This window comes from Mustela lutreola, chromosome 1 (genome assembly GCF_030435805.1).
Source record: "Mustela lutreola isolate mMusLut2 chromosome 1, mMusLut2.pri, whole genome shotgun sequence".
NCBI lineage: Eukaryota > Metazoa > Chordata > Mammalia > Carnivora > Mustelidae > Mustela > Mustela lutreola.
Genome location: NC_081290.1, coordinates 150,627,010 through 150,905,369, shown reverse-complemented (window position 1 = coordinate 150,905,369; position 278,360 = coordinate 150,627,010). Strand labels below are relative to the sequence as shown.

General features: G+C 46.6%; 5 protein-coding genes and 2 long non-coding RNA genes across 10 annotated transcripts; 3 read left to right on the top strand and 4 right to left on the bottom strand.

The window, feature by feature from the left end:
* The first annotated feature begins 47,234 nt into the window (after positions 1 to 47,234).
* LOC131833341 (uncharacterized) lies at positions 47,235 to 50,955 on the top strand. Its single transcript, XR_009354403.1, has 2 exons — positions 47,235 to 47,290; positions 49,593 to 50,955. It is a non-coding gene; the product is annotated as an uncharacterized LOC131833341 (long non-coding RNA).
* A 9,528-nt stretch (positions 50,956 to 60,483) lies between these two features.
* SCARA3 (scavenger receptor class A member 3) lies at positions 60,484 to 114,042 on the bottom strand. 2 transcript variants are annotated; one of them, XM_059176454.1, is made up of 6 exons: positions 113,797 to 114,042; positions 94,837 to 94,893; positions 93,506 to 93,625; positions 89,881 to 89,979; positions 87,698 to 88,741; positions 60,484 to 63,613 (listed from the first exon to the last, which is right to left on the bottom strand). In XM_059176454.1, the coding sequence occupies exons 1-6, from the start codon at positions 113,801 to 113,803 to the stop codon at positions 63,162 to 63,164; spliced, it is 1,779 nt and encodes a 592-aa protein (XP_059032437.1). In that variant the 5' UTR covers positions 113,804 to 114,042; the 3' UTR covers positions 60,484 to 63,161. The 2 variants fall into 2 exon arrangements, with proteins under 2 accessions (XP_059032437.1, XP_059032431.1); XM_059176448.1 differs by having other exon boundaries at positions 94,837 to 94,935; positions 113,797 to 114,041.
* Positions 114,043 to 116,575: 2,533 nt separating this feature from the next.
* On the bottom strand, positions 116,576 to 128,317 carry LOC131833338 (uncharacterized). Its single transcript, XR_009354401.1, has 3 exons — positions 128,230 to 128,317; positions 125,654 to 125,716; positions 116,576 to 119,319 (listed from the first exon to the last, which is right to left on the bottom strand). It is a non-coding gene; the product is annotated as an uncharacterized LOC131833338 (long non-coding RNA).
* Positions 128,276 to 144,785, top strand: CLU (clusterin). 2 transcript variants are annotated; one of them, XM_059176464.1, is made up of 9 exons: positions 128,276 to 128,433; positions 132,319 to 132,450; positions 133,964 to 134,112; positions 136,778 to 136,948; positions 138,364 to 138,769; positions 139,844 to 139,948; positions 142,998 to 143,227; positions 144,126 to 144,301; positions 144,538 to 144,785. In XM_059176464.1, the coding sequence occupies exons 2-9, from the start codon at positions 132,357 to 132,359 to the stop codon at positions 144,545 to 144,547; spliced, it is 1,341 nt and encodes a 446-aa protein (XP_059032447.1). In that variant the 5' UTR covers positions 128,276 to 128,433; positions 132,319 to 132,356; the 3' UTR covers positions 144,548 to 144,785. The 2 variants fall into 2 exon arrangements, with proteins under 2 accessions (XP_059032447.1, XP_059032457.1); XM_059176474.1 differs by lacking the exon at positions 128,276 to 128,433 and adding an exon at positions 132,160 to 132,183.
* Positions 144,786 to 152,928: 8,143 nt separating this feature from the next.
* LOC131833320 (L-gulonolactone oxidase) lies at positions 152,929 to 184,662 on the bottom strand. The gene is made up of 12 exons (XM_059176434.1): positions 184,494 to 184,662; positions 183,491 to 183,592; positions 181,162 to 181,287; positions 179,095 to 179,189; positions 175,487 to 175,577; positions 172,946 to 173,131; positions 163,199 to 163,306; positions 162,214 to 162,290; positions 157,462 to 157,611; positions 156,412 to 156,576; positions 154,411 to 154,501; positions 152,929 to 153,701 (listed from the first exon to the last, which is right to left on the bottom strand). The coding sequence occupies exons 1-12, from the start codon at positions 184,494 to 184,496 to the stop codon at positions 153,573 to 153,575; spliced, it is 1,323 nt and encodes a 440-aa protein (XP_059032417.1). The 5' UTR covers positions 184,497 to 184,662; the 3' UTR covers positions 152,929 to 153,572.
* Positions 184,663 to 190,011: 5,349 nt separating this feature from the next.
* On the bottom strand, positions 190,012 to 251,003 carry EPHX2 (epoxide hydrolase 2). 2 transcript variants are annotated; one of them, XM_059176427.1, is made up of 19 exons: positions 250,820 to 251,003; positions 244,649 to 244,733; positions 237,269 to 237,428; positions 235,825 to 236,015; positions 234,060 to 234,182; positions 230,554 to 230,628; positions 227,208 to 227,303; positions 225,990 to 226,068; positions 222,861 to 222,895; positions 220,397 to 220,423; positions 218,067 to 218,152; positions 214,590 to 214,701; positions 201,689 to 201,763; positions 199,204 to 199,237; positions 197,198 to 197,300; positions 196,026 to 196,095; positions 192,327 to 192,407; positions 190,663 to 190,721; positions 190,012 to 190,485 (listed from the first exon to the last, which is right to left on the bottom strand). In XM_059176427.1, the coding sequence occupies exons 1-19, from the start codon at positions 250,915 to 250,917 to the stop codon at positions 190,407 to 190,409; spliced, it is 1,668 nt and encodes a 555-aa protein (XP_059032410.1). In that variant the 5' UTR covers positions 250,918 to 251,003; the 3' UTR covers positions 190,012 to 190,406. The 2 variants fall into 2 exon arrangements, with proteins under 2 accessions (XP_059032410.1, XP_059032404.1); XM_059176421.1 differs by lacking the exon at positions 244,649 to 244,733.
* Positions 251,004 to 267,005: 16,002 nt separating this feature from the next.
* Positions 267,006 to 277,460, top strand: CHRNA2 (cholinergic receptor nicotinic alpha 2 subunit). Its single transcript, XM_059166371.1, has 6 exons — positions 267,006 to 267,225; positions 267,919 to 268,070; positions 268,474 to 268,518; positions 272,039 to 272,148; positions 274,844 to 275,852; positions 276,966 to 277,460. The coding sequence occupies exons 1-6, from the start codon at positions 267,117 to 267,119 to the stop codon at positions 277,089 to 277,091; spliced, it is 1,551 nt and encodes a 516-aa protein (XP_059022354.1). The 5' UTR covers positions 267,006 to 267,116; the 3' UTR covers positions 277,092 to 277,460.
* The last annotated feature ends 900 nt before the right edge of the window (positions 277,461 to 278,360 follow it).

Genomic DNA, 278,360 nt, shown 5'->3' with positions numbered 1-278,360 from the left:
GAGAGAAAAAGAGCACAGGTAGGGGGAGGGGCAGAGGAAGAGGGAGAAGCAGACTCCCCACTGAGTAAGGAGCCCAACGCAGGGCTCGATCCCATTGACCCTGAGATCATAATCTGAACATTGAACTGGGTGACTGAGTCACCCAGGTGCCTTGGAATAGTATCTCTGGTGAATGTAGGGGCTTTGGACCAGTGTTATTTACAGATTCACCCCTTCTGTAGTGGTGCTTGTTCTGTAACTGAGTACCTTTGCAGGGGGAGGTCTTGGGGTAGAGGGGAGCCACAGAGTCTCTCCCAACTGCAAAAGCATACTTGAATTCTTCAATGACTATTACAAGACGTTTTTGAGTCCTGTTTCTCACTAGTCAGGGAAACACATAGATCCTTTTGGTTTGAATTGCCTTAGCTGTGAGAATTCTTGGATTTCAGTTTTTGAGTAAATTAACTGATACAAGGAATATAGGTTGAAACCAGAATTTTCATGCCAAAAAAGTGGAGACCTGAGCATATACTTGGAATACACTACAAATACAAATAGCTGTCTCACACCATGTGCTCCCCATGGTTTACTGTTGGAATTGACTTAACCTCTCTTTCTTGCTCACACTGATGGCTTCCTTCTGCCTTTCAGATTTCACAGTATCACTTATGGTAGGAACTTCCCACCTCAGTGGTTGTGACTATAGTCTGTCTCAGAGCCAGATGAAATAAGAAACTTCTCTGCTGTTGGCAGGCACCGGTCGCCACTGACCTGGCATTTTCTGCCTTTGCTGAGAGCCAAGGAATGGAGGCCAAGGGGAAACAAAGGCGCAGCCTCAGTATCTTCTGTAGCCATTACTCGTTCCGGAGCCTGGTGAGTGGGTGGTGATATTTAAGGCTGAAAGAAAAGAACTCTCCTAAGTCAGCATGCATTTTCATTCCCATCTCAACCCCATCCTGTAACCACTGCAGTAAAAATACAAGACTAATGGTCTGACATTTCACATCCTGCCTGGCTGAGGCCGTAGGCGCCCGCACGCCTGCTGGTATTTTGGGTTTTGCCTCACAGAGAGCAGGCTAACGTGTGCTGCTCACTCCTGCATTCTGCTTCTGAGAATAGGATCTTTCAGCTGTCAAAGACTGGTCGTTAGTCTTAAACCTTTTTAGCTCCTCGGCCAAATCCAGGGTCAGTGGGTCAAAATTACAAACTGCAGAAGGTCAAGAGAAAAATATTGCTAGAGGCCACCCTTTACACCAGCTCAGCCTTGCCAGAATTCTCTTCGGGTGTGGAGCCCTTATCTCTGTTTTGTCACTTCAAGACTCCAACTTTTCCATTTTATCATAAATGTCCTCTATATCAGTGAGTCTTCCATAACTTATTTCAAAACTAGAATTGCTAGTCTTTGGAACTCTTCAAGTCCATTCTCCCTTCATTCCTAAAGCCAGTTTAAAACCCCTCCTTGGGGCAACTCCCTGCTTGGCCTCACCTGCCAGCCTTCACTCAGATATGGCTCTGGAGTGCTCAGCCATACTCTGTTTGCTCTGGTAGCTCAGGTTATACTGGAGCGACAATTGGGGGATGCCCTGACCCCGCTTCCCTTGGCTTGGAAGGCAGCCCAGCCTGGGACCTGGGCCTGGACTTTTATTTTCATGGCCTCCAATGTCCTGTGCGACCTTGGGTGCCTTAGTTAACCTCTCTGAATTCCTGTTTCCTCTGGAGGAGTTTCCAAGCTTCAGTGTTCCTTCATCCCTGCCCCACGGCCAAGAGGATCGTACAGAGTAATGGAACTTGGGCCAGAACAGGATGTTCGAGGTAGGGAGTGATTCCCAGCACTTCATTATCTCCCCTACTCCTACCTCTGTCCTTTTCTATGTGAACTAGCACAAGACTGTTGTCCCCTCATTTGCCCACCGGAAAATGACTAGGACGAGGGCAAGGTAAATTCCCGTGCTGTGGGGTTTAGACATTCATATCCAGGCGGCCATCCCCCTGGCTTCTGAGACCATGGACTGCCATGACTTCAACCTCTTTGCCAGTGAGAGGGTGTCTGACCACATGGTTCTGTAGAAGAATGAGAATGGTAACCTGCCATCTTCAGCCAGTCACTATACATTGGCTTGTATGAGAACATCACTGTGCTGATAGTCCTGCTCCAGACCTCACGTGAAACCTTGGGCCCTGCTTGCCTTGCCTTTGCTGTTTGCTGGTCTCCACCTCACCTCTGAGAGCCTTCATTTCTCATCTGCAAAATGGGCATGAGACCTCCCAAGGCTGCTGAATGTTGGATGTGAAAGCATCCCCTGGGCAGTCCCTATCCACCATCATGCCCCAGTCTTCCCCAGGTGCTTCCAGAGGTCCTAGCAGGAAGCAAGTTTTGTGGCCTCTCCGACCACCCTGCCAGGCCTGGTCTCCCCTGTTCCTGCCCTTGCCTGGGATCAGCCTGGTCTTCCCACCGCCTTTGCTGCATGAGAAGCTAAAGTTATAGCTGTCTGCTCAGGGACTGTGAAATTCCTTCTCCCTGGCCTTTTCCAGGATGTTATTAACATGCTTCATGGGGGAAAAAAAAAAGTCTGAGAATGGATGGAAGGTCTCAAATAGACAAAGCTTGAATTTTGTCCCAGAGAAGGCTTTATGGATGCCCATGGCTAGAAAATGTTTCCTTCTGCCACAAAAAGGGAGAAGGTTGTCCAGGTTCCTGTCCCTCACCCCACAGTGAGGCCCTGCTTGTTCTCTCTTCTGCCATGGTGAAAAGTGTTATCTGCCGCGTTTAAAACCAGACAACGACTGAAGATTTGTAACATCGTAAAACCTTGGTGAACAGCACATCACATTGATTAGCTGGACTTTTTCTTCCTTGCTCGTATTCAGACAACTCGAATAGCAGGGACTAAAAAGAGTACAGAACACAAACCCTCCCTCACTTCGTCTTGCCCACGGCTGCCTCCAGGTGCCGCAAGTGAGCTCCTCTGGAGGACTAACCCCACACCCCAGGATCTCCTGGCATTCTGAGTTGGGAAGAATGTTCAGACTGTTTTCCCTTTTATGAATTAGGGACACATGGTTCAGAATTCCAAATGTATAAAAGGGCAGAGGGGACAGAGTTCTCTGTAGGATACTGTCATGGTGGACACACGTCAGTAGACATTCGTCCAAACCCACATCATGGACACCGAGAATAGACCCTCAGGGAAACTGGGCTCCAGGGGATGGTGACGTGTCAGTGGCTAGGCATCAGTGATAACAAATGGACACCTCTGGCGGGAAGTTGATGTTGGGGGAGGCTGTGTGTAGGTAGGGGCGGGGGTAGATGGTAAATGAGCACACTCTGTAGCTCTGTTCAATTATGCAGCGAACAGAAAACAGCTCTAAAAAAGTCTACTTAAAAGAAGGAAAGGGTACAGAGTGATATGTTCCCAGTTTCCCCTTTTTGGAGGCAACCAGTGTTAACGGCTTTTTATCAAAGGTAGAATTTCTCTCTCTGGACTCAGCTGAGCTGGGCCTGGATGTAGCAGAGGCTCAGCTAAGGAGGGAGGGGTGAGGGGCTTCTCTCTGTGTTTGCCTCCTGGGGCATCTAATCCAAAAGAAAAGGCCCAGCCACTTCCCAGACATCACGCTGGATTCCTAGGGCTTTGGGGTGGGTAATGAGGTCTGAAATAGAGAGGAGCAAAAGAGTTGAGTGTCTCGGTGTCCCCACCCACAAAATAATGTCTGCTTGAACAGGCTGCCTCTCGAGGGTCTCCTGTATACCAGTTCAGCCTGAGCTCAGTGGAGAAGGAACACGAGGAAGGAAGAGAGCTGCTTGCTTTGACCTAAGTTTGGTGCTTGGGGTGGGAGAGGAGGGGCTGGGGACAGAACTGGCCTCAAGTGACTCAAGAGGTCCATGCCCCAACCCCCTGCAACTTGGCTACCCCATGCCCCAGTGCCCCTTTGCCCCTTCCAGGGGTTGGGAGAAAAGATCTAGTGTGGTTGAGGATAGGCACAGGAACATGAAGGAAAGGGAGCTATACACCAGACACCATTTCCATGGATATTACCTTTAGGAGTGTGGATTTTAGGATGCAACTCAGCACATTTTCTATGTGAGCTAGCACAAGACTGTCCCCTCTGGGCTTCCTTTTGCCTACTGGAAAATGGACTACAAGTGAGGTAAATTCCAGTGCTGTGGGGGTCAGGCAGGTAACGGGAAGGAGGGCCAGCGAGGCGAACCAAGCTTGAGCTTCTAAAGGCGGCAGCTGCCTCTCAGCTCAGGACAATTGCCATGGGGAAACGAGGTTTTATTAACCGATTCATTAGAAGGGCTGAGCTTGATAGCACAGGAAAAAAGAAGTGGCTGTTTCCTTCTAGGTCTTTCTTTGGCAGAACTCTGGATTCCCCTGTCCACCTTTTGATGATGTCTTGGGCCAAGAGATCAGATTCTGAGACTTTCTGATCAAGTGCCCAAAATAGGAACAGATTCCCTTTAAAATTAGAATGTCCTTTTAGGTATAAAAAATGTTGCCATTTAAATAAAAACTTGAATCCCAAGTATGATTCAAAACTCCAGCCCACCAGCTAGGTCACCGCTTCTTTCAGTTCTCCCCCCAACCACCACCCCCAATGCTTCCCTCTTCCCCAGTGGCCGGCTCTTCTAGAAGGTGGGGCAGGGGGTGCAGAGACTGGAAAGGTAGACAGGGCAGGTGCAGGCCTTTTGTGACTATTGTCCTCTCCTTATTGGCATGGCTCGCAACTGAAATGTGGGTGTACTCACTTACATGCTGCTCTCAGTTTTGCGACTTCGTGACTATCCAATAGCAAATTACACCATGAATCTGATTTTTAAGTCAAATTTGTGTATGTCAGTGCAAAATTACCCAACACTCCTGCGCCGAATCAGTCCTGTCTGTGGGCTATCAATAGAGGGTTGACTTACAACAGGTTTGAAGGTCTCTTCCAGTCATTGTCATCTGCAAAGTTATAATTTTCTTAGATTGAGTAGGAACCACTGGAAGTCATCCAGGCTTTCCCCTTAGAGACAGGGAACACTCCTGTTCCCCTCTAGGCCTCCTGGAAATGAATTCTCCTGAACGAGAATCCTGCAGAAACAAGACCTGAAGGGAAGGGCCAGCAGGTGGCAGGAGAGAATAGTATGGGTCTTAGCTTCTGTCCAGTTGTGGTTCCAGCTGTCAACTTGTGAGTCTGTATCAATGTGTTGTATTTGGATTGGGGGAGGAAGACAAGACCTCAGGTATCCCTCCAGCACCAAGAATCTTGAAGCACAACTGGAAAAGCTATGCTTTGGTGTCTGGGTGGGTGGGAGGGAGGGGTCTCAAAGCTCTTTGCCACTGAAATCTTAGAAATGTGGGATAGAAGGTGACTAAATCTTCTAAACCAATACCATGTACTGATTTAAAAAGAAAATGGCGAGAGGAGTCAAGATGGTGGAGAAGTAGCAGGCTGAGACTACTTCAGCTAGCAGGAGATCAGCTAGATAGCTTATCTAAAGATTACAAACACCTGCAAATCCATCGGCAGATCGAAGAGAAGAAGGAAACAGAAAAACAACCACTTTCTGAAAGGTAGGACTGGCGGAGAAGTGAATCCAGGCGACGGGAAGATAGACCCCGGGGGGAGGGGCCAGCTCCCGGCAAGCGGTGGAGCAACGGAGCACAAAATCAGGACTTTTAAAAGTCTGTTCCGCTGAGGGCCATCGCTCCAGAGGCTAAACGGGGGCAAAGCCCACGCGGGGTCAGCGTGGCCTCAGGTCCTGCAGGGTCACAGAAGGATGGGGGTGTCTGAGTGTCACAGAGCTTGCAGGTACTGGAATGGGAAAACTGGCTACAGAGACAGAGCTGACAGTAAGATCACAGCTTGGGGTTTCCTTGAACCGGTGGCAGGCTCGGTGAGCTCGGAGCGAGGCCGGAGGTCAGGCAGACGGGAGTAACTGGGAGCTGTTCACTGAGGGCACACTGAGGAGTGGGGCCCCAGGCTCTCGGCTCCTCCAGGCCGGAGACCGGGAGGCCGCCATTTGTATTCCCGTCCTCTGGAACTCTACGGGAAGCGCTCAGGGAACAAAAGCTCCTGAAAGCAAACCCGAGAGGATTACTCAGCCCCTGGTAAGGGCAGTGCAATTCCGCCTGGAGCAAAGACACTTGAGAATCACTACACCAGGCCCCTCCCCCAGAAGATCAACAAGAAATCCAGCCAAGACCAAGTTCACCTACCAAGGAGTGCGGTTTCAATACCAAGGAGAGCAGCAGAATTCCAGAGGAGGAAATGGCAAAGCACGGAACTCCTGGCTTTCTCTCTGTGATTTTTTTAGTCTTGCAGTTAATTTAATTTTTTTTTCATTTTTCTTCTCTTCTTCTGCTAAATTTTTTTTAAGTTTTACCCTTTTCTTTTTTAACGTTTTTTAACTAGTTTATCTAATATATATATTTTTTCTTTTTTGTATTTTTCTTTGTTTTCTTTTTTTTAATTCTTTTCTTTTCTTTTTTTTTTTTCTTTCTTTCTTTTTGAACCTCTTTTTATCCCCTTTCTCCCCCCTCACGATTTGGGATCTCTTCTAATTTGGTTAAAGCATATTTTCCTGAGGTTGTTGCCACCCTTTTAGTATTTTACTTGCTCCTTCATATACTCTTATCTGGACAAAATGACAAGACGGAAAAATTCACCACAAAAAAAAAAAAAAAAAGGAACAAGAGGCAGTACCGAAGGCTAGGGACCTAATCAATACAGACATTGGTAATATGTCAGATCTAGAGTTCAGAATGACAATTCTCAAGGTTCTAGCCGGGCTTGAAAAAGGCATGGAAGATATTAGAGAAACCCTCTCGGGAGATATAAAAGCCCTTTCTGGAGAAATAAAAGAACTAAAATCTAACCAAGTTGAAATAAAAAAAAGCTATTAATGAGGTGCAATAAAAAAATGGAGGCTCTCACTGCTAGGATAAATGAGGCAGAAGAAAGAATTAGTGATATAGAACACCAAATGACAGAGAATAAAGAAGCTGAGCAAAAGAGGGACAAACAGCTACTGGACCACGAGGGGAGAATTCGAGAGATAAGTGACACCATAAGACGAAACAACATTAGAATAATTGGGATTCCAGAAGAAGAAGAAAGAGAGAGGAGAGCAGAAGGTATACTGGAGAGAATTATTGGGGAGAATTTCCCCAATATGGCAAAGGGAACGAGCATCAGAATTCAGGAGGTTCAGAGAACGCCCCTCAAAATCAATAAGAATAGGCCCACACCCCGTCACCTAACAGTAAAATTTACAAGTCTCAGTGACAAAGAGAAAATCCTGAAAGCAGCCTGGGAAAAGAAGTCTGTAACATACAATGGTAAAAATATTAGATTGGCAGCTGACTTATCCACAGAGACCTGGCAGGCCAGAAAGAGCTGGCATGACATTTTCTGAGCACTAAGGGAGAAAAACATGCAGCCAAGAATACTATATCCAGCTAGGCTATCATTGAAAATAGAAGGAGAGATTAAAAGCTTCCAGGACAAACAAAAACTGAAAGAATTTGCAAACACCAAACCAGCTCTACAGGAAATATTGAAAGGGGTCCTCTAAGCAAAGAGAGAGCCTACAAGTGGTAGATCAGTAATGAACAGAGACAATATACAGTAACAGTCACCTTACAGGCAATACAATGGCACTAAATTCATATCTCTCAATAGTTACCCTGAATGTTAATGGGCTAGATGCCCCAATCAAAAGACACAGGGTATCAGAATGGATAAAAAAACAAAACCCATCTATATGTTGCCTCCAAGAAACTCATTTTAAGCCCGAAGACACCTCCAGATTTAAAGTGAGGGGGTGGAAAAGAATTTACCATGCTAATGGACATCAGAAGAAAGCAGGAGTGGCAATCCTTTATCAGATCAATTAGATTTTAAGCCAAAGACTATAATAAGAGATGAAGAAGGATACTATATCATACTCAAAGGGTCTGTCCAACAGGAAGATCTAACAATTTTAAATATCTATGCCCCCAACGTGGGAGCAGCCAACTATATAAACCAATTAATAACAAAATCAAAGAAACACATCAACAATAATACTTTAACACTCCCCTCACTGAAATGGACAGATCATCCAAGCAAAAGATCAGCAAGGAAATAAAGGCCTTAAACGACACACTGGACCCGATGGACATCACAGATATATTCAGAACATTTCATCCCAAAGCAACAGAATACATATTCTTCTCTAGTGCACATGGAACATTCTCCAGAATAGATCACATCCTCGGTCCTAAATCAGTACTCAACCAGTATCAAAAGATTGGGATCATCCCCTGCATATTTTCAGACCACAATGCTCTGAAGCTAGAACTCAACCACAAGAGGAAGTTTGGAAAGAACCCAAATACATGGAGACTAAACAGCATCCTTCTAAAGAATGAACGGGTCAACCAGGAAATTAAAGAAGAATTGAAAAAAATTCATGGAAACAAATGATAATGAAAATACAACGGTTCAAAATCTGTGGGACACAACAAAGGCAGTCCTGAGAGGAAAATATATAGCAGTACAAGCCTTTCTCAAGAAACAAGAAAGGTCTCAGGTACACAACCTAACCCTACACCTAAAGGAGCTGGAGAAAGAACAAGAAAGAAACCCTAAGCCCAGCAGAAGAAGAGAAATCATAAAGATCAGAGCAGAAATCAATGAAATAGAAACAAAAAAAAAAAACTAATAGAACAAATCAACGAAACAAGGAGCTGGTTCTTTGAAAGAATTAATAAAATTGATAAACCTCTGGCCCGACTTATAAAAAAGAAAAGAGAAAGGACCCAAATAAATAAAGTCATGAATGAAAGAGGAGAGATCACAACTAACACCAAAGAAATACAAACTATTATAAGAACATTCTATGAGCAACTCTACGCCAACAAATTTGACAATCTGGAAGAAATGGATGCATTCCTAGAAACATATAAACTACCACAATTGAACCAGGAAGAAATAGAAAGCCTGAACAGACCCATAACCAGTAAGGAGATTGAAACAGTCATTAAAAATCTCCAAACAAACAAAAGCCCAGGGTCAGACGGCTTCCCAGGGGAATTCTACCAAACATTTAAAGAAGAACTAATTCCTATTCTCGTGAAACTGTTCCAAAAAATAGAAATGGAAGGAAAACTTCCAAACTCATTTTGATCCCAAAACCAGACAAGGATCCCTTCAAAAAAGAGAGCTATAGACCAATATCCTTGATAAACACAGATGCGAAAATTCTCACAAAAATACTAGCCAATAGGATTCAACAGTACATTAAAAGGATTATTCACCATGACCAAGTGGGATTTATTTCAGGGCTGCAAGGTTGGTTCAACATCCGCAAATCAGCCAATGTGATACAACACATCAATAAAAGAAAGAACAAGAACCATATGATACTCTCAATAGATGCTGAAAAAGCATTTGATAAAGTACAGCATCCCTTCCTGATCAAAACTCTTCAAAGTGTAGGGATAGAGGGCACATACCTCAATATCATCAAAGCCATCTATGAAAAACCGACCGCAAATATCATTCTCAATGGAGAAAAACTGAAAGCTTTTCCGCTAAGGTCAGGAACACGGCAGGGATGTCCATTATCACCACTGCTATTCAACATAGTACTAGAAGTCGTAGCCTCAGCAATCAGACAACAAAACGAAATTAAAGGCATCCAAATTGGTAAAGAAGAAGTCAAATTATCACTCTTCGCAGATGATATGATACTATATGTGGAAAACCCAAAAGACTCCACTCCAAAACTGCTAGAACTTGTACAGGAATTCAATAAAGTGTCAGGATATAAAATCAATGCACAGAAATCAGTTGCATTTCTCTACATCAACAACAAGACAGAAGAAAGAGAAATTGAGTCAATCCCATTTACAATTGCACCCCAAACCATAAGATACCTAGCAATAAACCTAACCAAAGAGGCTAAGAATCTATACTCAGAAAACTATAAAGTACTCATGAAAGAAATTGAGGAAGACACAAAGAAATGGAAAAATGTTCCATGCTCCTGGATTGGAAGAATAAATATTGTGAAAATGTCTATGCTACCTAAAGCAATCTACACATTTAATGCAATACCTATCAAAGTACCATCCATCTTTTTCAAAGAAATGGAACAAATAATTCTAAAATTTATATGGAACCAGAAAAGACCTCGAATAGCCAAAGGGATATTGAAAAAGAAAGCCAAAGTTGGTGGGCATCACAATTCCGGACTTCAAGCTCTATTACAAAGCTGTCATCATCAAGACAGCATGGCACTGACACAAAAACAGACACATAGATCAATGGAACAGAATAGAGATCCCAGAAACAGACCCTCAACTCTATGGTCAACTAATCTTCGACAAAGCAGGAAAGAATGTCCAATGGAAAAAAGACAGCCTCTTCAATAAGTGGTGTTGAGAAAATTGGACAGCCACATGCAGAAAAGTGAAATTGGACCATTTCCTTACACCACACACGAAAATAGACTCAAAATGGATGAAGGACCTCAATGTGCGAAAGGAATCCATCAAAATCCTTGAGGAGAACACAGGCAGCAACCTCTTCGACCTCAGCCGCAGCAACATCTTCCTAGGAACATCGCCAAAGGCAAGGGAAGCAAGGGCAAAAATGAACTATTGGGATTTCATCAAGATCAAAAGCTTTTGCACAGCAAAGGAAACAGTTAACAAAATCAAAAGACAACTGACAGAATGGGAGAAGATATTTGCAAACGACATATCAGATAAAGGACTAGTGTCCAAAATCTATAAAAAACTTATCAAACTCAACACCAAAAGAACAAATAATCCAATCAAGAAATGGGCAGAGGGCATGAACAGACATTTCTGCAAAGAAGACAGCCAGATGGCCAAAGGACACATGAAAAAGTGCTCCATATCACTCAGCATCAGGGAAATACAAATCAAAACCACAATGAGATATCACCTCACACCAGTCAGAATGGCTAAAATCAACAAGTCAGGAAATGACAGATGCTGGCGAGGATGCGGAGAAAGGGGAACCCTCCTACACTGTTGGTGGGAATGCAAGCTGGTGCAACCACTCTGGAAAACAGCATGGAGGTTCCTCAAAATGTTGAAAATAGAACTGCCCTATGACCCAGCAATTGCACTACTGGGTATTTACCCTAAAGATACAAACATAGTGATCCAAAGGGGCATGTGCACCCGAATGTTTCTAGCAGCAATGTCCACAATAGCCAAACTATGGAAAGAACCTAGAAGTCCATCAACAGATGAATGGATCAAGAAGATGTGGTATATTTACACAATGGAATACTATGCAGCCATCAAAAGAAATGAAATCTTGCCATTTGCGACAACATGGATGGAACTAGAGCGTATCATGCTTAGCGAAATAAGTCAAGCAGAGAAAGACAACTATCATATGATCTCCCTGATATGAGGAAGTGGTGATGCAACATGGGGCTTAAGCGGGTAGTAGAAGAATCAATGAAACAAGATGGGATTGGGAGGGAGACAAACCATAAGTGACTCTTAATCTCACAAAACAAACTGAGGGTTGCTGGGGGGAGGGGGGTTAGGAGAAGGGGGGTGGGGTTATAGACATTGGGGAGGGTATGTGCTTTGGTGAATGCTGTGAAGTTTGTAAACCTGGCGATTCACAGACCTGTACCCCTGGGGATAAAAATATATGTTTATAAATAATAAAAAATTTTAAAAAAATAAAAATAAAATGGCTGTCAAAACATAATGCTTATCTTTAAAAACAGACTTCTTTTGTTTCAGATTCAGCCTCTAGCTTTCCCTCACAGGCATTCATGCACAGATTTCATAGAATGAATGATTTTCATAGAAACATGTGCTGTGGAGTTTGGAAGGGACCTTGAAGGTCACCAAAGCCAATGGACCTCTTTGTGCCCTTTATGATATCCTGTTACAGAACTCCTTCAGTGTCAGCATGAATGCATTCAGAGACAGGAAGCTCAGTACTTTCTAAAGCCATTTGTCCAGGAGCACCTGGATGGCTCCGTCGGTTAAGTTTCTGACTTTTGGTTTCCGCTCAGGTCATGATCTCAGGGGCATGAGATCGAGCCCCATGTTGAGTCCAATATTGGGCTCCATTCTCAACATGGAATCTGCTAGAGATTTTCTCTCTCCCTTCCTCCCTCTGCTCCTCCCACTTGGTGCTTTCTGTCTCTCTCAAATAAATAAAAAAAAAAATCTTTAAGAAAAATGTAAAACCACGTGTCTCTTAGAAAGTTACTTATGGAGCCACACAGGTCTCAGTGACTTCTACCCATCATTTTGCCTTTTGCCCCCTGGGATTGCTCCTAAGTGTCCCCTTAGCAGAAAAACAGGTTTCTGAGGACAGAAGATGACCTCTCACATCACATGTGGTCAGCGTCCCTCACTCAGTCATTTGCCTAACACCCAGGGACGGAGCAGCTCCCCAAAGATTCATAGTCCCTGGCCCCAACCCCAGCGGTTTGCGCAGAACAGGGCTGAAACCTGTCTTCACTGTGTAGCCTCGATCAGCTGACTCTTTGACCAACACTGTCAACCCCAGAGTCTTTTCCATACCTCATGGTGATTAGATTGTTGGGGCTTGGGGGAGTTTTTTGGGATTCGAGGACTTTGGCCTGATGGATGGATGGATTGATTTTTTTTTTTTTCTGTAAAATGCAACAAACACACAAAGAAGTGTATAGAAAGATACATTCACTTAGAATCTTCTTGAAATTTTTTTTATGATTTGATTTTTTCACTTAATATATTTTTAATGAATTTTTCCTATTTATCTTGTTTGAATTCATTAACTTAATCCTGGTTTTAATTATTTACTCCAAAATAATCCCCTTTACAAATATTACCTACCTATTTATAAATATTCCTCCTATATTATAATTCAAAAATTTGGGAAAACATTGAATGCAGATGGTCTCAGGGTAGGACCTTCCCAGCAAACTTCTAGAACCATCCTTTCTGATAGATTACTCAATTATTCAGCACTCTTTGGGCATACTCTCCCAGTAACTAATCCTCTTAATTTTACTTTAATACGGACCATATTTTTCTCCTTGCTTACTTAGGTATCAGAAAACACCTTGTTTGAAATCCAGATCAAATAGATTTATGGCATTTGATTTACCTGTTGAGCAACTTTGTCAAAATGAGACTTAAAGAACTTGTACTAGCTCCTAATAATTGCTGTGACGTTTTCTAAATCACCTAAAGCAGCCCTTCAGTAATCCTCCCTGAGAATGATGGCAAGCTCACCAAGCCTGTAGTTACAGGACATCACCACTGACCCTCAGAAAATCAGAACTCCACTTTCTAATCTATTGCCTTCCATGAGTTCTGCGTTCACAAATAATACTTGCATGACCTCCCTTAGCAAGTTTTCAGTACCTGGAATGTCCTTCGCCTGGACCAGGCAGTTATGACTTGGAGGGAACAAGATTAATCTGCTGGGACAAGGAGGGCATTTTTAGCACAAAGAGGACAAAACCCTTAATGATTGGCTTCCAGAAAGTGGCAGATGAAGACATTTTCAGAAATTGGCGAGAGGAGTGGGAATAAAATTTGAGGGTGAAGGAGCAGGATTGAGATAGTGACTGGAGTCATGAAAGTGTGCTTTTATGAGAAAGGCATCAGATTGCCAAAAGGAAAGAGTTGAGATAGGATGACTTTGCAGTCGGTCCATTTAGCATGGAATGATAACCCTCTCCACCAGCCAACTCCCAGCCAAGGAGCAGGAAAGGAGAAGGAAGACAGAATAGTCTGGGGCTGAGCGTGCACCAACTAAGGGGTAAATTTAGGGGAGCAACATTTGTGGGGGCAACACCAAAGGGGCTGAGGGGCTCCAGGCCCCGGGGGAAGGAAATCAGGTAGAACAAAGGAAGTGGGGGAAATGGATAGGTTATGTGACTGAGGGTTTAATGAAAGGTGAGTTTGGTTATGGTAGGAAAGGAAGGCCCTGAGTAGGAGACACATGGAGTAAGGCAATATGTGTCCTAGAAAATGGTGCTGCCTGCGGCTGAAGAGGTCAGGAAGGTGGAAACAAGCTCAGGTGGGGCACCCCTCTGAGGGTGAGCACCGCTGACTATCAGGGCACCAGGCCCACACCTTAGGGTTGAAAGGGAACGTACTAGGGCCAGACGGCATGATCTTCCAAGGAGGAGCAGGGGACAGCAATGAGTTAATTGTCTGGATGTTGTAGCAAGGGACACGCCGGTTTTCCGCATGGCCCTGGAATGTGATAGCAGTGGGTTTCCCAATGTACCCAAAGGACAGGGTGGAAACCACTTTACTAAGGAGAAGGGCCAAAGAGGAAAGGCAGTGAGAAGGCATGGGAGTTCTCAATGATGAAGCTGGAACGGCAGGGCTCAGGGACAGCAGCTCTGGGACTCAGACTTTCAGGAATGGGCTGAGGCCGAATAGAGAGTTGCAGGACCTAGCAAGGGAGCTGGTGGCAGGGGGCGGTTTTTCAAGGAGAGATGCTGAGGATAATATAGAGGAAGGTACAAAGAGTTGGGGGGCTCTGTGTAAGGATCAGGAGTGATCTTGTTGCAGCCTCTGATCCCCTGATGGGGTGGAGATCTCTTTGCAGATCTCTAAATGCAGAAGTTCAAAGTTGATAGGAAGGTAAATGATGAGTACCCTGTGAGCAGGGCCTACTTGGGTCTTTACTCACTTCCATGCCCACAGGAGCCGCTGCCCAAAGTCAGAAGTTCATTAACAGGACAATTTACTCGGCACAATACCCACGAGCTTTCCAGGGCCTAGGAAATCAGCGACACCTTTAAAAGCACAGCTGGGCTTCCAAATTGAAATAGGCACCAGCACAATCTAATATACATATACTTAACTGGGTCTACAAATGTAATTCTAAGATGCCATCCTTATGCTGAAATGTAGCATTCATAAACATTCCATTCTAAGCTTGTAACTTAGCAATACACATCCATAAAGGGATCGAGTTTATCTGAACCAACCAACATCTGAATCATCTCTGTGTCAAGGCTCAGCTCCAGGATCCTGAGTTCCTGGCAAGACCTTCAGTCTTACCGATATTATCTCCCTAGGGCTAACTTCAGTGATCCTTTATTAATCCTGGCCTAGGGCCAGAACTAACCGCTGAAACCCAGGGAACTTCATGGGCAATAAACCAACCTCACCCCCCATTCTGGCTTCATTTTTCAAATTTATTTTTTGCTTTTTTTCCCCCTTGCTTTATTTTTCTCCCTAGCATTTATCACCATCTGCTGTAATATATGTGTGTGTGTGTGTGTATATATATATATATATATATATATATATATATATATATTTTAATCTATTTGTGGGGCGCCTGGGTGGCTCAGTGGTTTAAGCCACTGCCTTCGGCTCAGGTCATGATCCCAGGGTCCTGGGATCGAGTCCCGCATCGGGCTCTCTGCTCAGCAGGGAGCCTGCTTCCTCCTCTCTCTCTCTGCCTGCCTCTCTGCCTACTTGTTATCTCTCTCTGTCAAATAAATAAATAAATTCTTAAAAAAAAAATCTATTTGTGGAGCTTGACCCCATGTAGGCTCCGTAAGGGAAGGGATTTTAGTTAACTCTGTACCCCAACATCTAGAACAGTGCTTGGCTCATACTAGGTGCTCAGTGAAATATTTGTCATGTGAATGAAATTTTCAAAAGTGAAGTTGAAGTTCAACTTATAAGTTTATTTATTTATTTATTTATTTATTTTTAAAGATTTTTATTTTATTTATTTGACAGACAGAGATCACAAGTAGGCAGAAAGGCAGACAGAGAGAGGAAGGGAAGCAGGCTCCCTGCCAAGCAGGAGCCTGATGCAGGGCTCGATCCCAGGACTCTGGGACCATGAACTGAACCAAAGGCAGAGGCTTTAACCCACTGAACCACCCAGGCACCCCTCAACTTATAAGTTTAAAAAAAGCTTAAGAACACAGCATATACAAGTATATAGTTAATGGATGATATGAATGCATTTTGTTGCATTTAACGTGAGGCAGGAAGGGGCTTCTTAAAAAAGTAATAGGGGCTTGGGGGACTTTTAAATGGCTTTGCTCATGAAATGACTGAAGGAATGAAAGAGGGAAGGAAGGTGAAAAGGACCTTAGAGATGAGCTAGACAGAAATGTGCTCTGATTTCATCGTCTAGGGAGTGGCAGAGGCAGGTCTGGAACAGAGTCCTGACTCCCTGACCAGTACTATCTTTGTAACCTCCATCCTGTGTCCTTGCACAGACCTATGCCCAAGGTCTATATTTTTGCACTTGTTATATTCTGTTCCTCTTCTTAAAAACAGTCTCCTGCCAAATCATGTCAGTTTCAGGCTCCCCCAAACTGGGAATCCATCCAGTCCTGGGCACAGACTGAAGGGCCTACCCTCACTCCCTACTCCCATGCCATATACATATCCTTAAACCACTGACCCATCCACCTCCTTGGCCCACCAGACCCCAAACTTGGAGGAGAGACAAGATTCACAAGAGGTTAGAAATGGAGCCGTTTGGGGGAGAAATCTCTCCTCTTCCTAGATGAGCTCTGGCGTGGCTGGAGAGAAGGGAAAGTGCAGTCCGTGGCAAGCGAACCATCCTGTGGGCTGGGATAGTAGTCAGGGAGGGAATGGAGTTCTGCCGAGGGCATGTATTACCTCTGTACCTTCCACGCTCAAATATGATGCTGAGAAGACCAGACCTTCAAGCTCACATGAGGAACAAAGGAGGAAATCTGGGCCTGAGGATGTGATCTTGGCTCCATCCTGCTTCTGCTGCCTCTGAACCATCAGGCTCCCCTAGACTCTTCTGAGCAAGGCTGGAGACCCAGCCTCCACTCCTGGGGCCGCTCAGCATCTCTCGATTAGTGTTTGCTGGAATTAGGTGCACTTTCTCACCCAGGTGATACCCACCGGTGGGGCACGGCTCTCTCCTATAATCTCCATAACCCCAACCTGTAGGTCTCTCCTGGGAAGGATCCCTGGTCCTCTCCTTTACTTTGACCCTGCCAAGGCCTGACCTGTGAAGGCTTTACTCTCCCTGATCCCCTGCAGGCTGAGTTACCTGCTCTTTCTCCGTGTTTCTTGGTTTTCTGGAATGATCTCTAGCACTTCTCAGAGTAAATGGTAATCCATCATTTGTTCCCAGAGGGCAAGGACTGTGCCTTTTATCATTTAAACCCAAAGACATTTTGGTGGCAGAAACTCAAACAAATGAGGAGGGCTGGGTTTCAAAGGAACCTACCAGGTTGTGGAAGAACATTCTCCGTAGAGGGTCTTCCGTGGAACCAAGGCCACAGCAGGGGAAGCATATGGATTAGATGAGGTATGTGCCAAGTGCTTGGCATAACCTGAGTGAGTTTGAGTGCCCATAAGTGTTTACAGTAGTAATAGAACCTGAGGGAGGGGCAGGGCCGGGGGCAGGGTTGAAGGGGTGTGAACAGAGATGAACAGCAAGGAAGCTTGCTTGAGACAGAAGGACAGACAGAACTAAATGCCACGATAAGGTTTAGGTGGAACAGGGACATGGTCGGAGTTGTGTTTTGTGCTTCTTAAAATTGGTTTATTTTTTTGAGTAAATCAATACTTGCATGGTTTGAAATAAAAATTATGTGAAAAGGTATGTATTGGGAAGTCTTGTCCTCGTGCCTGACTCCAACCATCCCTTCTCCCATACTCTGGTGTCCTAGCTTACCACTTTTTATTAATTTTTTTGGTATCATTCTAACGTTTACATCTACCCTTCCATCTTCACATCTATCTGTAGCTACATCTACACCTCTATTTTATTTTGGAGTCATTTTGATGTTAGAGAAGAGTTGCAAAAATGCTACAAAGAACTTCACCAAGAGCCCCCACTTACATTACACCAAACGCCCTGGAGATATTCTAGCATGGGTCCCAGTGCAGTCCTGGGGTACACGTCACACCCAGCTGCCATGCCTGTCTAATCTCCTTCAATCCAGAACAGGTCCTCCTTGAAATTCAAACCGTGGACATATATTTTTAGGACTATAAGGTCAGCCTTTGTAGGAGATCCTGCAACTTGGATTCATGTAGTATTTCCTTGGGATTAGACCCAGATTATGCATTTTGGGAGGCAGGAATAGCACAGAAGCGATGCTGTGTTCTTGTTACACCCTATTAGATTTCATGTGATTTGACTTGTTCCATTCCTAGTGGTATTAGCTTTAATCACTTAATTAAGATGGGGTCTGCCAGATTTTGCCACTGAAAATCTATGTTCTTCCTACTTTGTACCAGAAAGGTACTTGGTATGGCAATCCTTTGAGACTCTGTGATTATTCTATTTTTTATTCTACTCTCACCTACTAGTTTTAACCTGTCGATTTTTGTTTTGGTCTGATTTAATTATTCTTTTGGTGGTTGTGAATTGGGTTTTTTTTTTTTTAAACTTCATTGTTCTTTTGTATTTATTAGGTCTTATTTTATTATATGAAAGAGCTTTCTCTTCTCATCTATTTATTAGTTTGTGTACATATATCAGTGTGGATTTCCTATTTTAAGAAATGGATTAAAATCTATTAATGTCGGGGTGCCTGGGTGGCTCAGTGGGTTAAGCCTCTGCCTTCAGCTCTGGTCATGATCTCAGGGTCCTGGGATCGAGTCCCGCATCGGGCTCTCTGCTCAGCAGGGAGCCTGCTTCCCCCATCTCTCTCTGCCTGCCTCTGGCTACTTGTGATATCTCTATCTCTCTCTGTCAAATAAATAAATAAAATCTTTAAAAAAATCTATTAATGTCATGGTTTTGATGCTTGAACTGTTCCAGATTTGACACACAGGAGCCCCTGCAAGCTAGTTTCCATGTCCTTTTACATACTACTATCATTCTTTGAGAATTTCCTTAATTTCTAGTACTACAAAAAGAAAAAGAAGAAGAAGGAAGAGGAGGAGCAAGAGGAGGAGGAGGAGGAGGAGGAGAAGAAGAAGAAGAAGAAGAAGAAGAAGAAGAAGAAGAAGAAGAAGAAGAAGAAGAAGAAGAAGAAGGAGAAGAAGGAGAAGAAGGAGAAGAAGGAGAAGAGGAGGAGGAGGAGGAGGAGGGAGGAGAGGAAGGAGGAGGAGCAGGAGCAGGAGAAAGAAGGAGAAGGAGAAGAAGGGGAAGGGGAAGGGGAAGGAAAAGACGAAGAGGAAGAAGAAAAGAAAAAGAAAAAAGAGAAGTTCCAGGCTCACCTTGTACTTCCATTGCCCCAGCCCTGAAATCAGTCATTTTTTCATGAATTCCTGGCTCCTCTTAGTAGAGTGTGGTATTTAAAGGTCAGGGCTATGGAGATGTCTGAGCCAGACATGCTCATTTCTGCTGGGGAATCCTGCTCTCAAGCCCTCTCAGCATATCCATTTATCGTCTTTCTTCCTATCCATCTATCATCTATCTACCAATCTATTAAACCACGAATTCACACTGATACTTTTAATTTTAATCTATACTACAGGGTTCATTCTTCCTTTCTTCGTTTTCGTATGTACACCGATTGTCTCTGTCAGTGAAAAACCTGACTCCCATTGTCCTCAATTTATTAAGTTATTTGTTCAATCTCATGCATGTAGCCAACCACTCTGCCTCCCACCTGCTCTAATGCCATGTTTGTGTGGCCCCCATTACTGGACATCTCAGCCAACACACACACACACACTTTTTTTTTAAAGAATTAGCTCATGCAGTTGTGGGGTGTGGCTGGCAAATCTGAAATCTGCAGAGCAGTCTGGCAAGCTAGAAATCCGGGCAAGAGCTGATGTTGCAATTATGAGTCAGTAGGCTGGAAACTCAGGCAAATATCTGTGTTAGAGTTTAGAGGCAGAAGCCTTCCCTCTTTGGGGGACTTCAGTCTTTGCTCTTAAGGCCCATCAACTGATTGGATGAGGCCTACCTGAGCTATACAGGGTAAACTCCTATACTCAAAGTCTACCAATTTAAATGTTAACCAATCTAAAAAAATACCTGCACAGCAATATCTAGATGGCTATTTGATAAGCTAACCGAGGACCCCGGCCTACCCAAGTTGATGCATAAAATGAAATACTTAGGTAGCATAATTATAATCAGTGTGAGCTGTCTGGTGTAACAAATAGTCCCTACATTTCAAAAGAGATTTAATTTTGCTCACAACAGTCTGGTATTGGTTGGCCAATCATATAGGCCTTCAAGAACTTTGCTTCTAGTTAGTAGCTCTACCATCCACTAAAGCTTTGGAAAACTCTTTAAGATCCTATGGATCTAACCAGTCATATAAGAAGAGAAAGAAGGGCAAATGCCCCCTGGACAGTTTTAGGGGCGAGGCTTGCAAGTGACATTAAATCACTTTTGCTTACATTCACTGGCCGCAATTTAATCAATATTGCAATGGAGGTTGAGAATTGCTGCTTAGCGGTGCCAGGAGAAAAGGGGAAACATTTTGGAAAAAAACTGGCCAGTGTTTGCCTGCATTTTGTGTACACGGGCCTGCATTTTGATTTTTCACTAAAGTGTCTTGGAGATCTTTCTTATTAGTATATTTCTTTTTAAAAAGACTGTAGAGTATTCTATTCTGTAGATGTACTGTGGTTTATTTAATCAATCCCATTTAGATAGGTACTTGGATTGATTCCAATTGGTCATAAAGTAATTAAGACAGGATTGTCATGTTCCCAAAGACAATATAGAGCTCTCCCAAATCAGGAAGTCAAAAAGAACAGTAAGGGGCCAAGAAAGAAAAAAACAAATGGATATTAAACATAGGAAAAGAGGGGTGACTGGCTCAGTCAGTAGAGCATGCAACCCTTAATCTCTGGGTTGTGAGTTCAAGCCCCACTTCAGGAGTGGAACCTACTTTAAAAAATATATAAAAAAATGATCAACTTTACTCATAATAAAAGAAATGCAAGTTTAAACTACACAGAGATGTCACTTCTTTCTTATCTCTTCAACAGGAAAAAGCTAAAAGTTTGACGACATATTTTGATTCTGATCAAAATCTGCAGAAGACAGGGGCTAGTATAAGAGGGCAGATACTATCTTGACTCCTGAGTTTTATCTTTGGATCCCAGGATGCTTTGAATCAAGCACGCTAAGAACACAGTAGACTAGGGAAGAAAAGCTTACTTTCTTTTTCTTGTTTTTGTGGCTTGCATAGTTGTTTGGTTTGGGTTTCTTTGTTTTGTTTTGTTCTTTGTTTGTTTTTGGTCACCACATCTCTCTGTTAAGTTCATTCTTTCTTCCTACCTTGCTAACTTATGTATTTATCAGTAAATATTTATTGAGTATCCATTATGTGCCAAGTGCCATTTTAGATGTTTGAGATACTGTAATGACTTAAAACAGTTCCTAACTAGCTTCACAGAGCTTCCAATTAAACCAATTCTTCTCTTCTCTTCCTGTCTTTCTCCCCCATCATTCTGTTTCCCCACAGTTTCTGCTTCTTCAAACTTTGGTTTATCATGACTCCTCATGGTTCCATGTTCTCATGATTGTATCAACATCTTTTTTTTTTAAGGTTTTTTTTTTTTTTAATTGATTTGAGAGAGAGCAGGGGGAAGCACAGGGAGAGAGAGAATCCTTAAGCAGACTCCCCACCAACTGTGGGACCCAACATGAGGCTTGAACCCAAGACCCTGAAATCATAACCTGAGCTGAAGTCGAGAGCCAGGAGCTTAACCAACTGAGCCACCCAGGCTCCCCTGTCTCATCATCTTGATGGACATTTGTCTTATCCCTAATCTTTTACTGTTACGAACAGAGCTGCAATGAATAGTCTTGAATACATATCTTTTCATATTTATGCTGGTGTTGTGTCTTTGGGATAGATTCCTAGAGGTAGAGTTTGTGGGTCAAAGGGTAATTCTGTATGTAAATAGAGATTTATGTGGTAAGACTATACTGAGCAGTAAAATATTACATGGTAGTAAGGTTTCAAGTTTATGTTGGTAGATATTGCTAAGATCCTCTTAAAAGAGTTTATATGGTTTTTGTGGCTCTTCAATCCTTTTTTCTGACCATCCAATTTTTTGAACGTCTCCACTCTATCCTGCACCCATCCCGAACTAGCCTCCTTCAGAGAGTTGTTTCTGCCAAAATTTCTAACCACTCTCGGTTCTCTTTTCTCTCTCTAATTATTCTTAAAATACAAAGGCAAATGAAACATAACCACATTTTGAGTCAGAGACTTAATCACACTGAGTGTAATATTTTAATTGATCTAAAAGGCACAATAATTTGTCTGTACACTCTTAGTCAGAAGTGCCCTACGGATAAAAAGAACTCTAAAAGATCTTAAACTTGTTTCGCCATATTATTTGTAATGGTATTGGTTTGATTATTCTGAATCTACTAACTATCTAGTAAGGTGGAATAAATAACTAATAGTCTTGATTTCAGGAATCAAGATTTTTAGCTTAAGAGAAAAAGATAAATATATAGAATCAAAGAAGTTAAGTAAAATTGTGTACTCCCCCTAAATCTGAATTGGAAATGTTATATACACTCAAGAAGTATTTTCTCTTTATTTAAAGAAAAAGTATAATGATTCCTCCTTTTCCTTGTCTTCTGTTTTCCTTTCATCTTTCTTTCTTTCACAGAGAGAGTGAAAAAGAGAGAACACAAGCCAGGGTGGGGCAGGGAGGCAGAGGGAGAAGCAGACTCACTGCTGAACAAGGAGTCCGATGTCCGATGTGGGACTTGATCCCAGGACCCTGGGATCATGACCTGAGCTCAGGCAGACACTTAACTGATTGAGCCACTCAGGCACCTCCCTTCATTTCTTTTCTTGAACAATTCACTCCTAAAACCATAATGCAGAGCTGAGGAGTAAAATAGGTGTCCATGCTGGGGCTTGGGGACAGAGAAACCCAGTGGGTGCAGAGGGTGTCCCTGTGAACAGGTGGGCTGCCAGTGTGCTGGGTCAGAGTTGAGTGAGACAAGGAGATTGCCTGTGAAGAGGTGCAGCCCAACACTGGATACTGGAGTTGAGCAGGATGAAGAGGGTGTCCAGGTAATCAGCGGCACCCAGTAGGGTGGACAGAGGGATCCTCATAGGAGAGGAAGTGGCAGCTTCTAAGGAAGATTGAGGGGGATTGACCCAATGAATAAATACATTATGGATAATGGGAGCAATTGTCTAACCATTGGAAAAAGATATCACAAATACAGAAAGGAAAAAGCAGAATGGACCCTGTGGTGTTAGATTGGAATTGAACTCTATGGAAATAGAAATAAATATAGGGGTGTGTGTGTGTGTATGTGTGTGTGTATTCCCTAGCTATGTCCACCGAGAGAAGTTCTAAGAATGCAGACACTCGTGAAAACAATAAGCCCATCTAGGGTCCTGATCTTGTTTTCCAAATATTATTCTACCCTAAAATAAACTGGATTCTTGGGAGAAATGGTTTATTTCACAGCTGGAATGGGCAAAAGACAAGATGAACCTAGACATAATGAGTACAAGTCAGAGAGACACAGAACTAGTCTGAAGGAGCATCTACTGACCATATCTAGGACAATTTGAGCACCAAACTAAATAATGTTTACAATGGATTATAACCCATTTAATAAAACAAGAAACTTGAGTCTATACAATATAAATATATAAATGATTAAATTGAAAGTTTGATAAGGAGTTTTTAGAATACCTCTCCATTAAATGTGTATTAATTACAAAGGAGGAAAGAATTACCTTACTATGGAGAAACCTAGCAGACACCACCATTAATCAAATGATCAAAACAAACATCATTCATAATTCTCCAAATTGAAATCATGTGTCACCTAATAGGATGCAGTGATGTCACTTCTGTGATATTTTTGCCCTAGATGCACAACCTGAATCTAATCATGAGGGAACATCAGAATAATACAAACCGTAAGACATCCCACAAAATGGCTGCTCTATAATCCTCAAAAATGTCAAGGGCATGCATTTCAAGGAAAGATGGAGAACTCTTCTAGACTGGAAGACACTAAAGGAATATGACAGCCGATTGCAATGTGGGATCTTATATTGGATCTCTTGTTATAAAAGACAATGAGACCATGACGAAACAACCTCATTTTCATGGTTGTACTGTGCTTATGGAGAAAAATGTTTTTGTTTGTTGGAAATACTACTAAAGCGTTTGGGAGTTATAGGACATTCATGCCAGAAATTTAGTCTCAGTTTGGGGTGGGGGAGTGGAGTTCTTCACACTTTACCTGCAACTTTTTCATAAACTTGAACTTTTTTCAAAACTAAAAGTAATAGCACCAAAATATGTGTATTTCTTGGCTCTATCCATTAAAAATAATAGGAGCACGTGGGTGGCTCACTTTCGATTTTAGCTCAGGTCATGATTTCAGAGTCTTGGGATCGAGCCCCTCATCAGGCTCCACACTCAGCAGGGAGTCTGCTTAAGGATTCTCTCCTTCTTCCTCCACCCCTTCCTCCTGCTCTCGCTCTCTCTCTAAAATAAATAATTCTTTTAAAATATTCAGAAACCATTATCAACCAAGAGCAATGAGAGCCTCCTGTGCCCAGATTATGAATTCTAAATACTATATTCCACCAAAAGGAATCAAAATCCCTTTAAGAGTCTTGGAATATAGGTCCAAGACTGGAAATACACAAGATAAGCCAAGAACATTTTATCATTCCTGAAAGCAATACCAGTGACTAGAAAGTCATATCAATGACTAGTAAGTTTGGGTCAGAAGAATTCAGGAACAAAATTGAAGAGGCTAAAGATGGGACTATTTGACCACAAATAAGAATAATAAATGCGGGGCGCCTGGGTGGCTCAGTGGGTTAAAGCCTCTGCCTTCGGCTCAGGTCATGATCCCAGGGTCCTGGGATGGAGCCCCGAATCCGGCTCTCTGCTCAGCAGGGAGCCTGCTTCCTCCTCCTCTCTCTCTCTCTGCCTGCCTCTCTGCCTACTTGTGATCTCTGTCTGTCAAATAAATAAATAAAATCTTTAAAAAATAATAATAAATGCAATATGTTGAAACACATCCAAATTGTTGAAGCCCATGAGTTCATAAATAAATAAATAAATAAATAAATAAATAGAACTCATAAGTCATCCTTGAATGATATAGTGGGAGGATCAACATATTCTGGATACTAGGGGAAAAAAGGAGGAAGGAGAAAAAGAATTTAATCTGCCTTTCCCATAGGAATTTTATACCATTATTGGGGATAATCATTTGAGATAGTCTTCCCTCTGTAAGAATTCCAGCTGGTAAGTGAAGATGTAATACTAAAATCATCATTCTGCAAAGCCCATATGAGCTAGTGGATCCAGATAATGATCCATGTTCACTAACATCACAAAAAGATCAGTAGATATAATGTACCTCTAAATGTATAATATCACCTATGAAGTATTTTTGTTCAAAAATAATACCTCATGTGTGTACATCTGTCAGTTTACAGGAAACATCTGGGTCAGAAGAACAGGTTTTAAAAATGTGACCAGCATAATTGAGAATGTGGGAAACTCTATGTAGGAAAAATGACCTGGTTTCTTCAACAAATGAAGTGCAGAAGGGAAAAAAAGGGAGCAGGAACCTGTAGTTTCAAAGAGACTTAAGAGACATATCAATCAAATGTGATGTGAACATTTGGGGGAAATTTGAACACTTACTGAATCTTATGATAAGATGGATTTGCTTGAAAACAATCCATTTGTGGAGATGAGAAGTGGAGTGGGCAATGATACAGTTGAAAAACGTATGACCATGAGTTGATTTCTTTTATTAAAATCAAAATTCATAGTAGTTTATTGTTATCAATTTTTTACTTATATTTTTAATATTTTCTTCTTCTTATTATTTTTTGAGAGAAGAGTGCAAGTGCAGGGAGGAGGAGGAGCATAGGGAGAGGGACAGAATGTTGGACAAATTCTGTGCTGAGCATGGAGTCTTATATGAAGCTTGATCTCACGACCTTGACAGAATGACCTGAGTTGAAATCAATAGCTGGATACTTAATGACTGAGCCACCCAGGAGCCCCTGATCTCTACTTTTTTTATGCTTTAAGTTTCCATAATAAGGGCACCTAGGTGGCTCAGTCAGTTAAGAGTCTGCCTTTGGCTCAGGTCATGATACCAGGGTCTTGGGATCAAACTCTGCATTGGGCTCCCTGCTCAGCGGGGAGCCTGTTTCTCCCTTTCCCTTTGCTGCTCCCCATGATTGTACTCTCTCTGTTAAATAAATAAATAAGTAATCTTAAAAAATAAATAAATTTCCATAATAAACATGTCTAAATGTTAACTAAACCCAACGTACTCATTGATTTCTGCCTAGCCTGTTCTGGCTCTGGGGCCTCCTTTAGCCTGCCTCCTACCCTTCTAAGGGGAGCAGGAGATCCTCTGTCATATTGTGTTAATGGCATCTCCTTGAACAGAAAATGTTCTTTTTTTCTCCACCCAACAATAAGGGAGCAGAAACAAGAGATGAAGTTGATAAGGTAGGGTCTTGGACTTAGAGTCTCCAATGACAAACATAAAAATTGTTTGTGAGGCTCAAATATCTAAGATAATATATATGAGAAGAGACATCTCTTTTTGATTTTCTGCAACCACATACTACTGAATTTGCTGACCTGGGGATCCTAACATCCTGGGGTACAGCTAGCTGAGCCAGCCCACCAACCAGTTGCTGGGAGGGAGATCTAGAGAGAGGAAATAAAGGAGGGACAGTGGGTGGTATCTTGCCCAAGTGGTTAAATATATGAATCAGAGTTGGCTGGAACCATGCATTAGCACTAGTTTGGTCATGCAAATGGCACAGCTGGATTTTTTGGCTCTAGCCCTGGGCCAGCATCCTATGCTTCTGAGTAGAAAAGGGAAGCATTTTGGGAAGTCAAACAGCTGTTTACTTGGCAAGGGAGCTCCACTGCTCCTCTGGGTCTGGGGGAATTCCAGGGCAGGCAGGTGAGTCTGAGCTGAAGTCCATGGGACTTGAAACAGCATTCCCCCAAAACTTACCCTTGCCCTAGCACTGAATGGCAGTAACATTATTCAAAGAAGTGCATGCTTGGTACTTTCTGGACCCAATGGGATCCATTAAAGAGAAAACCAGGTGGCATAGAAACCCAGATGGGTGTGCAGAAGCCATGGCACTGTGGGCAAGAAGATGGGATCTTGTTCTAATCCTGCCTCTTCCTGGCCTGGTCACTTAATCCTCTTTTCTGAGTCCAAGTGACCCCAGGTCTTGAGAAGGGAAATCTTTTTTTTGCAAAATCTCCTTAAGTGATTCGGATGATCACACAGGTTAGAAGCCATGTGGTAAAACCACATGGTCACTAAGACGGCTTCTGCTTTTTGAAGTCTGTTCTGCCTGATTTTTTGCCTTTCTCTGAACTGTGTTCATTTAATTAAATACTCAAATTTATGGCAAGTGCTCATTCAAGGGGTGGGGAGAAAGCAAAACTGACATTTCTTGAGGAGATTTTTGTGCTGGGTACTTTATCATCTTCATCTCTGTGCCCTCTGACCAGAAATCAATCATAGACTGTAGACACACTTTCAGCAACTTGCCTTTCTCCCCTTTCCTGATTCTGAAATGCAAGAGGACTTTGCTGGGGTCTCATCACATTCTAAGGATGTGTGTACAGGGGCGGGTGGTGAGGAGGGATGGGAAAGAGAACTCACATTTCCTTTTTGCTATTTCATTTACATTTAATTTTTTAAACTAAAAAGTTGTACAAAAGGAACATCTGTATGTGGTTTTAAAAGTCTAATGAAAAACAGTAATCATCTGTTTTACTTCTCCCTACATTCCAAAACCTTTTCCTCACAAACCACCTAGACAACCACTTCCACCCATTTCTATTGGTAGTTAATTCTACAATATAAAAATAATATAATACTGCTTTATTTTGGTATGTCAGTTTTAGACACAATATATTTATTGCCATTTCTGTTATGATAGTATATGATATTAGCTCTCTTAATACCTCTCCCACTTGTTGTCTCCTCATCTTTTCAATATAGTTAAGTTACTATTTTTTCTTTTATTATATCAGTAATCAAGGTTTACATCATTAAGATCTTGTAAATACTGTTTGTGGCAGAGTCAAGTAGCACACTATGATTGCATTCTCTTTCTTGTATAGTTTTTTTGTTTTTCCTGGAGTTACTAATTGCTCTTTTATTGCTTGCGTAATTTTCCATACTTCTTTCTGGAAGCTCCACTATATAATCTTCCATATTTTTATATTGTTGGGTCTCTGTTTTGTTTTGTTTTATAGAGAACTCCCTTTCTGAGAATTCAGTATTTCTCCAGCCTGGAGAGGTCATATCCTAGTTCTGCTGTAGAGTCCTCTGAGACTTTTTTTCACTACTCCTTTAGGTGGCAATCCCATTTCCTGGAATCTATGACTTCTAACTGGGTTTACTTTTCTGTTTTACTGGCACCTATTTTCCCATAGTTTCCTAAAGCAGTTTGGATGGGAACTAAATTTTCTGAATCTTGGTATGTTCAGAAAACATTCCTCTTGTCCTCTCGCACGAGGCTAATAGATTAACTGGATATAGAAAACAATTTTCTGTCATAATTTTAGGATACATTTAAGAATCCAATGCCATTCTTATCTTTTGTATGTATTTTTTTTTTTTTCTTCTGTCTCTGGAAGCTTGTAAGCTCTTTGCTTTATGCTTGGTGTCCTGAAATCTTAGGATCAAACTTTTAGGTTCAGATCTTTTCAAATTCTTTGTTCGGCTCCTGGCAGGTTCTTTTAATCCAGGGACATGTACTCTTTAGTTATGGAAACATTTCTTATACTATTTATTTGATAATTTCTTCCTCTCTGTTTTCTCTTTCTCTGAAATTTCTGTTAGTCAGTTGTTGAATCGATTCCTCAATTTCCTCATCTTTCCTCTCTTATTTCTATATTCAACTTCCTCAGAAATGTTCTCAATCCTATCTTCTAACCCTTCTATTAAATGTTTTTTTTAATCTATTAATTTTTAAGAACTCTTTCTCATCAAATGATTATTCTTTTTGCATAGCTTCTTGTTCTTGTTTTATGGCCACATAGCTCTCTGAATATGTAAGATCGATTGTTCATATTTAAGAATGAAAAATTACAAATGTTGACTGTAAACTCCATGTTTCTTATCAGTTGAGGGTGAATGGGATGAGACTTGGCCATTTCTTTGGAACACATCACCCCAGAATATTAGTATCTGGAAGCTTTTTCCCTAGGCACCATTCAGTTCCTCTAAATAATCCTATTTTTCTGCCTGGGAAAAAGATGCCCATTAGCAGGTAGGGCAAGACAAAGAGGCTAACGGTTTGCCTGCTCTATAATCAGACTTTCAACTAATTCTTCCTTTCCAGCTCTGAAATTTACCTGCATTATTTGGTGCCTAGATCCCTAAGTCCATAACCTCTTCTGTTTTCTTTCTTTCAAGAATAACCACTATCTCCTGCTTAAGAAGTAAGTATCTGGCTAATAGAATTCTGAAGATAGACAGGTTTCTGAAACATGTCCTCATTTTTCTCCCATGCCTCAAACTACCATCCTCCCTAACTGGTGCCTTTCCATTCTTAGTTTCTTCAGGGGTCTATGGCATGGTCTATGGATCTTTCCTCATCATTATCATTCTCCACTAACACATTTCTTCTTTTCAGTGCCAAAAATAGTTACTACTCCACCTAACATCAGAGCCTCTTCTATTACTGAAACATCCAGTCAGTCAAGTTCCATTGATTTTTTTTCTCTAAATTACCTCTCACACTTCTCTGTTTGCCCCTTCTCTGACTTCATTTTACCTCCATAGTCAGATCTCTTGTTGTCTCCTGTCTGATTCACTCCAACAGCCTTCTTCTAACAGTCTCTTCACCTTCTTGTGAAGATGTATACACCTTCTTGTGTATTTTTCTCTTTCAGTCAGTTCTTTGTCCTGTAGCCACATCTCATATCCTTGCTGAAAAACCTCTATTAAAGTATAGACTTGGGATAAAATCTGAACTCAAGCACAGATAGCAAATCTCCACTGTCATCTTTAGCCTCTCTCCTCCCTGATCTCCTTCCTACCACATATGCTCCATTTCTGGCCATTCTGAGCTATTTCTGTTTCTCTGATAAGCCATGCTTTCTTTTACTACCATGCCCATGTACATGTTGCTCTTTGCTTTCTTTTTTCTTCTCAAAAACTCTTTCCTATATTGCCAAACTCGGCTTAGATGCCATATCCATGGGAAAGATGTTCTTTGTCCCCAAACTACTATGTGCTCACATATACAGCCCTAGAGTAGCACTACCCATCCTCCCCAAGCTCCTTTGGAACAGAGACAAAAGTTTGATTACTATTATATCCCCCTAGTGCCTAACACAGCATTTGGCTCATAGTAGGCACTCAATAAATAGCTGTTGAATAAATAAACATATAAGTAAATGATTGGATGCCCATATTCTTCTGCAGAAAATGAGGTTTGGAGAAGCCAAGCAAATTATTCAAGTTCACCCAGCTGGGATCTGCATGGAGCTCTCTCTAGTTCCAAGGCCTGGGAGCCCCTGTTTGATAGGAAACTAGTCTTTCTACCTGTACTTGCTTTCCTAGGCTCTGGCCTCTGGCTCAGACATGTTAACCTTGGCCCTCCAAAGATTAAATTTCCAGTGTCCTCTGGGATGGCTTTACTGTCAGCATTGATTTTCAGCAGCTCCTTCCTGGGTCTGCCAGCACCCTGCAGTGGGGTTCCTGCTAGCCAAGTGCCGATAATAAAAGACACCAGCCCCAAAGGCACGCAGATGGGGGTCATTCCCCATCCTGTACCAGGCTCTTTAAACCTGTGCTTCCTTTCCCCTTCCCCTCTTAACCGCCCTTGCACTCATTTTTCCAGTACTTGGCACCTACAGAAATTCAGACTATGAGGATTTTTATGGGGGAAGTGGGTGGGAGGTATGAGAGAGTTTGTTGGTGCCCTTTAATTACTTCCTTAATGAGTGGAGGTAGGAGCTCTATTTTGGCCCAATTCAGAGGACACTGCTCTCTGGGGAGAAGTTGGGGCTGAAAGTTCAGATTATTTTTGCAGCTTTTGAAACAAACATCCACTCAGAAAACATGATGTCACCAAGGATGGTTTCATTACCCTGTGGGGTGCTGGCAGCAAAGACACCCGTCCTTCATCTCCAGCTCATGCTCCTTTGGGAGAGAGACAAGAGAGCACTCATTTCAAAACAGGAATGATGTTCTGAAGGAAGTTGGCCCAGTGTTTTCCTGCTATGTGAGTGTGTGCTTGTGTTTGGTGTGTGTGTGTGAGAGAGAGAGAGACAGACAGACAGACAGACAGATAGGCTGAGACAGTTCCAAAAACCAGAGACATGTAACAAACCAGGATCTCTGTAAATGCTTCTATTAACTGTCTCCTCCCTGGAACCACAGCTAGTTCAGGAACTTTCCTTCTAGTCCAGCCCAGGCCAGGGTTTTTCATATTGGCCCTAAGAAAAGCAAAAGGAGCATGGACTAAAATTTCTTTTGCTGTCCCTGATGTCTTACTCTCTGGGAGGCCAGCATGGAGTCCTAGGAATCTGGCAGGAGAACATTAACTCTTCATGTCTTTTCTTCTTCCCCCTTCCCTCTTTCACTCCTTTTCTTTCTGTTTGATTCTTTCCTCATTCCCATGTTCCTCTCTCTTCTTTTTTCTTTCCTTCTGCTTCCTTTTCTTATCCCGTTTCCACCTTAAGCTAATAATATCCATTAGGAGATGCCAGCCTCTCATTTTGCTAAATATGTTATGTGTATTGTGTCATCTAGTGGGACTTATTTTTTCCCCTCTGAATGTTTTACACAAGCAACCCTTGCTTTTTGCTTAAAAAAAAAAAAAAAAAAAAGAAAGTAGAGGTGAGCAACAACCCAAGAGAAAAACAACAAAAATTAAAGTTCACCCCGTGGTCATACTGTTGACATCTTAGTGTATGTTCTCCCAGATTTCCCTGTGAGGATAAACACCTCAAAATCTAGTGGGAGATTCTTTAGGAGTCAGGAGCCCTGGGTCTGCAGCTGAAACTCCGTCTGGAGCAAATCACAACCCCTCCGACCCCCATCTGGCTTACGGTTTCCTCAGGCTACACCTGTGTTGCCCGGTAAGGACTGGCCGTGCCACCCGGTAGCGACACCCAGGTTTAGAGACCAGATTTTTTTCTCTCAAGGAGGCCCTAGCCGGGTCCCTTTTGCCACCGTTTCGAGAACCAGACTTAGATTCTCGGCCCAGCTCCACACCCCCTCGCATCCCTTTGGGCCTCACCCCTGCCTTCTCACTTTTCACTTTTTCTGCTAACGTGTTGGAAATTGCAGCACGCTCCTGTTTTCCCTCCACCTGCACTAACAAACTCAAAGTGCTGCCCCATGCACTATCACCCGCAGTCTGAATGTCCTCCCCCAGGCACAGGTGCTGCGGAATGGGCTGCTAAGGGTTCCTGGGCATGGCTCCTTTCTCCCTTGATGTACCCTGCCTGGCACGACGGGAGGCTCCTCTCCTGTGTGGCTCAGGGCTGTTTTTTCCGCTGAAGCATTGTGGCCAAGTTTCCGTGGCCCTGAGCTCGGGGACCTGGGGCCAGAGTTGTGGGTGTGGGCAGCTTTTGGTTCCATGTGGGTTCTCAACAGGAAGGGCTTTCATGTGGGTGCCAGGGGACTCCTGGGCCCAGCTTTGCCCTGGCAGGACCTGAGGAGGGAGGCATCAAGTGTGAAAAACACTCTGTTTGGGAGCTCGGTGGTGGGAAGGAAAGACAAAGGAGAGGGAGGACAGGCAGGTCAAAGCTTTTGTCCAGGCTGAGGGGAGAAACGCCATCATGACTTTGTCAAAAGGAGTTGATACAGACTTTTCCACCCAAGAAAGAGGCCTTGGCAGAGACACAGGGAAGAAAAGTCTCTTGGGTGGGAATGGAAACAGTTTCTCAAGGCTGCCTTTGCTTCCTCCCTCTCTCCTGGCTCATGGAGCCTAATCAGGTCAAGCATCCTGTTCAGCTGCCAGACACAGTGGCATTGTTGAAATCCCAGCCTGCCCAGCCCCCATCCCCTCTCCCCACTGAGAACTGAGTTCTGGCAAAGGAGGCCCTGAGGCACAGGCCTGAGAGGACAGAGGCCCAAGGTCTGGGAGGGAGGGTCACTCCCTCAGTCACTCCCTCCTCCCTCCCACTGGGTATTTTTCTACCCCGGACATGAAGAAGAAAACAAGCCTGCTTCTGGAAAACCTGAAGGCTATTTTTGTTTACCTAAAGTCACTTTCCAACCAAAGTGCTCCCTGAAAGTTCAGCACTAAGCTCAGGCAGTGCTGGCACTTGACAGCGGGTTTGGGAGGTATGGGGAGAAAGGAAACTGTTGTCTACCTGGGGTCAGATGACTTTCAGGAGTGGGGAAACGGCAGGCCAGATGGTGGACAGTGGCGCTTCCTGGAAATGGGGCTCTGGAAGGTGTCTTAGCTCCATAAAATCTCAATAGGGCTTGTTTATTTGCCTTCCAGAACACCCAGCGTCATGGTAGAGAGGCCAGAGCCATGGGCAGGACACAGTGAACTTGGCATCTGGGCCTGAATCTACCACAGCCTCTGGCTTCACCTCTCGGGGCCTGTTTGCATGAAAGCATCAAAGCAGAACCTTGGAATCCCTCCATACCTGTATTTGTCTGGAAGCCTCCTGGTTTTAATAATGAAAATGTGGATGGTTGGTCATGTCAGTCCCAGACCACAACCAGCTCATGATCTGGAAAGAGTGGCAGACACATGGTAGCATGTAATGAGTAATCTAATAAAGGCATGGGACCTGGTGAAGGTAGAGACCAGCTCTTGGAGTAGGGCTGGGAAATTTCACTGCAGCAACACCTGTGGGCAATGAGAAGGTAGGAGTAGATTTTTTTAAAAAATCTACTGTATTGAGGTATAATTAATAAAGAATAGAATGTACATACTTCAAGGCACAGTTCAATGAATTTTGACAAATGCATATATCCATGTGACAATGACACCAACCAGAATATTTGCCTCACACCAGAAACTTCCCTAGTGCTCCTTTGCAGCCAATCCCACCCAATAACCATCCTGTACCAGGTAACCACTTAGCTAGTTTCTGTAAATATAGATTACTTTTACCTTCTAGAATTTCATATAAATAGAATCATATAGTCTGTGCTCTTTAGAGTTTGACTTCCTTTGTTTGGGTTGTTTTTGAGGTTCACCAGAGATGTTGTATGTATCAGTAGTTTCTTTCCTTTTTTTTTTTTTTTTTTTTTTTACTCTGGATTATGGATATATGACAATATGTTTATTCTTTTACCTATTGATAAACATTTGAGTTGTTTCCAGGTTTTTTTCCTATTCTGAATAATGTTGTTATGAATACTCATACAAATATTTGTGTCCCTTGAGTAAATACCTAAAAGTGGAATTACTGGATTATTTGTTAAGTTTATGCTCAAATTTATAGGAAACTGCCTAACTTTTCCAAAGTAGTCGTATCATTTTACCATCCCACTATCAATGTATGAGAGTTCCAGTTGCTCCATAGCCTCATCAACATTTAGTAACTGTTGGTTTTTAAAATTTAAGCTATTCTAAGCCATTCCAGCGAAATGTCAGTGGAGCTGAATTTTCATTTCCCTGATGATTAGTAAAGTTGAACACTTTCCATGTACTTCCATGTCATTCATGTATCTTCTTTCCCAAAACGTCTATTAAAGTCTTTTACCTATTTATAAGTTGGGCTGTAAGTCCTTTTAAAATTGAATTGATGGGTGGCTCAGTTGGTTAAGCCGCTGCCTTTGGCTCAGGTCGTGATCTCAGGGTCCTGGGATCAAGCCCTGCATTAGGCTTTCAGCTCAGCAGGGAGCCTGCCTCCTCCTCTCTCTCTGCCTACTTGTGATCTCTCTCTGTGAAATAAATAAAATATTTTAAAAAATTAAATTGATAGAGTTCTTTATATATTCTGAATGAAAGTCCTTTGCCTAATATATGTATTGTAAATATTTTCTCCCATTCTGTGGTTTGCCTTTTTATTTTCTTAAAGGTATATTTTGAAGAACAGAGGGTTTTAATTTTGATAAAGTATAATTTTTCAAGATTTTTCTTTTATGGCTTCTGAATTTTGTTTACTAAGAAATCTTTGCCTATCACATGGTCATGAAAATTATCTCAGGTTCCCTTTGAGAAGTTTTATAGATTTAATTTTTACATTTAGGTCTATGGTCCATAAAAGATAAATTTTTGTGTATGGTATGAGGTAATGTCTAGCATAATTTTTTCAATATATATTAAAAAAAAAGTTTGTTGAAATGACTTTTCTTTCCTTACTGAAATTCTTTGGTGTCTTTGAGGAAAATCAGTTGATAATATATGAATGGCTCTATCTGTATTTTCTATTTGGTTTAATCGACCTATATGTTTATCTTTACACTATTATCACACTGTCTTGATTACTGTTACTTTAGAAAAACTCTTGATGTCACATGGTAAAAGCTTTAATTCCTATTTAAAATTCTTTTGGCTTTTTCTAAGTCCTTTGAATTTTCACATGTATATTTTGGATTGGTTTATCAATTAAAAAAAAATTCTGCTGGGATTGTATTGGGAATGCATAGAATCTGTGGATGAATATAGGGTGAATTGATGTCTTAATAACATTGAACCTTCTTATCCATGAACATGTTATATATTTCTGTTTGCAAAAATATTCTAAAATTTCTCTCAGCAATATTTTATATTTTTTAATATAGAGATCACACATCTTTCATAAATTTTTTCCTGTGTATCATATGTTTTTATTCCTATTGCTAGATTACTTTTTAAAATTTAATTTCCCAGGGCACCTGGGTGGCTCAGTGGGTTAAGGCCTCTGCCTTTGGCTTAGGTCATGATCCCAGGGTTCTGGGATCGAGCCCCATGTCAGGCTCTCTGCTCAGTGGGGAACCTGCTTCCTCCTCTCTCTCTGCCTGCCTCTCTGCCTACTTGTGATCTCTGTCTGTCAATTAAATAAATAAAATCTTTAAAAATAAAATAAAGTTTAATTTCCCAATTATTTTGCTCCTGTTATGTAGAAATGCAATGAGTTTTAGTGTATCAGCTATTTATATTAGGACATTGATAAATTTACTTATTAATAATTGTCTTCTTGTAAATTCCTTGGGATTTTCTACATAAACAACTCTGCTATCTGTGAACAAAGACAGCTTTACATTTTTCTTTCCAATATTACTTTATTTGCCTTATTTCACTGGGAAGAAACTTCAGCAAAATATTGAATAGAAGAGTAAGAGGTGAGATCCTGCCTTGTTCCTAATATTGGAGAAGGCCTTTAGTCTTTCATCATCAAATATAGGATTAGCTGTTGGACAGTTTTTATAGATGTTCTTTATCAAGTAGAAGATTTTTTTGTTTCTATTTATAATTTTCTGGGAGTTACTTTTTAAAATCACAAAAGCCTGTTTAATTTTTTTCAAGATTTTTATTTATTTGAGAGAAGGAGATAGTATGAGAGAATGCAGCAGAGGGAGAAGCAGACTGCCCAGTGAGTGGTGAGCCCAACTTGGGACACAATCCCAGGACCTTGGAATCATGATCCAAGCCAATGGTAGATACCCAACTGACTGAACCAACCAGGCACCTATTGAAATTCTTTAAATTTCTCTTCTTCTTCATCTTTCGAAAAGGTTAAATAAGTTTCCTCCCTTGCTCTATAAATGTGATAAATTACTTTGTTCGGTTTTCAGATTTTTAAAATAATCTCTCATTTCCAGGATAAACCCCACTTGGTCTTGGTGCATTATTTTTAAAAATCTATTATTGAATTTTATTTGTTAATATTGTCATACACTTTTGAGGAATTTGTTAATATTACTAATGGCAGTTGTTAAGAATTTCATGAAGTTTATGTGTGTATAATTCTCTATGCTGTAATGCCCTTTTCTGGTTTTGTTACCAGATTTATACCAGCTGTCTTAGTCCATTTGGGTTGCCATAACAAAATACCACAGACTGAGTACCTTATAAACAACAGATATTTATTTCTCACAGTTCAAGAGCCTAGGAAGTCTAAGATAAAGGTGCTAGAAGATTTGGTCTCTGGTGAGGGCCCATTTCCTGGTTCATAATCTTTTTGCTGTGTCCTCCTGTGGTAACAGGGGTAAGGGGTTTCTCTTGGGTCTTTTTTATAAAGGTACTAAATCTCATTTAAGATGACTCTTTCCTTATGAACCAATTACCTCCCAAATACCATTACCTTGAAGGTTAGGATTTCAACATATGAAATTGAGGGGTGAGATGGGGACACAATTATTCAGTCCATGGTACTGGCCTCATAAGTTGAATTGAGAAGCTTCCTTTTCTCCTCTATTTTCTGAAACAGTTTGCGTAAGAATGATACTATATCTTTCTTAAGTATTTTATAGAATTCATCTGTGAAACCATCAGAGACTGGTGCTCACTTTATGGAAAATTTTCTTTAATTAAAAATTCTGGAGGCGCCTGGGTGGCTCAGAGGGTTAAGCCTCTGCCTTCGGCTCAGGTCATGATCTCAGGGTCCTGGGATGGAGTCCCACATTGGACTCTCTGCTCGGCGGGGAGCCTGCTTCCTCCTCTCTCTCTCTCTCTGCCTGCCTCTCTACCTGCTTGTGATCTCTGTCTGTCAAATAAATAAATAAAATATTTAAAAAAAAAATTCTGTTTTTGGGGCACCTGTGTGTATCAGTTAGTTGGATGTTAGTTGGATGTCTGACTCGATCTCAGCTCGGGTCTTGATCTCAAGGTCCTGAGTTTGAGCCCTGAATTGGGCTCTATGTTGGGAGTGCAGCCTACTTAAAAGAAAAAATTCACACATATAGTACTATTCATATTTGAATTTCTTCTTGAATTAGTTTTCATAAGTTGTACTATTTAAGGAATAAGTGTGTTTCATCTAAGTAATCAAATGCATTGGCATAAAATTGTTCATAATATTCCCTTATTATTTTTTAATGTTTTTATGATCTGTGGTAATAGTCTCTTTTTATTTATATTGGAATTTATGTGTCCTCTTTTTTTGTTTATTATTAATCTTTCTAGATGTTTATCAGTTTTATTAATTTGTTCAAATAATCTATTTTTGGCTTTAACTCTATTATTTGTATGGCTTCTGTTTCTTGTTCTTTTATTATTCTTTTCCTTCTGCTTACTTTACATTGACTTTGGTCTTCTATATCTAATTTCTTTTTTCTTTTTTTAAGATTTTATTTATTTATTTGACAGACAGATCACTAGTAGGCAGAGAGGCAGGCAGAACGAGAGGAGGAAGCAGGCTTCCTGCCGGAGCAGAGAGCCCGATATGGGACTCAATCCCAGGACCCTGGGATCATGACCCGAGCCAAAGGCAGAGGCTTTAACCTACTGATCCACCTAGGCACCCCATATCTAGTTTCTTAAAGTTGATTTTCAGCTTTCTTCTTATCCAATAGAGTTATTTAAATCTATATATTTCCCTCTAAAAACTGCCTTAGCTGTATCCTATAAATTTATATAGGTTGCATTTTTCTTATTCACTTTAAATATTTTCTAAGAGTGCCTGGGTGGCTCAGTCAGTTGCATCTGCTTTTGGCTCAGGTCATGATCTCAGAGTCCTGGGATGGAGCCCCATGTTAGGCTCCCTGCTCAGTGGGGAATCTATTTCTCCCTCTCCCTCTGGCCTTCCCCCAACCTGTGTGTTCACTTTCTCTCTCTCTCTCTGAAATCAATAAATAAAATCTTCAAAAATCAATCAACCAGTTAATAAATATTTTCGCATCTCTCTTATGATATCTTCTTGACCCAGGTGCTATTTAATAGTATGATATTTAATTAATAAGTATTTGGGGGATTTTCTGGATGTCTTATTTTCATTGATTTCTAATACAATTCCATTATAGTCAGAGAACATTTTATATAAAATTCTAATCTCTTAAAACTTATTGAGACTTAACTTATGACCCAAGATATGTTTTATTTTGGTGGCATATATTTCCTTGAAAGGACTGTTTATTATGCTCTCTTTTGGCATGGCATTCTATAGTTACCAATTAGTTCCAGTTGCTTCAGATTTTCTATATAATTACTAGGGGTTTTTTTGTGTACTTATTTGTCAATTCCTGACAAATTGTTAAAATACCCAACTATGATTGTCAGTTTGTTTATTTCTTTCTTTGGTTCTTTTATTTTTGCTTCATGAATTATGAAGCTCTGTTATTAAGTTTATACATGTGTAACAGTATTCTGTCTTCCTGGTGAATTATCTCTTTTATCATTCTGACATGTTCCTCTTTATCTCCTTTAATGTCTAAAGTCCGCTTTACCTGTTGTTAATATAACCATGCTAGCTTTCCTTTGCATACTCTTGGCATGGTACATCTTTGGCCATTTATCACTTCCAATCTATCTTTGCATTTAAAGTACCTCTATACAGTGCTGTGAAGTGTGTAAACCTGTCGATTCACAGACCTGTATACCTGGAACTAATAATACATTATATGTTAATAAAAAAAAAAAAAGTACCTCTATACAGACAGCATCTAATTAGGCTTTTTAAAAAACCTAGCCTGACAATATCTGAATTTTATTTTATTTTATTATTTTCTAAGATTTTATTTATTTATTTGACAGAGAAAAAGATCACAAGTAGGCAGACAAGCAGGCAGACAGAGAGGGGGAGGCAGAGAGCCCAAAGCGGGCATTGATCCCAGAACCCTGGGATCATGACCTGAGCCGAAGGCAGAGGCTTTAACCCACTGAGCCACCCAGGTGCCCTGACAATCTCTGAATTTTAATTGGAGTGCTTAGTCCTTCGACATTTAATATAACTATTATTATGATAGGGTGCAATTCTACTACCTTGTATTTGTTTCCATCTATTCCTTCTGTTTTCTATTCTTCTGTTGCTGATTTCCTGCCTTCTCAAGGTTAATTAAATAACTTTTAATATTCTGTTTTATTTTTTTCTCTTGGTTTCTTGGCTATACATCTTACTATTATATTTTAATGCTTGCTTAGGGTTAAAAATAAGCATTTTAACTTATGAAAATCTACTTACTTAGAATCAATATTATACCACTCCATACTTTTTAATTCACAATTTCCACTTCACATTTCCTGTTTCACACCTGATACTTCCACTTCACACATCCCATTTCACTAATTTAATAACCTTATAACAGCACAGTTTTATTTACACATTTCCCCTTGTTCAAAGTACAATTGCTGTATCTTCTAATATCTTACAAATACATACATTATAAATGTCCTACAATATTATTATTTTCCTTAAGAAGTTCATCTTTTAAGAAAATTTAGAGAAGATAAAAGTTCTAAAAATTTTTAATATTTATCCACTCATTTACCATTTCTGCTGCTCTTTGTTCCTTCTTATGGATACAAGTTTCTATGTACTATTGCCTATTAGCATGAAAAAATATCCTTTAGCAATTCTTGTATGCAGCTATTCAACCTTGAATTCTGCCAGCCTTTGTTTTCCTGAAATATTCTTATTTTCTCCTCACTTTTGAAGAATATTTTCAATGGATATAAAATTCCATGTTGACAGTATTTTCTTTTAAAACTTCAAAGATCTTATTCCATTTTTTCTTGTGTCTACTGCTTCTGATTAAACAATCAGTGATATTTCACATCATTATCCCCCTGTGAGTAATGTGTCTTTTATTCTCTGGCTTTTTTAAAGGTTTTCTCTATATCTTTGTTTTTTAACAGTTTGACTAATAAGTACATTGGTGTGGTTTTCCTTCTATTTATTCTCAGTTTTTTTCCCCTTGTTCTCCAATTTCATATATAAAATTGACATTTTCCCATGTCCCTAAGGTTCTGTTTATTTTTCTGCTGTATTTCTTCCCTTCAGTTCAGATAATTTCTATTGATTTGTCTTCAAGGTTTTCTGACTTTTTCTTTTTCTATTGTCAAAGGTCCTATTTTTAGTCTTTGTCTGCTAACACTTGGATAACCTCTGGGTCAGTTTCTATTGCTTATTTTTTTCCTTGACAGTGGTCACATTTTTCTTTTTTTCTTTTTTTTTAGAGAGGGAGGGAGGGCTAGAGAGAAAGAGAGAGACAGAGGGAGAGAAAGGAATCTTAAGCAGTCTCCATGCCCAGTGTGGAGCCCAACATGGATTTTAACGTCATAACCCTGAGATCATGACTTGAGCTGAAACCAAGAGTCAGGTGCACAACAAACTGAGCCACCCAGGTACCCTAAAAGTCACACTTTTCTTGTTTTGTTCTTCATAGAGGGCACATCTAGTAATTTCTGGATATTCTTGATGCCGCATGTTAGAGATTATAGAATCTGTTATTATCATCAGTAGAGTATTGATTTTTGTTCTAGTAATCAGGTCGATCACTGGCTGATTCCTTTAAACTTGACTTGATTTTATGCTTTTTTACAGTGTTTGTTATTCCCAGCTCCCTAACGTCATGGAAATCATCCTCCAAACTTTGTCTCTTAGACATTTGCCAGAGCTTGGCTTTAGTTTTTGTTTGTTTGTTTGTTTAAGATGAGTCTAAGGTAAAACTTATTCTAGGGTGTATTCTTACTCTTAAAGTACAATTTTCTGATGTCTCAGCTTGATGCCCAAGATGTTAACAAAGTATTTGTAACATCTCATCACCTGCTGTTATGGATCTCCAATATCCCCAAGACTTCTTCTTCTTCTTCTTCTTCTTTTTTTTTTTTTTAAGATTTTTATTTATTTATTTGTAGACAAAGATCACAAGTAGGCAGGGAGGCACACAGGGAGAGAGAGGAAGGGAAGCAGGCTCCCTGCTGAGCAGAGAGCCCAATGTGGGGCTCGATTCCAGGACCTTGGTCAATTCCAGGACCCTGGGATCATGACCTGAGCCAAAGGCAGAGGTTTTAACCCACTGAGCCATGCAGGTGCCCCTCCCCAGGACTTCTTGATGGCATATCTCTGTTCCATTCTCAAGCCCGTATTAGCCTCATAGGTGATCCCTTCTAGTCTTTACCTGTGTGTGTACAGCCCTCATCCAAGGCCTCATGGGTAATCCAAACACAACTTTTGGACCTTTTATATGCATGTCTCTTTCTTTCTTTCTTTCTTTCTTTTTTAGGTTTTATTTTATTTGAAAGAGAGAGAGAGAGCATGAAAGGAGAGAGGTCAGTGGGAGAAGCAGACTCCCTGCTGAGCAGGGAGCCCGATGTGGGACTCGATCCTGGGACTCCATGATCATGACCTGAGCTGAAGGCAGTCGTCCAACCAACTGAGCCACCAAGGCACCCCTGCATGTCTCTTTCTTATTCATTGCCTTGCCCTTGCAGTTTCCAGTTGCTTCAACTACCCCAAACTCTGAATTCTGACTCCTCAGCTCAGTAGGACTGCTATACTTAGATTAGACCTTAACCCTCTGCTTAGGTTAGACTGTAACGCTCTGCTATCTATTACAAAATTGTTCCCAAGCTGATCATGAGTTCACCTTGCATGTTTTTTCTCTCTTGGGGACTGGAGTCTTGTACTATCTGTTATCCACTGTCTGAAAACAGTTGTGTCATATATTTTGTCCAGTTTTATGGTTGTTTATGACGGGAGGGCTGGTATGGTATCAGTTACCCTGTTATATCCAGAAGTGGAAATCACGCAGTGAATTTCAGGTAAAAGAGTCTCTACATCACTTCAGTCTGTATCTTATGCTAAGGTGTCGAAGGAGACTACTTAGAAAACCCTTGATCTACTCTGATAAGGATGGATCACTTTACCCAAAACTACCACATTTTCCACTCCATTTACATGTATTCCTTTATCTCTGTTCCCTTTTCCAATGATAGCCCTACCTTCTGGTGATTTGATCTTGCTGAGACCTGAGGTGACACACAGATGTGCTTAACTACTTTGGCTTACCTTTCAGCAGGCAACAAATAGGCACAAATCTTTCTTTCTATGGCTAGCTTCCATTTCTCTTCCTGTTTTCTGTTATTCTGAGTGGGTTAAGTTTACAAATTAGGTCACAAACAACTTATACTTAGCAAACTATCATGGAGGTGAGCTTATTGATCAGAGCTTTGTTTCTCATTTCCACACATTCCCTCACCTTCTTCTCAGCTGTCCTTTCCCCCAACTATTTGCTCATTCCCTTCTTCTTCCAAACATGCTTTCCCTCTACTTGCTTTCTTATTAAAAAAAAATTATTGTGTCTTGGGTCATATGTATACGATCTATATATCTTTGTGTAAATCAGTTTATATATGTTAATCAATTTATATTATTTATAAAATTTATACTATATTATTTTATGAATTGGCTTACATATATTACTTATATTAATTGATTTACATATGTATGCCTGACAAAGGGTATTCCTGCATATGTTAGTGAGAGTTTATGTGGCATAGTTTCTATGAAATGAAGCTGGAAAACATCCAGGGGGAGAGAACTATGCTAACTAAACATTGGTTCTGATCCAAGACACTGAAATATACCCTTTACATACAAAATTCATATAATCTTCTTTACTACTCTGTGAAGTAAAGATTCTTACATTTATGTTTTAGAAAGAAAGCTGGGGTTTATGAAGTTAAGAGTAATTTGCCTATGACACAGCTGGCAAAGGACAGAGCAAAGATTCAAACAACATCTCTCTGGCTCAGATCTGGACTCTTTTCACTGTGCAGTACTTTCTACCCAGAAAGGCGTCTATTAAGAAATTTGGTCAAAAAGCATTTAGTTTCTTGATTCATGAATTGGAATGGTCCAGCATTGCCTTGATGGAAATCATTGCCTTGATGGGTCTTCTAAGATTATAATCTCCATCTGAAACCTGTATATCTGGGAAGTTTTGTGATCAGGCATAAAAGAATGAGAAGGGTAGGAGAATTGAGCTGAGGAGATCAGAGATTAAAGTTAATTGAAAACTGCAGAAAGGGAATCACACAAAGGAATGGGTCCAAGGTCTCAGATAAGGGATTGAGGATGAGGTCAGCAGGAAGAATAGAACACTCAGGGAACAAAAGGCCATTCAGCCCTGAAATTTACGGGAATCCACAGGGGGCAAGATTAATGCAGCAGACAGAGTGTTCCCAGAAGCCACTCATATGTGGAGTGACAGGAATGAGGTGAGTGTGGCACTGAAACTTACAGGAATCAACAGGAGGCAGAATTAATGCAGCAGAGAACCTTCCCAGAAGCCACTGGCATGTGGAGTGACAGGAACCAGGTGAGTGCAATCAGCCTCCCCTACTCTCAGGAAGGGGTACCAACACCATTTATAATCAGAATGAATGAATGGTCTAGTTGGAAATGTTAGTGCTATGAAAGTACATTGAAATGAATCATGGTATCATGGCAAGTGCAAAAAGAAGGGAAGGGGGTGAGAGTTTGAAAAAGGGAAAAAACAGTAAAGGGAAGTAAGAGTCTCAGAGATTGTGCTGTGCTGGACAAGGGAGAGAAACTTAGCTGGGGGATTCAAATACATGGTCCCTAGAAAGCCACATGCATACTGATGATTTGCTAAACTCCCAGTCTGGAGTAAAAGTAAATATTCCTTGCTTTGGAAAGATAGCCTAGCTTCTTTACTTTTTTATATTTTAAAATAAAAACAATTGCTTGATACATTCACAAAATCCAAAAGGTGCAAAAGAATATAAAGGGAAAGGCAGATCTAGCTCTTACCTCTCTTGCCCAATTCCTGAGCTCCCCTTTCCAGAGGCTTCTATTATCAGGGTCCTTTTGGATCCTTCCAAAGATATGAAGATATGTTTAAAAACAGCTATGTATCTATTTATATTTTCACACAAATGATAGCATAATGTACATGTTCTTTTGCACATTGCTTTTTACAAATTTTAACTTTTTAAATATATTTTGGAAATTATTCTTTATCAGTTTAAAGGATGGCCTTATTAACAGCCTGCCTTATTAAAAGCCTGTGTTTTTTTTTAACAGCCTTGTAATTTTATGTTATAGATGTCTCATAATTTAACTAGTCTAATATGAATGGGAATTCAGGTTAATTTCTAGCCTTTTGCTATTACATACTGGACAGTAAACATCCTTGAATAATATGGAGTCAAGCTCAGCAAAGTGCTGGCAATTCCAAAGCACTTGGACAATTTCTGATGATTCTCTCAGGTGCCCTAATATTGGGAAAGGTCACATCTCTCTGGATAAAGGATAAAGATATCAGGTCTCTAGAAGTATGTGTCTTTTGTGATTAATAACCTAAATCAATTTTCTGGCCCAAATTGATCTTGGGAGTTGCCTGGGATCGCTTAGGGTTCACCCAGAATCTGGCTCACCCTGAGCAGAGCTGAGAGAGCACACCTGGGCCTGCTCTCGGCCCACCAGGTTCTGCAATGTGCCGGGGCCCTGAGAGGACTGGACAAGATCACCCCCTACATTAGGGTTCCCCCATGTTCTAGAGCAATTGAGTATCTTCTCAGTGCCTAAACACCCACATCCAAACACAATAGGATTTTCGTTTCCAAAGACAGGGCCTTGGGGAGCCGGCCTGACCCACCTGAGTCCCTCCTCTGTGATGTGGGATGATCATGAGATATAAACCAGCCACGGCTCAGTGCATTACCCACTTGGCATTGGTTTAGCTTGGAACTGCCACAGGGTAGTCACACTTGGACCAGCAGCTCCTGTTTCACTTCCTCATTCCTCAGGAGCTTCCACCCTGGGCTTGGCTCAAAGCCCTTTCTCTCTCAGCTTTCTAGAATCTGAGAAAACAAAAGCTCCAACTGTTCCCCAAGTCTACCCCTCGGATAGAACTGTGGGGCCTATAGACCCCACATTGAGACTGTGGCTCCCCTGGATGCTTCCAGAACCGGCTTATCAAACTTCTTTCCCAGGATCCTTTCAGGCTGCCAAGACATACTCCTTTCTGGCACTGCCTCTGATTTTCAGATCTTTCCTGACTGACTGGTTTGGTCACTGGCCAGCAGACGGGTGGGTATAGAATCAGGTGGCAGGCAGGCCATGAAATTCATGGTAAGGGGCCGATGGCAAAATGAAGGATATTGACTCAGTTAGCATATCAGTAGACAGTAAAAGGCAAAAAATACTTCAGACACCATACGCTTTGTTTCTTTTTCTTAATTTAATGAAATTTATAGGACCTGCTGCTCAATGTTGAGTACAAGTGGTGATAGCAGACACCCTTGTTCTCCATCCTAAAGAGAATGCATTTTTTCTCTTTCTCATATGTAAATGCACGTGCATGTACACGCGGGCACGCGCGCACGCACACACACATACACACACACACACACACACGCAAGGGCATTTTATTTTTTTTATTTATTTTTTTAAGATTATTTATTTATTTATTTGACAGAGATCACAAGTAGGCAGAGAGGCAGGCAGAGAGAGAGAGGAGGAAGCAGGCTCCCTGCTGAGCAGAGAACCTGATGCAGGACCCAATCCCAGGACCCTGAGATCATGAGCTGAGCCGAAGGCAGCGGCTTAACCCACTGAGGCACCCAGGCGCCCGCAAGGGCATTTTATTAATGATTATACTGAAAGATCGAGGGAAGGAGGTGTGGCTATGTTCAGGGATTATAATTGTCATCAGGTCCTAGTCTCTGCTTTCTTAGAGTGGCTTCTTTCTTGGGCAGGATCTCCTCTCATTTTTAGGAAAACGGCCACAACCACTCCAAGCTTTCAGTCTTCTGACCTGTCTACCTTGCAAAGAGAAAGCACCTCTTTTCTAATATTTCCAGTGAAAATGTGGAGACTGACTCTTCTGCCTGGGTAACATGTCCATTCCTGCAAGGAGTGCGAACAGAACTGTGGTAGTCCCGCTGGTCAGACCTGAGTCACTGGTCTGCCTCTGAGGGAATGTGGGCACTGGGGTCAACCCTACTTGGACCACATGAAGTGATTAAAGGTGTTTATCCAAAGGAAAAGGCAGACAGGCGTTGTTAATTGAAGAAGGAGTGGGGGTTCGGTCACTCCGACAGCTATCTGCCATAGTGGCGTGTGAGCTGGGTGTGCAAGTTAGGCAGGACTTAGATCTGGAAAGACAAGCAAAAAGGGAATTCTAGGAGGAAGAAATGGTATAAGCAAAAGCCAGGAGGTGTTCTGGAGACAGTTTAACCAGCAGCCTGGTCTCCCTGGGAGGCCCCAGCGTGGCAAATGAGGAGGATCGCCTCTTGCCTTCTTTGTTTTCTTTTTCAAAATAACATTTATTGTTACCATCATCATCATTATTGTCTTTTAAGTTGTTATTACAGGGGGTTTCCAACAAAGACAAAGAGAGTAGATAATGTACCCACCATGTACCCATGTAACACCCATTACCCAATTTTACAATTATCAATGTTTGACCACTAGTTTTATTTGTCTTACCTCACGGCATATTTTAAAGCAAATCCCAGACATCAAATCAGTTCAGCTCTAAATATTTCAAGGTAGGTATCTTGAACATATAGAGTTTTTTTGTTTTTGTGTTTTAAAAGATTTTATGTATTTATTTGACACAGAGAGAGCGCACAAGCAGGGGAAGCAGGAAACAGAGGGAGAGGGAGGCTCCCCGCTGAGCAGGGAGACCAGTGTTGGGCTCCATCGCAGGGACCCTGGATCCTGCCCTGAGCCGAAGGCAGATGCTTAATAATCAACTGAGCCACCCAGGCAACTCCATATGGAGGTGTGTGTGGTTTTTTTTTTTTAAGTAATCACAGTACATTATGACACTTAATAATTTCTGAATATGGTCTAATAACAAATCTGTGTTCAAATTTCTATAATTTTCTCAAAATATATCTTTATAAAGCGATTTGTTTGAATTGTTTGAATTAAAATCCAAAGCCCAAACATTGCACTTTGTTGATATATTTAAGTCTCTTTCTTTAATAAACTTTCCCTTGAATATTAAGTTTAAGTTTTTTTTAATCTCAGCATCTCCTCTATTCTACTTTTCCCATGCCATTTATTTGTTGAAAAAGGAATCATTCTGGGTTGACAACCCATGATCATGAAGATGGCATTAAGGTGTTTCTTTGGAGCTGCCGTGAACTAGAAGATAGATCTAGAGGCTTGATTATAATTAGGGGCAAATTTCTTTTCTTTTCTTTCTTTGTTTTGGCAAGTCAACTTAATAGGTGGTTCTGTGTACTGTCTATTACATCATATCAGGAGGCATGTGATGTCTGGTTCTCTTAAAGGGAACAGCTTCCATTTTTTTAACTTTATGAAAGGTTTTTGCTGTGAACTTTTTAAATTGATTCTACATTTTCGGTTTAAAAGTTCCCAGTCTGGGGAGCCTGGGTGGCTCAGTCAGTTAAGCATCTCTGCCTCATGATCTCAGGGTCCAGCAATTGAGCTCTGCATCAGGCTCCCTGCTCAGCAGAGAGCGTGCTTCTCCCACCCCTCTGCCCCTCCCCCTGCTTGTGCTCTCTCTTTCTCAAGTGAATGAATAAAAAAATCTTAAAAAAAAAAAAAAAAAGTTCCTGGGGCGCCTGGGTGGCTCAGTGGGTTAAGCCACTGACTTTGGCTCAGGTCATGATCCCAGGGTCCTGGAATCGAGTCCCGCATCGGGCTCTCTGCTCAGCGGGGAGCCTGCTTCCTCCTCTCTCTCTCTGCCTGCCTCTCTGCCTACTTCTGATCTCTCTCTGTCAAATAAATAAATAAATTCTTTAAAAAAAAAAAAAAAAGTTCCATACTTTGATAAGATTTCTTAAAAACCATGAGCAGATGCCTTGTTTATGAAATATTTTTTCTGCTTCTATTCATCTATTTCCTTTTCTGATTCTGGTAATGAGCTTTTCTATCCTCATGGAATAGGATGAAATAACCCTATTTTATCTGTTCTCTGGAAGAGTTTGTGTTGGATTAGAATCATCTTTGAATGTTTTGGTAGTAGTTGCCTGTAAATCTTTCCCCATGGACCTGGTGTTTTCTTTGTGGGTTTTTCTTTCTCACAGATTCAATGTCTCTAATGGCTTCAGAATATTCAGGTTTTCTATTTCCTGAGTCAGTTTTGATGAGTTACATTTTCCTGTGAATTTGTTTGGTCCATTTAAGTTTTCAAAGGGACTGGCACTAAATGTTCATAACATTTCCTTTTAATGTCATCTTTTTTATTCTTAATCTTTTATTGATGCTTTCTCTCATGTGTCTTGATCAGCATTGCCTACAGTTTATCATTTGTGTTAGTATTTTAAAAGAATCAACTTTTGGGGCCCCTGGGTGTCTCAATTGGTTGAATGTTCGACTCTTATACTTGGCTCAGGTCATGATCTCAGGGTGGCAAGATCGAGTCTTGCGTGGGGCTCGCACTCAGCCCAGAGTCTGCTGTTCTTTCTCCCACCTCTCCTGCTCCACTGTGTTCTCTCTCTCTATCTAAAATAAAAAAAATAAAACCTTTAAGAAAAAAAAAAAAGTACCAACTTTGCTTGGTCAGTCCTCTCCATTCAAAACTTCTTTTTCCCATTTCATTAATTTCAGAACTTTATTATTTTCTTTTTTCCTTTTGATATGTGTTCTGGTGTACCTCAGACTTTTCAGGTGGAACATGTAGCTCATTTCTTTTAGCCTTTCCTCTTTTTCTAATGTAAGTATTTAAGACCACCAATTTTCTCTTCAAACACTGCCTCGGCTCTACACCTCAACTCCTGAGATTTAAACATTTCATTATAAAATAGCTTTAAAATATTTTCTATGTCTATTTCAATCTAATTTTTATTATAATTTTTTTTTTTTTTTTGTAAGTAGCCTCAACACCCAACATGAAGCTTGAATTCATGACCTCAAGATCAAGAGCTGTGAACTCTACAGACTGAGCCAGCCAGACATCCCTATAATTGACTCATGAGCTCTTGGAAGTGAATTTCTATTTTTTTTCCCAATAATTTTTAAAAACTCAGTGTTACTTTACATTCCTTCAGTGAAATGCACACCTCATGTGTATAGTTTGATGAGTGTCCCCAATGTGTACTTCTCTGTACAAGTCCGCAGCTCTCACCATACAGACCGTTTCCGTGACAGCAGGAACTTGTCTTACAGCCTCTCCATCAAACCCTGTGCTTCCCCTGCACACCTTGAGGCTGCAGCTGTTCTGATCTCTGGTATCATAAAGTAGCTTTTCCTCTCCTGAAATGTAATAGAAATGGAACCATACCATATGTGCTCTTTGTGTGTAGCTTTTCTTCAGTATAGTGTTTTTGAGTATTTTTTTTTATGTTGTTGCTTGTATTTCTTTCTTTTTTTTTTTTTTTTTTTTTGGTTGTTGATTTCTTTCTTCTTCTTCAACCTCATCCTCCTCCCCTTCTTCTCTTTCTTCTTTTGAATAGTTCATCGTCCATTGCATGAACATACACAACAATTTACCCATTCCTCTGTTGATGGATATTTGGGCTAGTTCCAGTTTGGGGCAATTATGATGAAAGCTGCTATGAATGTTTTTGTATGAGTCTTTTTGTGGAATATATTTTTATCTCACTTGGGTAAATACCTAGGGGTGGAAGTGTTGAGTCATAGGGTAAGTACATGTTTACCTTTACAAGAAACTGCCAAACTGGTTGTCCAAAGAAGTTCTACCACTCACACTCCACTATTGCTGGATATTTCAGACTCTTCAACTTTAATGATTCTAGTGAGTAAAATATGGTATCCTAGTTGTTTTTTATAATCAGTTTTACTGATGTATAATTTATATGCAATAAAATAACATTTTAAGTGTATGATTTCTCGAGTTTTGACAGATGTACACACCTGTGTAATCACAACCCCTAATCAAGACATAGAACAATTCCCTGGCCCTTTCTAGTCCCCCCACTTCTGTCCCAGTAACCACTAATCTTATTTCTATCATTTTTCATTTGTTTTGCCTGTTCTGAAATTTCATATAAATGGAATCATACAATATGTACTCTTTTTTTGCATGGCTTCTTTCATTTAGCATAATTGTTTTAAGATTCACTCATTTTTTGTGTGTCCAACATTAACATTTACCTTTTCATTGCTGAGTGACATTCTATTGTACGGATGTACCAAACTTATTTATCCATTGTCCTGATGATGGACATTTGGATTTCCTTTACTTTTTGCCTATCGTGAATAAATGTATTTTCTTATATGTTTTATTTCTTTTTTTTTTAAAGATTTTTTAAAAAAATTATTTGACAGAGAGAGAGAGATCACAAGTAGGCAGAGAGGCAGGCAGAGAGAGAGAGGGGTAGAAGCAGGCTCCCTGTGGAGCAGAGAGCTCGATCCCAGGACCCTGGGATCATGACCTGAGCCGAAGGCAGAGGCTTTAACTCACTGAGCCACCCAGGCGCCCCTATGTTTTATTTCTTTTGGATAAATTCCTAGGAGTGGAATGTCTGAACCATATGAAAAGTGTATGTCTAACTTTTTAGGAAACTACCAAACTATCTTCCAAAGTGGTTGTATTATTTTGTATTCCTTCCAGCAGTGTATGAAAGTCTCATCCTCACCACATCCTCACCAAGAGTTGGCCTGGTCAGTCTTTTTAGTGTTAGCTATTCTTATAGGTTTATGGTGGTATCTCATTGTGGTTTTAATTTCCATTTCCCTGATCACTAATGATGTTGACCATTTTTTATGCACAAATGTCTTTTGTGATGTTCGCTAAAACACCACCCATTTTTCTGGGTTATTTATCTTCTTATTACTGAATTGCAAGAGATATTTATATATTTTATTTGTCAATTATTTGTCAATTATTTTCTCCCAATGTGTAACATACTTGATCGTTTACTTAACTGGATCTCTTAATGTGCAGATTTTAATTTTATGAAATTTAATTTATCAATGTTTTCTTTGATGGTTAATGCTTTTCTTGTTCTAGCTGAGAAATTTTTGTTACCCAGATATGATGAAGGTGTTTTTCTGTATTTTATTCTAGAAATGCTATAATTTTAACATTTATATTTAGGTCTTCATCTTATCTTGAATTAATTTTTATGTGTAGTGTGAGTTAAGGGTCAAGATATATTTTCTCCCTATGAATATCCAATTATACCAGCATCATTTTTGAAGAATATTTCTTTTTTTCATTGATTTATTTGGCTCCTTTGTAAAAAAAAAAAATCAATTGACTAATATTGAGCTAATTTCTCATTTTGTTCTGTTCCATTTGTTTGTTCATCTTTGTGCCAATACCATACTTTCTTGAATACCAAATCTTCAAGTAATCACTGAAACCAGACTATGTAAGTCCTTCAAATTGGTTCTTTTCTCAAGAATTTTTTTTTTTTTTTGCTATTCTATGTCATTTATATTCCTATATACATTTTATTTTATTAAGGTTTTATTTATTTATTTATTTGAGGTTGGGGGGAGAGTGTATGCAAGTAAGGGAAGGGGCAGAGGGGAAGGGAGAGAGTCCCATGGATCACCAATACATGGTTAACTCCAAGTAAGAAAAGCATATATCCTTGACTCTTTTCGGCTCTTAAGGAAAAGTATTATATCTTTTATCATTAAGTATGATGTTAACTGCAGGTTGTTTGTTTGTTTCTTTGTCTTAGGATATTTTTTTATCAGATTGAGGAAGGGCCATTCGATTCATACTATGGTGTGAGGTTTGTTTGTTTGTTTTAAATAAATGAATTTTGGATTTTTTCAAATGCTTTTCCTGCATCTATAGAGATAAAGATATTGGCTTATTTTCCATTAACATGGTGAATTATCTTAATTTTGAGAGTCAAAACAACTTTGTCTTCTTGAGATAAAACATTCATGATATATTACCCTTTTTATATATTGTTGGATTCAATTTGGTAAAATTTAAGAAATTTTCCTTCTATATTCTAAAGATATTGATCTGCAGTTTTCTTTTCTTAAAATGTTTTCTTTTCCTGTAATATGCGCTAGGTTTTGTTATTAAGGTGTTGCTGGATACATAGAAAGAGTTAGCAAATGTTTCCTCCTCTTCTATTTTCCAGAAGAGTTTGTGCAGAATTTGTATTATTGTTTTCTTTAAATGTTTGGCAGAATTCATCATTTGGCCCGGCTGAGTTAGTGTTTTCTTTGTGGGAATTTTTTTTTTAACTAAAATTATGTTTATTTAATAAAGTTGTTCACATTTATTATTATCAGTTTCTCCTTGAGTGAGCTGTAGTAGTTTAGGTGTTTCAAGAGATTTGTTTATTTCATCTAAGATATCATTGGCTTAAGTTAGTTTAAAATTGTTCACAATATGTCATTATTATTGTAATGTCTTTAGGATCTGTAGTGATGGCCCCACTGTTGTTGCTGATATTAGTAACTTGTGTCTTCTCTTAGTTCTGATCCATATGACTAGAGGCTTATCCATTTCTTGATCTTCTCAAAGAACCAGTTTTTTTGTTTGTTTGTTTTATAAACTTTTCTTTGTGTTTTTTCTTTTATTTTTTATCTTTATTATCTCTTTTCTTCTGTTTACTTAATTTTCTTTTCTTTTTCTAATTTCTTAAGGTCAAAGTTTAGGTCCCTGAATTGGGAGCTTTCTTCTTTTCTTTTCCTTTTTTAAGTAGGCTCCATGCCCAGTGTGGAGCCCAACACAGGGCCTGACATGATGACTCTGAGATCAAGACCTGAGCTGATATCAAGAGTTGAACATTTAAGGGATTGAGTCACCTAGGCACCCAGAGAGCGTTATTCTTTTCTAATATAAGTATTTAATGATACAGATTTCCCTAAAACACTGCTTTAATTATGTCCCACAAATTCTGTTATATTATGTTTTCATTTTCATGGAAGTTCAAAATATTTTCTAATTTCTCTTGTGTTATTTTTCTTTGACTCCTGGGCAATTAAAAGTGTATTGTTTAGTTTCCATTTATTTGGAGACTTAGATACCCTTCTGTGTTCATTTCTATTTTAATCCCATGTGATCAGAAAATATACTCTGAGTGGTTTCAATTATTTTGACTTTGTTGATACTTGTTTTATGGGCTACAGTATGCTCTGTCTTGGTACATCTTTTATCTGCCTTTGAAAAGAATGGATTTTCACCTGTTGCTGGGTGCAATGGTCTCTTATTATTAGGTCAAATTAGTTGATAGTATTGTTCAAATTTTCTATATCCTTACTGCTTTTCCGTTTATTTTCCTATCACTTATTGAGAAAGGCTTTGTCACTGTGTGTCTAAAATCAGTTCATAGTTGGCTCATAAACCCTGTGATTTTTGCCTTACACATTTAAGTCACCATTCAAGGAAACTCTGTGCACAACTTCCACCTGCCCGGTGCCCTATTTCATACCCAATTCCAGCTGTCTGACTTCTACTACTTCCAGCCAGTGAGACCACTACTCTCTGTTTGGGCCACACTTCTCTGTAAGGTGCCTTGGAAGGTGTTCTTGGGCAGGAAGCTAAAATGAATCTGGAGCTCACCTCTTTTTTTCTTTTCTTTTCTTTCTCTCTCTCTCTCTCTCTCTTTTTTTTTTTTTTTTTTTACAAAGTACAATATGTGGCAGTTACTTACAGCTCAGGAACTATTCACTGAATGAGTGAACAACTTCAGTGGGATCTCCACACTACCTGTTACGTTTTTAAAAATGTTTCCATGTCTGGTAGAAGGAGCTTTAGGAAGCTGAAATAAGGACAATGATGGATGATGGGGACAAAGCAAATTTCAGGTTGTAAACTTAGGAATCAGCCTTGTTTAGGACATTTAGAAGTTCTTGAAGTTCAGAAGAAGGAACCGTCGGACTACAGATCCAAAATCATCACGTGGAGATTCTCTCTTTCTAAGTCAAGAGCTCAGCTTTATCACAAGGGAGAATGTCAGAAGCAACAGAGCTGACTTAGGGCAGTTGGGCTCAAATATTTTTATCACATCCCCTTTAGTGAAAAATTTTTTTGAATTTTTGAAAATGTCCCAATATATGTAAATATATTTATTTGTAAATTATTTTTTATGTTTTATTCTTGGCTAATGTCTCAAGGCATAATTGCACTGAGAGCACTGTTTATTATTAAAGATAGTGAATATAATAAATTCATTTTCAGATTATATTCTTGGTCATTCCAAACTTCCTGGCTGACTTCATGTCAGATCGGATTACATGGAAACACAGTGTGACTTAGAATAGATGAAACACAAATAGTAGACATTTTAATATTTAATAGTTTTTTCCTCACCCCAGAAGATTTAGTTGGGTGCCCATTTTGGACAACTTAGGCTTAGGGAAAAGGCCATAGGGAGGCTGGTGGCCTGGCTGAGGATGGGCACCTGGCCTCCTTAGCAAGCCTCCCCCTTTCTCAGCAGAAAGCATGCGCCCATCTCTAATTCCTGCACTGCTCTTCCTAATCCCTAGATGTGTTTAGTGACAAGGCAGCCGGTCCAGAGAGGCCTGGCAGCCCTGAGTTCTGGGGCCTTGTTACAGCTTCATCAATAGCTAGCTGGGTCCTTGAACAACTCTGTTTCTGTGGATCTCAGCTTTTTCAACTGCAAAGCACAGGCCCAGCTAAATTTCTAATCCTACCATTCTGTAAGCAGTAGCTCCCTTTAGCTGGCTTCTGTAAATTCTGTGTTCAAATCCACATAACGTCTGCATGGCCTTGAGTGAATGATTTGACTTTTCTGAGCCTTGTTTTCTGATGTATAAAATGAAAAATACTTTTGATTTGTGAGACTTAGATGAGATGTTATACATAAATTAAAAAAAAAAAAACAACCCATAGTTCACTTTCTATATCTCTTACACCTGTGGTTCTCAAATTTTATTTGGGGCATCGGAACTCCCTGGGGATTTCTTCCCATCATCCCTCATATGCCACCCCATCTGCGATTCTGAAGCGGGGGTGGGGGCCAGCAGTCTGCACTTTGGTGGCCTTCTGCATGATGGCCCTTTCTAAGAGCACTGCCCGAAACTTTGTGCATCTCCTACCACATCAAAACAGAGCCTTGCACTTTGAAGCGTTCAAGAGAAAACAGAGGGACTGCATAGGTGATGGCAAGGGAAACAAACAAACAAACTGTGCTTCTGCAGGTCAAGCCATCCCCTGGGAGGCTGCACACGGAGTGGCCTGCCTGTGTGTCCCACTCAGCCCTCCCCAGCCCAGCCCAGCCCAGCCCTGCTGGAAAGCATGGCAGGGTCAGACGGTGTTTGTCAGTTCCCTGCTTGCCTCGCCTCGCCTCCGGCTCTGTTTTGACAGGTGTGTGTGAAGCTGGCACAGCACACGTTGCCAGGGGAGAGGAGCCAGAGGAAAGTCTGGAAGCTCGGCTCAGAGCCATGTCCTACCCCAGGAGGGGTAGTGAGGTGACTCTCACTGAGGAACGGTGGGCAGGCCTGGGGGGTTTAGACCTATCCCAGTCCTGTAGCCTCCAGGAAGCCCCTTAGAAGGAAACCCAGGGGCCTTCCACGCTTTGGAAATCCAGCCGGGATTAAAACAACTGATGGCGAAGGCCAGGTTTCTAACCCGGTGACTGATACCTCGTAGGCTATTACCTCTCAGTCTGGCTTCAGACTTTAACGCCTTAGCCCTGGCGAGTTCTAGGAAAGCAGCCAAGCAGGGCAGGAGGAACAATACTCAGTTAGAATTGCAGGGTAGAGGAATCGGACACATTCTAGGAGCCTCCCTGATGGAGTCAAGACTGGGCCCCTCTTTGTTTCCTAGCAGAGAACCCAAAAGCCAGAGAGGGCCTCTGTCAGCCTGCGGTCACTCAGGAGGTGCTCAACAGCAAAGGGGCCCAAGAAGTAGAGCTGTAGCCCAACAGGAGAGGTGAGAACTGGGGGGCCAGGACCCAAGAGACCTGAGTTCCGGTCCCAGCTGGTGACAAACTCCTCACCTCTCGCAGCCTTGGCTTTCTGTCCCGGAACGAAGAGAGGCTGGGCTGGATGAGGCGCCAGCTCACTCTTAGGTCTAACGATGCAGAGAATGTGAGAGTGGGTTTTGCAGGGGCTGGAGTTCTGGCCCATCGCCTGCAGAGGACAGTGGGGAGTGCCACCGCCATTCAGAGGCTCTGGCTCTGTGTAATGACCCTCATGATAATGGCTGCTAAAAGCATGGTCACCACTGCCACGTACTACGGACTGGATTGTGTCTACACAAAATCCATACGCTGAAGCCCTAACCCCCAATGTGACCGTATTTGTAGACAGGCTGCTAGGGGGTATCTGACTTAAATGAGACCATAAAGGTGGGGCCCTAATCTGTTATGGCTGTTGCCTTATAAGAGGAAAAGGGGGCTCTCTCTCACTCTCTTTGTCTCCTTCCAGACACCTCTCTCCCCATCCCCGACCCCGAAACTGGGTGAGGACACAGCAAGCCAGGAAGAGCTGGCATCTTGCCCTTGGACTTCCTATCCTCCAGAGCCCTGAGAAAATTAATTTGTATTGGTTAAGCCACCTGGCCTGTGGTACTTTTTATGGCAGTCTGAGTTGACTAATGTACCAGGCAATTCGCCAAGTGCATTGTTAAAAAGAAAACCATGGATCCCAAATGGTAGTGCTTGGGCCAGGTCAGGTCATGAAACCTGGGCTTAATACCTAACCTAACTGCAGTTTCATTTCGTTTCTTTTTTCTTTCTTTCTTTCTTTCTTTCTTTCTTTCTTTCTTTCTTTCTTTCTTTCTTTCTCTCTTTCAGATTTTATGTAATTTTTTATTTGACAGAGACAGATCTCAAGTAGGCAGAGAGGCAGGCAGAGAGAGAGGGGGAAGCAGGCTCCCCCTGAGCAGAGATCCTGATGCGGGGCTCGATCCTTGGCTCAATCCCAGGACCGTGAGATCATGACCTGAGCTGAAGGCAGAGGCTTAACCCAATAAGCCACTCAGGCGCCCCCTTACTGCAGTTTCAATCTCCCTTAGAAATGTAAGTCTCAACCTGTCAATCGGGAATTTTCTGATAAGCCCCAATGAGGTCATCTGCGGACAGGGGCCTTCTCCCTTCCCCCACAGAAGATGAGGTAACCTGCATAGTAAAATCCTTTGGCCTTCCCACCATGGGAAGGTGATTTTGCCTGAAATAATTCTTTCTTTTCTTTTGCTTATAATCTTTTGCCCCACACTCCTTCCTATAAAAACTCCCCATTTGATACAACCCCTCTTGATGCCCCTCTCTTTGCCAGATGGGGTGCTGCCTGATTCTTGAATCATTTAATTAAGCCAATTAGATTTTCAAATTTAGTCAACGGAATTTTGTGTGTGTGTTTGTGTGTTTGTTTGTTTTTTTACAGTATCCTCTTACTTAACCCCCTCACTGACCTCAGGCAGTTGATACAATTATAACCCTCATTTTAGGGGAAGGGAACAGAAGCACAGAGAAACTGTGCTTCTCGCCCAAGGCTGAGTTTCAATAGAGGTACATCTAAAAACTCATTATCTTTGTGACTTCGGGAAGTTAATCTCTCCAGACCTCAGTTTCCCCATCTGTAAAGTGGGAATAATAATGTTCATACAGACATAATAGCTACATTATAAGCTGTGGTGAGGATCAGATGTGTTCTTATATGTAAAGTCCTTAGAATGGTCTTCTGTTGCATAGTAAATCCTCCACAGGTGTCTGCTCTGATTCTTGTCGTTATGAGTCTCTTATTCTGTTATTGCCAACCACAAAGTTCATGGCCAGCTTTGCTCAGAGTCCGTCTGGCTCTTGTGCCTCTAATTTTACCACATGACTCCCTCTCTGTGCAGTCTTAGCCCCTGGATCTGGGTAGAACCTCCCCCATTACTGACCATCCCACCTCCCCCCCACCCCAGCATTAGCAAATCAATTGCTCTCCTAGGGCTGGGAATTAGAATTTGAAGGATAGTCCTTTGGTGGAGAGCAATAGCCCAATTAAACTGTCCGTTATGCAAATGGGAGAGGCTGGCAGAAGAATGGAGACAAAGGGGAGCAGAGGGGAGGGGTCAGTGGCCAGGGAGACAAAGTAAGAGAGATTGGTCACCATCTGCAGTGAAGACGAAACTTGGGATGCTGGCAGCTTCCCATGGGTAGCAAGCCTGAGGCCAGGCTGGTTTTGCCCTAATTAGGCCTGATTCAGCCCCGATTTTGCCTGCTGTGCCCATATCATAAATCCCTTCTCCTTTACGACCTTGCTAGGGTTGAGAGTACTTCCGTGACCAGGGAAAAGTGCAGGTGTGGACCTGGGGGAGGGGATGCTGGGTGACAGCACAGGTGGGCTCCAGGTGCCTGCCTTGCCCTTGCCTGTAAATCAAACTAACCCCCCTCTGTAAAGTTGCTCCCACCGGTGATGGTAAGAAAAGAAGCTACGAGGCAAATGGATCCGAGAGATTAACTTTATTGCAAGCACCCTCAAGCGAGATTCCGCGACTGACAGAAAGGCGGGGGGTGCGGATAGTGAGTCCGGGAAGTCGCACCTGGAGGGAGTTGGCGAGGTCCTTTTATCAGGTTGAGGTAGGGCATAGCCTTGCGCCCACTGGGTATGTGGTGATCGGAGGGTATGGGGCGGGGGTGGTCCGTGATGGCCAGTTTCCAATTTGGAAGCTCCTGGGTGGAGAGTTTCAGTCTCCTGACGGTGACGTGGAGGCCGCGGTGAGGGTGGCGGGATAGTCCGCCGTCTTGGAGAGGGTTGGCGGGAAGATCCGCCATTTTGGAGCCCCGGTTTCCCAGCCGGCCCATCACCCTCCAAACCACATGGCCAAGCATGCTGGTGGCAACTGTTCAGGACGTGTGTTTTTCTTACGTGTTTGCTTCTGTGTTCTCGAATTGCTCGGTTTTTGATCCTTGCAGTGTAGTCTCTCATTCCGGATCCCAATTCATCTCCTGGAATTGATTGCAGATCTAGCTGGGATTTTGATTCCAGGACATTGTCTTGCCCCCAGTCTTGGACTCCTCCAGCTCCCTGGGCCCCTGGCTTATGCTGGGGAGCATGGTCACCGCCAGCCATGCTGTCAACCCCACCCTGGACAGTGATTGGCTGGAATTTCCCGGAGGCATTCTTGGGGACCCAGGCTGTAAAATGATACCACTGGATCATCTCGGCTGTCTCCTTCAAGGCCCACTATCTCTGTGCCATGGTCTGGGTGATGCCTTCCCTGGTCTACTCAGCTTTACCTGTTACACTTGCCCCCAGGGCCCTGTCCTCTCCCACCCTTGGCCTGCCTCACATGCTGCTTGAGGTGGAGAGCTATCTGTTCACTATGAGCCCCCCTCCCCTCCTAGAGGTGAGACCCAGAGCACAAGGCCTCGGTGCTAAACATTATTTCTAGGTGTGCTTGTGAGGATGTTTCCAGAGGAGATTCGCATTCAAGTAAGTTGATTGAGTAAAGAGCACTTTCAGTAAAGCGGGTTGGTATCATCCCATCCGTTGAGGGTGAGAGAGTAGAACAAAAAGGTGAAGAAAGGGAGAATTTTATCTCTGCTTGACTGTGTGAGCTGGGACGTGGTTCTTCCCCTGCCTTGAACTGGAATTTACACTACAGACTCTCCTGGTTCCCTGGTCTTTGGACTCAGACTAGAACTACACCACTGATGTTCCTGAGTCTATAGCCTGCAGAAAGAAGATCATGGCACTAGAAGCTCACCATCCTCCTTCCGGCCAATAGTAGCCCAACACTTAGGTCATGACGCCTAGGTCCCTCACCTCACTTCATTCCATCACGTGGGCATTTTACCATCTCGCATCCCTACAAGAAGAAGGGTGAGTACAGTATAATGGGATATTTTGAGAGAGAGAAAAAGAGACCACATAATCTTAGAATTTTATTATAGCAGATTGTTATAATTGTTCTATTTATTATTGTTGTGAACCTCTGAACTGTGCCTAATTTATAAATTAAACTTTATCATAGGTATGTATATTTGGGGAAAAAAAGCAAAATATATATAGGGTCTAGGACTATCTGTGGTTTTAGGCACCCACTGCAGGTCTGGGAACATATCCTTCACAGATAGCAGGGGACTACTGGATAGTCTATTGGTTTTGTTTCTCTGGAGAAAATACAAAAATACAAAAACGCAAAATACAAAAGCAAAACAGGGCATAGGACTTACACGAGGCCGTGTTTCACTAGCAAATGAATACATTGTGTTACTTACCACAGACAATTGTGCCTCCCCAAAATTTATCTATTGAAACCCTAACCTCCAGTGTGGAGGTATTAGGAGATGGAGCTTTTAGAAAGTGTCTGGGTCTTGAGGGTGGAGCCCTTATGAATGGAATTAATGACTCGGGAGAGCTCCCTCCCACTTCCTTCCCTGTGAGGGCTCAGTGAGCATGTGACCAGCTATGAGCCAGGAAGCAGGGCCTCACCAGACTCTAAGCCTGCCAGTACCTTGATCATGAACTTTTAGCCTCCAGAACTGTGAGAAATAGATGTCTGTTGTTTGTAAGTCAGCAGTCTGTGGTTTTTTTTGGTAGCAGCCTAGATGGACTTAGACTTGTGCTTTCCAAGCCAGCCCCCGAGGGCCGAGCTCCCCTCACACACTCCAGCCTCCTGGGGCAGGCGTGGCTGATTCTCAGGGTACCCCATTGTCTTCTGTTTCCTGGGGTTCCTGGAAAGCCAGGCCTTTGGGGGTCTAGCCTGGTCTCTTCCTCCTTTTCTCTTTTACCTGCCAGTCTTAGAGGCAGGAGAGGGAAGCCTCGGGAAGGTATCCCTTAGATGTCCAGGACCCATTTTGGCCTGGTCCATTTCAGCCCACTGGGCTCCTACTCATTGTGGGTAATTCCCCCATATCCTCTTGGTCCCTGGCCCCAACGGGACAACTGTGAGCTCCTGGTAGAACTCAGTATTTCTAGATGGAGGGGCAGAGGGGGAGACCCAAACTCCACACTGAGTATCTGGGGGACCTCCTCGTCCACTGGTTCTCTTTCCAGGACAGGTGAGGCAGAGCTCCTGAAAGCATTAATGCCCCTTTGGGGGCAGAAAGGACCAGAAGACACCTCCCTTCTGGAAAGAGATCTTTACTGAGTCAGTAATACTATGTCTCATGATATCATAGGTAGACAGGATTACATGGCAGTGGGGGCAGGCGGGAGTGCAAGCCAGTTGCACACCTATGACGAGAAGGGAGGTGGCATTGTGAGGCTTTTGGAAGGAAGGAAGGAGCTGGAGTCTGAGTCGGGGCCGGGGAGGAGACAGCTCCATGCCCCCAGCCCAGGAGTGGCGGGAATCTGTCAAACCCAAAGGAGGGCAGCTTGACAACCAGTTTAGCCTCGGGACCAGGCTGGGGGGATGTCCCAGAGCTCCCTTCTGTGCCTGTGCACAGGAAGGGGGTGAGGGGTGATGTCAAAGTGAGTCCCCTGTGGACATTCAGGCCCTTCTGTCTTCGAGTCCAGTCCTGCTGCTCAAGCAGAGAGGCCTCGGCTGTTCTGAGTCATGTTTGGGGGAGATCAGAGGGCGGCTGTGGGCAGGAGAGCCAGGTGCAGGAGGGGAGAGCTGCCGGGGTTGACCCTCCGTCAGCCACCACAGAGAGGGCCCATCTCCCTCAGCCACCACAGAGGGGGCCCATCTCCGTCAGCCCCACAGAGGGGAATGGAGCAGGCCAGCCTGGCTCGGAGCAAGGGAGCCAGCCCCACACACAGCCCGGTGACCCCAGCCTCTTCACACTTGATCCTGCCCCCCACCCCCACCTTTCTTCAGGGTCCCAGCTGCAGGGCACCACTCTGGCAGAATGTTCCAGGGCCTAGATAGTCTTCCCATGCAGATGAGACTCCTGCTTGCATTCTTCTGGGATGCTCCTGGGAGAAGGAGGGCAAGGATGATGTGGAAGAACTTTCTGGAGACATGAAAAAATTGTGCAACTCCTGGGACCATGGTGCCCAGAGCCTAAGGACAGCAGCACAGGTGGGGACCCTCTGATCTGTGTAAGGCAGGGGCAGCTCCTGGGACTCTGTTCCCATGCTTAGGAGGAGAGTGTTTGGGTGGCCAAATCCCTCTTGTCCCTAGAGTTTGTACTACATCTTCTGCAAAGGTTTTCCTGAGTCTTCCCAACCGCTGGGAGCCACAGGGAACTGCTAGCTAGGTTGGTTCTGAAGATGCTGGAAAACTGAGTGGGTCAGCAATTCAGAAATAGGTTCAAGACCTTCTTCCCAAGGTAGTCACCTCCCTGGCAGGCTCAGTCACAGGACAGGGGATGTGTCCTCCCGCCCTCTCCTCCTGCCCAGCCTGGGAAACCTGGTTGGCTCCCCTGGCCAGCAGAGAAAGGTGTGTGTGTGTACGTGTGTGTGTGCGTGTGTGCATGAGGGGCTGCTTTCTATGGTACAGTCAGTACTGGGGAGCCCATAGGTGCAGGGGCAGGCCGGTGGGGGGAAGCCCCTTTGGGATCAAATTACCACCACTATCTATAGGTGTGGCTTTCTGGGCGGCTTGCTCTGCCCTGGGACCCTTCCTGCCATTCTGCATAGCCGTGTCTGGGACTGGGGCTTTTAGTAGAGGCTCTGGCTTCCTGGTGGGCCTGGGGGCCCTGGGAGTCCTGGGGGCCCCTGTATCCCTGGTTCACCCTTAAGCCCCATGGGCCCCCGCTGGCCCGGCGACCCTGTCTTCCCAGCAATTCCTGGTTTTCCCTGAGGCCCGGGGGGTCCTGGAGACCCTGGGGATCCCTCTGATCCTGCGGGCCCCACATCCCCCTTGGGGCCTGGCTGTCCTCTTGGGCCTCCATTTCCAAAGCTTCCCTTTGAGCCTTTGAGGCCTGGGAAACCTCGAAGGCCAACCGGACCCCTTTCTCCCACAGGTCCTGTGTCTCCAGGCTGTCCCTGAGGACCCTGGGGTCCCGGTGGGCCCAAGCTGCCAGGGTCTCCTTTGGGTCCTCTGCTGCCAATGGGTCCTTTCATGCCCATGTCTCCTTTGAGTCCTCTTGGTCCTGGAGGGCCAGGGGCACCTAGGGCCAGAGAAAAGAAGGGAGAAGTCAGTACACGAGGGCAGGTCATGAGGCTTTCTCACGATGTAGGTGTGGTGCACGGGTCATAGCGACGAGCCTGAGAGTGGCCAGAAACCAAGGCCAGGTCAGCCAGCTGCAGGCTCTGGGAGCTCTGGCTTATTCCATGACTTCTCTATGTCTGCCACAGCACCTGCGAAGGGGGACAGGAAGACTCCCCTGCAGGCAAGCAGGGATTCAGAGACAAGGTGTGTAAGCCTGAGACCTGGTGCACAGGTCTGACTTCAGGGCTCAGGATGGGAACTGAGAGACCTGGACAGGTCTGGGAAATGGCCAAGACTGTCCAGGACTGTCTGTCCAGGTCTGGAGGCCAGCCTGGCCTTCTATACCTTCTCAAGGTCTTGGATACAAGCCCCTGCCCCACGGACATCAAACCCTAGGCAGAGCCCATGATGGTCAGGGGACCAGAGATGCAGTCAGGTGACATGGGTCAGAAAACCAAATATCGAGGTGTGAGAGGCAGACCCCTCCCAGAATGAGTGCATGGGTGCAACAGCCCAGAAAAAGGACGGCTCCTCCAGGAGGCCCACCCTGACCACCCCAGCCTGTTCTCTGAGTTCCCGAGATACTACTTGCTGAATCTTCTAGGTGATGTGTAGAAAAAGAAGTCACAATACAGAGGAGTCAAGATGGCAGAGAGGTAGCAGGCTGAGCTGACATCAGGTCGCAGGAGATCAGCTAGATAGTTTATCAAACCATTCTGAACACCTACAAATCCAACAGGAGATCAAAGAGAAGAAGAGCAGCAATTCTAGAAACAGAAAATCGACCACTTTCTGAAAGGTAGGACCTGTGGAGATGTGAATCCAAAGTGACGGGAAGATAGACTGTGGGGGGAGGGGCCGGCTCCCGGCAAGCGGCAGAGCAATGGAGCACAAAATCAGGACTTTTAAAAGTCTGCTCCACTGAGGGACGTCGCTCCAGAGGCTAAGTGGGGATGGAACCCACACAGGGTCACAAAAAGATCAGGGGTGTCTGAGTGTTGCAGACCTTGTAGGTATGAGAGCAGGGAAGCTGGCTACAGAGATGGAGCCGAGGAGTGAGCTCTCAGGGATACCTTAAACTGTGATCCGTGGCACAGTCAGGCCTCTGCTCTTTGAGCAGGGAACCCACAAGATCCAGGGAGACCCCCACTGGGAGCTCAGGGATCTGCTAGGTTTGGAGACTCCAGGCGGGGCTGTGTGCCAGAGACAGAGATGCTCGGTCACAGGCTGGGTGAACTGGGAGCGCTGTCGGAGGCCAGGGAGGTGGGAGTGATTGAGTGCTTCTCTCTGAGGGCACACTGAGGAGTGGGACCCCGAGCTCTTGATTGTTCCAGGCCAGAGATAGGGAGGCCATCATTTTCATTCCTGTCCTCCAGAACTCTACTGAAAGCCTTCAGGGAACAAAAGCTCCCAAAGCGAACTCGAGCAGGTTACTTAGCCGAGCCCCTGGCAAGGGCAGTGCAATTCCGCATGGGGCAAAGACACTTGAGAATCACTACAACAGGCCCCTCCCCCAGAATATCAGCAAGAAATCCAGCCAAGACCAAGTTCACTTATCAGGGAGAACAGTGGAATTCCAGAGGAGGAGAAAGCAAAGCATGGAATTCATGGCTTTCTCCCCATGATTTTTTAGTCTTACAAAGTTAATTCATTTTTTAAATTTTATTTTTTTCTTATTCTAATTTTTTCTAACTTTTACTCTTTCCTCTTTTAACGTTTTTTTAACTAGTTTATCTTAACAATACCTTTCATAAAAAAATGTTTTTGAACCTTCATTATTATAGTCATATTTTATCCTTCATTGTATCTAACTATTTTTTGTATACACATAGGGTTTTTTCTTCTAAAAAATTTTGGGATACAACTTCTTCTAATTGATCAAAATATACCCTAAATCTAGCACAGGGCTTTGTTCTAGTCTCCAGCCTGAGCAAATTCTCTCCACTTTCTTTTTCTTTCTCTTCCCAACCAACTTCTCCTAACAACTCCTTTCTTATAATTTTTCTTAAGTTTTCATCTTTATAGTCATATTCCATCCCTTAATCGTGTTTAACCTTATTTTGTGTGTGTGTGTGTGTGTGTGTGTGTGTGTGTGTATAAGTTTTTCTTTCTTTAAAGTTTTGGGAGGTAGTTTCTTCTAAGAGACCAAAGTACTTCCAAAATTAAGTAGATGACTCTGTTCTATGCACCAGTCTAATATATATATTTTCTTTTTTCTAAAAAAAATTTTTTTAACTTCTTTCTACCCCTTATCTTCCCCCCACGATTTGGGGTCTCTTCTGATTTGGTTAACACATATTTTCCAGGGGTCTTTGCCACCTTTTTAGTATTTTATTCTCTCTTTCATATATTGTTATCTGGATAAAATGACAAGGCGGAACCCCCCCCCCCCTCAAAAAAAAAAAAAAGAACAAGAGGAAGTACCAAAGGCTAGGGACCTAATCAATACAGACATTGGTAATATGTCAGATCTACAATTCAGAATGATGATTCTCAAGGTGCTAGCTGGACTTGAAAAAGGCATGGAAGATATTACAGAAACCCAGTCTGGAAAAATAAAAGCCCTTTTGGGAGAAATAAAAGAAGTAAAATCTAACCAAGCTGAAATAAAAAAAGGTATTAATGAGATGCAATAAAAAATGGAGGCTCTTACTGCTAGGATAAATGAGGCAGAAGAAAGAATTAGTGATATAGAAGACCAAAGGACAGAGAATAAAGAAGTTGAGCAAAAGAGAGAGAGACAACTACTGGACCATGAGGGGAGAATTCAAGAGATGAGTGATACCATAAGATGAAATGACATTAGAATAATTGGGGTTCCAGAAGAAGAGGAAAGAGAGAGGGGAGCAGAAGGTATATTGGAGAGAATTATTGTAGAGAATTTCCCTAATATGGCAAAGGGAACAAGCATCAAAATCCAGGAGGTGTAGAGACCCCCCCCCCCAAATCAACAAGAATAGGTCCACACCCCATCACCTAATAGTAAAATTTATAAGTCTTAGCAACAAAGAGAAAATCCTGAAAGCAGCCCGGGACAAAAAGTCTGTAACATACAATGGTAAAAATAATAGATTGGCAGCAGACTTATCCATAGAAACCTGGCAGGCTAGAAAGAACTGGCATGATATATTCAGAGCACTAAATGAGAAAAACATGCAGCCAAGAATACTATATCTAGCTAGGCTGTCATTGAAAATAGAAGGAGAGATAAAAAGCTTCCAGGGCAAACAAAAACTAAAAGAATTTGTGAACACCAAACCAGCTCTACAGGAAATATTAAAGGGGTCCTCTAAGCAAAGAGAAAGCCTAAAAGTAGTAGACCAGAAAGGAACAGAGACAATATACAGTAATAGTCACCCTACAGGCAATACAATGGCATGGGTTTCATATCTCTCAATAGTTACCCTGAATGTAAATGGCTAAATGTTCCAATCAAAAGACACTGGGTTTCAGAATGTATAAAAAAATCAAAATACATCAATATGCTGTCTACAAGAAACACATTTTAGACCCAAAGACATCTCCAGATTTAAAGTGAGGAGTGGAAAACAATTTACCATGCTAAATCAAAAGAAAGCTGGGGTGGCAATCCTTATATCAGATCAATTAGATTTTAAGCCAAAGACAATAATAAGAGATGAGGAAGGACACTATATCATACTCAAAAGGTCTGTCCAACAAGAAGATTTAACAATTTAAAAATCTATGCCCCTAACATGGAAGCAGCCAACTATATAAACCAATTAATAACAAAATCAAAGAGACACATCAATAATAATACAATAATAGTAGGGAAATTTAACACCCCCCATCACTGAAAAGGACAGATCATCCAAGCAAAAGATCAACAAGGAAATAAAGGCCTTAAGTGACACACTAAACCAGATGGACATCACAGATATATTCAGAACATCCCATCCCAAAGCAATGGAATACACATTCTTCTCTGGTGCACATGGAACATTCTCCAGAATAGATCACATCCTGGGTCATAAATGAGGTCTCAACTGGTACCAAAAGACTGGGATCATTCCCTGCATATTTTCAGACCACAATGCTCTGAAGCTAGAACTCAACCACAAGAGGAAGTTTGGAAAGAACCCAAATACATGGAGACTAACCAGCATCCTTCTCAAGAATGAATGGGTCAACCAGGAAATTAAAGAAGAATTGAAAAAATTCATGGAAACAAATGATAATGAAAACACAATGGTTCAAAATCTGTAGGACACAGCAAAGGCAGTCCTGAGAGGAAAACATATAGTGATACAAGCCTTTCTCAAGAAACAAGAAAGGTCTCAAATATACAACCTAACCCTACACCTAAAGGAGCTGGAGAAAGAACAACAAAGAAAGCCTAAACCCAGCAGGAGAAGAGAAATAATAAAGATTAGAGCAGAAATCAATGAAATAGAAACCAAAAAAACCCAATAGAACAAATCAATGAAACCAGGAGCTGGTTCTTTGAAAGAATTAGTAAGGCTGATAAACCCCTGGCAGACTTATCAAAATGAAAAGAGAAAGGACTCATATAAATAAAGTCATGAATTAAAGAGGAGTGTGGAATCGAACCAACACCAAAGAAATATAAACAGTTATAAGAACATATTATGAGCAATTATATGCAAGCAAATTTGACAATCTGGAAGAAATGGATGCATTCCTAGAGACATATAAACTACCACAACTGAACCAGGAAGAAATAGAAAACCTGAACAGACCCATAACCAGTAAGGAGATTGAAACAGTCATCAAAAATCTCCCAACAAAAATTGGACAGCCACATGCAGAAAAATGAAATTGGACCATTTCCTTACACCACACACAAAAATAGACTCAAAATGGATGAAGGACCTCAATGTGCGAAAGGAATCCATCAAAATCCTTGAGGAGAACACAGGCAGCAACCTCTTCGACCTCAGCCTCAGCAACATCTTCCTAGGAACATCGCCAAAGGCAAGGGAAGCAAGGGCAAAAATGAACTATTGGGATTTCATCAAGATCAAAAGCTTTTGCACAGCAAAGGAAACAGTTAACAAAATCAAAAGACAACTGACAGAATGGGAGAAGATATTTGCAAACGACGTATCAGATAAAGGACTAGTGTCCAGAATCTATAAAGAACTTATCAAACTCAACACCAAAAGAACAAATAATCCAATCAAGAAATGGGCAGAGGACATGAACAGACATTTCTGCAAAGAAGACATCCAGATGGTCAACAGACACATGAAAAAGTGCTCCATATCACTCGGCATCAGGGAAATACAAATCAAAACCACAATGAGATATCACCTCACACCAGTCAGAATGGCTAAAATCAACAAGTCAGGAAATGACAGATGCTGGCGAGGATGCGGAGAAAGGGGAACCCTCCTACACTGTTGGTGGGAATGCAAGCTGGTGCAGCCACTCTGTAAAACAGCATGGAGGTTCCTCAAAATGTTGAAAATAGAACTGCCCTATGACCCAGCAATTGCACTACTGGGTATTTACCCTAAAGATACAAATGTAGTGATCCAAAGGGGCACGTGCACCCGAATGTTTCTAGCAGCAATGTCCACAATAGCCAAACTATGGAAAGAACCTAGATGTCCATCAACAGATGAATGGATCAAGAAGATGTGGTATATATACACAATGGAATACTATGCAGCCATCAAAAGAAATGAAATCTTGCCATTTGTGACAACATGGATGGAACTAGAGCGTATCATGCTTAGCGAAATAAGTCAAGCAGAGAAAGACAACTATCATATGATCTCCCTGATATGAGGAAGTGGTGATGCAACATGGGGGCTTAAGTGGGTAGGAGAAGAATCAATGAAACAAGATGGGATTGGGAAGGAGACAAACCATAAGAGACTCTTAATCTCACAAAACAAACTGAGGGTTGCTGGGGGGAGGGGGTTTGGGAGAAGGGGGTGGGATTATGGACATTGGGGAGGGTATGTGCTTTGGTGAGTGCTGTGAAGTGTGTAAACCTGGTGATTCACAGACCTGTACCCCTGGGGATAAAAATATATGTTTATAAAAAATAAAAAATTAAAAAAAAAAATCTCCCAACCAACAAGAACCCAGGGCCAGATGGCTTCCCAGGGGTATTCTACCAAACATTTAAAGAGGAATTAATTCCTATTCACCTGAAACTGTTCCAAAAAATAGAAATGGAAGGAAAACTTCCAAACCCAATTTATGAGGCCAGCATTACCTTGATCCCAAAACAAAACAAAGATCCCATCAAAAAAGAGAATTACAGACCAATATCCTTGATGAACACAGATGCAAAAATTCTCACCAAAATACTAGTCAAGAGGATCCAACAGTACATTAAAAGGATTATTCACCATGATCAAGCGAGATTTATTCCAGGGCTGCAAGTTTGGTTCAACATCCGCAAATCAATCAATGTGATACAATACATTAATAAAAGAAAGAACAAGAACCGTATGATACTCTCAATAGATGCTGAAAAAGCATGTGACAAAGTACAGCATCCTTTCTTGATCAAAACTCTTCAAAGTGTAGAGATAGAGAATAAGTACCTTAATATCATCAAAGCCATCTATGAAAAACGCACAGCGAATATCATTCTCTCTCTCTCTCTTTTTTTTAAAGATTTTATTTATTTATTTGACAGAGAGAGATCACAAGTAGACAGAGAGGCAGGTAGAGAGAGAGAGGGAAGCAGGCTCCCCACTGAGCAGAGAGCCCGATGCGGGACTCGATCCCAGGACCCCAAGATCATGACCCGAGCCGAAGGCAGCGGCTCAACCCACTGAGCCATCCAGGCGCCCCCGAATATCATTCTCAATGGAGAAAAACTAAGAGCTTTTCCACTGAGGTCAGAAAGACGGCAGGGATATCCACTAGCACCACTGCTATTTAACATAGTACTAGAAGTCCTAGCCTCAGCAGTCAGAAATTAAAGGCATCCAAATCAGCAAAGAAGAAGTCAAACTATTACTCTTTGCAGATGATATGATACTTTATGTGGAAACCCCAAAAGACTCCACTCCAAATCTGCTAGAACTTGTACAGGAATTCAGTAAAGGGCCAGGATATAAAATCAATGCACAGAAATCAGTTGCATTTCTCTACACCAACAACAAGACAGAAGAAAGAGAAATTAAGGAGCCAGTCCTTAATTGCAAATCCCATTTGCAACTGCACCAAAACCATAAGATACCTAGGAATAAACCTAACCAAAGAGGCAAAGAATCTATACTCAGAAAACTATAAAGTACTTATGAAAGAAATCGAGGAAGACACAAAAAAATGGGAAAATGTTCCATGCTCATGGACTAGAAGAACAAATATTGTGAAAATGTCTATGTTACCTAAAGCAGTCTACATGTTTAATGCAATCCCTATCAAAATACCATCCATTTTTTTCAAAGAAATGGAACAAATAATCCTAAAATTTATATGGAACCAGAAAAGACCTCAAATAGACAAAGGAATGTTTAAAAAGAAAGCCAAAGTTGGTGGCATCACAATTCCATACTTCAAGCTCTATTACAAAGCTGTCATCATCAAGACAGTATGGTACTGGCACAAAAACAGACACATAGGCCAATGGAACATAATAGAAAGCCCAGAAATAGAACCTCAACTCTATGGTCAACTAATCTTTGACAAAGCAGGATAGAATGTCCCATGGAAAAAAGACAGTCTCTTCAACAAATGGTTTCGGGAAAATTGGACAGCCACATGCAGAAAAATAAAACTGGACCATCTCCTTACACCACATATGAAAATAGACTCAAAATGGATGAAGGACCTCAATGTGAGGAAGAAATCCATCAAAATCCTTGAGGGGAACACAGGCAGCAACCTCTTTGACCTCAGCCACAGCGACTTCTTCCTAGGGACATCGCCAAAGGCAAGGGAAGTAAGGGCAAAAATGAACTATTGGGATTTCATCAAGATCAAAAGCTTTTGCACAGCAAAGGAAACAGTTAACAAAACCAAAAGACAACTGACAGAATGGGAGAAGATATTTGCAAACAACATATCAGATAAAGGGCTACTATCCAAAATTTATAAAGAACTTATCAAACTCAACACCAAAAGAACAAATAATCCAATCAAGAAATGGGCAGAGGGGGTGTCTGGGTGGGTTGAACCGCTACCTTCGGCTCAGGTCATGATCTCAAGGTCCTGGGATCGAGTCCCACATCAGGCTCTCTGCTCAGCAGGGAGCCTGTTTCCCTCTCTCTCTCTGCCTGCCTCTCTGTCTACTTGTGGTCTCTCTCTGTCAAATACATAAATAAAATCTTTAAAAAAAAAAAAGAAGAAATGGGCAGAGGACATGAACAGACATCTCTGCAAAAAAGACACCCAGATGGCCAACAGACAGAAGAAAAAATGCTCCACATCACTCGGCATCAGGGAAATACAAATCAAAACCACAATGAGATACCACCTAGCACCAGTCAGAATAGCTAAAATTAACAAATCAGGAAATGACAGTTGCTGGTGAGGATGCGGAGAAAGGGGAACCCTCCTACACTGTTGGTGGGAGTGCAAGCTGGTGCAACCACTCTGGAAAACAGCATGGAGGTTCCTCAAAAAGTTGAAAATAGAGCTACCCTACGACCCAACATTCGCACTACTGGGTATTTACCCTAAAGATACAAATGTAGTGATCCAAAGGGACACATGCACCCCAATGTTTATAGCAGCAATGTCCAGAATAGCCAAACTATGGAAAGAACCGAGATGTCCATCAACAGATGAATGGATCAAGAAGAGGTGGTATATATATATACAATGGAATACTAAGCAGCCATCAAAAGAAATGAAATCTTGCCATTTGCAATGTCGTGGATGGAACTAGAGGGTATTATGCTTAGTGAAATAAGTCAGTCAGAAAAAAACAATTATCATATGATGTACCTGATGTGAGGAAGTTGAGAGGCAATGTCAGGGGCCTGGGGGGTAGGAAAAGAATAAATGAAACAACATGAGATCGGGAGGGAGACAAACCATGAGACTCTTAATCTCACAAACTGAGGGTTGCTGTGGGGAGAGGATAGGGAGACGATGGTTGGCCTACGGATATTGGGGAAGGTATGTGCTATGGTGAGTGCTGTGAAGTATGCAAACCTGGCGATTCACAGACCTGTATCCTTGGGGCTAAAGATACATTATATATTAATTTAAAAAATTAAAATAAAAAAATGTGCAGTACAGTGAAAGCAAACCCTTGGTGCCTATCTGGTGAACTCAACTAGACTGTGGAACCCCAGCAAGAGAGTGAGGGCCACAGCTCACATCTCCCGCCCTGGGCATGGAGCTTGGCACATGGCAGGGAAAGCTCCCCCCCACAGCTGAGGGCTCTCTGCTCCCACATGACTCTGGCCCAGCACCTGGGGGAAAAGTCGAGATGAAGATGTGGTCTGTCCTTAAAGAGCCCAGGTTAGCTCCCAAGCCAGGGGTCAGAGGACGGTAATATCCTTCTGAAAATGTGGGTCTGAAAGTCACCACCTCCCAGAGTTGTACCAACCCTGAAAATAGAAAGCACGGTCTGGCCACCACTCTGCCCAAGGCATCTCTCAATGCCTGGAGCATGGAGGAAAGAGGATCCTCCGGCCTCATGAAGACCATACAACAAAGGCCAAGCAAAGACCCGGCTTTCTTCAGTGGTCTCTGCAAAGGACGCTGGGTAGGGGCGGTGGGAGCAGCCCCCAGGGCTGGCCTGAGGGCTGAATTCTCATGCCCGGACTCAGCTCTTCCTGAGAATGCAGCGGCTACATCAGTCCTCTTGCGAAAGACTTCCAGCATTTTCGAGCCAGGTGGGAGCCAGTCCAATTCCATTTTACAGAGGAGGCAATGAAAAAGCCCAGGGAGGTGAAGCAGCATTCTCAGGGGCCCCTGAGCGGAAACCAGAACCCAGGTGGGCCTCTCAGGGAGGAGGGATCCTGCAGCTGGGAGCCCTGCCCAAGGCTATGACCCAGGTCTGTGGCGCCAGGGCCTCCTCCCCAGCTGATGAAGACACCGTGGCTGTGAATCCTGGCTGATGCTACCTGCTGCCCAAGCTCCCCGCCGCCACCTCCCTTTGTGTCTGCTTCCCCGACGGTTTCTGGGGAACAGAGTGTCAGTGACACCACCCTCTTTCAGATCTAAACTGGGATCTAAACTGGAAACTGGAGCCCAGACAGAGTCAGCCCCATGAAGGCCAATAAAAACCTTCCAGCCATTCTCTGCCCCCGCCTGCCCATGCCCACTTTCCCCCTCACAGGCGATGTGCCCTGTGTGGGCTTGGCTCACGTGGCCTGCCAGCTGCACAGGCCGGGATTCTGTCACCCCGCTGGCAGGGACCGGGGTAAGGCTGGCTGGCTCTGGAGGGGGCACCTGGCCTGGAAGCAGCCCGGAGACAGGTTTGTAGAGGCCCTCCTCCCCCGCTCAGCCCCTCTCCCTGTCCTGCAGCCCGTAACGGGGCAGCCTGAACCACCTGGGACAGGGAGGGGCCCATGTTGGGGACACCCCCCCCGCTGCCTGGCAGGACTTGCTAGGAGCTGGCAAAATCATGGCGCTGGTCTTCACCCCGGTTCTGGACTCGGCATGTGAGCCTGCTGAGGTTGGAAAAGCAGAGCACTTAGGAGGTGGAGAGGCCCCTGGAGGCTGGGTGGGCGGCTGGGAGTCAGAGGGCCCTGGAGTTACGATGGGCAAGTTCTGCCCACTCGGGAGCTCAGCTCTCATCTAGAAAATTGAGAGTCACCCATGACAGTTCCGAAGGGCCCCTGGAGCTCCGCCAAGACCCCTCTTCCTGCCTCTGTCCCTGTTCCCCGGCCTGCTTCTTTGGGATCAGTGTCTGCTTGCTCTGGGAACACAGCTTCCTGGTTCCTCACCTGCTTGACTTCCAGCCATGGCTGTGCCTTCCACTCTTGTTCCCAGATGGAGGGCTCCACACTCCCTGTTTCCAGCCATAAGCCAGGAAAAGCAAGAGCAGCCTCCTCTCGACAAGGTTACCCTGCTTTGAGCAGTCTCCAGGTCCAGCAGGAGCCCCCTCACTCTCTCTGAGGACCCCATCCTCGCCTCCCCCACTGTCTTCATCGGGTCCCCCTCCTCTCTTGCTCAAGGTTGGGAGCAGCTGGCTGCAAAGGCTTCTCAGGGTCTCTATGCCAGTCGTAAGGGAGAGAAGGCAGAGGGTAAAGGCCCTCTCTTCTGCCCACCAACCCCCGCAGCCTCCTCTTCTGGGGGGAGCTCCTGGAGCCTTCCCTGGATGGAGCAGGTTGGGCACCCACGAGCCTGGAGAGAAGGTGTGTTGTGTGCCCACCTCTCTGCCCCAGGAGGCGGCAGCCCCCAGCCTGAGTGGAAGGAGGTCTTCAGGGGAAAGAGCCACCTCCCTCTCCACACCCCTGGTGGTGGCTGTACCCACTGACCCTGTCTCTGAGAACACAGAAGGATGCCCTAGACAGTCCCCTTGAGGACATCAGGCAGGGTGGCCTCATCTGGGACAACTTCCCAGGCCTCCCTCGCTGCCCTCATCAGGGCCAGTGGATGGAGCCAGCCCTGTGTCGGTGTGCCTATGACACCCAGCCCCAGCTCACTCTAACATGTCCGTGACCTGCCTTCTCTTGGAAAAGGGAAGGACCATGCGAGGAGCGAACGTGTGTCTGCCAAGCCTCTCCCGTGTCAGCGCTGCACACTGAGCTTGCTGTCCCATTCTAGAGATGAGGAACAGGGGTGCAGAGGCTGGCTGCTTGCCTAAAGCCATCAGCAGGAAGGGGGTAAAGATAGGATTCAAAGCCAGACCTGAAACCCTGAAACCCATGCTCCCTCCCCCGACCCTGCTGCCTCTGGTCCTCATCACACTGTGGCTGGGGGCTCCTGGCCCTTTCCTCAGTCCCCAGTTCCCCCTGGCCTCCCCCTGTTGGGGCCTCCTGCCTGGTACTGCCCAGAGGAGAGGGAGGGTCCCCACAAAGCGGGGAAGGGGAACCTGAAGGTGAGCCGAGCCCTTGCGAGTCCCTCCTGGGCCAGCCATGAATCATGCAGTCAGTGGGGAGAGCCGGCGGCCCTGGGTCTAGCCGGGAGGAAGTAAACAACCATAGCTTGGTGGTGAGCTTAGGAGCCAGGAATGTGGACAGAGGCTGACCGAGGCACTCTGCAGGACAGGGTGCCCCTGACACAGCCCATAATCAGATCCTAGTATGAGTAGGGCTAAGGGCAGAGGAGTGGGGGGCTGGGTCCTGCACTGGGCAGTGGAGGGACATTTAAAGCAAAGGAGGAAACCGAGGAGCAGTGGCTGAGGTGCAGAGTTGGGGGGAGAGGCATGGGGCACCCTGGAGTTCTGGGGAGGCCCATAATTACCCAGGAAGCCAGAGACTATAATTAGGCCATCCTGGCCCATTAGGATAGAGCCACAACTGACTGCATGTCTGGTACAAGTAGGTGGTCTGCTCCTGGTCTGCACCGGGAATCCAGAGGAGAAGGAGGGGTGTGTGTGTGTGTGTGAGAGAGAGAGAGAGAGAGAGTGTGTGTGTGTGTGTGTGCGCGCGCACACGCGTGTGCACAGAAGCAGCAAGTCTGTCAGCACTCAACACGGCCCACCCATGGGTGGGGTAGCGCGTGGGCAGGAAGGGCCCACAGTACCTCCCACGGTCCAAAGCCGCAGGCCAGCCTACAAGGACAGAAAGAAGTAGAAACGGGAAGGGCGCCTCTTGGAAGGCCGGTGCCATGGAAGGAGCACTGGCCTCGCCTTTGGGGGACCTGGGTTTGGGCCCCAGGTCTGATATTAACAAATCAGATGACTGGGTAAGTGTCTGTCCCTCCTTGCACCTCAGGCTTCCCTCCATTCAGTGAATATATTAGCTTGGGTCAGGGGCTGTCGATGTTGGCTGTTGTCACCTGAGGAACACGGGAAAAATGACCAATGACAATGGACTTCTACTTCGGTGACACAGTAGATGGCAGCATACCGAACTTCTCCCATGGAGAACAATCTGAATCATCAGATCATCAGATCAAGTAGCAAGACATCCTTCTGATGTCTTCGGAGAGAGACCAAAGGCCAAATCACAAGGAGAAGGGAGACCCCTGAAAGCCTGGCCCTCTTGGCCACGTTGCTTCTCAAGGCATTTGTTGATTAGTGATTCATGTGGGCAGAGCCCCTGAGAAGGCAGACAGAAGGCTGCAGCTGTCAGGCTGAGAAGCTAAGCTGGGTTTTCAACAGCCTCTTCAGGGCTGGAGTTCAGGACTGCCAAGATTCAGGAGGAAAGGAGGCTGTGTGTGCAATTGCCGTAAAGAATTGAGAAGGGGCAGAGAATTCAAATAGAACGTTCAGCTTCATTCAGTGGTGCTGGGGAGACAATAAACAGAGTTTAAGACCAATAAGGTGGTAGGGACCTAGTAAACAGTCCTCCAGGACTATGCATAGTAAGCACGAGTGTGTCAGAAATAGGTCAAGTGTCAGAGCAGCTGGGTGGCACGGTTGGTTAGGTGTCTGACTTGATTTCAGCTCAGGCCCTGATCTCAGGGTGGTGACACTGAGCCCCGTGTTGGGCTCTGTGCTGGGTGTGGAGCCTGCTTAAGATTCGCTCCCTCCGCCCCTCTGCACTTGAATGCATGCATTCTCTCTCTCTCTCAAAAAAGAAAAAAATAGGCCAAGTGTCACCTTCCTTGCTCCCCTCCCTTAGCTTCTAGCCTTGTTTATGCTTTCATTATGCATTCACTGGGCAAATGTTTCCTGAGTGCCTTCCAAGGGCAGGCATTCTGCTGGGTTTTTGGTCATTGAGACAAGGAGCCCATCAACAAGCAAATTAGATTCAGAATCATCCTGAAATTGGGACACATTTTTACAGTTTACAAAAACTTGTTCATACCCATTGCTGGCAATGATACTCATGGCTACCCCACAGCATATAAGTAAGGCAGGTATTAATGCTCCTATTTGTAGATGAGGGAAACTGTATTGAAAGTAGCCAAGAGCCTTGTCCAAGGTCACTCATCTACTAAGCAACGATGGTTTCCTCTCTCCAGTTCCCTAGTGACAGTCCCAGCACAGACACTGTCTATCACAGACACAGAAATCATCCTACAGAATAGGAAGAGGGAACAATCTTATGGGAGGGACAAAGACTACGGAAGTATCACAGGCTCTCTGTTGAGCAAATGGAGCTAAAAGAGTCTCAAAGACGAGCTGGTCTTATCCTTTCCCTTACAGATGAAGAACAAAAACAAACAACAGAGGCTTGGGACGATGAAGTGATTCTGTCTACAGACTCAGAGCAAACTTAAAAGTCAGACTCCTCTCCCACATCATTTAAGAGTCCAGCCCTTCAGTCCGCACTCAGCACCTCCCCGTTGGCTGTGGTCCCTGCTGTCTTACCCCCTGTATTCTAGAGAGCAGCTGAGCTCCAGCCAGGGGGAGACCTCACTGCCAGTTCCAACATGAGAGGCTGGCAGCACCTGTCTGTGCAGGAAAGAATGAGAAACAAGTTCCTTTAGGAAGGGATGTACATTTTGTACCTGAAATTCTCTTGCTGATGAGAAAGTATTTACATGTGCTGCTGCTTTAACAAACCAAGAGGAATGTAGACAGCCGTGCAGGAACAAGAGTTGGAAGTGGCTGAAACAAATGTGCCACCTTTCTTGCTCACTAAGATGAGGTGCTTGGATGAGAACGCTGCCATTATCAGGACACGAGCAGATATAAACTCCCATGGCTCTAACTGGATAATACTTAGAATGAGGCTCCCCTCCAACACTTTGAGTATCATCACCCCTTTCTTCACTCTCCAGCCCGCACCTCTACACCTAGGCAGGACCTGGGAGGAAAGTCCTTTTTGGTATCCTCAAGCTCATGCTCTCAGTGCCTCTTCTTCAGGCTGGACACTGGACATGTGCATCTCAGAGCCACGACAAGGGGTCAGTTTTTAAAATCATAGGGTGCCACTGAGTTCGTGCCTTCACCTTCCCCAGTCTCAGGTCCCCTTTCTGTAAAATAAAGACACCGACTCCTTGATGTTGCCTGTCTACTATACAAAGGTGGTTTTGAGGCTGAAATGAAACAAAGTGTGTGAATGTGCTTTGACATTGGGAAAGCCTTGTAATCCACTTGTTCTTGGGCTCAATCCAACGAAAATACAAAATGACCAGAGAATGAACCGCAAGAACTACCTAGTAAGGCCTTTGCTGGAAAAACGCATCCTAGAGATTGTATCCTAGAGATTGCATCCTAGAGATACATATTTTAGGTAAAATACTGAGGGAAGATTTCAGTTACCCAAGAAACACTCAGTACCTGGCTTTGTTGCAAAAATATGACAGCAGGCAAACAAGACCTACCCCCACCCAACATCACCAATCTAGAGTAAATAAAAAAAACAAAACCCTAGTGTCAGTAGAAATGCTCACTAATATAAAATAAGGGCAATGTATGTTTGAGATTAAATGTTAAAGCAAAATAGAGGCTGGTTCCAAGTCTGTGCTCTGCAGAGAGAACAGAGCTGTCTAGGATCATGGGACCCTCCCTTCTTCCTGAGGCTTCTAGCCTTCTTTATCCTTGGAGCTCCCTAGGTTATCAGGCCCAGATGTTTGGCCCCCAAACTGCAAACCATAAATTCTGGAACTGCCATATCTCAGTAGCTAACTAATTCTTTTATCTACAGGCAAGACTAGTTATATTTGCAGGTTGAACATTCTTCCCATCAAGACACATGCTTCCTCGGGAAGGGTTCAGGGAACCTGGGTATAGCCATCCAGATTCCTAGTGTAAAAGAATCCCGATTAGGAGTTCTTTTGGACTCTTTTGCAAGACAAAAACTGTTGGGTCTACTGCTGTGAAGAAGTAGAATGAAAAAGTAATAGTATTTGTTAGGGATTGAATTGGGTCCCCTCAAAATTCATATTCTGAAGTCCTAACCCCCAGTACCTTGGAATAAGACTTTCCTTGGAGACAGAGTCTTCACTGAATCAATTTTAAATGTGGCCACTAGGTAACCCCAAATCCAATATGACTGGTATCTTTATGAAAAGGGAAAACTGGAAACTGAGAAAGACATGCACAGAGAGAAGATGAAGAGACCCAGGGTGAAGCTGGCCACCTACAAGCCAAGGCCTAGAACAGAGGCTCAGAGCCCTCGGAAGGGACCAACCTTGATATCAGACTCTGGCCTCCAGAGCTGTGAGACAATACATTTCTGTTCTTTAAGCCTCCTAGTCAGTAAATACTTTGCATCAGCAGCCTGAGCAGATGAATACAGTCCTCATTTCACAATGAACTTCTCATAAGCAGAAGCCATAGAGCATTTCAAGTGAACTGAAGGAGTGGGCCAGGGAACCCCCCTTTGATATGGAATCTAGGGGTAAGGTGGGGATGGAGGTACCCTGAGGGGAAGATGAGGTCAGCCCCTTGCTGGGGAAACTGATGGGGAGTAGACAGGAAAAGCCCACAGCAAAGACACGGAACAGCCTGGGGAGAAGGAAAGGAGAAGGCCATTCAAGACAGCTTGTGACTTTGGATCTCAACTGCCTTGAATTTGAATCCTGCTTCCATTCCTTGATAGGTGTGTGAGCCTGGCTAGACCTCATGTGGCATCTAGTTCTTCACTGCGGGCTTTTTGGGTTCACAGTTTCAGAGATCCTGGGCATTAAATAAAATAATGTATATGCCCTACGCTTTCCCCAGGACCTTTGCATGTATTGCTCCCTCCACCTGGAACTCTTCTGCTCATCTTCTGCTGACTCTATTATACCTAACTTATTCTTCCCTCTTTCTCAGGTCTGATTATTAATGTCATATGTCAAATTGACTAGGCCATGCAGTGCCCAGATATTTGGTCAAACTTTATTCTGGGTATGCCTGTGAGGGTGTCTTAGGATGAGATTAATATTTGAATCAGTAGACTGAATAAATCCCCAATGTGGGTGGGTCTCATTCAATCAGTTGAATGCCTTAATGGAACAGAAAGGCTAAAAGGGAACTCCACCTGTCTGACTACTTCAAACTGGGACATCTGCTCTTTCCTGCCTTTGGGATTGAACTGAAACACTGGCTTTTCTTGGCTCTTGACCCTGCCAGCCTTCAGACTGCAATGACACCATCAGCTCTCCTGGGTCTCAGATTTTTGGACTCAGAATATAATGCAACCATTGGCTCTTCAGGTCTCCTGTTTGCTGACTCACACTGCAGATTTTGGGCTTTCCTTGCTTCTATAATGTGTGAGCCAACTCCTTCAATTCCTTATAGTAAATCAATATCTTTTTTCAGAGATCTTAATGGACACAGGATATATATATATCCTGTTAGTTGGTTCTGTTTCTCCAGAGAACCCAGGCCAATATAGATTTTGGTACCAAGAGTGATTTTAAAGGAACACAATATTAAACATGAGTTTTCTAAGTTGATCTGGGGTTTCTGGAATTGACTCTCTAATCTAAGATTTAAAGATGCTAATGACTTTATTTCTAAGTAGTAAAGGCAGTCTAATGGTCCAAGGCATATGTGATAATAGAGAAATGAAAAGTACTGGGGACTCCTCATGAACCACTTATGAGAGGCAAGGGTCTCGGTGCCCATGTGTATGATACTTTCAAACACTTTTTATCAAAATAATGAGTATAATGAGGATTGGTTGCTCCTAGTGTTACTGGACAAAGTGGGGAAAGAAAAGGTTGGGCTTGGGATTCAAATTCCCAGCTCAAGTGTTACATAAATGACCTGCAATCTATGTCTGCCCTTATCTCCTGTAGCTAAAGGGATGAAATTGTTGAAAATCTAACATACCTTATCCTGTGACTGGCTGAATTACAATGCAGGTCTAATTCCCAGCTTCCTGGGGAGTCTACTGTTAAAATAAAGGCTTTGACTGGGAAGGAATGAGATCCTGAAAGTTGGATTGGGGGTATATGGGAAGACCCTGATGAATCTGGGGACACTGGACCCCTAAATTATGATGAGTCATCTTTGGCAGTGGAAGCAGTTTCTCCACCCCCAGTATAAGTGACTTCCTGAGGCATCTGGGCTACTCAGTTAAGCATCTGACTCTTGATTTTTGACTCAGATCATGATCTCAGGATTGTGGGACTCAGCCCCTCATTGGACTCCATACTCAGCAGGGGAGTCTGCTCGAAATTCTCCCTCTCCCTCTGCCTCTCCCCACTGTACTCTCTCTCTATATATAAATAATAAACAAATAAATCTTTTAAAAAATGACCTCTCAACCTGTGTCTGAACCTGCCTTGCCTGAGGAGAGGACAGTGGCCTCCCCCATTGCCAAGCAAGACAATGCCGATTCTCCTGAGAACCCACCTCCCCATCCCTCTTTGCTTCTAGACCTATAACTAGACTCAGTTCTCAGCAGGACCCTAACAATGAGGTAAAGTAATGGCCCACAAGGAGGTGTGCTATACTCCAAAAGAATTACCTGAGTTTTCTAATTCGTACAGATAGATATCTGGGGACTACTTGTGGTAGTGAATACTAAAGGTGTGGGATAATGGTGGAAGAAACATAATGTTGGATCAGGCAAAATTCATTCACAGGGGCTGACTAAGCAGAGATTTTCTAAATAATGTTGCATCTTGGGGAGTTAGAAAGAGTCTAACAGTTTGTTTGTTTCATTGGCTGAAGCATGGGCAAAAAGACCCACAGGGAGTGAGTGAAAAATACTGGGTCTGCCTTGATTTCATGTAAAGAAAGGGATCCAAAGACAGGGAGGGTGGGATTTTGGAGTGGGTTGATCCTCTGAGATCCACTCACTCACCCTGGGAAGATCCAGAAGACATGACTTTCACCATGACTATGAGAAAAAACCTGTGAGGAGAGTCTTAGAATCCTTGAAGAGCTCTACGATCATTCTTTGTAGGCCAGACCTTGCAGGGAGAACTACAGTCTCCAAACTGGGAAACAAACCACAATGACAGTAATTGGATCCTGGGGTGGCAAATACCTAATTGTGGCACTCAACTGCCTAAGGCAAGGAGAGCCTGGGTACCATAATAGATAGCAGAGTCAGTGCAGTGATGGGGATAGGCTGACATGCACAGACCCATGGTATTGGCTAGTTGGTCATAGTGTGCCTAGAGGTGAAATAGATAGGAAACCTATGAAATTCTTACTTGTTCTGGATAAGCAGAGAAATTCTAGGTCAAGTGAACAAAAGTCTATCTGAATTATAAAACAGTCATGGCTTCTCCTCAGACTTGAGGCAGTTTACAAACCCAAAATGACTTAGATGAAAGGGAAGCTGGGTACCCTTGAGGAAGGACCCCAGTACACATCAAATATTTATATTAATTTTCCCAGCCTTTCCCAAAAGGACCTACAGTTTTTTACCAAGATAACTGTGCACTTGGGAAAAGGAAATAATCAGCCTTTTGGGGGAACTACCACATACTGGCTCTGAATGGACACCGATTCCGGGAGACCCCAATCCCCTTGTGGCCCTCCAGTCTGAGCTGGGGACTTATGGAGGTCAGGTGATCAATGGGGTTATAACTGAGGTCCATCTCACAGGAAGTCCAGTGGACCCCTGAATCCATCCTGTGGTTGTTTCCGTGGTTCTGCATTGCATAACTGGAACAGACATGCTGAGAATCTGGCAGAACCTCACATTGGTTCCTGGATCCATGGAGTAAGGGATTTTATGGTGGAAAGGCCAAGAGGCACTGCCTCTACCTAGGAAAATACTAAAACCAATGCAATCCTGCATTCCTGGAGGGACTGCAGAGGTGAGTGCCCCCACCAAGAACCTGAAATTTGCTGATTTGGCCAGTGCAGAGGACAGGTGGACCATGGCAACAGTGAATTTTCATAAGCCGAACAAGGTTGATTCCAACTGGTGGCTGCTGTACCAGATGCAGTTTCATGGCCTGAGAAAATTAACACATCCCTGGGATGCAGCTATTGATTTGGGAATTGTTTTGTTGTTGTTGTTGTTGTTTTTCCATACCTGTTCATAAGGCCCTCCAGAAGCAGTCTGCTTCCGGCTGACAAGACCAGCAATACACCTTCACTGTCTGGCCTCAGGGGATCTCACTGCTGCAGTTCTATGTCATACTTCAGTTCACAGGGAACTTGATCTCCTTTCCATAACACTGATGATATCATACCAGTTGAACCTAGTGAGCGAGTAAGTAGTAGCTTGCTCTTTGCAAGACATTTATGTGTCAGGGGGAATATAAATATGACAAAAATTCAAGTGTCTTTGAGGCACCTGAATGGCTCAGTCGGTTTAGTGTCTGCCTTGCGCTCACATCATGATTTCAGGGTCCTGGGATCGAACCCTGCATCGGGCTCCCTGCTCAGTGAGGAGTCTGCTTCTCCCTCTTTCTGCTCATGCTTCCTCTGTCTCTCTCAAATAAATTTAAAAAAAATTTCAAGGGCTTTCTACCTTAGTAAAATTCTTAGTGGTCCAGAGATGTGGGCATGTTGAGATATCCCTTCTAAGGTGAAGATTAAACTTTCATTTGGCCCCTCCTACAATGAAAAAAGAGGTATGCCTAGTGGGGGCAATGTACACGTCTTCCTCACTTGGGTGTATTACTCCAGCCCATTTACTGAGTGACCTGAAAAGGTGCTGGCTTTGCGTGGCACCCAGGACAAGAGAAGGCTCTGCAACAGGTCTGGGCTATGGGGTAAGCTGCTTTGCCCCTTGGGCCATATGATCCTGCAGACCCAATGGTGTTTAACATGGCAGTGATGGTAGGGATGCTGTATGGGGCCTTTGGGAGACCCCTATAAATGAACTACACTATTGATCCTTCGGATTTTGGAGCAAAGCCATGCCATCCTCTGTGGGTCACACTATTCTCCTGTTGAGAAAAAGCTCTTGGGCTGTGTTAGGGCTTGGGTAGAGACCAGATGCTAGCCATGGGCCACCAAGTTACCATGACACCCGAGTTGCCCATCTGAACTGGGTACTTCCTGACCCACTGAGTTACAAAGCTGGGCATACAGAGACACATTCCGTCATCCAATGGAAGTGGTATATATGTAATCAGGCCTGAGCAGGCCCTGAATGCACCAGTTAAGTTACAGGATAAAGTGGCCCAATAGCCATGGTCCCTACTTCTACTATACTACCATCTCTCTCCCAGCCTGCACCTATGGAATTATGGGGAGTTCCCTATGACCAGCTGGTGGAGGAAGAGAAGATTCTGGCCTAGTTTACAACTGTGGCCAATGCTTTGGCTGGATGGTCAGGGACTTAGAAGAAACACGACTGGAAAACTGGTGACAAGAAAATTTGGGGAAGAGTTATGTGAATAATCCTCTCTGAAGGATGAAGACATTTGTGTCTTCTGTGAATATTCTCCAAAGGGTGAGCTCAGCAGGAGTGGATTCTAACAATCAAGTGGATATAGCATGACCTATAATGTGAGATAGTCACAGTATCTAGTCAGCCTTCTTCTCTAGTCACCCCTGTCATCCCCCAATGGGCTCATGAACAAAGTGGTGCTGACGGCAGGGATGGATTTTGTGCACAGGGTCAGCAACATGGCCCTCCAGTCACCAAGGCCAGCCTGGCCATGGCTCCCACCAAGTCCCTAATTTGCCAACAGCAGAGACCACCAGCAAATCCCCAGTATGGCCCCATTCTACAGGGTGATCAGCCAGCTATGAGCTGACAGGTTAATTACACTGGACCGCTTCCATCATGGAAGGGGCAATGTTTTTTCCCTGCTGGAATAGGAACTTACTCTGGATATGCATTTGCCCTCCTTGCATGAAGTGCTTGTGCCAAAAAATGCCATACAGAATGCATTATCCGTCATCATGGTATTCCCTGATATTCTAATGTAGCATTGCTTCTGATCAAGGAAACCACTTTATAGCAAATGAAGTACAACAACGGACCCATGATCATGGAATTCACTGGTGTGACCATGGTCCTCACCACCCTGAAACAGCTGGCTTGACAGAAGATTGAATTGTCCTTTGAAGACTCAGTTCCCGAGCTAGCTAGGTGGCAATATCTTGCAGGGCTGTATACGGTCTGAATTAGTGTCCAATATATATGGTGCTATTTCTCTGATAGCAAAGATTCACTGGAACTGGGATCAAGGGGTGGAGATGAGAAAGACACCACCCACTATCACCCCTGGTGACCTACCAGCAAAATGTTTGCTTCTTATTCCCACAACCTTATGCTCTGCTGGCTTAGAGATCTTAGCTCGAAAGGAAGGAATGTTTCTGCCAGGGATACAACAATGACTCCATTGAACTGGAAGTTAAGACTGCTGCCTGGTCACTTTGGGCTTCTAAGGCTTCTGAATTAGTAGGCAAGGAAGAAGATATTGTGCTGATTGGGGTGGCTGATCCTGACTACCAAGGAGAAAGTGGACCACTACTCTACAATGGAGGTAAGGGAGAGCATGTCTGGAATTCAGAAGATCCCACAGAAGGTCCTGAAATAAATACAGTGGAAAACTACAATAGTCCAGTCCAATCTAGGTAGGACCTTAGATCGGGAATGAAGGTTTGGATCACCTTACCAGGTAAAGAACAACCAGCTGAGGTGCTTGCTGAGGACAAAGAAAATACACATGGGTCATAGAAGAAGGACGTTATAAATAACAGTCATGACCATGTACTCCTTGTCAAGAGTATTTCCTCCTTGGCCTGTTATAAATATATAAATATAAATGCATAGAGCAAGTATTTTTGCTTTCTTCCCTTTCTTATCCTCTTATCATGTAACATAAAACATAAAATAAATTGACTTTATACCACAGGATTTAAATATTGTTAACTTTATGTCATAGTATTTAAATTATGAGATATCAAAGGGAAAAGTAAATATCTCTCAAGGACTTTACCTTCTTTTCTGGGGAAAGGGTTAGTGTGGTTTTGGTTGTACACAGGATACTCGCATCATGAGTATTAGGCAGAATTGTAACCTTCTTAGTATCCCTATTTGGAGATTAAGTATGATTTAAGGATATGTGCATGGGTGCCAAGTTGATCTGTGGAGGTTAATTTTATGTGTCAACAGGACTGGACCACAGAGTGGCCAGACATTTGGCCAAACATTATTCTGGTTGTGTCTGCAGGGGTGTTTATAGATGAGACTAACATTTTAAACTGGTACTGAGTAAAATAGATTGCTCTCCTAATGTGCTGGGCCTATCTAAGCAGTTGAAGACCTAAATAAAACCAAAGACTGACCCTTCCGTAAGTAACAGAGAATTCTCCTGCCTGGTAGTCTTCACACTGACCCAACACTTCCTCCTGTTCTACAGCAGCTTCTGGCCTTCCGACTCAAACCAGGACATTAGCTGAGCAGATTTTGGACTTGCCGGCCTCCTTCATTACATGAGCCAATTTGTAAAATAGTTTCTCTCTCTCTCTCATAGGTTCTGTTTTTCTGGAGAACTCTGGCTAATTCAGGGGTGAGATGAGAGTATAAGATAACATCAGAGTGATGGGCATCCCGAGGGACAGGTGGCTGTACGCCCCTGCGATCGGGTGGAAAGGGAGAAAATGAGAAAACAGAGTTTCCAAGACGAGGGCTGCCTATTTCTCTGTGTAGACCAGATCAAACAAATCCACATATGAAAATCCAGTTTTGTATGGCAGGCAAAGTTAGGAGCCCCAGCATCTTTACGAAGAGGTTTGTAAGTACAGTAGTCTTCCCTTATCTGCGATGGCTATGTTCCAAGAACCCCCTACACAGCCTGCTTTTTCCTATATATACTTTCCTATGATAAAGTTTAATACATAAAATAGGCATTACATGAATATTGTCTCCTCTCAAAATATCTCCAATACTGCATTTGCCCTTCTTGTGATGCCCTGAGGTGATAAAATGCCTAAGTGATGAGAAGAATAGCGGTGAAGGACTCAGCCACTGCGATGTAGCATTAGGCTACCACTGACCTTCAGAGGATACCTCATTAGGAGAATGAAACCACAGATAACGGCGGGGTGGGGGGACTTAACTGTGTTTTTTAAAGCTTCCAGTTGCACTAGGCATTTGCTACCGGATTGTATGAGCCTACCGGGATTTTTGCTGGAAACTTCTGTGTCAGGCGAGATTACCATGGCCCTCTGGGAGCTCTGTAGCAGATGTGGTCCAGGTCTGGCTCTTACCTCTTACGATGGTCACGTTGCGAAGGATTTCTCCATGCTGCGTGTCCACAGCCTTCATCTCCTCCACGATCATGGAGAGGTTGCGGACGTTGAAGTCCAGCCGCGCACTGAGCAGGCTGAAACGCTCCCGGAGCAGGTCTGTGGTGCCCAGCATGAGAGAGACAGACTTGTTCAGGTAGTAGAGCTCCTCAGCGTGCGTGTGGAAGCCCAGCGTGCAGGAGAGCCGCACGTCATCCAGGTATTTGAGCATGCTGTGCACGTGGTTGTCGGTGGCATTGATGTTGGTGAAGATGGTGCTGATCTCAATCTCATGTGAAGCCATGCGTCCTTCCAGCGTCTCGAACCTCTCCACAGTGCGGTTCTGGGCATAGCGGGTGTGGTACTGCAGATCGTGCATGTTCTCCTCGTGGTCGTCCAGGAAGGACGAGATGTTATCCAGCTGCAGCTGCAGGCCCATGACCTGCAGCACCAAGTCGTGCGCGCTCTCAGCATTCTGGCTGATGCGCTGCGAGGAGACCCCCAGGGTGGCCTGGATGTTCTTGACCGCTTCTCCGGTCTTGGCTGAGATGGTGCGCAGGCCACTGAAGAGCCGGGTGTAGTTCTGCCAGTCGGTGACCATCTTCTGGAGGGTCAGGGTCTCCTCATCAGTTTTGCGCTGGATCCCGTGGATCCACTCCGAGGTCTGCCCCACAGTGAAGTTGATCTGGTGGACTGTAGCCTTGACGTCATAGCAGTCCTGGGTGAGGTCCTTCAGAGAGAGGTCCAGGCCGGCCGTGGTGGCCTGCCAGCCTCTCACCTGGGCAAGAAAGAGCCCCAGAGACTGGTTGACCTGGTGGATGGAAAAGGAACAGCTGCCCATCTCCTGGGAGATCTGACTGCTGGTGGTGGAGAGCAGCTCGTGGGTCTGAGAGGTCTGGTCCAGCTGTACCTCCTGGGCCAGGAGCATCTTCTGAATTCCCTCCAGCTCCTCCTGCAGTTTTCTGATTTCTTGCTCCAGCTGCCCAGCCTCGTGGCAGAAAGAACAGTTGTTTGGGGCTTTTAGATCTTCAGGGGAAAGGGACAACATTTTGAGTTGCTGAAGGATCATGGGACGAAAGTTGCTTCTTTACATATTTCAGAGCATAATGGATTGTCAAGTGGCTTCCTGATCCCTCTTCCTATCCTAAGCCTGCTATGAAAACCTTTTGAAAAAGCCTTACCATCTCTATGAAATATTATTTTACCAAATATCTTTACTATGACATAAAATATAGAACTGGGGACATTTTTTCCATCTCGCCACTGAATTCTTGAGAATATAGCTTCATAACTTTTCTAAGGTTGCCAAGAACCACCCATTTACATTTTATCTTAAAATTTTTCCAAATATTTTTGTACTTATTATCGATGAACTTATGGGGGAAAGATGGTACGGGGATTATTTCTCCCTGTGACAGATGAGAAATGAGGCACAGAGAAGAGGTTTGCCAAATTTATCACTCAGCTAGTACTTTATCTTTCTGTCATGGTTGACCTCCTCTACCTTTTCTATTGTGGCTCCTTCTGTCTCAGTCTTGGAACGAGAAGATCCCTGGTTAAAGCAGGAGATAGCATCATGACTTGGTAGCATATGGTAGGGTAGGGTAGACTTGTCAAGAAGCTTTGGAAGATCTTAAAAATAATTTCAGGGTGGCTGGGTGGCTCAGTTGGTTAAGCATCTGACTCTTGATTTTGGCTCAGGTCATGATCTCAGGGTCCTGGGATGCAGCCCTGCATTGGGTTCCCTGCTCAGCAGGGAGTCTGCTTGTCTCTCTTTCCCTCTCTCTGTCCCTCGCCTGCATGCACTAGTGCTTTCTTTCTTTCTCAAATAAATACATAAATCTTTTTAAAATAATCATAATCTCAGATACATGAGAATGACTGAGGAACGGACTTTCTTTGGGTTCCTTCTCTACCTGTAGGCTCGGGCTAGATCTGTACCACATAGAACACTTGGCTCCAGACCTAGGTGAATCTCAGGGCAGCAGTCCTCTTTGAATGGACAGGGAGGCAGGGAGTCATAGCTGTCTTTTCCCTTGTGTCTCAAAGGTTGGTGAAGGATGTCCTATTTCAGGCCACCATGGCCCGAGGGAGCACTCAGCCCTCCCCCATTATTACTGGTCTTCCATCATACTCATGTGCACATCTGGACATGGGACACTTACCCAGTCCTTGGAGGTTTTCCTGCATAGACAAAAGTTTCTTGTCATAAATGGCCCGGGCCAGGGAGATGTCTTCTGAGAGAGAGTCCACTTTCCTGAAAACTGTATGGGAAATACAGATGAGAAGATGGGGCAGGGTCTTAGCTCAGAGAAACAGCAGTCATTTGTCGAGAAGGTGTTTTTATCAACCTCTCTGCCACCAAAACCATTCACCCTTTTATGGGGCTTTTCAGTGGTGGGAAGGGAAGATGCTTCTTATGGCCAGAGTTTGTCACACATTCCTTAAAAACACAGATCTACATCTAAATAGCTCCCTTAAGTGTTTCTATGTATGGATATATATACTCGTGTGTATATATGTATGTGTGTGTGTGTGTGTGTGTGTGTGCACACGCGTGTATCCACCTCCACATTTAAAACTAGGTCTGACCACAGGATAGAATAGAATAGGAAAATTAAGAAGAAAATACAAAAAGTATAAAAGTTATTCTTAATCCTACGACTGAGAGACAATAGCCATCAATATCTTCGTGTATCTGTTGGACTCTTATCTCTATAACCATTCTGTAGCTACATAGATATATGTATACTTTTTTAGAAAACAACAACAGGAACCCGGAATGTTTAGACTATTTCATCTATTTTCTTCCAATTTTCTTCGCTGATATAATGTCATGGACATTTTCCTATTGAGGTTTAAATCACTTTAGGATCATTACTTTTAATGCCTGTATCATACTCTGTATAAATGACTCAGCAATTGTATAAAAGTCCCTTGTGCTTGGCGGACACTTCTGAGTCTACAAATAAAACTTGGTGGGTATATATGAGTAACAGTTATTCCTAGAAATAATCCTTATATTTGATGGTTTTATGTATATGGTTATTCTCATAGGATAAATTGCTTGAAGCAGAATTAATGGGTTAAGGAGTTGGACACATGTTGCCAAAGTGACCCCTAGGAAAGGTTTTACTGGTTTATACCAGCTTCTTAGGGGTCAGTGCTGGCCTGGGTTTAGAGAACATCTGGGCATCAACAGGATCCCTGGCTTTCTCTAGCAAGTGCCTGGCTAGACAGGGAGGTAAGAGGAGAAGACGGAGTAGACGGATGTTTCCCACAGAGCCTATGAAAGTAAGTTTGGGGGTGGAAACAGATCTACCAAGAAAGCTGGGGAATGTAACTTCTGTTCCACATTTGCCTCAGATCTTTTGGGTGTCTTCAGGCAAGGCAGTTAATTTTTCTGCAGCTCAACTGAATCATCTGTAAAAGGAAAGTATGAAGCTAGATGACTTCCAATGTTCTTCTCAGCTCCAAAATTCCACGATTCCATTTTGTTTGAATCTCTGGGCTTTCATTAACATTGTATATCTCAGAGCTGCTGAGACCTAATTAGCAGCAGTGATATAGTGAGAGACCCTAGGAACAGTTCAATGCCTTCTATTCCACCAGCACCTAGAGTTTATAGTATTTATTATTCCATTTGAGTCTCCCCCAAATTAAAATTTCTTATATAGATGGTGGGGAACAGAGGTGTAGAGACTCTGAATGACTTTGATTCCTATCCTAATGCTTTGTAAAGTCTACCCTCAAGCCAGTAGCCAAGGGTTCATTCATATAATTCACCCTGTTCACTTCTTCACTGAGCGTTTCATGATCCATAATTACATATTTTTTGTTTACCATTTTCCTTATTTTTTAGATCTTATTTTTTTCTCATCTTTTCAAAATTGTCTTATAACGTATACTATAAAGAGAACATATGTGTAATTTATAAATAAATAGGCGTATTTCACAAGTGTAAGATGATTGTTTTTTTTTCTTTTCAAATATTTAAGTATAAACATTTTCAAACAGAGGAATCAAGACTTGGACAGTGACTGTCTTACTTGTACAACTGGCAGTCGTGTGTCTACTGACTACATTCTATAATTAACATTTTACTTATATTCACTTCATTGTACATCTGCCATTTTACCTTTTTATCTGTTCATCAACCCATCTACTTTTTTGATACATTTTAAATCAAACTTTTTACCAATGGGTACACAGTCAAAAAAGGTTCATAGATTATTGGTCTAGGCTAAGGGCTGGCAAAGCAGGATCTATATGTCGCATCTGACCCAAGGTCACTTTGTTGGAACAAAGCCATCTCCATTTAGTACATACATATTGTGTCTGGCTGCTTTTGCTTTACAACGGCAGAGTGGTTTTGACAAAGACCATGTGTGGCCCGTAAATCCTAAAAAATTTACTACCGAAACCTTTACAGGCAGTCTGCCAAACCTTGCTCTAGATTATGAGCTCCATAAACAGGGCCCATGTTTTATGAAGCAGTATAAGCCCCATGCCTAATGCAGTTCTCGGCTTATAGTATGCATGCAACAGGTACCCGATTAAAGGACTAAGTTGAACTTCCAAGTACCTTTGAGGAAGACAGATTCTACTCAACCTCCGGACTTTATCCTCAGTCCTGACCATAATACCTTGACTACAACTGTCTGCATATATACTCCCAAATCTCTAGTCTCTATTTGACGAGTATTACTGAGCACCTGCCAACCAGGTCAGGATGTGCCAGTTCTGCTCCAGGGACTTGGGACGACCAGGCTGGAGGCAAAAACAAAAAGGAAGCTCAATTTTCTCCCTGGATTCCGCAAATGCTCTCCTTACCCCCCAGTTATTATGATCTTCTGCTCATTCACTCTGGGTGAAAGATAGCCCAAAGACTTGGGGCAAATCCTTTCATCTTCCCAGATACATGGAATGAGGCCGGCCTTCCATTTCAGGGCTCGTTGAGATGATTTGTAGATGTCATGTAGGTGACAATGCCTGGCACCTGGTGGGCACCCCATCACCGCCCATACCCGCTGAAGGGCGTCGGTGCCTGTGTTCCTCTCTGGGCTCAAGCCTGTGGCTGCTGGAGCTTTATTCATGGTCCTGCGGGTGCGGAGAGCTGAGGCCCCGTGAGGCCTGGCCAGAAAAAGACTGGGGAATTTCCCTGATGTCCAATTTGCTACTTCAGAATGGTGGACAGCCAATTTGGTTCCCTCCATGTAACATAATCTGTTAGCATCCAGAAGGCAGAGGCTGACTGAACCCGGCCGTGAGCTATCATCTGGGTTGGCTCCCATGGTTGTACAATGGGCGTGTATGACAGCCACCACACTCCAGGTCCCTGGCCTTCACTGGCAGGACTCTGTTCTAACAAGCGAGGTCCCAGTGAGACTCAGGGATTTGCATTTTAACAAATACTGGGGGTGATCTTGATGCAGGCAGGCCTCCAACCTCACTTCGAGAAACGCTCACAAAGACCATGGAAGAGGCTTCAAAAATGCCCGGTGCCAGGATCTCAGCTCTGGATATACTTACCACACACCCGATATTTTTTCAAAATTCGCAGGTAATTCTAACATGCAGCTGAAACTGGGAACCACTGGACTGGTCCTGTCCTCTCCTCTTACCAGAAGGAAAACAGAAGTCTCGAGAGGGGAATGCCTTGCTCAAATCCACACAGCTACTTACTGACCGGAAATCAGAGGCTGGTCCTTGAAGTCTGAATCAAGTATGAAGATTCCCGTGTCAGAAGGATGCTGGACCACCCCGGGGCTGCGGGGCGCCTGCACTCACCTAGAGAGGCCAGCACGGCCACGGCCACCAGGAGCAGGGCCAGGAAGAGGTAAAGAATTCGCACCGATGTGTGCAAAGACAGGTTCTTCTGGCAGCGGCTGCAGCGGGGCCCCGGCCGGCCTGTTGGGGGACAAAGGAAACCAGTGACTGAGGCTGCAGGTCGAGGGTCAGGTTCATGTCTCTGCTCTGAACGGTCTCATCCCATCTCAAACCAGTCTCAGAAAGGGAGATGTTCTCCATCCTCATGCCTGCCCATCTCACCATGTTCTCTCTAGGTTTTAGCAATAGAAGAGACCAGAGTCGGGGTCTTCAAAGAACGCCCCCCTGCCACCATTCTCTCTGAGGGCAATGTCAATGAGCCCAGGGTGTAAGGAAATACCTTTTCCTGACACATTGGCCTTATCGTGGTCCACAACATGGGGCAGCCAGCCTTGTTTTATCCTTGGGTGACCAATGTGTCTCAGTGTACCTAGGGTTTTCTGGGCTTTAGCTTTGAAAAATCTCCTCCTGTGGGAATTCCTCAGTATGGGACTAACCAGTTGCACACCCTAAGAAACCCTTCAGTCCCCAAACTTGTCAGGTGACAAGGAGTACTCCTGGAAATGGAACGAATGGTTGCAGTCCACCAGCTGGGGCCCCTAATATGGAAGAAGAAGGAAGCCAGGTGTTCTTGACTACTCTTGCATGTGGCCAAGGTCCAGTGGGAATGACACTGTGAAATTGTTGTGATATTTCTAAGGCAGATTCGACTTCGGCTGCACATTATGAGTACTGGGAACGTTGAAAACTCCAGATGCCCCTTTCATACTCCAGACCAAAAGGAATGAGGATTTCTGAGGGCTGGTCATAGGCTTCCTGGGGTGGTTACAATACGCAGTGCCAGCTGAGAACAGCTGTGTTAATCCACACCAAAACCCACTGAGATGCCCTCCTCTACGTAACGGTTCAGGTGGCATTGGTTTCTGAGATTATCCAAGTGCCAAGCTGGGTCCTGTAGGCCAAGGGGATGAGCCACTTGGGTGATAAGGGATATGATGAAGGGGACAGTTCTGGTCCAGTTAGAGGACAGGCCCTGGGGAGATGGCAGAGGTCCCTGACTGGTCTCAGGAGGAGCCCTGAAGACAGATGTCACTTGTGTCAACTTTGACATCATCTGTACCCATGCAAATCTGTGCATGGTACCCTCACCCGAGACCCATGCAAATCTGCCCTTCCACCCTCCATGGAGTAGTGGGGAAAGGACAATCATGATTCTGAAGCCATGGGGAGAGATAAGTCACCAGCCTGGGGATGGGGACAAGGAGGTCAGGGGCAGCCCGCAGGGCCCTTACCTTCTTGTGTGCATGGGAAGGTCGGCATGTCCTCATCGTCACCAGCCAGCTCCTCTTCTGTAACACACAACGCATCTCCATCGCCAGTGGCCGACCTCACTGTGATGGAGCCAGGGCTGTCAGACCCAGTGTGGGAACCTGGAGCCACACCCACCCCTCTCCAGCTGCCGCAATCCCCACACCTGGGGCCCATTCCAGCCTTTGAATCCAAATCAGCCCTCTGGAGCTCCAGGTGACCAGACAGTAAGCAGAGGAGAAGGAAAAAGAGATAAGAACAAGAGACTGAGGATCTGAGATGTCCCAATGCCTGTGGGTAAGGAGATTTTATGATCTCACACAAGCTGGTAAAGATACAGAGGCCAGCTCAATTGCATAGTCTCTGCAGCTTGCTCAAACCCTCAGGGTGGAGTGAGAAAGAATAAGAGCTGGTTGTTTTATCCAGCCCAGCATCCTTCTGTTTGCTGGCTCGTGGTAACGCAAGCAGAATTCCTTTGCTGCAGGGTCAGGGGTGAATCTGCAAGACCCTGCATCCAGCCCAGCTGGGAGCTGCCGAGAGGAGGGAGCAGGAGCGAAGACGGTAGGAGCCAATCCCAGACCTCCGCCTCACACACTGCCTCATGATGGTGCAGAAGGGACCATGGGAGGAGGTCTCATGTGTTCCCTGAATAAGACCTAGTGATGGAATCCCCCATTCAGAAGAGTGCTCTTGGATACCTCATAACTCCTCCTCCTTACAAGACCTGGTCTTTTGTAAATGATGAGGAGAAGGATGCCCAAAATAGGCAAAGGCAGCCAAATTTCCAAGTGGGTGCTTAAGAATTGTGCTACTTTTGTCCTGGGAAGTGTGTGGGGGGGTTGGGGTATGTGCAAGCTGATCATGACAACCGAATTCCTGGGAGATATCTGTCGAGGGGATTTTTTTACAAGTATGCCTCAGGATGCCTGGGTGGCTCAGTGGGTTAAGAGTCTGCCTTTGGCTCAAGTCATGATCTTGGGGTCCTGGGATTGAGCCGCACATTGGAGGAGGGAGTCCCTGCTCAGCGGGGAGCCTGCTTCTCTCTCTACCTCAGCCTCTTCCCCTGCTTGTGCTCTTTCTCTCTCAAATAAATAAAATAAAACAAAATAAAACAAAATAAAATAAAATAAAATAAAATAAAATTATGCCTCAAAATCCAGAGGCAATAAAAGAAAAAAAAGAGATTCATTTGACTGCATGAAAATGCTTTTGCATGACCAAAAAAAGTCATTGGCAAACTGGGAGAAAATATTGACAGTACATATTATAGATAAAGTGCTAATATGGAATGAATTCAGTAGTCACAGGTTACAAAATCAATGTATAGAAATCTACTGCATTTTTCTTTTAAATGTAGGCTCCACACAGACTGGAACTTGAACTCATGACCCTGAGATTGAAACCTGAGCTGAGATCACAAGCCACCCAGGCACCCCTGCTGCATTTCTATACACTAATAATGAAGCAGCAGGAAGAGAAATTAAGGAATCAATCCCATTTACAATTGTGCCCAAATCAGGAGGATACCTGGGAATGAACCTAACCAAAGAGGTGAAAGGCCGATACTCTGAAAACCCTAAAACCCTGTTGGAAGAAATTGAGGAAGACACAAAGAAATGGAAAGACCTTCCATGTTCATGGATTGGAAGAATAAATATTGTTAAAATGTCTATACCAGCCAAAGCAATCTACACTTTTAATGAAATCCTTATCAAAATACCAAGAGCATTTTTCACAGAACTAAAATTAACAATCCTAAAATTTGTATGAAACCATGAAAGACCCCGAATAGTCAAAGCAATCTTGAAAAGAAAAACAAAACTGGGATTATCACAAAGCTATAGTAATCAAGACAGTATGGTACTGGCAAAAAAACAGACACACAGACCAAAGGAACAGAACAGAAAACCCAGAAATAAACCTACAATTATATGGGGTCAATTAATTTTTGACAAAGGAGGAAAGAATACGCAATCAGAAAAAGAGTCACATCAACAAATGGGAAAACTGGACAGCTCTTGTAAAAGAATGAAACTGGACCACTTTCTTACACCATACACAAAAATACATTCAAAACGGATTAAAGACTTAACTGTGAGATCTGAAATCATAAAAATCCTAGAAGAGAGCCCAGGCAATAATTTCTCTGACATTGGCCATAACACATCTTTCTAGATTTGTCTCCTGAGGCAAGGAAAACAACAGCAAAAATAAATTATTGGGACTACATCGAAATAAAAACTTCCGCATGGCGAAGGAAACAATCAGCAAAAGTAGAAAACAACCTACAGAATGGGAGAAGATATTTGCAAATGACATATAAGATAAAGGATTAGTATCCAAAATGCATAAAGAATGTATCAAGTATGTACTTATAATGTATAGGTATGTAATGTATAATGTATAAAGAATGTACTCAATACCCAAAATATGAATAATGCAATTAAAAATGGGCAGAACACATAAACAGACATTTCTCCAAAGGAGACATCCAGACGGACAATAGACACAAGAAAAGATGCTCAACATCACTCATCATCAGGGAAATGCAAGTCAAAACCACAATGAAATATCACCTCATACCTGTTGGAATGGCTATTATCAAGAAGATAAGAGGTAACAAGTGTTGGGGAAGATGTGGAGAAAAGGAAACACTTGTGCACTGTTGATGGGAATGCAAACTGTTGCAGTCACTGTGGAAGAGTATGGAATTTCCTCAAAAATCGCCCAACTGTGGAAAGAGCCAAGATGCTTTTCAACTGTGAATGGCTAAAGAAGATATGGTCCATATATGCTATGGAGTATTATGCCTCCATCAGAAAGGATGAGTACCCAACTTTTGTATCAACATGGATGGGACTGGAGGAGATTATGCTGAGTGAAATAAGTCAAGCAGAGAGAGTGTAGTATCATATGGTTTCACTTACTTGTGGAGCATAAGGAATAACACAGAGGACACTGGGAGATGGGAGAGGAGAAGGGAGCTGGGGGAAATCGGAGGAGGAGACAAACCATGAGAGTCTGTGGACTCTGAGAAACAAACTGAGGGTTTTGGAGGGAAGGGAGTGTGGGGTTGGGTGAGCCTGGTGGTGGGTATTAAGGAGGGCACGTATTGCATGGAGCACTGAGTGTGGTGCATAAACAATGAATCTCCAAACACTAAAAAAAATAAAATTAAATTAAGTTGTTAAAAAAAAGAAAAAAAATACAATTATGCTATGACCTTATGCTCCAGTAATCACATTACTGGGTATTTACCCCCAATATAGAAAAACACTAACTCAAGGGGATACATGCATCCTGATATTTATTACAGCATTATTTACAATAGCCAAATTATGGAAACAGCTCAAACATCCATTGAGAGATGAATGAATAAAGAAGATGTGATATACATATCATGGAATATTATTCAGCCATAAAAAGAATGAAATCCTGCCATTTGTAGCAACATGGATAGACCAGAGAGTATAATGCTAAGAGAAATAAGTCTACCAGAGAAAGACAAATGCCATATGTTTTCATTTGTATGTGGCATTTAAGAAATAAAACAAATGAGGTGTTCCTGGGTGGCTCAGTTGATTAAGCATCTGACTTGAGCTCAGGTCATGATTTCAGGGTCCTGGGAATGAGCCCCACGTTGGGCTCCCCGCTCAGAGGGGAGCCTGCTCCTCCCTCTCCTTCTCCCTCTGTCCCCCAACTCGTGTGCTCTCTCTCAAATAAATAAACAAAATCTTTTTTTTTAAGAAAGAGGTCCCCTAAACAAATGAAAAGATGTTCAACTTTATTCACAAGATAAATGAGATTTTTGATTTTTAAAGAATTTTTATTTATTTTTTTTAGAGGTGGGGGAGGGACAGAGGGAGAGGGAGTGAGAGAATCTTAAGGATGCTCCATGATGAGCACAGAACCTGACGTAGGGCTCAGTCTCACAACCCTGAGATCATGATCTGAGCCGACATCAAGAGTCAGACACTTAAGTGACTGAGCCACCCAGATGCTCCACAGTAAATGCAATTTAAAACTATGATGTGAAATCATTCTCACCTGTCAGATTGGCAATAATGCAGAGGTTGACAATATATTCCACTAGCCAGGCTACGGGGAGTTGGGGTGGGGATGCATATGGTCCACACCTGGCGGAGGGGAATTCAACATATACATTTGCCCTTCAACCCCACAATCACACTTCCATGAATTTATCCATAACATACACCTCCAACAATCTGAAAACATATATGACAAAGCTATTCATGGCGGGATTATTTGTAATTGCAAAAACTGTCTTGTATTGCAAGAACTACCTAAATGTTCAACTATGGGGAATTGGTTAATATACTATAGTTATACATACACAGTGGGACTCTCTGCAGCTATACAAATGAATAAGGAAATCTCTATTCACTGACATGGAGTCATTTCGATGGCATATTAAATAAAAACAGCAAAATGCAGAGAAGCATATGTAATATGCTACCTTTTTTTAAGAAAGAAGCAAAAATAAGACAACATGCATATATCTGCTTATCACAAATTTGCTTTTATACTTTATCTAACCTACAGTGTTACCGTCGCCAACGCTCGCCTCTGCAGATTTCCTTTACTCTCTGGCACAGGAGCCAATCTAAAGTCAATGTGTCGCATTTCATTGTCTTGTCTCTTTCACCTTTATTGACTTTCATGACTGATATTTTTGGAAAGGACAGCCCCTTCCCACATACTTTTTAAGGTAGCCATCCTCACTTTATGTTCTTCTCATGCTTGCTCCTGATTGGATTGGGGCTATGTCTTCTTGGCCAATAAACTGCACACACAATGGTGTGTCCAGCTCCAGCTGTCACATCTGGAGGCATGCAGTGTCCATCTGTCCCTCAGAGGTGATGTTCATTTTGATCACCTGGCTGAGGTGTTGCCTGGTTTCTCCGTGAAGTAATTACTAGGGTTTTCCCCTTCCCTCAGACTAATAAGTCATCTGTAAGGAGACACGTGTGTACTGCTCTTCATAAAAATTTACCCTAAAGGTAGTATCTGTTTATGATTCTTTACGGTGATGGCTGCAAAGTGCTGATTTTCCAACCCCAGGACTACTACAAGAAACATCCCTTCCTTTTTTCCTCCCCAGCTGCTTAGAACTCTGCCACCATCATGAACAACACAGTAACCATCCAGACTAGGAAGTTCATGACCAACTGACCAGCGGAAACAAATGGCCACTGATATTCTTTATCAGGAAAGGCAACCGTGTCTAAGACAGAAATTCAGGGAAAATGTAGCCAAAATGTACCAGACCACACCATACATCTTCTTGGTATTTGATTCAGAACCCATTTTGGTGGTTGCATGACAGAGGGGGATTTCCTTGACTTTTGCCAGGTGCCAGGGGAACTACCAGTCTGGGACCACAGCAGTTTGAGTAATTAAATTGGGTTGCCTAAGTATGCACAAGGAATGTAAACTGGACTCCGGGCCCATGTGAGGGCAAGCCTGCATTTAGCTGGCACAGCACTTTCCACTCTCTGGACTCTCTAGAGACATCCAGTTTCCTAGTCGCTCTCTGGCAGGTACATCCCCCTTCCTCCAACCTCTTGCTCCTCTCCTTCCCTTTTTTCCAAGAAGCAGATTAGATGTGGGGGAGTTTGAAAAGCTTTAGCCAGAGGTATGGGCATTGACCCATCAGAAAAGACTGGGGGAAAACACACAAACCAACAAAATAATGACTATTCCAGGGTTTCACAGGGTGACACAATGTGGCAGGCTTTCTTGTGGGGGTCTTCAAGTCCACTGTCCCCCTCTTTGTGCCATTCGCAGCCTTGTTCCTCCTACTCCCAAGACTTTTTAGGTTCCTGACACCCAGATTCTGTCTTTGTTGACCCGCGGGTTTCAGCTCCTAATTGGGATTTTTTTTTCTTGGTCTTCAGAACTTCCTCAGTTTTCTTTCAATTTCAGCTATGCATTTGGCCATTCGCTTGATATTTACTACATAAGCTTCATAACCCAAGCATGTTTTAAGCTGGGGACCCTAAGGGTAAAAGCATGAAGTTCTGTTTTTCTTTCTTCCCTTTTTTAATGTGTTCAAAATTGGGGGCCTGTCTTGTGGCAATCTTCACAACAACCCTATACACTTTACAGTCTAAGGGGTGCCTCGGTGGCTCAATCATTAAGCGTCTGCCTTTGGCTCACTCATGTCATGATTCCAGGGCCCTGGGATCAAGCCCCATGTGGGGCCTTGGGCTCCCTCCTCAGCGGGAAGCCTGCTTCTCCCTCTCCCACTCCCCCTACTTGTGTTCCCTCTTCCACTATCTCTCCTTCTCTATCTAACAAATAAGTAAAATCTTTAAAGTATCACTTCTATGGACAAAAAGACTGAAGTTCAGAAAAGTGAAGAATGTTGCTTAGCAGCACACAGAATGTGCGGTGAAGCTGAGATCTGAATTCGGAAATCTTTTCTGCCATGCCTACTGCCTTCTCAGAGAAAAGAGCAAAGGTCCCACAGGTGCCAAGAAACCTGGCTTCTGTAACGAGGGAGTGGCTAGAAGTGCAGGGGGCTGGTGCTAACTGAGCATGCGATGGGGGCTCATGGGCTCTGGCCATGACCTTGAGGCAGGCTGAGTGGCCTGGAGACCTCATTTTCCAAACGCTGTGCAGTTGTGACCACTGATCAAAAAGGGAGCCAAGAGGCAAAGTGGGCAAGGACCCTAGGTAAGTAAAGGAGCCGAGAATGAGCTCAGGAGGTAAGGGATGAAGATAAATCCAAGTTAAAGATGCCATCATCATTGCCAAGAATGCCTTCTGCTTGTCCTCTAGGTCACAGCTTAGACGTCACTTCCTCAGTGGCCTTCCTTGAGCTTCCCAACTGGACCCATCCCTTGTTAGAGATAACTTGGGCATGGTCTGTGTCCTCCTGCTGTAGAAGGCAATCTATCTCTTATTATTTATTCAGCAGCTCTTTTCCCCAGTGTTTAAATCTGAGGGCAGGGAATGTGCCTGTCTTGTTCTCTGCTTTACCCAAAGACCCGAGGGCAGTGGATGGCACTGAGAAATTGCTCAACAAACACAACTGTAAATGAATCTATGATTTTACACTATGCTTCCCAGTCCTAAGCTGGTCTATGCTTGATGTGGGATCCATGGGAAGCTTGGTCAAGAGACCAAGGTTAGTGTCCCACTTTCAAAGATGGAGTCAATCCAGGGGACAGGGCGGAGAGCTGAGCTCATATCCAATATTGCCGTTGGTCCTTACGGCTAGCCTGAGAGAGAAACAGGGTGGGAAGTCATTCTCCCCATTTTACAGGTGAGGAAACTGAGTTGAGGGCAGGGGGTTATGTTTTCATGCCTGGCTAGTCACAGAGCCAGCCACTGGCAAAACCTCCTGAATTCTGGCTGTCTTCCTCTCCCCAATAATGGACGGCAGGGAGCCACTCTCTGATGGAGCTAGTGGGCTCTCGTGAGTGTGTGTGTGCGGTCTGGGGTCTTGGGAGTGGGAGAAGGAGGTCTATATGGCAGGTACCACTATGAGGCAGATCCCCTCATCAATAACCCGAGAAATCAATCTTTCCAGCCCCTCTCTGTGTCTCAGGCTGCCATCCTGTTGTCAATCTGCCAATTGTTTATGAGGGTAACTATGCCTGGGGGGTATCAGGGTTCCCATCCCTTTCCCATAAACATAAGCCGTAAGCTCAGATCCCTTGGTGCCTTCCGCGCTCCCCTCTGACCAACCCCTCACCCTAAGCAGCCGTGCCCACCCAGCCCCAGATGATCTCAGCCGGAACCAAGCCGTGTGCTGTCGGATGGACCGCAGCCGTGGTCCCCGGGGGAAGTATTCCTTCCATCTGTTGGAGCAGAAATGCCTCCTAGGCCTTCCTGCCCCTGTTTCTCATTTCTCCCCACCCCTTGATGGTGCTTCTCTGCAGTCCCTCAGGACTCGGCCTCCTCCCTGTTCTGGCTCCAAGGCCAATTTCATCACTTCGCTCTTTGTAGCCTTTGCAAGGGAGCTGGGAGGACTTAAATCAAGCGAGGCTGACACTGACCTTCAGCAAACACCGCCCCCCAACAAAAGCACACAGCTTTGTCATCACTCTGCTCTCCCACTGAGCACCCCCTCCCCCCCAGCAAATTGGCAATCGTTAGTGAGTGGGAATTAAGAAAGACCCCGTTCCGGTACTTTGCAGCCCACAGGCAGGGAAATGACAGTTGCCAGCCCGGAACTTGGCTCTCTGCAGATGAGGGGTTCACAAGCATTTGGCACTGTTCCTTCTGTTGACATCTCAGCTCCGTAGCTCACGCCTCCCTGATCCCCAAAGGGGTCTCCTCCTTTCTCTAATCCTTTGGACTTCCTGTTCACTGGCCCTGAGCCATGGGCCTTGGGGACCCCTAATTTACCTATGTCTGGAGTGCTCTAGCAACTCTCCACTTTACCCCTGTTCATGTTAATGGGAACATAATCCAAAGCATTTGGGAGGCTTTTATAAGCCAAACCCTTTGCGAGTACAGGCTCATTATATTCACATTACACCAAGATTATTCCGGTTGGGGACAGAAGAAGAAACAGACGGAAAGCACTGAGAAAATCTTGGCTTCAGGATCCAGAGGCTGTGATTGATCAGAGGATGATTGATTAGACAGGAGTCTGTACTCCGTCCTCGAGCAGGGCCAAGTGGAGTGGATAGAGACAGGAAACGACTTTCCTCCCCCTCTCGGTCTCCCATGCCTTGCGCTGAGATCTGACTTAGTATTGGATATACCAGCTTTCCAAACAGTTTTCAGAGATAGGGAGTGTGGGAAGGAGCTGACAAGCTGCAGAGCCCATTTGTGGTTCCTGAAAGTCCGGGGATCTGAAGGCAGATCCAAGCGCACGTACACACGGCTCGCAGGGCCGCATACAGCCTTCTCCATCCAGGCCTGACATCTGTTTACATCTCCTTGAGGTCTGAAATCTTCCTCCAGCCTTGGTCAGCCCCGGGCTGATCATGGAGTGGGTGTTCAAGAAAGATGGGGTTTGCTGACTCTATGAGAAGGTCTGCATCCCTAGTTAATTCTCAACTTCCGCTGTCTCGATTAAGAGGTCATTTTTATTAAAAAATAAATATTAATGACTTCAAATATGGTTTAAATTTGGTCTATTCTTAGTTCTCTATGATTAGGGAGTGCTGGGGAGTGCAAACGCTTTGAGGATGCAAAGACTTAAAAGCAGGCGGAACCTAGTGTTTGAATTGAAAAAGAACGAAGCAGAAGCCGGAATGCACAGGAGAATGTCGGGTCTGCTTTCCCTGTCTCTCTCAGAACTAGAACAAGGGATAGGATATTCCTCTCCTAAAGCTAAAAGGCCTCTCTTAGAGGGGCATGGGTATTTTTTCCCAGTGGTGTCCCAATTAAAAATCTTAGAATACCAGCAGCATCTTACAGCCCTCTAAAATAAGGCTGCGACTCTTCCCTGTGCCATACATGTTATCCGTGACACTGAGTATGTCTGGTAATAGCGAAAACTGAGGGGACCTGTATGTCAGACGTGGTGGGCTGCCAGGTGTCTGCAGTGGCTGAAGGAGAGGCCGTATTGCAAGCCATGGACACCTGAAGGGAGACTGCGTGTCCAGAAAGGGAAATAGACTCCATCGTGTTCTTTCTTTCCTTCCCGTTCCCATATTGCTGACTCCAGGATAAATTGTGACAAGAAGGGTAGGCTTGGCAAAGGACACTGGAGAAGCGATGACAATGCCTGGATGGTAAGTCTTTGGGAAGGCCCCTCTCTCACAGCAAACTTGGGACAGCAAGCTGTTCCAGTTAGCAAACATCTAAGCCAGTTTCTGCCTCCCCCGGTCCAGAGGTGCCAAGGATTTACATCTGTCACAAGGGAATATGCCGGTCACGGTGATAAAGAAGCCAGGCCTGTGAAAGATATACCAAAGGCACCACCAGGCTTCATCTAGTGCTCTCTACTCAAAGTCCAGGCAGTGTGCTTAAAACAAACAAACAAACAAACAAACAATCCAACAGCCTTCGAAAGCCAAAGTTGCAAGCTCAGACTCACTGAAGACCGGAAAGAGCATTTGTTCCTTTCATTCCTAAGGTCATAATAGCCGACTCAGATATCAGAAGGATAGCCACAAGAGAAACCACTTTTTTTTTTTTTTTTTTTTTTTTTTTTTAAAGCTTCTGCTCCCACAGAGCCACGTAGAAAGTGTGATCAAAGGTGCGTGTCTTGGCACATTGTTAGGCATGACTGCTGACTCTGTCGGGGTTGAACTTAGTTCCCTTCCCCCGGGGGAGGTGGAAAACCGCCCGGACCTGTGAACCAACAGCTAACTGGCCTGTGGTTGCCGATGCCGGCTTTCTCTTGGTTGACCAAAAATATGGAGTTAATTCACTCCTCAGCCTTTCTGGGACTGCAATCTTCCGTCAGAGTCAGCAAGGGGGAGAGATTCGAGGAACTGAATAAAAGGGCTTTCTTTGGGAACTTCAAGGAACATATTTTGATGATTATCTTCTATGGAGTTCACAGAGTGGGTTTTCAAAACAGCCAATTGGGTCGGCAAAAATAAAGATTTCAGAGTCTTCTCAGGAGCCAATGCTATATTTAAAGTTACAAAATAGCTATAGTTTAAGATTTCAGAATGCTATAATTAAGGTTGCAAAATTGTTTTCATTAGAACCCTCCCGCCATTTGCCCCCACCCCACAGGCTTCCTCTGTGGACACATCTACAGTCTGGGGGGAATCAGTCTGCCCCTCTCTGCTCTAATGGATCTGGTCCTTCCCTTTCAGATTCTCCTGCTCTTCCAGTGGTCATGATCTGCTTCCTTGTAACAATCACCTCCTTTCTGCTCCTTCGTTCCTAAACTCCCATTCAATGCTCTGGGACAGGTTTTCTCTCTCCTCCTGCCACCTCCGTCTGAATCCTCTGAGCCAGCGCACAGCCTGCCTTCCACTGTGCTCCTGGTCACCACAAAGGCTGAGGGGAAACTGGCCCTTTCTCCTAAGCCCTCTCTGTTCCCAGTGACTTTCCTCCCCTTTCTCACCCTCTGTGTTTCCGGAGGGAGCACTCAGCCTCTGGGGGGCGCAATTCTTCGTTAGACAGCATTTACCCACGCTGTGCAGACTTTGGCATCCTAAATGTCAGCAGCCATCCCTGGTCACTGTGATAATTTCAAATGCCGACCCCATTTCTAGACACCACTTCAAGGGGTGTTGTAACCTCCAGTCGAGAAGACGACCCTCGTTATCCACTCCATGCAAGAGACCCAACCCTCCCCCACCATCACATACATATTGGTCCTCCTTTGTGCAGACAGTAGCTCCTCCCCTTGAACCCACAAATCCCATGGGAATGGGGGAGAGGCATAGGGATCACCAGTTCCTTGGTCTCTGTTGACATTTCTGGATCTTTGAACCCCTCACTCTCCCCGTGTTTCACTGTTTGAAGTCCCTGTTCTCTTTCTCATGGGGATCCTCTCCCCTTTCTCAGCTTCATGTGCAAACTAGACTCACAAGCTGTTGTGGAAACCCAACGAGGTGACAAATGACAAGTACCTGGCACACAGTGAATACTGATAAATGGTAGCTGTCATTTTTATTGGGGTTCTTTTTCAATCCTACTGGAATTGTTACTATCATTTATTGTCCTTTCTCAGTGCCACTTATTCTCAGGACCGATTTCCAACTTTCATGAAACCCATTTTTCAGGGTGTCTGGGTGGCTCGGTCAGTTAAGCATCCAACTCTTGATTTCGGCTTAGGTCACGATCTGAGGGTTGTGAGATCGAGCCCATTGTTGAGCTCTGCGCTTGGTGTGGGACCTCCTTGGGATTCTCTTTCTCTCTCACCCTCTGTCCCTCCCCATCACACACAAAAGAAAGGAAGGAAGGAAGGAAGGAAAAGAAACCTATTTTTCAAACTATGTCCTATGCAACACTTTGGAATTCCAAATTACTCTTTGTGAAAAAAAAGTTCTTTGATCAAGTAAGTCTAGAAAATGCTGCATACACTATTTACCATCTTAGAAACTCACATTAATATAGTGAAGATATAGACAAGTCCCACAAAAAAAAAAGCCTGCTTCAATCTGTGTTTATTTTTATGTTTCTTAAACATTTGATTGTAGAACTTCCTGACATGCTTAAAAAAAAAATAAATAAACCCCATGGAACCGGTATTCAGGTATCGAGTTGGCTATTATGACCTTAGGAATGAAATGCACCAGCTTCGGGGAACACTGTTCTGGATAAGCCCATTGCCTGGGCTGGATTACTTTTTTATCCTGTCTCCTCCCATCAACTTTAATGGAGAAAACATTTGTTGAAAGTCCCTTGGTTCTCTGGACCTTGGGGCTCCTAGACCCAGGATCTATGGGTCTCCTCTCTGCCTCAAACACAGCTCAGCCTCTGCAGCAGAAAGCTCCCTGCCGGTCCATCTGCAGGGTCTCCAGGACCATTCCCACTGCTCTTCCCACTCCCCGCTGCACTAAGCCTTTTTACTCCTTACTCCATCCTGCCATCAGTGGAGCCCCCCAGGATAAGCTTCAGCTTGCTGGAGCCCTTACCTTTCTCTTCCGGCCCTTGCGCCTTCAGCCCCTCAGCCTGTTTTCTCTGCACTGCTCAGGGGAAACCCAGCAGGGTTGGAGAGGAGCCCTTTGGGGAGCTGAGAGTGGTGTGGAGTTGCCTTCAGCCAAGTCCTGGCCCCTGGATTGTCGCCACCACTCCTCCTCTTCTCAGCCCGCTATTCCCCAAAGATGAACTCACTTCCTCCTTTCCTGAAAAGATCAAAATTCTCCACCTTCAGGTGTTACACCTCAGACCCCATGGGAATGAAGGGCCTGCTGTGCCTGTGGAACAGTGTGGCACTCTGTTTCCAAACTTCAGATGAGCGTGCCTTTGGACTCCCCAAACCCTCTTCTAGGAGCTTCTTCCTCAGGGGATACTTACACCATGAGACAAAGATGGATGTGTAAGAATTATCACTGCATGCTATGCTAAATCCAAGGAAAAACGTAAATGACTCAAATGCCCATCAAGAAGGGGTTGGTTAAATAAATGATCGAAAGGCATATGTGGACTATTATGCAACCATTTAAAAAATAGTGCAGATCTCTATTTTTGGCCCAGGGACGATATCTATGTTCTATTGTTGAATTTTTTAAAGAACATATAAAGAGGGATGCTTGGGGGGCTCAGTCAGTTGGACATCTGATGACTTCAGCTCAGGTCATGATCCAGGGTCCTGGGATTTAGTCCCACATCTGGCTCCTTGCGCAGTGGGGAGCATGCTTCTCCCTCTGCCTGCTGCTCCCCTGGTTTGTGCTTGCTCTCCCTCTCTCTCTCTGACAAATGGGCAAAACTTTAAAAAAAAAATACATATACTGAATAACATGGAAAGTATAGTCTTATCCATATGAAAAAAAAAATCTGTGTGCAAACACACCCAGAAAGATTTCTGGAAGAATGCTCTTCCAAATCTTGTCAATTTTTTTTTTTTTTTTTTTTGAGGAGTAGGAATTCACATAAATACTTTTTCTTTCCCGCGTTACTAAATTTTTCAAAAATTTTCCTAAAGCATATGTACTATAAAATGATTAAATGTAACAAGTCTATGTCTACTCTTCAACTCTTCCTGAAATCCTCTCCAAGGTGCGCCAACTTCTAATGCTCTTTCTCCACAGGATTCCTACCGAATCCACTGTATAGACCTGTCATCTGATTGGTATCTTCTTCTCCCTTCATTATCTGGTTTTCCTCTTAAGTGTGTCTGTCTTGTCTGCCTCAGGGCAGAAACCACTGGAGTATGGGGCAACATCCCAGAATATAGAATAGCTTAGCTTAGGGTTCAGGTGGACGTGAAGGTATCTCATCTGAGCCTTGAAGGAGGTCTCTGCAGGTCTCTAGCGAGAGGTGTTATCCTCTTTGTAATAGGTGTCCAGAGCCCAGTGTTGTAAACCTGGCTGCACCAGCCTCTCCCCATGTGTCAAATCCACATGGCTGGGTGAGATTGTTCAGGAATGGGTGCCCCCTAAAAACCAGAGGCTCCACAGCTGCTACCAGGGTCATCCAGAAGAGGAGCAGCAAAGGCGGGAGAGAGGGAAAGAACCAGTTCCAGCAAAGGGTAAGCTCCTTGAGAGAAAGGATGTGGAGCCCTTCTTTGCATCTTCCTTGGCCCTTAGGTACAGATAGACATACAAACTCTGACATACGGCAGATGGTCAGTAAATGTGAAATAGAAGCACAAGTCTTTACTGGAGACCAACATTAGGTTCTGGGAATCCCATGATGTTCCTCTTTAAGGATTTCAGCGTAATGGGGGACTCAGATTTACACACTGGCGGATGTAGTGGATACCTCCTAAGTGACAGCCACCGGGAGAGAGTGAGGCGAGAAGAAGGCAGCCAGGGTCACCATATTCATTCACCTCTCATTCTAACACTACTCTGTGGGTTCCACAGTCTTATTCAGAGAGAAAAATAGATAAAGATCAATAGATAGCTGGATAGATAGAAATGTATATATACCCAGTATATAGAGTGGAATATTATGTGGCCACGAAAAAGGGTGCAACCTTGCCACTTGCAACAACATGGATGAAACCAGAGAATATTATGCTAAGTGACTGAGAAAGACAAATACCAGCAGACTGAGAAAGACAAATACCATATGATTTCACTTATACATGGAATCTAGGGGAAAAAAAACAACCAAATGAATAAACAAAGAACAGAATCAGATCTATAAATACAGAGAAGAGACAGATGGTTGCCAGAAGGGAGGTGGGGGGGGCTGGCAAAATGGGTGAAGGGGAGTAGGAGATACGGGCTTTCAGTTACAGAGTGAGTAAGTCCTGAGCAGAAAAGACACAGCACAACGAACAGAGCTGATGATATTGTAACAGTGCTGCAGGGTGACATGGCTGTTACACTTTTTGGTGAGCACAGCTCTGTCCTAAGCCTGAAACTAAGTTAACAGTGTGTGTCAACATGACTCAAATAAAATAAATAAATAAGCGCACCCTATCAGAAGGAGAAACCACAGAGGAGGATGTTAGAGCTGGAACGAGCATTAAAGATGATCCAATGTATTTGCCGAGGAGGTGGCCGGAGAGCATCAATGACTCCATTATAGCTACGAGCTTATAAAGCTGGTGGGTGAGAGGGCTCCCTCTAACCTTGGGCTTCAGCGCTCACAACACATGTACACACCCATGCACCTGCTAACCGAAACACAAGCAAACACGGGCAGCGTCTATGTGAGTGATGAGGAGCCCGGTCCGTCCCACTGCTGGACTCGCAGGCCTCACACCTAGCACAGCTGCCTGTCCTCCAGGAAACTTGCTAAGCTATTCCAGCGAACACCTGCTGAGAAGCAGAATTCTTTTTTCTCTCAAATTAGCTTTGGGATGTGAGTCTTCGAGTATCAAAATGACCCCAGCTGGAGGGGAAGGTCAGCAGTGCGTCCACACACATGTGCACGCGCATGTGTGTGTGTGTGTGTGTGTGTGCCCGAGGGTTTGGAACTAATCCCCATCATCCGAGCCCTCAGGTCCCCCCAAAAAAGTGAGCTGTTTAATGCCTCTTTACACCCTACCACATCAGCTCCTTTTCTTTTAGAATCAGGTTCCTTCTAGCAGCCATGGTCTGAGGATGGGGGTCAGGCTTTCAAAGGGGGCACAGTCTACCCACTTGTGATTGGATACAATCTCCTCTGCTAAGCGGCACCTGGTAGATTTTCCTGAGATCACAGGGCTGTACTCTGCAGCCCTTTCTCTGCCTGTCCACACTTTTGTCCATGGAGTGTGGGCACTGGTCTCTGATTCTGTAGGGAGGGGCTGTTCCTCCTACGCTGGGAGAACAGCAGGGTGTGACTCTGCCCTGTATATGGCAGCTGAGGACAAGTCTCCCAGGGGCACAGATCTGCTCGTGCGGTGGGCCTGCTTCCAACCATCTCTCCACCGAGTCACTTCCGCTCCCCAAATGGTCCTCAGGCTTAGAGTTCCTGGGGGCTGGGTCACGTTACGTCAGGACATGAGGGGCCTCAGGGACCACCCAGGAGGAGAACGGGGCCCAGAGAGGGAAACACTTTGACCAGAGCCTCACATGGGGCCAGGAATAGAGCCCAGGTCTTTGACTCTCCAATCCCAGGGGACCAGGCTGTTCCTACAGCGTGTGGGGGTGGGGAGTTGACAGAGCTGGGAGGGCTTTCACCACAGATGTGCACAGCATCCCACAGGTGGCTGTTAACGTCTCAGACAAGCCAGTGGGAAGCTCCAAGATGGGCTGGTGGCAGCTCTATGCCCTCGGGTGCGAGAAGGGACACCTGGGGCCAGGTACCGGCCTGCATGGAAAAATGCAGCTGCCTGGGAGGCCTGGCCAGAGGCAGGCAGGCAGGCAAGCAAGCAGGCAGGAGGGGCCCTCCGGTGGAAACAGCTTGGCTGGCAGAGGAGGCCTGGCTCCTGGCCACTGGTGGCTGTGCTCCTCAGCACACGCGTTTCCTTAAGTGCCGTCCCCACCAACACCCCTCTCCCCCACAAAGCATAACATCACCGTGTTTGGCTTTGAGGGGGGAGGTGAATGTTGGCCAACAGATGTACTTCTCAGATTGGTGGGCCTTTGGAGGAGGCTTGGAAGCCGGTTCCCCTTGGGGAAGGGCCAGCCTGGAAGGGCCGCCCTGCTTTGCTGGGCACTTTACTTTTTCCGTGTGGGTGAAATCTAGTCCTGCTTCTTCAAACTCCATGATCCAAAGGCCAAATATTTGCTGTCTGCCCTGCTTTTTCCATGTCAGGTAGAGGTGGTCGCTCCTCCTGGCTCCTAGGGAGGATGAGGGAAGACCCCGTAGAGAGGTGTACTGGAAATCAAGCCTTGTCTTCCCCCGAAGCTCTGCAGCCTATGCCCCTGGGGTGTTACAAGAGATCACAGAAGGTTTCCCGGAGGCTGGAGGAAAAATACACGAGAGCTGCCCCAAAGGCCTCAATGAACAGGAATTTGGCCCCACCTGGTTGGTGAGGCTGTTGTTGAGAATGGGGAAAAGGAGGTGAGGGGAGCAGACCCTAGGAATGCCAGGAGGGAGCCCACAGACTTCCAGCCAGCCCTTTCTCCACCAAATAGTCATCCACACCAGCTTGTTCCTCTTCCACTCAGAAGACTGGAATTGCCTTGCTGGGTTTCAGAAAGCAGGTCATGTGCTCCTAACTCCCTCCTCAATGGGAGCAGGATGTCTCCACCATTTCAGAGGACTTCTGTCTCGTCTTTCCCTCACTAGATTTTCTCTTACAGTGTTTGTCAAGAATGTTGGTGAAGCCAAACCATTCTGAGTACGTGTAGCATCTTACCATCATCATTAAGGTCCAGAGCAGTGTGGGCCCCGATCCTGTGGTGAGATGTGGCCTAAGACCCTTCCAGAGACTTCTGGGTAATGACTTGCCCCAGGCCAGCTAACGGGGGTGGGTGCAGTTCTGTAAGATGTGGTAGCTGAGAGCAAGAGCTCTGTGGGCGAGGCTGCTCTCTGCAGCCAAGGGAACTCCCTGGGGTTGCTTATAAATTGCTTGTCTCATCCCAGACAGCCCAAGACATAGTGAGGCCATCCGGAAGCACAGAGGGGCCAGAGGCCAGAGGGAAGGAAGCGACAGAGAGGTAAGGGTATGTTAGCCAGTGCTCTGGCCTGGAAGTCGGGCCCTGAGCTCTGGTCCCCGTGACTAGCTGTGACTCTTAAGCAAGTTCCTTCTTCTAGCCGTAGGACCAGAAACATAACTGGTAGAGCCCAGTGCAAAACAAAAGCATGAGAGGACCCTCTTTAAAAGTTTTTACGAATTTCAAGACATTAAACCTAGTACGAGGCCTTCCGAGTGCGGGGACCTGTTGGGGGGCACAGGTTTGTATACCCATGAAGCCGCTTCCACCTGTTTGGTCTCAGTTTCTTCAACTATACAACATGTTGGCTGTATTCTGTCCGAGGTTTGCCTGTGAATCCTTTCTTCATCCCCTTCTATGTAAAGGACACCAACAGAGCTGCTTCTTCAACAACACTCGAGAGTAGAGTTTAAAGCCCTTTAGATGATCTCCAAGGTCTTTTTCAGTCCCCACATTCAACAAGTCAAAGGAGTAGGGAGGTTCTTACTGCCAGGAGCTCAGCACCTGCCTGAGAGAGGCGCTAGGGAGGAATTATTAACAAGCACAGAAGAGAGCATTCAAAACCTAAATCATCCTGTCCCGTAGGATGATTCCAATTCCTGCTGCTCCCCTAGCTTGGAAATGAGTGTTAAGACAAAGTGTGTTCTTTCCGGGGCCTCCAGAAAGCCAGGCCCAGGTATGAGCACCTGGGACCGAGTCCTGTTCTTGTGTCCATCCCAGGACTTGGTTGCAAGGGCTATGGTGGAGATGACCCAGTGCCCTCTGGAAAGCTCAGGCCTGGACCAGGGGCCCTCCCCAGCTGCTGTGTCCCTGGGAGGTCACCGGGTGGGTCAGCCAGGGTTCAGGGGTCTGGTAGGGCAAGGTCTGGGCTGAAGGACTTGGACACAACAGGTCTCTCCTGAGGAAAGGACTGAAGCTCCTGGAGGAGAGTCCTACGCCTGGCCCCGGGCGCAGAAGTCTAGGTAGGGGCTGCAGGAGCCTCTGAGATGGGTCGCCTGGATGGGGCTTTAACACGGCCAGAAAGTTGGGCTGGTGGCATCTTTTTGCACTGACCGGTTAAAGGGATCTGAAACTTCTCTGGAATTTACAACTATTTGGGGGGATAAAGCAACGCAGAGTGAGAAGAGAACTGTGAAGGGGGCTGCGTGTGAACTCTCCCCCTCCTCTAAACATCAGGGCTCCCTCCGTCCTGTTCATCAACGCCTTCCGCGGGAGGATCAGAAGGGCGCGAGAGCCCAGAGCTCGCTCCGGGAGCTTCGTCCCCTCCGCAGCCTCGCCGCCGGGGTGGGGTGGGGGTGCGGGGGGCCAGCGGGGGTTCTCCTCGGCCCTCGCGCGCGCCGGGCTTACCTTTCATGGTCCCTCCTGCGGGGCCTCGGAAGCGCCCCGGGGCGGCGGCTCGAGCTGCGGAGTGGCCAGGGGTGGGGTGAAGCCGTCGGCTCCTCGGCTGGCGCCCGCTCGCCTACCTACACGCCGCCCGCTCGAGCGCCCGGCTGCGGAGGCGGCGCGCCGAGGGGAGGGTCCGCGGGGTCGCCGCCGAGGGGCCCCAGGCCGCCCATCCTGCTGCCGCCGCCGCCCGCGCGCGCGCTTCCCGCTGGAGGCCGGCGAGGTCTGCGGCCGCCCCGAGCCCCGCGCTCCCCGCCTCCCACCTCCCCCTCGCTCGCGGGCGCGCTCCCGCCCTCCCCGTCACGCCCTGGGCCCCGGCCCAGATCCACTTCCTCGGGAGGTTCAAAACTGCCGCGGCCGGGCCTCTTTGTGCCGCCGCGGGTCCCCAACGCCGGGCCCGCCAGCTCGCCCGCCCGCCCTGAGGCCGTTGGAACCCCGGGGAGCGCGCGGGGGACCCCTCCACTCCCCTGGCAGCCGCCGCCCGCCCTGGGGGCCGCCTCGTGGCTGGGAGCAAGTCTCAGCCCCGGACGGTCTCCTCACCCGCCTGAGAGGCAGATGGACTGGGGCAACGCAGGGTCCCCGGCTTCCAGCCCCGGGTTGCCGGGGACTGTCCCCGCCTCAGCCCTGAAATTCCGCATCCCCGCCATCCTCTCAGTCCCGGGGAGGCCAGCAAGGTTGGTCACCCACGCGCTGGGTGAGTGACTTTGAGCGGCCACTCCAGGTCTCCAAACCTCGGTTTTCTGCAAGGAGAGAATTGGGCCCCAGGCGCTCCCAGATTCTATGATTTTGTACAGTGACATCGGGGGAAGAGTGACCTCGAGTCAGGAGTTGTGACTCTTGTCTGAGGCTCTCCTCTGGGGGTCCTCACATATCATTCTTCATTAATGGAACATACCCTGGCCACCTTCCATGCACCAGCTTCTGGCCCCAGCTCTGGGAGGGTGAGGGATACTCTGTGAGGTTGCCTCTGGTGCGGAAAGCCAGCAATGAAACAAGTCAGGGTGCTGAGGTGTGATGAACACTACAACAGCGTCGTGCAGGGAGAGAGGGGACCCCAGCGTGGGGGCAACCCCGCCTAGCCTTTCCCCACATCCCCACACTTCCATGCCGACCCCCGTTTGGCCCTTAGAGTAAAGGAGGTAGGGCTCAAGCAGAGACACTTTCTTCTAAGCCAGGAGCCGACAAGGTGCCCTAGTTACCATTCAGGAATCCCAGCCCATCAGAAAGGGTGATGTTCATCTATCTCTAATAGGCCCCACCCCGGGAGGAGGGACAAGTTTCAGTTTATAAAGCACATATAAAGCACATTCTATCCATTTTCTCAAGATAGCTCACTACAGCCTCTAGAGCTGAAGCAAGGAACAATGGTGCCCATTGTACAGAAGTGGAGACTGAGGTTCAGAGAGGCTGTTGCCTGCCTTGTAGTAGTTCACGCTGTACTCCTTGAGTCTGGATTCTGAGTCCACCTCAGCCTCCTGGGATTGTGGCATGGACCAGGAGAGCTGCTTTGTAAATACCAGGGGGGTAGTCCCATCAAAGGAATCCTTTGTAGGATTTGTAGGTTACCTGTGTGTTAATGTATTTCACCTTCCCAGTGGCTTTAGGAGACAAACACAACTACTATCTTCACTTCTCAGTGGAGGAAATGAGACAAGGAGAGATTAATCACGAGCTTACTGTAAGGAACGTAGCTAGGAAGTGGAGATCTTGGGACTTGAACCCAGGCAGGCTAAATCTGGCACTTGTGTGTATAGCTACCACACTGCATCTCACAGAAGGCACTCAGATATTTATCCACAAGAAGAACAAGCAAATGACCTTAGGTCTTCTCCATGCTTTCTTTAGTTGGCTTGATCCAAGATGTTTAGTGACAAAAAGGTCCTAACCCTGATGTGAGGGAGTACCCCCACCCCTGTCCCTGACCCTTGGACTCAGAAGATGTGTATAGCCTATGGTATTGTTATGATTTGCAAATGCATCAGCAAAGAAATGAAATAGGCCTGTGTCTGGCTGCAAATGGGCCCTGGGTGAGCAGGGCTGGACTCCAGCCCTGAAGATGTTCAGGGGATGAGCCCCAGTTCCAAAAGGACACAGGGGAGATGGGGCCCAGCCCTGCGGAGTGGCAGGAAAGTGCTGGAGAGGAGTTGGCAGGCAGGAGGGGTCACAGCTCTGAAATAGTTCAAAGGGAAAGCAGAAAGATGAGACTACAAGATGATCACAGACCACAGATCAAGAAGGGAGGAGACAGAGATTTCCTGGAGAGTACACAACCCCTTGGGTGAAGGCCTTCAGCTTCAATTTCAGGTACCTGCCAAAAACAGCCAGAGGTATGGACCCAGGGTCAACTGAAAGAAACTCTTAGCCCCCCCACCCCAGCCTTGCCTCAACAGTCCAGAAGATGAGGGGCTATCAGGAAGGAGCTCAGGCTGGGACATGTGCTCAGAGGCACAGATGGCACAGGCAGGTGTGGTGGGGTGGGATAGAGAGAAATGCTTAATACTGTTTAAAACTGGGGCTAGGGGCGGGTACATTTGACTGGGACACATGAGTCATACCTCTGTTAGAAGCCAAAGGAAATTGCTATATGGAAGAGGTCATTTAGAGGGGAAAACAACAACAACAACAACAAAACAAACCAGATCACTAATGCTGGAACCATTTGTATTAAAAAAGCTAGAGTCCCACATCATTTCTTGAGCAGTGCTGTGGTTTGCTTAGAACAGAATTCCCCAGGGAGCTCCCCCAGAACTTGCTTTTGTCTTTTCTACTTCAGGCACTAAACATCTCTTTCTCCTAAAGCTCAATTCCTCCCTCTGTGCCTTTGAGCGCTTCCTCTCCCATCCTGTTCTTCAACAGCATTAGGACATTGCTTCCACTTTTCCTTCTTTGGTTGTAACTCCAAACCCCAAAGTTTGTTAAAATTGCTTCCTTCCTCTTAGTTGCCAGAATAATAGCCTTTTTTTTTTTTTTAAAGATTTTATTTATTTATTTGACACAGAGAGAGAGAGAGATCACAAGGAGGCAGAGAGGCAGGCAGAGAGAGTGGGAGAAGCAGACTCCTTGCTGAGCAGAAAGCCCGATGCGGGGCTTGATCCCAGGACCCTGGTATCATGAGCTGAGCCGAAGGCAGAGGCTTTAATCCACCGAGCCACCCAGGCGCCCCAATAATAGCCTTTTTGAAACTTGTATCCTCTTCAATCATTTTGTAGACTTAACACTGTATTAGTCAGGGTTCTCCAAAGAAACAGAACAAATAACCAGGAGACTGGAGACCCAGGAAGAGTTAATGTTGCAGTCTAAGTCCAAAGTCAGTCTACTGACAGAATTCTCTTTCTTTGGGGGAGGTCAGTTTCTATTTTCTATTAAGGTCTTCAACTGACTAGATAAGGCCCGCCACAGGATGGAGGAGAATCTGATGGAGTCAAAGTCTACTGACTTGAATGTTAATCTCAACTGAAAAAACACCTTCATCTAAAATAATGTTTGAACAACAACAACAACAACAAAATAATGCTTGAACAAATGCCTGAGTACCATGGCCTAGCGAAATTGACATGTAAAATTAACCATCACAAACACCATTAGCAGTTTCTTCTTGAAGCTCTTTTCTTCCCTGGTTTCTCTGATCCTACATACTCCTGGTTCTTCTAAGCTTCTTTGACTTCTCTTTCTCTGGTAGCTTCTCTTATTTGGTATATTTTCTAAATAAATATAGGCATTCCCTATCCTGACACTAGTCAGTGTAAGTAACACTTGCTGCTGTGACAACCCCTATATCCCACTATCTTAATACAACAAAAGTTTATTTCTCACTCACATCACAGTCCTGGATGGGTTGGGCAGTTCTCTTCCACATTGTGACTCAGGGACCCAGGGACCTCCCATCTTGTTTTACCACTGTCTTCAACATGGGGCTCTAAGGTTGTTGCAAAAGGAAAGAAAGGATGGAGGGCCCTGCATCGGAGGATTTTATGGGTTGGGCTGGTGTAAAGCACTTTGACCCATATTTCACTGGCCAGAGCCTGCCTAACAGCAAGGGGTTGAAAACAGAGTGAGCCATGGGCTATGGATGGAGAATGAAGCAAGATCAGTGGGCTCTGGCATTCTCTGCACAGTTCACCCCCCCAGCCACCAAATACTGGTTTGCTTCCTTGCCTTCACACATAAAGCTCATTCTCCCCACCGGGGGTGGTGTGGGGTTCAACCCCACATCCCAGCAGCTCACAGTCCAGGGCCTCCCTGTGATTCTGTATTTCCTTAGATCTGACGTAGCTCCAGTCTCACATGGAGCAGCATGGATCAGATAACCAAGTAAAAACACCCATTTGGAAAAGGGAAGAGAGAGAGAGACAGAGTAGCTAAAGGTCTTTGGATATTTTGAGACCCTCCCAGATTCTGTAAAGGCCCCTAACCCTGGGATGGGGGCAGGTCTTTGTTTAGGGCCTTGTTCAGCTCTCTGGAGGATCTCTCTTGCTTATTAAACCCTAGGCTATGCTCTTTAGAAAGCTTTTCCTGGCCCACTATCTGTTTTGAATACATCTGAAGTGGGTGCTGGGGGCTGAGTCTTCCCTGAGGTTGTTCAGTTCTCCCAGCACACTTCCTTCTGGAGCAGGGTTATTTTACCGCTCTAATAGTGGAGATAAAAGGTGAAAGTCTGGGCATATGGGTTTTTATGTATTCGGTTGGTTTTGGGTTTTTGGGTGTCTGTTTATATATGATCAAAGTCACTCAAATTTTAGCAAAGTCTTATCCATTTACTTCTAGTCGATTCCATGGGCTAGTGACCACACCTAGAGTTTTTCCTAGACATAGTTTCCAAACCTGCTTTATTTCCTTGTTTCTGTCCCCTGTGCTTCTTTCTATCTCCCAAGGGGCAGGTTGCTACTTGGATGCTACAAGACTTGACTGGGAATGTCATATCCTTAAATCTGATCTTTTCACCAAGGCTGGGTCTTGATGGGGCTTTTCTGCCACTTGGGATTGAGAAGCCCTTGGTGTTTTCTTCCCTATTAGGCTTAAATTTTCTAAACTCTCTCTATTCCCCTTCATTTCTCTTTGCAAACCATCCACTTCTGCTGAGCCCATCTTTTTTCTTAGATTGCTTTGCCAAATACAACCAATAGCAGAGAACATACACTCTCACTTTGATTCTATCCAACAAATGCCCTTTAGCATGTTGCTAAGCAATGCCACATATTTATGTTTTTGTTATTGTGGCATCCCATTTCAAGAGTTTCTGTAGTAGTTAGAGCAAGTAGCACTAGCTCCGATAAGTAACTTCAAGACTTCAAGGACAGACAGCAGTAGTTCATTTCTCATGAATTTCACAATCCACTGCAGGTTAGCTGGTTCTTACAAACGTTGGCTGGGGGAATCCAGTCTTCTTCTGTCCTGCGATGTTACCATCTTCAGTAAGCAGCATCCCAGGTTGATGGAGAATGGGAAGAGATGGGAGGATTGTGGGTTGGAGGTGAGCATGGCACGGACCTAGAAGAGGTGCACACTCACTATCAGCCCCATTCCAGCGACCAGAACTCAGTCATATGACCTCAACCGAAGGCAAGGGGACAGGGAAATATCCCTTAGCCCAGTCACCACCAGGAAAGGGGGAAATGTGGACGCTGGTGAGACCTCCGGTGCATTAACCCCTCTCCAACCCAGTCCTTGGCAAGATTTTGCCCTTACCCCTCAATAAACTCTCTAATGTCATGGACTGAAACTCCCACAGTGTTACCACCTTGTTCATGCCACCTTGTTCATCACCCAGATGGTCATTCCTTGAAAGCTAAGGAGTGAAATATTTCTGGAAGGCTGATATGCTCACCACCATACCATCAATGCTGCCCAAGAGTAAATTTTTGAAAGGACCCAGAGAGCCAGTCCAGGGTATATCCTAGCAGTGTTCCAACAATATGGGCTGTACAGGAAAATATAAACCCCATTTTTCTGTTGGATTCCATTTAAAATAAGAAATAGAATTTCCTGGGGTGGGGGGAGGGAGTCCTTCAATATTTTCGGTTGAAGATGTTTGGTGGGAGAAGTGATAACTTGGCTTCTTTGGCCCATTCTCTGAACTATGTGCTATTTTCACAATTCTTAAGTTTCCTGTCTTTTATTGTTTTCCCCCAGAAAGTCACCTAGGATTTCCCCATGTCTATGGATTCTTGCCTTACTTCTCATTTATCAGTACTAGAATTTTTGAGAATGTACTTATATAGTGTGGCCAAGACGTGCCCTGCAATGCCACTCTTTATCAGTGGGTGATGCTATAGAATATGAATTCTTCTAGCCCGAGAAATTCTTAAAGGGGGCTTTACATTGTCCAAAGAATACCTTATTTTATGAACTCTGTAGGAGTAATGTTCTAAGAAAAGCAGTTTAGTTTTACTTTTTAAAAGATTTTATTTTTTTAAAGTAATCTCTACACCCAAAACAGGGCTTGAAACTTAAAACTCCGAGATCAAGAGTCACATATTCTACACCCTGAGCCAGCCAGGTGCCCCTAAAGCAATTTAATTACAGAGATGCATCAGAGCTTGAACAAATCTTTCAGATTAATATAACAAGGTATTAGCAAAGATAAAGTATTTAGACCTTTCATCCGAATCAATTATGACTTCAGAAAGAACGTGGCTGATTTCATTTGGGGCTGGATATAGCTGAAAAAAGGAGCCTCGATAATTTGTAGGAAGGAGAAGCCTCTTTTAGTCAAACATCCACTGGATAATGGGAAGGAATCCCTGCAGAGATTCTGTAATTTGGATTACTGCAAAGAGGACCAGAAAAACCCCTGTATCCAGGTAGAGAAGAACTGTACATATGAAAATGGAAAGACCAGAACTGGAGGGACATGAATGCTTTTGAGGAAGATATTTTCCAAAGGATCTGATATACAGCAATTTATTTATAGCAGGCCTTCAAGAGATTTTAATGTGATAAGAAGGGTCCTAATGGACATTCCTGTCTATACTCTGGATGGAGGAGACCCAGAAGGCATGCTTATTTCTTTGTTTCTCATTCAAAACTGCAAGGATAAAATTCAGAACTACCTGGACAGGTGTCCACAGTACACATATGATAATATTCAAGGAAAACAAAGATAAAATTCAAGAGGAATGAATTTAAGCCCGGCCTGTGGATTCACCATCAGTTGCACTAGCAAAGGATGAAGCTAACAGAGAAAAAGATGTAATTGACATTTGTCAGTGCATGGCTTTCACTCCCTTATTACACAAACACATAGTGAGGATCTGTGCTAGTGCCGGGGATAGGTTCCCTAACCTTGTGGATATTACAGTTTTGAGATGGATCAAAAATAGGAAAAGACTATCAAAACAAATCAACAAACAAACCTGAGATCTTAGATCTCAATAATCAAAGAATTGATTCAGGTGATTTAAAAAGTATTTACTAAGCACCTACTGCCTGCTGGGCCATGTCTTAGAGAACGGGAGCACAAGGCTGAATGGAAGTGGGTAAACAGTTGAATTCTGTTCGGATAAATATCAGTTACTGCTATGCTTCATCAAGATTTCTCTAACTTGGGCGCCTGGGTGGCTCAGTGGGTTAAGCCGCTGCCTTTGGCTCAGATCATGATCTCAGGGTCCTGGGATTGAGCCCCACATCGGGCTCTCTGCTCAGCAGGGAGCCTGCTTCCTCCTCTGCCTCTCTGCCTACTTGTGATCTCTGTCTGTCAAATAAAAATAAATAAAATCCTAAAAAAAAAAAAAAAAAGATTTCTCTAACCTTTCCACCACCACAATGACAGAAGTAGCAAAAATGTCTTTGAAATCTTTCCTCTTACTTGGAGAAATGATGTAAAATTGTGTGCCATATCACAACGAAACAGTATTTGTTTGAATACAGAAGTAACGTTTTTCTGGGTTGGGGGTGGGCATGGCGGCAGCCTTGAGAGGAGGGAGGGTGGGGAATGAGGTAGGGGACTTCTGCGTTGGTACTTTCTGTACTATTTGATATTTTCAAATTATACATATATCTCACTTTGATAAAAGAAAACTTTACTTAGACATAAAAATAATAGTTTCACTTACTTCTAGACCTACGTTATGCTTCCAAGTAGGAAGAAAGAATATAAAAATGTGAATTCCTCTAAAACTAGTATGTGCTTTCAGTGCAATTATAATTACAACTACCATCTTTTTTCAAACTGGAACAAAATTAGAGTTCACACTGGAGAATTAATGTCCAAGAAGAGCCAAGAGAATTTGTAAAGGAAGGGTGGGAGAAATTACCTTTTCAATATTAATTATTGTTTCACAGCTATGTAACGGAAACAATATGTTACACAGGAATGAAAAAATAAATCAGAGGCATAAACTAGAAAGTCCTAAAACAGATCCAGATTTATCTGAGAAATTTCACAGATGACAAACTGGCATTTCAACCCAGCATGAATATGGTAGTTTATTTGATAAATCATGTTGACATAATTGGCTGCAGGTCTGGGAAAAAATGAAGTTAGATCCTTGCCTCACCTCCCTCCTACACACACACACATACACCTCTCACTACACATACCACATATCATACAAATACACACACCAAAAAAACCCTACCATAAACACACACATACACACCCTCATATATTCGCACCATGCCACACACACACACACATTGCATTTGGATTAAATATCTAAATATAAAAACTAACAGGAAGCTAGAAGAAAATCAGGAGAACAACTCTTAATATTTTAGTGAGACATTGTTAGGTCAGGAGACCTAAAAACTTATAAAGGGAAAAACCAATTTCACTACATAAAAATTTTAAGAGCCTTCATAATCAAAGGGAAAAGACACATAATAACTTGATAAAAACATTTGCAATGCACTTAAAGTCACTTTATTCCTTTAAAGTGCTCCTATAGGGGCGCCTGGTTGGTTCAGTGGGTTAAAGCCTCTGCCTTCGGCTCAGGTCATAATCCCAGGGCCCTGGGATGGAGCCCCACATCGGGCTCTCTGCTCGGCAGGGAGCTTGCTTCCTTTCTCTCTTTGCCTGCCTCTCTGCCTAGTTGTGATCTCTCTCTCTGTGTGTCAAATAAATATATAAAATCGTTATAAATAAATAAATAAAAGAATGATTAGTTGAGGGGCACCTGGCTGGCTCAGTTGGTGGATCATGACACTCTTGATCTTGGGACTGATTTGTTGAAAATAATAAACAGGCAAAAGGATTAAGGTGGCAAAAGGTCATTTTCACAAACCAGACTGGCCCATATTCAAAAGGCCAGCAGCATCCAGTCTGATGATCACAGGCGGAAAGGACATCCTCAGAGAGAGTGGGACTTACCACTACGTTTTGGGAAAACCATCAGGCAGAATATATGAATGTGAAGACTACAATTATCCTTTTATTCAGCAATTTTTTAAATTTCCTTTTATTCAGGAATCCCAATTTTGGAGTCTACTTTATGCTAGTAAAGGCACCAACATATTAGGGATACCTGTGGAAGGATGTTTATTGTGGCACAGTTTATAGTGACAGAAAAAAAACTGGAACAAAGGAACGGCTGTATAAAACATGTAGCTACAGAAAAGTATGATTCAAATCTATCTATGTATGACCTGGAGGGATATCCATATACCCGTGATATTGTGGAAAAGAGCAAGCAGTGTATATAATACTATTTTTTAAAAAAAAATTTAAAAAGAAAAGAAAAAGGCAAAATCCCTTATTGGTTTATATATATAATATATATTATGTACAGATATTATATACACAGGCATACATTCTAAATATAAGTTTATGTATGAATAAACATCCATTACTTTCCAAACATGAGATTTAGGGAGAAACTGAATAAAATAGAAAGAAAGGAAGGAAGAAAAGGAATGGAAACTGATGACTTTCTAAATATTAACTTTTCTCCTTAAATCTGAGCAGTTACGAGTGTCCTTGTGTACTCACAGCACCTCGCAGCCTGCCCCACAGGTCGGTGTGGACCAATTTGAGAAGCACAGTGTGTTACGACATAATATAAAAGTAAGCAGAGGGCACCTCGGGGGCACAGGGAGCTTCGTTTTAAATCCCAAGTCGTGCCTTGCTGCCCTCCCGCCTGGCTGCCCAAAGCTGGGTCTTGTGTTTGTTCCTAAAGCCACAACAGAGCAGTGAAGACAAAATGGATCACCCTTGGGGCAGGGAGGAGCAGATTAGGTATCCAGCAACCTTGCTCTCGAGACGGGAGTGAAGGACCCGTACAAAGAAATATGTCGGGGCACCTGGGTGGCTCAGTCGCTTAAGCGTCCAACTCTTGATTTCTGGCCAGGTCGTGATCTCAGGGTCCTGAGACTGAGCACCTTGTCGGGCTCTGTGCTCAGCGGGGAGTCTGCCCCAGATACTTTTTCTCTCTCTGCCCCTCCCCCAACTCATGCTCTCTCTAAATAAATAAATAAAATCTTAAAAGAAAAGAAAAGAAAGAAATGTATCCAAGTTGAGGCAGAATCAGGGTTTTCAAATGTTTGAAGGGCTGTCCTGTATGGGAGGGGTAATTTAACATATAGCACCTCAGAAATAAGAACGGGGACGGAGAAGTGATAAAGGGGCAGATTTCAGTTCAGTGTAAGCAACATCTGCTAAGATTCTTTGACCCCTACATTTGTCTTTTATGAAACAGAAGAATACCACATACTCTTAACAGGGACGTAGAGGTAGGGTGAGGATCAAAGAGCACAGTGCAAGCCAGTAAAGTATAAGCTGGAAAAACAGTAATCCTCAATTTTGGCCGTGCATCAAAACTACCTGGAGAGGGACGCCCAGGTGGATCAGTCAGTTGAGCATCTGCCTTCAACTCAGGTCATGATTCCAGGGTTCAGGGATTGAGCCCAGCATCAGGCTCCTTGCTTGGTGGGGAGCCTGCCTATTGCTCTGCCTATCACGACCCCTGCTTGTGCGCTCTCACTTGCTCTCTCTCTCTCTGATAAATAAATAAAATCTTAAAAAAAAAAAAAACTGCCTGGAGAATCTGAAAAGTCCTGATGCTTTCTCTGGCTGTATCCAAGCTTGATTCCATCATAACCTCTGGTGGTGGGACTCAGGCACTGGTAAGTTTTAAAGCTCCCCAAGAGATTTCATTGTATAGTTCCATAGAAAATCACTGATCTAAAATAATTACCTGGAATCCAGGTGATTGTGGAAAAATTAGGTTTGCCCTGAGACAGATCTGGGGGCCAATTTAAAAAAAAATGCCCACTGAGGCGCCTGGGTGGCTCAGCCTATTGAGCAGCTGGCTCTTGATTTCAGCTCAGATCATGATCTCGAGGTCCTTCGATTGAGCCCCATGTCAGGCTCTGCACTCAGCAGGGAGTCTGCTCTAGCAATTTCTCTCTCCTTTCTCTTCCTCTGCTCCTCTCTCTCTCTCTAAAATACATAAATAAAGCTTTTAAAAAATGCCCATTAATCAAAGAATTAGAGCTAAATGTTAGAGTTGACTAATTCTGGGGTAACATCTAGACCATGGAGTGAGTCAATAGTAAGTGTAGCAGTGAAGATAATTTAAGTAATATTTGTCTACTCAGAGGTCCATGATAAGTATCTTGGAAGAGGCTAGCTTCATATCTTTTCCCAAAAATGTATTCCCTAGATGCAAGGAGAGAGAAATGCACCTGATGGAGTGACACTTTTGTTTTGTTAGGGAGGTTCTGAAAAAGCATTCAGGACACCTGTGTACCTGCTGTGGGCTGAGTTTACTGTATACAATTTTTATCAAGCATGATTTTTTTCATAGGTCTGTAACTGATGGAATAGACCGGTTCAACAATTTGAGCCTGGAGAGGTATGATTAATAGTAGGCCATGGGCTACTTACTGTTTTTGTCCATTTCTAGCTTGTTCCAGCTACGCCAGCAGTGGTCGGGCTGGTGGCACTGAGCTGGACAGTGTGGCAGTGATGGGGGTGCATGACAAAGATATTACATAGCAGGGGAGAGAAGGTGGAGAAAAGCATACAGAGATAAACCAGATAAATCAATAAACATAGAGCCCTTTACTTTCCCCTCACACCCTCCCCATGGTCCCCTGTTCCAAAAAAATCAAGCTACAAACCCCAAACTGATTGCATAAGTCCAAGATGGGAGCAAAATGATTAAACAGCAGCATCTGCCAAAAAGATGACGAATTCTATATGAATCAGCCAAGTGACTCAGCAGTGAAACAAAACCTTGTCTAGAACATCTGAGCAAGGGGAAAGGTAGTCAGCTCTCCGTGGTATTGGCAGGTTCATGGCTGGGCTCAGAGCAGCGAGAGAGGCAAGGTCCAGAAGGCCAAAGGGCTGGGGAGGAATCTGCAAACAAGGACAGGGCAAGCAGCCACATGCCTGGAGATCACTGGGAGAAGCAACTAGCTGCCTTCAAGTATCAGAAGGACTCGCAGGAGGGAGAGGGATTGGGTTTTCCTGTATGGCTTCGAAGGACAGAACCGGGCTTGGGGCTGCCCTTGCAGGGGCCAGACTCTGAGAACCTAGTGCTATCCAGCTTTTCTAGACAGCTGTTTGCATACAGGTAGCAAGCTCTCAGTCACTGGGGGCATTCAAACAGAGGCAGATGATCACCAGGGGAGAGGGGGAGCATTACTAGTGGTGGTGGGGAATCCACACTGGGGTATGGTGTGATAGCTTTCAAAATGCGCAATTTCCCCCTTTAAAGTTTAATCAGCTGAGCCTTGTTTGCTGAGTAGACAGAGTGATCAAGTTATCATTCACAGGATTATTTTCTTCCAAATCCCCTCTCCCTCTCCTCCCTTCCAAATCAGCTGACTAAGGCAGATCTCCTTGTCTGTCCTCTAAAGTCTGATTTTTACAAATATAATTATCACAGATTTATGCCTCTTGTGCCAGATGCAGGGGGGTATGGGGTGGGCACAGAACAGAAAAGTTACAAGGAGTGCTCAAAAACAGCTCCTGTGACCTCAGTCATTGATATGGTAAGGAGGAGGCAGTTTCCATAGAAAATGTAGCTGTTACTGATAATTAGACTTTTTTCTTTTTAAAGGGAAATAACAGGAAGCCTCAAGAGAGAAATATTGTTCCACATTTTCACTGGAATTTTTTTCCCCCTCTGGGCTGATTTTCTCAACACTTGGCCTTGTCTCAAGTTATGGTTGAATAGGACCTTAGAGATGACACCTACCTTCCCGATTCTTCATTGTCTACTTGGAAGAAACTGAGGCCCAGAGGGCAAAGTGGTTGTCCAAGGTCACCCAGAACTTTAGGGCAGAACTAAGACTGTAGTCAGAAATCCATACACCCAGCTCAAGTGCCCCTACTTCTTCATAGGCCTAGAAGCTCCATTTGTGCTCCCTCCAGGGAAAGGGTGGGGTCCTAGTTGTCCCCGGACCTTGGGCCACTAGGGACTGGGCCTCAAGCTATAGCTCTGGAAGTTGTGGGCAGAAAAACTCAGCCCCTGACCATTACAGATCTCCCCTAAAGCCTTACCTCTCGAGTGGCTTTCAAAGTTCGCCACCCAAACCAGGCTGACCCCCGCCTACCCTTCTCCCCCCATCTGGTGTGAGAACCACCAGCAGGCAACTTGACTTTTCATCTGGAGTGCAAATGTCCTGGGGTTCCAGAGCAGGTGCCTCTGTTTCTTTCCCAAGAAGTAGCTATACCTGAGGGGCATCTGGGTTGGTGCCCTCCCTGCCAGGCTCCCATCTCTCTGGAACCTCACAGACCCATCAAGCTAAATGAGCCCCAATCCCCTTCCCTTGCAAACAGGACCTGCACTAATTTGCAAGGCCAGGTGCAAGATGAAAATTCGGGACCCCTTGCTCAACAACTATGAGGAATTTCAACATTGCAGGGAGAGCCCTCAAGCCAAGTGTGGGGCTGCCGAATCCCACACCGTGAAGCCCACCCGGCTTAAGTGGGCCCCAAGTGGGTGGGAATAATAATTGCTTAAGTTTCAGGAATCAAGGAGCCAGGGGGATGTTGTGGTTCCCTCAATGTATGCTCAGTTCACCCCCCAAAACACATTCCTGTTTCCTCCTGGCCAGCACGTGCACCAAAGGCCCACGGGGGTCACTGTGATGGCTGGCGAAGTGGTATTTCTTTCTCCCTCTGTGTTCTCTGGCACAACACCCTCTCCAGCCCACCCTCAGAAATTCTGATGCTTTTCTATGGAAGTGGAACGAGGCTCACGTTCAATCAGAAAGAACGCGATTTTGTTTTGGAGCATAGTGCACCCCTGGAACCCCGTGGAGGGGTCCCCGAGCTGCGCACCTAAACTGGAGCCCTCCCCTCCTGGGGGCACGGTCCCCCAACTCTGAGCCATGGGAGAGTTGGGGAGCGGCTAGCAGCGAGCGGCGCACCGCAGCACCCCCGCGCGGCCGTTTGCGGTGCAAGAGCCCTGCCGCCCTCTCCCCGACCCGCCCTACGCGCGCCCCACGCACCCCGCCTCTTCGTCCCCTCCAGCGCCGGCTTCCAGAAAGCTCCCGGTGAATTCCACAGCATTCTTTGGGCGTGAGTCATGCAGGTTTGCAGCCAGCCCCAAAAGGGGTGTAGACGAGACAGAGCGCCATAAATACGCGCGCCTCACGGTGCTCACCACGCGGCGTCGCCAGGAGGAGCGCACGGTCGCCAGGCACCGCTGACCGGTGAGATGTCCCCATCTCTCTTACCCGGCTCAGAGCCCCACCGGGACCCGAGCGGGGGGTGGCAACCGGGGGTGGCAACCGAGAAAGGACCGGAAGATCGCTGGTACCACCTGGGCTGTCAGAGCTGCGTTTCGGATGGAGTCGGGGACCCAGGGAAGGGAGGTGGCTCGAGCCCCGTAACCGGGCCGCGGAGCTGGAGGCAGAACTGCTGCGGGATGGCTCTCGGGCCAGGACTCCTGAACTCCCGTGCTCGCTAGCTGCAGCCACAGTTCTGCGGGTTAACTAGGACAGGTGTAATGACCCTCCTTTTGCAAGGATGGGGAAGTGCGGCTTGGAGAGCTAATGCCTATTGCTGGAGGCCAGACCTTCTGTGGCGTTCGCCTTGTCCAGGTACTGGGCTCCTGTGGTGATTGTCAGCTTGCCTGCTTGAGTCCTCTGGTCTGCTCCTAAATTCCGTACTTCTCTCCAAAGGATGATCATAAGTATGTTTTGATTTAAGTACATGTTGCAGCCACTTAAATCGCACTCTTTCTGCTTCCTAATGCCCAGGATACATCAGAGGAAAGTCACAACTGATATCAGATCGCAGACGTCTGCTCTAAATGTCTCATTTTATAGATGACAATCTGAGGTCTGGAGAGGTTTAGGATCCTTTCCTAAGATAAACAGCAGGTAGACTCAGGACTAGAACTGAAACCTTGATCTTCCAGAATTTCTGGACCTAATTTAAAAAAAAAAAAAAAAAGGAAGAAGAAGCTGTTTATTATCCTTATATATATATATATATTTTAAGATTTTATCTATTTACCTGACAGAGATCACAAGTAGGCAGAGAGGCAGGCAGAGAGAGAGAGAAGCAGGCTCTCCACCGAGCAGAGAGCCCAATGCGGGGCTCAATCCCAGGACCCTGAGATCATGACCTGAGCCGAAGGCAGAGGCTTTAACCCACTGAGCCACCCAGGTGCCCCTAGCCCCTATTATTCTTATTTTTAAAAAGAGGTTAGGAATTTAAGAATAAGGACAGATAGAATGAAAGGGTGCTGACTGGAGTCTTCATTATAATAACACTGGGAAATTACATTGTATGTAATTTCGGTGGCAACCGGGGGTGACATTGTATGACTCCAATGCCCAACCTTGTGGGAGGGCAAAATAGAGGCCACCAGAAAATGCACCATTCTGCAACCCCAAAGGTGTGCTTTTAAAGAACTATTTGAAGATAATGGGTGTAAGGGATCGGATTGCACAGAAATGCATAGAAAATCGAAGGAGATCTACAACAGTGCTAGTAGTTGTCTCTGGATGGCATGAATTACCAGTGCCTTGTTTTTCTTTTGCGTTTGGTTCCTACATTTGGGGAGGCAGTGGGATGGAGCTTGGGTCTTGGGCATTAAAAACCGTGCAGCATGCTAGCCGCATGTGTGACTCTTTGGCTTAGGTCTCTGCGTCCTTCCCATGGCTCAGTCTGCTGCGGGTGAAGCCTCCTGGGGGTGGGGGTGGACTGCATAGTGGTGGTGGGTGGGGAGAGGAGGACCTTGGTAGGGCATCGGTAGCTGGGTGCCCAGGCCGAGAGGAGAGGAGAGTTCTAGTGTTGCCCTTGGATGGGCAGTATCAATATCATGTTAAGAGTCAGAGCCAGCATTGTCACAAGATCCCCCTCCCCCACCGTCCCAGGTGATGCCTAGGTACTCTAAGGGAGCTGAGCCTTGCACCAGAGCAAAGCCACACTGGGAGGGGTCACAGGTTCCTCTGCCCTTCTCCAAACATGCCACCTCCTCCCACTTCCCCGAAGGATAGTGCCAATGCCCACAACAGGTCCTAGGTCAGATTTCGAAACAGCCAGAATTTACTGTGATTATCTAAGACCCCTGTGTTTGCAGAAGGCAGTCACATCTCAGAGGTCCACATGGGGGACATTGTACAGATGAAGACACTGAGGTCACATTTAAGTGACCTGGTGTCCAGGAAAGGACACTGGACTAGAGGTTGGAGGTGCTGGGTCCTCATCCTTGGATTCCCAGCCTGCTGCAGGCCTTCGGGAGCCCCATGCTGTCTCTGGGTTTAGCTTTTCCTCAGAGGCCAAGGATTGGGGCAAGAGACTGATTTTTCTCCGCTCGGGACCCAGAGGTGCCCCATGGAGCCCAGGCTCCTGGTGGGAGATTGTACTGGCTGTTGGGTTTCTGGACTTATCCATCAGTGCTCTTGCCCCACCTCCCTTTTCTTTAGGGCCCAACGCCATGTCTCCCGGTCTAGGCCTATTTCAGAGGCTCTTGTATGAATTTCTGAGAAGTATCCAGGGGCCTCTCGGGGAGAGGTGGGTGTTCTTGCTGGCTTTCTCTCTTGGGCGTCACAAAAGCTCTGTGTCTCTCTGAGGCGTTTTCAGGCCTCAGTGAGCAGCTAGGGCAGAGCCCTTGAGCCCTGGGCCTTCTGGCAGGCCTGAAATAGCACCCCGACTCAGCCACCCACCCTGTCTTTGGGGAAGGCAGTGACCCACTCTCTTCTCCCATGCTGTGCCTTTGCTGTGTGGCTGGTTTGGGCTGCTTTATTAACTATTTTCCAGGAGAGGCTTCCTTTATTCATGTGCTACCAAGGGTTTCTATGGGCCTGCTGAGCCGAGGGCAGTTTTTCCGATGTTCACAATTTCAGGAAGGGGGGACCCGACCTCTCTGTTCTGTTAGGGGATATGAGGGAGTTCAGATAAGCATTGTGGTGGAGGGGGCTGCTGGGGTGAGGGGTTCTGTTTGGTGTAACAATTCCAGCTTCTGGGAAAGGGTCCATTGTGTAACACTGGGCTGTCCTGGGCTCCCAGCAGTCAGCTGAGTGGTGGGGGGGGGCACCTTGGCAAGACACCCTACTGTGGGCTTAAAGGGGACAGCCATGGGAAAGGGACCTGGTGACAAAGGGGCCCATCCATCCAGAGGGAACTTCTCCTGGGGAGGCCCGCCCTTTAGCCCTTTGACTCTGCCCCCCACTCTCTGAAGACAATTGTCCCCTGCTCTGCTACATTCACACCCCAAATCTATGCAGGGATCTAGATCTTAGGTCTCCTGCCAGGGGTGGCAAGTGGCATTTATCTCACTGCCTTCGAGTCTTGAAAGGCCATTTGGGGGGCATCTGCGTGGCTCAGTGGGGTTAAATGTCTGCCTTTGACTCAGGTCATGATCCCATGGTCCTGGGATCGAGTCCCACATCAGGATTCCTGCTTGGCTGGAAGCCTGTTTCTCCCTCTGCCTGCTGCTCCCCCTACTTGTGCTCTCTGGCTTTCTGTCAAATAAATAAAGTCATTTTTTTTTTTTTAAAGGACGTTTTGGGAGGTGTTGAGGTTTGGTGGATAAAAAGGGGATTTTTCTTTTGTGACAGATTGGGGACACCTGCTGTGGGCCTGATTAGTGACTACACACAGCAGGGGCTTCCAAGAAAGTCCCCACATTAGGGCTGGGGAAGGAGAGGGGCAGAGCCTAGAGAGGTGTTTTGAGTGTTTATTTGATAGGAGCAGGTATCAGATAGATGTCCTTTCTGGATGCAGAAAACACATGCTCAGACTTAGTCAGCGATTTCTGGGGGAAGAGGAGGAGGAGGAAGAGGAGGGCTGGACCTGAGCCCAGGCTCTGACTCCAGAGTTCTCGTTTCTTCTGTATTAGGCTGCTTCTCCTGTGGTTCCCCTCTGTACCCCCAGCCTCCGCTTTCTTTTGAAGGGGTCCCGTGGCAAGTCCGATCTTTTCTCCCAATTTCCTTGGGATTAAAAACAAGGTAATGCCAGCTGAGGGGCTGGCTGAGGGCAGGCCTCCGAGGGGCTCCGGGGAAGCTGCTGGAGGCTGCAGGCCAGCCGGAAACCAGCAGGCTGGCTAGCTGTTACCATGACAGTCTCCTGTTCTCTACAAACAGAGGCCTGCTGGGATTCCAGAATTGGAGAGGGAGGCACGATGAAGACTCTCCTGCTGCTGGTGGGGCTGCTGCTGACCTGGGAGAATGGACGGGTTCTGGGAGACCAGATGGTCTCGGACTCTGAGCTCCAAGGTAAGTGGAACAGGTGTGTCCCCTCCCAGGCCATTTCCTCTCTGCCAGGGCCCGAAGCAGTAGAGACCCATCTGCTTTGCTCAGGCGGGTCCCTCTCGGGGCCTCCTTCCTGCAGCTACCTGGTCTAGGTTCTTGGCGGTCAGGTGGGCTTCTAGGCATTTTTCAGGTGTATCCCCAGTGCTTTCTGGCAGCTGCGTCCCTTTTCACCAGTCTGCTTGTCCCAGGGCCCACACCTCCTTTGGGAAGCTTGGCTCATTTGAGCCTTCGTTGAGTTTCCAGTTTTGCGTCCCCATGGCACCTACTATGTGTCTCCTCCACCTTTCCACCTAGAAACCCAGTGGTCCGTATCCAGAAAAGGGGAAACGTCCTTCTGCAGAGCCCAGCTTTGGGGTGCACTCCTCTGCAGGCCTTTCCTGAAACCCCTCCTCCCTGCACTCTCCTCCCCACCCCGGTCCTACAAGCTGACTAGTTCCTAGGGATCTTGTTAAAAACTCGGGCTTGGAGATCAGACTCGGGTATGTGTGTGGCCCTGTAACCACACCCCCCCCCCCACCTGTATTAACCGGGGACAAGGATCTGATCTCCTTGTGCTGTTTTGTCCTGGGGCTGCAGTGGGGATGATATAGGCAGCACAGAGAGCGTTTACAGAAAAGGCATAAGCCCTGGCGGGCTCAGTGCCTGGCGTAGGACAGCCACTAGAGGAGCCTTAGCTGTTTCACCTTCACTACCTCCGTGAAACTGTCTCCTTGCATTTGCCCCAGGGCGTTGTGTCCTGATCACAGCTTCCTTGTGGAATGGTGCCATTAATTCATCTTTGTGTCCCTTATCACATGGAGCCGTGGGAGAAGGAAGTTCAGATGTTTGGTAAAACGGAGTCCCCGAAACGCTTGTATCCAATCTAAGATTTTACATTTTGATGTTTCAGTGGTTATCCTTCCAGAATATTTTTTTAAAATATTTTACTTCAACTCAATTTAAGCTGCATCTAGTGTATTATGAGCTTCAGGGGTAGAGATCCGTGGTTCATCTGTTGCATCAGTCCATCCCATGCCCTCTTTAATACCCGTCACCCTGTTACCCCAGCCCCCGCCCACCTCCCCTCCAGCATCCCACAGTTCCTTTTCTGCGATCAAGAATCTCTCATGGTTTGTCTCCCTCTCTGATTTCCTCTTGTTTCAGTTTTCCTTTCCTTCCCCTATGCTCCTGTTTTGTTTCCCAGGACTTTTTTCCCTTGAAAATGTTCTCCTGCAGCTGGGCAGGCTCGTTCTCCAGAGCGACTGCTTTAGTCCCTACTTGGGGACTGGGTCCACAATCAGCCCCGTGATCTCCTCCCCTACCCCAGTCAGGGCAAAGCTGGGGTCCAAAGGCCACCCATTTGGGGGTGGGTGCTCCCAGCCTGGAGAGCCCCTGGACTGAATTGGCCTTCCTGACCATTCCAGCTGGTTCTAGGGTGGTATCCCCAGCCCCATCTCTGCCTCTCTCCTCATTCTCCCTGCCTGCCCTTCTCTTGCAGAAATGTCCACCGAGGGGAGTAAGTACATTAATCGGGAAATTAAAAATGCTCTCAAGGGGGTGAAGCAGATAAAGACACTAATAGAACAAACAAACGAGGAGCGCAAATCCCTGCTCACCAACTTGGAAGAAGCCAAGAAGAAGAAAGAGGTAAGGAGGAGCCAGCGGACCAGACCGCACCCTCTCTGGAGGGGAGGGGTCATCGCCCCTGGGCTGCCCTGCTGGGTTGCCCTGGTGACCCTAGGCCCTCTCAAGCTAGTGTCAGCTGTTGCTGGGGCTGTAGTTAAGAAAGAGGGAAGGTTTCTTTGCTTTTGAGAGCTTCAAGGGGTTGGATCTTCGATCTGGTTTCTTACCAGCTTGGCCCCAGGGCCTGATGAGGACTGATTCACTTCAGTAGATTTTTCTAAACCCTGACTATGCAAGCTCCAAGGTAGGCTTTGGGTCGGAACTGCCCTGGGTCAGGAGGAGGGTGGCGTCCCACCTTCAGAAGCTTATCTAGTAGGGCAATAACTTTGGGGTGAAGGCAGGTACACACTGCAGTGCCCCATGGGTTTCTAGAGTTCTGACTCCCTAATAAAGAGACTTCTAAGTCAGATAGTGAAAATAGCGGGTCTAACCTGTGCTTAGTGATTCAACAAAACTAAAACACCATATTGGAGTAAACGACTAACTTTAAAAATCAGCAATCTCCTTAAGGGTATCCTAAAAACCTACTCCCATTGCCTCCCTACCCCTAATGATGGAGAGGCTAAGATGGGTCACCTGCCACCTTCCTGACCCATAATGCATACACATAAGTGCTGTTTGTTTGTTTGTTTTTAAATTTAATTTAATCATTTTTCAGTGTTCCAAAATTCATTGTTTATGCACCACACCCAGTAAAGTGTTTTAAAGGCTCTGAGAAGTTCTGTAGTAAAGAAGGTTGTGGAACTTCATTTAACCCTGTGTTTTCCAAACCAAATTGAGCAGGGAATCTTTTTTTCTCCCCATGATAGTTTTTTTTTTTTTTTTTTTTTTTTTTAAAGATTTCATTTATTTATTTGAGCTGGAGCGTGCGCGCATGCACACGTGTGAGAAAGAGAGAGAGAGAGAGAAAGAATGCATATGGTGAGGGGGCAGAAGGAGAGGGAGAAGCAGATTCCCTGCTGAGCAGGAAGTTCAATGTGGGGCTGGATCCCAGGAACCTGGCATCATGACCTGAGCCTGAAGGCAGGAGCTTAACCAACTGAGCCACCAGGTGCCCCTCTCCCCATGATAGCTTTCAGCACAATTCCCTGGAGGCCACTTAGGGAAATGCTGGCTTGGATCCTGCTCTTTCTTTTGACACAATGCCCTTCCTTGGCATCAGTGTTTTTCTTCACCATTCTGGGAGAATCCTCAAGGAGCTCCTAGAAAAGTGTCAGGCAAATCCTCTTCTTGAGTTTTTGGGGTTATCATCAGTTTAGTATTCTTCAATCCAGGTTTTGTGAGAAAGCACAGCAAGTTTAGGGCAAGACTCCATGACGTCTTGGTTCCTGAATCTGTGAATGCGAAAGAGAGGAAGTGGGCAGCGAGGTTGATGCTTGCTTGTGGGTTGGCTGGGTGGGAGGCATGGCGGCCTTCCCAGCAGGAGCAGGGCACCTGGAACAGGAGAGCGATCTCACAGAGCTCAAGGTCCTCCTGGTCAGCTCTTCCCATACCTTTGCTTTGGGGTGTGGATGGTCTACTGAATTCTTCTTCGAAAGGTTAACACACTCATTTGTTGTGATTTTAATATACAAAAGTGGAAGGGGATAAGTTTTCCGTAACCCTTTTACCTATGGACAATTCACTGTTAACATTTGATCTGTTTCTTGCTCCTTTGTTTTCTGTTAAACTCTTCTGATAGTCACTATATTCAAAATCACACCTTGTTAACATGAAAAATGCTCGTTATACTATTTAAAAGTTAACAATGTACCCCTCAAAAAGCGTTTCTCTGGCCTCTGTGTAAACCAATGATTTGCTTGACTTTCTATTTTTTTTAAGGATTTTATTTATTTGACAGACAGAGATCACAAGTAGGTAGAGAGGCAGACAGAGAGAGGGTGGGGGGGAAGCAGGCTCCCTGCTGAGCAGAGAGCCCGATGCGGGGCTCAATCCCAGGACCCTGAGATCATGACCTAAACCGAAGGCAGAGGCTTTAACCCACGGAGCCATGGTGCGCCTTGACCTTCTATTTTTAAGCATTTGGGTTGATTTGAGTATTTCCCCCCCATCTATCTGCACCATTAAAGAAGAGCGTATCAGAAATCTTCAGATTTCCCCTTTATGGCAGGAATTCTTTGGGGCGGAGTCTTACAGAATTACCTGGCCAAATGCCATGGATGTGCTAGAGAGTTTTGGTAACTGTTGTGACTTCGATTTTTGATGGCGTGCCAGGGACTGGGGCTGAAATAGACAAATAAGATTCCAAGCACCTCTGGAAGCTTCGGAAGACAACATTTAAACACCAGAAGTTGAGGTTAGAAAGTAGGGTATAAAAGAGAAGTCAATCCTGGGATCAAGACTAAATGCAGCCCGTCAGAGGAAAAGGATATCCACGTGGGTTCTAGTGGACGGGGAAGACCAGGAAAAAGAGCCGGGTCTCGAAGTTGAGAAGGTGCTTAAAGTGGGGTGGGGAGGGAATTCCAGGCAAACGGGGGAACGCAGGAGCCAGCGGAGGAAATAGGCACGTGGTGTGGCCAGCCCTGGGAAGGCCTGCCTCAGAGGGTGGAGGGCCCGGCATCGTGCCCACCTGGAGAGCGTGAAGCCTGTGGTTTCCACGTGGCTAACCTGGCCTCGTGTCCTCCCGCAGGATGCCCTGAATGACACCAAGGATTCAGAAACGAAGCTGAAGGCGTCGCAGGGGGTGTGCAATGACACCATGATGGCCCTCTGGGAGGAGTGTAAGCCCTGCCTGAAACAGACCTGTATGAAGTTCTACGCCCGCGTCTGCAGAAGCAGCACGGGGCTGGTTAGCCACCAGGTGAAAGGGGTCGGGCTGCTGAGCGCTGCCAGGCTCTGAGCGGTGGAGGCAGGAATGGAGGGAAATATGCTTCTTCTCTGGTCCTTCCCCCGACCCCCCCAACCCCGTTCCAACCCATGGGGCAGTTCTCCCACACCAGCTTTGTGTGCCTACAAATCAGCTCAGTTCTGACACTCTCTCCCTGAAGATGGAGATTTCTTGGGTTAAGGGCTCAGGCCCACAAGCCTGTCCTCCCCACCCCACCCCCGCCCCAACTTTAGGTACCCATCACAAGTCTGGCTTGTCACCTGTGCTTCTGGCCTTGGCTATAGATTGGAGGTACCTACAACCCCCTTCTCATGGTCATTGAATTTGCTGGGGCAGCTCACAACTCAGAGACACATTTGACTTACTGGGTTATTGGTTTATTATATAAGGATATAACTCCGAAAAGCCAAAGGGAGGCAATGCATAGCTCAAAGTATGGGCGAGGGGTGGGGAACTTTCCATGCCCTCTGAGAGGGTGCTACTCGCCTCCATCTTCACGTGTTCAGCCACCGAGAAGCTCCTCAAGCCCGTCCTTGTGTGATTTTAAGGAGTCTTCCTCCCACGGGCATGATTGATTAAATCATTGGCCGTTGCTGATGGATTCAACTTCCAGCCCCTCTCCCCTCCCCAGAAATCAGGAGATGAGAATAAAATTCCATCATTCCAATCTCGGTGGGTTCTGCTCGTGACCAGCCTCCATCCTCAGGTGCTTTCCAAAAGCCACCTCATTAACATAGCTTTATTATTTTTTAAATTTATTATTAGCATGTAAGTTTATTACTCTCCTCACAGGAAATTCTAAGGGCTTTAGGAAGCAGATAAAGATCGAATAGACACTTCTTTCTATAAATCACAGTATCACGGCTTCATTTCACCTGCCAGATGCAACCGATTTGTCCCGGCTGCCCTGAGGCCTGGAGTGCCACAATCAGTTGGCAACATTTGCTCTCAGTGTGCAAATGTGAAGTCACCCAAAGCACCTGTGCCGTCTCTTAGAAGATTCTCATCCAGAAATGATTAGCTGGATGACGTAACAAATGACATCGTGGAGTGGCACATCCCTGGGTCCACTTAGGCAAAAGGAATTAGGAATTTGGCCCTTGGCTGAGTCAGGATGTGGGGAATCCTTGGGGACCAGAAAGGAGACTATCTTGGGTAACGGGGGTTTGTGCATCTCTCCGCCTCCGACGTCTTCTCAAACTCTTCCCCATTGGGTGGGTAGCATGAAAGGGGATTGGCCTGACAGTTGGGGGGCCAGGGAGCCAGTCCCAGCAGGGGCTTTAGTCACGTGCTATGTGACGGAGGTGACGGAGGGGCAACAAGGGGACGCAGGAGGAGGCTGGGACTTCACTGAGCTTCTCTTAACTCCCCCATTCTGCCTCTCACAGGTTGAGGAGTTCCTGAACCAGAGTTCTCCCTTCTACTTCTGGATTAATGGCGACCGCATCGACTCCCTGCTGGAGAGCGACCGGCAGCAGACCCATGCCCTGGACGTCATGCAGGACAGTTTCGACCGGGCATCCAGCATCATGGATGAGCTGTTCCAGGACAGATTCTTCACCCGTGAGCCCCAGGACCCTTTCCACTTCTCACCCTTCAGCTCATTCCAGCGGAGGCCTTTTTTCTTCAATATCAAGCCCCGCTTTGCCCGGAACATAATGCCTTTCCCTGGCTACCAGCCCTTGAATTTCCACGACATGTTTCAGCCCTTCTTCGACATGATACACCAGGCTCAGCAGGCCATGGATGTTAACCTGCACAGACTGCCCCACTTTCCAATGGAATTCACAGAAGGTTAGAAAGCCATCATCTCCTTCATTCTTCATGAGAAGGGATGGGAACAGGCAGGTTATTGAGAAACCCATTAGATTCTAAGAACTACGCCTGGGGCTTGGCGTGTGTCATCTGTTTTCCCCAACAGCCCCACGAAGGTGGTGTTATATCCATTTATGGAGGAGAAAAGTATGACAGGAGAAGGAGTGTGTCCAAGTATTCATAGCTGATAAAGGGGGACCTGTTCAAATTTAGCCCTGCCGGACTTGGAATCTGCGTTCTTTCAAGTTGACCGTGCCCCTTTCGGCCACTGGGGGGCGTGACGTGGATGACTCCTTTCTAGAAAACCAGACCCTTTGTCTTGGGAAGCCAGGTGCCTTTATGTGGATGCTATGCAAGCAGTGGTGACAAATTATATAATCTGTCCATGCTATAGTTTAGAAAGCTGTTTCTTGCTATCGCCTTGGGGCCTGGTACAGAATGGGCATGCATGAATATTTTTTGAATGAATGAGGTCTACTGTGGACGTGAAAAGTCCGTACTTTCAGAGGTGATTTCCTTCGTTGAACTAGTAGACATAGTTAGCCAATACCACCTCCTGAATGCTACCGTTTAGTACCCAGTTTGGCTTGAATTGGTTTGGAGATACAGGAGGACACCGAATTGAACAGCTGTGTATCCATAATGGAGGGGAGGGGCATTGTATTATAAGGTGGCTCTAAGAGGATCCCACTCCCTCCTTCAAGAGGCTTGCTGACCCTAGGGGAGAGCCGAGCCAGATAGAATGCAGAGCAGAGCAGGTTCTGATGCCAAAGAGAACAGAGGCAGGAAGGGCTTATTGGATGCAGATGGTGGGAGGCAAGGCCACACCCAGCTGAGGGAGCCCCAGGAGCTCCCTCCCCTGTCCCTCCACAGGGAGCCCTGATCAGAGAGGATGGAGTCTGCAGGCAGACAACTCATTCCCAACCTGCTCTGTCCACAGAAACATCTCAAAGAGGCAAACAGTAGTGTGGAAGGGGTCAAAGAGGAGGCCCATCACTATATCACTCTGTGTGGTCCCTTAGCATGACGCTCTCTTCCCTCATGTGTCTCCAGAAGACAACCAGGACGGCGCCGTGTGCAAGGAGATCCGTCACAACTCCACAGGGTGCCTGAAGATGAAGGACCAGTGTGAAAAGTGCCAGGAGATCTTGTCTGTGGGTGAGTCGAGGAGCCTTGGATCACTTTATGGGGTCAGACACATAGGGCTTGAAATTCCATCTCTGCTGCCTTCTAGCTGTGGCACTGGGGGAGGTCTGTGGCCTTGCTCCACGTGCGCCCCCATCTGTAGACAAGGGCTAAGAGGTAAGGTTGTCCCTGAAGTTGAGAGATACCTATTTTTTTCCCCCAGTTACTCTCTTCCCCAGGGCCATGCTGGATAGATGTCCCCACTTTTAGATAATATGTATTCTGTCTAGCAAACTCTTACCATGTTGATACTGTTGTAAACACTTTGCAAACATTAGTCATTTCCTCAGAATGGCCCCAAGTTGGGTACAGTGCCTTTCCCTATCTTACCAAGGTAAAAAAGCTCATAGTCACAGGAAGCTTGAGTCACTTCCCAAGATGATAGGACACCCATATGTTGGAGAGCTGGGTGTTTGGGATGTGTTCTTAACCAATGTGTTCTTAGTGTTCTGTCCCCAGCACACGTGGGTCACTGGTTGTGGTACATTCGCTTCCCAGCAAAATACACTTTGGTTGGTCAGTCCCCAAAACAAAGGAAATAGAGTTGACCCTTGAACCAGGAGGGGGTGAGGGGAGGCGGTATCAACACGTATTTCATATGTAATGTGTACCATATACTGTATTCTTAGAGTAAGCTAGAGAAAAATGTTACAAGGAAATGATACAGAAGAGGCGGCTATGTTCACAGTACTACACTGTAAAGGACCGCAGACACGGTTCAAACTGTGTTACTCGAGGGTCAACCACACTTCCCTTCAGCAGCTCCCCTCAGCTTTATCAGATCTGTTCCCTGGCTCATTTTTTCTTACTTCCAGTGACAGCTGTAGAAGCATCTGGAATGGTTCTCGGCACACAGCCTTCTCTGCTCAGAAAGAGTTAATTGTTTTCCTTGGGTGTAGCCGATTGCTCCTGTGGCTTTGCTCTTACTTAATATGTTTGGGTTTGCTGGGCCAAGGCTTCGGAGTCCAGTTAAATATGTCCAGCCCCACTCCTGTAAGTTTCAAAGGCACCGGGAAAGCAAGCCAAGTGCAGGGAGAGGTGGATGTCTGAAGCGGACAGGAATCCTCAACCCAGGCTCCCTGGCTTTGCCCGTCAGCTATCACAGAGGTCAGCTATCACAGAGGAGCGTCAAGGGCGCAGTTCCTCACCGCCAGAAAGTTTATGCAGGGCCAGAAGGAGAGAGCATGGGTGCCCGGGCTCACACCGGTGCCCTGAGCACGGATCTTAACGGTCCCCAATCACAGCTCACCCACACTGCCTGCCCTTCTACCCCAACAGAGAGTGACCACCTCTCCTTTGAGGCACCGGCCAGCAAACGAGCACGCACTGCCTGACCGCTCTAGACCAGGGTTTCTCAACTTCGGCACTACTGACGTTTTGGACATTTTGGACTGGCTTCTTTGTTTGTTTGTTTGTTTTTTAAGATTTTATTTGTTTATTTGAGAGAGAAAGAGAGAGAGAGAGTGTGTGTGTGTGTGTGTGCACGCGTGCGCGTACCAGCAGGGGGAAGGACAGAGGGAGAGGGAGAAACAGAGAAATAGGCTCCCCCCACAACCTCCCCACTTCCCCCACCCCTGACAGGGGGCTCCATCCCTAGACCCCAGGCTCATGACCTGAGCTGAAGGCAGATGTTTAACCGAAGGAGCCCCCCAGGCGCCCCCCGGAATGGATAACTTTTGTCGGGAGAGGCTGTCCTCTGCTCTGCGGGATATTTAGCAGCTCCCTTGGTCTCTATCCGATAGGCACTGGTACCCACCCCCAATGGCAGGTGTGACAGCCAAAACTATTTTCAGACCTTGCTAAATATCCCCCTGGGGGCAGCAGAGCCCATGGTTGAGATCTACTGCTCTAGACAGAGTCTCAGTTCTCAGTGACTTTTTTCAATTTCTAATTTTCCCCTGGTGAAAGAGTTAAGATTATTCATTATATTATCTTTCCAACCTGGCTTTTATTTCCTGCCCTACCTACCATTTTTAAGATTTTAGTAGAAATGATTATATCTACTTATAATCACTTATGGGGACCCTTTACAGTAAATGCAGCATGCAAAGGTCTGTCTTCTCTTGACTTGCTCAGGTTTGATGTACCATCCTTGGGATAGTTTTGAAACAAACCAGAGAAAGAAAATCAGTAGTTTTTAAAGACACAGTGGATAGTTGCCCGCTCTTATCAATTATACAAACTGCAGTGAGCATTCCAGGGGACTGTGTCTTCCCTGCTCCCCCGATGAGCGAGGTGACCAGCTCTGGTGAGCAGATGGGCCAGGTGGGCCCCCGAGTCAGCAAACTACTCTGCTCTGTACCCCAAGGATCCTGGCCAGTTCTTGTTTGTCATGGACTCTTGGCACTAGATTTCTAGCTCTGAAGATATGCTCGAAAGACAGGCTTGGAGAATTTTACCAGAGCCACAGACTCAGAGGAGGAAGAGCCCAAGTTTAGAAGTTAAAGCCTTGGATTCCATCCTGGCCCCATAAATCCTTCTGTGTCTTTTAGCAAGTAATTTACTTTTGTGGGTCTTGATTTCATCACTCCTAACACTTGAGGTTGAAAGAGCTGTGATTCTTGGAGATAGTGGGTATCCATAACGCTCCTGTAATGTCTGGTACTTAGGAGCTGTAAGTAACACTCCCTCTCTCTGGAAATGATGCAGCGGGGGACTAGCACAGCAAGAGCTGCTCGGGGTCCGAGCCACATAGACTGAGATCAGTGCTTCTCAAGGTTTGGTGAGTGCCCTTTGTCACCGTCTTTAAGGAGGGCACTAAGGACCCTGTTTAGTTCAAGTGACATTATTTTCCAGAGCAAGACTTTGTCGATGAAGGAAGCAGCATGTTGACTGACATTCTGGGGCGAGCTCTGAATTTTGTTACCGAGTGACTGCACACCTTGTATGGCTGGGCGTTTAGAGCCGCTGTGCTTTAGGTCCTGGCTCCATGAACTGACTTCCAGTTGTATTTTTATCCCTTTTGAGGATTCCCTTCACATTTCCGCCTTTTTAAAATTTCTTTTCCTCCATCTCCGGGCAGACTGTTCGTCCAACAACCCCGCTCAGGTCCAGCTGCGACAGGAACTGAATAATTCCCTCCAGATTGCCGAGAAGTTCACCAAGCTGTACGACGAGCTGCTGCAGTCCTACCAGGAGAAGATGTTCAACACGTCCTCCCTGCTGAAGCAGCTGGACGAGCAGTTTAGCTGGGTGTCCCAGCTGGCGAATCTCACTCAGACCGAGGACCCGTTCTATCTCCAGGTCACGACAGTGAGTCCCATCCTGGCCACACACTGAAGATCGGGGCGGGGATGGGGGGGGACAGGTATGTCTGGCGGTGATGTGAGCCTCCCCAGGGAGCAAAATAGGATGGAGATGTTAAAGGGGGCACTTGCGCTTTGGATCGAGCATTTGTCATGTGTCAGGAAACATACAACTTTGAAGCACATGAACGCATGGAAGCCTCATGAGGGGCGAGGGGCACAGGGAGAGGGAGAAAGAAAATCTCAAGCAGGCCCCATGCCCAGTGTGGAGCCAAAGGTGGGGCTGGATCTCACAACCCTGAGATCAGACCTGAGCCAAAATCAAGAGTCAGACGCTTAACCGACTGAGCCACCCGGGTGCCTCCCTCCCCCATTGTGACCCCATTGATAGTTGAGGAAAGTGAGAGATGCAACAGCTTGCCCCAGGTTTAATAACTGTTGGGTGACCCACTTGGGCACTTGAACCTATCCGCCTGGCTGAAAAGCCTGTGCTCTACCCACAAAGCTCCCTCGCTGCCCTACACTCTAGCTTGGCCTATGAATTGGTGCGTTATTCTTTACCAGTGATAGAAAGCCTCTCTCTAGCGCTGAGAACCCTTTTTTGTTGTTTTTCTTTCCCTGATTTCTTTTCTGCTGCTGGCCCAGCGAGGAGCTGCCCAAAGAAAACATGGTAGCTTAGAAACCATTTTTCCCATGCGGGGGTGAGGGGTCACCCCATGGGCTGGTCATTTGCAAGTACGACCGAGGCCTACAAACAAATGAATTTGGGCCTTTCTGCTCATTGAATTGAACGGCTGTCAAACTTAGTAAAAAGCGGAGGGGTCACGTGTCCGAATGTCTTTCGTTGCAAAAGGAGTCTATTTTGACCAATATTTCGGTCCTTCTCTTACCCTTTTTCCTCCTAGGTGAGTTCCCAGACTTCTGACTCCAGTGCTCCCTCTGGCGTCACTAAGGTGGTTGTGAAGCTCTTCGATTCCGACCCCATCACCGTGATCCTCCCAGAAGACCTCTCCAGGAACAATCCTAAATTTATGGAGACTGTGGCAGAGAAAGCCCTTCAGGAATACCGCCAGAAGAGCCGGTGAGTACGCAGGCCTCACTGTGCTCCTTCCGGGCCCAGCAGGTCCCCGGGAGCCAGAAAAAAGGCCTCGGGTCCAGCCTGGGAATGATTGCTCCTGCAGGCAGGGACCAGGCAGGAAGCCAGAAAAATCTCTGGAAATGTTAATTTTCCTGTGGAGGATGTTCTTTCTTTTTTGAGAAGCATTTATCTGTGAGTGTCCAGCCTTCACCTTCCATTCTCCTTTGTTTTGTTTTCAGGGAGGAATGAGATGGGAACACTGCCTCTCCACATGGCGGGTGTCTGAGTTCCGTCGCCCCCAAGATGAGCGATAGGCCCCTAGAGAGAGCTCTGCATGTCACCGAGTGACCGGGCCTTGCCTTGAGGCCCTCCTGTCCCCTCACCCCGCCTGTCCTCCCTCTGGACTCTGCATTGTAACACCGTGTTCGCTGATCATGGGAAGAACTCCTGTGTGCCACTAACTCAATAAAACCACCAGTAATCTGAATTCTCTGTGGTGTCCTCCTTTTGTGCTGGGTATTTCTATCTCCCATGGGTCTTCATTTTGTCATGAAAAAAAAAATGTAGGAAAGAAAAGCACTAGCTCAGATGGTATACGGACTATCCTGGAGTTGAGAGTAAAAGGAGTGTGACAGAGTTGAACCAAGGAGTTCTTGCTTTTCGGAGTGGAAATGTGTTGTGACGGCCAAGTAAAATATATTTCTGAAAAGTGAATCTTGTCCATTCCATTATAAAATGGTGGCCGTATTGGGGTGAGTGAGATCTCCTGAAGGAACACACGGAACATGAGATTGAAGAAGGGTAGTAATAATGCATCCTGGGTATTTTAATACCCAGTTGATATTTTCTTCCTGGAATCTGTCATCCCCAAAAGACTAAATGAGTCAATTTCCTTTTTACTTGTAAGGGTTTGGAATTCCTGTGGCCCTTTTCTGACCGGGGCCTTGTTTGCTGTCAGTGCATACAACTTTCCTATCCTGCCCTCCCCTCCACCACAATTTCTGGTCTACTTGGGTTTTTCCTGAAGGTGTATTTACTTCCTAGTCCGATATAGATTGGCTGCAGTACCCCAGACTGCCAGCAGATGGCCCTGCCTAACCGCGGTTCTTCCCCCGTCCAGCGCTAAGTTACGAAGCCTTTACCATTTCTTGAGTATTTTCTAACTACAGAATTCTTTTCATCAAATATACTTCACATGAGGAAAACACATCTGGCTGCCTTCAAGGTTTGTAGCAAAATCCACATATTAATTAAACGCTTAGAATATTCTTAGGTCACAGATGGGATCAGGAGGGAGACAAACCATAAGAGACTCTTAATCTCATAAAACAAACTGAGGGTTGCCAGGGGGAGGGCATTAGGGAGAGGGGGGTGAGGTTATGGACATTGAAGAGGGTATGTGCTATGGTGAGTGCTGTGAAGTGTGTATACCTGGTGATTCACAGACCTGTACCCCTGGGGCTAATAATAACATTGTATGTTAATTAAAAAATGTAAAAAAAAAAAAAAAAAAAGAATATTCTTAGGTTACCATTACTTGTCTTCAAGTTCTAAGTACCTCTGGCACATAAATGATACCCCAAGGCTTAGCTCATTAAAGAAGCTGGTAATTTTCGTGTTGCTCTCAAGGAAATTCAGAATAAAGTTAGTGTGGTTCACTTAATTAGGGGCATGGGTTCAGAAGGTGCATGGGTCCAGAAGGCATTTGCTAAAATGACCATCATTGTAAATCATATATCACATTAATGTCACATCCTTATTTTAAAATTTGCTTTTTATTTTCTAATTATATCACTAGATTCTGGCAGCCACTATATCCAAACGTTGCTTTTTTATGCAATCTACTTCACACTGTCCTAGGCTACCACCTTAAAGACAGACTGAAGCTGACTCCGAGGTTTGCTGGGAGCCCATGTGTCCATCCTCTTTCCTCCTTTGCACAGTGGCCTCGTTGAGGGTGTTTAGTTAGATGTCTCTCCATCCCTGACAGGAGTCCTAGCCTGAGGCAGGGCACAAGATCACCAAGGTGCAGGGACAAGATGTGTATGGAGAATTGTGGCAGGGAGACCATGGCTAATGAAAGACTATGGCCTCTAGGAAGCTCATGGCAAAGTGGGAGCAGGACTGGATGTTCTGAGAAGAGAGGGCTTGGCACCTGACTAGCAAGGGAGTGGGGTACCACCAACCCTGTTGTTAGCCCTATGGTGACCCTCAATGGCCTTCCGCCAGAAAATTGTAATAAAAAATAATCTCTGCTCACTGCATGGTGAAATGATACTTGGAATTATGCAGTGTACAGCTTGTGCAACTGTACCAGTACTCCTAGGCCAGCTGAAGCCCCCTGCCACTTGGCCAATTGCTTCATGTCATCTCATTATATCCCTAGTTTCTCTCTAGGCAGGGGTTATTTCCCCACATTACAAAGGCTTCTAGGAGTAGCCTTCATTAGAAAAGCATGTGACCCAGAAAGCCTAGATGCAAGAACATCTGACCCTTGTTCATTGTGGCTCCCAGAGGCTATTGAAGGGGACCCTAGGTTGCCCACTCTTCATTGTGAAGTAGCAGAGAATAGGGAAGGGTTGGGAGCCAGGTAGCTGCCCATGTGTGCAGAGCAGAGCTCAACACTAAGTGGTGGTTGGGAGTCAATGAAAGGCCATTTGGCTCCCGCTTCACTTTCCTGAAGGGCCTCCAGATAGGCTTTTGACATCATCTCCAGTGGGGTTACACTTTGGTCATGAAGTTCCAGTGACAAGATTGAGGGAAAATGCTCACCAGTACCCTTGTCTCACCCACCTCCGGCAATGGGCTGGAAGCCTTGATTGCTGGTGGAAGCTTAAGGAGGACACAGGGGCTGCTCTCTAAGGGCACCCAAGTGAAATTCAAAGCCAGCCCCAGGAAACCATCATTCTGTCTATAAGGAAAGGAGGCCATCTGGCAGTAGCAATCTTGGTGACCAGACCAAGCAAGACAGCACCCCACCTCAGATAACCTCAGACAGCTTAAGCAGGGAGAGTGGCAGGGCAGAGGGTCCCAGAGCCACACCTTGCCCCTTCCTACTGTGCTCTGAACTTTCAGAATCCGGGGCGGGGGGTGCTGGAGTTCAGACATGAAGAGTGCTGGGGAGAGGGCACCAGCAGGGAGTTGCAGAGAGAATAGGGACCATGTATTCACAGTTGTGCGGCTGGAAAGTGGCAGAGTTGGGATCGAACTCGGGTCTAATTCCGGGGTTCCCAGGGAACCTCCTTTGAGCAGCTCGGGCTTCCCACCTCAATCTCCTATCCAGACCCAGCATTGCCGGCATTTGCTCGCTCTAAGAGAGCAGCTTGGCAAACCCAGGAACTATTAAATAGCTCTAAAGACAACTTGGGAAGTTCTCAGGTCTGCAGAGCTTTACCTTAGAACCGATGGTAACCATTGACAGGCAAATCGGTTAAAGCACCATCAGTTAAAAGCCGGACCGCATGGGACAAATGGACCAGGTGAGTAATGGATTCTCCGTATGCCTCTGGGATATTCTCAACCCCTTGGTTATAATCCTCCAGGTCTAGAATGTGGCTCAGAGCAGTGTGGGCAACAGCCACTGGGCCGGTTCCACCCGTCCATCCACACCCACCGCCCAGAGGTCTCATTCCCTCACAGTCAACTTTTGCCTTCAACCCATCCAGTCCCTCCAGGGTTGGGAAGACACTAACTCAGGCTAGGAAGGGGACAGAGAGGATAACCCTTTCACCTGCCTGGCCTCTTCTGTTCATCACCCCGGGGAGCAAAGACACTGACCTTGAACTAGCACCAAACATTTGCCCACAACCTCTTCTTGATCTCAGTCTCTCTCTGGTGCCCAATCCAGTGAAGACAAACACCTGACTCAGTCTGACCTCAGAGAAGGTGCATCGCAAGGGTGGGGTGATGGGTGGACCACGGACTTCATTCAGCCTTACACCCACAAGAAGACTGGAATTCTTCGCGTATAACTTCAGGTATATAAAATCACAGAGATGCAGGGACAGTGTCACAGGACAGCATTCATTCTCCAAGCTCAAGCCTGCATCCAATCGCCAGCCCACCTGCCTGGAGTGTGCAAGAGTTTGGCCTTTAAAATAATAGCCTGCAAAGATCTTGAACTTGGGACAGCGTTAGCTTGCTTTGCATATGTGAAGACATTCATCTGTGGATGTCAAAAGCAAAAAAAAAGCCACCACATTTGGATAATTTTCTGGAACTGTCTAGGTGTCACTTGATCTTCCAAAAGGCCCTGCCACGTGGAGAGAAAACTAGGGTCAAAACCAAGATAAGACCGGCTTTAGCTCAGCTTTGCTTAGACCCTGCCTTATTGCATTGCTTCCCTTTTAGTCTAGGGGATTCCTTAAGGACTCCCGGAATTAGGGTGCTCCTAGCTCTTTTTCTAGCTTCCACTCTCCCTTCCTTGGATAGCTCCTGCCTTTGGCCTCATTTTAGTATCTGGAGACCTACAGGTGAGCTCTTCCTTGTAGGGTGCCCAGGCACCTCTTCTAAATTTGAAACCTGGGGTTGCATAGAAAACCCTTCCCTCTTGGCAACCCCCCAGTGGCTCCCTTCCCTCAGGGTCTGCTCCTTTCTCTGTGTCATTCCTGGCCATTTTTTAGTTGGGGACTAGCTGGCCACAGGATGTAGGTCAGGGATGGGCTCCTTTGTTGCTGCCTGGGTGCCTTGGCTGGTTAGGGACAGCTGCCATCAGGGGACACCATGAGTCCCTGTTCCAGGCTGACCTTGAGAGAAGGACCGAAGTTGTGTTGCTGCTGGTGGGCTTTGCTGCCCCCTCCCTGGAGTCTGTCCTCCTTACCCACCCCCTTGTCTAGCCTCTTGGTCCTGTCCGTGCAGGGAGCCAAGGTGACTCAGCTGATTTGGGGTCATTCCTTCCCAGAGACCAATGAGAGTGAAGCGAGTGGGTATCTGTCTTGGGCCTTTAAAGGGCTCAAATCCTCAAATTTGGGGACACTTTCTGGGCAGAGGTGCATCCAAGACCCTCAGAGCTGGCGAGGAGTTCTCCCATTCTCAGTTCTGCCCCTGTGGAGTGAGGGGCCAGGTGACCGCCCCAAGGGGAGAAGCCGCCCACTGTTCAGTTACGCCACCTGGTGAAATGTGCCCCTTTTCTTTTGGCTGGTGAGCTTGCACCCCAGATTTAACTCAACAGCCCTGATAGCTTCCCATGGGCCCTGGGGAGACACCATTACTCAACCTTCCATCTGTCTCTGCAGATGGTGCTGGTGGTCACCCTCCAGGGTCAGAGCACAGATTCTGGGCCTCAGCACCCATGATTTACCAAATCTCCTGAGATGAGAGTGTCTGCCACACAAGGCAGAGCCGGCTCCTGCTACCTAAGGCTGACGCTGAGAGATAAGACAAGCCAGCCGGTGGGGACCTTGGACAGAAGTAGCAAGGAGGAACCCAGGAAGGAGAGAAAAAGTGCATATGTACCAGCAATACTTCCAGGAGCCCAGTTTATGACCTCTGGGACACAACATTCAATATCAAAAGGATTCTGCAATGTTAATTTTTTTAAAAAGATTTTATTCATTTATTTAACACACAGAGGGAGCGAGCACAAAGAGGGGGAGTGGCAGAGGGAGAGGGAGAAGACGACTCCCCACTGAGCAGGGAGCTCAATGTGGGGCTCGATCTCAGGATCCTGGGATCATGACCTGAGCTGAAAGCAGTTGCTTAACCAAATGAGCCACCCAGGCATCCCTACAATGATAATTTTTTGGGAAGGATGACCTTCGGGCCTCAAAAGATTCCAAATCAAAGGAAGAATAAATTATACTCATGAAAAACCTGAGCCAGAAAAGACATCTGTGTTCTCCAATAATTGGAAAGTCTATTTCCAGAACATTCTTTTGCCCTAGCATTCCGGAACTTGAAGTTTTACTGAATCTCAAGGTTTCAGACTTAAGACATTTCACTGTGTGTCCCTCAAGATCTGGACTTCTCCTGCTGGGGTCAATGTGAGCTTCTGGAAGACCCCAGAACAAAGGTGCCACTCTTTCCTAGAGGAGAAATGTCATTTAAAAATTTGGAAAGTGAGGGGCGCCTGGCTGGCTCAGTGGGTTAAGCCTCTGCCTTTGGCTCAGGTCATGATCTCAGGGTCCTGGGATCGAGCCCTGCATCGGGCTCTCTGCTCAGCAGAGAGCCTGCTTCCTCCTCTCTCTCTCTCTGCCTGCCTCTCTGCCTGCTTGTGATCTCTGTCTGTCAAATAAATAAATAAATAAAATCTTAAAAAAAATTTTGGAAAGTGAAATTTTACTCAAAAGTTTAAAACACAGTTACATAATGAAATAGAACGCAACATCCATAGATTTTAGAAATGAAATTCAAACTCCTTTTTTCTTTTTAAAAGATTTTATTTATTTATTTGGCAGAGATCAGAAGTAGGCAGAGAGGCAGGCAGAGAGAGAGAGAGGAGGAGGAAGCAGGCTCCCTGCTGAGCAGAGAGCCCGATCTGGGGCTCGATCCCAGGACCCTGGGATCATGACCTGAGCTGAAGGCAGAGGCTTTAACCCACTGAGCCACCCAGGTGCCCTGAAATTTAAACTCTTGGAAACTTAGGGCTGCAAGACAGACCTTGGAAGGTTTGAAGACATTGCTTTTCTTAACTTGCTGTGATGTTGGACAAGCTTCTTCACTTCTATGTGCCTTGGTTTCCTCATCTGTAGAACCTGAGAGGGACTGGATTTCCAAAGCCTCAGGGTTTTGCCTGCTATGCTTTCCTTTTTATTAACTTTACCTGTCCCTTATGTATCGGTCAGCATCCTCTGGAGAAATGGCATCAGTGCACAGCTCATATCCATTCAAGAAATTGGCTATTGTGATTTTCCCAAACCTGATACCTGTGGGGGCAGCCCCACAGTCTGGAAACTCAAGACAGAAACTCTCAAGGCAGAACTCATTCTTCTTCCAGAAACCTCAATTTTTGCTTTTAAGTCTTTCTAATGATTGCACAAGGCCCACCCGTTTTCGAGAATAATTATCTTTACGTTAGGTCACTTGATTGTAGATATTAACCACACCTTCAGACCAGTACCTAGATTAAATGACTCAGTACTAGAGTCCAGTAAGTTGATGACATAAAACTAGCCATCACGCCTGTGATGCGCTCTTCTGAGGAGGGTCGAGGCAGGACCCGAGCTGCTCAGGAGGACCTTAAGCTTCATTTAATGCTCTGCTGTCACTCTCTTGACACACTTGTTTTGCTCTGGACCCTGTGGATTACATAATCAGCCATGCTGAAGGGCTGGGTCTGGCTCTCCTGGCCATGGACTTGGATCTTCTGGCTGAGGGAGGCTCCGTGAGGAACCTTTGTCCCGCCAGGCCTGCCGGGTCTTCACAACTATGCCATTTCCCTGGCACTTCATCTGACTCCTCCCTGATATTGCTACTGAATGTCCTCTGCACATTAATTTTGCTTCCCTGAACTTGAATATAAATTCCTTCATGTTTATTGGAGTAAGAAATCTCTAACACAAAATTTATCATTTTAACCATTGTCAAGGATACCATTCAGTGACATTTTTATTTATCCACAGTCATGAAACCACCACCACCAGCCTCCTCCAGAGCTTTTTCATTGTCCAAGACCGAGTCCCCAGTGACTACCAGCTCCCCATTCCCCCACCCCCAACCCCCTGCAGCCCTCATTCCGCTGTCTCTATGAATCTGACTACACTAGTTGCCTCATCTAAGCGGGATCATACAGTGTCTGTCGTTTTCTGATCATCTTATTTACCATGAAGTCCACAAAATTCATCCGTCTTGCAGCCTGGGTCAACATGTCCTTCCTTTTCAAGGCTGAGTCTACTATACATTGTGCTCCTCCATTCCTCTCCACCAAGCTGGGCGGCTTCCACCTTTTGATGATGGTGAATAAATTCTGCTCTGAACATGCTGCACAAATCTCTCTTTAAGTCCCTCCTTTCACGATTTCTGGGAGTATACCCAAAAGTGGAATGGCTGGATCACGTGGTAATTCTAAGTTTAATTTTCTGAGGTCTGAGGACCGACCATATTGTTTTCCAGAATGGCTGCACCAGGTTACGTTCCCAGTGATGCCTAACATTTCCTCTCCACATCCTTCACAACACTTGTGTTTTTTTAAATTTTTTAAGTGATAATGAGCCTAATGGGTATGAAGTGATCATCTCATTGTGGTTTTATTTGCACTTTGTAAATGATTAAGGACGTGGAGCATCTTTTCTTGGGCTCATTGGCCATATGGGTATCTTCTTTGGAGACATGTTTGCTCAAGTCCTTTGCCCATTTAAACAGTTTTGTTTGTTGTTGAATTCTAAGAGTTCTTTATATATCGTGGATATTAACCTCGTATGAGAGATAAGATTAGAAATTTTTTGAGGCCAGGAGCCTGTCTCAATGTTCTTTTGATTTCCCAAAGCACGTGACACCCTAGTAGATGCTCAGTGAATACTCACAAAAGAATGGCCTCAAAAGGTGATAGGCCAGAAACCAGTTGAAACTAAATTTGCAAAACAAATATGAAGAACATTTTCTAGGCCTGCCCAAGAGCCGTTACCTCTGGGGAGAAGCCAGGAAATGAGTGAGCCAAGGATTACCTGGAGATGAAGAGGTGGGAGGGTAGAGAGTGAACAATTCTTGGTCTTTATTTGAAAGGACAGTAGGCCCAGTTCCCACACATCCCCTGCAACAGACACGCTTGAAGGTCAGCCTATGGGAGGTCAGGTGGACAGACAGAAAGTGGGAGAGGGCAGCCTTGGGGCAGGTCGGTACTGACCTGGGCATTTGAGAACCCCTCAGGATGTAAGGAGGCAGAGCACAGACCGGTGACAACTGTGCCCAAACATGTGTTCCTGGGGACCTGGGAGTTACGGACCCCTAGCTGGCAGGGGGAACCTGTGAATGACCGAATCCCTGACCTCTTAAACAGAACATTTTGGGGTTTCTCTATTTCCTGGGAAAACAACATGGTGATTTTAGGTTCAGGAAAACGGACTGCTGCATGTAAATGATGTCCACGGAGACTTGGGAGCTCTTCTTTGCGGGGGGTGGGGGGTGGGTGGGAGGGTGGTGGGTATTGTGAGGACACAGGAAATAGAATAGGTAGCCCCGCAAAGACCCAGGCTCATCGCTGGGGACTGGAGCAGCTGTGGGGGCAGCAGCCAAGGCCCTGCAGAGAGAGGCCCGCTCTCCTCCACGCCTGTGGGATGTTGAGCCTTCATCCTCGCTGGAGAGATGAGATGGGGTGGGCTCAATTCATTTTCTTTCTGCTTCAGTAGAACACCTTCTCCAGATATGCATTCAGGAACATCCCGGTGGGGTCCAGCTTTTCTCGGATAGCACAGAACTTCGAAAAGGCTGGGTACATCTTCTCAAAGTCCTTCCGGGTACAGTTGTGGGCCTGCGGAAGCAACCAGACATGACAGGCCTTGCTCCCTGGAGCTGGCATCTCAGTGGGGCTGCAACCCAGCAACCCTGAGTCTGTAGGTTTGCATATGTAACACTCCTACTGCCAGGCACACGCCTGTGTGCACTCCCTACACCTGCACGCGTGCTTGAAAAATGCACCCCTAGCCACATGGGCACGCATGTGTACACACACACAATGTAAAGACCCAAGGAGATAGGATGTTCTGGGAAGGTAGAGGAAGGTGTTACAGTGTTAATGGGAAATGCCCCCTTCCCTTTGGCACCCCACAGTTAGAGAGCCTAGAGGGCTCAACTGTATTGCTAATTAGTAAGTCCCATCGCCTCTGAGAGCCTCTCAGTTCCCCATCTGTTAAAGGGGCTCACGGCCTCCTGCCTTACGCTGCTCATGGTGTTTCTATGGAATCAAATACAGTGAAAGAGGACAAATTTCTCAGAACACACCAAGGGAGTGGTCACCCAGTACAGTCACTGAGCTGCTGGAACGTGGATTCCGGGGGGAAGCCAGGTCTGGGTAAGACGGCGGAACCCTTCCTTCCCATGACTTGCTCGGCACTCCAGACCCCAGCTTCTGAGCCTTGGGCAGACTGAGGACCAGGGAAGAGAGTTGCCCTCTGGGGAACCCCCAGCTCATCATAGTTGCCCTGCCAAGGGCCCCGGAGCCTCTCGCTGGCAAATCCTACCTTGGCCCAGTGAGGCCTGCCCCCAACCTTCTTCATGATGGTTTCATAGGTCAGCCAGTAATCCAGCCGGGGCACGTCCTTGCCGTAGGGCCTGGTGGGGAACAGGAGGAGGTGAGGCCCTGTCCCTGCCCTAAGCATCCCGCCGCGTCAACAAGGCACTGTCTTCGTGCTGTGCCCAGCATGCGGCATGTGGTACGGAGATCAAGCCGGTGGCTCTGCTCGAAGGACTTGGACGGCAGTAATCAAGCAACCTGAGGGGTCTTCCTCACTGCTCATCACCTGACGGATTTCAGAAAGTGTTGCTTCCTCTCACAGGTTTTATAGTTGGCATCTGAAAATTATCCTAAATTCAAATATACATACACACGCACACATCTTTATGGGGTAGCATATACATATGCCATTTTTTTAATGCCGTGCAGTTTTTCATTCCTTTTTTTTTTTTTTTAAGATTTTATTTATTTATTTGACAGAGATCACAGGTAGGCAGAGAGGCAGGCAGAGAGAGAGAGAGAGAGAGAGAGAGAGAGAGGAGGAAGCAGGCTCCCTGCTGAGCACAGCACTTGATGCTGGACTCGATCCCAGGACCCTGAAATCATGACCTGAGCTGAAGGCAGAGGCTTTAACCCACTGAGGCACCCAGGTGCCCCATCTTTCTTTTCTTTTTTAAAGCTTTCTTTCTTTCTTTAAGAGCAAGAGAGAAGAATGTGGGAAAGGCAGAGGGAGAAAGAGAGGAGAGACATCTCAAGCACACTCGCTGAGCACAGAAGCAGCCCTGTGCAGGGCTCGATCTCACAACCCTGAGATCACAACCTGAGCCAGTATCTAGACTGAGACACTTAGCTGACCAAACCATCCAGGTGCCCCTAAATATGCTGTCTTTATGACAAAGCCTAGGAATCTCCGAATCCCTTCATTTGATGTGTGGAAAGCACGGCCGTATCACTGGTCGGTCAGTCCTCATGGCCCATCAGGCAAGTCAGACTTAATGGCAGACAAAGTCCCAGTCAAAACTTTTTAAAATTCAAATAAACACGATGCATACCCATGGCAACTTTCTCACTTCTCATGTGCATTCACAAGTAGGGAGAGGAGAGATAGAGGGACAGATAGATGAGCTCTGAGCCTTGCCAGAAGTCTGTCCGTTCGTGAGAGCAGCTGCCTCCTCTGTTCAATGCATCTTTCATAAACTCTCTTTTCCGGCTTTTCGGGACACCTTTCTGGAACCGTGCACTCTTTAATTGTCCTTTGGGCATCCTCTAGGTTTGATTTTTACAGGCTGGAGAAATACACCATAGTAAGATTCAAGCTGAGCAAGAGGGATGTTTTTCCTTTGCAAAGTCAGAGGAGGGGAATTATCAGTGAGAGGCGGGAACAAGAGGCAGAAGGAAGACACATTTTTCACAGGACATTTTCGAAGAGATTAACTTCTTAAACCGTGCATGTCCGTAAGCCTTATCCTGGAGACTGCCACGTATAACTAACTAGGAAAGAGGAAATGCCCCCATGAGCCTACGTTGTCTGCACAGAGCCTGGAGGGGCTGGTTGGGATGGGCCAATGCAACCTGGCAGGCAGCTGGAATCAAGCATGACCCCGTCTTCCACTTAACCTAAACCTAGCTTCAGAATCCTTCTCAACACAGTGCTCCAGGCTGTGACCAGAGTAGGCACACGCGTCCCATGCCTTCACCACTGAGTAATGTCTATCTCATAAGAGGTAGCTATTTATAGTCACATGACCTACTAATCAATATTAATAATTCCATTAACATAATACCATAATTCACACGATTCACTTGCTATAGGTGTAGGAAGCCCAAGGAGAAAGAGAGACTTCTTCCTGCTGCCAGGATCAGAGAAGCCTCCCCAGAGACAGGAGCATCTGAACAGGCCTTGAACGATGGGTGAGGAGACGGGTCCTTGCAAAGCGGGGGGGTGGGGGTAGGGGGGTGGGAGGCCGCCTTGCACAGCCCACACCCAGCCCACCGCTGCGCCGGTCACCTGTACATGATGATGTTCATGTAGCAGCTGTCCCTCTGGAAGCAGGGACTCAGCAGGATGTCATCCCCGCGGGTAAAGCGGACCTCCACAGGGTAGTGGGCCACCATCTTGGGGTGTGCCTCCAGCATGGCCTTGAGTTCCAGCAGAGCTTCCTTGGTCTTCTCTCTGCACTCGGCCGGGGGAGTGGGCACAGACCTTAGGGAGGGGTCTCCTGGAGCCCTCACACAGGGCTCCACACAGCCCCCCAGCCCACACCCAGGGACGGGAGGGTTCTCAGCGCTGAAGGAGCTCCATGCTGCTGGCTGCTCTCCAAGTCCTTCTCATAGAACGGGGGCCTGAGAATGTGCCTCCTGGGGAGCTTCTCTGGCTCCTGGTTCAGTCCCAGACCCCCGCCCAGTCGCGGGTTCCCCTCAGGTTTCTGGAAATAGCTGTCCCACACCCCCGGCCTCTTCCTTTTCTGACAGAATAAAGTCAGTATGCTTCTAATACCTCCACTTGTTCTAATATCCCCCCCAGGATAGCAGTGCCCCAGCTCCTGAACAGAGATAGGGGCATCTCCTAAGCTGTGGGCACCATCATTCCCTTTTCCCGGAGAGAGACAAAGAGAGGGAACCATTCTGAGAGAAAGCTATAATGAGTTCCGGGGCTATGGACCTAACGTAGGTCCTCACTGGACCTTCCTCCCAAGGCAGAGTGCCTGCCCCTGGCATGCTAGGTGGGCTCTGTCCCCCGATGGACAGAAAGCAGGGGACAGTCTTTCAGAAAAACGAGCAGCTGGGCAGGAACCCCCACACTCCAAGCCCATATGCTGTGACCCACCTCTGGGCTGGAGAGGGACCGACAGGAGAACAGAGGGGATTCCATGGCTGATGTCCCCTCAGAGGTAGAACGGCTGGGTACAAGGGTGCCAGAAGGGGACTTGGCCTCTGGCGTTCCCCCTCCTAATGATGGGTAGGACTGGGAACGTGGTTTTTGTGCTAGGGCTGCAGCGAGGACCCAAGGGGGTCTCTTCGACCCTGACCCCCACAGCCCGGACGGCATAGCCCCTACCTGGGGATGGCCCAGTCCTGGACGTGCTGCTTGAAGCGACACTCGTAGGTGAAGATCTTGTGGCTGACGTTGCTGCACTCCTTCTTCCTGGTAAACAGGAGCCAGAAGAAGCAGCGATTGATCCAGCCCACGAGGCCTGGCAGGAAGGTGCTAGAGGGACAGCACAGAGGGGCAATGAACAATCGTATTACAGGGATGCCTGGGTGGCTCAGTGGGTAAAGCGTCTGCCATCAGCTCAGGTCATGAACCCAGGGTCTTGGGACTGTGTCCCACGCCGGGCTCCCTGCTCAACAAAAGTCTGCTTCTCCCTCTCCCTGCTGCTCTGCTTGTGCTCTCTGACAAATAAATAAAATCTTAAAAAAAAAAAAAAATCAGGGGCGCCTGGGTGGCTCAGTGGGTTAAGCCTCTGCCTTTGGCTCAGGTCATGATCTCAGGGTCCGGGGACTGAGGCCCACATCGGGCTCTCTGCTCAGCAGGGAACCTGCTTCCTCCTCTCTCTCTGCCTGCCTCTCTGCCTACTTGTGATCTCTCTGTCAAATAAATAAATAAAATCTTTAAAAAAAAAAATAATTCTCCAGCATTTAGTGAGTCCTGGTGGTGTGCTTACAAACCACGGGCTAAGCTCCTTACAAACCTCATTCCCTACAGACTGCCGCTTCGCGGTCTCTGCAACTCGGACACCTTCTGGGGATACAGATGTCATTTCCACATCACCCTCCCAACCCTGCCAGAAGCCCCATGGGAACAGCTCACATGCGTGTCCCCACTCTGCTACTGAGGACTAGCTTTGTTTTCAGTGTTTGAAGTTTCTTCATTCTTAATTGTGGTAAAAAATACATAACACGAAATCCACCATCTTAGCCATTTTTAAGTATAAAGTTTAGCCATGTTAAGTATATTCACGTTGACCTGGAGTGACTCTCTGGAATCCTGCAGAGCTGAAACTCTGGCCCCAGTAAACATCTCCCCACTGCCCCTCTCTCAGCCTCTTTCTGTCTCCATGAACTTGACCCCTCTTGGGGTCTCCCAGAAGTACAATCGTACAGTATTTGCCTTCTGGGATTGGCTTCTTTCCCTCAGCATCTTGTCCTCAAGGTTAATCCATGTTGCCGCCTGCATCAGTGCGTCAGAACTGCCTTCCTTTTTAATAATATACAGCATATTAATAATACGCCATTTTAAGTGAGACTACATTTTGCTTATCCATTCCTCCATCGCACACGTGGGCTGCTTCCACCTTTTGGCTGATGTGAATAACGCTGCTGGGAACATGGGTGTGCAAAGATCTCTTTGAGTCCCTGCTTTTAATTCTTTTAGATACATACCCAAAGAGGACACAGGGGCCTGTCCCATCATCCCGTTCACGAGCCCGTTTCCTCCCCGCTCGGGCTCCTGTGTGCTGACTGGCTCTCCTCACGTTAGTGGCATAGCTTGTGCCTTTCCTGGAGTCACTTGAGCCTCCTGGTAACAAGGCTTGCCTAGCTTCTCCCTGCCTGCGGGTACCCTCTGCTAGGAAGCACCCTTACCACACTCCTGTCCTTTGTGGCATCCTTGCCATCTCATTTCCTGTCAAAAATCCATCTCAGCTGCTCAGAGCACCTCATGGCTGTTACAGATAAACAGTGGATTCACTTAGGTGGGGCACCAGAAACCACTGTGAGAAGGGAGTAAGCTCTACTGAACACCTTTCATGAAGACCCCATGTTGAATCCCAAACAACCCAACTGTTGCTAGCGGCTCTACTTTATATACGGGTAAACCACAGCTCAGAGAGGCTGAGCGATTTACCCAGAGTCACATGGCAGGAAAATGAAGGAGTGAGGACCAGAGTCCAAGTCCACTTGAATCCACAGGTCATGCTCCCCTCAAGGGCCCAAGCTGCCGAGTTTCTTGGGATTCAGAAAGGGTCCCCAGGTACCTGTTGCAGGGGTAGGGTTGGGGAAGGGTGTCAGCAGCTTCAAGGCAGATGCTCTCTGTTGTCTCCGAGGCCAGGGGCTATGGTGGGGCTCCCACTGGCTCCTGGGCGTGGGGCTATTCTAACCAGAGTTGCTGAGCTTGGCCTTGGCCCTGGCTCACCCTCCAGGGACCTGTTCCCAAGAGCCGGCCTTTCTGTCCTGGTCACCTCTGGCCACCAGCCTCACTCTTACAGTGGAACCCCACTGAACTCTTCAAAGACAGGCACCAGGCTTTTCAGTTGGCAATTTTTTTTTAAGCCTTTATTTATCCATTTGACAGAGAGAGAGAGAAAGAGACAGAGCACAAGCAGGGGAAGCAGCAGGCAGGGGGAGCCCGACGCAGGGCTCAATCCCAGGACTCTGAGATCATGACCTGAGCTGAAGGCAGTCGCCCAACCAACTGAGCCACCCAGGTGCCCTTTTATTTGGCATTTCTTACACAGATATCTAGGAGCCTTCCCCCAGGTGCCAGGCACTGTTTGGGGCACTGGGGTCTGAGTGCAATGGGAAAGACAAGAGTCCCTGCCCTTGCCAGGACATGGTGAGTTTGGCTGTGAAGCAGCCATTAAACCACCAAGAACCAGCTGTTATTCCCTTATTGTTCCCACACCTTCAGGCCACAGCTTAGTGAGCACCAGAGAGCGGCCGGGGTGAGCGGGATGGACGCAGTTTCCCGAAGCAGCCAAACCAGAGCCATGTGGGCTGAACTCAGAGTCTGCCGAGCTCTCACAGAGCGTCCACTCGGGCCAGGAAGTGGTAGCAGTGATTCAGAGCCCAATTTATTTGAGTGCTCCCTGGGTTTGGGCTCCCCAGACACACACACATAAAGCTGCCGAGAGGCTGTGATGGAAGGTGGAGAGAAAGCCTGAGTCGGCGTTTCCACTCATTCCCATCCATATTGTGCTGGAGCGGTGGCTCCCATGCAGGCTTCCTCACAGCTTCCTTACCCCTCCCTGTGCAGACACAGCGTATCCTGCTTCCATTTCACTCTCCTAACACTTTCCAGGCAGTTAGTCACCCCAGCGTGTGTCCCCTCAGGTGCCACCTGCAGCTCCATACCCCGGGGAAGGCCAACCCTTCCCCAGATCCCCGGATGCAGACCTACAGAGCCAAAGGTCTCAGCCACATCCAGGATGTGGCAAGAACTCCAGCTAGTTCTGAATGTCCTGTCATGGGTGCCACCCATGGGGGGTTTCTCTGCCCTTTTGGTAGGGAAAGATTTCTTAACAAGACACAGAAGTCCCCAAGGTGAAAGAAGAGATGGCCAAATTTTACTCAATTAACATTAAGTACATCTACATGTTAAAAAAAAAAAAAAAGCCATAAAAGTGAAATATGACACAAACAGGGAGATGTTGCAACACAAAAGCTGAGTGTTCAAGATAGACCAATAAAATCCTATGGAACAGTAAGAAAAAAAATGCCCACTCAATTCTTTAAAAGGGCAAAAAACATAAATAGGTGCTTCACAGGCAAGAAATCCGAAGGGTCCATAAAATGGAAAACTGGGCACTCTTCCTAGTAAGCATGGAAATAAGGACTAAGAACCACAGTAAGCTACTATTTAATACACATCACCTGAAAGTGTAAAAGCCTGACAATTCCAACTCTGAGCGGCTTGCGGAGCAAAGACTCGGACAGGGCTCAGCGGGGAAACTTGAGGAGGACAATTGGATGCACCAGGCTGAAGCTCCTCGGGCTCAATGGCCCAGGAATTTCACTCATGACAAAGTCTACTCAAGACAAATATAAAAAAGCACCAGGAGCAACGGTTGAGAATGCTCACAGCAATGTTGTTGGTAACGGGGGAAAAAAAAAAATTCTAGAAACAACCCAAATACTCAAGTATGGATAAACACAACATGGTAAATGCCTCCAGTGAAAAATGAGTAATTCCAGCTATCCCTATCAACATGGGTCATTCTCACTACGGAAGCTGAATTACAAATTTATTATTTCGGGATTCATAAAACTAAAGTATAAACAAAAGCAAGGGAATGATAAGCATAAAGTTCTGGGTGGTGGTTACTTCTTAGGAACCCCTTGGAGGCTGTGATCTGGGACTTCAGGAAGACCATGCCAATTGTACGTGTCTTGTTTCATTTCTTAAGCTGCTGGTAAACCCGTGGGTGCTTATTACATGATTCTTTATACATTTGTTTTCTGTATTATTTTGCATGTATAAAATATTTAAAAAAAATTATATGATGCCATCCCATGTCTTAGCTGAATACAGAGTTACCATTGAAGTCCCCTTAAAACCTTCCCCATCACTCAGCGTTCTGTGTCTGCCATGAACAGGCATAGCATGGGCCCTGAACATGAGCACAGCTTTTATTTGAGTTTAGTTTAGTTTATTATTTTTTTTAAAGATTTATTTATTTGACAAAGACAGACACAGTGAGAGAGGGAACACAAGCAGGGGGAATGGGAGAGGGAGAAGAAGGCTTCCCACCAAGCAGGGAGCCCAATGTGGGGCTTAAACCCACTGGGATCATGACCCAAGCCGAAGGCAGATGTCTAATGACGTAGCCACCCAGGCACCCCATTAGCACAGATTTTAGGCTGGGAAGGAGTTAGAAAACAGGACGAGAGAAGATTTACATCATCCAGACATTGGTATTTTTTTGAAAAGCTCCCCAGGTAATTTGAATGTACAGGCATGGTTGAAAATCACTGCTCTAGACCCAGGAGACACACCCAATCTACATGCATAAAGGCCAGTGTGTTGTTCTGATGGACCACATCCTCAACAGCATACAGCATATGCCGGGAAAAGGTACCCTTGCATTCCTACCTGACCCAGAGCAGGAACTCCAGTAAATAGAATCCAATGGCGTAGTCCCAAAACCAGTTGGCGCAGGAGGAGGGGGGCTGGGAAGAAGAATCTGTGATCAGTACAGGGGCAGATCTCAGCTGCTTTCCTACATATACGTATACGTATACATATCCTTAAACTTTAGTTAGTTAACATACAGTGTAATACTGGTTTCTGTAGAATTCAGTGGCTGCTTTCTGACCTATGCATCACAGTGTCCCCTTAGAGAGATATGTGTCCCAGGAGTAGCTGCCTGTGTGTGTTTGGGGGTGACCGACCTACCTACCAGTACAACTGAAAGCCTCACTTCTTGGTGACGCAGCCAAATCTCATGCCCCTTTCATGTCATGTGTATTCATGTATTTCTGTATGTATTTATTCTGCACAAGACAAAGATGTGCATTGGTCCCTCCATACGAGCCCATGAGGCAGGTATCCAGCGATCATCCTTTATGAGCCCCATGCCAGCCCCTAACACACAATGAGTGTCACTGCTTTTGTTTGACTTGTCCCCTGAACATTCATCCTAAGGGATGGCTTCATGTTCTGCTGAGCAGCAGCCCATTTGCTAAGGACATGGGGGAGAGACAAAACCACTGATTCCTTCACCTGTCCAGTTGGGGGTGGCAATGATGGGGGTGTTGGAGGGAAGGAGGGGGTGTATTAGATGGTTTGTCCAGGTATACCCTATGTTATCGTAGCCTGTCCTGCCAATACTTCTGCTCCCCTCTCCCACATCTAGGCTGTGCCTTGACCTCACTCCCACACATCCCTACCTGTGGTCACCTTGGATCCTTACTGGGCCAACTGTCCTTCCTCCTTCCACCCTGCTTCTGTCCTCACATTCAGCGATGCTCACTCTTGCTTTCCCTCTCATACCTCACTGATCATCAGGACAAAGACAAATGTCAGCCACCCTGGGGACTGCAGGCTGTGTGTAAGGATGGGATGATGCTGTTGCTACCTTGTTGGTGTGGTCCTGGTAGATGACGCTGACATTCTCGCTGTGCGGGAACCAGAGGAAGCGAAAGTATTCGGATTTCTTGAGGTGGCTGTCCAAGTTGTTAAGAACCTGACCCCCACAGAAGGAGAAAGGGAAGACTGTGTTGGTTACAGGATGATGGTGGGGGAAGTACCGGGAGTCAGGGCCTGGGGGTGCATCGGATTCTCCCCACCAAGAAAAATACTTACAATTCTCCTAACAATGCCAAATGACATGGAATGTGCCTTGGAATATGCTGGACATAAAGATGGTCCTTTTTGCATGTTGACTTCCCCAAGTAGCTCAGAGGAAAGAAATGATTTGTCTTGGCTGGAACAGTTCTTAGCTATGTGACTTTGGGCAAGGCGTGTAACATCCCTGTGCCTCAGGCTCCTCATCTATAAAATGGGACTAATCACAATACCCATGGCAGGACTGGTATGAACACCTAGAGTGTGCTTACCGTGGTGTCACAGACATGGTAAGCGCTGGACAGGTATAAGCTGCTGCTGCCGCTACCCTCGCACTGTCACCACTGCCATCATCATCATCCTTTATCCCCATAATGCCTGATGAACAGAAGAATCTTGCTCTAATATGACTCATCATTGCACTCCTGGAGATGATATCACAGAGCAAATAATGTCTCCCTAAAGCCCTACAAGTAGATATAGGACAATTTCTGAGACTGGGGTAGCCAGACTGGAGGTTGACAGGGAGCTGGGAGGTTGAGGAAAGGCACCACTGGTCTTGGAAGAAGTTCTGATTTGAGCCCTGGTCTTCAGCTTACCGGCTGTAAACCTTGGAGGAGCCCTGTACCCTGAGCTTTGGCTTTCCTATCCATCACACGTGAGCATTTGTGCAATGAAATGACATAATCTACATCAAAGCTCCTAAGTTCAGTGACTGCCCTGTGGGAGGCGCCCAAGGAACAGTCTGGTTCTGGATCTGGTCAATGCTAGCACACACACACATCAATATACCAGTGCGAATCCCCCAAAAGTCCCTAGCTGGGACTTCCAGAAAGCCCTCTTGAGTGCCCTGGGTAGCATCTCTCCATCTATAGAATGACGATAGTAATATCTTTCCTTCCTTCCTTCTAGGGCTGTTGTGAGGATCAGGGGCGATCATGGATTTAAAAGTATTTTATAGGGACGCCTGGGTGGGTGGCTCAGTTGTTAAATGTCTTCCTTCGGCTCAGCACGGAGCCTGCTTCTTCCTCTTCCTGCTGTTCTCCCTGTTTGCACTTGCTCTCTTGTTCCCTCTCTCTCTCTCTGACAAATAAATACATAAAATCTTTTAAAAAAAATAAAAATACTTTATAAGCTGTAAACTCAACATGTGAGGGAGGGAGGACAGAGTGTCAGGAAAAACAGGAAAAAAAAAAAAAAAAAGCTTACTGCCCAAACACATTGTGGGGAATTTGGTACTCAACATAGACCAATGACTGGATCCAATCATGGGACAATCCAGTGCCTAAAGAGGTTAGTGAGCTTTAGGAAGGATGGCCACATCCGATCAGGAAGGAAGGTGAAGTCAAGACGAAGCACTGAGATGAACCCATCTTGAACTTGAGTTTGGAGTGTCTGAGAGGGTAGAGCTTTAGAATTCTGATTCTTTGTTACGACTGTCAGGGAGGCCCCCTGATTTGCTAGCCAGTGCGTGGTACAGCCAGGAATACAAGGATGGGTTGGACGATTGCTACATTCAAGTGATGTGGCTGTCATCCTAACCCTCCCCCACCCCACCCTGGCTCCAGTCTGTTGGTCCCTTGTTGTATTTCTGCAAATGTCTCCCTAGCCTTCTCCTGTGACCCACTGCTGCTGCTGTGATATAGTCCACGCCCTTCTTAGCTGTCACCCATATTCTTTTTTTTTTTTTTTAAGATTTTATTTTTTTGACAGAGTGAGAGATCACAAGTAGGCAGAGAGGCAGGCAGATAGAGAGGGGGAAGCAGGCTCCCTGCTGAGCAGAGCGCCTGATGCAGGGCTCCATCCCAGGACCCTGAGATCATGACCTGAGCCGAAGGCAGAGGCTTAACCCACTGAGCCACCCAGGCACCCCCGTCACCCATACTCTTGCACGGCCTCATACTAGCCCCCCTTTCTCATCTCCCCAGACAACATCTACAGAGAACATACAAAGCACAGCTCAGAAATCCTCAGCAGCTCTCTATCCTATAGAATAAAGCCCACACAACTTAGTTCAGCAGCCATGACCTCCATCCACAAACACTGTCTGATAAATAGCCACTGGCCCCACATGGCCATTGAGCCCTGAAAAGTGACATTATCTGAATGGAGATGTGTGTAATTCAAATGCTCCTCATAAAGCCATCTCCTCCCATTCTAAGTGGCTTCTACATACACTGCATTCATCTCAGAACTAGATTGTCGTTACTGAAGCATCTCTCTCTCTCTGAAATTGGGCAGCATTCTCTTCCAGGTCAGGGACTGTTTCACCCAGCTTTGACTCCCCCTGCTAGAGCGCAGATAAGTACAATTTTTGTAAAGAACCAGACAGGACATATTTCAGGCTTTGGGGGCCAAATGGTCTCTGTTGCAATACTGAACTCTGCTGTGGTAGCGTGAAAGCCATTACAGACAATACATTGACAATGGGTGTGGTTGTGTGCCAATAAAAGTTTATTTACAAAAGCAGGCAGTGAGACAGATTTTGCCTGCAGGCTGTGCCTTCTCAACCCCTTGCCTTAGAGCTGCTGGCACAATGCCTTGCACAGAAAATGCTGGAGTACCCTATCACTCCTTATTAGAAGAGGAAGGACTTTCCTACTGTGCTGAAGGCCCAGGAAAAGTTCGGGATGAAATTCCAAAGCCCCTGTCTCTATCACTTCCATCCTGATAGGGTGAGGAACCCATGGCCCACAGGATTCACATGTGGGGAGCCTCTGCGCAGAGCTAATTTTTCCCCTGGGAGAGCCAGGAACACAGCCTGTTGGCTTGGCCTGAAGGATGGGGCTGGGACACTGGGAAGAAGAAAACCACCCCGTCTCCTCCTCGTTGGCATCCCAGGCCACCCCCCTCTATTGCCCAGAACCCCAACTGTAAATGTAATAATGACGCCCTTCTCAGCTCTGGTGCCGGAATTCAGCTTCCTACACAGACGGGAGTGATGAGACTCAGGCCCTCATTCCATTTTGTGCCTCTCTCCTGACACCAGCCATTTGATTTCCTCCTTGCATAAAAGAAACAAGGCATATATTCCCCAGTCCAACACACAACTGTAAGCTTCTAGAGGCATGAACCATGCATAATGAAGCTCTGGACTCTCCGTGGCCCCCAACTGAGCACCAAGACGCTGCTGAACGGTGGTGATACAGTGACACCTCTGCCCTGCCAAACACACACACACTGTAAATTAAAGTCTCTCCTTCAGGACCCACAAACAATCCTATCTGGAGGAAGATGGTCCCTAGGATCATGGACTTCCTTGATCTGACTTGGGTCTCCTGGGAGCACTACCACAACAATTTGGGTCCCAGAGGAATCTCTCCCTTGGCACATTACAGGCATGAAGGGTTCTAGCAGATTCTTTCCCCCCAGATTTTGATGTTGTAGCACTGCTGAGCTGGCTTTTGAGAACTGGCTATCAGGCTTGGGAGCAGAGGGCTCCAAGTTGACAGGTGTGTGTTGGGGTTGGGGGTTACTCAGCCTCAGCAAAGTGGTTGGCATCTGGACAGGTTGGTGACACACTAAAACCAATCCTGCTTCCTGGGGCCCTACAGGAGCGGTGACAAGGCAGCCAGCTGTCATCATCACATCTCACTATGCTTTGGGTGGCATAAAGGGCAAAAAGGTTGACAACAATTTCTAAGATCTTCATGCCTTCTGAAGATGGGAGCAGATGAGGAAAATCCCAGGAAGGATGGATTTTGAATAAACTGCTGATCAACTGACCTTGAATTACCTTGCATTGAGCACTGCCTTGTATTTTGTGGGTGCTGGGGAGTAAGAAACCTCAGATAAATCCCTGCCCTCCAGAAACAAGTCACCAAGCAGCCAAAGGGAAGGGGGAACATTTCAAGAAGTGGTGACAATGTCCAGGAGCAAAACGGGTGACCAGCACCCCTAGCCTGGAAAGTAGAGCTTTGACTTGGATTTGGGGGATCCACACACAGCAGATGTTTCTAGGTAATATTCTGTGAGTAAAGTCAGAGCGAGGAGGCACTGGGGGTTCCTCTCTCTGAGGCTCTAAAGAAAAGGGCAGAGGGTTCACCTGTTGTGTTTCCTTGAGTCCTGACAACATCTCACAGGGACAGTGGAGCTCTTATTAGAGACTCCTCCAGACTCACACAGTGTCAGCAAAGACATGGGGCTTCAAACCTGATAGTCTGACTTGGAGAGATATTTCCAAGCTCTTCACCGCACCCCTCATGATGGGTCTACTTGGGCTCTTCCAAAGTTCAAGACTAGAAGACCCACGGTAGGTATTTTATAGACACGTCCTGGAAGGCAGGAAAGAGGAGAAAAGGGAAGGAAAGACATAATAAGGGAAGGAAAAGTGGCGGAGCAGCTAGTGTTCGAACTTAACTTTATGTGCAAGAAGCGACTGTCATTCTCCTTCGTCCTGGTTTCTGGTCCTCCTACTGCTCAAATGCTCCTCCTGTAGCCCAGGACTAGTCAACCTGGAGGGCTTGGCCATCAGGGACAAGCCCATGGTCAGACAGGACATGCGCTGCGGAGCTGCGCACATCGTGGAGCTGCCAACACAGAGCAGCAGCTTGCCACCCCCATGGAGGTGGGAGTTTCCTGGCAACCTAAATGGCCAAAAACAAGGAGTAGCTACCAATGTCAGAACAGGAGGCTGCCCTGTCTTCCTCTTGGTTCTCAAAAACTCAGGCCTCGTGAAGGTTAAGTTTACGAGGTTAGTTTTCCTTTTAGATGAGAGGGAAAACATCCCAGGCTGAGCAAGGGGAAGAAGCTGTTCTAATGACCATTTTCTGATCCTTCCCTCTGCTTCCATGGGTTTGTTTCCTTTGAGGGGAGCAAGGTCTGTGTTGTGTGGCTTTCCATATCCACTTAGCTCCTTTTCCTAAGCATTCAAAGCCTCTCGGAGGGGCCCTTTAAAGGCTGATTTGAGTGGAGAGAGCAAAAGCAAATTAAATATGGGGCCATCTATTGCACAGCCACCTTGGAATAAATCACAGGGCTGCAGATGCTGCTGACCTTCTGCGGCAGTCCTTGTTTCTGCCTGTGCGAGTGTGGGGAGGGCTGTGGGCGGGTTCCACGGAAGCTGATGATGGGTTTCTCAGGGAGGAAGGCCACCTCTGCATCAGTGGTGGGGGAGAGCAGCAGTCACCCACTCACAGAAAGGGGGTGATCCACAGAGTGCTTGCTGTCTCACAGACTCCTACTCCATGAGCCCCCTTGGGGTGAACTGGGGTCTATGTGGGAGCCATGAGGGGATGTTCCTTACAGGGCTCATGCCTCTCCTCAGGGGCAGGGCCCAGGCACTTCACCAGATGCTCCAAAGGAGAGAAACAGTAATGCCAGAGGTGACTCTTGCCTCCAGGGTGTGGCGAGCAGGTGGGGGGACAGCTTCGAATCCAAGTGCTGCTCCAACAGAATGTTGGAGCTGAGAAAGCTCTTAGGGGCCATCTGCTCTGACCCTGCTTTTAAAAGGTAAAGAAACTGGGGAGCCCAAATGTGAGGGATTTGCTCAATCAGGGCCAGACTTGGGGGGCTCTGCCTCCCTCCCCAGAGACCTTTCCTTACATCCTGTTGAGTGTTTATTGGTATGTGATTGTGCGTGTGTGTGGGGGGGCTACTTTGTCTTTTAGGAGAGCAGCTCTCTACTGCTATTTCTCATGTGTCATCACAACCTTTCAAAATCAAAGAAGTCAGGGGGCGCCTGGGTGGCTCAGTCAGTTCTAAGCGTCTGCCTTCGGCTTGGGTCATGGGTTCGAGCTCCACATCAGGCTCTCTGCTCAGCAGGGAGCCTACTTCTCCCTCTTCCTCTGCCTGCCACTCCCCCTGTTTGTGCTCTCTCTCTCTGTCAAATAAATAAATAAAATATTTTTAAAGAAAACTAAAGAAGTTGGAAGCTATGAGAACATAGCCCATTGCCTAGAGTCACTTAGAATTTTCGAGGATGTCATGTCTAAGTTAGAAGTCTCCATGTTGAGGTAAATTGGAGGCAAAAAAAATCCTTGAGCTCTGGATAGACACAGAGGCCAGCCCATGTGTGTGTGTGTGTGTGTGTGTGTGTGTGTGTGCATGCACACACATGTGTGAGTGTGCTGGGGTAGAGTAGAGGCCTGAGCTCAGGCTCCCCTAGAATCAAGACTTGGCTATAATTACTATTAGTCGATCTCAGCTGGGCCAGGGGAGGAGCAGAAAGAGAACAGACCAGGTACCAGGAGACCGTCCATCCACTCAGCTGTAATATCCTAGCAGGAACCTGGGGGCTGGTCCTACTGACAAAAAGCAGCCATTTTTTAAAAATCTCCAGGTCAAAACCTTCAGCTTAAATTAACAAGTGGTGACCTATGTGAGAGGCAGGAAAATAGATTCAACTATCAAACACATGACAGCCCCTTCCCGCCTGGAAGTGGTCTGTGCTGTACTTCCATCCCTTAACCTGCCCTATGCTCCACTGGAACCATCTCGCCAAGGTCAGCTACAACCTCCTCATGACCACACCGGTTAACACTCCAATTCCTCATGGAACTGGACCCCGTTGCCAGCTCCGTCCCGGACTCCTGGCATCCCTTACCCTTGTGGCCAAGATCTCCTCATTGGCTTCATTCCTCTATCACCCATTCTCCTCGGCCTCCTTCTTGACACCCTCCCCATCTTCTTATCCACTCGCTTCACACCCAAACCCACCCTCTCTGGGTGATCTTGCCTATCCTGTGACCACCTGGAGGGTGGACGACCCCTACTTTGGCCTGAACTGTATCCATTCCACATTCATATATCAAAATCCTAACCCCCAGGACCTCGTAATAGGACTGTATTTGGAGACAGCACAGACCACTTCCAGGCGGGAAGGGGCTGTCATGTGTTTGATAGTTGAATCTATTTTCCTGCCTCTCACATAGGTCACCACTTGTTAATTTAAGCTGAAGGTTTTGACCTGGAGATTTTTAAAAAATGGCTGCTTTTTGTCAGTAGGACCAGCCCCCAGGTTAAATGAGGTCATTGGGTGGGTTCCAGTCCAACATGACTAACACCCTTGTAAGAAGAGAGTAGGACACAGATACACATAGACAGGAGACCACGTGAGGACATGCAAGAAGACAGCCGTCTATAAGCCAAGGGAAGAGTGCTCCGAGGAACCAACCCTGTAGACATCTTGGTCCAGTCCATGCTATTTGTTACCACGGCCCCAGCAGACTAACACAACCCCTCAATCTCTACCTCCAGCCTCTGCCTCCTGCCCGAGTTCCAGTACGAGCTGCCTTTCAATACCTCCACGTGAGGCACCTCAAACCCGAGTTCCCAGGCTAAACTCATCATCTTGCTCCCCACACCTGCTGTGCCTCCTTGGATTCTCCACCTCCATGGGAGCGCTCTTTCTGCCTCCCGCTTCTGACTCCCTCAACTCCACACTCAGCTGCCAAGTCCTACTGGGTCCTCATCTTAAGTATCTCTTGAACTTGTGCCCTAAAAAAAATGGGCTTGGCTCTGTATTTCAGCCCCTTGAGTACCTCTCCAGTCTATGCCCACTCTATCTCATTCTCTCCCACATCCCCCTCCCAGCTCTGACTCTGGTCAGAGCTCTCTCTGCCAAGCTCCCTTGGGACTTGGCGGTTGTTATGAACTACTTCCTTGGCTCCTGGCTGGGCCATCTGCACTGGCTACTATCTCCAGTGTCAAGTCCCAGAGCAGGTTGCTTAGTCTGTTGGTTTTGTTGAGGAGAAGAAGGGGATACCCAAGTTTCCCAGCTGAAGCCTGAGAGGAAGGCATGGGATGTATCTCAGTGGGGGTCCCTGCCACATCTTGCCCCATGACCAGCATGGAGGGGTCATCCCCCTAAGAAGTAGAAAAGGGAAAGCCTGAGAATTCTAGAGGCACGAGGGCTAAAGGGAAAATCAATCCTTGCAGCAGGTGGTCAGAATATTATTCTGTGGTCTCAGGAATTACCCTGGAGTTTCGAATGCTGACCCCACAGGAGGCCTCAGCCAACACGCCTGGCACAGAACAGAATGTAAGATGCTTTCTGAACCCCACTTGGGGTGAACAGGGGTCTAGACTTGCCCTCTAGCACTGGTGGGGAAGATTGTAGCTGGCTGAGCCAGGCCTAGGTGGCATCAAAGGACTCCAGGTCTGGGCTGGTTCCAGCCAGACCCTTGTGGGCCTCCCTGGCTTAGCCACACCTTGTCCCTGCCAAACAGTTCCATGAAATGTCCTTGTCCCAAAATAGTCCTACTTTCTTGAGCCAAGGCTCAGGCAGTTATTTGCCAATTATTTGCCAATCAGACTCAGTACTGGTACTGCAGGGATCAACGCCGCCTCCCATCATAGCTGTGCAATCCCTTTCTTACCACCAACTGGGAGATCTGGGAATCTATTTCCACCAAACACCATGCCTCTGAGTAAGGGGGCCTTCAGAATGTAGGGCTTTGCCCTCTGGCTTCATGCATTAAAAATTCTGAGGTAAGGATTTTAGACCTGGTTCTAAGTAACTGTATTCTTCTTTTATCACTGACTAGATGCCACTGGGGACATATTTTAATACTGAATTAGATAATTTATGTGTGTTACCTGATATAATCCTCAGATTCAATACTTCAAGGTCGGTATCTCCAACTTTCTTTTTGGATGAGGAAACTAGGGCTTAATAAGTTTAAATGACAGGCTCAAGGTCACAGCTTAGAAGTGGCAGAGCCAGCAGTCAAGGCCAGGTCAACTGGATAGCCAATCCCACCCTACCCATGTTGGGTCAGTAATGCTTACATCATTCACTATTTCAACTGTGCAGAGGGTCTACTCATATTGAATGATAAGATGACCATGGAGGTGCTTGAAGACCAAGGACCTTGAACCATAGATTTGACTCCCATAGACTTAGTGATTACCAGGCATTTCAGGGCTGCTGCATGCTACCCATCCATCCACGTGTCCATCCGTGCATCTGTGTATTCATGAAACCAATTATCTATCCATCCATCCATCCATCCATCCACATATCTGTATGTCTGTGCAACTGTAAATCCATGCACCCAGCTGTCCGTGCATCCATCCATCCATCCATCCATCCATCCATCCATCCATGCATCGATCCATCTCTCCAGTCAGCCAGCCAGCCAACATGGTTTTCGTTCATTCCCAAAACATCGCCATCAGTCAGAAGTCATCCTTTCCACCCTCCATCATCTGGATCCACATTCCTTGTGTGTTACCTTGGGCAGCCAGCCCAATGCAAAGTTAGCCCACCCGCTTGGCTGTGAAGAAGCCATTGTAAAGGGAATCCTGGGCACCTGCTACAGCTCAGTGCAGAGTTAATGCCTTCCCAGAGCACCCAACCTCCCTTCTCACCCATATGTCTGCCAACCCCAGGCAGTTCCTCTGAGCTTCACTGACCTGCTCAGAAAGGGATGTGACCACAGTATCCTTGAGGCAAGGAAGATCTAGAAAGGTCAGCCCACTCCCCTATTCAGGGGGCCTGCAGAGCCCCCCGGGGCCGTCAGTGGAGCATGACCTACCGGTCAGCATCCTCCCTTTATTTTCTGAGGTTGAGCAGGGGCGAGGAAGATGCCAGTACCTCTTCCAGGGTGGAGGGGAAGGAGACCTCCTGCAAGTGGAACTGGGGCACACACTGCAGGGTGACGGTGAGGATCACTCCCAGGCAGCCCAGGTGCACCCGCGCCGCCTGGAACACCTCTGCGTTGCTGGACTCGGAGCACTTCAGAATGGTCCCATCGGCCGTCAGCAGGGTCAGCGCCACCACCTAGCCGTGGAGAGCAGTGCTTCAGAACCCCGGTGGCATTTCCCTTAGACCCCAGCTGAGGCCTTCCCTGCCCTGTATGTCCTGGGAAGCCAGGAGGGGAGGTGTCTATCCCCGGAAGATCAATGCCACCTGGCCACAGGGCAATGGGGAACCGGAGAATCTGTCCAGCAGCATCAGCCCCCGCACTCTTACCCCCAGTGCCCATTTCCAGAGGAATCCTCTTTTCTCACCGGTTTAAGTACTTCTCCACACCCTGCTACCTGCTCATTCAGATGGAAATTGCTTTTGACTTGTGTAGTTGGCGGCTGGGGGCTCCGGGTGAGAGAACAGACAAAGCCAAACTAATTCTCATTAACAGCGACCAATTCCAGAGGGGAGAAATTGGCAGAAATGGGGCACAATGGCCATCTGTAGGAGTGAGGGCATCAGAATCGTTTTTGTAGAAACCAGATTTTGTTCATGATCCAGAGCTGTGAGTAAGAACTGGCCAGTGAAACCCCTCGGCAGGGTCCAGCCACAGATAAAGGTAGGCACTTCTCTACTAGCTGTGTGACCTTGGGCATGTTACCCAACCTCTCTGTTTCCTCATCTGCAAAATGAGGACAATAACTGTCTCAGAGACAGTGTGTGCCATATCCAGCTGAGTATCTGCTGTACAGGGGACGTTGAAATGTCAATCCCCCTCCCCTCGATCCCGGCCCTTGGCATAATATAAAACAGCAGGCCTCTCTCGCTCCTTTCCAGCTGAGCTCCCTAAGAAAAGGGGATAGGAAATCTGTGCATTTCGATTTGTGGTCACCCAGAATTATTTCATACTCTGCTGAACATTCCCCCCGAGCTTGGAGAGAGTCGTGGAATGTCCACAGAGGGCTCCATGTGCCAGAGGATCAGGTCCCACAAAGACCAGCATGCTTTGCTGTGGCAGCTCTTGCCTGTGGGAGGGGCCGAGCGCAATGAACACAGGTGCCCTTGGTTGGTTTCCCCTTTCCTGGCTCAGGCCAGGACACCCTTTACCTGCCTGGGGATTCTGTGTGGCTTTGTGGTAGAAAGAGGGAAGGGAGAAGGACAAGAGCAGCCAGAGTCTGTGCACAATGGTGATGAGAAAGCAAAGTTTTAAGGCCAAGTGTGAACTAGGTTTCCCATATGGTATACAAGAAAATAAATATTTTTTTTTCCCATGTGGTATACAAGAAAACAAATATGTATTTTTTTTTTTTTAAAAGAATCTCTTGGAAATTGCTTTTGGGCTGTTTTCCTTTGATCTCAGAGCCACTCTGAGACCAGAGCACATAGGATCCAGTCCCCAGAAGTCACATGCAGGCAATGCTTGCTGGGGCATCTGCTTACCTCAGGAGAGAGCCACACACCTGGGTAGTTGACTAGGGGTCACTTAAGTGACCCCTGTGGTCCAATCCCCAGCCATCCTGAAATTGTTTTACAGCACAGAGTGGGAGCTTCAGAAAGGCCCCTGTCTTACAAGCAAAACCCATCACAAATGCTTATTGAGCACTAACTGTGTGCGCTCTTTTAAGTACCCCGGATGCATTGCAGTTGTGACCACCCCCATTTTCCAGGTGAGCAAACCAAGGAGGCCAGAGGTAGAGACAGGGATCTCTCCCAGCCCCGACAGTGAGCAGCCGGCCTCCCCAGGCACACAGCCGGGCCTGTCAGGAAGTCCCTCTAACACGCAGCTCCCAACACAGAAATCACACATTGTCCTTGGCTCAGCCACATAGGTAACATAAGCTACCTCCTTCTCTCTGAATTACAGAAGAAAACACGGAGGTCTGGAGAATTTAAAGAAGTTGCCTACAGGCGCATGCCTACTGTATATGGGAGGCAGCTTTTGAACCCAGATCCAAGTCCCGAGTCTGGTGGGTAACCAGTTCCCCAGACCGGTCTCTCCTGAAGTTTAAGAAATGCTTTTCAATGGTGATCAGGGGCAGATCTGGGCCCACACTCGCTGGACTCCACTCCAGGTGGCCCCCGCTCTGGTCCTGGCCCCTCCCCTCCCTTGCTAACCTCAGGAGACCTCTTGCTCTGTTTGGCTCAGAGGGGATGGAAGCTCTCGCCCTACTTGCCCTTTTCCACAGGGTGGCCTGGACATTCCTGAGAGGTAGGGGTGTCTCATCACTGGTGTCTGTTGCAGACAAATGAAGCTTAAAGGAGAGAGAGTGGGTGGAAGGCACCTGCTAGAGGGAGGAAGCTGGGCTGGCTGAGACCCACGTGGAGCTGAGCTGACACTGCCCACAAAGCTCCTGATTTCCTGGGGCTGCCTGGAAGAGGTGTTCATCCCACCCCCCACCCCATGGCCATCAGTGGCAGTCAGCGGAGCAGCCAAGTGGGGGGACTCACCTGGGTGGCCAGGATGCCGTGTTTGATCCCAGTGTTGTGCGTTCCAGACCCAATGACGCCCCCTGCGGTCACATCTGACACAGCTCCCAGGCTGAGCTCAGCAGGAGGGAGTGAAAGGAACACAAGGGACTGGCGGTTAGGCTTCCCTGGGACCATACCCTCTCTCTCCCCTGGGCTGCAGGATGAGGCCCCTCAGAGCAGAATAATAAATTCATCTCTTGTCTAGGCTCTGGCCCCAAAATGTACCGTGACCTAGTTTGTCTGACGTGGCGGCCCTTCCCTTCTCTGAGCCTCTGCCTCCTGGGGCCTGTCAGTTAAGCTGGTGGGGGCACGGTCCAGCTCTGAGGTGGCCTGGCTGCCCAGCTCTGGGGTTTCTGCAGGGTGGACCATCCCTTTCCATGGGCCGCATCTGCCAACAGTATCTTCCCCACCAAGCGAAGGCCCAAACGCTCCTGCGAACACCTCTAGCCCCAGCCTGTCAAGGCCCGCAGAGTCCCTGAGGGAGTGACCTGGTTCGAACGGCTCACACAGGTGACCCAGGAAGGTATGAGGAGGCAGGAGCTTCCCTGAACCCACAGGAGAGGAGGAGGAAGAGGAGCTGGTCACCTCTCAGGGTCCCCAGGATGAGCCCAGGTCTCTCAGCCCAGAGTCCTGGGCCCTGGAAGGAACACTAACAGCACTGCGTGTGAACCCGGGGACCAGAGTCCCGAGGGGGAGCAGGAGCCCTCTAGAGGCAGGCTCTGGGGGCAGGAATTAGAAAGATGTGCCCAGAACTCAGGGTCAAGGGAAAAGCGTGCTCAAAAATGCTACTTCTTAGAAGCGTCCTCTGACACATTCCAGCCACAGCTTAAAGGAGAAGGAAACCGATATTTATTTTACTAAAGGCTCCGGGGTGTCGCAGGGGTGGGAGCAGTGTGTGCTACCCAGCATCATCACGACAGAGCAGCCCACGGGAGAAACAGGCTCAGTGGCTGAAGCCGTGTGCCCACCACCTCACGCACCCAGGCTCCCCGCACACACTGAGGGTCTCTGAGGCAGGTGGGCCCTGACTCCCAGAGGCACTGCAGGACACCTGCGGTGAAGGCAGTGCTTAGGAAGATCAGCCTCAGACCTTCTTCTAGAGGCGATGAGACCTGGGGGACCGTCCTGGCAGAACAGGGAGAGGACGAAGAAACCCATGCCTCTCCAACCTCCCCTCACTCACCCCCATTATCACGTTTGTCTCTAGCCTTGTCTCTCTGTCCACATGAGTTGGTTTACTTCTGAAAATACCAGAATGGATTTTCTTTTTTAAAAGAAAGATTCTATTTACTTATCTGAGAGAGAGAGAGACAGAGTAGGAACAGGGGGGAGTGGGGGAGGGTCAGAGGCCGAGAGAGAAGCAGACTCCACGCTGAGCAGAGAGCTTGATATGGGAGTAAATCCCAGGACCCTGAGATCGTGACCTGAGCCAAAGGTAGACTCTTAACGGACTGAGCCACCTAGGCATCCGGAAAATACCAGAATGTTAAAAGAGGATCATGGAATCCTGCTCTCAGGAAATCCTCCAACGTGAGGAAAGGCATAGCACAAAGACATTCATCACAGCCTTACGTCGAATTGTGACCACCTGAGAAGGACCTCAGTGCCCACAAAGGGGTGGTTCATGGAATTCAATGTGTCTCTTCTCCACGTAGCCTATCAGACTAAAAAACAATATGGAAATGGGCCTGTGACCACTGTGTTCAAAGAAGTAAACTGGATTACAGTGAGGCCCTGAGGAAGAGGGGTCAAGGGAGGAAGGGTCAGACTAGCCTCCGAGAAACTGGAGAGAACACGGCCAGAGGAAAGACCACCTCAGAACCTGAGGAGCGAGGCACCAGCGGAGCCAGAAGGTCAGTGAGCACAGATTTTACTGAGCCATTACATGGGCCATCGTTAACTCATCCAGATCTCTGAGCGCCCTGTTTTCAGACCCATTTTCTACACCTGAGGCCCAGATGAGTCAAGGAGCTTGACTAACAGGGAACAGCAACATTTGTACCCAGGCCCTCTGCTTCTGAAGCTGGGGTCTATATCAAGCTGCTGCCCTGCCTCCTCCAGTCCACCACATGGGGGAGTATTCCAGAATTTTCCAGATATGTGACTTCGGGAAGCCACTTAGCCTCAGACCCCGGCTTCTTCCTCTGGAACGAGGCTTCTATTCCTCACCTGTCAAGCACCCAGCACAGGGCACCCACCCTCTCTGACTCAGCTCTGTTCTTCTCTTCAGCCCCCCAGCCAGATACTCCTGGAGTCCCCACAAGCATCCTTAGAGCTGTCTACCCAGCTCCTATGCGATATACAGGGTAAGACTCCTGACTCCCTCTGAGTTACAGAAGGGCCCCAGGCAAGCATCCACTTGAGGAGGATTGGGTCCCCAGAGGGGAAGAGAGACAAACCATGAACAAGCCTCAGAGTCCAGAAGTTAATGCCCATCATGACTAAAACATGTCTCCTCCTGTCATCACTGGTCACAGATTCTGTCCCACTATCTGCTCAGGGCGCCTGTGTGCCCCCCTCCTCATCCAGGACTTTTGCTTGTGCTGTTTTCTCTGCCTGAATCCCCTCTTTCCTCTTTTTTTCTGATTTATACCTGGTTACCTTTTAGGACTCAGTCCAGGGGCCCCTTCTGCAGGCCCCCTGATTCCTATCCCCTCATATGTTCCCCTGTCTGCCAAGGCTGAGAGCCCCACAGTGCCCCCAGATACTTCTCTGACTTGAACCCACTGTCTTGCATTAAGCTTATCATTTGGGATGTTGGTCTGTCCCTTGACAGGAGTTCCTAGGGTGTTACTCATCTTTGCCTCTTAAGGGCCTGAACAAGACCTACACATAGTAGACACCTCATAAATGTTTGAGTTGCCATGATGTTTGGAGAAGCAGGAACAGAATAGATGATTTCCAGAGTAAAAAGATGTAGCAGTGCCTCCAGGCCTGTGGTAAGAGAGCTCAGGCAAATGGACCACCCATGCTTAAAAACAAACAACAGGCTTCCGTGAGTGCAGTTTCCAGCTGCAAAGGGACTGCTACCCCACTATCCAAAACACCTGTCATCTTTATCCAATGGTTGAAATTCTACAGTTAGACATTCAATACTTTGGCTACATCTGACACCTGTTTCAGTGGAAATCCCCCAATAGTAAATCCCGGTGATGACTGACACATTTGCTAGGGAGATGAGTACATCCATAGGTAAAGATGCCCCAAAGTCCTGTGGCTCCGGTAGCAGGTCCTTTGGTTCCTCTGCACTTAGTTGGCATACCCTTCTGTCTGGGACCCTACAATTGTCTATTGTAAGTTTTAAGAAAAATTTAATCCACAGTTTTCCAGCCCCTTTACAAGACTCTTCCTTAATGCTCGGCTCGTCTCTGACCTGTTTCTTTGTATTCTCACAAGACAGTCCCTGAACTCATGGGGGATGGGAGACAGGTACGCCACAAAGAAAAGAACAGGGGTCCAGAGAAAGGGGGTGTGCCCTGGGAAGTGTTTCTCTCTCTCCTGCCAGATCCTTGAGCGTCCAGCTGAGACCCCAAGCAAGGGGTGGAGGGCAGCATTGGCCCATCAGGAATGGGAGAAGTGGCTCTTACTTGGACAAGGCCAGGCCATGCTTGCCCAGCTGTGGGTGCAGGTCAGCCAGGAGGATGCCAGCCTCCACAGTCACCTGCTTCTTCTCTATGTCCACCTGCAAGAGACCAACATAGGCTGGGGTCAGCTAGGCTCTCACCCAGCCCCCACCCGGAAGCCACTGCCCCACGAATAAGAACGTATCTGTCCCAGCCTGCGGTCAGTTCAAGCCTCCGCTTGCTGCAGGCAACCAAAGCGAGGATGGGCAGAGCTCTGGATTTGCTGGAGTTCTGGGAATACCGTCATCCCCCCTTATCTACAGGGGATGCTTTCCAAGACCCCCAGTGGATGCCTAAAAATGCAGATAACACTGACCTTTACATAGACCATGTTTTTCCCTACATACACACACTTATGATAAAGTTTAATTTGTAAATTATGCACGGTCAGAGAATAACAACCATAACTAAAAATTAAATAGGACAATTATAACAATATACTGTAATGAAGGTTACGGGACTGCAGTCTCTCTTAAGGTATCTTATACTGTGCACAGCCTTTCTCGTCCTGTAAGGATGTGAGATGGTAAAATGCCCATGTGATGGGAAGAAATGAGGTGAAGGACATAGGAACTCCGACATAGGATTAGGCTACTGTTGACCTTCTGATGATACGTCCTTCTGTCCTTCTATGCCCTTCCAATCATCTGCTTTCCAATGGCAGTTTACAGTGGGTTACTGAAACCACAGAGAGCAAAACTGTAGGTAAGTGGGGGCTGCTGTGTTCTGTGGAACCCCTTCTTCTTGCAGGGGAAGGAAAGGAGGAGCAAGGAAGAGAAGGGGTTCGCTCAAGGTCACTGGCAGAACTGGGTTAGAGTTCAGGTCTCCTAATGGCCACTACTGTGCTTTCTCCTGATCTCACCACACTCCCCAGACCAGGATGGTGGGATTCCCATAAAGCCGTGCAGAGTTGCCAACTAGGGAGGGTCTAACCCTGCAAAGGGCTTGAGTTGCTAGATGGAGTCCAAATTCTCCACTTACTCTCAGCTGGGGAAGGTCTGAGGCAAAGACTGGGAACTGGAAGGGGACGGGAGGTTCCTGCCATGGGCGAGGAGGGCACTAGAAGATTCCTGGCAGCCCTGGGAGGTTAGAGCAGAGTCTCTTCTTTCACAGGGAGGCGCACCAAGTTCAGGGACTTGAAGTCACTCCCCCAAGGTCACGTGAGCCTAGGAGGGGGGGGTGGAACTGAGAGGAGAATTCACCTCTGTGTGACTCCAGAGCACAAGCTCATTGCACCAACCCTGAGCACAGAGCCGGGCAAAATCAATTGTTGGGGGCCAGTCCTCACTAATTAGCAATCAGAGTTAATTACTGCCATGACTGACATCTTGACCAGCGTGGAGACTGCCAGCCTGAACAAAGAAGGAAATAATAGGAATTCAGAACCTCTGCTGGCAGGGCTGGGTGGAGAGGAGGTTACTTGGCAAAAACTACAACTCGGGGCAGCGGGCCCTGGCAGGGGAGAATAGGAGCTCTCCTATTCTCAGGCACCTGTCTGGCCTCTTCGCCCTGGCAGGTGTCCAGGAGGCCTGGGTGGGGCACTCCCCAAGTGCTGGCTGAACTGCACAGATGGTATCTCAGCACAGTGCTGGTGTCCGACTCCTGAGTTTGTACCCAGCTCTGTTACTGATTGGCTGTGCAACCCTAGGCAAGTCGCTCACCCTCTCAGATCTTGTTTCCCCACATGTAAAACGAGCTAAGCATCCATCCTTCCGGATTTGTCACTGCGAGTTCATCTTGGTAGGGTCTGACTTGCAGTTACAGAAAAGCAGAGGGGGGCCTGGCGGAACGGGGTGAACATCCTCCCTGTGGCCACAAGGAGGCGCGCGCACACCTGACAAGAGGCCTGAGGCGGCCCACGGAGGGCTAGGAGGAGGGGTGATCACGGGCAGTTAGGAAGTGGGGTGTCACTTTGGATTCGGGGCAGGGACGGGATCAGGCCTGATGGCAGAAGCTGAGGCGTTTCCTGGGGCTGGGGTGCAGACTGAGGCTGCGGGCCAGCAGAGGTGGGGAGCCGAGGTCTCTGAGTACCTGGAGAACCCGGTTCATCTTGCCCATGTGGATCATGAAGCCATCAGTGCAGGCGATGTCTGACGGCGAGTGGCCACCGCCCACCACCTTCACCCGCTTGTTCTGCTGCCTGGCGAGGGCCAGCACCTGCCAAGAGGATGCCCAAGTCAGCCCCAGCTCCTGCCCTTCTCCCTCAGGCAGCTGAGACCTGGCGGGGCCGCAGCGGGGCCGGCCGCCCAGGCTTTGCACCCCTGGCCTCCAAGGCCTCTGCCTGGCTGAAGGCCACTGTGCACTCCACTCAAGGAAAGGGAGCCAGAGTGCAGGACCAGGAAGTAGGCGGGATGGAAAACCGAGGAATCAGCCTAGGGTGGGGTCCCCGTGCGTTCTCCCCGCAGAGGCTGGGGGCTCTTCCGGGTACACCTGATGGCATTCTTCCCCAGCACAAAACCTTTCAAGGGCACCTGAACGCCACAGGCGCCTCATCTTGGCCTACTTGGGCTCGGCGGCCTCCCGAGCTGGAATGAAGGCCCCTGGGGCGGACAGTGGCTTGATTTGACTTGGTACCTGCCTGTGTCCATACCATGTCCAGGCCCACTAGTCTCTGGTGATCACTGAATAAAGAAATATATCAATGCATGGTATTGCTCAAATGAATGCATTCCCTTTCACCCTCGGGTCCCAGCTCAAAACCCTCACATCTGGTCCATGGAACACTGGTTTGACAACGGGTACCACAGGGGTTCCATGAGCAAGTGAGACTGGGAAGTGCTGTCTTCACTGGCTCCTTCCTCCACCTGGGATGCCTGCGACACGTTTAAGACTACAGGCTCTCCAACAAAGAAATCTGTTTAACATCATCTTCTGTAAGCCTCCTGACCATACAACCTAGTTTTAGGATCCTATTAGCCCTCTGGGGAGACATCAGCCCACAGTGGCCTCAGCCTGCTAGGAATTCACAATTGTGTAGGCTAGTACAGCTGAAGGAGGCCTTGGCCTATAGCCATCTCAGCATACGTCCAGCTTTTCCCTCAGCTCAGAAGGAAGACAGTTGCCTCGGCATTCAAGGCCCTCTGCTCCCACTTTCCCAGCTTTCCTCTTCTGCCCTCTGCCCACTACTCCTCCCCTCCAGGCACATCTGTCCCCACCCCTGACCTGTCCAGTGCCTCCCCAGGCCATGCTCCTCACTTTCATTTGCTCACAGTGCCCTTCCCCAGCCCCCCTATGAGCTTTTATCCATTCTCCTGGGCCCAGCTCAATCACTTTTCCTGTGTGTAGCTTTTTCTGCAAGAGAAAGTAGGGGCTTTGAATCAGACAATCTCTGTGTGAATCCTGGCTCTGATACCTTTTGATATAGGAAAATAACAAAGCCTCTATTAGCCTCAGTTTACCCATCTGTAAGACAGAATAATTGCAAGCAATTATAAATATGCTGTGAAGGAAACAAGCAAGGGGCAGAGACAGAGAACACTGGAGCCATGCTGCAGATAAGGTGGTATTGGAACCCACTGAGGAGCTGAAGGTTACCCTGAGACCTAAAGGATGAAAAGGAGTTAGTCATGTGAAGAGTGAAGGGACAAGCATTCTTGGCTGTGGGAACAGCAAATACTATGGCCCTGAGGTAGGAAAAGGTTTGGTTTGTTTTAGGAACAAAGGGTGGACCAAGGCCAGGTGATACATGGCCTTGGGAGTCAAGTTACAGTTTTACTCCACAAACAATAGGGAGCCTCTCAAGGGCTTGAAGCAGGGGAGTAGCCCCATCAATTTACATGAACAAAAAACGTGTCTACTGATGTGGAAATTACATTCCAAGGAAGAAAGAATCTAAGCAGGGAGTCCAGGAACAAGGCCACCCAGGTCATGTCATGGTGGGTGAGGAAGGGACTGGGTGGACTGGGCATGGAGAGCAGCAGCGGTGCTGAAGAGAAGGGGATGGATTCCAGAAACTTCTGGAGCAAGACTTGCTGCTGCCAAATAAGGGAAAGAAAAGACGTGCCCCACTTCTCGGCTTCCAGTTTGAGCAAGGGGGTGCCTTACGCAGAGAAAGGCATAAAAGAGGTTGAAATAAAAAACAAAGGAGTCTCAGAACACTGGAAGTGTAGTCTGGGTCATGAAGTCTGGGATGACCTTGAGACACATAAGGAGAACACCCAGAGGAGAGGTCTGAGCTGGAAGTGCATGCAATGCTGGTAGCCAGTGGTGGCCCGGGTCAGTTGTAACAGGGAGCCTGGACTGCCTGGCCAGTGGTTCCGGGTGGGAGGTTCGTGGGGCGGTGGCCCTAGCCAGGCACATCCCCAGTCCCTTCCTCCTCTCCGGGGCAGGGCCTGGTCTCCAGCCCTGAATGCGTGCTTACCTCTCTGACCTCCTCCACGGACGTGGGCTGATAGTACATCTCTGGGCAACAGCCATAGGTCCTAGCCCAGTTCTGGAACTTGACTCCTTTGTACCCATGGACCTGTGAGAGGAAAAGAGCTGGGTGGCCACAGACTCATGGCTGCAAGCTGCCCAGAAGCCCTGCCACGCTCCCGCCATCGTAGGGTGGGAGGCTGGGGTCCGGGTGCCAAGCCAGGCTCCTCTGCCTGGGTCACCCCTCAGGGCCGCTGGGAAGATGCCACATGCGTGGCATGTCTGAACCCAAGCAGCTCCGCGTGGGACTCCCTGTGATCTCCCTTGACCCCTGGCGGCCACAGGGCAGATCACGCAGGAAACGTCCATTCTCAGTGGAAGTGACGGGGTCAGGCGTGGAGCCAGGGAAAGCAGGTTTTGGCTCTCCTGTCCCCTCTCTGGCTGGGGCACCTCTCAGAGGGACCCAGCAGAAAGTGGACACCACTGAGCAGGGAGACTGGGGAAGGGGCAGCCCGAGCTCGCCTGGTGGCCCAAGAAGGACTTAGAGCTGCCGGTCACCCCTCCCACCAGACTTCTCCTGCCGGGAAGAGCCAAGTCTGGGAGACTCCCACAGCAGCCTTCCTGGCATCTGCACCAAAGCAGGGAGCACTGAGGATAAGCCTCCTATTTGCTGCAAGCGACCTGTGTACCCAGCACTGTATTGAGATCCTCTATACATCGTATCTTACTTAGACCTTCTAATAATGCACAAAATAGGTAACAGTACTCCCATTTTCAGGAGCCAAAATGGAAGTTCAGAGACGTTTAGTAACTTCCCCAAGCACACACAGCAGTCAAGTGAAGACACCAGAGTTCAACCCAGGTCTTCCCCTCGCACGCTTTCCCCAACACCCCAGTGCCACCCCTAGAGCCTCAAGTCCAATTCAAGAGGGTCCCTGTGGCCTAATTTTGTCCTCTCCTTCCTGGTTCCCTGGCCCAGCCTGAGCGCCGCCCTCCTGGGCTGACCATACCATGGCTCCAGGAGTGGGTCAGTGGCCTCGGGCTTCTTCCTCAGGGAGCAGAACGCCCAGTAGTCGGGTGCAGAGGCGAGCTGGAACGAGGGTCTGGAGCAGACAGCACCAGCAACCTCGGTGCTCACCGCGGGCTCTGTATCTTCTACTGCATACCAAGGGGCTTGGGGCTTCTGGCAAAGGTGGGTAAACAGTGTTGCGACAGGCTCCACCCAGACAAACAGCAGCTCAGGCCTGCCCCCTGCCTGGGGGGGGCCTTCCCAGCCGGGGAGGCGAAGAGCTGTGTTGAGAGGCCACTGTTCTGTTGCTGGAGGCTGCTTGAGCTCTGAACTCAGCTCTAGGCATTCTGGAACCAGAGGACCCTGCCGTTTCAAAACTGGGTCCCTAATTCCATAGGTCAGGGGAGGCTGTGATGTGGGGGTCCGTGGGGGTCTTAAATAGGGGCTCCCTTGGTCTGTACTTTGAGACCCTGGGATGGATGGGCTCTGCGACTGTGTTACTTAGCTCATTTGTCAGGGTTAGGGCATGAATACAGTAAGCGGTCCATCGCTCTAGGGAGACGACAGGACAGGAAGCTGGTGGCTTAGTACAGGCTGGGGGAGGGGAGACAAGAGCCACTCAGCCCAGGCAGAGTCTTCTAGCAGGGGCCTTCCCTTCCCCAGGCTTTAGGGCAGACAGACCTGGGTTCCTCATCCGCGCTTTGCTGTTTGTCTCTGCGCATTTTGTTTTCCTCCTCAAGCAAGTTGGGGCACTTTGGCCTAATTCTCTAGGTTCATATAAAGTTTAGAGCAGACGAATAAGGAGCATCGGGATGCCATGTGAGCTTGAAAGGGTCACAAGCTCTTGCACCTGCCCCAGTAGTGAGCTTGTTGGTGGCAGGGACACTACTGTCTTCTTGCCAACCCTTAGCTGGTGTCTGGCACAGATCCAGCGCCCAAAGCACATTTGTGCAATGAACAAATAGACTGGCCATGGAGCGTCTTGGCTGATCAGATATCTCCAAACCAAGGGCTGGGGTCTAGCGGGAAGCCGGAGCAACAGCTCTGGGGTTGGGGAGGGAGAAAGGCCAGGCTGAAGGAGTGGAACCGGGGTCAAAGATGCTGGAGAAAAGTCCTGGAGAGGGGGAGTGTCGGAGTCACACCAGCACCTCCCAAACCAGGATTCCCACCAGGAGACCCCAGCCCTGCCGACTGCTCGATGGCAGACTCCTGGCCTCCAGGACTGTGAGAGCATCAGTCTCTGCTGCTGAAGTCACTCAGTCTTCACGAGACAGAAGAGCAAGGGCCGGCTCCTGGCTCCCACGTGTGAGCCTGGTTCACTTGGGTGGTTCCCGAGGGAAGAGGTAGGGCCTGCACCCTGCACGGCTGTGGCTCCGTTGTCTGAGAGAAGCCAACTTGGGCCTGGAGGGTTTCCCACAGTACCTCAGACTGCCTGCCTGGGAGCGTCAGGGCTTGGTGAGGGGAACCGTGGTTGGAGGCCTTGGCACTGAGGGGTGGAGAAAGCTCCTGGTTGGCTTGGCTACTGTCCCAAAGCCCTGGAAGGAGGCCTGAGAATCTCGGCCCACAGATGGGGTGAGTATCAAGCCTTGGGGGACAGAGAGGCCCATGGCAGGGAAGAAAGGGAGCACTGAGAGTCAGCCAGGTATCACCCTAAATAACTAACTTGCTTTCCACTCACCCTTCAGCTATGTCTCCACAACTTCAGGCTGAGTGTGTCCTGTTCCCACCACAAATGCCCCCATTCAATCCCAGTCAGACTCATGCTTTCTCCTTTTGGTGAATGCGTTCTGCTCTGAGACATTCTGGAACCCAGGTGCTATGGAGTGCAGGATGGGCCTGGAGTGTGCCTCGAACTGCCGGAGGGGCTCCCTTACCCCCCCACCCCTCGCTGAGATTTCCCAGAGCCTGGAGTCATGCACAGTTTTCTTTCTTCATCTCTTGCTAACTGCCCTTGGAGGGAAGGCTTTTCTCCCTACTCCACAAGCCAGTCACATCAATCTTATAAATTGCCTTTACTGAGATACATAAAATGGCATAGGAATGGAATATAAAAATCAGCAAAAACAGTGTATCAATTAATTCAATCTGCATTGCCACCAATCTGTGGTTGAGGGTGATGGTTTATTGCTTATTTCCTCTTGCCTGAGGGGCTCAGCTAGTTCAATAATAGCTGAGTCTTAATTTTTTCAAAACATTGGTGGGCAAGGGAAATTAATGTGATGTTTCAATGGTCACTGAAGCATGTTTTTTGACCTTTTCTCCCCTCATACTTGTTCATCAATCAGAATGATTTCCTTAATACACAGTTGGTACGTGGTAACTGACCGCTTCTCTGAAATAGTGTGACCATTTGGAAGCGTGTTTAATGATTTCTGACCTGCAGATATTACTTCTTTGTACTACTCATTCTCTTTAAAATGTGATGTGGGGCATAAAGTTCACTCAATACATAAGACAAAGAGGGACAGCACGGTCTAAAATGTCCCCTGCTTCTGAGTCCTTTTTCCACCCGAATCCAGGAAAATTAATGGAGAGAAAGACCAAATAATCCATCTTCCTCAATCTATTCAAAGGGTAAAAAAGATTACTGCTTGGGGGCTTTCTCTGGAATTTTCTTACTCTGAGTTGCACAAAACAAGAATTGTTTCTGTCTTTGAAATTCTGACATAAGCCAAGTTGTCACACCTACTCTCCAATGCTGATACATCTCATTCCATTCTGAGGGGTTTGGCACACACATGGAAAATAATGAAGTGCATAAGAAACACAAGTTAGGGGACGCCTGGGTGGCTCAGTTGGTTAAGCAGCTGCCTTCGGCTCAGGTCATGATCCCAGCGTCCTGGGATCGAGTCCCGCATCGGGCTCCTTGCTCGGCAGGGAGCCTGCTTCTCCCTCTGCCTCTGCCTGCCATTCTGACTGCCTGTGCTTGCTCTCTCACCCTCTCTCTCTGATAAATAAATAAAATCGTGTAAAAAAAAAAAGACCACAAGTTAGGTCTTAACCAAGACCTTTTAGATGTGGGAGTTATTTGTAAATTGTATTATAAGGGATTAATATTCATAATATATAAAGAACTCCTACAACTCAACATGAAAACAGACATGAATTAAAATGGGCAAAGGACTTGACTAGACATTTCTCCAAAGGAGACATACAACTGGCCAACAAACACAGAAAAAGACGCTCAACATCACTAAGTATGAGGGAAACGCAAATCAAAACTATAGTGAGACACCATTTCACCATGAAGAGGGCTATGATCAAAAACTCAGAAAATGGTAAGTGCTGGTGATGATGTAAAGAAAATGAAACTCTTTGCATCGTTGATGGGAACGAAAAATGGTGCAGGTGCAGCCACTCTGGAAAAACAGTATGGTAGATTCTCAAAAAATTAAACATAGAATTACCTTATGACCCAGCAATTCCACCGCTGGGTATATAACTCAGAAGAACTGAAAGCAGGATTCAAAGAGGTATGTGTACACCATGTTCATAGCAGCCTTATTCATAATAGCCAAAATGTAGGAGCCACTCAAGTGTCAACCAACAGATGAATGGATAACAAAATGTAGCCTGGCCAGACAATGGAATATTATTCAGCCTTCAAAAGGGAGGAATATCTAACAGAGGCTACAACATAAATGAGCCTTGAGGATCTTAAACTAAGTGAAATATGCCATTCACAAAAAAGACAAATACTGTATGATTCCACTTATGTGAATTAGCTAGAATAGTCAAATTCATAGAGACTGAAAGTAGCATGGGTGTTGCCGTGGGTTAGGGAGAAGGAGAACATGGAGTTAGTGTTCAATGGGTATGGTCTATGTCTGGGACAATGAAAATGTTCTGGAGGCAAATGGTGTGATGGTCGCAAAGTGAGTGTACTTTGTGCCACTGAACTTGGACAATTGGAAACAGTTAAAATGGTAAATTTCATGTTAGGTATATTTTACCACAGTGAAAAAAAAGAGCTCTTACAGGAGTACAGATATCACTGATATTCTTTGAAAGTAGGTACCAGCCTCAGAACCCTTGTACAAAGATGACAAAATGTATTGAGGTAAACTGATGAAGTGATTCTACTCATAAATACTAAAACTGTAAGCATCTATAGTTAACCATAAATACTTCAGCTGTGTTTTTACAAAGATGATTGCATTTCTAGTCTGCAGCAGAAACCCACTGATGTACTTTTCCAAGTTATCCAGTTAATGCTAAGATTTGTAGAGGACTAATTTCTGGAGGTCTTCTCCTTTTTTTTTTTTTTTTTTTAAGATTTTATTTATTTATTTGACAGAGAGAGATCACAAGTAGGCAGAGAGGCAGGCAGAGAGCGAGAGAAAGGAGGAAGAAGACTCCCCACTCAGCAGAGAGCCCGATTCAGGGCTTGATCCCAGGACCCTGAGATCATGACCTGAGCTGAAGGCAGAGGCTTAACCCACTGAGCCACCCAGACACCCCAGGTCTTCTCCTTCTTAATTTAGTTCTCATAACAGGTAAACTGGGAGTCTCAGTAAAAGTCTTCTTTTTTTTTTTTTTTAATATTTTTATTTTTAAGTAGGCTCCATGCCCAACGTGGGGCTTGAACTCACAACACTGAGATCAAGAGTCGCAGGATCTACCAACAGAGCCAGCCAGGCGCTCCAAGAGTCTTGTTCCATCAAGGCTTGGTATGATGGACACAGTCATGCGATTGGTCATGTGTCTCACGTGGTAGGACATCCAAATCAAGAATCTGAAATGAACCCATGAATCCGTGCATCCATGCTTCCATCTCTGATATATTCAGCAAACAACTAATGAGCCTCTACAAAATAGCTGGCATCTTCTGAGTTAGGATCCAGGATGACTCACCTAGATAGGCAGCTGCCAATCTCACGGGCTCTCCTGTCTCGAGGAACAGACAGTTAACTGAGTGTGGTAGCTAATACTCAGGAGAAACTTCTACAGCTGCTAGGAAAATATTCTACCATTTGTGGCTAGATGGATTCCTCTGAACAGCAAGGCTTGACATTTCCCACCCAAGTGCTTCGTGGCTCTAGGCAGAAGACGATGAGAGCTTGAAGCCCGGGGGAGGTGCCACACCCAGGGGAGACCAATCCAGGGAGAGACGTGGCTTCTGGACATGGCTGGGGAAGATATGGCTAGAGGGAAGGTCTGGGTCTGTCCTGAGTCTGCCCTGGTCTTCCCTGGCAGCTACTGCCACACAGGACAATTCAGATTCATATAAATTAAAATTAAATGAGAAATTCACATCCTCATGCCCATTTTTCCCATTTGGGTGCTCAGGGCATATGCGTGTATGTGCGCACAGGGTTCTGGGGTGGCAGGGTGAAAGGGCATGTGGTTCCACGGGGCTGCTGGCTTCTCCATCAGATGGCACAGGACTGAAAGTTTCTCTGGACAGTGCTGGTCCAGATCACACTGTGCCTTGGAGACTGAAGAGCAGAGGGAAACACATGCATTCAAAGGCGACAGCCCTTGACCCTGCCTTCCTCCCAGAACACAGACCCAAGCACCACTGTGGCTGTACCTTTATTAAACCAACGAGCTCCAACGTCAGCAGATGTGCCTCAAAATTAACTGCCGATTTTGCCACCAAACTGCGAATTGGTTAGTCAAAGAGAAATCACCCCCCGGCTGTCTTAGGCTGTCCCCTAGAGAACACAAACCGCTCTTAGAGATAAAGTAACACCTTTATACCTAGAGAATGAATCATACATGACTTTTCCTGTATCTGTAATTACATGAGATTTGACTCCCTTCATTTAAAGAAAACCACTCTGGAGTAAAGCCCTTTGGGACGACGCTGCTGGTTATAAGAGCTCTGGGCAAGGTTTTGCCTGGGTTCCGAGGGCAGCGCCCAACAGAAGAAGGGCCTGAAGACTTGCTGGGGGCTGGCATGAGCCACAGCCTAAAGCTTCGAGACCACCGGTGGGTCCCTGGCATCAGTCTCCAGCCACTCAGTGAGGATCTGATTCAACTCGGTGGGCCTGGAAAGGGAAGAAAGGGCAAGTCACACCTGTCCAGACATACTCCGCTTACATAAAAGCAGAGGTGAAGAAGGGCACGGCCAAGCCGGGAAAGGCCTTACTAATGGAGGTAGGTGAACAGGAAGTCCTGATCTCCTCCACCCAGGGGTCACCCCCCGCCCCGCAACATCTCCTTACTTCTCCATCTGTGTCCAATGTCCACACTCCTTAATGTGTCCCCTTTTCAGGTTGGGGATCTGCAAAAAAACCCCACCCAGAAAAGTCAATGGCAGAATGCAAATGGGTCTGGTCTTTGGTTAGTGCTCCCTATAGACACCCCCTGAAGACCATGCATCATTTAGGAAAGGAATGAGCTTTTACGGAGCTCCTCGTATGTGCCAGGTAGTCTATGTGCATTGCTTTCTCTAACCTTGACTGTAATCCTGTGGGATACAATGAAGGCACAGAGAAGTTAGGTAACCTTCCCAAGGTCACACAGACAGTGGTGGAGCTAAGATTCTAATTCAGGGCTGACTTGCACTGATACCACAAATTGCTTCTCTTCAGCATTATTAGGAAGCAGCTTGTTCACAGTCTGGAAAATTCCACACAGACGTTGACTGAGTCCCGCCCCCGCCACCCCCCACCTTTGCAGGCTGCCTCCCTTCTCCCCAGTGGTCTGCATGCAGGGCTATTCAGCCTCCCTTTTTGGACTCTGAACCCCCACAGTGGGTCACAGCAACAAGCCGCAGGGACAGAGAGGAAGTGGCAGCTTTGTCCTCCGCTCCCTCCTGACACAAGCCTTGAACTGTGCAACACAATGCAGAAAATGCTGGGGGGGGGGGGGGGAAATGTGGCTTTCCTCCCAGAGCCAAGCACAACGCCTTCCAAGCATAAACCTCAATGAGGCTAGCAGTCAGTTGCCAGGGCTGGAAAGGGCCGGCTGAAGAACTGGAAATTCTACAGAAACCTTCAAAGGGTAGGAACGGAGAGAATGAATCCCTCCTCCCGCCTCCTGACAGGCTCACGGCTTTCTGCAGCTCTCGGTCAGCTGGCTCTAGGGCCCACAGAGAGTGTCCTTGGCAGGATCCCACTTAACGCACTGTCTGCTGTGTCTGCTGAGGCTCACAAAGCCACAGGCAGTGTGGACGGACTGCTCCCAGCAGTTAGGCAGGATAAATGAGCCAGCCCACAGTCACCCCACCTGGAAGCCTCCCCAGCTTCAACCAGCCTCCACGTTTGTAGCAGAATGAGCTTCCAAACCACAAGGTTGTCACCTGTCAATTCCCTTCAGCGGCTTATGCCCATGGACATACGAAGCTCAGCCTGGCCCAGTGGGCTCCACAGAATCTTCCAGGCTTACAGAATTCCTGCCCTTCTCCCAGCATGCCTTGCATGTTCCCTGCCTCTCACCCTGTCTCCTGTTCTCTCTGCCAGGCAAGCCTTACAGTTCACCAAGGTCAGCAAAGACCTCACTCCTAACCGTGCACTCTTCTTCATTCTCTCCTGGGGTCGGGATGAACTGCTGACAGTGAGCTCCCCAAAGATAGGCTCATCCTTCCCATCCCAGAATCTGGCACTGTGCCAACACACTCACGTGCACAGTAAAAGCCCATGAAATGAATGAATGAAGGATTAAATGCATGCATGCGTGAGTGAGTGACAGGCTACATTAGTACAGGAGAAAGGAAGACCAGTCATGACTGCTGCCCCCCAGAGGTGACAGTGATTCTGACCGAGAACCTGGTCAAGCCCGTGATTCAAAATCTCCTGCTGTGTCCTCAGCTGCCATCTTTTCTCCATGACGCCTGTGCCCTCTGGTGGGAAGCACCAATGACCCCAGAGCAGGACCGATCCCTTACCCAATCTTCCATATGCTTGGACATCTCAGGAACGAGCACGGGGTCCTTCTCCGCGGTTACCATCAAGGCCGGAATCAGGATCTGCGGAAGGGTCACAGGAAGTGGGAGCAAACACAGGAGGAAGGAAAGTACCCTACTTGTGCCCCTCCACCACTCAGGGTCCCCTCTCCCGCGGCAGGGACACAGTACCTTCATGTTCATGCTTTGTGCCTTCCTCCACTATTAACACTGCCCCGCTCACCACCCCAAGGGCCCACTATAGTACTGTTGTTGGTCCTGGCTTTGTTTCCCCAGGCTTTGAAGGAAGAAGGCATCGCTACTACTGCAGATCTAAAATGGTGGTGTGAGAGGGTAGAAAATATGTGTATTTGTGTTGGCCCTGATTCCTGGCACAGAGCTCCTAAAACCCTTTTGTAATTTCCTAAGTGATAAGGACATTGTGAGCCATCTTGTTCTAACATTTGGTCTTTGGACCCCATCCCTGCCTGACACGGGGCTCCTAAAACCCTTGTAAATTCTGAAAGGATAGAGCACTGGGACCATCTTTTTTCTGTTGAGGCATTTCTGGGTGGGCTCCTGGATGGGGGCTGGTCACCAGAAGGACCAAGCCATGATGAGAAGCTTGGGATTTCCAGCCCCACACCCCATTCTCTAAAGAGGGCAGAGGGGTTGGAAATGGAGTTAATAATTGATTGTGGCTACATGAGTAAGCCCGCATAAAACCCCCAAATCCCTATAGGTTGGAGCATGGGGGGTGTCCACATTGGTGAACACCATCCACCCTGGGTGGGTGATACCCTCCAACTCTGCAGGCAGTGAAGCTCTCTGCCATCTCCTTTGATAAGCCGACAAATGCGCCTTCCTGAGCTCTGTGAGCCACTCCAGCAAGTTAATCAAACCTGAGCAGGGAGTTGCGGGAACCTCCGAAGGACCGCTGGTCCACCAGAAGCACAGGTGGACTGGTGACTGGCATCTGAGGTGGGGAAAGTCTTGGGGGGACCCTTGCCTGCGGGACCCAACGCCATCTCCGGGGAAACGGTGTCAGAATGGATTTGAGTTGCAGCACACCCAGCTGGTGTGGCAGAGAATTGTTTGGTGGGGGTGGGGGGAGGGGTACCCCCAGATATTTGGTGACTAGAAGTGTCAGAGGGATGGTGGTGCTGTGTGTGTGTGTATGTACGTAAGAACATGCGTGCTGACCCACTCTACGTGACTGATATTTCACAGAACAGTGAGAAGAAAACCGCAGGCCCCAAATGGTGTCACTTGGGCCAGGTCAAGTCACTAAATCGGAGCTTTATACCTAACCTAACTGCATCCTGACCTCCCCCAGAAATGCCTCATTCACGAGGCTTTGGCACTGATGAGGTCATCTGTCGCACGGGCCCTTTCTGTCCCCCCACAGGAAGGTGAGGGAATGTGCTTAAGAGCCCTGACCCTCCCCCTAAGGGAAGGTGACCTTGCCAGAAACAATCCTCCCTTTTCTTTCACTTAGAACTTTCTAGCCACCCCGTCCTTCCTATTAAAACCTTTCCCTTGGTACAGTTCTCAGAGTGCCCTCTCCATGCTAGACAGGATGCTGCCTGATTCAGGAATCACTAAATAAAGCCAATTAGGTCTTCAAATTTACTCAGCTGAATTTTGGGTTTTAACAGAACATTAGAGATGACACCAGGAAGGGGGAAAGATGCCCTTGAGTGGAGATCAATATTCCTTTTCTTTGAATTCAATGAATGCCTAAAAAGGTCAGCCAGGACTCCAGAGTGAATGGGTCAGCCACAACTGCCACCAACCTGACATCAGCTCTGCTTTATTCATCACCAGTGGTGACCAGCAGGTGACCAGCAGGTGACCATCACCTGCTGGCAGATACTACCGCGGGCTGGAGAAAGCCTCCTCTAGTGTCTCGTTCTCCCTCTGCCATTATAATTTTCAAAGAGCTTCATTCTGTCTCCACTTAAGGGACTTGCCCTGTTCCTCCCCTATGTATGGAACCAGGGGCTTCTCACTGCAGCCCTGTCACCAAACGATGAAGAACCAGGGGGTGCTCGGATGTGATTTCATTGTGGGAACCCATCGTGGGGCTGCTGTACACTCTAGAATATTCCAAGTCACAGTGTAAACTGGTTATGGGGAAACAAGAGGAGGTGGTGGAGGGGGGCAATTTGAGAGGCAGCTGTAGAAGAACGGGGTTTCCAACGTTAGCACCCCCGGCGTCACCTTCCCAAAGACTGTCATCATGCCCCTCCATGCTGGGAGAGATGTCTGCCCATTAAACCGTGGTTTTGTCATTTCAGTCAATCACAGATGAGAGAGACAAAGATAATGAGCCTTAACGGAACTACCAGTATGTGCCAGGCGCTGGTTTAAGCATTTGGCGGGCATCAATCCATTTTATCCTTATACACACCTATGAGGTAAGCACTGTTCTTGTCATTCCCATATTACAGAAGCAGCAACAGAGAACAGAGTGGCTAGGTGCCTGACCCAAGGTCACACAGGGATTAGATCCCAGGCCGAGCTGCTGCCCAGCCTGCTCTTAACTACGTGCTCCATGTTCTATTGCCTGATCCCACAAGGTCAGGACCTCATCTGTTACAACCGCCACAGGATGCCTGAGGTCCAGAACAGTGCTTGGCACACAGAGGGCATTCACGCTTTAGTGAATCAACAAGATAACCACAGCGATTGACTAAGCTGAGGAACATGAAAATGAAATTTCCCATAGGTTTTCTTCACATTCTGAATGCACCCTGGGGACCTGTCACAGGTTTCCCCTGCTACAGCATTCCTGTGAAAACTGCTGTAAGCCAAAACGGTGAAAGGTGAAGAAGCAATCACCAATAATTTATATGAAAACATTTTTTAACTTTCCCAGACCCCCAAAATCACCTCTTTTCGGCTTTTCTGATACCTTAGGAAACATCTTGCTAATGGATGCAGAAAAGAGAGCAACGTCAAGCCCAAGTGCTCAGAGACGGGGTTCAAAGCTACGGCAGGGGAGTTCCTGGGGAAGGGGTGCGGCGGGGCCCTCTGGCTTGTGAACCACCTCTCTAATGATTCACTGCGAAAGAAATGCTGAATGCTCTTTCTGCTTTTTCCCCTAAAAGCGAAAATCCTTTCAATTTCTTTCAGTCACGGAAACCTGTTACTAATGCAGGTCTTTTGTAAAAGTGAACTTTCAAAAATGCAGGGTCTATCTCTACTCCCTCTGCAGACCCAGAGATTGGAAATCCATCTTCTGCTTGGCAAACCAGGACATGGAGGCTCAGACTGACTTGGGTGACGTGACACAGCCAGCGGCTAAAGCCTGTCTCTCTGAGAGGACCTCATGCTACTCTGTGACATGGGGGCTCCATGATCCTTCTCCCTTTTGGGAGTCTTTTGGGACTTTCCACTGCCCTGACCTGGGGCCTTCCCCGGTGGCACTGGGGTCACCTTGCCAGACCCCTGCCCTGCCCCAAAGCCGCCCTCGGCCATTCCAAGGAAAAGTATCAGGAAAAGTCCTCCAAAGACCCCCTTGAGTGGAGGGAAAGGACAGAAAGGAGAAAGAGGGCAAGTCAGACTGCCCATCCCCCCAACCCCAGCTTGGACCCCAGGCTAGACTCACTGGACCAATGAGGAGCCCCCAAAGGGGCTCATGGCGGAGGGGTGGTGGGGGGGTTGGGGGGAGCGCAACCACCCTGAACCAGCACTCACCTTCCATCCCACAGCTTTGCAGCCCCACTTCCAGTTCAGCTCCATGTTTCGATACCAGTTCAGGGGACCTCTGGGGGCGGGGGAGATCAGGGAACAAGAACAGGAAAGCTCTCAGGAGAGGACCATGCGGCAGACCTCACCAGGAGTCAGCTCCACTCAGAGCTGCTCTTCCCAGTGGGAGCAAAGGTGTCTGCAGGGAGGAGCAGAACAGAGCCCAGGGGTCCCAGCTGGCTGCCTGACACACTGGCCATGAGTTAACGAGCGAGGCCTAGTGGAGGCATTCAGGGCTTGGCCGAGAGAGCCACTGAAGGGGGCTTCCTGAAACACACAGATGCTGGCCCTACAGGACTCCGTGTTCTTGAAGGGCAGGGAGCTTTGTTCCTTTCCCTCACCAGCCAGAAGACACTCCTCGGCCCGGGACCTCTTGGAAAGGGACTCCGGGAGTGGCTGTAGTGTGGAGGTGACCTCTTTCCAGTGGGACATAGGCGGGCGGCTCTAAGAGGCCTCTCGGGACACGTAAGGATGACCAGGAGCTGGCCCTGAACACTCTCCCAGTCCTCAGTCCACACCTACCAACCAACACACACCAAGAACGGGAGACACTGATATCCTCCCCGGAAGACACATGCAACTTCTGAGTGTCTCTAGGCTTTTGTATTTTTCTGAGAAAGAACCCAGAGCTGTCCTCTGATCCTCTCAGGGGTTATGACTTAAAGAATGTTTTTTTTTTTTTTTTCCTAAATATTTTATTTATTTATTTGACAGAGAGAAATCACAAGTAGATGGAGAGGCAGGCAGAGAGAGAGAGAGAGGGAAGCGGGCTCCCTGCTGAGCAGAGAGCCCGATGCAGGACTCGATCCCAGGACCCTGAGATCATGACCTGAGCGGAAGGCAGCGGCCTAACCCACTGAGCCACCCAGGCGCCCCTTAAAGAATGTTTTTAATCCTCTGTTCTGAGGGGCCCATCAGCACAAGGGGGAAGCAAGCTGGGTTATCCCACACTAGAGCAGGCCAAGAATCTTCAGGAGTGAGCCTCCGGACAGCAGAGGAGTTCAAGCAGAAGCTGGTCACGCATTCCCAGGAGGCACAGCAGGCCTGACCTGTACCCTGACAGCAGAAGAGCCCTCTAGCCAATTGTCTCTCTTTTGTGTTTGGGGTACTGTCGTCTTTACCTGAAACCAGACTTCTGGAACTGCTGCACATAGACCCCGATGTCCTCCTCGGTGACGATGCTGCTGGGGCTGGGCTCTTCTGGGGCCCTCACCAACAGTCCTCCTGCAAACAACCACCTGTTTGCGTCCAGCCAGGGCCAGGAGCCCGAGTTCTGACTCTGGCACGTTCCCAGCTGAGGCTGGGCACCAAACTGCCTCTCCTGTCCCATCTTGAACTCTCCTGCTCCTTCATTCATTCTCTCTCAGCACAACGAGCTCATCTCCTCTCAAGCTGCAAATCTGTGCCCTCGCTGTCATTCTGGAACCCAGTGATATCGTGCACATGGACCTCCCCTTCCAGAACAAACTTGAGGACAAAAAATATCCCTTTCCTCAAAACCTCGCGACTTAATTCCAGGACACTATTTACTGTTTACCAGGCCCCATCGGCCTTCCAGCTACCCCCTCACCTCCCCACTCCCATTAGCTTAACTAATAACATCCCTCTTTAGATACCTCCTCTGAGCCTCAGAATTTTCATCAGAGTGTGCTCAGATTTTTCTCTTAGCCTGGAGGAAAATCCAGGACAGGTAGCACGCATTCTGTTGCCTTCTACAACATGGTCTCGTGATCTTCTGCACAGTGTGGAATCCTAGCTTGGCCTCAGAGGTGTACCTTGTGTCCTGGCAGTCCCCAGTCCCCTTGGCAGCCACCTTGCGATGACAACGGGCAGCCTGCGGACGGCTGCTATTTCACAGGGGACAGCCAGAAGGGCTAGTAACGCCAGTGCCTGAACAGGGCTGACTCACCATTTTCAGGCTCCTGAAGCCTCAGAGGCACAATAACTGGGTGAGGCTGACTTTTGTGAGATGTTATCAAAGGGGTATGTGATCAGGGTGCCTCCCCACGACCCCTTGACCTGCGGCTCCTGGCTTTCTCTGTAAGAGCTCCCACCAGCTCTCCTCCTGTGACTACTGTGATCCACCACCCTAATAGACTGTAGGCTCCCCGAGGGCAGTGGCTATGCTTCGTGTATCTGGCTGGCTGTCCCTGCGTCACATCAAGTGTGAGCTCCACGTGCTCGGGGAATAAACAAACAAGTGACTGCATGGAAGAGGAAAGACAGGGAGGGAGGGAGAGAAGGAAGGAGGAAGGGAAGAGGGAGGGAAGAGGCTTTCTTGACCAGAGAGAGGAGTATGGCCTTTAGGGTGGGAGGAGTTTAAGTCCAGCCTTGTCCCTCTGAACGAGCTCCTTAACTCTTCTGAGATCCATTTTCTTCCTCCGTAGATGAGTGGTAACAATGGGATTTTTAAAGGATGTCATGAGGATGATAAACAGTAGATCTCAAGGGGATGAGGCCCATGTCTGATGCTCAAAGGAGAGGCAGCAATCGTTATCAATACACGTGCATACTGGCAGGGCCTCCGTGGGGGTGTGGGTGGGGGCAAAAGCAAGATTCTGTGGGAGCTGTGCTGGATCTGTGCGCCGTGGGGATGTGCAGGGCTTCAACTCTGCACTTGTATCCAACCCAGGAGGGAGAACAAGGATGGTCTTCATGTGGGTGAACTGGAAAGAACAGGAGCGCAGTATTCGGAGGGAGGAAAGGCCAGTGGATTATGACCGAGGAGTTCTGGCTCCAGGTCTAGCTGACTTGGACTCTGCGAATACCAGGTGACACTGCAAAGGTCAGTCCCTATCTTGGGCCTTGGTCCTTATCAGCAGAGGGTGGGATTGCCCTGACAAGCTCTAAGATCCTCTAAGCTCTTCCCGTTTAAGAACTTGGACCCAGAGTTCCCTGGGGGTAGGGGCCGGAACCAAGGTCGTCAGATCAGCCCAGGGCTAGGGTGAGGGCTGGTTATTCACCAGCCGGGGCAGGGGTGGGGGTGTTTTGTTAAATTCCGGTTCAGAGCTAATGGTCGTGGAGGGCTGCTGCTTCTGCTCAGAGCAGTCAGATGGACACTCGTTTAACCCTTAGCTGATTTCTGCCATGGCCCTCCCATCCCCCTTCCCTCCTAAGAACCTCTTACCCATTTCGCGGACTTTGCTCACGCTGAGAAAAGCCTGTGGGGAAAAGGAAGGTTAGAAATGTTGTCCTGGGGGCGCCTGGGTGGCTCAGTGGGTTAAGCCGCTGCCTTGGGCTCAGGTCATGATCTCAGGGTCCTGGGATCGAGTCCCGCGTCTGGCTCTCTGCTCAGCAAGGAGCCTGCTTCCCTTCCTCTCTCTCTGCCTACTGTGATCTCTCTCTGTCAAATAAATAAATAAAATCTTTAAAAAAAAAAAAAAGAAAGAAATGTTGTCCTGGGTGAAGTAAAGGAAAAATGTTGAAACAGGCCATGTGCAAACCCTGTCACAACCCAAGGCCTATGAGCGCCATCAGGTTACACAAACGCGCACAACTCCCAAGAGAGCTAGAGATGTCTGCGGGGGGTCAAAGCAGAAGGCAGTTAAGAACCAAAGCTCGGCACCACGGCTGCTCCTGAGTGCTTGCAGGCCTTAGTCACATAAGAACTTGGGTGGATACAACCCATGGGGAACAGATGAGACCTTAGACCTATGGCGGGGGCAGGGGGGGCAGTTAAACAGGAGATACTCCCTGCCCCTCTACCAGAAACCCAGAAAATCTGCAGTCCTCAGTGAAAGGGTGGATTAGAAAAAAATCCACCTATCATGGTGGATGATGTCATGGCAGAGCAATGTCAAAGTGAGTTGTTTCATTTCAGTTTGGTAGGAAGAGGAAACCACAGAAAGCTCCCCCTAGGAATTCACAGGCATAAGCCTGCCTTCTTAGGTGCTTGGGTTTAAGCCTACTCTACCTGCGGGATCTGGAAACCCCAAAGCTTCGAGGTAAACAACAAGAAGAGCAGGCCTGGGCCGGTCACGCCCATGGACTCAGGTGGAAGCAGCCAATGCTAAAGCACATGAGGGTCTTTTCTCAAGCCCGGCAGAAGCAGATTGGTGCAGTTTCAGCACTGCTGAAGATGAGCTCACGAAGCAAAACTACAGAACACTCCCCCACACCCCCACATGCACACATACAGGCCCCACTGTGAGACAGCAAACACAGCAGACAGTAAAGCCCAGTCTCCTAAGAATATCAAATAATAGGACTTTCAGAGTGAGAGAGAAAGAATGAAAAAAATAAGTCTGCTTAACACGATTAAAGACATAAAAGACGGAAAAAGAATACAAGAATACAAAATATTGGAATGACAAGAATACAAAAGATTAGAATAGTTTGGAAAAGAACCAACTACAACGTCCATACATAAACAAAAACCTTGTTCATGGAAATTAAAAAAGAAAACATCTTAGACGTATAGAATTGCAGACCAGACACCACTATATACAAGGAGGAGGGCAGATCTTGGGCTGGTTTTTCATAAGCAATGATGGAAACTTCTACCTAGAATTCCATACTTGGATAAACTAGTCTATAGGACTGAAGATCAAGATGAAAATATTCTCAGGCCAAAAAACTGTAAGTTTATTATTATTATTTTTTTAAAAGATTTTATTTATTTATTTGACAGAGAGAGATTACAAGTAGGCAGAGAGGCAGGCAGAGAGAGAGGAGGAAGCAGGCTCCCCGCTGAGCAGAGAGTCCGATGCGGGACTCGATCCCAGAACTCTGGGATCATGACCTGAGCCGAAGGCAGAGGCTCAACCCACTGAGCCACCCAGGCACCCTGTAAATTTATTATTAATAGACTTTTATAGAGAGAACTACCAAAGAAGGTACTTCAAGAAGTAGAAACAGAAAGAAGCAAGAAGCCAGGTGTGACCAGCAAGGGTGCTGGCAAACACGGGGACATCTCAGCAGCACTGACTGTACGAACAACCGCAAAGACAGGACGACCCACACATAAGGCAGCGGGCTGGGGTGGGGCGGGGCACCTGGGTCACTCAGTTGATTAAGCATCTGCTTCAGCTAGAGTCATGATCCTGGGATCCTGCCAGCGAGTCTCGAATAGGGCTCCCTGCTCAGCAGGGAGTCTGCTTCTCCCTCTCCCTCTCCCTCTGACCCTCCCCTGAGTGCTCTCCCTCTCTCTCAAATAAATAAATACAATCTTAAAAAAAAAAAAAAAGCAAGCTGCGATTACAGAGCTAAAGCGTTCTAGGCTCCTTTCCAACACAAGCGTTAGTGATCTCAATTGGTTTGAGACTTGGACAACTGTGTGTGTGACAATGGTAGCAGCAGTCACAGCACAACTTCTCAACTGTTGCTATTAAAATCCTTTATAATCCTTCTTTGATCTTAATCTCAAAGCCTTACTGGTGTAGGTCAGGGAGGATGTAGACTTTTCCCACAATGAGGGGCTCGGCCAAGTGAGGACCTCCAGCACCCTGACTACAGAAGTCAAAGAAAAGAAGGCCACGTGCTCATTTCCAGACCTGGCCACACCCCAGGAGCCTCCCCTCCCAGGGAAACCTTCCAGAGACACTTCCAGCCTCCGCAGCTCCCCATTCCTTCCCTCCTGTGCCCCCCACCACCCTGCCCTCTGCAACACTCACCATGTCATCACTTGCTCTGAAGAAGCTTTTGAAAGTCCGACTCAGGTTCTGTTCCAGTTCAGCCTCAGCCACTCCCTGAAACAAATCAAAAAAGCAAAAGGAAGGACTCTGCAGAAATCTGACCAAAAGCTGAAAGCCCCCAACGTCTGTCTCCTTCAGCCCACGTTTTGTTAGAAGTGCATCAGTCTGGGTTTTCCGACTGAAACACACGTTTTTAAAAAAAGCTTCAAATAAAACACAAGATGCTAACAGTGGTCCCTCCCTGGGAGGTGGGTTTATGGATGTTGCTTTCTTCTCTGTTTTTCAAAATTCCTACAGTGAGAATGTCTTACTTGTAACAAGCCCTCTAAGGGAATGGGGGAGGGCCGGACAGGAGTAGTTGCTGGTGAGAAGGAACGGTTCCAAGGATTCTAAGAAGCCAAGTGGCAAAGCCAAAAGGTGTTCCATGCACGCATCTCGTTTTGCTATGGTAACTTCAAACCCAATCTCTTTCAGTTGGGTCTAAATGATTATAGACTGATCATTATTCCATGCCCATGGATTATCTCCCAAAGGACAGGGCAGCGAGGTTGCCTTGTGAAGAGCTGAGACCCAAATCCTTTGTGGTGATGAATTACCAGGTCTCCCCACTCATGGCAGCATTGTTGCATGTGATGACTCATCTACACACGGTTCTTGGTTCATTTCCAGGTCTCCGACTTGGGACTTGCCTCATCAGTTCCACAGATACTGGGCCCCTTCTCATCCTGGAAACTCAGGGTCTGGGTACCTCAGCTCCCCACCTCCCCTTCCTCTTACCAAATCCCCCATCCAGGAGCACATCCAGACACTAAGACAGGGTGGCAGGGGGTTTCAAGATCCATCAGTGGATGCTAATTTACTGGCTAGTCTCCTGGGACATGATTTTTTAGGGCATGAAAGGAACATTTTAATCCAGTCTTTCCTTTCCGGAAATTGAAAGCCCTTGGACCTGAAAGCTGTTATAAAACCTGTGTAAAGAAAGATAGCCATCCCTGGGGCAGGGACCCCCTCCAGGGCAACTGCTGGGAAGGAATCAAGATCCTTCCCCAACACAGCCCCAAGGAGACTAGTGCTATAGCAGGACACGGAAAAAGAGTGTGGCGGTGTCTCAGTCCATTCCAGATGCTGGAACAGAATCCCATACATCGGGGAGCTTGTGAACAGACATTCATTCCTCAGTCCAGAGACTAGGAAGTCTGCGATCAAGGTGTCTGCAGACTCCCTGTCTTCAGACTCTGGCCCTCACATGGCAGAAGGGGCAACAGAGCTTTCTCTGAAGAGGGCACTCCTCCCGCTCACGAGGGCGCTACACTCCTGACCTAATCACCCCCCACAAAGGTCCCATCTTCTGACATCCCCACAGTGAGGATAGGAATTTCAACATTCGGTCTACAGCACAGTGCCAATATACTTTTTTCTCCTTTCCAGCAGCTCACCTGAATGTACCCAGGCACGGGCTGAAATGGATTACAGGAAGTTTTCTGAGTAGGTGTCCTGACCTGCTCAACTCCCTGGTTTAACAGACCAGAAACTTCCATCAAGAACACCTAACTCCTGGGGTGCCTGGGGGGACTGTTGGTTTCTGCTCAGGTCATGATCTCAGGATCCTGAGACTGAGCCCCGGTGGGGCTCTACACTCAGTGGAGGGTGGGGAGGGGGTCTGCTTGAGATTCTCTCCCTCTGCCCTTCCTCCCATGCTCTCTCTCTAAAATAAATCAATCTTAAAAAAAAGGACACCTAGCTCCCTTAGTGTGGCCTTCAAAGAACTTTTAACATCTGTCCCCCAAACTGCCTTCTCAACCAAGTTCCCCTTTGCGCATCCCATTATCTGTATTCTTGTTGGATCCCATAGCGCTTTAACGTGCCCCCCGCCCCGGGCCACCCTGAGGAAAGGGGGGGCCATCCATTTGAGAGCCTCTGTGACTGGACCTAGGACAGAGCAGGGGCTGAACATAGATGTTGGTTCCTTTCCTCCTCTTCATGTTCTTGAGAGAGGAGGGTGCCATAGGCCAGGTCTCTCTGGGGACCTGCAGCCCTCTCCGTCCTGCTCACGTTTACGAGGCCCCAGGATAGCCCACTCTGTGTGTTCTGCACATCAACACGGTGAGGGCTCTGATCTATGAGACGGCAGCAGGCACGGAAGGAAACATTTATCACCGGCAGCGCTGGGACCGCAGTTTGAGATTTTCTGCAGCGAGCGAGGTCGATTGAGTTCGATGAGTTCGTTACAACCCTCCTCCCTTGGTCAGATTCAATTATGATGGAGATTCGGTCGTGACCTTCTGCTACTTGACGAATCAGGGCAAGAAAAAAGCCACAGGAGGAAGTGCCCTTTAACTGATCAATAAAAGCTGTGGTCGGCGCCGCCTGTCACATGGGGCAGGGCTTTTATTTACTGGGAGCGTCATCCCAGAAAGAGCTGCCAGTTGGGTCATGAGCCCAGGGCCTGGAAGAGCCCAGAGGTCTGGACAGGGCTCTAACCCGCAAACGGTCCGTAGAAGAGCAGATGGATGCCAGATGGGTCAATAAAAAATCAGAGGGATCCATAAGGTAAACAAGTCTGTCGGCCCACATGAAAGCACATGGGATCAACAGAAGAACGAGGACAAAGGTGAGGGCCAGAAAGCCGAGAGGATGGGAACATCTGTACTCTGGTCCCACGCCCTGCTGATTATCACCCGACCCTGTAAGTTTTTCCAAAGGTGATACCGTATTTTTAAGTCCCGCAGACTAATGACAAGATTCCTGCCTGCCCCAGCGGGGACGGACTCCTCCCTCTGTGCTCTGGAGTGGAGCCCTTGAGACGGGCTCTGGAATCCAGCCAACAAGGCTACAAGCCCTTGTCCCCATACTCAACTGGGCAAGCCTCAATTTCCTCATTTATGAAATAATGAGTTTTGCAAGGATTCCACAAGAATGAGAATGCCTTGTTTCTTACAATTCCTGACATGCGGGAGAAAAGCCAATAAGTGGTAACTTCTGGTTTATTAGGATCCCTATTGTTAAAGTCACTGGACTACAACTGAAATATCTATTCTGGGACTCTGGTACCCTTACCAGCCTGAGTTTCTTATGGACACCCAGTGTATCTTATTCCTGTTTTTGTTCTCATGGCCTACAGCATGGTAATAGTGGACACCCCGGTGGGTGGGAGGGAGAAAGGGAAGAGGGGGAAAGGGCGACTGGAAGAGGAGAGGAAGACTCTGGTGGGAGGTCTTCTAAGTCATTGTGGCTTTTATTTTCTGTGCCCCCCCCCCCCCACGAGCTCATAGTCACCAGACAAGGTAAGTCAGCCCCAGCTTGATCAAGTTGGAGGTGCGCAGTAACCTATGGAACAGAGACAAATGATAGAGCCTGCTGTCTTAGGACCCAACGCTCTCACTGGGGCAGGCAAACGGAAGACAGTTCTGGGTTCAGAAAGAAGCCCCTAGAACAAAGCCTTTGGAATTCCATGAATCCTGGAGCTTTGTCTCCAGAGTAGTACTTGGAGGCTGTGTAAGGAGGACTTATAGAGTGAATGACTAGAAGTATAAGGAAACCCACCTGGGAGAATTCACCAGAATTTCTTGGCCTTTCCATCTAACCACCTCTGCCTCCTCCCTCTCTTTATTTTAAACCTGAAACCACAGAAGCTCATAGCTGTGAGGACACTACTAATCCTCTTCTCCGTGTTTTCTGTGCTTTCCAGATTAGTATCCTGCACTTTGCCCTTACTCCTCAGACCTATTTCCAACTGCTGGCTAATAAACATGTCTGTCCGTGTGGCTACCTTGTCACACTCCTCAATCTGATCCTTAAAACTGACCTCAAGAGGGACCAATGAAGGAAATGTAGCTTCCGGTGAGATATACTTTCATTCCTACCCCAGTGTTATCACACTGCACTGTAGTGGGTTGAGGAGTGGTCCCCCAAAAGGCACATCCAGGAATCTAATGCCCAGCAGCTGTGAATGTGACCTTGTATGGCAATGGAGTCTTCGCAGATGGAACCATTAGGATCTCGGATGAGTGACGAGTTACACATCAAGGAGTGCCAAGGGTTTCCGGCGCCACCAGAAGCTAGGAGAGGGGCATGGAATGGACTCCCTCAGAACCTCCAAGAGAAACCAAATCTGCTAACACCGTGATTTTGGACTTTAGCCTCCAGAACTTGAAGGCCTAAATTTCTGTTGTTTCAAGCCACAAAGTATGTGGTAATTTGTTGCAGCAGCCCTAAAAAAAAATAATACACCACTTCAGGAAGTCTCTAAATTTGGAGGGTAAGTGAGGAGGGAAAGGGACTAGGGCCTACATAACCTACAGGTTCAGGGCGGGCTGTGCACCTGCCTCCCTCCCCACCACCAGGAGGCTGTTGGGTGTGCTGGGCACAGGGTGTGGGATCTGGCTCCTGAGATCTCAGCACATGTCCCCCAGCCCAGCTTCCTCCCAGGCACACATTTCACTCACTGTTTGAGGAAACCCAGAAATGTGGAATCCAAGACCAAGACTAAGACTATCCAAGACCATTCAGAAGACCAAGTTTTGGGTACACTTTTCACCCAGTGTGTGGACAAGGGAGGAGCCCTTAGTCACTTCACCTGCCAGGAAGGTTTCCCAGCTGGGAGGGCAGAGCAGCCACCTTCTCAAACTCAGACCTCCTCCTAGAGGCATCCTCCCGCTACGTCCCTACGCAATGGGATTTCTCCTCTCTCGTCTCCCATTTGCTCCTTCCAAGATGTACAACAGGTCTGCCTCAGAAGAGGCACTTAACTGGGTCTATGGTTTCATTTCTAAGACCGTGGAGACAGCCACCTAACCAAACAGCAGGTCCATCAAAGCAGGCGCTCAGGCCACCTCTGTCCCCCTCCAGCCAACACTAGAAGATGCGTCTGGAAGAGGAGAAGGAAGTATCCTTCCCATCAGGGGCTTGGGGACAGCAATGCTGCTTCATGTTCTGTCTCTCTTGATCATAAATACTCAGATTCCTCTGAAACTCTGGAGCAGAGTTTTCTCAAAATAGGCCAGAAACCATGTCTGGGGGGCGGAGGGTAGGGTTGTCCCTGAAGTGGAAAATGTTATCCAAAATGTGGGCAAAAAGAGAAAATGGTTGATTACTTTCCAGTGTTCAGCCAGGCATGCACACACAAGGGAGGCAGGGAGGGAGGGGGAGAAAGAGAGAGAGAGAACGAGAGAGAGGTGAGTTAGGTCCCACAGGAGGTCCCTAAGGAGACCTGAGGCTCTCTGAAGCCACCTCCCCCCTGGGGTGGGGGAGGGTCCTCTGCTCTCCCACAGTGCTGAGCTGGGGAGGCCGCCTTACAGATGGAGACTCTGGGGTGGGAGTGTAACCTCCTTCAAAGTCGGGCATTTTATAAATACCCAAGCTGGAGACGAGAACTCCAGACTTCAAACCCCTCAGTATTTGGTTCTTTTTACTAGAATGTAAGATTACACATGTAAGAAAACACAAATAAAATGAGAAGGGCTCCTGCCTCTTGCAGGCTCAGACAGACCATGGGAGGGAAGGCTGGCTGAGAAAGGAAGCACACAGCAGGGCTTTCTTTTAAAAGGTACTGTTCCGCTGGGACAAACCACCAGAATAATGTCCTCGGGAGAGGACTGGCTCCGTAACTGATGGGCCACCTGTATTCTAGGGTACCGAGCGGCCACTACAACGGGTGAGGTAAATCTGTACGTACTGGCGAGAAAATTTGTCCAAGCTCTAGTAAATGGAAAGGCAGCACGACTCCAGTTCTATAAAAATTACTTGTCCGCCCATAGGCACATAAGCACGCCCGCCCCTGCCACACTTAAAAGCATCTTATAAAAAACCGTCTGGGAAATACTCACAGAACTATTCATAGTACCTACTTCTAGATGAGTGAAGGGGGTGCCAACATTCTATCTCATACAACTGAGTACTTTTTTTTAAAGCACCAAGTATAAATCATCTACAAAATACAGGCAGTAACAAGTCACCAGCTGTCTCCATAGTCTGGTGCCTGATGGGGGGTGGGGGGATGCGTTACTAGGGTGTTCTGGGGATTAAGGAAGACTCGGAACACCGTGAGAGAGAAGGAAAAAAATCGTTTGTGCAGGCTGGGTTGGGGGACCCTTCCACCGGTGAAACCGTCTCTTCTTGACTGATACCTATAATTTCCTTTCGCCACATTTTCTGTTACCTCCTTTCTCAGCTGGTTAAATACTTAGAAGTGGGCTCTGGCTTGCCCTGGTATATATAGCCGATAGCTGGCTGTACAGATCCAGACACCCATGCCACACACACGGGTGCATGCCGCACACCCTTCTCCCAAGAAATAACAATACACACAATACTACTGAGGAGGAGTGAAAAGGGACTCGTGTGGGGCGCTGGAGGAGGGTGTGCACTAACCATGTTCTGATTTCTGGGGCAAAGGGGCTATGAAATCTCCGGAAGCTAAGCAAGGACGTGAAGAATCTTAAGAATTAAAACAGGGAACTAGTCGAGATCAAATTACACAGCCAATTCTACTTGTCTTTGTGGCCCAGAGCAGCCTCCTCCACTTTCCTACTATACAAAGGCAAAGCCTGTCATCTCTTTGCCTAGCACACACACACACACACACACCCTTTTAATTTTAGTTTCCACCAGACTTGGCAAATTTGCAGGATGGTACAGTGAACACATTGGCTCAAAGTTCAAAGAACTAGAGGAACGGAATCTAAACTTGGGGTTTACTTAAGCCACACCCTGTCTGGCTCAGCAAATGTGAAGGAGGCGCGGGAGGAACAGCCACAGGCCACTATCCATCCTGACCTTGTGTGCTCCTCCTGGTTGGGGGAGTGGTGGGGATGAGTTTGGGAGGCAGGAGGGAGGGGGTTCCAGCACCCAGCCCTGAATGAAACATGTGCTCTCCACCTTATGCCGTGTTTCCTGGCCTGGATTCAGCTTCAGTTTGAAGCTGTTACTATCTGAAAATCATCCAACTAGACCTCCCTTTTGAGTGCCCAAGGTCAGAAGGGACTGGCCTGTTGATAAGTGGGAAGCAGACGTGCTGGCAGGACCCCTATGCATGGTTTCCCCTTGAGACCCAGCTCTGCACCCGTCCAGACCAGCCTCCGCAGCGGACTTGGCCCCAAATCCACATCCCTCACCAAGCCTGTGCTCATTTGAATATTGAACATTTCTCTACCAAGAGGCTTTGTTCTTAAGAACAAAAACCATTCTCCCAACCCTTCCTGCAGGTTTTAAACCCAGCAGCTACAACATAACAATAGGGGTACTGATTTTTCTACAATGACTATAATAACCTTTGAAACAAAAAAAAAAAGTCCTGCTAGGGGGGCAGCTAATAAGCAGTTTTCCCCTGAGGTCACTTTTGTCTATCTGGCCTTTGAGCTTATCCAGCTTTGCTCCTTCTCCTGCTGTTTGGATGAGCAGGGCACACACCACAAAGTCCAAGCTCCCCCCCTTCTCCCCACAGTGTGGCTGGCTTAGGGGGAGGCACGTAGGCTTTGAAGTCAAAGCTAGGTCAAACCCAATCAGTACCTGGTCTTGGGCCAGTGAGTAAACCCCCTTGAGGCCCTGTCTGCTCTGCTGAAAGACAGGAGGACACCAAAGTACACTTGTGAACAGAACTTGGCTTACCATGCTCACAAAGTAATAGGTGCAGGGCCCCTGGGTGACTCACTCATTAAGCGCCTGCCTTCGGCTCAGGTCATGATCCCGGGGTCCTGGGATAGAGTCCTGCACGGGGCTCCCTGCTCAGCGGGGAGCCTGCTTCTCCTCCTTCCTCTACCTGCTGCCCCTGCTTGTGCTCACTCTCTCTTTGCCAAATAAATAAAGAAATAAACAAATAATCTTAAAAAACAAAAGAAAAACAGTAGTAGCTACAACCAAAGTGTCCTGGATAAAAGAAACGTAGTCCACACGTACAGTGGAACATCACTGAGTCCTAAAAAGGAAGGTCAGACACATGCTACAACATGGAACAGCCGTAAGAATGTTGTATAAAGGGAAATAATCCAGACCCAAAAAGATAAATCCTGGGTGACTCCACTTCGAGGAGGTACCTGGTGTGGTTAGGCCCAGAGATGGCAAGTGGCACGCTGGGTGCCCGGGGCTCGAGGGAAGAAGGAAGGGGGAGTCCATGTTCACTGGGCACAGCTGGGGATCCGCATGATTAAAACCTTCTGGGGATGAATGGGGGTGACGGCTGTACAGTGAAGCGAATGCACTTAATGCCACTGAACTGTACTCTTAGAAGCGGTTCAGGTGGTAAATTTTATGTGTGTTGTTAAATAACAAAAGTTCAACCAAGTATGTTTTGAACATCTATTTGGTTTTATTAATCGGTTCATGAGTCGGACAGCACCCTGTCTGGCCAGTAGAGGGCACTCAGAGGGCTACAGAAAAGTCAAGGTTTAGGCAGAGAGAGTGCTAAGCAGGGCATGATGGGCAGAGAAGCCCTTGTTCTAGGCAAGGTGGTCCTTAGGAGGCAACAGAGGGTGCCCCTCAGTGATCTCCTCGTGCTGACCAGGAAATCCCTGCTTACAGGTTACGTTTGTGGGGGGGCTAAAACTGCACTCAGGTTGGGCACTGAGTGTTGGTTTACTGACTTGGGGGGCCTTCACTTGAGTGATGCCATTTTGAGCCCGTGGCTTTTATTTTATTTTATTTTCCTATTTCATTTCATTTCATATTTATTTACTTACTTATTGAGGGAGAGGGGGAGGAGAGAGAGAATATACCTGGGAAAGGGAGAGAGGGAGAAAGAAAATCTCAAGTAGGATCAACACTCAGAAAAAAAAAAAAAAAAAAAAAAAAAAAAAGGATCAACACTCAGCGCAGAGCCTGACATGGGGCTCAATCTCACGACCCTGAGATCACAATCTGAGCCGGACACTTAACTGACCTCGAGCCACCCAGGCACTCCCCTCTCACTAAATTTTAAACTTTTTTTTTTTTTTTAAGATTTTATTTATTTATTTATTTGACACAGAGAGAGAGAGAGAGAGATCACAAGTAGGCACAGAGGCAGGCAGAGAGGAGGGGGGAAGCAGGCTCCCTGCTTCCCAGAGGCTCGATCCCAGGACCCTGAGATCACAACCTGAGCCGAAGGCAGAGTTTTAAGCCACTGAGCCTCCCAGGCGCACCCACCCCCCACTAAATTTTAAAGGAAGATATTATTTTTTAAAAATGTGTGACTTACATCAACTTGGGCACAATATTATTATTTCTTAAGTAAAAAAATATTTTAAAATTTCAGTATCTAGTATGGTAGAGACCAAGAGATACAACCCACATTAACTAAAGCTCTTTGAGGTCCTGCCCTTCGGCTCCAGCTGCTCCTCGCTTGTACTGAACACGTAACAGTTCTGAAGGAAATGAAGAAGGAATTCCCGCCCTGAGAAAATACGTGCACACAGTGCATCGTGCAGGCAATTTTATGATGTTCCAGACCTTCTGAAACCCACTGTACAGATCACTGAGTATTTTGTTAGGAGCTCTCTTATGTCCCATGGTATTTCTGGAAGATAAATAACTTGCCTACATTAAAGCAAGTTCTGCTTTTTCAGCCCTTTGTCCCCTCAGGCTGGTTCCCTTCCCGAGCAACCCACATGGATCCTATTCGTCTTTCGAGGGCTAGTTCAAATGTAAGAATGAACTGTGTTTTCTTACGAGCTCCCAAAGCAAGCTGGGCCTTCATGACGGTCCTGTGTGGCTGCCTGACTCTCCAGGGACGTGTTACCTGCCTGCTTCTCTGAGAACTGTTCCAACCCTCAGACGTCGCTCCTCAACTCTGACACTGGCAAACACCGCAAGAGCAGAAGCATCTGCTGGATGAATTCATGGATACTGAGTCTTTTCTTGATATTTCTGACACTGTCATGCTCAACTCCTCAGCCCCATCAGGGGGCACCTCTGTTCTGCAGTAGAAAGGAGTCTTCTTATGAATGTTGACTCCAAAGGGATGAGAAGAAAAAAGGAAAAAAACGTGGAAGAGAAAGGAGCGGTTGTGAGCCCTCCCTTGCTCTCTGCATCCCCCACACGGTGCAGTCTGGCAGCTGGGGCCTGAGCATGGAGGGCCTGTTGCCCATACCTGGGGCATGGGGGCTGGGGAAGAAGGTGACAAGTCACTATGAAGCATGGGGTGCTGGTGATGGAAGTGTCTATGGGGGGATGCCTCTGGAAAGGTGTACTCTGGACACACAGAGGGTGGTAGTGGGGTTTGGGCTTTTGGTGGGTGGAAGCCAAGCAGAGCCAGAGATTGAGAAAGGACCAAATAAGAGGTAAAAGGAATCCAGACACCAGCTTCCCAGTTTTGGGTGGGACCCTATTCCCTTCCCAGTTCCCAAAGGCCAAGGCAGCTACCACCAAGACAGGTGGCACCAAGACTTTGTGTTTCTCTCCCCATCACCAGAGGCTTCTCCAGTGTGAAACCCACAGGGGTGAAGAAAGCACCTGGGAAAGGGTGGCAGACAGTACGTCACACCTGACATTGGGATTCTGATTTCCAGTCCAGCTGGAAGAATTTTCACAGGGCCATCTTTGACCAGGCAAAGGATTCCACAAGGATTCTACTCTACTACTTTTGACATCAACTACAGGCCCAGAGCTTAGTGTCCAAGCCACAGGGACACTTACCTCCTTCCTTTCTCGCTTATCCTAGCCTTCCAAAGGGGGCACTTCTCATGGTCCCCACCCTTTCCCCTCACTGTCCTGTCCCCTTCCTCCCATTTCTCTCACCAGGGGCAATGTTCCTTTTCCCCTTACCCATCTGTTATAGGCTGAACCGTGTGTCCTCCCAATTACTAAGAAGTCCTAAGCCCTAGGACCTCAACATGGAAAGATATTTGGAGATGAGGTCTTTAAAGAGGTAATTAATATGAGGTCTTTGGACAGGCCCTCGTCCACTAGGACCGGTGTCCTTGCAAGAAGAGGAATTTTGAGCACAGGAACACACAGACATAGAGGAAATGCCTTGGGAGGACACACCAAGGGTGGGGGCCATCTACAAACCAAGGGGAGAGACTTTAGAAGAAACCAACCATGCAGCCACTTGGACCTCGGACTTCTGGCTTCCAGAACTATGAGATAATAAATGCTATTATTTATGCCCACCAGTCTATGGCACTTTGTTACAGTAGCCCCAAGTGACTAACACACCATCTAATCCATCCTTCAAGCTCAAGATGACTTTGAACTAATTAAAGACATGTGATTCAGTTCAAGCCGGAGGGAGCTCACCACTTCTCACACTCTGGGCACAGTAGGGGTGGGCCTCAGTGAAGGATGTGTTACATGGTGCATGATGTTGCTGGGGGCTTCTGGTATCTTACTGGACGAGTCCTGCTGCATCAAAAAGTTCCTCTTCCAGGGGCGCCTGCGTGACTCAGTCAGTTATGCATCCAACTCTTGGTTATAGCTCAGGTCATGATCTCAAGGTTGTGGGATCCAGCCCTGTGTCGGGCTCTGTGCTCAGCATGGAGTCTGCTTGTCCCTCTCCCTCTACCCCTCCCTTGGCAATCTCTCTATCTCTCTTAAATAGGTACATAAATGAGATCTTTTAAAAAAATGTTTCTCTTCGAAGGCACCGTCTTATCAATTAAAATTGTTCTTTGTGTGTATGTGCGTGCTTTTTTTTTTTTTTTAAAGATTTACTTCTTTAAATTTTTATTTTTATTTATTTATTTATTTTTGAGAGACAGAAATGGGGAGAGAGAGCTGGAGCGGGGTGGGGGGAGGAGCAGAGGGAGCAGACTCCCTGCTGAGCAGGAACCCTGGGATCATGACCTGAGCTGAAGGCAGACACTTAACCGACTGAGCCGCCCAGGCACCCAGAGATTTATTTATTTGAGAGAGTGGGGGAGGAGCAGAGGAAGAGGCAGAATTTCAAGGAGAGTCCGCTCTGAGTATGGATCCTGACCTGGGGCTCAATCTCACAACCCTAAGATCGTGACCTGAGCCAAAATCATGAGTCAGACAACCGACTGAGCCACCCAGGCGCCCATGAAATCATTCTTAGAGAACAGTTACTTCCTAAATTGTAACTGGGATGGCTGCGGCCCTTGCTGGGGACGGTACCTCCTGTGAGCAGCAAGGGCACGGTCTGGGTGAGAGAAGCAGGGGATGCTCTTGTGTTCTTTATTAACTCAATTCATCCTTCTCTCTTAGGCATGTGAAAGAAGCATCTCTTATCCTTTCTGGAATTACGCAGATGTAGCTGGATATTAGGGTCCAGAGTCCACGAGTGGATGAGTGGCAGGCGTCCTCCCCTAATGAGGCCAGATGATGCTTACCCCAGTGCTGCTCTCAGCAAATCCCCCTGAAGGTGACAATGACACCCCATCACGGTGTCAACCCAAGGTCCAGAGGGAATCTTTGACGGGCACTTTAGGCTTTGTGTCACATGAGGTGATACCCAGAAACCTCCCACATATCTCAAAGCACACATGGGGCCTGGAGTAGGGCGTTTAGGCTCTGGTGCTCCTGTAATCACAAACCACACTCCTCAGCAAGTGAGGGACCAGGTCTCCAGCAAGAGTCCAGGAGCTGTCCCCAACCAGAGGTGGGCTTCATCAGCCTCTCAGCCACAGAATTGAGGGAAGACAGCTCCAAACCAGCACTCAGCCTCCCACTCCATAATTTCAGAGAAACAGGAGAATGCACCGCACTGTCACCCCCACTCCCTTCCCCTCGCCACCCCAAATATGCACACACAGAAATGTTTCGTCACCTGGGAAGGACCGGCCGAGCTATGGAGTGCCTTTCACCTGAGCCCATGTGTAAGATCTCTGACGAATGCCATGGAAAATTAAAGGGCATGGAGAAAACCAATCCAATAGGGAGAAAGAAAGACAAAGGGGAAAGAAGAACAAAAACCTTGCTGGGATCGTAGTGCTCAGGGTCCCAAACTTACTGGTTCTTGGAAGTAGAGCTGATAATCAAAAACAGGATTGGCTTTGATTCTCTCCATTGGGGACACATTGGGATTTGCCGGTATGAAGGGAGTATTCAAACTGGCCACTGCCCTGTGGAAAAAAGACAACAAGACACAGACCCTGTAAGAAGACAGTCTGTAAGAATCATAAAGGAAGCTCTGAGCAGGAAGTGGACGTGCACAAGGTCTCACACCAGCCGTGTGCAAGAAGGGGGTCAACACTCTGATTTCTTGACTCCTAGCCCAGTGGTTTTTTTCACAATAAACTGCAGCATTTCTCACCTTCTTGTCTGAGACAAAGATACACAGACACAAACATATACATTACGTGCAGTATATCAACCTTCATTAGATTTTAGTTTCTAAAAATGCATTCACTCCTTCCTTCCTTTCTTCCCTCACTTAACTCTGTGTTGAGTTAATTCCATGCTATATTCTAGGGGAGAGAAGATCTAAAATCAATACTTGAAGAGCTTATTATAATCTTAAGAAGCTAGACAAATATGCCCGTGACTATATTACAAGACAGACTGTGATATGAGCCATTCAGAATAGCCTAAGCACCATGGGAGTTCAAGGAGACCAAGACTTTCTAGATCTGGATATCATGGAAGATCTCATGGAAAAGAGGGAACCTGGCTTTTAGGGGTGGAAGAGTAGAGTGAAGGGGAAATGATACTATAAGGGAAACATCATGGGGTAGTACAAGCAAATTCTAGAAGCGGGCAAAGCTTGCAGCTAAGTTTGCACAAAGAATCTATGTGGCCAGAGGCCAAGTGTTTAATGGGGCATCTTATGAAATAAAGCCAGTGAGGCAAGTGGGAGCCTGGACATGAAGAGCCCCGAGTCTGGATTAGATGCTACCAGACAACCAAGAAAACCATAAGGGCTTCTGAGAAGAAGGGAGGAGCAGACTGAAGTTGCAGTCAGGAAGTGATGTATCAAGCAGTGATACATGACATAGAGGCAGAGAGGGATGCCAGAAGCAGGGAGAGGGCCAGCACACCACTGCATTAGTCACCCAAGAGCAACAGGATGGCAGTGAGAGGAAAACGAGAGAAGGCTATATCTGAGAGGGGGCAGGGCTGACAAAAGTCAGCCAGGACCATGGTTAGCCTTGCTCATCAGTAAGGGATCCCATGCCCACTCTGATCCTAGTGAAACGCCTTCCCAAGAGATAATTAAGGAGGAGAGAAGAGAATATCTGGGGAAGACATAAACTAGGAGGAATGGGATAACAAAGGACAAATGAAGTCATCAGGGAAAGAAGTGCTGAGATTTAACCAGTGCCAACCAACAGAAGAATAATGTAAACCACACATATCACTTAAATTTTCCATTAGCCAATTAAAGAAATATGTGAGATGAAATATTAGAGTATTTTATATCAATTACATGTTAATTAATATTAAAGTCTAATGTTACTTGAGTAATATTTGACATATTTCTAAAATATTAATAATTTTATTAATAATATTAATAATTTGAACAAGTAATTGATTCAACAAGTATTAGTAAGATATTTCGAATCAACCACATTTCAAATGTTCAATAGCCATCATTAGACAGTGCAAATTAGGCTATAAAGTAAGTTATACCAACACCTAAAGGTTTCTCATGTTACCAGAGTGAACCTATTTTAAGCATTACTTAAATCACAACTCAAGAAATTCTAGCTTTTTCTAAATATTCTGAGCAGACTAAAGTTTTCTTTTCAATTGCCTTGACATACCGTTTATTCCATGTATAAGAAAATTATCATCACCACATGTTAGCATACAGAGATGTTAGCATATAACTGCTGCTGCCAACAGCATTAAGATTGGAAAATGCTAAACCACAGCCTCTTTTTGGAAACAGAATCTCCAGATGACTGTCAAAGAAAGGATATAAAAAAGGATTATAAAAAAGGTATTCTTGGCCAAACACATGAGTAGACCCTTACATTAAATAGGTTCCTGCAGTTAATCTGAGTAGAATGCCAAAACCAAGGATTTAAAGAAATAGTCCACATTAAAGGTGGGCTTGTCCCCCTCTTTCATTCATTTTCTGGCTGGAAAGGTGAAGATCAACCTCAACAATATTCTTAGAATCAGCTTTGCCCAGGAGAGAGATGCTGTGTCCCACCAAAGACAGCCCCAGAAGGGAGTCCTGGCTTCTTCTTGCCCCCCAGGAAGGCAGTAACAGGGTCGTTTTGATACGCACAGATGGAGAAGGAGCAACTACTACCAAACCAATGGCAGAAGGGACGGAAACAGAACAATGAGAAGAGGACCAGGAATGCACACCACACTTGCCTGTCTCAGACCTAATGTTACTCTGGGTACAACTTCACTGGGCTCATGTTAAATATTCTCAAATTCTCATGGGAGAGACAAAGACTAGGCTTCATAAAACATCAAGACGGTGTTTCACTTCCTTCAAAGTTGAGATCATAAGCGTGTTGCTCTACTTCCCTTTGCTCCTTCAAGAAGCATCTAATACAGTCTGTACAGTAACTTCCTAGAGACCTGATTCCTAAGAGCTGAGTTCTTATGTCAACTCTGAATGAAAAACAGGAGAGAGAAGCTAAAGAGATCAGACAAACAAGAGTGCAACAACTTTTTAAGAAAAAAAAAGTTTTTAAAACTTTTAAATATTTTGGGAGGTATTTGCTCTTTTTGGGCTCTGATATCATCCTGCCATTTGAGCTGATGCTGGGCTGAACCAAGACCCCCAGTGTTTCTGCTCTTATAAATGCCACCAAGTAAAAAGTGACTGGAATCATTTGGTGGCTGGGAAGCATGGTGTTTATTTAATTTGCTAAGATCCCAGGCTGAAATGGGAGGTGATGCAGACTTCTACCACGGTTGCCAGCCACGAAGACCACCTGCCTCTCTGGGTCCAAAAGCTGCTGCCAAAAGCCCTGATGCCATGCTAAGAATGATTAGGAATGACGTCATGGCGGTCACGAAATGCCATCCTAACTTGACATAGCATTTTGCAGGCCATACAGTTGAAAGGAGTTACCATTACCCCTCTGTGGTTGAGGAAACCCAAGGCCTAATGAACGAAGTGATGTGTCACAAAGCCAGTTCAGGGCAAAATTGAAAGCCATGTTTCCTGACTCCCAGCCCAGGACCGAAGTTTCTTCTGGCACTCCCTTCTATAACCCCACCACCCTCGCTGCCTCACCCACTCCCCCCGAAGTCTACCACCATGCTCCTGCATTCCCACTGGCGACCCAGGCCCTGAGTTAGCTGTCCCAATACCAGTACCTGGGACAGGCCTTGCTTCCTAAGACATTAGCTCCTTAAACCCTCCTTATTAAGGGGTCACCAGGCACTGAGAAGCTAGGTGTTTGTTGCCTTCCCAGATAACCTATATGTTTTCAAAAAGTTTACTGGAGTTCAAGACCTGAGGGAGAATACTAATAGGAATTCAAATCCAAATTCTTGGTGCCTGAGGCCTAATTACCTCACTCTCTCAGGGTAGAAGAGAGCCATGTTCCATACCAGCATGCCTCCCCAATCATGGCCAATGAACACCGCTTGAGGGATGCCCTAGAGAAGGACAGAGACGGGAGATGAATATGGGCAGGCTCCACAGCCTTGTAGGCCCAAAACCTGTAGGCCCAAACCCTCAGTCGGCAAACCTTTTGTTCACTTCCTAGGACTCCTCCTCCTCCATCAACCTACACTATTATGTCCATCCTCTTCAAGCCTCCCTTCCCACACATACCGGCTCCATGGAGACTCTACAGATGATTCATCTTTTCTATTTTCTCAGAAGCCTAAGGCCACAGACTCCAAATTCCCTCCTCTTCTCTACCTTCCCTCAAATCGAAATTCATTTCACCTCTTTTCCTACTTTTTGTATTCAAGTTGGTATGACTCACCTCCTTGTGTTCCATGTCCGTCTTTCATTGAGTGATTATGATTCTACTCCCCTCTCTTTTGGGATCTTCCCTCCCTTAACTAACCACTGACACCTCCAAGGCATCTTTAACCCTTCCCTCCCTACCTGCAGCCTCCTTTCTAATGCTGCTGCCAACAATGAATAAGAACAGCTCCCTTTTGTAGAGGCCCTGCTATGTCCAAGGCACCGGGCTTAGTGCCTACACCTCTTGATTGGAATTCCTCCATAACCTTCTCACACACACTTTACCAGTAGGGAAAGAGGCTTGCAGTGGTTACGCGACTTACCCGAGGCCACGTGGATGGTCATTCAGACCCAGGCCTCTCTAACTTAAAATCAGGCTCTCCTGATCACCACCCCACCCCGCTGACCACATTCAGCCACATCAGAGCCTTTCAGGGCCTCGCCAGTCTTGCCACACAACCTTGAAAAGTGGCTCCCTGGCTCAGCTCCCTGCCATGCTTCTGCCTTCTCCATGCCCAGCTTCTCGCAATGATCTACTCTAGTGGCCTCTCTGGCGATCTTCCTAAGTCCCTGCAGCCTGGTTTTTTTCCCTGTGACCCGAGTCCACTGAAACTTCCTCGTAAAGGCTATTCATCACTTAAAATAGACCACCCCACCCCCCCACCCCGCCTTAGCTCTCACTCTTCTGACCATCCTGCGGCATCAGACATTTCCTTTGAAATGTTCTTCCCTGGGCTTCTGTTGACAATATTTTTTCTAGACTCTTTTCTCCCTTCAGTGAGTCCATTCCTTCCTCTCCTGTCACATGGGAGCACTTCACAGCTCAGCAGCCCTCAGTCCTGTCATCTACTCCCATGGCTTCAGCCACCACCTCCACGTGGAGGACCACCACCTCACCCGTCATGGGCCCGGCTTCCTCCCTCGGCATCCCAGGAGTGCCTGGGCCATGGAGCAAAACCTACCCCAGCCTGCCAGCAACCCCAATGGCTCTCTTCCAAGAGAGTCAGAGACTGTCTCAGCCAGCTGGAAATCTAGATGGGAGGTCACTCTGGAGTCAGAACTGGGGTGGTCACACTGGGCCATGCCCTCCTAGATGTCCCTGGCATTCTCAAAGGGTCCAAAGCCAATTCTGTGGGACTGAGAATCTGGATAGGGCAGGGACCATGATATCTTTGCCTCATTTCCTACAGTATCTACCCCTATGCCCAGCCACTGAATGGAATTCAGGGGTAGATACTTAGTCATCTGGAATTCTCCTCCTGACCCTTACATTCAATGAACAGGTTCCATATCACTGTTTTCAGGTTCTCTCTCAGCTGTCCCTCCACTGTCACCGTCCTGGCTTAACCCTTCTCCCCCTCAGTCCAGGTTACTGTGTCCTCACCCCACCACCGTGACCTAACCGAGGGTGGCAGAAGTGGACTATCTCCATCTCCTGTAAGTAAAAAAGCAAAAGTACAGTCTCCCATCACCATAGCTGACCTGCTTTGTGTCTGCCACTGTCATTCCAAACAAGGTTACCTGAAGGCATTTGATCTGAGGTATTTCTAAAGGGGTATCAATCATAAAAAGTTGGACATGTTAGTCTATAGGATATAGGGTAGTTTCCAAACTTCTGGGCACAAGCAAAGCTCTTTACCCTGACTCAAAGCCGAGAAGAGGTATCCTGTTCCCTGGAAAATGCTTTCCGTGAAACAAACGAACGCAACAAACTTGGCACTACACTCTTCTCCACACACTTTGCCACCTCTGTGCTTATAATTGTTCTTGACCAACGACCCTGCCTCCCACGGCCCCAGAGTGTCCTTGTTCCTGCCCTCGCCACTCTCCTCAGGGGTTCTACCTGCAGACACCTTCAAAGGCTGCATCCTGAACTGCCCACCCAAACAGAAGTTTCCAGAGATCAGTTCAAAATAATTACTCACCAACTTATCCAGGAAGGTTACCATCTCCTAAGAAAGAAAACAGACCATTCAGAAGTTGTACGCACCCATCTCAACTGCTTCCCGAGGCGAATTCCTGTGTCTTCTTTGTTAGGGGCTGCACTGTGTCTTCCCCAAGCTCACATGTGGAAGCCCTAACCTCTGCCCTGCATTCCAACACCCCTAAGTTGGAATCCTAAGACTAGAGACATACAGAGAATAGGTTCATGATTCCTTAAAGGTACCTATTCTAAAATAAGTAACAGTTGTATGATAGACTGGCCCACAACATTAAGGAATTATGGTTGAGAAAAAAGTGGTTTCAGTTTCTTTGGGGGAACATTGAGAAAAGGGTTTTTGTGCATGCTTGAGGATAAGCAGTATTATGGTTCTTCATTCAGTTTCCTACAACCCTCCATTTCAAGATTATATGGGTTATTAAAATTTATACAGGGTATTTTATTTATTTTTTTTTAGAAAAATTTTTAGAAGGTTTTATTTATTTATTTGAGAGAAAAAGAATGAGAGAGAGGGAGAGAGAGAGAGCATGAGAAGGGGGAGGGTCAGAGGGAGCAGCAGAGCCCGATGTGGGACTCGATCCCGGGACCCTAGGATCATGATCTGAGCCGAAGGCAGTCACTTAACCAACTGAGCCACCCAGGCGCCCTATATAGGGTATTTTAAATAAAATTTTACATGGAAATACTGTGCTAATTTTTCAAATGACAGCGCTACTGAGATGATTCACATACCGTAAAATTCACCCTTTTAAAATGTGTGATTCACCGGATTTTACTGTGGTCAGAGCTGTGAGGTCCTCACTGCTATGTAGTTAGAGAACATTTCACCACGCCAAAAGGAAACCCTATACCCATTAACAGGGACTCCTGTTCCTCATTCCCCCGAGCCCTGGGCAACCACTAATTTCATTTCTGTCACCATGGAATTACCTCTTCTGGAGACTTCATAACAATGCAATTATACAGCATGTGGCCTTTTGTGACTGGCTTATCCTAGCACAAGGTTTGTGAGGTTCATTCATGTTGAAGCATGCATCATGATTTCACACCTGTTTGTGGCGAATAATGTTCCATTGCATGGATATGCCACACGCTTTTATCCATTCATCAGCTGATGAAACATTGAGGCAGTTTACACTTTTTAATGAACATTCATGTCCAGGTTTTTGGTGGACATAGATTTTTAATTCTTTTGGGTGAATACCTACCTAGTAGTGTACATAGCAATCACTTTCAAGGGTGGAGCCAGAGGATGGGAGCATCACAGGTTTATCTTGCTTGTCTTAGTCTAAGGACCTTCTTCAGGAGGGAAGTTATGTCAAGTGACCTGAAGCAACCTGATTTATCTGTCTTAAGAACCGATTTCGACAGAAACAAGCAGGGGTCCAGTGAAGGAATGTTAGGGGGATGGGTAGAGGCCCCCCCACAGGGTTGCTGGTGAGATCTTAGCAGGATTTCAGGGGAGATAGGAGCAAGATCAGAAGTGGCAGAGCAGAAGAGGTAAGGACCTGGAAACTGAGGAAGGAAGGACAACCCTAACTGGAAAGTCAGATTTTATCAAGGCTCCTTTTAAAAGGCGCCAAAGCCTGCATGTGGGCCTGGCTGGGGGACAGTCCGAACAGATCTATGACTCCTACACGGAGACTTTTTGTAAATTTAGCATAATTAGCAGTATTGCTAGGGGTTTTTTTAGATTTTTTTAAAAAATTATTTATTTCACAGAGAGAACAAGAGTAAGTACAAGAGGTGGTAGGAGGGGGCAGAGGGAGAGGGAGAAGCAGGCTCCCCGTGGAGCAAAGAGCCCGATGTGGGGCTCGATCCCAGGACTCCTGGGATCATGACTGGAGCTGAAGGTGCCCAACTGACTGAGCCACCCAGGCATCCCCAGCACCACCAGTTTTATGGCCAACCAAGACACTGTGCCTTCCCCTTGGCCCCTTTTGTCCTCTGGCTGATGGGAGGCTTGGCTACCAGTCTCCTTACCTCAGCCTTGATAAGCTCTGAGATAGGGCCTCTCCCCAATGGTGCTCATGCTTCACTTAGAATGGGAGCGCCATTACAGCCGCCAAGCCACACACTCCCCAGACTATCCAACAACATCTCTACCAAAGTAAGGTGATTTCTGCAATTCTCAGGATGGAAAGGCAAGATGGTGGAGTGGCCATGAGGAGGGACGTGGGAGCTCTCTCAGGATTCAGACCTGGCTCTACTAGCTGTTGACCTCAGGCAATTACTTTACCTCCTCATGATTCAGTTTCCTCTTCTATCCAATGGCTTACAATAGTAACTGATAGATAGTACATGTTAGCTATCATTTTGAAATGCCATCTTAACTTACAGTAAGACTTTTATACCCAAATGCTGTGAAATCTTTTCTTAGGATGGTAAATGAATACCCACACTTATATTGGTAAAAATGTCACAAATGTTACCCAAAGATCTCTTACCTGGCATAACACTTCCATGGAATATTCTTCTATTTCTGCAATTAGAAATAAAAGAAATACAGTTAATTCACATGATTGAAAATTATCAACAAAAAGGCCCCCTTTGTCCAAAAATAGGTATCTTATTAAATCATTAGATTGATGATGTCTCCTTGTTTATTTTTGTTTTTGTTGCCTGTGCTTTTGGTATCACGCCCATGAAATCATCACCAAAATCAATGTCATGAGATTTTCACCCATGTTTTCTTCTAAAAGTTTTAGTTTCAGGTCTTACATTTAAGTTTTCCACCCATTTTAAGTTGATTTTTGGGTATGGTGTAAGGTAAGGGTCTGATTTTATCCTTGTGCATGTGGATATCCAACTTCCTAGCATCATTTATTGAAGAGACTGTCCTTTCCCTAGTGTATGTCCTAGACACCTATGTCAAGGATCTACTGCCTGTACATGTGTGGATTTATTTCTGGGCTTTACTCTGTTCTATTGGCTATATGTCTGTCTTTACACCAATAGCACATTGTTTTGACTATTGTAACTTTGTAATATATTTTGAAATCAGGAAATGTGAGTCATCCAGCTTTGTTCTTTCTAGAGACTGATTTGACTATATGGGGTCTTTTGTGGATCCATATTAATTGTAGAATTGTTTTTTCCTATTTCTGTAAAAAATGCTATTGGATTTTGATAGGGATTTCCCAGAATCTATAGATCATTTTGGGTAGTATGAATATTTTAACAGCAGCAGCTATATTCCAGGAGGCAACAAAACAAAACAAAACAAACAAACAACAACAACAAAAAACCGAAGAAAAAAAATTATCAGAGAAATAATTCAAGTAAACTTTCAAGAACTGAAAGATAAATGTACCCAGAGAAGTGGATGAAAAGAGACCCATGTCATGGCACAATACCATAAACTTTTATAACACAAGAAGATAAAGATCCTAAAGGTACTGAAGGTACAGGGGAAAAAAAAGTCATAGACAGACTCGTGGATCTGAATGGCATGGGATCTTTGAATAGCAACAAGGGAAGATAGAAAATAGTGGGACAACAGCTTCACAGTTTTAAGGGGAAACAATTTGTTATTTAAAATGAATTGTCAAATGATAAAAAATTTATATACAAATGATCTGCAGTGTGTATGTATGCATTCCAAATGATCACATTTGGCTTTAGAACTCATGTTATATGTTACCTTCAGCAATAGTTAACATGTAAATTATTGTTTCCTTTTTTTAAGATTTAATTTAACTTAATTTTTAATTTTTTTTTTTAAGATTTTATTTAACAGACAGAGATCACAAGTAGGGAGAGAGGCAGGCAAAGAGAGAGGGAGGAAGCAGGCTCCCCTCTGAGCAGAGAGCCCGAAGCGGGGCTCGATCCCAGGACCCTGGGATCATGACCTGAGCCAATGGCAGAGGCTTTAACCCACTGAGCCACCCAGGCGCCCCAAGATTTTATTTATTTTAGAGAGAGAGAGAGAGAGAACTCGAGCATGGGATGGGGGAGAGTCAGAGGGAGAGGGAGAGCGAGAATCTCAAGCAGACTCTGCACTGAGCATGGAACCTGACAGGGGGCTTGACCTCACAGCCCTGAGACCACGACCTTAGCTAAAACCAGGAGTCTGTCGCTCAACCGACTAAGCCACCCAGGCACCCTGTAAATAGTTGTTTTTGTTAAAAAGTAGTTATAATTAGAGTATGGATAACTATAAGTCTAACTTCATCCAGAACAGTTCTGTTTATGTGTGTTATTACTCATAGCGTTTCTTTTACTTTTAATGGTGTTCTGGTTTGAATGATAAATTAATTACTAAATTATCCCTAGAGGATTCAGGGAAGATCATGGTCTACCTGAATGAAAATAGACATTTTAATAATTAAATTGGGGAAAAAAAAAAAAAAAAACCTTCACTGTCTTTCTCGGCTGTCTGGACAAGAAGCTTTCTTTTTGTCTGAAGTGCCTATGCACCATGGAAGAGGTAGTAAGCGGCCGCGGAGTAGGAACCATGGCAATTAGGGAACAATCATGGCACACTCCCCGGTCATGACAGGTTGAATGGTCTGGCTGGTTACCCGAGTGCCAGTTTCCATCAGCTGGCTTCAACCTCGACAAGTTTGCCCTAAACATGGGGGAAGCAGCTCAGAGAAGGGGCGGTGAGCAGCTGGTCTGGCTCACTGGGCACCGCTGCCAGCAGCATGGCTGATTGCATCATATTCCTCTCTCCACCTGGGGAGCTTATTAACAATTTTGAGACTGAGACCCTCCCTGAAACCAATAAAAGCAGCAGACTCCCTCGCCCCAGGAAAGTGCTTGTAAACCCATACATGGACTCGGGTTCATAGGCCCCCAGTGTCCATTCTCAGATAGATGCCATCTGGGATCCATAAACACTGGGTTAAGGATCTGGCCTACCAAGTGCCATAAGATCCAGAAACTCCACTTATGGGTATACAGCCCAAAGAATTGCAAAGGAGGAACTCAAGCAGATATCTGCACATCCATGTTCACAGCAGCATAATTCATTTCAGCCAGAAGGTGGAGGAAAACCAAATGTCAATCGGTAGAAGGGTGGATAAACAAAATGTGGTCTGTACATTCTATGAAATATTATTTGGCCTTAAAGAGGAAGGAAATTGTGATATATGCTACAAGATGGATGAATGTTGAAGACATTATGCTAAGCGAAATCAGCCAGTCACAAAAGGATAAATTTTCTATCATCCACTTAGAAATGTCTGGAGTAGTCCAATTCCTAGAGAGCAGAAGGGTAGTTGCCAAGGGGCTAGGGAAAGGGGAATGGGGAATTAGTGCTTAATGGTACAGAGTTCTGCTGGACAGGAAAAGTTCTATAAAAGTTCTATACATCCTATACCCCACATCCAGCACGAGATTTCCTCTCGGCACAGGCAACTGGGTCTCTTGTATTCATTCAGAGTACGGGAGCAGAGACATCTGAGCCCAAAGGGTACAGACAAGGGTCACTACAGGAGAGGAGAAGGGAAAAGCCGGACTCCCTCTAAGGGCTGTCCACTCTGACCTGGGACCAGAGGGAGAGAATACAGTTGGAGAGCTTAGACAGTCAGAGGGATAACCAACACAGGGCAGCTGGGAGACAGTTAACCTACCAGGAGGAGCTGACGACTCTCCATAGCCTTTCATGTCCAGAGCTAGTACCCGGAAACCTGCCTGAGCCAGAGCAGGGATCTGGAAAACAAAGAGTTCAGGGACACCCAAGAGTGGTCTCATCAGTCTTTTACAGACACTCCTTCTTTGCCTCCTTCTATCCACGGTCTTGTAAATGGCTCAACTCAAAGTGCCCTGTAGCACTATCTGGGATCCTTGCCATGAGGCTGGAATGAGCCCACCTGGATAGGGCTGACATGGACAGTGGTAAGGTCTGTGTACTGCATCTAATACTACTACATCTAAGAGAGCACTTTTCCTAGCAAAGACCTTGGAGATTTCTATATTCATTACAAAGATTTCCCAGCAGGTGGCATAAGGAATACTGGAATCTGCCTTCTTCTCATCTGCAAAGATGGCATGTTGTCTAGCACAGCTCTGAAGTCTGGACCCATCTCTGGCTCCAACATTTCTGAGATATCACAGTCATCGTTGGAGATGACGCTCCACTGTAAGGTTTCGGCTTCTTTTTTAAAAAAATACTTTATTATTTATTTATTTATTTGAGAGAGAGAAACAGAGAGCATGGGAGAGAGTGAGCATGAGCTGGGGAAAGGGCAGAGGGTGAAGGAGAAGCAGCTTCACCACTGAGCAAGGAGTCCGATGCGGGGCTCGATCCCAGGACCCTGGGATTATGACCTAAGCTGAAGACAGATGTTTAACTGACTGAGCCACCCAGGTGCCCCAAGGTTCCAGTTTTTTTTTTTTTTTTAATATTTTGTTTATTTATTTGACAGACAGAGATCACAAGTAGGCAGAGAAGCAGGCAGAGAGAGAGGAGGAAGCAGGCTCCCCGCTGAGCAGAGAGCCCGACGAGGGGCTCGATCCCAGGACCCTGGGATCATGACCTGAGCCGAAGACAGGTTTTAACCCGCTGAGCCACTCAGGTGCCCCAGGTTTCAGCTTCTTCTTCTTCTTTTTTTTTTACGTTTCTTTTCAGCGTTAACAGTATTCATTGTTTTTGCACCACACCCAGTGCTCCATGCAATACGTGCCCTCCCCAATACCCACCACCTGGTTCTCCCAACCTTCCACCCCCTGCCCCTTCAAAACCCTCAGAGGTTTCAGCTTCTTAATGGCATTCTACACTGGGCAACACCATCTATAGCTTCCTCTTCCTTCACCTTGACTGGAGCAGACCTTCCCTCAGTTTCCTTTACCTGGTACCGCCAAGAGAACCAGCTCTCAGGAAATCCATGGCAGAGACACACAGCAGGTCCAGAACCCAGCTCCACAAAATGCAGACGCACCCCAGGCTGTAGCAAAGAGAGGTGAACAGAAGTGACCACAGCACCAGGCTGGACAGAACCAGTCCGTCTTCCGCAGACCACTCTGGGCCACCTCCGGGTACTGCCGGACCTCATAATTTCTCAGCTCAAGGCCCCGATGCCAGAAGATGTTCAAGAAGACACAACTGGCCAAACTGCAATAAAGCCTTTTATAGGAACACAGAAGGCCAATATTCATGTTAACATGTGGAATACTAGGATTATTTTGTTAAAAAAATGTTTCTCTCTTGAATGCAAAATCTTCTCCAAGCTTTGCTATATTTCTAGTGCTCTGGGCTGTGGGTCCTAGCCTACTAGAGCTCAATGTCTGTGTTCTCTCCCTGGCCCATGACAACATTTTCCAGACCTCCGTCCACTTCTTTGCAATTGGTGTGGCCATGTGACTGAGTTCTGGCCAATGGCCTATGAGAATGAACAAATGCGTGCTACACCTGGGTCCACATAAACCTCCCATGCATTTTCCCATCTGTACCTGAAGAGTTTGGGCCTTAGGCAAGGTAGAGCCAACAGAAAGGAAACGGGATCCTTGTTGACTGCATGGAGAGAGCCCACTCCTACCCTACAATGGGGTGTCTGGCAAGCAGGGAATGAACCTGATGTTGAGCCAACGGAAGTTTGGGATGGTCTGTTTTAGTACTTAATGTCCTCCAATTATTACCATGTGGTTTGTTTTAGTACTTAATCTAAGTACTAGATGGGTGGTTTGTTTTAGTACTTAATGGTTTGGGATGGTTTGTTTTAGTACTTAATCTCCTCCAATTATTACCATGTGGTCTAAGCACACCAACTAAAGCAGTATCCAATCAGAGTGCCCTATTTTCCCTCAAAAGTATGTATCTCCAACTTTCTAATGGAAATAACTGGGAGAAGTAAGCTTTGCATATGGAAATTCAGTTGGAAGAATTCTACAGAGCTGCATCTCAGATTACTCTAAGCTTGTGTTCCAAACCAGAAGTTTCATTCATGATTCCCAGCGAGTTATTCCGCTCGAGAAAACATGAGGCTGACATTTCACAAACTCTATCGTGGTCTACAGTCATATCAGAATCTGTTTCATCGTCTATTAGTACTTGGCAAAGGAAGGATCTGATTCTATTCCTTATATTGCAAAGTGCTGTAGTACTGATGTCTGGTGACACGGTCCTAACCTGCCCCTGCTCTAAATGGATCCTAAACTAAGACTCCTTTTTGCTGCTCAGCATCAAGTAGCTCAGCAAATGCATGTACTCCCCCATCTTTTAAATGATATGTTAATAAAATTGCCATAAAGCCAGAAAACGAGAAAGACCTAACTCAGCTTGGGTGGCCTTAGTATTCAGTGGAAATCGATGGCATAGCACCCTGGAGAGTGGGGCTCGGCTGGGACTCCCCAGAGGTCACTGCCCCAGGCCTTTAATTTGGGGTGAGGACAGAGGGGGTGATAAAGCGGTTCTGACCACCCTCCTTCAAGGTCAAATGAGAAATGTATTGGAACTGACCAGGCCTACAAGCCTCAAGAGGATTATGTCCACAGGGTTGAAGACACAAGGCCACAGGCCAGACCCCATGCCACAGGCTGAGAGCCCCCAATCCTCACTGATACTGGAGACGAGGTCTTAAGGGACCTCAGGAAGTGTTCACCCCTTCAGCAGCAGCCCAGGGTTACGGGAGAGGCTGGGCTAATGCTTGCAGTTGCTTCAGCCTTTTCTTACTATTCAGTTCCCACCCATCCTTTCACACCCACTTCACCATCACCGCTGAACACTCCCCGGTGCAGCCTCCACCCTCACCGAGCCCATCCCAAGAGCGCCAGAGCACTGCTACCAGACAAGGACCCCATCCTGGGTTGGAACTGCAGGAGTTGGGAACGTGATTCCTGAGGTCTTAGACACTCCACTCATCTCGGTATTTCTCTCTGTGCCCCACAAACAACAAATACTCAATAAATCCTTGAGGGGCTGTCCTCCAGGTAGCAGGGCTTCCCCCGCATCTGCAGACGTGCCCGCTCATGCCACCAGCTCTCCTCTTCATCAGCTACAGTTGACTGAGCACAGAGCCACCAGGTACAATGCCCCGTGGTCCGCGTGCATTATTTCAATGACAGTTGACCCCTGCACAATGTGGGTATAAATGGCACTGACCCCCAACCTGCATAGTCGAAAATTGCATATTAACTTTTGACCCCCCAAAAAACTCAATTCCTACTAGCTTCCTGCTGATTGGCAGTGGTACTGATAGGAGGTGATGAAGGCCTATTTTGCGTTATGTATACTATATACTATAATCTTGTAAAGTGAGCTAGAGAAAAGAAAATGTTCTTAAGAGAATCACAAGGGGTAAAAAAAAAGAAAATCACATGGAAGAGAAAATACATCTACAGCACTGCACTCTACTAAATCCTCAGATAAGTGGACCCATGCCATCCAAACCCATGTTGTTCAAGGGTCAAGTGTAATCCACACAAGAACACAGAGGGGACATATCGGCATCACCTCGTTATAAAGCTGTGTACGCAAACATTCAGAGTGATGAAAATGTATCTAAATCTGTAAACTTAGTGCCAAAGTCAGGATTCACACTGGTTCTATCTGGCCCCAAGCAACTGTCCCATCGTGTTTTGCGTATGAGCTGACCTGTAGCTCTAGGTCGCTTCCCATTTAAATGGGACCAATGACAAATGAAGAAAGATCCCAGGGTGAATCCATGAAGACATTCTAACACCCTACTCTGTATCCTGGTGGATCAGGAGTCGGGGCCCCTCTGCCCCTCTGGCCTTGGCCTTGCCGTAACCCTGACCACTGGATGTTTTTAATGACCACTTCTGTCTCTTTATTCTCGCTATGGGTTTTTTGAGGATGGATCTGTCTTGTTCCTCCCTGCATCCCTCGTATCTGGCCCAAGCCTGACACCAAGGCAGTGCTTGATGAGTATCTGCTAGACGAAAACAAGTTCTCCCCAGAACACAGGCCAGACACATGCACTTTAGCACTCTGGGCTACTCAAGGCCACGTGACCTGTCTTCCCACGGGAGTCTGACCACATCTGTACACTGCTTTGCATATCCTAAAGCATGACCCTTGTCTTCTGACTTTTAAGGAATGAGTAGATGGAGAAATATTCTTTCCCTGTAAACAGTGAGTATTCAGGTACCCTTGATATTTAACAAATGTCTCTGCATGTCATTGTAGATGGGCTGGTGAGGGAGGCCTCAGCTGACTGGGAGGGAGCGCTCACATACCTTTATTGGCACATACCCATGGCTCACGTCGCTCAGACTGCATGGGATTGGAAGAGGGTCTGCAGCACGGGGAAGCTGGAAGGAAAACAGGGACAGTGAGAGAGGCGGCAGCCTCCTTCTGTGCGACGTTCTCAGAGATGGTTTCCAGAAATGCAGAGTGCTGGCACAGGCACCTGTGCCATGGGCTCCTGAGTCCTCCCTGCCCAGCCCCGTCCCTCTCCTGCGAGCACACAGTTATATTTATCTCCCCCTCCCTTTCAGTTCAGTGCAGCCCATGATCGAGTCCTTCAGACAGAAGAGTGTGGCCTGTCAGCCTCACCCGTTAAAATCCCCACACGATTCTACATTCTCAACTGTCCTACATTCTCTACTGCCCCCCGCTTCCGGCTGAGAGCCTGGTGTGACTCAGGAAAACACAGCGGGAGAACAGTGGGTCCACTATCAAACCTGGGTCCTTGAATAGCTGCCTGAAGCAAAGGCCCTGGCCACCACCACCCCAACTTTTTTACATCAGCAAGAAATAAACCACCTGCTCTAAAATGCTGAGATTTCATACTTCAGTGACTATAATTCTTCCCTACGGCAGTTCCTCAAGTGGTCACCCTGGCTCATGCTGGACACCATCAGGAATGCGAAGTGCACAGAGCATCACTGAATGGCTCCACTGCAGGTTCCCTCCCTCACGCCGGCCAAAATCTGACTCTGGGCCTTTGTATTAGTCTGCTCCGGCTGCCATAACCACGTGGCACAGGCTGGGTGACTGAAACAACTGACGTTTATGTCTCCCAGTTCTGGAAGCCGGCAGTCCAACACCTTGGTTGGTCCAGGCTTGGTTCCTCCTGACTCCTCTCTGTTTGGCTTTGCACCTCCAACCTGGGTCCTCACGTGGTCTTTCTTCTGTGTCTGTGTCCTGATCTCCTCTTCTTATGAGGACAGTTGTACTAGATTAGGGCCCACCTGCAATGACCTCATTTATCTTCATCGCCTCTTTTAAAGGTTGTATCTCCAAATATACTCACATTCCAAGGTCCTGAGGATTTAACATGAATGAATTTGGGGTGGGAGGGGGCAGAGGTCAGCCAGTAAGAGCCTTCTGCCTGCAGGCCCCAGCTGGGTTGTCTGGAGTCCCAGGAGGACAAATAACATCTTATATGACATCTAGGTAAAGAACAAAATCCCTGAACAAAGGGTCCTTAAGGGGCTTCTTTACCTTATCCATGTGAGGTGTCTTGAGACAGAAATGACAAAGGACAGTAAGTGATCTTAGTCACAGAAAGTGACATATTAGCAACTCCTACTGCTAGATCGCTCATCTTTGGTCCCAAAGGTATGGTCTAAGGAAGAAGCGGCTCCGACCTCTGAGGTGCAAGAAATAAACTATGAAATGTACCTCCTTTTTTAAACATGGAAGAGCTTGCATAGACATCCTCAGTGGGGCAATCAGAAGGCAAGCCCCCTACGGCCGTAACACCTGGAGAAGATTCAGGGTATGGTGGGAGGGATGGGCAGCTGGGTGTCCTTTGATGGCAAGGGGCCTTGTCTGGCCTGAGGGAGCCAGGACATGGACCCCTAAGGGCTAGAGTCCTATGGGGCCCTTCTGCGGAGGTATCCCTGGCTTCCTAGTGGATGTCTTACTCTCTGATATGAGGAATTTGAGAAACAAGACAGAGGATCATAGGGGAAGGGAGGGAAAAATGAAACAAGATGAAACCAGAGAGGGAGACAAACAGTAAGAGACTCTTAATCTCCGGAAACAAACTGAGGGTTGCTGGGGGGCAGGGAGGGTGATGGACATTGGGGAGGGTGTGTGCATGGTGAGCGCTGTGAATTGTTTAAGACTTTTGATTCACAGAACTGTACCCCTGAAACAAATAATACATTGTATGTTGATTTAAAAAATAAAAGGGAATAATTTTCATGCTTCCTTATAGCTTCTCCCTACTTTAGAGAAGACAGGTGAGGCATGGCTTACTTTCCCAATTACAGGACAGTTATCTGTGACTCGTACGACGAGGGGACAACTAGTAAGTGGGACAAGCAGGTAGACGCTGGGATTCTAAGTCTGGGACGTTTTCTCCTCTGCTGCATGAGACTTCTAGGCTTGTAGAACAGATTGAGCTTGGACAAGACACTTTACAACAGTGAAGCCATTAGACAGATATTTTTATTTATTCATTAAAGATGAAAAGTCAGGAACACCTGGGTGACTCAGTCGGTTAAATGTCTGCCTTCAGCTCAGATCATGATCTCAGGGTCCTGGGATCCAGCCCTGCATTGGGCTCCCTGCTCAGTGGGGAGTCTGCTTCTCCCTCTCCTTCTGCCCCTCCCCCACTCGTGCTTGCCCTCTCTCTCAAATAAATAAATAAAATCTTAGAAAAAAAAAAGAAGATGAAAAGTCAATTGTCCCTACCATGGGGGGCTAAACTATGTCCCTTCCAAATTCATCTGCTTAAGTCTAAACTTCCAGGGCCTCAGAATGTGACTGTGTTTGGAGATAAGGTTTTAAAAGAGGTCATTAAGTTAAAAAAAAAGAGGTCATTGGAGCAAGCCTATTGGAGTCCGAATCCAATCTGGCTGGTGTCCTCGTAAAAGAAGACATCTGGACACACACTGGGGAAGACCATGTGGAGACACAGGGAAAACGCGGCCATCCAAAAGCCAAGGAGAGAGGTCTCGGAAGAAACTACCCTTGCCAACACCTTGATCCTGGACTTCTGGCCTCCTGATAAGACTGCTGTCTCCACCATGCAGTCTGTGAACTTTACGGCAGCTCAGGGAAGTGGACACAGTGCCCTCTGAGGGGAAGGTTGGGCCGTCCAGCTGGCTCAGCCAGGTGTATGCCCCCTCTCCCAAACACTGTATTCCTGCAAAAGCCTTAACTGCCACCAGCACTCTGGGGCTCAGTGCGATCCAGTGGGATGGAGATCTTAGGCAAACTCAAAATAACAAACAGGGCTAATCCCCAGGCAGCCTTCCTGCGGCATCATGAAGGGCGCCCCATCCTCTCTGTGACAGATGGTTTCAACCACTTGCGTGTACCAGCAGTATGACCAGCCAGACCAGGAGGGGTCTGTGCTCCCTATCCCCACTTGGGCAGACCTAATAGCTAAATTCCCAAAATTTACTCTAAGTGGTCAAGTCTAAAAAAAAAGTTTTTTTTTTTTAAATTCAAAAAAGTAAGAATAAATAAATACAGTGAAGTCTGGTGGCTTTCAAAGGCTCCGCTCCTCCCTTGGGTCTTGGTTCCTCCGACTCTGACTAGTATAGATAGTTTTTCTCAGAGCATTGCTTCTCTGCTCATGGCTGCAGAGAAAGAAGTTCTTCAAGGACAGCTGCGCTAATGGCCCAGTGGGGAGCGGCCACCCACCCAGGAGGTGAGCAGCTGGGTTCGCGCCAGGAGCACTGAACTCCCAGAAACGATCCCCCTCTCACTTGTTGTGTCTCCTACACCCCTCAACACAAGAGGAACAGTGGGAAACCCAACCCAGTGCAACCCCAAGAGTTACCTGCACCCCAGTTACTCTCTCCAGTTCTGCCAGGGCTGTATCTGTGTCACGGACGAGGATGGTGACCATCCCCAAATCACAGGCCGGCTTCAGATTAGCCCCGATGTCATCCAAGAACACAACCTGAATCCAAATAGCAGGGACACTAGCATCACTCTCATCCAAAGCAAAATTCACCCAGGAGGGAGAGCACCGGAAAGACACACATTAAAATGGGGATCGTGGGTTTTTTGTGATGACAAGGTGAAGAATTACTTTTTCCTTTATATATTTGTTTACTCTTACAAATACTGAATTACATCAACATATCCATAAACACAGAGAGATGTACAGATTCCCAGAGACGTGTGTGGGTTTCAGCCTAAATTCTGAAACTGTAAAAAAATTAAGGAAGGATATAAACTTATCAGGGTGACATTAAAATTCATCTAGGGAATCAACATGTATGAACAGACCCCTGCCCCCAAATCTGGAAAAGCACTGTAATAAGGGCAGATACTAAAACAAACTATGACGCTAAAAAAAAGGTAAAACTAAAAAGTGGGGTGCTGGGACGCCTGGGTGGCTCAGTTGGTTAAGCAGCTGCCTTCAGCTCAGATCATGATCCCAGCGTCCTGGGATCGAGTCCCACATCGGGCTCCTTGCTCATCAGGGAGCCTGCTTCTCCCTCTGCCTCTGTCTGCCACTCTGTCTGCATGTATTCACTCTCTCTGACAAATAAATAAATAAAAAACTTAAAAAAAAAAACCTGGGGTGCTAGAAGAGAAATAGATATATCAATGAAATAGAAGAGAGCTGAGGAATGAACCCAATTATAAATGACAATTTGTGTTGTCCGCCTGGCAAGGAAAAATGGTACTTGAAAGATTATATAATTATCTTAACTGCTTGGGGGAAAATAGTAGATGCTTCCTTCACATCATCTTCCCCCAAAATAAATTCTGAATCGATCAAATATTTAAATTTTAGAATTAAAAAAAAATCCTTAAAGTCATAGAAAAAAGCATAAGTGCATTATCATCTTGGATTAGGGCAGGCCCAGACTTCTAAGAAGCTCATCCAACCCAAAAGTCAGAAGTGAGATGATCTTCATTAACAGGCATACTAAAATTTAGAGCACTGTTACAAGGCTTATCCAGGGGTTGAGAAGAGCAGGAGCAAAGTTTAAAAGGAGAGAGGTTGAGTTCTAGGATTGAGCCCGGTAAGGATTCTGGTAAGGATTCCTGTAAGGATTCCCCATGAGGGAGTTCAGGGTTCCATCCACCAGCTTGTGGAGGGGGTGGGGCGAACAAGAGAGGGTTAGAAACATCAGGGAAAGGTATTTAAGGATGGACTAATTGTCTTTTTAAAAACTGGAGGTGAGGCATACAAGGAAAACAGAGTTTTGAATAGATAATTAGAGACAGTACGAAGACAGAACTTTGGGGTGCCTAGAGGAGGCAGCTCTAATACTGGAACTCACCCTTTGGTAGGGTGACCCTTACCAGCCTTGTGGTCTTGGGAAAATCTCCCAGTGTCTATGCTTCTTTACAGGCAAACTGAGGCGGCTGGGCTAGCAGTTTGACAATACCTGTTTTGACCTATAAAAGCCACAGAGAGTGGCCCATGCCCATGGAAATCCTGGCCTGGGAGAATGGGAACCTGCCGCTAGACCCAGCATCAAACCACTGGGCCCCAGAAGTCCTCCACCTGCTCCCTCCTCCCTTTTTCTTATGTGCACTATCTCTAGAACATTCTCCTTCACTCAAAAGAAGTGTCCACATACCTCACTGGGGCTGGCCTTCAGGGTTTCCAGCACAAACTTGTAGATCTGAGGATCAGGCTTGGTCATTCCGATCCTGCACGACTCTATCAGGAAGTCAAAGTGCGGCCTCAGCTGACACAGCAGCTGGGCCAGGCTGCCCCTCTGAGCGCTGTCGTCCACCCAGTCGTTGGTGAGGACGCAGGTGGTGTAGCCTGAAAGAGAAGTCACCAGTGACTGGACCAGATACAGAACTTTGCTCCAAGAAGCTCAAGTTACCCCCACAGGCAACCCCAAAGAAGGGGCCACATAGGGTTCTTCTTTGCATCAACTTCTTGATGCCCAGCTTCTAAACTGACATGCGGGACAAGAACCATTTTTACCCATAAGCACGTCCTGACACTGAGACAGGAGAGTAAGCAAAGTGGGTACATGAAGGGCTTTCAGAAGCACTAACAAAAACACTATTGCTAAATATCCCTTGCAACTGTAGAGCAAGAGATTGTGATCTTTATCAGCTCATATGCTCCTGGCCACCTTGGGAGTAAGCAGGACAGACCTCATTATCCACTTTTACAGATGAGCAAACAGAAGCTCGGACCAATGATGAGCTTCCCAGAGCTACACAGTGAAGGCAGAACCGGGCCAGGCTCAGAATCCTGCCTTTGGACTGGCCCTCCAGGGCTCCTGCCAAGTCAGTGTTACTGAACACTCCGCTCCACTCTTTCAAAATTCCTGCCTTGGGTTCTGGAGACTGCATTCCCATTTCAAAACTAGAGGAATGCTGGCAAAGATAGCATTATTCCCCCAGCTTTCTCTCCCTAACCAAGAAGGGGAACAAGCAGGGGATGCTGGAAATAAGGCACTGATGACAGTGGTGAGACCCTTTGCATGAAACATGAGTGAGAAACACGGACATGGGACGGCTCAGCCATGACCCTGTAAGTCTACTGTTAAGTGGGTAGAATGATTTCAAATATGCCTGTGACAAAGAGTGGGCTCTGACACTACATAAATGTCTACTGCATGAACTTGATCTCACATCCCAGACCATTTGACATCCTCTGAGTTCATGTCAACCAGCTCACAGCTCAGTCGCTTTGACATTTAGAGGTTGAGCCGATCACAGTTGCTTTAAAGGCCTTGATTTTCAATCACTGTGACAAGAGGTTGGGTCCTTCTGGTCATTACTAAGTGTCACCGGAGGGAGAGAATTTTGCTCACAAGGCAGTCTCTGGCACAAACTGCTCTATTAAGTAAAATACTTTCATTTTTTTTCCCCTACTATTCTGATAGTGCTGTATTTGGCTATTTGATAAAACTTACTTCGGGGCTGTTTTTAAGAATGGCTTTCCATCAAATTCCAGAAGACCTGTGCTCTCAGAACACATCTGGATGTATTCTGACCTAACCCTCCCAAGGGTTCTAGTGCGGCTGATTGAGAGAACAACCAGTATTGGCTCCTTACCCTTCTTTCTGAGCGCAAGAGCAGCCTGAAGCATGGGATAGTTGATTTTTCTTGCTGCAACTGCCTTGCCAAAGAGCTGACTTACAGAGAAATTCTCAGGGAGGTGGATTCCAGATTCCTCAGAACATTTCCTGCAGTCTTCTTCCATGAGTGGCACCCACTGTGGAAAGGAATAAATGAGGATTATCAGTTGGTATAATCCTTCAGAATAGCTTCTGGCAGGGGCACCTGGGTGGTTCAGTGGGTTAAGCCTCTGCCTTCTGCTCAGGTCATGATCCCTGGGTCCTGGGGTCGAGCCCTGCATCAGGCTCTCTGCTCAGCAGGGAGCCTGCTTCCCCCATCTCTGCCTGCCTCTCTGCCTACTTGTGGTATCTCTGTCAAATAAATAAATAAAATCTTAAAAAAAAGAATAGCTTCTGGCAGCATTTGCTGCATCTGACCATATGCGTTCTCTGTGGGCCAGCAATTCCACTCCTAGACCTGCACCCAACAGAAAATGTCCACATATGTTCACCAGAAAGACATGTTCGTCTATGCACTTGCAGCAGCACTATTTCCAAGAGTCCCAAACTACAAACTACGTAAGTGCCCCTGTTTATGGCCTGAATGGTGTTCCCCCCAAATTCACGTTGAAGTCTTAAGCCCTCCCATCTCAGAAAGCAATTGTCCTTGGAGGTAGGGTCTTTAAAGAGGTGATTAAGGTAAAATGAGGTCATGAGGGGCGCTGAATCTAATCTGACTGGTGTTCTTGTAAAAGCAGGAGATTAGGACACACACACACACACATACACACACACACACAAAGGGAAGACTGTGAAGACACAGAAAATGGCTACTGCAAGACAAGAAGAGAGGCCTCAGAAAAAAACCAATCCTGTCAACACCTTGATCTCGGGCTTCTAGGCTCCAGAGCTATGAGGAAACAAATTTCTATTGTTTAAACCACACAGTCTGTGGTATTTTGTTATGGCAGCCCTAGCTGATAGCAGCAAAATGGATTGTGATATGTTTACACACTACCATAGCAGCACTATTTGGAGTAGTTCCAACTGAAAAGTACCCAAACCCCAATAGCAGACTGATATAGAGAGCTCACAAATAAACCCATGCATACATGTATGGTCAGTAAATTTACAACAAAGGAACCAAGAATATACAATGGGGAAAGGACAATCCCCTTGATAAACGGTGTTGGGAAAACTGGACAGCCACATACAAAGCAATGAAACTTGACCACTATCTTCGCCATACACAAAAATCAACTGAAAATGCGTGGAAGACTTCAATACAAGACCTAACACCATAAAACCCCTAGAAGAAGACATAGGTGGTCAAGTTCCTCAACATAGGTTTTGGTGATGATTTTTTTAATCTGACAACAAAAGCACAAATAAACTATTAGGACTACATCAAAATAAAAAAGCTTCTGGACAGCGACAGAAATCATCCACAAAACAAAAAGGCAACTACTGAATGGGAGAAGGTATTTGCAAATGATATCTGATAAGGAGCTGATATCCAAAATATAAAAAGAACTCATACAACACAACAGCAAGAAAAAAAAGAAAAGAAAAAAGAAAAAAAAACTTGATTTAAAAAATGTATGGAAAACCTGAAAAGACATTTTTTTCCAAAGAAGACATACAGGTGGCCAACAGACACATGAAAGGATGCTCAACATGACTAATCATCAGGGGAAACACAAATCAAAAACCACAGTGAGGGGCACTTGGGTGGCTCAGTTGGTTGAGCATCTGCCTTCAGCTCAGGTCATGATCCTGGTGTCCAGGGATTGAGTCCCACATAAGGCTCCCTGCTCAACAGGGAGTCTGCTTCTCCCTCTGACCCTTACCCCTCTCATGCTCTCTCTCTCCCTCTCTCCAGTAAATAAATAAATAAATATTAAAAAAAAAAAACCCACAGTGAGACATCACATAGCAGCTATTAGATAGGCTATTATCAAAAAGACAAGAAATAACAAATGCTGGTGAGGATGCAGAGAAAAGGAACACTTGTGCATTGTTGGTGGAATGTAAACTGGTGCAGCCACTATGGAAAACAGTATGCAAATTCCTCAAAAAATTAAAAATAGGGCTACCGTATGATCCAGCAACTCCATTTCAGTATTTATCCAAAGCAAACAAAAACACTAACTCAAAAAGATATCTGCACCACCCCCCATGTTCACTGCAGCATTACTTATAATAGCCAAGATATGGAAACAACCTAGGTGCCCATCAATGGATGAATGAATGGATAAAGAAAATATGGTATATAAATTTAATGGAATATTATTTGGCCATAAAAAAGAACAAAATCTTGCCATTTGTGACAATCTAGATGAACATCGAGGGCATTATGCTAAGCGAAAGAAGTCTGACAGAGAAAGACAAATACTGTATGATCTCTCTTATATGTGGAAATTAAATTCAAAACAGAAAGAAAACCAAAAAACACCAAAAAAGCCAAACTCATAGATACGAAGAAAGTGGTTGCCAGAGGCAGGTGGTAGGGGACGGGGTGAGAGAAATGGGAGAAGAGGGGGTAAAAAGATAAAAAGAAAAAAGATACAGATGCCAAAATTGATGCAAGATAAAATATAAAATGTGAGTAGACTAAAGCCATTAATGAAAGTGGAAAAATAATGGAAGTATTTACCTTTCTGTAAACATAATAAAACATTTCCAGCCTTAGACTGTTACACAAGTAAAAAATATATAAATATAGTTTAGTGGGAGAGTTACGTAAGTAGATTTGCATTTTAGGGAGGTCATCCCAGAAACAGTGAGAAGGATTGGAGGAAGGGAGAATAATTAGAAGAGAATTTTCACAAGTTCCACCTTCAATATCCACCTACCAGCATTAGTGGCCAAGAACTCCATCTTCCCTTCTGTTGCCATAGATAATGGTCCATTGCTCTTACCAAAGCTCAACCCCTCCATCTAGATTCTATCCGGCTCTGCTTCAAGGAAATAGCTCCAGGGGGTCTCCGTTCCTTATTCCTTTATCAGCAGTCTCCCTCCCTACTGCATCACTGCCATCAGCATGCAAGCACTTTGTTACCAGAAAGTAAACCTTTCTTGACTTTATCCCCCCCTCCTTCTACTGTCCCATTTTTCTGCCCTACTTTGTATCAAAACTTCATATAGTGTTCAAACCTTTTCTCTCCTTGTTTCTTTCTTTCTTTCTTTCTTTTTTTAAGATTTTATTTATTTATTTGATAGAGATCACAAGTAGACAGAGAGGCAGGCAGAGAGAGAGAGAGGAGGAAGCAGGTTCCCTGCTGAGCAGAGAGCCTGATGCGGGACTGGATCCCAGGACCCTAAGATCATGACCTGAGCCGAAGGCAGCGGCTTAACCCACTGAGCCACCCAGGCGCCCTTTCCTTGTTTCTTGAACATAGTCTGGTCAGGCTTTTATCTCCACATTCCACATGCCACTTTCTCTTGTCAAGGTTATCGATGACCTCCATGCAATGTTACTGCATCTAATGGGCACTTGCTGACCCTCATTTTGCCTGACCCATCAGCTGCACCAACACAGAGGGCCATTCTCTTCATCTGAAACTTGATAAATCCTTGGCTGCCAGGGTCCACACACTCTCCTGATTCTTCTCAGACTGGTCGAAATTCATTCTCCATCTCTCAATCTGGGTCCCCTTCATTAACCCCATCTTTAATATTAGAGTACCTGGGGGCTCCTGGGTGGCTCAGTGGTTAAGCCGCTGCCTTCAGCTCAGGTCATGATCTCAGGGTCTTGGGATCGAGTCCCGCATCGGGCTCTCTGCTCAGCAGGGAGCCTGCTTCCTCCTCTCTCTCTCTCTCTCTGCCTGCCTCTCTGCCTACTTGTGATTTCTCTCTGTCAAATAAATAAATAAAATCTTAAAAAATATATATATTAGAGTACCTGGGACTCTGGATTCTCCATTTATACTTCCTTTCCCGGTGATCGCACTGAGTCCGGTGACACTAAAAATGCCATCTATATGCTGTGTGGGTGTTCAGCCTGGATATCTTCCGTCAACTCTGGGTTCGTATATGAGGCTGCCTACTGCACGCTCCATTTGGAGATCAATAAGCATTTCAAGGGCACCTGGGTGGCTCAGTTGGTTGAGCGGCTGCCTTCGGTTCAGGTCATGATCCTAGACTTCCAGGATCAAGTCCTGCATCAGGCTTCCAGCTCCTTGGGGGGTCTGCTTCTCCCCCTGACCTTCTCCTCTCTCATGCTTTCTCTCACTCATTCTCTCTCAAATAAATAAATAAAATATTTAATAAAACAAATAAGTATTTCAAATTCAAATACCCCAAATCGGGCACATGATTTCCCAGCCCCACAGCAGCAAATAGCAACTGATACTGTCAGCTGGTTCTGGTCAGAAACATTTGTTACCCTTCACTCCTCTCTCATACTCACACTCAATCTATCAGGAAAGCCTGCGGAAACTACAGTCAAAATATTCCAGGTTTGGATCACTTTTTACCACTTCCCCCAGTATTACCTTAGTCCAAGCTACTACCATCTCTCACCTGATCTACCAACAACTTCCTTTTAATTAGTCTATAATGATCCTTGCTCTTTTCATCTATTTATGCAGCAAGAGTGAGGTTTTAAAAATACCAGTTAGGCGCTGGTTGTGAAGCTTGTCTTCCCATCTCCTTATCTGGCTGGCTGCCTACTGAATAAGCCTTTTCTTTGGGGCGCCTGGGTGGCTCAGTGGGTTAAGCCTCCCTGCCTTCCGCTCAGGTCATGACCCCAGTGTCCAAAGGCTCCTTGCTCAGCAGGAAGCCTGCTTCTCCCACTGCCTGACAGTCCCCCTGCTTGTGCTCGCCCACTCTCTTAACCTTTCCCTTGCTGCAAATATATATACATAATGTTACTTCACTGCTCCAAATCTCCCAATGCCTTTCCATCTCAGGGTGGGGAAAAAAAAAGGATAAAGAGATCAGAGTATCTTCATACAATGGAATATCATGCAGCAATGAGAACAAAACTTGGACTGCACACAATGGTATCTATGATTCTCACAAATACAGTGCTGAGGAAAAGATGCCCAGACAGAAAATATTAATCTGTGCAGTTCCATTCAAAGTACAAAATATGTAAAAGTGATCTCTAAGGCTGGACATCAGGATGGTTAGTTACTCTTGGAGGGGTAGTGCCGGAAGGGGTGTTAGGTGGGGTGCCTACAGTGCTAATTATGTTTTATTTCTTAATCTGGGTGCTGGTGACCTGAGTGCTTTCAGTTTGTGCAAAAATTCGTTAAACTGTATACTTTGCATACTTTTCTGTTTGTACTGTATACAAAAAAGAAAAAAAAATTTTTAGAGTCAGACACTTAATTTTTAAAATTTTTTAGAGTCAGACACTTAACCAACTGAGCCATCCAGGTGCCTTGAATACACAAATAAAACTTAAAAGACGACACTCACTTCCAGGATATAATTTTTGAAGACAAATTAAACCTAAGTAGCCTTTGTCATAATATATAGATGACCCCTGAATAATGTAGGGGTTGAGAGCCCTAACCACCCACATAGTTGAAAACCCACATGTAAGTTTTGACTCCCCAAAGCTTAACTACTAATAACCTACTATTGACCAGAAGCCTTACCAATCACATAGAATTGATTAACACATATTTTATATGTCATATGTATTATTATATGTATTATAACAATACAGTAAGCCAGAAAAAAGAAAATGTTATTAAGAAAATCCTATGGAAGAGAAAATGCATTTACAGCACTGTATGTGTATTTATTGAAAAAAAAAAAAATCAACCCGTGAGTTCAAACACATGTTGTTGGAGGATCAACTATAATGTGCTTTTTCAGACCCCATCTGCTAACTATTCAAGTTACCTAGAAGGTACACAGACGAAGAAAGTCAGAATGGGTACAGAGTTTTCATAGCAATTACTAGAAATTCACTCTATAATTCCTATGTTCGTTGAAAGTACATTGTACTCCCTTCTTTCCTTCTCTTCTGACAATATTAATTGCGGATTTCTGTGTGCTTGTAGAATAGATTCTTAGTATCCTTTCTTCTTGCAGATACTGCCTGAGAATCCAAGTGGTTTCAGATCATTGCTTTGTTAAAAACCAGTGGAGGTTGTAGTCACAACGATACTGCTATTTACTGAGCACTTGCTATGTGCCGAGCACCATGCGAGACAGTTTCCTAGCTTCCTAACAACCCATGAAGAAGACAGCAGATCACGTTCATTTTACAGATGGCAAGACTGAGCCTTTAGGAGGTTAAGCAACCTGTGTCTGTAAGTGGGAGCTGTGATTTAAATCCTGCTCTCTGCCTCCAAAGCCCATCCATTATCCAGTTATTAATTAACAGCCTCTCCCCACAACTGGTCCTGTCTGAAAACAGCTTGAGTAAGGATGACCACTATCAAAGCAACAAAACAAACAACAAAACAAAGACTAACAAGGAATGGCGAGGATATGGATCAAGTGGAAATCTTGGGCACTGCCCAGGGGAATGCAAACTGGGGCAGCCGCTCTGGAAAACAGGATGCAGGCTCCTTAAAAAAATTAAGAACTACTCTATGACCCAGCCATCCCACTTCTGGGTCTATACCCAGAAGAACTGAGGGCAAGGTGACCCACAGATATTTGTATACCCAAGTTCACAGTGGCATTATTCACAATGACCAAAAGATAGAAGCAACCCAGGGTCCATCGACAGATGAACAGATAAGCAGAATGTGGTCTATCCATACACCAGGAAACAATTCATCCTTAAAAGGGGAAGAAATCCTTTCACAGGCCACAGCACGTATGAACTCTGGAGACACCATGCATGAAATAAGCCAGGCACAAAAGGACAAATATTGCAGGATCCTACTTATCTCATGTAGCTATAGCAGCCTCATACACAGAGACAGGAATTCAGTAGTGTCATGGCTGCCAGCAGCTGGGGGAAAAGACGGATGCAGAGTTTTTGTTGAAGGGCTATAGGACTTTAGCAAGATGAAAAGAGTGGTGGTGATGGCTTCACAATGCGAATATACTTTACATTACAAAATTATATACTTAAAAGTGATCTAGATGACAAATTTTGTATTACGTGTATTTTACCACAATTTAAGAGGAAAAACAGGCTATTCTGCCTGGCACAGACTGGCAAGAAATTGGTAATTTCCCACTCATGGAGTGAATCCTGCGGGTTGGCCCAAAGAGATAATGAACCGGTCTTAAATATTTCTCTGTGTGTCTCAAAGCCTCCATCCCAGTCCTGGGAGGAAAGTACTAGTACTAGGTGAGGCAAACATGGTGGGTCTGCCCTCAGAGAGCTTCTAGTCAGTGCGGGAGATGGGCATGTGGGTACAGAATGCCTTCTTAAGGGATTTATGAAGTGTCCCCTTACCTGGGAAAATGTGATCTCTCCCCTCATGAGGCGGGCACTGGAGCCCTCTGGGCCTCCTCTCTGGAAAGCTTCTCTCAGAAAGCCTCTGGAAGATACAAAGAAACAACAGCATGGATGTTCAGAGGACTTCATCACAGCAGCATGTAGGGAACAGACACTATTCCTATCCACGGACAAACTGCTGTTTTAAAGGCATTCTGCCATGGACGGGGAAAGGCAATGTTCAAGCCAGGATCTTAGGCTATACGAGCAATTGAACCTGGATGAGAACACAAATTAAATGACAAATATGCCGGCAGGTGAAGCAGCTCATGGGGACCACCCAGCAGAGCCTCTTCAACTGCCAGTACTTCTGGCTTTGCCACTTAAGGGACAAACTCAAGACTGGATTCATTCCCATCTTCAGCTCCTTTGTACAAGGCACTACTCCAAAGGACTGTTTATTAGTACATACTTTTCAGAGGGAATGGAATATTTTTTCCTGGTTTTGATTCTGAACATACAGTTTCTACTTCATTTTAACCATATTTAATTTTTAAAAAGTTTTCTCAGGTTAAGAGCTAAACTGCCCCACCTCCAATTCCTATCTTGAAGTCATCATCCCTAGTACTTCAGAATATGTATTTGGAGATAGGGCCTTTAAAGAGGTGATTAGATTAAAATGAGGTCATAAAGGTGGGCCCTATCTAATGAGCAGTGTCCTGAGGAGGAAATTAGGACACACACCCGAATTGGGAGAAGGCCATGTGAGGACACAGGGAGAAGACAGCCTTCTATAAGCCTAGGAAAGAGGCCTCAGAGAAACCAATCCTGCCGCCATCTTGACCTTGGACTTCTAGCCTCTGGAACTACTGTGGAAGCCACCCAGCCTGTGGTACTTGGTTATGGCAGCCCTAGCCAGCTAACATACCTCAGCTCATACTCGTCCCAAGGAATAGCACACACATAGGGAGAGAGACCAGCTCATCACCCTCTCACTTCCTTACATTACAAAATTAAAGTTTCCATTATGCTTTCTTGATAATTTCCCAACCCCCATGGCAGATCAGCTACCTTCACATGGCTGGCTAGGAGACGATCAGACGGATAAGGATGATATATATGTGACACGCACACACACCTCTGCTCCCTCACACCCCTGACAACCCATCCCCACAACCAAGTCCACTCAGCCCAGGCACTGATGTGCAATCCTTCTCAATACAGTGCCCCAGGCAAATATTTATAATGGATGAAAATCAGCAGGCCAGTTAAAATGATTTACCATTTCCAAGTAAGACAACAAATCTACTCTGGGAGTTCCATTTCTGACAACAGGCAACTCTCTTCTATCCAACTAACGCTCTTGCAGGTAACGATTATCAACTTCACATAACATGCAAAAAAATACATACCTAATATTATAGCCTTGCTCAACATTCCAGTAAAAGCAATGGCTCTGCCATACCTTTGCCATCAGTTGTCTTTTATTTATTTACTTGGAAGATTTTATATTTAAGTAATCTCTACATCCAACATAGGGCTTGAACTTAACAACCCTGAGATCAAGTCACATGTTGTACCGACTGAGCCAGCCAGGCACTGCCCTGCTGCTTGTCCTTTTTTTTTTTTTTTTTTAAAAACAGGGTTACTATGTTGTAATTATATATCATCAAATTCACATTTTAAGGAGTATGATTCAAGGATTTGTAGTAAATTTACAGACTGTGTAACTCTGTGACATCAATGCAAACATCAGCACATTCCAGTTTTAGAACATTTCCATCACCTCCCAAGGTTCCTCGTGCCCTTTGGCAGCTGGTCTCCAGCTTTAAGAATCAATACACAATTCGACTCAACAATTTTGGATTGAGCACCTGAGGTGTGCAACACATTGTGCTGGGTGCTGTGATACAAATGCAGGAAAATGTGACTGTATTCTTCGGGAGTACACAGGGGAACAAGGGAGTCAACACATAAGTAATTATCACACGCTGGAGGAATAGGATGGAGAAAGCGAAAGGAAAATGATTTTTTCTGCCTGGAGAATGGTGGCTGCTAGCAGAATGGGAACTGAGGGAAGACTAGAACTACAGAGAAAGGAGATACCAATGTATCTATAAAGCAGATCAGGCAGTAATAATAATAACAGAAGAAGCAATTTGAAATATGAACACTGTTGGATTGGAAAACACGAATTCCAAATTTTAAGGGTGGCTAATAAAAGCAGTGAGCAGTGAAGCAGCTATCACACAAAATGAAATTAGTGAATCAAAAGACAGGATACAGTTTTCAAGAACAAAGAGTAAAACAAGGAAGCAATTCAAGTTAATGAGCAAAATGATAAGACCTAGGGAGTCCAAATTCCTTCAATAAACAAGCAGTAAGAATTCCAAAAGGGTTGGGGCACCCAGGTGGCTCAGTAGGTTGAGTGTCTGACCCTTAGTTTCTACCCAGCTCATGATCGCATGGGTCGTGGGACTGAGCCCTGCATTGTCTTCCTTGCCCAGCAAGAAATCTGCTTGAAGGATTCTCTCTCTTCCTCTGCCCCTACCCAATCCCCACTCATGTGTGCAGGCACATGTGTATGTGCTCATGTGCGCTGTGCCTCTATCAAATGAAATACATAAATCTTTAAAAAAATTTTTTAATGTTTTAAAATTTAATTTAAATAAATAAATAATTTATTAGTAATTCCGAATTAAATAAATAAATCTTTAAAAAAAAAATCCTTCCATGATTGATCAGAGACGCAGTAGGAATAACAGAACACTTCTCTGTACTGAAGAAAGATTCGCCACCTTAGATCAAAAGTATACCAATTACCAAAGCAAAATTAATAAAAAAACAAACCTCCACAACAGGTATATGTGGGGGAACTGTGCCAATTATAAAGATAACAAAGGGTAACAACCTTTTGTGTAGAAAAACAGGTTATACACAAACAAAAAACAATTCAGAGTGACATTAGTCTTCTATCTGCAACTTTAGGTGTCAGAGGTTTGTGGAACAATACTGACTGGATATTGAGAGAAAAATAAACAATGGCCCCCAAATTGTAGCCCCAGATAACATATTACACATTTTTGAAGGCAACAGAAAGTCTCAGCATATAAAACCAATGTTTACCATCACATGCCTTTCCTGAAAAAAAAAATTCAGGGAAGATTTCCAGTCAACTTAAAGATAGATGAAAATTAAAAGTTGAGAACAGGACAAATGTGGTTTAAAAGAAATTAGAAATGAAGTTTTTTAAATACCATTTCCATAGCATTTAGAAAAAAAACAGAAATAAATATAATGAAAGAGGTCTAAGACCTCTGCCTGGAAAACTACAAAACTAATAAAGATCTCTGTATCAAGTTCATGGATCGGGAGACGATATGGTTTGGGCAAAAATTCTCACCAAATGGATATAAAGATTTAATTCACTCCAATCATAATCCCAGCAGATTTTGTTTATAAGTGTGAAAATTGACACATTGATTACAAAATTTCTCTGGAAACTAAAGGACACAGAATAGCCAAACAAATCTTTAAGATTAAATATGAAGGATTTATATTACAAGATTTTAAAATTTATTATAAATTAAGACAATGTGATATCATTGCATGGAGTTATATATCAACTTAGCATAATAGGGAGTCCAGAAATAGACATCTACATACATGGTCCATTTGATTTTCTCACCAAGGCACCACTAAAATTTAATGTGGGAAAGATTTTTTTAAATAAATGACATTAGAGCAACCTGATATCCATAGGGGGCAGGGAGACTCCACACCATATACAAAATTTGTTTTGAGGTGGATCATGTATTTAAATGTGAAAGTTAAAACAATCTAGGTTCTCCAAGAAAGTGGGATATCTTCACGATCTTTAAGAATGCAAAAATTTCTTAAAAGGACACCAAAGGCAGCAGTACCTGGGCAGCTCAGTCAGTTAAGCATAGCATCTGACTCTTTTTTTTTTTTTTTTTAAAGATTATTTGAGAAAGCGTATGAGAGAGAGCATGAGAGCGGGGTGAGGGGCAGAGGGAGAAGCAGACTCCCTGCTGAACGTGCAGCCTGACACATGGCTTGATCCCAGGACACCAGGATCATGACCTGGTAGAAGGCAGACACCTAACCGACTCAGCCACCCAGGTGCACCAAGCATCCGACTCTTTTTTTTTTTAAGATTTTATTTTTATTTATTTATTTGACAGAGGGAGACACAGTGACATAAGGAACACAAGCCGGGGAAGTAGGAAAGAGAGAAGCAGGCTTCCCACGGAGTAGAGAGCCCAATGCGGGGCTCAATCCGAGGACCCTGGGATCATAACCTAAGCTGAAGGCAGCCGCTTAACAACTAAGCCACCCATTTTTTTTTTTTTTAAGATTTTATTTTTATTTAAGAGTCCAACTCTTGATCTTAGCTCAGGTGTTGATCTTGGGATCGTGGGTTCAGGCCCATTAAAAAAAAAAAAAAGGATACAAAAAAGCGCTACCATAAAACAGTAAAAAAAAAAAGATAAATCAGTCATTAAAATTAGTACCTACTGTTTATCAAAGATACCACTGAGAAAGTGAATGAACAAGCCATATACATGGATATGCTTGCAATACCTACATATGACAAAGGACTGGTATCAAGAACATACAAAGCGGGGCGGGGGGGGGGGGCACCTGGATGGCTCAGTCAGTTAAGCATCTGCCTTCAACTGAGGTCATGATCCCAGGGTCTGGGGATGGAGCCCCAGTCGGGTTCCCTGCTAAGCAGGGAGTCTGCTTCTCCCTCTCCCACTGCCCTTCACCGCTCCCCACTCCTAAGCCTAGCTCAGTCTCTCTCTCTCTCTCCTATTCCCTCTCAAATAAATGAACAAAATCTTTTAAAAAATAAGGGAAAGTACACTTCAACAAAATTTGGGCTTTACTTATTTCAGATTCCCCCTTGACTAGAACAATAATGGATCAATCTATCATTGTTTGGGGGTATGTAGTGTACTGGTTTATGAAGGGCGTTATTCTGTTCGCTACTGGCTTGTGAAACACCCACAGTGAACCTAGGTTACAGAAACTGCTGCCAAAAGAAACAGTCTCTGAGCATTGATTTGCCCTGAAACAAAACGGACAGAACTCTTAGAGCTTCCATCAGGCTCCTTATCCTTGCCAGGAATTTAGAATTTAGTCTTCTTTGGGTGTCACCAGGGTGATCATTTATTTTCTTTCTTAATTTTTAAAAAAACTTGTTTAATTACTTGAGAAAGAGAGAGCGTGGGCCGGTACGCAAGTGGAGGTAGGCGCAGAGGGTCAAGCAGACTCCGCACTGAGGAGGGAGCCCAATGCAGGATCGCGTCCCAGGACCCCAAGATCATGACCTGAGCCCACGGTGGGCACTTAAATAACTGGGCCACGGGGGCGACCCTCTTTCTTAACTTTTAAACAAATATGCTTTCCCTCCTTCGGACTATAGGGGAAGCATATGTTTATGAAGAAATAAACTGAAAATACCAAAAAGTAGAAAAATGAAGAAAATCATTATAATCTCATCTGGGATTAATAATCCCAAACATATTCTGGGATATTTCCTCCACACATTTTTCTGCAGGTAGCTTCCCCCCTAGCCAGCTATAATTGAAACCATGTTGTAAAAAATTGTTTTACATTCTGGTGGGTTTGCTTTTTTTTCAGTTCTCATTAACAAGTCTTTTCTGATCTGAAATCTCGTTCTGAACATCCTATTTCTTGGTTTCCTGGTGACGCTTCCTAGTTCATTTCCCAGCGACGAGGCTTTGGGGCTGTTTCTCTAGTTTGCGATTAGAGCAAGTGCGCCCGCAAAGCACAGGACTTTGTTCCCTCATCAACTTCAGGGCGGCCTGAGGATACATTTCATGACACAGAATTAGAGGGCAGCAGTGAGCCCGGCGAGCAGCTCCTGTCACTTTAGGAAAAGAATCCATCACAGAGGGCAATTTTGGGAGTCTTTAGAGAGATTTAATCACTTAGCATTTACTAAGACAATGGGTCTAGTAGCGTGCATGGTTATTTTTAGGGTAATTGTCTTAACCTCTGCAGAGCTCCCGCCCTACAGCACCGTGAAACCAAGGCTGGGGGTACCCAGAGGCCTTTTCTCAGCTGGGGGCCCGCCCCCTGGCGCCCCGGCTCCCCCCTTCGCCACCCCTGCTCCGGCCGGGCGCTGATTCCCCTTACCTGGGCAGCGCCAACTCCTCGGTGCGGTCCAGCGCGCCGGCCACCGAGGGCAGCGCCAGGACCCCGTCCAGGTCGAGCACGGCCGCGCGCAACGCCATGGCGGCCCACAGAGGACCAAAGCTCCCGGCGGTGCGCGGAGGCCCGTAGCGGGATGGGAGCGGCGGGCCGCGGGGCCTCCCTCGCACTGGTCCAGGGGGACCCCGCCCCCGCCCCGCCCCCGTCCCGCCCCGCGCCCTGTCCCGGGCCCGCAGGGGCGGCGACCCACCTGTCTCCACCGCCTCCAGGCATCCAGTCCCCCTGCTAGTGTCCTGACCACTTCGGGCGAACTTGCTATACTGTCGCCGGTCCGGGGGCGGGCCTCAGAGAAGGGGTCTGAGGAAGAACCAAGGGCCACTGACCCTTTAAAGTGTGTGTGGCCAAAAGCTTCATTCAGTGTTTGGATCCTTCCATGTTTGTTTCGGTTGGCATATCCACTAAACTCATAGCTTTGTTGCCCCTCCTTTTGGTGCGTATATTTACAGATCTGACGCTATCCTGTCCACACTCCCCTCATCACACACTTACCTGTCAAGGCAAAATGTGTTTCAAGAGTAAAATATGCTCCAGAAACCGTATGCCTACTCAGAATACATCTATTCTAATCTCTTGTTGGAATGAGGCTTAGAAGGAAATTTGGAGTACTTACTACCCCTTTGTACCTTCTCCTTGTACTAATGCTGCCTAAAAATGTTCCAGCTTTGTTTAAATTCACGGATTCCACACTGTTGGCTCCTTTGTTTCTGGACTTTGCTTAGGAGTGTCTGAGGAGTATTTGCCAAAGGGTTGTCAGGCTTCTCATGCCTGCAGTGTAGCTCTGTGAATTAAAAACATGCTCTGGGGGCGCCTGGGTGGCTCAGTGGGTTAAGCCGCTGCCTTTGGCTCAGGTCATGATCTCAGGGTCTTGGGATCGAGTTCCGCATCGGGCTCTCTGCTCAGCAGGGAGCCTGCTTCCTCCTCTCTCTCTCTGCCTGCCTCTCTGCCTACTTGTAATCTCTCTCTGACAAATAAATAAATAAAATCTTAAAAAAAAAAAAAAAAAAGCTCTGGGTTCCTCAGTGTTCCAGCTTGCCAGGACCATGTCGCGAGACACAGACCCCAGAGACTTCTCTGCTGAATGTGTCCTCTGTGAATTTATGCAGGATATTCTGCCCTCTTTAGCTAGAAGAATGTTGTGAAAGATCATCAGATACCTTACTGACGAGGTATTCATCTACAACTCTTTGTAGCTACCAATCATCAGTCTGGTGAAGAAGAAAATGAGTCTATTTTGGGTGTTTTGCTCTGGTGAACTATGACCATGCTTATGTCTCTTGCCTCATAACCTCTTCTGGGATCTCCCTGAGGCTGTTGTTACTAGTGCTTTCTGAAATCCACTCCTACAAAGTAGGAAGCATGAAGTTTTTAGTTAACGGAGCCAAATGTAGCAGAGGAACTGGAAAAAGCAGTTCGATTTTGGACTTGGATAACACTGGGCGACCTCCTTCGGAACACTTTCAGTGTTAGAGTCCTGGGATCAAGCCCCGAGTTGGGCTCCCTGCTTGGTGGGAAAGTTGTTTCTCCCTCTCCCATTCCTCCTGCTTGTGTTCCCTCTCTCATTGTGTCTCTCTCTGTCAAATAAATAATCTTTTAAAAAATAAAATAAAAAATAAATTAAATCTCCAACTTAGGCTTTCCTTTGGTCTCCAGAGTCTCCTACTCCACATCTCCTCTTGATTGTCTGACAGGGATCTCTAATGTATCATGACCAAAACAGAACTCTTGCTGCGTTCCCACCTCTCAAGCCTGTTCTCTCCAGGACATTCCCAGTCTTAGTCAGTGGCACTTGTTCACTCAGTAACTTAGCCCAAAGAACTTGGAGTCACTCCTGGATTCCCGATTGCCCATGAAACTGTGTGTTCTTGAACTCAATCCCAGGGGTGTCCAGTGGATTAGGGCAGAGGTAACAGCTTCTGGTTCAGTGGTGATCTTTCTTAAAGGCCCACCCAGGAGCTCTTTCCTCCACTGCTTTCAAAGGTTTCGTAGGTTCTTAATATCCTGTATTAAATCTCTTTCTATTTAATAACTAAAGGGATTTCTGCTGGCTGACGGATATGGGACTACTTAGGAATACATATATGTATGTGTTTGTAAACGTAGCAAAGCAAAGAGGAAGGATACATTGACAGAGCTGGATGGGAGAAATCCCCCTCTCGGGAAGGAAAGTAAGAAACACAGAACATGAGACTCCATCTTAAGATCGAGATCATTGCGTGTGAGAGGAGACTATGAAGCTCTCACATGGCCCTTTGCTTATTCATGGCAGTTACACTGGGAACCTGACCGAGTCTGGAGTATTTTATAATACCTTATCAGTTACGTAACTTCTTGGCCGAACTGGTTAGGCAAGGTTTAGAGGTCGCATTTGACTGTGCTCTGCTCTTTCTCATGGGTCACGCTTCCCTAGGTTTTCTGCCAGCCAACTTGGAGGAAAGTAAGAGCTTACTCAGCTGGGCTAGGGAAATGGGGTATCTTTTGGAAATGTAAGTCACAACCCTTATGTCTGCTAATCTTAATATTTATAAAATGCATTTGAGGTGATAGCAGGAATCATGAAAGCATGGTGAATGTAGGGGTCCAAATGCAGAAAGACACCTCAGGTCAATCGCTAGATCTGCAATGAACTTGTAACTGCAATGAACAATCTGCAGATTACAACCATTGTAATCTGCAATGAACAGTAAACTGGTTTTGTTTGGGGTTTCCTGCCACTGACACCCTTTCTGGCCACCTGCTAGGCCTTGCTTTTCCAACCCTATTTTAAAACTCTATTTAATTCCTGGTGGTCAAGAAAGGATCTCAACATGGTTGCTTCTCCTGCTGTAGGTGTTTGAATGAAGCTAAATTAAAGTTGTCTCTGGCAGTTTTCTAAACCCACATTCCACCTGAAGCTTTATCTTTCTATAGTGCAGCAAATGAATTTCTTCAATTCAATCAGAAAATTATTAAGCACTTTCTGGGTACTTGGGATTCGTTGTGTAAATGCAACAGACAAAAATGGGACTAAGAAGCTTCCTTTGTAGCAGAATGATGAAATCAAGGAATTTCTAGTTGCTTCTGGGGCAATAAGAATGACATTAGAAATATTTATGGAGGCTACTTGTCATTCTTAGTCGGTTTTTTTTTTTTTTTTGACTACCAAACATCTATAACTTCTTCGTATATTTGAAAAATTCTACTGTACAGTGGACAGCTGTCATTCGAATATCTATGTTGATAGCTCTCACATTTGGAATGCGATCTTCTCAAGCTAGACTCCACAAACACCATTTTTCCTGGGCTTCCTTGATGCTGGACTCTGCCCATCAGCCTCTGGCCTGAGATTGGGCTTCATAAAAACTGTCCCACGACATTGTTTGTTGTTACCATGTTGTTCTTGGCTGTGTGGTTTCCAAGCCTGCTTCTCTTTTCCTCCCTGAGATTCTGTGAGCCTACTTTGAGCTAGGGTGAAGGTCTTCGAGTTAGGCTCAGCAAATCAGATGCACCCAGCCCAGATGTGATAGTGGGAGCTGGTAAAGGAAGGAGAGACAGAGGAGAGAGTTCGGGTTGACAGTTTGAGGACAGCAGCAGTATCCAGGGTTCCCAGCTGGCTGGGGTGATGCCGGTCTCAGCATTCAGCAACAGCACTCGGCAACAGCGGTGTGTTCCCAAGTCTGGTTCTGGTGCATGATTTTGGTGTCAGCCCTCTCTACTGCTAGTTTTCCAAGTTCGGTTCTCCAAGCTTCCTCAGGGCCTCACTCTGCAAACTGCCCTTGCTTGGTTTTTTTCCTCCTAGCTCCTCCTCGCTTTCCTCATCTCTGAATTAAAGTCAGTCCTTGGGTCTCTTTACAACCACTCTCTTGATTATCTCAACTGGCCTTCTCTTCGTGAAATTATTTGTCCTGCAGTCTTCCTCACATGGGATCCTCTGGCCACAATCAGCTGCACGAAGTTCTTGCAGGGGCTTACCAGGGGAATCTGGACAGGTGGCTCCATGCAGAGTCCCCGGGGCTCTGGTTTGTGTGTCAAAATGGCTGCAGAGATGCGATTGCCAGGCTGAGGCTGAAAGCTGTGCCCACCTGTGCTACAAATCACAGGAAACCTCTCTTTCATCCTCCTGCAGTGTCCCTCTGGTGTTCCTCACTGAGAAAGTTTACTACTGTGTGCACTGTAAAGAAGAAATGTTTAGGGGGCGCCTGGGTGGCTCAGTGGGTTAAAGCCTCTGCCTTCGGCTCAGGTCATAGTCTCAGGGTCCTGGGATCCAGCCCTGCATCACATCGGGCTCTCTGCTCAGCAGGGAGCCTGCTTCCCCCTCTCTCTCTGCCTCTCTGCCTACTTGTGATCTAACCCTTAAAAATATATTTAAAAAAAAAAAAAGGAGAAGAAGAAGAACAAATGCTTAGAAAAGCATATATTTGAAGGTACAGTCAAAGTTGACAGGCAATCAATGGTTAACTGACAAGATGGCTCCAATCCAAGTTCAAAATAAATTGATTTCAAAATCCTGTGATTTGCCTCATTATTGCATCAGTTCAATTCACAGCACTGGTGGGGACGTGAGACTCTAAAAACTGGGAACATTCCCATGACAAAAACCAGAAAGCAGAAGATGTTTTTCTTTCCATAGCTGATAAACTTGCTCCTACTATCCCTGAATTTCCCACAACTATCTCACCTGAAGGCCTTATCACGGGCCAGATAAGCCAGCTTTCTTCATGCCTGACCCTACCCCTCCTCATTGCCTCTAGACTTGAACCAGGTTTAGGTCCCCCCATGTCCCAGCAAGCAGGTTCCAGGGACAAACCTCGGAGTACACAAAAACACACTCCCAAACTGCAAGATTCTACTCATTGATATCCACAATTTGGTGATCATAGATAGAAATGGATTGTCAGGGGCGCTTGGGGGCTCAGTAAGCTAAGTGTCTGCCTTCAGCTCAGGTCATGATCTCAGGGTCCTGGAATCGAGTCCCACGGCTAGCTCCCTGCTCAGTGGCGAGTCTGCTTCTCCGTCTCCTTCTGCCCCTCCTCCTGCTCATGCTCGCTCTCTCTGTCTCTCTCTTTCAGATAAATAAATAAAAGCTTTAAAAAAATTAACCATCACAGGGTGGTATTCACAGTTTGTTCAATGGCAGCCCATGCAAAGTTAGTATAAGACACCAGACATTAGCATAGGGGAAGAGAAGAGTTGGCAAAATATTAATGTTGGTATGGATTTTTTTTATGTTTGACCTTCCACCTTCTTCTTCATGTGAGAGAACTCAGGAGACACTCCTCCAAGGCCTCGAGAAACATTGGTGTTCCTACTTAATAGATGGCTCTTGATAGGCCTCCTGTTTGGGAAGACTATTATCTTGATTATAGGGGCTGTGGGAAGTGGTTTGGACCTTGGGTGATGAGACTTGAGTTAAGGCAACTTCTCCGTACATGACACATCATTATCAGTCCTGAGAGGAAGGACCAAGACGAAGCCTCTATAACAAAGTAATAAATAAAATCCCTAACATGTCTCTGGGAGAATCCCAAGGGTTAGAGCCACCATCAAAGACCATCGAAGACCAGAGTTACACAGGGACTTTTGGTTACCACCAAACTCTACTCAAGATGGATGGGTCTTGCCAAGTGTCAATTCATTGTTGTAAACTTAATTAGGTGATTCTCATTGCAACTGCCTTTCCCGCTTGATTCCTACTGCTACCATTGCCAAATGCCCAGCTCCCCAACAGTAGTGACAAATCCTGAGCTCTAGATAGCGTGCTTGAGCCCAGAGGCTCAAATTAGTCCCCTGGTGGCAATCTGATTACATTGAGCTCCTTCCGTAACAGAGGGGGTAGCAATTTGTCTTTTATGGAATAGATGCTTCTTTTGGAGAATGGGGGAAGGGGAAAGTTGTAAATACCAACTCTAACTTAACGATCTTTTAACACGAGGGCTATACCAGTCATCATTTTCTTCTTTACTTGGTTAATTTATTTTGTTTCCTGACCACCCTATTATTTTATATGCAGTATGCTTTTGATGAGCTTTATGATTTATTCCATAGGAGACAGAACTTCAAGGTGGCATCATGTCAGGGCGAGAGCAAGGATGGGCATTGCGCAGGGAGGTTAGCTATGGAGCTGGAGGGAGTAACTAATGAGCCCTAGGGATTCGGGGTGAGGACGAGCAGTTTTCTTTCTGTGAGGAACGACTGCCTCATGTTAGTGTTCTAAATGTGTTTTCTTAGATTCTGTGTTTGTCTAGTTGGCAACCAATACTCACTGAGCCGAACTAATGGCCACACTTATCTACATCATCCCTGTGATCCAGTTTTCAAGGAGGTACCAAGATCATATTACAAACCTTCCAAACAGTCCCGAGTCAATACTCCAACCTCATCCTTTATCTCTCGCACACCAAGCCAACATTCCCCTGCACAAAAACACCCCACGGCTATGTACTAGATAACTAGAGGCTGTCCCTACACCCACAGCTTGCCAAAATTCCTCAAACTCTCCAATTCTAAGCAGCTTACCCTGGCCTGCCTTGCCTTTCTTGCAGAAACGCCAAAAATACCTGGGCCATGGGGGTGCCTGGGTGGCTTAGTCGATTGGACATCCACCTTCGGCATCCTGGGATCGAGCCCCACATCCTTGCTCAGCGAGGAGCCAGCTTCTCTCTCTCCCTGCCACTCCCCCTGCTTGTGCTTTCTCTCTCTGATAAATAAATAAATAAAATGTTAAAAAAAAATTACTCTGGGCAATGTTTTTTTCTTTGACTTTTCTGCACCCTGGCTAAGCCCTGGTGCTTCCCTCTGTGGCCCTGCATGGTCCACTGTGATTTTTATTTCCAGGGATCTGTGAGTATAAACTTCTTCCTTCACGACAATCATTCCTGTGTCCGTATGTATTGCCATGCCAAATTAAAACAAATTCTGGGGACAACTTCTAGAACAGTGAGATGTAAACAATTTTTTTTTGGAAGTGTTATTATGGAAAGTTGGGTGTGCATTGATGTTAGGAGCCAAAAAGCTAGATTTGGGGGAGCTTTCCAGCATTTAAACTGCTTTCCAATATTTTGGGAATGTTCCCGCTTTCTACCAGGACATCAAAACACCAGATTCCTGCTCGCTCAACCTTCCTTGCACTTCGTTCATGGGCCCACGATTAATCTGAAGCATCTGTCCCCACCTTTGTGTTGGGAGCTAATGACACAAAGAAGCAGGGACAGAGGAGGATTAATTCTGGCAGCAGGAGAAGTTGGTTTCCAGGGCCAGCAGTGATAGCAGTCCCAGCGACAGACGTTGGGAGGTTTTCCATCCAGTCCCACAGCATCCCGGGCCCATCCTGTAGGTGAATGATTGACTTGTGATCTTGGCTCTGGTCTGGCTGATGTGTCCATTGTTTTCACCTGTGCCCTGAGCAGGTTCTCCAGCTTTCTAAGTGCTACTATGAACCACCCATTGTCTTTTAATAAAAGCCATTTCTGCTTAAATTTATTAATAGGTTTTTAATGATTGCAGCCAAGAATCCTATTGGTATAATTTATGATTATTTCCTTCCTTACACACACACATCCCTCCATATGCAAGGACATAAGGTGAAATTCTAACCTTTGTTAATTATGGGTAGTGAGAACATAGGTGTTTAGAGAATTTTTATTGTATTTTATGTCTTTTAATTTTCTTAGAATACTAGCAATCATGTATATATGTATACATATATATTTATACACAAATATGTCCCATTTATTTACACACACACACACACACACAAACATCATGCATCATTTCACTATTTTAAGCCCTTTATTTATACTAACTTATTCACTCCTCACAACAAGCCGTTGAAGTGGGGCCAATAGTCACATCCTCATTTTATGTATAAGGAAACTGAAAGTTCTAGCGACCTATTGAAAACTACACAGCCTTTTTTTTTTAAGTGTATTTGACACATAATATTATATTGGTTTTAGGTGAACCACATAATGATTAGACCATTGTATACATTATAAAGTGCTCACCAGAGTAAGTGTAGTTACTGTCTGTCACTATCTATCACCATAAAAGGTATTACAAAATTATTGACTCTATGGCCTAAGCTGTACTTTGTGACTGACTTATTTTATACCTGGAAGTTTGTACCTCTTAACGTCCTTCACCTATTTCGCCCATCCCCCATCCCACCCCTCCTTTAACCACCAGTCTCTTCTCTATATTTGTGTGTCTGTTACTGTTTTGTTTTCCATTTGCTTGTTCATCTGTTTTGTTTTTTTAGATTCCACATGGAAGTGAAATCGCATGGTGTTTGTCTTTGTCTGACTTATTTCGCCTAGCATAAATCCCTCTAGGTCCATCCATGTTGTGGTGAATGGCTAGATTTTGTTCCTTTTTAATGGCTGAGTAATATTCCATGGTATGTACATATCACATCTTCTTTATCCATTGATGGACACCGAGGTTGCTTCTCTTGGCTATTGTATGTAATGCTACAAAGGAATGCACGTATCTTCTTCAATTAGTATTTTCTTTTTTTTTTTCTCATAAATACCCAGAAGCAGAATTGCTGGGTTGTAAGGTATTTCTATTTGTAATTTTTTGAGGGAACTCCGTACCATTTTCCACAGCACCAATTTACGTTCTCACGAACAGTGCACAAAGGATCCCTTTTCTCCACATCCTCACCAACACTTGTTATTTCTTGTTTTTTTTGATTCTAGCTATACTGATTGGTGTGAGGTAGTATTTCACTGGGGTTTTCATTTGCATTTCCCTGATGATGAGTGATACTGAGCATCTTTTCATGTGTCTGTTGACCATTTTTTATTTTTCTTTGAAAATATTTCTATTTGGTTTCTGTTTTTAATTTCTATTTAATTCATGTTTTTAATAGATTACTTGTGGGGGGTTTTGTTGGTTTATTTTTTGCTATTAGTTGTATGAGTTCTTTATCTATCTTGGATCTGTTATCAGATATATCATTTGTAAATATCTTCTCTCATTCAGTAGGTTACCTTTTCATTTTGTTGATGGTTTTTACTGTGTAAAAAAAACCCCACACAGCTTTTAAGGAGAAAATCAGAAATCAAACCCTCATGGTTATTTAGGGGCCTTTGCTTTTAACAATAAGGGAGACAAGTGAGAGAACAAGTAACTTGAAGGGGAGGCAGACCTCGAAGGGTGTTTTTAGGATGGAGGATGAGCTTATTTATGGGCTGAAGGAAAGGATCCAGCAGGAGGAGTGGTGAAGATAGGAGAAAGCCTGGGGTTATTTAATTGATGGGGATTCCATCAAAATCACAGAGGCCAAGCTTCCCACGCGGGAAGAAAGGGGAGGAAGAATATGACTCCTCATCAGAGAAGGAGGCAACGGGTCTGTGTATGGTTTGGAAGATGACCTTGCTTCTCTGGGAACTGAAGGCAAAGTCACTGGCAAGGAGGTTGAGGAGGGGACAGGCAAGCTGCAGCCAAGCCAGGCAGGGGCACAGGTGAGCGGGTTGTCCTGCAGACAGCCGGCAGGGGGAGAGGGGTTTTCCTCCAGAGGAGAAGGGGAAGGAGAGATCCATAGGCTGGCTTGCTGAGGGCTCTATCCTCACTGCTATTCGACTGGCAGTTATGCTGCTCTCTTGACCCCCAGACCCAGGACCCAGGAGATCCCCCCACCTGTGAGGTCAGGGGGTCCAGGCAGTGATCCCGGGGCACAGGGTCCTTCAGAGCAAAGAGAGACGCATCTTAAGTACTGGACAGAGAAGAGCAAATCTGTTATCTGTCCCCACTGGACACAGGCTGAATAGTACAGGCTCCTCCTCCTTCCCTCCAGAGAAGATGTGTGCGTGTGTATGTGTGTGTGTGTGTGTGTGTGTGTGTGTGTGTGTGTAATAGACAGGGAGAGAGAGAGAGAGAATGAGAGCACGAGTCTGTGTGCTGGCCAAGCCAGCAGTCCCTCCTGTGGACTGGCTTTGGCTTTTACCTGCAGAAGCCTTTGTGCCTGGCTCTCCATGACGCCCTCCCCCGTAGCACCTGCAGGAAGCCTCTCCAGCCGCCAGAGCGGGAAGCCCAGGCAAACTGACCAGCCTGCAGAACTTACCCAGCCCTCCCCAGGAAGCCAGCTTGACCCTCGGAGTCAGGTCGCCCTCGTCCGCCAACGTGGGTCCTGTTCCAGCATCAGTGTGACCATAAAATGAAGTCACCCTGCTCTGCTTTGCACCTGCCCTTCCATTTGGGGGGGACTTTTGTCAGCTGACCGGGACTTCCAAGCCAGGCTGGTTCTGTGTTTTCTCAAAGGCCTTTCTTCTTCTGTCACCACCGGTAAGAAAGGTGCCCCAAAAGCTTGCATTGGGGAATGTGGGGGTAGGGCATTGTGGGGGTGGGGTCCAGGGGGATACTAGCGGATGAGCGGCTTCCGGGTACTTTGGGAGGGGAGCATGTCAGAATGCTGGAAGTCACCTGCTTCTAGAAGAATTTTCATCTTCCGGTTATCCCTGCGAGGGCAGTTCACAGCCCAGTGACAGTCAGCCCCTTCTACTGGGGTAGCTCAGTCTCAGGGGTTCGTGGTGTTACTATATCAAATCTGCTTCTACGTACTATTCCTTCCTTTATTTACTCATGAAGCAAACATTCTGTATCTTTCAGTAAAGACTAACAGACATCAGTGGCACTCACTGACTTGGAAAAGTAGCAAGTGCTTCATTGCCAGGGTTTTCTGAGGCTGGAATTTGTCAGCGAGGTTTCCTACACAGGCTGATGTGCTAATCCAGATGACCTTTAAGATTCTACCTGACCTTGAGATGTTAGGCTTCTGTGGTTGATCAGGGTATGGAGCAGAGCAGACACACAAGCTAGAAATACGGTCTCTTTCCCCTAAGCCCCGGCATGAAATTATTTGGAAGAAAAACAGTATCATTTCCTCTCATCAAGGGGCCATTTTTGGGGTATTGACAGAGGAGAGAGAGCTGGGACTCTCATGTGGAGGGACAGGGTGCTGGATGGCAGAGAGGAGCTGGTGGGGTCTAAGCAGGCTTCCTGGAGAAGGTGATGTTTGTGAAGAGACTAGAACAGGACCTGGGGGGTGGGAAGCCGAAAGTCAGCTGCAGTAGGAAGTTGGACGAAGAGGCCAAATTCCTTTGACTTCAGGGGACCTGGACTCAGGAGGTTGGTGTAGGCGTAAGGGTCAGGGGGTGGGGGTGGTCTGGTTATTTGATTGCATCAGCAACAATAGTGGGGATGTTGGTGTCTGAGCCTTTTGCATACGCAGTGTCTTTTGGGTAGATTTCCCTATGCGTCCCATTCACCCAGACCCACTTTACAGACAGTCACACCACAGCCATCCTGCCAAACCTCCAAACTTGCCAATCCAGCCACTTAAAAGATCAAAGGTTCCAGGGTTCTTTCTCTTTTAATATCTTTCTTAGGCAGAAGGTATCTCTAATTACTGTCAATTAACTGGGATAATTTCTCCTTTGGTTTCCAATGATAAAGTAATGAAATTATCTTCGTGGGCTAATTACAAAGGATGCAAATTTGAGGCATCTTGTAGGATTGTATCCTCTAGGATCGATTGACTTTTATTTGCGCAGTCTTCCAGAGGGTCTGACATATCTCTGATTGGTTTTTATATCATGCAATTTCAGCATCCTTGGATTTCTGTTTCTTTTTCTCCTCTTGTCACTAATAGGGAAAGAAAATCTTTTATTTAGTGCACTTTGTTGAAAGAGATCATACATAGCCTTGGGATTTGTGACCATGATATGGGTTGGAAGGAGGAGTGAGTAGATCTGCATATAGAGGAAACTCTCAGAACCCTAGATCCAGGCAAACATGGGTGTGGGGTGGGACACCTTTGCCTTCACACCACCTACCTGCCATCGACCTTAGTCCTGACAGTGACTCAGCAGTGACAGTCAATAGTGCAAGGATCTGTAGATCTAAGTATGGGCATAAGTTACCCATACGAATTGCCCTTCTAGTTAGTGGCACTGGGTAGCATTTTACCAGATTAGAGTTTAGAAGCTGAAGACCTGAGTCTGAATCCCAACTGTTACCACTTTTGAACTATCCATCCCTGAGCAAATCTTTTTTGAACGTCACTATTTCCTTTATTTATACAAAAGAGATAATAAAATCCCTTGCCCTTACCCTCCTGGGGTGATATGAGACTCCAATGAGGTCAAAGGTGTGAAAGTGCCTTCTAAACCTTAAAATCACACACTTGCAAATTGTTTTTAGAAAGATCTAGGTGTTAACATCACAGGGGACCCTGGAATCTTCTTTCCCTGTGCTTGCCTGTCCTGTTCTCTCACCCCTAACCGAAAACAACGCCGTGAATCTTCACTGATCTGTCCTGGTGGAGAGGAACAATTCAATTTTCTAGCTCCCCTTCATTTTAACAAGCAAATGAAACTTCTAGATGGTGGAGACGGTGTCATAATAATTTGTCACTGACATTCCAGGTCAGTTAGGGAGGCATGGGACACGTGAGAATCCCAAAGCATCCGGGACAGAGGATGAAAGAGAAAAGGAACCAGAAGAGGAGCTCCATGACCGTCAGGTTTTGCATGAGTGTAGAAGGATAAACAAACAAACACACACAAACGAACAAACACACCTTTTCTGCAGTTTCCCCTGGGGACTGATGAAATTCCTCTCTGCTGGCAACACCAGGGTCTTCAAGCCAACTCAACTCAAGTGGCTCTCAGGTGCTTGCACAACCTTAGACTCAAGGAAGAGCTGCCCAGTGTGAGTAGTTGGAAAGAGTTCAGAAGGGACTTCTGGGAACTTGGGGTCTCTTTGCATGGCGTTGAAGCCCATGGGACGAAATGAGTAAAGTCATGACTTACAGCAGGAGTGGGTGAGCAGACGGGATTCCAGAGGTTTTCTTCTGTCCTTTCTTCTCTACTGTGTCCCCCTCAAGGCCACACATTCTCAATTCTTCATCCTTAAAGCCCGGCACATTGTTGTCCCCATCATGGAAGAGGCAGTGGAAAGATGAACAAGGAAAGAAAAGAATAAATAATCAGATTATGGAAAAAGTGCTCAATGTCATCTTGCTCCTTAAACTAAGCCATGAGCCTGGGTCTCCCTCATACATTCTTCCAGAACCCTCTTCCACTCCTGGGCACCATTCATGGGTGACCCTATGTACCTAGAACCTGCAAAGCAAACCCCTGTTCTAAGGTCTGTGCTTGGGGCTGAGATAACAGGTGAATGTGACACAGTTTCCCACCCACAAGGAGCTCACAGCAGTGACCTCTGCTTCTCATCCCAAGCTCCCATCAACTCTCATCTCAACTTTCCGAGCCCATGGGAGGAGTTCAGTGCTAGGATCTGTTTCTTGTTCTCTTTTTTGTCTCAGCCCTGAGGTGATTCCCATGAACACAGCTGACTCTTTTTTGGGGTGAGTTTTGAGTATTTATTACCTGTTTTTCTTCTCTAATTATTTTTTTACTGTGGCAAAATATGTATAATTACTGTTTTAACTATTTTTTATTTTTATTTATTTTTTTTAAAGATTTTATTTATTTATTTGACAGAGAGAGATCACAAGTAGGCAGAGAGGCAGGCAGAGAGAGAGGAGGAAGCAGGCTCCCTGCAAAGCAGAGAGCCTGATGTGGGGCTCGATCCGAGGGCCCTGGGATCATGACCTGAGCCAAAGGCAGAGGCTTTAACCTGCTGAGCCACCCAGGCACCCCTGTTTTAACTATTTTTTTAAAGATTTTATTTATTTAACAGACAGAGACACACACAGTGAGAGAGCGAACACAAGCAAGGGGAGTGAGAGAGGGAGAAGCATGCTTCCTGCCAAGAGCAGGAAGTCCTGAATAGGGCGTAATCCCAGGACCCTGGGACCATGACCTGAACTGAAGAAGGATGCTTAACGACTGAGCCACCCAGGCGCCCCTGTTTTAACTATTTTTAAGTACACAGTTCAGTAACGTTGAGAACATTCCCTTTGCTGTGCAACCATCATGCGTCTCCGGAGCTTTGCCTGAAACTCTGCCCCCATTAAACACTAGCTCCCCTCCATGCCTCCACCCAGCCTCTGGCAGCCACTATCCTGGATCTATCAATTACTACTAATTACTGAATTACCTCTAATACTAATTACCTCTAATTACTACTCCAGTAATCAAATAAGTGAATTACACAAGATTTGTCCTTTGGTGTTTGGCCTCTTTCACCTAGCATAATGTCTTCAAGTTTCATCCATGTCCGTAGATGTGTCAGAATTTTTTTTTCACTTTTTAAGGCTAAATAATACTTCACTATAGGTATACAACACTTCATTTATCCATCCGTCCACAGATGGACATGTGGGTTGCTTCTACATTTTTCACAGATGATTTTGATGACTTGTGCTCCACTCAATTGGAGGATTGGAGTCTTTTTAAAAGTTTTGTTTTTTGATTTAAATTTTAGCTAGTTAACAGTGCAATAATGGCTTTTGGGGTAGAATTCAGTGATTTATCACTTACATATAACACCCAGTGCTAGAGAGATGGAGTCTTAACTCTACACCTACTTTGGGGATGAGAGTTGCTTCCCCCACCCCCCACCATGAGATACAGGAAGGGCACATAAAACACTTAGTGGACACATATGGTAGGAGATTTGGAAAATATAGTGAAGTATGAAAAAGAAGAAAATTTGGGACGTCAGGGTGGCTCAGTCGGTTAAGTATCTGCTTGCAGCTCAGGTCATGATCTGAGGGTCCTGGGATCGAGTCCCCTTGGGGCTCCCTGCTCTGCAGGGAGCCTGCTTCTCTCTCTGCCTGCTGCTCCCCCTGCTTGTGCTCTCTCTCCCCCTCTCTCTGACAAATAAATAAAATTTAAAAAAAAAAAAAAGAAGAGGAAAAATTGCCTCTAATTTCTGCACCTGGGGATAACACAGGTGATCTGTATATACACAGAACAAAAGATAGGAAAAGAGCAATTTGGTTGTCTTAGTCCATGGGGCCTGCTGTAACAAAAGCACCACAGGCTGGGCGGCTTGTAAACAACAGACATTTATTCTTACAGTTTTGGAGGCTGGAACGTCCAAGTCCAAGGTGCTGGTAGATTTGGTGTCTGATAGGAGCCCGCTTCCTGGTTCATAGACGATGCTTTCTTGCCGCGTCCTCACACAGTGGAAGGGGAGAGGGAGCACTCTGGGATCTCTTTCATAAGGGCACTGATCCCATTCATGAGGGCACCACCCTTTTCTCCAGCTCTCCCTGCTACGGAACATTCAACACGCCCCTCCCGTCTCCCACATCACTGTCCTTCTTGCCACTGGAACCCTACCTATCCATGTTCTAGCCTTCATCGTCCCTAGAGTCTAAAGAGACTTGGCTGTTTATTTATTTATTTATTTTACTAATCCAGATGGTGTCTATTTATCTTGTTAATAACCGCTCTTTGGAGAGACAGTTCACGTTACCATAAAAGTCATCCTTCCAAAAATGTACGTTTTGGTGAGTTTTAGTATATTTGCTGAGTTGTCCAACCAACACCGCTACATCACGGCAGAACATTTTGATGCCCCCGCCCCACAAAACAGAAGCCCTCTACCATTAGCGATCACTCCCTCCTCTCCCTTCCCCCATCCCCTCCCCAGCCCCACCCGCCAACAACCGTTCATCTGCCCTCTGAGCCCACAGATTTACCTACTCTGGGTATTTCATACACATCGAATCCCACAATGTGTCGTTTTGTGCGTCTGACGTCTTGCACTTGGCAGGTTTTCAAGGCTGGTCCGTTCCGTAGCCGGAGATTCTTTTTCATGGCCTGGGCTTCCATCGTATGAACGTGCCATCTGTCAAATGCGTGTTCATCAGCTGATCGGCGTTTGGCTGCTTTCAAATTTGGGCTGCTGTGAACAGCACCTGAATTCTTCCACTGACCACCCTGGGTGGTACTATCATCTCCGTTTTAGAGACCCTACAACCAGGCCAGAACGATGGGGACTCCATTCACATCTTGCACCTTCTTCTGTCTAACAGGTCAGGCCAGAGGTAGAGGGAGATGTTAGCTCCTCCGTGAGCCCCAAGCCCTCTATTCCTGGGAGGCCTGTTTTCCGGCCTTTCGCAGCTCTATAAAGCATGAGGAACAAAAGCACGCATGTGTCAAGGAGGCAGGACCCTAAGACCCTTTCCCTGGCTTGCTCAGGTTCCACAGTGAGAGGGGCTATGTGGAATCCAGCAGGAGGTCTGCTGTGTTAGCACCAGGAACTCTCCCTGGGGAAGCGGGTCAGAGCCTCAAGCCCCAGCGCAGCCCTGCCTGCCCTCCTTCTGATGTCCAGAGGAAGCCAGACCTCGTCCTTGGAAGCCATGGGCCCCTCCCACTCTGCGGTCCTGTCCATGATGAAGCTCGGTTTGTGGTGGCTCCTTCTGATCCCGGCAGGTGAGTGGGTGTCGTCACTAGGACATCATGCCACACCTGGGGGCTCTCAGGCAGCATGGGGGAATCTCCGGCAGGGACCTCATGGCAGTCTGCCAAAGCCACAGGGGACTTCCAAGCAGCTTGTTGCACAGTGGGAAAGTGGCCGGGCAATCTCAGCTCTGAGCATGTTGCCTTGAACCTCCCCACTTCAGCAAAAATTGGGGACATGCTTGAAGTGGCAGAGGATTTTGTGGTTAGCATTAGCCAGAAGCTTGTTGGCAAGTGGATCGGAGTGAAGGGCTCCTGGAGACGTGTGAAGCCCTTCTCGCTCTGCTCACCCCACATGGACCAGGTGTCTCCCCCATACGGCTGTCCCTTGGGGCTTCTCAGTTCAAGGTTGCATCTTGTCTCCAGGTCAGGTCCACCCCACTCCTCTGCCTCCCTTTCCAGCACTCCCCCCCGCTTCTTATCTAACAGTCACAGAGTAAGTGCCGTTTCTTGAGCTCCAAGCATGTCTCGCTTGCTTCATCAAGCTCCACTAGACACTGTTATATTTAATCCTCAGCAGTGTTTAGAGATAGATAGGTTCTGGATAGCGTCCCCATTTTACAGATGAGGAAACTGAGATTGAGTGGCTTTGATTCGATGGGAGAGGGACCCAGGCACTCACCACCATGGACTCCCGGAGACCCCTGTCTTCCTTCCCGTCCACAGGGTCGACACAGCGAGCCTCCCCTCCCCAAGCAGAGGACCGCCTCTTCAAACACCTCTTCAGGGGCTACAACCGCTGGGCACGGCCGGTGCCCAACACCACGGACGTGGTGATCGTGCGCTTTGGGCTGTCGATTGCCCAGCTCATCGATGTGGTGGGCCTGTCCCCCCATGCTTCTCCCCTTTGGGATCAGCCCCCAGACCACAGGTCCCTTTCCCGGGGTCCTTATTCCCCTGCTTCCCAGCTCCAGCCCTTCTCCTTCCCACTGTGTCAACCCTGGAGACCCTCCTGAGAGGACGCTGATCCACAGCAATGGGTTGTCTGGGTGCCCTGTTTGTTCCACTCAACACAAACCCAGAGGACCCAAGCGGCCTCTGTGCTCCTGAAGGATCTATAAGGATGGCGGTGTCAGGAGGGGGTGGAGGTTTGGGCTGGGCTTGGGGTGTCATGTGAGAGGTCCTTCTGGGCATAGGGATCTGCGTCAGCCCATCCCACTCCACCCTGTTTTTGGGGGCTGGCTCCATCGCTCTATTGTTCTTACTCTTTCTACTGGGCAGGATGAGAAGAACCAAATGATGACCACCAACGTCTGGCTAAAGCAGGTGAGAACTGCTTCCCTGGTTGAGGCAAGAGTCGGGGTGGGAGCCCATGGACCCCAGACCCTCCCAGGACTGTCTCACAAACAGAGGTATTCTGAATTCACGTTTCACGTTTCAGGGGAGAGTTGCCACTTGGGATGTTCCCAAAGCTGGCTGATTGCAGATGGCTTCTGGTAGGGAGTGTGCACTGAGACTCTGAGTCTGGCACCCAAGAAGGTCACCTACCAGAACCTAGGCATCCCCTTCCTGGGGGTAGGCGTTTCCTGCATGTCGGCCATTGTTTGCAGATCAGCTCATTCTGAGTAGTCACTGAAAACCCAGGGAAGGTTTCATTCTGCCCACTGAATAGCTAAGGAAAGCCTGAAGCAGAATGTAGTTCAGCTAGAAAAGGGGGGCCCCAGGTGTGTTCAACTTGGAACCCCAGGCTCCTTCTGCAGGAGAATGCTGGGTGTTCCATGTCTATGATGCTTAACAAACCACCCCAACACTTAATGGCATAAAGTGACAGTTTATCATATCTCATGGTTTTATGGCGAGGAGTTTGGGCGGCTTCTTCCGCTTTGCATGGCAACTTGGTGTTACTTGGTGCTATTTAACCTGTGGCTAGTCTGCTCTGGAGGGTCTAAGATAGTGTCACCTATGTCCATTCCTTAGTGGGGATGTCTGGAAGGCTCTGGAAGGTTCTGGAAGCTGGGCCCACTTGGGTCCTTCACCCTCTTCAGGCATACTCAGTGTCTTTCTCCAGCAGGGGAGTTGGTTGCCTCACCTGGAAGCTCAGAGACCCCAGAGCAAGGGTCCCAAGAGATAGGAAATGAAGCTGCTGCTTTCTTAAGGTCTGAAAACTGGCCCAGCATCACTCCTGGCAAAGAATGTGTGGCCCTTTTTGATGTACCATTCTCAGGGGCAGCACTTGGGGGCACAGGCTTTATTTGAGGCTGAATATATTCCTTTCTGCTTGACCCTCTTCATGCTCTGCCCAGCCCCTCCCTAGGCCCAGAAGTGTGGACAGGTGGGAGAAAATGAGAAAGAGGACCTAGCCCTCTGCCTCCTTGACCCCCCGCTACTCCTCTTCCTGCCCCACTAGAAAATTGACCATCTCCTATCTCAGAGGCTGGCACTCAGAAACCCACGACAATCAAAACTGGGATTGGCATAACTACTTTGAGTCTTTTGAATGAATGCTTCCCTTTACGTGACCCCAGGGCTGTTACTGGCCATGGAGTTTATAGTTGAATGCTTAGGAGAGAGCCATGGAGTCCATCGCTCTGACACTGCTCACCCTGCAGCTGCCAGGAGGTCACACGGCTCATCTTTACAGATTTGCAAATAGAGGTCCAGAGCAGTAAGGGACTTGGGAAGCCACACTGTTCTGCAGTGCAGGGACCAGCTCTGGGATAGGTTGCTATCCTGTCCCCACCCCCCAGGGCTGGTGTCCCTGGCTTCAAGGGCTGGGATGGAGAGCAGAGGAAGGAGCATGAGAGCCGGAGTCAAGCCAATCAGCAGCCCCTCTGACTAACCTGTGATGTTCTGCAAGTTATTCAGCTTATCAGAGTCTTAGTTCCTCATCTGTTAAATGGAGATAGTGTCCTCCGTTGCCTGCATTGGCAACTAATTGCCAATTACTATAACCCATGGGTACAGAGGCCCTCCAAATGTTGGTCGAAGCCTGAAAGCTTGAGAGATGATGGACTTGGGGGAAAGGGAATACAACGATGAGGCCCAATCCCTTTCAGAATTGTTCGTCAATGTCCTGAGAAGTCCTGACAATTTTACAAAGTTTTAAACATTCCTTATTTTGCAAGTTGGGGTCCTCTGTGCACCTAAGCCTTCCTCTACAGGTGAGTGGTCAATACCACTGCTGGGCCAGTGTCTCCCCAAGCCTGGTTTGGGTACCAACAGCAGTGTTCCATGAGAATGGTTTTACTTGCCTTGCTGATCCTTTTGTAATCGTCTTACATTTATATTTTAGTGGATATTTCCAAATGCTTTTGATTTTCTAGTGAAGTCCCTGATGTAAAATTTCAAAATTCAGGTGATCTTAAAAATCATGAATAAATTTGAAGGGAAAAACTGAGTACATGATGATACAGACAGCACAGGTATATCGTCAAAAATTATGAACCTGGGACTTGGGTGCTTGGAGTTTGGGAACCACACCACTGAGCTAGACCAGTGCTCTTCCTCGCATGCATCTGCTTCCTGAAAATACTATTTCCCTTCACTCCTTCCTGGACCCCTACCAAGTTGATGCTTTGTGTAAACGTCACACAATTATCCTTGGAGGGGAGAAGCCTTCCATCATGGGATCCTATTCAAGGGTGCAATACGGCACTATTTTAGTGAAGAGGTGCAAAAGCAAAATGTCCCCAGGACCGAGGACAGGCTCAGAGTCGGGGAGGCCAGGATTCAAGTACCGGTGCTGCCACTTATTAGCAGCGTACCCTCCACACTTCACTCTCTTCATCCTTATCCAGAGGGATGTTGTGAGGATTGGAAAGAACCATCTAAAGGGCCTATGACAAAACTACGTATATAGATGCTAGTAGCTATTATTTTAATTATGAAAAGGCCCTGGGCGGCAAAGACAGCCTTGTGGGGCAACCCCAGTCATTATCTGTTGGGTTGGTTGTTTCTTTCAGGTCCAGAAGGGTGGTGGGAAGCCCTCCGTCCCAGAGCTAGAACCAGACAGCTTTAGAGGGAGAAGGCATTGTTTTCATTGCTGAGCTACACGTTTCCTGAACATGGCCCCAGGGCTTGGTGCTAGGGAGCCAAAGTGAACCAGCTGTTGTCCCTGGCTGGTAGAACTTAAAGAAGCATTAAATAAATATGTAGGCAAATCCACACTGATCACCACTTGTGATGTTGCCGAGAAGGAACATTTCAGAGAATGAATAATATTATCCTGGTTTTGGGGGGGAAATTCGCTTGGACCTACTACTGGAACCAAGGCTGGGGCCCAGAGCTTCCCCTTCCTGCTGGGTCTCCCAAGGCGGGGGTGGGGGGGAACGCTCTTGGAACACAGTTTATAAGCACTGTGGACTTCCCGGTCTGGACTCCCCAGTTTCAGCCACATAACCCTGGCTGGGTGTTTTCACTTCTCTGGTCCTCAGTTTCCTTACCTGTTCGAATGGGGAGATACTTCGGTCTGCCCAGCATTCCCTCCCCAGCTCTCCCAGGGAGTCTCTTCTGAGATGGAGGGTGTACAAATCCTTTGTAAACTGTGAGGCATTAAAAAAACGTTGTTCCTACAAATGAGTGAGGTGGCTCTTCAGCATCATCCCGCTAGGGGGGCAGAACGGGGACTGGAGGCCGGACTAGCGGGACCTATTGTCCAGGTGTGCCCAGGACTTTGAGTACCAGAGCTGGGGCAAAACGGGCTTGGTTATCCCAGGCTGGACTCCTGACCCCTGTCCCGGTCTCATGGCCCTTTCTCCTCTGTGGGTATGGGGAGGCCCTTGTGTGTATGGGGGTGCTCCCGAAGGCAGGCGGTGCCAGGTGACGGGACTTCCCTCCCCACATATAGGAGTGGAATGACTACAAGCTGCACTGGAACCCGGCTGACTTCGGCAACATCACATCCCTCCGGGTCCCTTCGGAGATGATCTGGATCCCTGATATTGTCCTCTACAACAAGTAGGAAGCCGGTGGAGGCTCCCAGGAGGGGCGGGTGTAGGGAAGCCTGGCTGGGTTGGACGTGGGCGGTCCCCCTCGCGTCTCAGCTTCCTTGCCTCCTTCTCGACTCATCCTCTTGCTCATCTTCATCCCTCCTCCTTTCCTCTTGATTCCTTAGTTTCTCGCACTTGTCCACCCAAACTTACTGAGAACCCAGTCTAGATTAGCACATGGTACTGTATGTATGGGACACGGATTTGCCCACACCACGTGGTCTTTGAAAAATCGGGTGGTTTAGACTGTGAAAGCAATGCCGAAGGGTGGGCGTTTTGCAGGAGGGTGGTATTGTTGGAACCGGTGAGCAGCATCCCCGGGGAGCACCCTCAAGGGGCGGACTCACGTGGCGTGGGTATTTTGTAAAACTCACATTATTTATAGTTGCTTTGCATTCAGGACCCAAAAAGGAGCCATTTTTGAGCACAATGATGAGACACTGATAAAAGGCAGGGAAGTGGAAAGAGAGTCCCAGTGAACACCAACAACACAATTTAAAAAAAAAAAAAAAAAAAGATAGAGACCTAGTCTTTCATTTGTCTGTTTGGTGTCAGGTAATTCTTCACTTAGAAAACAAAACCTGAAAAGTATTTGATGTTATGCTTGTCTAACGGAGTTTTCTAATGTGGAGCTCTAAGGAGCCCCCATTCTCAGAGATACGAGCAGATACGAAAAACAGTCATGTGGTCAAATAATTTTGGAAGAGATGGACTGTATGCCCATAACTCCGCCACCGCAGCCCCAGTCCTTTGGGAACTGTGAGCACAAGATATCATTTTCAATGTTGTTGGAAGTTGTACTACTAAGATACACATGCAGTCTAGGTTTTCTAACTCATTTGACCCAAATTTGGAAGATCTATCTTTAAACAAAAAAATAAAGGGGGACAGATCCATTTTTGAGTTTTGGTGTCTTCAGAGAAAGTCATGACAATGATTCCTTTATACCACCGAGTCCTGGTCAGACCCAAAGTCCTCTTTCCTGAGCTGCGTCCATAAACACACAGATCAGCACGGGTTACCAGAAGGTCTAGCTGCAGGTGCCTGGTGTTGGCGGTTGTCACTGGACTCACGGACCCCTTCCTGCATATCTTTATGCGGAGCCATAACCCCGAGCCAGCGCCCAAGATCCTTCTAGTTGTGCTCCCTTTGCACCTGGCAGGAAAGTCTGGACCAAAGTCCTAACATCAGATACAACCTAAAGTTTGTACCGTCATTATAGCTTCGACCAGTGCCCCTTGATAATAACAGGAGACTTGTTGGCTAGGACAAAAGTTCAAACCAAATTCTTGCAGACATTTAAAGAAGGGTGTCCTTCATCCAGACATTCCACTGCAGGTTAAACAGGAGGATGGAGGGAATTGCACCTTTCTTTCCTCCACATGGGGCACATGTCGCCATCTAGTGGTAGTTCTGTGTGGTGACCAAAAAAAAAGGTTAGACTTCGGCCTGACGTGTACCTGTTTGTCAAAGTTCCTGTTTCCAACCTTCTGAGTTTCCCGTTTTCCAATTCCTAATCTGGCACTTCTCCATAGAAAATAAGTCTGTCTTCCCGTGTGCTCCTCTGGTTCCCTTGACTTTAAGAAATTGGAGGGAGAAGGAAGGCTCCTTGAACATTAGGGCCCAGAGCCCACAGCACTATCCCACCTGGTGGGAATTGGGACTCAGGCTCTCAGGAAGTCCCAGTGAATGGCCACTGTTCCCCCAGTGCTCCCACAGCACCATGATGCCACAGTGTCATCTCCCACCACCCTTTCCTATGCCCTTCCCCCTCCCCCACCACCCCCAGCCTGAGCACACACTGAGTTTTGTCTCTCCCCTCCTCTGTTCCTTATTCCGTGCCTTTGCTCCACTAGTGTGGCTTCCACCCCATCTTTCCACCCGTCGCACTGGCAACTTTAAGGATGAGCCTGCTCACTCCCGCCAGAAGGGATGTCGGACCCCGCCTCGCCCCACCCCAAGTGGACTGCCTTGGGGTGCTCTTGCCACCCCCTTGGGTTATAGGTGTTAAGGGCTGCATCTCATTTCCTCGTGGCTCCTTGTGGTTCCTTAAGGGCAGGCCTGTGCCTCACATTCCATCCCCCACAGCTTGTGTAGAGGCCCTAGGGGATGAGGCTGGTGCAGAAATGCCCAGTACACAGAGGGAGTGGAGGAACTTGCTTCCTTCACCAGCAAAGGTGTTATGTCTCTTCTGAGCCAGGAGCTAAGGATCTCAGGTGGGAAAAGACGTGACCCTAGACGAGGGCCTTGCTCCCCATCTGCTGTGGGGAGAAAATATAAATAATCACCTTAAAATATTAAGTGAACACAAACGGGCCATATGACTATCTGTCCCATGTGTTTATAAATATGTAGAAAATTATATATATGATGTGTGTGGCACTCAAATATAGATGACATATATATGTATAATATCAGAGTGTTAATAGCGGTTGTTTCTAAAATTCTTGCTCTTTTCCTATATTTTTCAAAATTCCTGCTTTTGTCGTTAAAAGGATAGTGTTTGAAAGACAACTCAGGTAGCTCTGAGTGTGAGTGTGCTGGGAGAGCCTCCCGCACTTGCACAGATGGCGACAACTGAGCAGGGTCTGGCTTTGTTATTTGGGTGCCCGGCACTGGCACGTGGGCTGAGCCGGGCCCCCCAGCTCCTCTCCTCTCCCCAGTGCAGATGGAGAGTTTGCGGTGACCCACATGACCAAGGCCCACGTCTTCTCCACGGGCACCGTGCACTGGGTGCCCCCCGCCATCTACAAGAGCTCCTGCAGCATCGACGTCACCTTCTTCCCCTTCGACCAGCAGAACTGCAAGATGAAGTTTGGCTCCTGGACCTACGACAAGGCCAAGATCGACCTGGAGCAGATGGAGCAGACGGTGGACCTGAAGGACTACTGGGAGAGCGGAGAGTGGGCCATCATCAACGCCACTGGCACCTACAACACCAAGAAGTACGACTGCTGCGCAGAGATCTACCCAGACGTCACCTACTACTTCGTCATCCGGCGCCTCCCGCTCTTCTACACCATCAACCTCATCATTCCCTGCCTGCTCCTCTCCTGCCTCACCGTGCTCGTCTTCTACCTGCCCTCGGACTGCGGCGAGAAGATCACGCTCTGCATCTCCGTGCTGCTCTCGCTCACCGTCTTCCTCCTGCTCATCACCGACATCATCCCCTCCACCTCCCTGGTCATCCCGCTCATCGGCGAGTATCTGCTCTTCACCATGGTCTTTGTCACGCTCTCCATCGTCATCACGGTCTTTGTCCTCAATGTCCACCACCGCTCCCCCAGCACCCACACGATGCCCCACTGGGTGCGAGTGACCTTTCTGGGCTGTGTACCCCGGTGGCTGCTAATGAGCCGGCCCCTGCCCTCCTTGGAGCCCCAGTACCCCCCAGATCTGAAGCCCGGCTCCTCCTACCACTGGCTGGAGACCAACGTGGATGCGGATGAGAGGGAGGAGGAGGAGGAAGACAGATGGGTGTGGGCAGCCCAGTCCTTGCCCCGCCTGGGTGTCCTCTGCAGCCATGGTGGTCAACACCATGGGGCTTCGGGTCCCAAGGCAGACCCCCGGTGGCAGCAGGGTGGGCTTCTGCTGTCACCTCGCATACAGAAGGCGCTGGAAGGTGTGCGTTATATCGCCGATCACCTGAGATCTGAGGATGCTGACTCTTCGGTGAGTTGGGGCCGGGAGAGGGGCTCTTCCTCTGGGTGGCTATCCCTCGTCCCAAGGTGTTTAGACCACCCAGTCTCCTCCATGGGGGCTCGTTTCCCTCTGCTATGGCCCTCAGGAATCTGGACTAAACTGTGATAAAGGACGTCTAGCTGGCAGGTGGCAGAACGGCAGCCAAGAACACCCCAGCTAAGGCTATCTGGGGAATAACAAGCCAGAGAGGGAGGGACCTCAGAAGCTGAAATTCCCCGTGCCATTCTTGGCACAGTCACCCTATAGGTGGTGGGGGGAGGGGACAGAGGGAGGCGAAGGGAGTATCACCAGACGATAAACCAAGTAAGTCAGCCTGCTGCATCCTCAGCTTTCCTCCTTTGTCCTGTGGGCTCTGGGCATTTTGTAGAAGTCACTATTCACCCACAAAGCCTAAGGAACATTGGTTGTATCTGATGAGCTCCCCGCCCCAGCCCCTGTCAAGCCCAGCGTTAGTAGGTAGGTCAGCAGGCACCGCTCGGGATTGCAGACTTCTTACCAACCTAGGGAAGGATGGAAGGCCTGTGGGTAGCCGTGTTGAGTGGTTAGGAAAAATTAATCGTTATCTCACTTGTGAGCAGGGAGATAACCCCACCTGCTTGCTTGGGCGGTGAGGCCAAATTCCATAAAGCCCTGCCCCCTGTGACCTGCCCAGACTTCCCCAGGGCCACACCTATCCCCACCTACCTCCGTGGCTCCCCCTCCTGCAGTGGGTGGGGGATTGGGAGTGGGGTGAGGGAGAGGCGATCTGTGGTGGGGGCATTTTGTAACTGCCAGGGGGTTGAGTTTAAATCGCTGCACCCCCCTGGGAAGGTCCATGCCCTTTGGTGGTTCTAGAACATCTGGCCTCCCTTATCTGAAATTTGAGAGTCTATGGAAAGGCTCTGGCTCACGTCCTAGGGGTGAGATAAGGCAGGGATCACTAGGAGAGGCTTGTTTGGGTCTTGAGACCACCTTAGGTTCCCCATGTCTCGGTGAGGCCACGGCTGCCCCCAGTGTCATCCTTACAGAGACTGTGCATGGGTGGGACACTTCCCCACTCCCAAGGCCTGGCCTCTGTCACAGTGAGCTCATTTCCATGTGCAGGTCAAGGAAGACTGGAAGTATGTGGCCATGGTCATTGATAGGATATTCCTCTGGTTATTTATCGTCGTCTGCTTCCTGGGGACAGTTGGACTCTTTCTGCCTCCGTACCTGGCTGGAATGATCTGATCTCCTGTCCCTTGCTTGGACCCAAAGGTGACACTGCTGACCATCTTTAACCACCACTCCCTCTAGTACAACGTCGGGTTCAAGGCCATCCGACTGCAAGCACCTCTCTGTGGAGTCCCTACACTGGCCCCGTCATGGAAGACTCCTTGGGTCAATTCACTGAACTTATTGTACTGTGTGCTGAGAATCTGCCAGGCACAGAGCCCAGTTTTGGATGCTGGGCAACTAGGAAGTGAGGAACTTGCTCTGCAGAAGGTTACAATATGGTGATGACAATGTGAAACCATGTAAGTTTCTCCTACAGGAGCCCTGAAGACGCTGAGTAACAGGAGGACCACGAGGGGGCAATCCAGGGGGCAGATGCACAGACCTCCAGGGATGGGTGCATGGGGAAGAGAGGAGAGGGTGCTTCAGGGGGTGGAAGAACTATGAACAGCATTTTGGATTCAAGAATGAGCCTAAGGTGTCTAGAACAGGCAGGCTGAGATGGAGCTCCAGTGTGGGAGCTGTGGGAGGAGGTTGGAAAGGCAGGTTCGGGTATCTTGAGTCTGATCCTGAAGGTCTAACGTTGGTTGACCCTCTCTGGAAGGAAAGGGGGAAGCAGGGACCCAGTGGGGTAAAAGGTACAGGTACAGGTCAGACCTTTTGGGTGGCAGTGGGAGGTGTGGCTGGATGCAAGTATCTGGGTCATCCCACCTGCCTAGAAGCTCACTTGAACCCCTTGCTTTCCCTCACCTGTAGCAACACCCCCTCAGCTTCCCGCAGCAAACGGGCTCCGCACTAGCTGGCCCCAAGAGGTCTGGCCACTTTGCGGTCCCTGCCATCTGTCCTTGAATGCACATCGACAAACCAGGAAGGTATCCTGGGTCATCCTTGACTCAAGCTTGCAGCTTGCTCCTCCCACCCACTCATGGGGCAGGTGATGGCCAGCCTGCAGGACTTTTGCTCGGAGTGAACTGAAGGGAGTGAGCTGGGCTGCTTTGCACCTCGACTGCTGTGGAAATGCAGAAGCTGCGGGACGGCTTCCCTTCCCAGCCTGGCCTCCCAGTCCTTCCTGAAGTCCTGCAGTGGCTTCTGAGCCGCTCTGGACGGCCCAGGAGTCCTCGCACCTCCGAATCCAGCAATCCACAGCCAGCAGCTGCATGCCAGAGCCTGGGGGGAGCTCCTGGCCCCAGGTCATCCCTCACCCCCGCCTGTCCAGCCCGCAGAGAGCAGAACCTCAGCCACTAACAGAAGCAGACACTCTCTGGATGGTGTGCGGACCCCAGA

Excerpts from the sequence above, each read along its gene's own strand:
- SCARA3 (XM_059176448.1), bottom strand. Across the intron at positions 93,626-94,836 it reads CTTCCCATGCACACAAGAAG|GCCGGCCGGGGCCCCGCTGC; the intron begins GTAAGGGCCCTG and ends GTCCCCCAACAG. Across the intron at positions 63,614-87,697 it reads CAACGTGACCATCGTAAGAG|GTGCCCCTGGCCCTCCAGGA; the intron begins GTAAGAGCCAGA and ends CTCTGGCCCTAG.
- CLU (XM_059176464.1), top strand. The coding sequence starts at position 132,357 with ATGAAGACTCTCCTGCTGCTGGTGGGGCTGCTGCTGACCTGGGAGAAT. Across the intron at positions 139,949-142,997 it reads CCAGGAGATCTTGTCTGTGG|ACTGTTCGTCCAACAACCCC; the intron begins GTGAGTCGAGGA and ends ATCTCCGGGCAG. Across the intron at positions 143,228-144,125 it reads TCTATCTCCAGGTCACGACA|GTGAGTTCCCAGACTTCTGA; the intron begins GTGAGTCCCATC and ends TTTTCCTCCTAG.
- LOC131833320 (XM_059176434.1), bottom strand. Across the intron at positions 181,288-183,490 it reads CCGTGGAGGAGGTCAGAGAG|GTGCTGGCCCTCGCCAGGCA; the intron begins GTAAGCACGCAT and ends TCCTCTTGGCAG. Across the intron at positions 162,291-163,198 it reads ACCAGGACCACACCAACAAG|CCCCCCTCCTCCTGCGCCAA; the intron begins GTAGCAACAGCA and ends TCTTCTTCCCAG.
- EPHX2 (XM_059176427.1), bottom strand. The coding sequence starts at position 250,917 with ATGGCGTTGCGCGCGGCCGTGCTCGACCTGGACGGGGTCCTGGCGCTG. Across the intron at positions 227,304-230,553 it reads ATGGGTATGTGCCAATAAAG|CCTGGGGTGCGTCTGCATTT; the intron begins GTATGTGAGCGC and ends TCTTTGCTACAG. Across the intron at positions 197,301-199,203 it reads GAGCAAAGTCCGCGAAATGG|GAGGACTGTTGGTGAGGGCC; the intron begins GTAAGAGGTTCT and ends GGTTGTTTGCAG.
- CHRNA2 (XM_059166371.1), top strand. The coding sequence starts at position 267,117 with ATGTCCAGAGGAAGCCAGACCTCGTCCTTGGAAGCCATGGGCCCCTCC. Across the intron at positions 267,226-267,918 it reads GCTCCTTCTGATCCCGGCAG|GGTCGACACAGCGAGCCTCC; the intron begins GTGAGTGGGTGT and ends TCCCGTCCACAG. Across the intron at positions 268,519-272,038 it reads CCAACGTCTGGCTAAAGCAG|GAGTGGAATGACTACAAGCT; the intron begins GTGAGAACTGCT and ends CCCCACATATAG.